General features: G+C 43.8%; 9 protein-coding genes across 11 annotated transcripts; 6 read left to right on the top strand and 3 right to left on the bottom strand.

Annotated features, from left to right (window-relative positions):
- The first annotated feature begins 13,114 nt into the window (after positions 1 to 13,114).
- On the top strand, positions 13,115 to 35,312 carry CCDC80 (coiled-coil domain containing 80). Its single transcript, XM_054163584.1, has 8 exons — positions 13,115 to 13,775; positions 14,148 to 16,045; positions 22,234 to 22,390; positions 24,083 to 24,219; positions 24,776 to 24,924; positions 28,451 to 28,554; positions 30,120 to 30,200; positions 33,995 to 35,312. Exons 2-8 carry the CDS (start codon positions 14,156 to 14,158, stop codon positions 34,339 to 34,341), a joined length of 2,865 nt encoding a protein of 954 aa, XP_054019559.1. The 5' UTR covers positions 13,115 to 13,775; positions 14,148 to 14,155; the 3' UTR covers positions 34,342 to 35,312.
- Positions 35,313 to 37,826: 2,514 nt separating this feature from the next.
- On the bottom strand, positions 37,827 to 49,653 carry SLC35A5 (solute carrier family 35 member A5). Its single transcript, XM_054163623.1, has 7 exons — positions 49,624 to 49,653; positions 47,326 to 47,478; positions 45,661 to 45,759; positions 43,904 to 44,025; positions 42,313 to 42,380; positions 40,126 to 40,921; positions 37,827 to 39,083 (listed from the first exon to the last, which is right to left on the bottom strand). Exons 2-7 carry the CDS (start codon positions 47,453 to 47,455, stop codon positions 39,015 to 39,017), a joined length of 1,284 nt encoding a protein of 427 aa, XP_054019598.1. The 5' UTR covers positions 47,456 to 47,478; positions 49,624 to 49,653; the 3' UTR covers positions 37,827 to 39,014.
- Positions 49,654 to 50,017: 364 nt separating this feature from the next.
- On the top strand, positions 50,018 to 73,792 carry ATG3 (autophagy related 3). Its single transcript, XM_054163447.1, has 12 exons — positions 50,018 to 50,212; positions 53,869 to 53,910; positions 56,796 to 56,845; positions 58,254 to 58,324; positions 60,001 to 60,108; positions 62,225 to 62,274; positions 64,251 to 64,332; positions 65,338 to 65,372; positions 66,163 to 66,318; positions 67,263 to 67,390; positions 72,320 to 72,388; positions 73,671 to 73,792. Exons 1-12 carry the CDS (start codon positions 50,141 to 50,143, stop codon positions 73,750 to 73,752), a joined length of 945 nt encoding a protein of 314 aa, XP_054019422.1. The 5' UTR covers positions 50,018 to 50,140; the 3' UTR covers positions 73,753 to 73,792.
- Positions 73,793 to 83,192: 9,400 nt separating this feature from the next.
- On the top strand, positions 83,193 to 121,300 carry F5 (coagulation factor V). The gene is made up of 25 exons (XM_054163223.1): positions 83,193 to 83,491; positions 87,287 to 87,378; positions 88,790 to 88,912; positions 92,035 to 92,247; positions 92,799 to 92,942; positions 94,067 to 94,288; positions 95,131 to 95,296; positions 97,095 to 97,272; positions 99,102 to 99,204; positions 100,024 to 100,235; positions 101,122 to 101,272; positions 102,176 to 102,388; positions 104,037 to 105,978; positions 107,187 to 107,352; positions 108,341 to 108,577; positions 108,944 to 109,154; positions 110,747 to 110,926; positions 112,724 to 112,840; positions 113,717 to 113,788; positions 114,882 to 114,973; positions 116,641 to 116,796; positions 118,102 to 118,246; positions 118,405 to 118,553; positions 119,311 to 119,493; positions 120,966 to 121,300. The coding sequence occupies exons 1-25, from the start codon at positions 83,331 to 83,333 to the stop codon at positions 121,152 to 121,154; spliced, it is 5,817 nt and encodes a 1,938-aa protein (XP_054019198.1). The 5' UTR covers positions 83,193 to 83,330; the 3' UTR covers positions 121,155 to 121,300.
- An 8,636-nt stretch (positions 121,301 to 129,936) lies between these two features.
- On the top strand, positions 129,937 to 138,961 carry SLC19A2 (solute carrier family 19 member 2). The gene is made up of 6 exons (XM_054163224.1): positions 129,937 to 130,234; positions 130,342 to 130,947; positions 132,845 to 133,076; positions 136,778 to 136,970; positions 137,840 to 137,981; positions 138,201 to 138,961. Exons 1-6 carry the CDS (start codon positions 130,040 to 130,042, stop codon positions 138,324 to 138,326), a joined length of 1,494 nt encoding a protein of 497 aa, XP_054019199.1. The 5' UTR covers positions 129,937 to 130,039; the 3' UTR covers positions 138,327 to 138,961.
- A 2,793-nt stretch (positions 138,962 to 141,754) lies between these two features.
- On the top strand, positions 141,755 to 153,861 carry CCDC181 (coiled-coil domain containing 181). 3 transcript variants are annotated; one of them, XM_054163220.1, is made up of 6 exons: positions 141,755 to 141,927; positions 148,554 to 148,717; positions 149,304 to 150,284; positions 151,864 to 152,010; positions 152,603 to 152,757; positions 153,456 to 153,861. In XM_054163220.1, exons 2-6 carry the CDS (start codon positions 148,577 to 148,579, stop codon positions 153,616 to 153,618), a joined length of 1,587 nt encoding a protein of 528 aa, XP_054019195.1. In that variant the 5' UTR covers positions 141,755 to 141,927; positions 148,554 to 148,576; the 3' UTR covers positions 153,619 to 153,861. The 3 variants fall into 3 exon arrangements, with proteins under 3 accessions (XP_054019195.1, XP_054019194.1, XP_054019193.1); XM_054163219.1 differs by lacking the exon at positions 141,755 to 141,927 and adding an exon at positions 145,493 to 145,561; XM_054163218.1 differs by lacking the exon at positions 141,755 to 141,927 and adding an exon at positions 145,613 to 145,697.
- Positions 153,862 to 154,815: 954 nt separating this feature from the next.
- BLZF1 (basic leucine zipper nuclear factor 1) lies at positions 154,816 to 162,623 on the bottom strand. Its single transcript, XM_009907942.2, has 6 exons — positions 162,512 to 162,623; positions 160,946 to 161,385; positions 159,793 to 159,992; positions 158,071 to 158,199; positions 157,273 to 157,492; positions 154,816 to 156,328 (listed from the first exon to the last, which is right to left on the bottom strand). The coding sequence occupies exons 1-6, from the start codon at positions 162,528 to 162,530 to the stop codon at positions 156,143 to 156,145; spliced, it is 1,194 nt and encodes a 397-aa protein (XP_009906244.1). The 5' UTR covers positions 162,531 to 162,623; the 3' UTR covers positions 154,816 to 156,142.
- A 1,976-nt stretch (positions 162,624 to 164,599) lies between these two features.
- Positions 164,600 to 261,501, top strand: NME7 (NME/NM23 family member 7). The gene is made up of 12 exons (XM_054163225.1): positions 164,600 to 164,663; positions 179,822 to 179,929; positions 185,329 to 185,495; positions 191,806 to 191,916; positions 195,203 to 195,253; positions 198,975 to 199,182; positions 204,240 to 204,345; positions 215,819 to 215,883; positions 217,186 to 217,254; positions 221,276 to 221,377; positions 240,126 to 240,233; positions 260,657 to 261,501. Exons 1-12 carry the CDS (start codon positions 164,661 to 164,663, stop codon positions 260,687 to 260,689), a joined length of 1,131 nt encoding a protein of 376 aa, XP_054019200.1. The 5' UTR covers positions 164,600 to 164,660; the 3' UTR covers positions 260,690 to 261,501.
- ATP1B1 (ATPase Na+/K+ transporting subunit beta 1) lies at positions 260,735 to 275,916 on the bottom strand. The gene is made up of 6 exons (XM_054163222.1): positions 275,587 to 275,916; positions 272,767 to 272,895; positions 265,663 to 265,818; positions 264,719 to 264,903; positions 262,831 to 262,911; positions 260,735 to 262,207 (listed from the first exon to the last, which is right to left on the bottom strand). Exons 1-6 carry the CDS (start codon positions 275,684 to 275,686, stop codon positions 261,941 to 261,943), a joined length of 918 nt encoding a protein of 305 aa, XP_054019197.1. The 5' UTR covers positions 275,687 to 275,916; the 3' UTR covers positions 260,735 to 261,940.
- Between the last annotated feature and the right edge of the window lie 8,941 nt (positions 275,917 to 284,857).

Below are 284,857 nucleotides of genomic sequence, written 5' to 3'. Positions count from 1 at the left end.
GAAATAATTCAACAATTTACAAAATATTAAAGTTTGAAAAAGAATGGGGAAAAAATATTTGTGGCTTTCTGGACAGTTGATGATTGTAGAAGGAGGTTATTGGGTATTCTGTGTCTCTTTTTGCCTCTCATTCCTCAGATCTAGAAATCTTGGAAGCTTGCTGTGCAGCAGACTCATCAAGTAGGGGATCATCAGTAAATTCTCAGTAGGGCTTCCATTTTACTAGGCCTCTGATTAAGAGGAGGATATTTCAGTTCACTCTAAAAGAAGAGTACCAGTTTAATTTACACACTGTGTTTATTTGGGGGCTATTTTCCCATGAAACATAACTGGAAATGGGTTTTATTTACATTAAAATAAGAGAGGCATTTGTGTATCACAAGACCTCACACCAAGATGTGAAGCTAGGGCAGGACTGTGACTGAAAACCCAGCTTCAGTACTTCCTGGGAACAGGTTATTGCTCCAGTGGACAATTATAATTTCCATTTAGAAAACACAAACAGCTCATATCCTATGGTTCAAAAGTTCCTAGCATATCTCTTAGTCCAATGGTCACTGTAAAATGTAAACATTTCTCCTCCTTGCAAAACCATTGGCTGTTCAGTGCAGTGCAATAAAAGCTGATGGAGGGTTTCAGTGAGTTTGAGGCACCCATATGTGTCACTAGATGGCGTTCAAAACAGTTACGGTATGGTGTGGTGGCAAATAACAAGGCTGTGAAGATTGTGTAATAGAGTTACAGAATTGTTCCAGTTGGAAAAGACCTCTAATATCAAACCCAACCATCAACCTAAACCCACCATGCCTATTAAACCATGTCCCAAAGTGCCACATCCACACATTTCTTGAACATCCCCAAGGATGGTGACTCCATCACCTCCCTGGGCAGCCTGTTCCATTGCCTGACCACTCTTTTAGGAAAGGATTTTTTCCTAATTTCCAATCTAAACCTCCCCTGGCACAGTTTTGGGCCATTTCCGTTTGTTCCATCACCTGATACTAGGGAGAAGAGGCCATACCCACTCACTACAACCTCCTTTCCAGGAGCTGTACAGAGCAATGAGGTCTCACCTCAGACATCTCCAAACCAAGCAACCCCAGTTCCCTCAGCCACCCTTCATAAGATCTGTTGTCTAAATAGGCTGCTGTGTTACCATGCAGTGCCCCAGACAACCTGTCTGTGTCTGCATGGTCACTAAAACAGGCTTGCATACCAGTGTCCATCTCTTCTAAGCTTGTTTAACTCAGATGTGAATAGACTGAAAGAATTGATTCATAGAAATCATCAGTTTTCTTTCTCTGCAACAACTCCTACATGCTGCTCCTGCAAGGGTAGTGACACACTCTTTCACATGAAGTTAATCCACTAAAACCAGGGACAGCGGGAAAGTTAGGGCTGTTTCCATACTGAGTATGGCCATGACTTGGAAAATTTGTCAGGTACATTTCTAACATCAAGCAAACAACTCACTCACTGCCTTCCCTTAAAAATTGTGAAGTAGCTGATTTTTGAAAAGTGGTAAGAGGAAGTGCTCTGCCTATTAATATTCAAGATCAGTTCATCAAACATTAACACCTTAAAAAAACAAAAGCTAGGAGTTAGCTCGCCATGCTGTTGAGAGCTCCTGGGAATCGAGCGGATATCCCACCTCCCATTCCATGTGGACCAGGGCTGCCAGCTGAGTTAAGCTCCGAATTACAACTGCACTGCCACTTGCCTCCCAGTTGTGTTAGAACTGGCAGATAGGAAAAGGAAAAACTATTTGGCTGTGCCTTTACATCTTAACTAATGAGTTTGTTGATGATGTGTGAACATAGCAGAGCCCAGCTCACTCAATGACATCTGTGCCTGTTCTGTAGGATGAGTGGGCTCATGTTTATAATGGGTCAGGCCACACCTGAAGCTTGGATGGACACTTCCTGTTTTCCTTCTTTCTGCATAGAATGTGTATGTATTCAGTACTCACCAGGACTGGAATGCCAGAAAGAGATGGAGCAATGTAAAAGACCAATCCAGTCATCTAGGACTTATTCCCCACCAACAAGATATTCTCTAATGCTCTGCCCAGATCAGATTTAAGTGACTCAGGCACATGAGATCTTACTATCTCCCTTGGGAAGTGGCTTGCAAAATTATAATACATCTCCTCATCCTCAAAAGCCTCACTCCAGACTTGCCTTTGTCTGGTATTCCCATTCCCCTCACCTTCCCCCCAAAAGATCTTCTGTTCTTTGATTGTTCATATCACAGCCTGGTGGCTTGTCGCTTGCCCGAACTATCACTCTCACTATCTCCTCATAAATCAGTCTCTCAGTCTTTCAATCACTCCTGTTGTTCTTCTCAAAGAGAATTAGACCTCTCCCTCTATAAATAGTTTTGTTTGGTGTTCCAGTCTGCTGCTGATCTTTCCATTAGCAAAACTTCTTGACATTTTATAGCCCACCGTCTGCTGTGCATGATGGCATGCAGATGTTAGTCACACAGATGTCAGACTTTTTTGGCTACTGGTAGAGCAATAAGGAAATATTTCTCTAACACAAAAACTTGAGATCTCGCCTTAAATGAACTAAGCAATGAAAGATTAGTTCCATACTGGGCTCTTTGTTTCTTGCTCTTGATAAATAAAATCACATCTTGACACATTTGGGGGGAAAACATGCTCATTCTTCTCCTTTATATTGGTTCTTCACAATCCCCCAAATCTCCTGTTTGCTAAAATGCTTCCACTCCACTGTCACTGAGCTAATTGACATAACTTTGGCCACTGGTGGGCTCTGACAATGGCCTGGCACTCCTGCCTCCATTCTCTCATGGTCCCTTGAGCTCTTGCATCCATCAATCCACCTAGTGTCTTCAACAGAGATTATAATGTCCCAGAAAAAATATTTCCTTCGTGTCTGAGATTTTTTGACTGCAAGTACGCTAGCATGCTGACCACAGCCAGGCTGCTCAGAGCTACCATGGATGAAGTCATAAAATCATTAATTAACAGTTAACATCAAACAACTGTTAGCAATAGTTACTTGCAGACAGTTTTCAAGAGACGGGGCATTAGTGTACTGGTGTGAAACCAGTACATTTCAGCAGGTAGTTTTTGCTAAAGAGCAATGTTGTTAGTCCATAATAGATTGGGTTGCTTTTTCTGTCTTGGGGTGGTTTTTGCCCTCTGGGAGGGGTAGCAACTGTAATACTAGTAACACAAATTTAAAAGAGAGAACACTCTGTGGAAAAGGAATGAAATGGACTGGGTATCTGGTCATCTCCTTTGTATCTCCTCTGTGATAGATCCCAAATGGTTTTGGAGAGCATGGATATGTGGCCTCATGCTTCTGGGGATTAGAAAATTACTCCCTATGGAGTGAGTTGGTGACTCTATAAAAATATGCATCATATGAAAATTTAATGTTAGCCACCTCTGTAGAAAGGACAATGAAGAGAACTAGAGGGCCAAATACAGTGGCATTTCTAACTCCAATAGATATGCTGTGCTAGATGCCTTCACAGTTGAAGGTGGTATTAGTGTATATTAGACTTTCTTACTCCAACAATGTGACTTTCTGAGACATTTGCAGCAAATAAGGTAACTTAATCAGGTTTTACCCATGCTTACATCACTGTACATTACTTGGTACTTAAGATATCTCTTCTTCGTAAGCAGCAGTTCCTTTTCAGTTCCTTGCTTTCCATTTTGGACACATATATACACTCACAAAATTTTGTGTTTGACTGAACTATTTCTGCTATATCTTGATTTTCCAAGTGCTGACACATATGAGTAAAGCAGCTTTAACTGTTCTGATCATTTGTATGTTACATTTCCATTGCTACTGGATAAAACCCAGGTCACCTCCCCTAAGTGGAAAAAATAACAACATCCAGACACGAAAACTTGGACCAATTATTTCACCTGGGATCTCTTTCACAATATATTTCCTTTCTCGTTTCTTTCTCTCTCCTCTTTAATTTTTGGAAGGCTGCCATTTCCCCTAAGTTTTCAGCTTAATTGTATCCTCTAAATATGAGCAAAATCCAGGAGTCTTCACTGAAGACAGCAACTTTGCCATTCATCTCAAGGCAGCTGGGTTCATGTATCAGGAAGACATGTGGGTTTATGTACAAGACTGCCTTTAACATGAAGATGAGAAAACAAAACCAGCAATGGAAATACCACTCCTTACTGTGTGTTTCTTTGATGGAATCTGTCATATGGATTGCTATTATACAGATTTCTGTCACTTTTTTGTTCTTTTTGGAGATCATGAATGGTCAGGGAGATTCTCATTATCAGTATATCCCTCTAAGGTGATGTGACAGGGAAACAAACATACTTCTTTTGTTCTTCCAGGTTTGCTTAGCACAAGCCTCCTGCCAGAGTTTCTTCTGTGACTCAGCCCACTCATTGGACAGGAATGTTGACAACATGGGACTGCTTTGTCCCTTGTATTTATTTAGACAGATGCTGCCTGCACTGGGAAGTCATACAGTACATAGAGAGCTACCAAACTTGATGATGAGAGCTTACTGCACTATAGTAATACCAGCGCTTCCACTACATGGGCACTAAAGTGCTCCAGAAACAGCCCACAGCTGGAGAAAGGCAGTAACAGTTTGTCTCCAAATGCTTAAAAATAGGAATATGGACAGTCTCTGTATATTGTAAGAGAGTCACATCCAAAGAAGCCCAAACCCAAACCCAAAACCCAAAACCTTGAAATGCTATCTAATATATAGCCTATCAGATCTGTCATTTCAGATATGAGCCTCTACAGGGGCATAATCCAAGAGCAGCAGCAATATATTAATAAACCATGCTTCAACCACATTTATTTTTTTTTTCTGGCAGATAGTATTTTTGCACTGTAGTCCAAAAATATATAATGAAATCCAGATCTCACTAGTTGCTGGAATGTCCTTTGTCAATAACTGTGAAAAATGTCTCTCATCCTGCAGTGCAAAACTGAGCTGTGGAATTTCTGTGCGTAAGTTCTTCCACCCTTAACAAGTATTTTTTTTATCCTGAATGAAAATACTGCCACTGATTGTGCATGGCAGAAACCACTTGCTACCTCTGCTGTACATCCTAATCCCTTCTGCCCCCATTTTGTTTATGTGAATTTATTGACTGCAAAGTAGACTACCTCAGGAACCTCAACCCCTAGATTTGCTATTCTTGTTTGATTAAAAATTAGCACCATAGGACCATTGAAACGTTGAAGTTGGAAGAGACCTTTGAGATCATCAGAGACCTTTGAGATCATCAGGTCCAACCGCTTGCCTAGAGCTCACAATCCTGCCACTACTCTAAGCTACTACCACTAAACCCATATTACTGCACAGGAAAGAGATGCATATGTGTATCTTCTCAATGTGAGGCACTGTATCAGGGACCAGGATCCTTTTTTATTTGCCTTTTCTGCTAGGAAACTTGTTAGGATTCAACTGCATTGTCAGTTTTTGACCGGGTGGAAGCCCACCCACATAGCACCAGCTTGGATTTCATTCCAATCTGAGTTGAGATTGGACCATTTACCTTAAAAAAACCTAACAACCAAACACCTAGTTTGCAAATCCTTTGGACCAATGTCATGGCTTGTGACTTCTCACACCATTTTGCACCCCTTCCTTCATATGTTTTTAGCAGTCAGCATTGTTTTGACCACTCAACCATCATTTTATGAACTATGGTTTGAGAATGAGTTGCCTGCATTGTTCCATACCTATTTGTGCTTCCAGAAGCAGCACATGAAGGTCACAGGATTCATGTCCTTGTAGCCTACTAGAATGATGAGACCAACCAAATTAGCTGTTTGCCCCCTCTCTCAGGTGAGTAGGTTCTGCCTCTAGAAACCCACAGGAGAGAAATAAAATTGTGCAAGAAAACAGGAATTACTGTATTTGTCATCCAAACAGCATATTCAGGGGGCTGACACAGGTCTTCCCAAAACAAATGGAACCCCTTACAGGAAGCTGTGGAATTTTCATCCCACTCTAAATGATTTTTAAAGCCAGCTTTCAACTTGATTTTCATAGAATTGTAGAATCATGAAGGTTGGGAAAGACCTTTACTGTCATCAAGCCCAACCATAACCCAGCTACCGAGACCATTAAACTGTATTCACTTCTACACTATTCTTGAACACTTCCAGGGATGGTGATTCCACCACCTCCCTGGGAAGTCTGTTCCAGTGCCTGATCACTCTTTCAGTAAAGAAATTTTTCCTAATATCCAATCTAAATCTCTAAACCAATTTTCTAAATGCTTGAGTTTAACCAGGTACTTGATCTTTTCTTCCCTGTCTCCTAGTGTCCTTCTCCAGGGTTTGGGGTGTAGACACTAGTGCTGAAAACTAATTCAAGAAAAGAACTTAAGAGACCTGGAGTTCCAACTACTTGTATACCTTTTCTCCGTTTTTATGTCTCCACATTTTCTCCCTGGCCTGTGGAGCACCTGACAGTCAGAGAACCTACTGCAATGAGTGGCTCTCCTTCCTCTGCCACCCATCAACGAAAGATTCCTAAAGCAGAGAAGATCCAGTTCAGCCCAAGGGAGAGGAGGGAGAGCTGCAGGCTGCCACTGAGCAAGACACAGGAGAGCTCATACACATGAAGAAAAGAAGAGTGACTCCACTGAAGATTAAATACTGCAATGTGCCCAATAGCATATAAATAAAGGCAAGGGCAATGAATTCCTGCAAGTGAATATAAAGAGCCTGATGTGAAGTACCATGTGAAGTACATGGTACTATTTCCAGCTGTCACTTTCAGGCTTGAACTGTCTTCAGCCTAACCTGAGACAAAAGGACATAAAGATTCCATTCTTGTTCTACTTCACTCTCTTGCCTTGCCTTCCTTCCATAGAGCCATCAGAGCACCAAAGTGAGGTGAAAATTCAGTATATGCTTAAGTGCTTTTCTGACTTAGATCCATCAGAGGATTTGAATCTCTTCCATTGGCTAGTGATGAATGTTAGGACAAAAATGCATGCAGCCATGTAACCAGTAATTTTTTATATTCATCCCCAAAGCATTCTGACACATAATTACTGAGAGTAACCATTGAGCACAGCCCTATTTTGGAAGGCTCTTTTATTGCTGAACTGTAGCACAGCCTGTTTTTTAAATATGATCCTCCTCAACTCCTACCCTTCCAATTTTATAACCAAAACAAATCTTTAGGGAAAAACAAAACAAAACAAAAGAACCTTTCTTATTTAAATTACAGACTGCAAGAAAAAGATCTGTAAACCAGAATATTTTTTGATAGGTAATGAGGCCCACAAATATGTACAAAGTAATACCCTCTGAATCAACAGGCTCTGTTTGCTAGCTGAATCTTGTTGAAGTTCCTCTACCAGGGTAGAGGAGAGCTGAGTTTTCCTGGTAAGTGCATATGCTGATTTTATTGTAGGAGAGTTTCTACCCGGTCTTCTTCCAAGTGTGAAAAACCATAAGTGATTGCATTTGGACAAAACAGCTATCAGAGAGCAGACCTCGGACCTCTGCATTAAGAATTCAAGTCCTAGTATCTGTGCAAAGAGAGAAGTTGCATAAGCACCAACTTCTCTCCTGCAGGCATCTGCTGTGTTCCACAAAATTGGGCCAGGAGAGGCTTTCCCCTCTGTTTAGAAGGGCTCAACATCGGCTGGCAGTTCCTCAGATGAACAGAAGTTGAAAGGAATCATAGCATCATAGAATGCACTGGGTTGGAAGGAAACTCTAGAGGTCAGCCACTCCAACTTCCCTGCAGTAAGCAGGGAAATCCCCAGCTTGATCAGGTTGCTCAGAGTCCCATCAAGACTGGTCTTGAATATTTACAGGCATGAATCCTCCACCACCTCCCTAGGCAACCTGTTCCAGTGTTTCACCACCCTCATAGTAAAGAACCTCTTCCTAATGTCACAACTAAATCCATACTTCTCCAGTTTAAAACTGTTGCCTCTCGTCCTGGTGCTACAGGCCCTTGTAAACAGTCTCCAGCGTTCCTGTAGGACCCCTTCATCTCAAGAACTATTTCTGTGACTGTCTGTGACTACCCCAAGACTATTTCTGTTGTTTTCTAAATGCTGCACGATAGAGCTGTGTGATCAAGAAATACATTGCCATGGCTCTAACACTCCTTGTTTGCAAGGCCAGCAGATGGCAACCTTCGTATTCATTTGCTCTCAGGCAAAAAAGCTTTCATCTTAGTGCACATAACACCAGTTGCATCAGTCATTTTGGGGTAGAACTTGTGTCAGTCCTGGCCAGATGATGTTTGGTGCTCTCTGGCTGATGTTTCCATTCCAGATGTCAACCAGATGTACAACAAGAAATGGGTCCAGGTGTGAGCCTTCCTCTCACCAGGAAGGTCTGTAAACCAGGCAAGGAGAGGTGCTAAACTCAAGGTCAGCTTCAGCACACACCAATAATAACACCCAGACAACAGGATTTCACCATGTCTCAAACACAGCCTGACCCTTTGGGGCTGACCAACCCTTGTCAGTACCTAGGAGGCTTAGCCTAACATTTAAAACAACTAATTTTAAAGTCTGTAATATTTGTTTTTAAAGCCTGAAGTGTCACACTGCATCACCAGCTTCTAAGCAACATCCCTGGGGACTCCACAGAAAAAATGTATATCTAAAAAGTGAAGACCCAAATGAGGCCAACCTATTTACCAAAAGTGCCTTTCTATTTTAGGAGCCTGATCTGACTAACCAGGCACTGCTCTTTTTATTATGGGTCACTGCTTTTGCAAGCCTTCCAGCACTGACTCCTTTTCCTGCTTACATACAGAGGGCTGCAGCACAGTTCCCCCATTTACACTATTAGTTGTTATTTCCCCAGCTGCTGGCTGGGTTGTGACCCCAGTCAGATCACTAATAATAGCCTCCTTCCCTCTTAGGAAAGCCAGGAGCCAGTGAGGTTCAAGAAACCTGTCCCTTATTACAGCACTAACAATGTCTGGCTTCACAGGATTCAGGCTCTGGTGCTCTTCATTCCAACAACCCCCCAGCGGCATTGGCAGGGAAACCTACACCTGCTTATCTAGCTACCAGCTCCCCAGCACTGTACAGAGCAGCTTTCCCAAGCCTCTTGCTTCTTCTCACCTTCCTTGTAAGCAGCCTCTCCCACACTCTCTAAGGGATTGCCTGGATGTCTGTTGAAATAGAAAGCTCTTCCCATTCCCTCCCCTGGCTGTCTTAATCTTGTTGCTACCTTAACTCTCCAGGTTTTGTAGGAATGAGAAAGAATCCTAGTTCAGGAGGTAGCTGATTTTCATTTAATTCCTTAGCAGCCAAAACAGTGTAGCTGTGTGCACACCCCTTGTCACACTTGCTATACACGTTTTCAAGTCTGACACCTAAAGCAGAATACAGAAAGACTCACAGTACTTAAACAGATACACATTTTCCCTTTGTGGACATAACATTAACTTTCAGCTCTTTATTAAAACCACTCTGAGGGCTACAGGGTTTGAGCATTGCATTCCACCTTTCTCAAATTGCTCATGTCAGTTTGGTGGGCTGAAGAATTCATTTCCACAAGCCTCCAGAGAGCTGCATTCTTCAGGGGTGGGTGCCATTTTGATCTCAAGTTTCCTATATAAATGTGTCCATAGGGATCTCATTCCATCCTTTTACCATGGCTTCCAGTCCAACCAAGAGCCTTGATCTGAAGACTAAGCAGCAGAAAACAACCACATTGCTAGGGAAATTATCCCAGGGGTTGACAGAGATCATTATTAATAATTGCAATTACTTCAAATCTGCATTTGTCAAGATTTAATTCCTTATCATTGATTTTCCTTCTGCCTTCCCCTGCCAGATTAAAAAGCACTTTATTTTCAGAAGCCTCTTTCCTTTGCATGCCTGAGAAGATCATGACCAAGCTGTGGTTGTGACTTCCACACAGCTATTTCCCCTCCTCTGTTTCAATAGGATCATATCCAGGTATCAGGTCACTTTTTGAACCATTTGCAACCCTTTTGAAAAGTTTGATGTGTACCATTTTATTGACACTACATACAACTTCCCAGCTCCTCACTGGCATGCTTGCAGACCTTCTCCTTGCTGCAGTATCACAACAAAAGCTTATTTCCAGTGTCTTGTATACTGTGACCTTTAAGTCCCTTACAGGATAGTTACCTCCTAAGATATTGTTCTTTTCTGAACCATAGATTTGTTTAGGCTGGAAGATGACCTTGCATGGGCCCTTTAAAATATAGGTTCACTTTACCAAGAGGTCCATGTTGGCCTGTATAAGTTACTTACTTTCTAAGAAATCCTGATGCCAAATATTTCAAGGCTATTCCTCACCTCAGATGAAGATACTAACAGCCGTCAGCCTTGAGGATAATTCCCATGGCTCCATGTCTCCTTGTGTGCTAGTCTCATCCTACAGCTGCCTTGCAATCTATCATCTTCACTCATCTGCCACCCTTGAATCCATTTAAGAGAGATTCTGTCGCATGCAACTCTTTAAATCAGATTGGGAGAGCAAAGCTGTGTGTCCTCACAGAAACTATTTATGTTCTATAGAGATACATATTCTATCTATCCATATGTACATATGTGACCTGTAATTCTGTACATCTATAATACGATAGACAGCAGAGCTAATACAGAAATCTCTTTCTTTGTTGTCAGGTACTGAGTGTGTTTTCCTTGGTTTCATTACACCTATGCAGATAAGTGGTGCTTTGCCTCTATGTGCTTGCAAATTATCACCAAACCCAAGAGGACACAGTCTCAAGCTGCGCCGGGGGAGGTCAGACTGGATGTTAGGAAGAAATTCTTCATAGAGAGAGTGATTGGCCATTGTAATGTGCTGCCTGGGGAGGTGGTGGAGTCGTCATCCTTGGAGGTGTTTAGAAGGAGACTGGATAGGGTGCTTGGTTGCATGGTTTAGTTGATTAGGTGGTGTTAGATGATAGGTTGGACCTGATGGTCTTGAAGGTCTCTTCCAATCTGGTCTATTCTATTCTATTCTATTCTATTCTATTCTATTCTATTCTATTCTATTATTTCTATTCCATTCCATTCCATTCCATTCCATTCCATTCCATTCCATTCCATTACAATTTATTTCTGGGTTGGTTTGTTTGGTTTTTTTGCTGTTTTGTTTTGGTTTTTAACTCAATTAAATGCTTGGTTTCAGCTTCGTTTCAGCTTTTTTTTTTTTTTTTTTAAGTCTTTGTAATAAAACTGGAGGAGACATTGAAATGAAAACCTCATTTTGAAGTTTGGTTTCTTTAAAGTGTCACAACGAAATGGTGTAATCTTCAGAGTTATTTTTTTTTCCTGTCAAGATTAATAAACCAGCAGCCCTGCCACTAATTTCAGTGGAAAATACTATCCACACCTCTTCTGCAGAACACCAGTTTTGTGATCCTTCTGAGAGGTACCTCCCAGTGGATGTAGCATATGATATGATATGATATGATATGATATGATATGATATGATATGATATGATATGATATGATATGATATGATATGATATGATATATTGAATACAGCTCTGGAGTCCTCAGCACAGTAAGGATGTGGACCTGCTGGAGTGAGTCCAGAAAAGGGCCATGAAGATGATCAGAGGGCTGAAGCCCCTCTCCTATGAAGATAGGCTGGGAGAGCTGGGGTTGTTCAATCTGGAGAAGGCTCCAGAGAGACCTTATAATGGCATTTCAATATCTGAAGGGGACGTACAAGAAAGCTGGGGAGGGTCTGTTTACAAAGGGCTTGCAGTGCTAGGATGAGGGGCAATGGTTTTAAACTACAGCAGGGTAGATTTAGGTTGGACATTAGGAGGAAGTTCTTTATAATAAAGGTAGTGAAATACTGGAACAGGTTGCCCAGAGAGATGGGGGAGGCCCCATCCCCAGAGACGTTCAAGGTCAAACTTAATGGAGCCTTGAGCAACCTGATCTAGTTAAAGATGTCCCTCCTCACTGCAGAGGGGTTGGATGACCTTCAAGGGTCCCTTCCAACCCAGTGCATTCTATGATTCTGTGATATTCTTGAGAGAAGCCAAGCACTTTCTCATGTTAATGTGAGCACGGGCATTCAGCATCCTACCCTTCCTTCAGGGCAAACCACTGGCCACAAAACGCAAAAGCTGTGGCACATATTAGCAAAGCCACTACTCATTTCTCTCAGTGCATTGGGCAGCTTCAGGAATAATGAAGCAAATAAGGAAAGAGACTAAGAAAAGAAAGGGTTTTTAATCCTTGAAACATTAATTTCAAGGGAAGTAGAAGACAGACCTTCCCTTCCTCTAAAAAAAATGAGGTCAAATACAGTAGGTTACCATGGAAATGTAACAGCATCTCTGTAAATAACTGCAATATTGGAAAATATTACAAGTAGTATTAAGGTCCTGGAGGTTTCTATGTGTTGTCCACCAGCTACATTAGGTGGTGCTTCACACTGAAGGTGCACAACGCATTAAAGCCAGTGTGAATCAGCTAAAGACCAGGTGCTGACAGTGTAGCTGTGCCAGTTTACGTCAGCTGACTAGAATGGTGTCATTTACACCACGAAGGGAGAGCAGAGGACATGACCCTGTCTTTATCCATGTCTCTGCAGACATTTCTGCACCTTTTCTCCTTTTTCTTTTTTTTTTCCACTGCTGTGCACATTCATGGGAAATACATACAGCTCCAGTTTGAACACAACAATAAACATCCTGATCTCTTTAAAAACTGCAGCTTAACAAACAGCCATGTCCATCTGGTGTTTGCAGAAAAGACTATAGTGGCATACATGAGGACTTCAAAAAGACACTGAATCTCACTGGAAAAGGCCAGGAAAGCAAACAAACAATGAAAAGAAGAATAGGAAGAAGAAATAATGGGGTTTTGAAAAATTAACTTTTAAACACCAGAGCTGGTACTGTCACTGATGGGGAAACACACTTCTCACAGGGCTATTTTTCATTGCGACAGTGTCTATTTAATGGGAGGAAAGGGAAAGACGAGCTTGGGGACAGCCAGGAAGCTGGGACGCGTAAAGGAAAGAGTTAAGGCCGGAGTCACCATCTCTGAAGTGCTCTGTGATGCTGTGCAGTATTTCAGCCCCCAGAGCATTCCTCCTCCTCCTCCCTCCCTGTGCTGGAGTGGGGAGGAGGCGGGTTCTGCTGAGCTGTTAAATCCCGAGTGAAGTTTCCCCCATTTCCAGTGGCCACCGTTGTCTGAGACTGGTTCGGAGCAGGGCTGGGGTTACCCTGACATTTCTGGGACCGTGGCCAGCCAGGAAGGGAAAGGAAAGAAGAGTCTTTTACAATTTGCTTTTGTCCAAGTGTGGAGAAAGGAGAAAGGGAAGCGTCCTTTTCTTTTTTTTCTCCCCAACATCACATTCCTGTATTTTTCTTCAGCCTGGAAAATATATTAATGCTGGTGCTTTCCTCTCTGGAAACAAAGGAGCTGAACGGGACTAAGGAAGTAAGGAGTGGAAAGGAGGCTTGGGAATTTTAAAAGAGAAAGACTCGGAGCAGCTGGAAGTTCCCTCTTCTTAAATGAAATCCCTGCCTGTGTGGGTCACCAGTACAGCACAAAGCCAGACCTGCAGGTAAATGGAGAAGCAGAAACTGCAAAGGAAATTTCCGCTAACCTCATCCCACTTGTCAAGAAGCTGAAGAAGAAAGGAACTGAAAAGATAGACCGTGAGACAGGCTCTGGGACCTGTTGGGCTGCATAACGTTAAATCACTGGGCAGCAGTACATCTGTATGGCACTGGTCTCCTTTTAAAGGAAAAAGAAGTGAAGCCTCATCTCTGGAAAGGGAGCTTCCCTGAGAGTAAGTCTTGAGTCAAATTCTTGGCTTTCTGCTCTGTGTACTGGACCCTTTCTCTGCGCGTGTTTGCATGTGTGTATGTGAGAGCGTGAGAGAGACGGAGAGAGGGATGCAGACCATGGTGTCCTTTTGGATAGACAGAGTCATGTTACAGATGGATGAGCTCATTTTTTTTGCATGAAATGATCCACTTTGTGGTTTTTCAAAAATAAACTGTAAACTGTACAAAGCCAGCAGGGCAGGACTGAGGTGTGATCAGCACTTTGAAATCACAACAATAGCTAGTTTGAGCTTTGGGGTATTTAATCACTTGTGCAAGATACCAGCATATTGTTAACATCTCACTTTCTTCTTTCTCCTCCTTCCCTGGAGCAGATTGTACAATGAACTGGAGGCCAGCTCTCAGCTTAGCCCTGCTGTGGGCAGTGTGGCTAGTGTGTGGCTCTGAGAAAACAGGGAGGCTAGCAGAGAGAGTGAGCCATGGAGTTAGAAAAGTGCCGCTGGCTTACAGGGCTCCAAGCAGCCTCCTGGGAAGGTCTGGAGAATCCTTGAGGAATTCGAGCCCAAATCTCCAACACCCTGTTACCAAGAGGGATTCTTCAGCACCTCCAAGGACACCTGCCAATCTCCTGCACGGGGAAGCACGTTCCCAGGCTAGGGGCATAGGGACCAGAATGAGACGAGTACAGAGACTCACAGCTGCAGCCAAATACTCCAAGTCTGAAATGATTAAGGATGAAGGGATATCTTCTGCCTCACAGTCACGAGTGGTACGCTTCCCTTCAGGGTCAAGTTCCCCCAATGTCCTGGCCAGCTTTGCTGGGAAAAATCGGGTATGGGTCATTTCTGCCCCCCATGCCTCTGAGGGTTATTACCGGCTCATGATGAGCCTGCTGAAAAATGATGTTTACTGTGAACTTGCTGAGAGGCACATCCAACAGATTGTGTTGTTCCACGAAGAAGGGGAAGAAGGAGGAAAAGTCAGAAGGATAACCAATGAAGGAAAAATCCTGGAGCAGCCACTAGATCCTGCCCTCATCCCTAAGCTGATGAGCTTTCTGAAGCTGGAGAAGGGAAAATTTGGCATGGTGCTGCTGAAGAAAACTCTGCAGGTGGAGGAAAGGTACCCTTACCCAGTCAGGCTAGAGGCCATGTATGAAGTCATTGATCAAAACCCCATCAGAAAAATTGAGAAGATGAGGCAGAAGGGCTTCATCCAGACTTGCAAAGCAGCTGGGGTGGAGGGACAAGTGGTTGAAGAAGGCAATAACGGGGGCAGCACCCAGCCTACCCCTGGTGGTGGACATGTCCAGGTGTCAACAAGGAAGGAGGAGCCCAGGAAGAGCAATAATCAGCCAACGAGGACCAAACCAGTGAGGAAACCAATGACAACCACAGTGGCCACTCTACCTACAGTAAGGACCACTACCTTCCCTCCCACCTCCACAACTACCCATGCCACCACCCGCGCAGTGACAACAGCAATCCGGTCTACAACAACCACCACACCCCTCCCCACCACGCAAAGAACCTGGACCACAAAGTCACATTCTACCACAGAGTACCACAGGCTGCCAGTAGCCCCTGATGCCACCACACCACGAGTCACAGCTTCTGAGGATTTCTACTCTCCTGTGTGGAAGGCAAACCGCAAGGACCGGCAGCGTGGCCACCCAGAGAAACACCCAGGGGCCACACGGAAACCAAGCAAAGCTGTTGCCCACTATGATAGCTTCACAGAAGTCCCAACAGCTCCTTCAGTGCGCTATACAAAGGCAAATGTGGGTAGATTTAAAGATAACAGAACAGACAGAAAGGACTATAACCACAGAGACCTGAATGTCACACCAGGGCAACACAAACCAACTAAGACTAAACCACCAAAAAAGAAGGCTCAAGAAAAGATACTGAGCAATGAATATGAAGATAAATATGACCCCAGCAATCCTGCCAGTTCCCATTTAGAGGAAGAGTTTGCAGAAAGAAATATACCTCCAAAGAAAGGAAAAGTATCAAAAAAGCATGAGAGAATAGATAAACCTGAGAAGAAGAAGAAGGACAGACCTGACAAGCTGCAGAAGAGTGAGAAGCAGTCCAAGAAGGATAAAGCTGAGAAAAAGAGCAAGGACAAAGACCGTAGCAAGAAGAACAAGAAGGGGAGCAGGACTGAGAACGAGAATTTCCCCAAGCCCAACAAGAAGCCTTTCCTACAGCCTCCCAGGAAGTTGGTGACTGACCTCCTGGAATACTTTGAAGGGAAGAGGCGACTCATTGTAAGTAACTCATTCATCTGATTACCTCTCCCTCCAAGCAGAAATATGTGGAGCAGAAAGTTTATGGTGGTTTTGTGTTATTCCTTTCTAGACCCTAATGATCATTTCCAACAGGGAAGGTTTCACAGCCTCATTTGGAAATCTTACATGCAATATGAACATCAGTCACCCAGGAATTAAGCTAAAACCTTTTCCCAGACACTTCCATGAGCTAACCCTATAGCTGTCAGATTACTTTGTTTCCAGTGGCTGTGTAGGTGTCAGGATCTGTATAGTTATGATCAACAAAATGAGGCTCCAGTGTGGATTACATCCATTCATCACTTTGGGGTACTTGCCAATGTTACCACATTTCAATGCTCAGTGTGTCCTGCCAGCTGGCACACTTGTTTTATATTGGTGCTGGTGTCCTAAAACTGGAAGCAAGCCAGGTAGCTTGGCAGTGCTGGTGCACGTCTGACTGAGGAGATGCACGGATGCATATCATCAGATGCCCTGAGCTAGGGTTGTTACATTTGCCCTTCTTTCCGTTGGGAATTTGGCATTCAAATCTCCTAGACATCTTCAGAGATATCAGGCAAACTTTGTTTTGCTTGGGTTTTTTCTCCTGCTGTTTTTATTAAACTATAGCAGTATGGCAGTTTTTCCAGTCTGAGAAACTCAGCATCGTCTGGAGCCACTTGTCCCAGGCTTTAATAGTGGTGTATGTTTTTCCAAATACTTATCTGAAAAAACACTTCACCTGGGACAGGAAACAGCTTAGCTGTAGTACAAATGTTTTTCCTGGCAGATGGCACACACCATGCAAAGTACACTTTGAAAAACAGTTCTTTTAAAATATTATTGTGGGAACTGGTTTCTTGCAGTTATTCCACTGTGAGCTGGCCTGTTTCACAGTTATTGTCCAACAGTCAGTGTCACAAACACAGCTTAGACTCTCATGCCTCACATTCCAACACAAATAGATAAGATGCCAAACAAAGAATTAGAGAATCCTAGAAGCACTGAATGCTTTGGGTTGGAAGGGACCTTTAAAGGTCATCTAGTCCACAGACTCCACCACCACCACTACATTAAGCAAGGATATCTTTGTCTCAAACAGATTGCTCAGAGCTCCCCCATCCAACCTGACCTTGAATGTTTCAAGGGATAGGGCATCTACCACCTCTCTGGGCAACTGTTCCAGTGTTCCACCACCCTCATTGTGAAACATTTCTTCCTCATATCTTGCCTGAATCTCCCCTCTTTCCGTTTAGAGCCATCACACCTTTTTCTGTCACAATAGGCCCTGCCCCCATCTTTCTTACAGGCCTCCTTTAAGTATTGGAAGGCCACAACGTCTCCCCAGAGACTTCTCCAGGCTGAAAAAAAACCCCAGCTCTCTCGACCTGTCCTCCACCCTTCTGATCATTTTTATGGCTTTCCTCCGGACCCATTCCAACAGGTCATGTCTTTCTTGTGCTGAGAACTCCAGACCTGACTGCAGTACTCCGGGTGAGGTCTCATGAGAGTGGAGTAGAGCAACAGAAACACCTCCCATGACCTGCTGGCCACACTGCTTTTGATGCAGCTCAGGATGTGGCTGGCTTCCTGGTCTGCGAGAACACATTGCTAGGTCATGTCCAGCTTTTAACCCACCAGCACCCACAAGTCCTTCTGTGCAGGGCTGCTTGCAATCCACTCATTGCTCAGCCTGTATTTGTGCTTGGGATTGCCCTGACCCAGGTGCAGGACTTTGTGCTTGGCCTTGTTGAACTTCATGAGGTTTGCATGGGCTCACCTCTCAAGCTTATGAATGTCCCTTTGGATGACATCCCTTCCCTCCAGTGCACTGACTGCACCACTCAGCTTGATGTTGTCAGAAACTTGCTGAGAGTGCACCCAATCTCACTGTCTGTGTCGTTGATGAAGGTATAAAATAGCATCGGGCCCAGCACAGACCCCTGAGGATGTCACCAGTCTCCATCTGGACATTGAGCTGTTGACTGCTACCCTCTGGATGAGATCATCCTATAAATTCCTTATCCACTGAACTGTCCACCCATCAAATCCATATCTTTCCAATACAGAGAGAAGGGTGTTGTTGGGGACCAGGTCAAAGGCCTTACAGAAATGCAGACATATGACATCCATAGCCATCCCTTGTCCACTGATGCAGTCACTCCATCACAGAAGCCCACTAGGTTGGTCAAGCAGGACTTGCCCTTGATGAGGCCATACCCTCTGTCTTGGACCACCTCCCCATCCTCCATCTGCCATATCAGAGAGAAATTGTGGATGCCCCCTCCCTGAAAGTGTTCAAAGCCAGGTTGGATGGGGCCTTGACCAACTTGGTCTAGTGGGAGGTGTCCCTGCCCATGGCAGGAGGCTTTTAACTGGATGGTCTTTAAGGTCCCTTCCAACCCAAACCATTGTATAATTCTATGATTCTACAATCTGTTCCATGATCTTCCCAGGACCAAAGGTACAGCATCCTCCTTTCTAGCCCTTTTAAAAATGAGCACAATATTTCCTTTCTTCCAGTCACCAGGGACTTCACCTGACTGCCAAGACTTTTCAAGTGTCATAGAGTGGCTTGGCAACTACAGCAGCCAAAAGTCAGTTTCCCTGAACAGGAATTTAATTGGACCACTGGAATTTAATTAATCATTCTGCTGATGATTCACAGACCTGAACAGAAGTCCATTTTCTTTTCCCCTCCCCCATTCTTACAGCTGTAGGGGCTGTGCAGAGCTAGCAGACTTGTATTCTCCAACATGTTGGAAGTAAAGACAAGACATATATTTGAAAAACTTGAACTTTCCAAATAATGCCTGTCTAATACTTAGCCAACTCAAAAACTCAGAGAAACTGCACAGAAGTTATGGATCTTTGAAATTTGGTCACATATCTTAACTTTGTGGCTCCCAAGAATGAGTAGTATCAGGGCAAATAAAACCACATTTGTAAAAAGGCTAAAAAAAAGCAGAGCTCACAGATGTCAGGCTGCTAGTTCCCTACACCAACTTAAAGGATGATCTGACATTTGAACATTCTAATACTAAGTCACCTTGCAACTGGATCTCCAGGAAAAGTGTTGCATGATCTGAGGTTGTCAGGCCAAAATCCACTGAAGACAAATGATTACGCCACCGTGCACTTCATTTTACCAATATTTAACACCATCCTCAGCCTGCTTTCTCTGAAGTTTCTTGGAGGATAGGTTTGATTGGTCATCAGTAAAGCAGTGACTGGACTCTACTGTCTCTTTGCTGTGCAAGTCACTGTGGGAATCAAGGAACTTCTTGAGCTTTTTTGAAACCACACCACCTATCAAACTGTCCAGTTCTCTTAGGGTCAGTTTTTCCAGCTAGATGAACTTAATCATTCACGAGTCTCCAAACTCACTCCCTAGAGAATTTGCCCACACTGCTGCAGAAGAGGCTCTGCCTGAGTCATTCCCCATCACTATACATTCATCTTTTAGCTGCTTGAATAGACTGACTCCCAAGGACATTCTTTCAGTCCTCTCCAAAAAGTCTGTGGTATTTTAAGTCTTAAACATCACTGAGGATTTCAGATTGCAAATTTCACTGTGGAGTTGAAAGATCCAGAATTTTGAAGGCTATTCTAAGTTCAATTTGTCACTGAATCACAGAATGATAGAGGTTGGAAGAGATCTCTGGAGATTATATAGTCCACTGCCCCTGCCAGAGCAGGTTCACCTAGAACAGGTTGCACAGGATGGCATCCAAGCAGGTTTTGAATGACTGCAGAGACGGAGACTCCACAACCTCTCTGGGCAGCCTGTTGCAGTGCTCCACCACCCTCAGTGTAAAGAAGTTCCTCCTCATGTTTAGACGGAACTTCCTATGTTCATGTTTGTGCCCATTACTTTTTGTCCTGTCACTGGGCACCACTGAAAAAAGACTGGTCCCATCATCCTGACATTCACCCTTTAAGCATGTATAAGCATTTATAAGATCCCCCCTCAGACTTCTCCAGGCTAAAAAGCCTCAAGTCCTTCAGCCTTTCTTCACAAGATGTTCTAGTCCCCTAATCATCTTTGTAGCTCTTTGCTGTACCCTATCAGTTTCCTGTCCTTTTTGAACCAGGGAGTCCAGAACTGGACACAATACTCCAGATACAGCCTCACCAGAGCAGAGCAGAGGCAGAGGAGAATCTCCCTCAACTCACTGGATGCACTCTGCTTAGTGCACCCCAGGATACCACTTGCCTTCTTGGCTGCAAGGGCACAAATATAGGACCAAGATGCAGAAACTGAGAAAAATGTGTGGGTTGTGAGTCCTGCAGCTCCACCTCTCTATAGTGAGGCTTTTGTTTCAGTCTTGCTAGTGTTGAGAAATCTTGGATTAGTGAGTTCAGGGGTTTTGTTTATCTCTCTGGTGATGCAATTCTGACAGTTTGTATGCAATGTGCATATGCATACAAGCACATACAAAAAGGTGCTTGCAAATACAGATTTGGCATGAGCCCCACTCAGTACAATTTCTTGCCTTCACTCAGCATCAGCTTGGCCAACCCTTGCAATACCATTTTTGATGTAGTAAAGCAGACATTCAGACATGAGTGGATCTTCATTAAGATCTGGAGTCTTTTTAAGTGAGAAAACTCCAAGTGTTCATCCTTCTTCCTGAATGGCAGCTCACATTTCTGCCTGGCTTAAAATAATCCTGGCACAAAGCTTTGATTTGAACTTTGCTTTGCTTCTCAAATGTTCCCTGTTTTGTTCTACAAGGTTTGATGAAGTAGATCAAATTCAGACTTGACTGTGCATTCCTGCTTACAGACTCCAAAACTAGGAGAACAATATAAACCAATGGTCTGGTTTTGATCTCAGTCCTCAAATCCTTTTCATGATCCTTTTTTCATTTGAAACATCTCTGTGCAATTTAGAAGCAATGTGTTACATGTTATGGCCCCAAAAACAAATCCTCTTTGTGTCTGACTCTCATTCACCTTCATGTCCCAATGCTGTAGTTGTGCCAGGGGGGCTTTGCATAAATGACAGTCAGGTTTCCTAAGCCCAGAAATGTCTCTTACATTTCAGTACTCTGATGAACTGGATTTATAAGGAGTATATCATAAAAATTAGCCCCCAGGCCCTACAAACTTATGAAGGCAGCCAGAAGATGACTACCTGTTAAATAAGTTTGGAATTGAAGGATTCTGGTGCTTATCTATGACCTTAAGCCATAAAATTTTGATACAGATTCAAACTCCCTTTGTGTTTGGGGATCAGTGGCAGGTGCTTGATTGCAGTTCACTGAATACAGAATACAGAATTAACCAGGTTGGAAAAGACCTTTGAGATCATCAAGTCCAACCAATCACCCAACACCATCTAATCAACTAAACCATGGCACCAAGTGCCTCATCCAGTCTCTTTTTAAACACTTCCAGTGATGGTGACTCCACCTTCTGCTGGGAACTGCTGCACAGGACCACTGCATGTTGTTACACACACATAACCCCCCATTCCCTGGAATATCTGAACCTCAGTCACTGATGAAGGATCTAAGTTGTGCGCTTTAAACTTTTTTTAAAGTTACGTGTTTGAAATTGTCAGAAGGCTTTGAACTACAGTGTAGAGATTTTCATACTTTTGTTGTAATTGTTCCTTCTCCTGCCTTTCCCTCATAGCCATGTCTTCTCAACAAATCTAAGTCCCTTAAGACATCAGAATGGCTTAGTACAAACAAAAGCTAAATCAGCAATTTTCAGATGAGGTCACAGTGGCCTTAGCAAGTCTTCAAGGTCTTCATATGACCATTGGTTACATATATATTCGTGTAGCCCTAATTGTACTCACTCCCTGACAGTCAGAACAGCTACTGGGAGCCCTGCCTGGACCATGAAGTGAGGCCAGAGCAGCTGCCATAGCACTGCTGAAGGCTGTGAGGGAGACCTGGTGGGATTGGCAGGGCAAGGGACAATAGGAGAGTACATGGCTTTCTGTAGAATCCACTGCCACTTCTTCTACCAGCAATATGGAAAAGCAGCGCAGGAGCTGGTGCCACCAGCTGGCTGTGGTTCAGAGGTTTTTCTGCAGCTTTGCATCAGGCCAGGGGCCAAAGGCACACTCCTGCTTTGTTTGCAGACAGTGATTAGTTTTCCTTCAGCAGAATACTCATCTGCTTCATTCCTTATACTAAAGAAGCTTTGTTGTTGTTTCTGCTACCAACCAGCTGATCACAACCCCCAAGGCGGACAACAACATGTATGTGCAGCAGCGAGACGAGTATCTGGAGAGCTTCTGCAAGATGGCAACAAGGAAGATATCAGTCATCACAATTTTTGGCACCATGAACAACAGCAGCATGAAAATTGACCACTTCCAGCTAGGTGATCTTTTAATAATTTCTTTCCATGTCATGGGGACAATACAGACAACAAAGGGAGAAAGTTCACCAGCTTGGGTTGAGATCTAAGCAAGATCACTTGTTGTGGTCCAGCTGCACTTTCAAGCTCATTCCTTCTCTTTCTGTGCTAACTATCCTGCTTTTGCCTCTACTTCAGTATCTCTGGTGTTTCCTATACTTAGATTTCCAGTCCTGTAACTTCAACACCTTCACCTTCCTTTGAGGGAATTCTTAAAGCCAGTGAAAAGGCAGAAAAATGTGATGAGGTCATGGGACAGAAGAAGGAAATTAGGTTCATCTCCACTGATATCATGGAATACCAACCTCAGTGTCTAACTGAATGGCTGCCCTAACACAATGCCTCTCACTCTTGGCTTTTGCAAGACATTAGCCATGGGTGGCTAGGTACTGGCTAGCACGATTTAAACGCTGCTGAAAGAAACTGGCTGTTGTCATGAAGGATGGCAGATTGGGGATGGGAAATGCTGAAGGCAACTGTTTGAGACTGTAGTCAAAACTCAGCTCAGGTTAATTCTGTTCTAATTCTACCACGTAACATTTTCTCGTGCCTTCACACCCCTCCCAAGGGCATGGAAAAAGATTCATTTCCAGTGACATGCAAGGGCTAAAGCCAGGGCAGAGAGATTCTAGTTTCTTGTGGTCATGAAACCGTCCATGTAACTTTTTAATACTGGCAAGGTTAATTTAGTGTCTCAGCCAACTTCACTCTATTCTAGCTACATTTTATTCACTCAAATTCTCTATCCTATTTCATTTGGATAGGGTACTTCCCCCAGTTGAACAGTTTCTATTTTGTGTTTTCTCTTCCCTAAGTAGCTACATTTCAGGAGCTGGTGCAAGGATTAGCACATGCATATACATACGTAAGCGCGTTGAAAAGAACTAAAAGACCTTTCCAGGAAGGAAAAGCAGCCAGCATTTTCCAAAAGCAAGTAGAGGTGTTCATTATTGGAGTCTGTGTGTCCTAGGAGTTTTAAAAATATTGGGACTGAAAACTGGACAGTTAAAGGCCATAGAATCATAGAATCAGTAAGGTTGGAAAAGACCTCAGAGATCATCAAGTCCAACCTATTACTTAATACCTCATGATAACTAAACCATGGCTTCAAGTGCCACATCCAATCCTTTTTTGAACACATCCAGAGATGGTGACTCCACCACCTCCCTGGGCAGCACATTAAAGTGGCAAATTACTCCTTCTGTGAAGAACTTTCTCCTCACCTCCAGCCTAAACTTTCCCTGGCACAGCTTGAGACTGTGTCCTCTTGTTCTGGTGATGGTTGACTGGGAGAAGAGACCAACCCCTTCCTGGCTACAACCACCTTTCATGTAGTTGTAGAGAGCAATAAGGCCTCCCCTGAGCCTCCTCTTCTCCAGGCTAAACAATCCCAGCTCCCTCAGCCTCTCCTCACAGGGCTTGTGCTTGAGGCCTCTCCCCAGCCTTTTTGCCCTTCTCTGGACAGGTTCAAGTGTCTCAATGTCCTTCTTAAATTGAGTACCATAGTACCATACAGATGCTTTTGAATATCTTGTCTAAGCAGGGGGGCAGAGGGCTTTCAGGAAGTGAATTTCCTTCTTTCTTTTGAGATTAAATTAAAGGCAGAGTGCTGTGTGATTCCATTACTATTGTATTTCCTCTTTGTCTCACATTAAGATAATGAAAAGCCCATGAAAGTGATAGAGGATGAAGATCTCGTGGATCAACAACTCATCAGTGAGTTGAGGAAAGAGTATGGAATGACCTACAATGACTTCTTCATGGTGCTTACAGACACAGACATGAAGGTCAAGGTGAGGGTTTTGACTCCTTGAAAGAAAAAGCATTGGGAAATATGGAAAATTTGAAAAAGTTAGGAAATTACACTACAGGCCTGTATGCAAGACACATATGAAACTGATGCAGGTCTTGGTCATTTCTGAAGGACAAGATAAGGGACAGTAAGATAAATTTTCAGGGAGCAGGTAGCTTGCTTTATTTTCTGCTGTTAGGAGATTTCAGAAATGTTAGGCTTCTGCTGGAATGGTAAGCAGACACCATAGGAACAGGACACAGACACACCCTTGCAGGGGTTTTAATGTAGTACCTGGCATTCTAAACCACACAGCTTGGCTGCTCAGTGGGATGACAGCTGAAAATATGAATACTGAAAATATGCCACTTCCAAAGAGCAGTCTGACTGCAAACCCAGTAACATTTCCCTGGTTTTCTAACCTGTTTTAGGCCGTGTTACCCGTGTGTAAACAGGAATACTTGAATCCCTGTAGATCCTGCAGTGCTGTGATGCCTGCAGGAAGACTGCTAATATGTGCATCCTTTTACTCATCCATTCTTTTTTTTTCTGAACAGCAATACTATGAAGTACCCATAGCTATGAAGTCTGTGTTTGATTTGATTGACACCTTCCAGTCAAGAATTAAAGACATGGAAAGACAGAAAAAAGAGGGCATTGTCTGCAAAGAAGATAAGAAGCAATCCCTTGAGAGCTTCCTATCCAGGTAGTACCTTCTCTTCATATCTAGTGTTAGTTCTAATAATTATTGTCTTACTGGAAAAACACCCACCCAACTATTTCTGATTTTTTAATATAGGTTTCTCAGTATTTACAGTGTTAAGTACAGAGGTAGCCATAGCTGAATGCAGTCTTGTAGTGAGCACTGGAAGTCAAGTTGCAGATTATGTTTACTGACTGATTGCACATTCTTTGGACACTAACTTTCTGTACCTCAGGACCCCCACCATTCCAAGATAATAACACCAATTTGCACTGGAAGAGCAAATAAGGATTAATTCACAGATGTTAGCTCACTTTTGAAAATATGAAGCACAGTGTTGCAATCATCAACCATCTCAATCTCATTAATCCCAATCTAATCCCTTCCATGTAACCCAAATCAGCAATTAATTCTCTGTAACTTCCTTCTTACCCTGCTTGAGATAACAGTTGGTCTTTGCTAGTATTAGTCACACATACTATTAAAGGTCTTGCAGATGTCTCTTGCAAAATGTTTGCGAGACCTTCTGCAGAAAAGACAGTTTTAGCTCTGCAGTCTGTGTAAGATGTGTTACAGCTCTATCTGCAAGACCTAACCTCCAGGCAAGAAACATGCCTGGATTGTGAGAAATCAGATCCACAAAAGAGCTGTGCCCTCTCTACTACTGAACAATTCACATAAAATTAGGGCTACCTCATAACTCTAGGCTTTACCCGCTGCTATTGCAGCCTCCTCACCTGCTATCAGAATCCATGGGAATACACTGTTAATGCCAGAAGGCTATACACGTTACTGAGGCAACATGCCTGTATTATGTGGAGGAAAGGAGCACCAGGGAAATGCAAAAGTTTGTTGCCTCATAAACTTTTTAAAATTCAATGGCCACTTCAACAGAAAGAGAACCTTTAACAAGATCCACCCCACCCACTTCACCACCTCCTGTTTAGATCTCGGTGATTTCATCCTCAAGACCTCCAAGAAGAACCACAGTTTGGAAACAGCTGACCAACACAAGAGTGAGCTTGTATGCTGGCAAGTGGCAGGCCTCAAATCCTCCTTTGCTTGGAAACAGCCCTAGTAATAAACACACATTAGAAAAACAGGCAGGAAAAATGCAGAATGTTTCATCTACGAACAGAACTGCTGCTGCAGAGAATGCATTTGTTGTTGTCTGTGAAACAAGCATCAGGCTTTAAACATTGGGTGGACTTCAGCAGCTGCATTAACTGGTCAGATTCCCAGAAAGATTCATTCCAACTTTGTCCAAGATTATCTTCCCAGCTGAACAAGAGTCCTGGCATCATCTCTCCAGTGTTCCTCATCCGGGAGGTCAGTTATAAGAATGCAAATATTGTTCTTAGTTAGCCTGCCTGGCATGAAAAGAGAGATAGACCTGTCTTGAGTCATGCTTAAAAGCCACACGTATGGGGAGGAGATGCCTCAGTTTGTGGGGAGGAATCCCCCTGTAACATCAAGACACTGGCTGTGCTGCTCTCCGGGCTCACAAGCAAGACTAGGGTGCAAAATAGGTAGAAGAGAAAGAAAGGGTGCATACAGGGAAGGGTCTGGCAGGTTTGTCAGGACAGGAATATTGGCCTATGGCTTCTGACGTGAACTAATATCTGTGAAGGACCAACTGAGTTAATTTCTCAGTAAGATGTAGCCCTAGACAAGAACAACAAGTGTACAGACTGCCTGGGGCAGAGGGATTAAAAAATTCATAGAATAGTTTGGGTTGGAAGAGACCTTAAAGACCACCTGGTTACAACCCCACCCCTGCCATGGGCAGGGATGCCTCCCACTAGACCAGGTTGCTTAACACCTCATCCAGCCTGGCCTTGAACATCTCCAGGGAGGGGCATCCACCACCTCTCTGGGCAACCTGTTCCAGTGTCTCACCACCCCCACTGTAAAGAATCTCTTTCTAACATCCAGGTCTAAGTCTACCCTCCTCAAACTTCAATCCTTTTCCCTTGTCCTATCATTACAAGCCCTCATAAAAAGTCTCTTCCTGGCTTTCTTGTAAGCCCCTTTTGGGTACTGAGAGGACACTGTAAGATCCCCCTGGAGCTTGAGTGGCTTTCAACCCTTTTTGTCTCTGTGCATCTCTAAAGGCGATACTCAAAAAATCAGCAAGGAATTAAGATTATCTTAAAGCAGCTCACAGATAAATTTCCATCCTGATTTCTGCCCTAGACAAAACATGATCCAATGTTTACATTCTTGGTCACTGTTTACAGGTATCCAGGTGATTTTTCTGTACAAATTATCACAGATTATTATTTTTTTCTGCATTTTGTCCCTTTCCTTTACATCACATATGTGATTCTTGAGGCTTCCCATTCCTATTCACCTGCCCGTACACACACATCACATTTTTCTGCTGCTCCTCCTGGGCAAGACTGAAATTGCAGAGTTTTGCTTTTTAAGGATTTACTATTTTAAGTGTAAAAGTATATGCAGCATCAGTCAGCCAACAAGACAAAGACATTAGCATCCCCTGCTCTTTCAGCAACTTTTTCTGTGAGTTTGAGCAAGTTCCATCATATTTTTTCCTTCTTTCAAGTGGAACAGAATTGAGCTTTTGCACTAGCCATTATTTTGAGACCTTCGCATGGCAGGCTATTATTATAACAGAGAAACATCTGCATCCATTTAAAAGATCATTTCCTGCTATAAAAATAACCCTGCAAATTCCTGTAAATGTGATTTATTTAGGTTTAATGGAGAAGTACCTCTATTAAAAAAAAAAAAAAAAAAGATAAAATAGAGAGGGGAAAGTATTAAAACCTCTATAGTTAGAATTTTTAAAGGCTTCACATGTCCTTATGGCATTGCCTCTTCTTAAGAGGACCACAGAGGGTACTCCTTGTGCAAAGCTTTGGTTAGATGGGGCATGCCATACTAAAAAAAAAATCCAAGCTTTATCTAATTGCCCTATGCATGCCTTTTGTAGCCAAAGACTCACACAACCACCTACTTACAAACAAGCTCAGACTTAAAGCCACGTTCAAAGGTATTTTGAGCAAGCGTGGTATAGAAGAGGTCAGTGAATATTTGCACAGAAGTATGAGTTATGTCTGAAATGAAGATACACCCTGATTCCCAGACAGCTCTTGGACTGCAGAATAACTCTGCAGCTCCAGCAGTGGTGAATGACGTAAAAGCTAAATGCCTAGTGAGAAATTCTACAGCATTTTTTTCTTTCTCTTGAATATACACATCTCAGCACTGTTGTTCTAAGTACTGAAGGGAGCTTTGAGCAAAGATTGGAAGCGTTGCAGTGTTTGTTCAGCCAAGCAGCAAAACTGCAGATGTTTCTCTAAGTGTTTTAGAACAGTAACATTTGAAAGAGGCTTTATCATTTCCCAGCGATGGATAGAACTGGGAAGATCTCCCATCCCGCTGTTACTTAGAAGCTGTGAGAAGTATGCCTACAGAGAACATAAGCCTACCGAGAACATAAATGTTGAGAGGATTTGAGTCACATGTCACAACCATGCCCTGCCACACTCTTGTCTCTTTCCAGGTTCCGATGGAGAAGGCGGTTGGTGGTGATCTCTGCTCCCAGTGACGAGGACTGGGCTTATTCCCAGCAGCTTGCTGCTCTCAGCGGACAAGCCTGCAATTTTGGTGAGTCAAAAGAAATTATACTCTTGCTCCCTAAAACCACATCCTTCCTGGTGATGTGATGGATTCCTTTGCTCAAGTCTGAACCTAGACAGTCTGAGGAGTCTGACGACTATAAGGCTTGCCATAGCTACTCTAAAGCCAAATGGAAAAGACAACGCTACACAGGTAGCACACCCTGACAGCTAAGACCACTAAACAAAGTGCTCCCTGGAATCATTTGTCCGAGGCAGAAAAGTTTAGCAGTCCAAAGCTTCTCTCCAGGATTGTACTTCAGGAGATCAGTTATATTTTCTGTGTCTTGCTGCACAAATTAACAACATAAGTACAATGCTTTGGGAAGGGCAGATCCAGTAACACCTAGTTCAGAAATGGGCTAGCTGTCAGGGAGATACATGGACATCAGGCTATTGTTTTTTCTTTTACTTCCTGCTTCATTGCCAAAATCTGTAAAAGTGTGAATGGAAGCCAATTTAATCCAGTAATGATCTTCCCAGCATTCTGTATACTTAAGATCCAAATACACAGTGGAGAGAGATGGGCTCTTCCAGGAGGCAACTGAGAGCAAGACCCAGAAACTCTATTCTAGATTTCCATTATGAAGCCCAGAGAGACTTACTTCTCACCTCAGGTTCCTAGCAATGCAAATACAGTACAGGGCTTAGATTTGACTCCTATAACAGAATGAAACACATCCCATACAAAAGCTATATTTACATACATTTCAGTTGTGCTTGAAGGGAGATTTGCACAGTATTACTGTTGATTCATTATCACTTGCCTTTCATTCAGAGCCTCAGCATCATAATGTTTGGTAACTACCAAAGCAAATGGTGATATGGATCAGTGTAAAATGCTTTCTAAAGCATGGAATGTAACCAAAAGAGTTAATTCTTCCCATCATTTGATAGAGACAACTGGAAGGAGATCCAGTGAGTTCCTAAAGCATTTGTCCTCAATGGATATTTTTACTAAGGGATGAGTTTCCAAGCATCTTACCTCTAAGCTGTAAAAAACAATCCATCAAAGATTTTGTAGGTCATAAAGGAACAGCTACTACAGCCCCCATGGTCTTTCTTCAGAGCAGAGGCAAAACAAATGAAAGAAGTGAATGCCTATCATAAGTCATTCCCTGCAGTCATTTGAAGTTTAACTGTGTCTAATTACTTTGTTGCTGTGGGTATGATAAGAAGCAGTTTTACTAGTGAACAAAGCAGTGCAGAAACATTCTGAATTTGGGGAAAGGCCTCTGCAGTTCAGTGGTTCTTGGATGTGTGCATCCCTGTACTACAAAACCATCACAAATGCTCTTGTCCCTGGGAGACCAGAAGCAGCTTTTGTGCAACTGATATGGCAGTTGCTCAACACAACAGCTTATTCTCATGGTTGGGACAGCTGATGTGACTGGCAAAGACTCCATAAAAATCAGTTTACTCTTTCTCCTGGAGTGGTGGCTTATCATGGACCCTAATTTCACATGCACAGACCTGGCTGATTAAACTGAAGTCTGCCCAAGAATGAGCAGAAAGAGCTGGTCTGACTTGGAATCTCCTTCATTTCCTCCACAGGTCTGCGCCATATAACTATCCTCAAATTGCTAGGACTTGGAGAAGATATCGGAGGTGTCTTAGAGTTGTATCCAATTAATGGTAAGTGACGTTCCCATATCTTCAGTACTACCCACAAAAGGCATCACAGAGTGCTGTTTCTTTCCTGTAATTTCTTTAGAGGGATGGGAACGACTGTGGTTTTCTCTTTCTTTTGCTTCTCTTAAGAAATAAGATGAGACAAAAGCAAAAAGCTTCTTGGTGCTCCTGTGCTAAGCACTATACAGCTTCTTCAGGAGCCCAAATATCATCTGGAAGTCACCTCATATCTTTATTTTCCACCTAAACACACATCCTAAATACAATCTTCTGCCTGCCTAACTGTCAAAGACAAAGGGATGTCTGTGCATTTTACATGCTCAAGATTAATCATGGGTAATAGAAACACAGACTTGGAGAATTCTCCTATACAGGTCCTCATTCATCTTCATAGAATGGTTTGTGCTGTGAAAGACCTTTTAAAGATCATCTAGTCCAACTCCTCTGCAGTGGTCAGGGACACCTTCCACTTCATCAGGCTGCTCAAAGTCCTGCCCAATCTGATCTTGAACACCTTCACTGATGGGGCATCCACAACTTCCCTGTGCAACCTGTTCCTGTGTTGCACCATCGTCATCCTAAAAGAAATCTCTGCCTTTCATCTAATCTAAATCTACTCTCTTTCTGTGTGAAGCCACTACCTCTTACCCTGTCTCTATGGGCCCTTGGTGAAAAGTCTTTCTCCATCTTTATTAGAAGTGCCCTTGAAGTATTCCACTTGCATCCCAGCAGACTACTTCAGGTAGCTACAATCAAGAGATCTTACTGCCAGGATACATTTCAAATGCTAGAGGTTCCTCTACCACATAATCCAAACAACTGCCTCCATCAGTGGAAGTCCAAAGAGAGGGAGAAACTTATTTATCCCATCACCATTCCTACTGCTTTGTGCATGAAAGCATTTTAGTCTTTCTACTGCATACAATCATCAAGTCCACACCTAAGAAAGAATACAAAGAGAGGACAGATGTCATTCTTCTTTCATCGACACTCTTGCAGCCTCTGCTTTTTACTGAAGTACTTCATGACCTTGGTTATTGTTCCTATTTATTAAGATCAGCAAATCTCTTTTCAACTTATTTGTCCTGAACATGGTCCCTAGGGCTTTGTCTGATACACCTCATCTCTTGCATGGGAAAAAAAAAGAAGTAAACATTTAATCTCTATCCCTGTAGTATTGATTCACAATACTGTAGGCCTTCCCCTAAACCCACCTATTTTACAGACTTTTGTCTTTACTTTAGGTTCATTGTGATCAACTTTGTTGCCTTTCTGCCTTTTCTCCCCAGCTCTACCATATGTGGGTTTTTTTTGAGGTGAGAGAACCAGAATTCCATGCAGTGTTCAAGATGCACACAAACAACAGGTTTCCTTAGTGACATGATAATACCCTGCTTTGTTTGTTATTATTTTCCTCGTGTTTTATAGCAGGGTTTTTTTCACTTACCCGGGGAGGCGGGGAGGCCAGCCCCGAGGGAGGGGCTCTCGCTTCTGGCGCCAAGCGCCCGGCGCGGCACGGGGGGAGCTCGACTGGGGCGGGCGGAACACCTGCCAAAGCGTAACGCAGGTGTCCTAAGGCGAGCTCAGGGAGGACGGAAACCTCCCGTGGAGCAGAAAGGCAAAAGCTCGCTTGATCTTGATTTTCAGTACGAGTACAGACCGTGAAAGAGGGGCTTCACGATCCTTCAGGCTTTTGGGGTTTCAAGCAGGAGGTGTCAGAAAAGTTACCACAGGGATAACTGGCTTGTGGCGGCCAAGCGTTCATAGCGACGTCGCTTTTTGATCCTTCGATGTCGGCTCTTCCTATCATTGTGAAGCAGAATTGACCAAGCGTTGGGTTGTTCACCCACTAATAGGCAACGTGAGCTGGGTTTAGACCGTCGTGAGGCAGGTTAGTTTTACCCCACTGACGATGCGTTGTTGCGACAGTACGAGAGGAACCGCAGGGCCAGGCCCCCGGTGCGTGCGCGCGGCTGAGGCGCCACTGGCGCGAGGCTACCACCTGCGGGCTCGTGACTGAAGGCCTCAGAGTCAGAATCCCGCCTAGGCGCAGCGGCACCGCGGCGCCGACCGAGCCTCGGCGGGCTCGCGACAGCCGGCCGGCCCGCCCCGCGCGGGAGGGGCAGGGCCTGGTGGGGAGCGCCGCGCGGTGCCGGGAACCGGAGGGGCGGACAGATGGGACGCTGCTGCTCCCCCGTTTCGTACCGCACGATCGTGGGGCACCCGGAGCGACATCATTCGTAAACGGCGTGATTCTGGGTCAGGGTTTCGTACGTAGCAGAGCAGATCCCTCGTTGCGATCTATTGAGAATCAGCCCTCGACACAAGCTTTTAAGGCTGGATGTTAGGAAGAAGTTCTTCACAGAAAGAGAGATTGGCCATTGGAATGTGCTGCCCAGGGAGGTGGTGGAGTCACCATCACTGGAGATGTTTAAGAAGAGACTGGATGAGGCACTTGGTGCCATGGTTTAGTTGATTAAATGGTGTTGGGTGATAGGTTGGCACGGTGATCTCAAAGGTCTTTCCCAACCTGGTTAATTCTATTGTATCTGTTTTGGCTTTTGACCATTAGTGAGCACTGAACTAGCCTTTCATGAAACTGTTTATAGCCCCAAGATCTCACTGCCAAGTGGAAATCATCAGACTTCACCATTTCTTACACAAGAGTTAGCAAATTTGTCACTGTGCATTATTTATTTCAACATGAATAGAATTTCTTCCATCATTTAATTAACTAGTTACACACTTTTACAAGGGTCTTCTGCATTGCATCACAGTTATACTTTGCCCTTATTACTCTGAGCATCTCTACATTCTCACTATGCTTCCTGACCTCCATACTCACACCTAATGTGCATAATTTACAAATACATTGAACAACACCAGTCCCAGCACTGGGTGGCCTCCCTCTGCTGTAGGAACTGATCATTCACTCCCACCTGGTTTCTGCTTTTCAACCAAGCTGTCAAAGTTCCTTTTGAAGCCTTCTGGAAATCCACAAAGCCTGTATCAGACCACCCTTAGCCACCTACTTGCAGACTTCCTTTAGAGAGTATCAGCAAGTTTGTAAAGCAGGATGCCATTTGTAAGATTGCTCTTGCCAAGGCAAGTATGTATGTGTGTCTGTGTGTATGTATAGGTGCCCACTGGTCCTAGTTGTCTTGCAGTTTCTACTCATTTATCCAACACAGACTTCACATTTCCAAGCTTGGAGTTCACCCTATATCTCACTTGACAGTTCAGAAGGGAAGCTCTATATTGCCATTAATGACCCAGCAGATTCATCCTGCAATTCTTCACAGTCACACTCCAATTCTTGTGATTTCTTTGACTGTGACTGTTTCTCACATATACCCTTGGTGACCCAAGCTGCACAGAAGCCAAAGAAGTGTATGTGTGTTGGGTGACAACAATGTGTGCCACAGTCTAGTAGCTTCAGCCTAACTAAGCTAACAAAACTATTACAAATACCTCTTTAGTTGACAGTGGAGCGGTTTCATTTTGGGTCCAGGAAATCTTGAGCTTGTAAATGACAAGTATCTGACACGGACAACTATTGGGCTGTATCCTATTTCACATTGCTAACTCACTCACCTACAAGCTATCACTACTGCCTACTAACTCACTTACCTACAAACTATGACTATTGCCTACTAACTCACTTACCTACAAACTATTACTATTGCCTACTAACTCACTCACAAACTATGACTATTGCCTACTAACTCACTTACCTACAAACTATCACTATTGCCTAAACAAAATATCAATGCTGGTTTTATGTGATCACTTTCTAGGAAGCTCTACTGTAGACCGAGAAGATATCCCAGCTAATTTAGTGAAAGATATCAGAAACTATTTCCAAATCAGTCCAGAATATTTCTCCATGCTCCTGGTTGGGAAAGATGGAAATGTCAAATCCTGGTATCCTTCTCCGATGTGGTCAATGGCGATTGTGTATGATCTGATTGATTCCATGCAGCTTCGGCGACAGGAAATGACAATTCAGCAGTCTCTTGGCATGCAATGCCCAGATGATGAGTATGGTGGGTATGGGTACCATAGCTATCACCAAGGATACCAGGAAGGTTACCAAGATGACTACCGTCACCATGGAAGTTACCACCATGGATATCCATATTGAAATGAGCAACTTTTAGCCTCCAGCTGCCCTGTGTCTGTCTTCTAATAGCTATCCAAGCAATAGGTGGCCAGTTGCAGAAAGTCTTCCTAGGCCACCATCCATGCCTCATTCTCCCACTGTTCAATCAAGGAACTTTGGTCATTTGCCTTCTCAAAACCACAGAAGCCTTTACAGTGAAGCAATTCAAAACAGTAGTATTGAAGCTTTAAAAAAATGAAGACTCCTTTCTATTTTTAAACTTTTATAAACAAAGGGCATCAGCAGGTGCTGTTTGTATTAAAAACAACCAACCAACCAAAAAAAACCCCAAACCCACAGCCCCAGTCCATGGACACTACTGTAGGGCAGGACACAAACTGTCCAACAAATATTGCAATGCTCTTCTTAGTATTTTTTCTAAGGAGAAAAAAGAAAAAGTATATTTATTGGAAAGTGAGATTGCATTGTGCTCATGAGGAGATGCAAAGAATCACACTTCAAGACTTTCCCAGAAAAGGAAAATTTAAGAAAGAAGCATGGTGCAGGCTCTTTGATAATAACAGCAATAATAATAAAATCCTTTTGAAGTACTTTGTCTAAAAGGACAGCTTCCCTTCTCAGTGCATTAACATTGTAATTAGCAAACTCAGTCAATGGAAATAAGAATTTATGGCTATGGCAGGATTTGTTCCAATAAAATCCAGTGTAAAGTTCTTAACTCCAAGGCTTGCTGGACAGCCATTTATTCCTTTAGTTGGAGTCCCTCTTCTCTATAGGTCCTGCCCACCTGGCAGTTAAACCTGAGCTAATGAAAGCCAAGTGGAAACATCAACCATAGTTAACATTGTGTGATATACAGAAACCTGAGAAGCATTATTTTCACCAGAAAAAAATTCTCATTCACATATATTTTAAATCAGTTGTAACCATATAGAGAGCTCTATAATAATGTTTTTAATTAAACTATTGCTCTAAATTTCACATTTCCTTCAATCTCTTCTTCTAATAATCTAGACTGTTTATAAAACTGTTTGGGAATAATTTTATCTGCTACAAACCAGCTCTACTTCCACCACACTCTATGAAATGATTTTCTTCTCCCTTCTCATTGGTGTCTTTGGGCATCGTATTTACAGCATCAGGCTCCTCCTGCAGTGGCAGAACTGCATTCATTGACATGCTTTCAACACCACGTGGGTCAGATTTCCAAACATTAAAGATCAACAGAAAGACTTAGAAATACCTGAAGTGAAGGTAACATGCAAGCCTTCATAGTGGCACAGTGTCTCTTCAGTCCCTTCTGATGTTGAAGGCATGCATGACAGAGACGTGAGTCCACATGCCGGGTAGGTGCATGCAACAAGGCACTTACCAGGTTTCACCATCACAGCAGCAGCACAGAGAGAAGCTACAGCTTTAAGCTGGCCAGAGCATACCCCACAGTTTGAGTTTTAGCATTACATGGATTGATTGATTGATTGATTGTCCCAGATGAAAATAGAACTGGATAAAGCAATGATTTCACTCAAAATCAGGTGGTTTCTTTAGAAATGTAGTCACAAAAAGTCAGCTTTTCCTCACCCTTCTTCATGTCAGAAAAGTGGACAGAGGTGGACAAGTTACAGGACCTGGCCAGTTCTTCAGCTGTAGAAACTTGGTCACCCTCTGGGGCAGGCTTCCCTTTGTGCCACAAGGTCTAGTCTGCACAGGGTACAACTTCCAACTTACCTCTCTCAGGTGCCTGGAACTAAGCTGGGGGAGACAGACAAAACCATTTGAGATGATTGCAAGTGGCAGTGGGGTTGGAATTAGATGATTCCTAAGGTTCCTTCCAACCCAAACCATTCAATGATTGCTGCCTACACAGAGCTATAGTATGTCCACAACCAAAAGCAGTGACAGAGACATTAAAAAAAAAAAACAGAGAAGAACTGCAGAAAGAATCACATAATTGAAAGGTTTCTAGAAGAAACTGGGAGGTCTCAGAGCTCAGTTTTAGAAAGTAAGTGCTTATTGGATCGGGATCAGTGTATTAAGGTCAACTGCCTAATTTTCTTTGCCTACAGGAAAAGCAGAGGGAAGTACACCAGATGTCCCATTTTCTTTCAAGTGTTCATTTCAATTTTTCTGTAATCTTACTTTTTATGTAAAGTCTTCAAATGAAAGCACTTTTAACTCACATTACAAACCATGGAAACTAAATGTCCTGTGCTGAGCAAGAGGAGGAGACAGCAACACCTGATCCAAACTGATTTATTTTTTCCCCCCTCCTCCTTTCTTGGAAGTTATGTTGTGCAAGTACCAAACCCAGCCTAGGTATTCAGTGGGAGTTGAATTAAAAAGGCAACTCCAAATGAGCTGTTTACATACAGGGGAGGTTGGGAGTTGTTCACTTGTTCACATACAAAGGAGGTTGGGATGGGCTCTTAACCAAAACTACATGCTAAAGTATCCATAGAATGTGAGAACATTGGTATTATACTGCATTCTGGTGCTAATTCCTGGCTTTGTTACAAACTGGCTTATAATTACCAAAAAGTCTTTAGCAATGATAGGATGAAGTGTAATGACTTTAAGCTGGAAGAGGGTAGATTTAGACCGGATGTCAAAAAGAAATTCTTTAAAGTGGTGAGACATTGGAACAGGTTGGCCAGAGAGGTTATGGATGTCCCCTTCCTGGAGGTGTTCAAGGTCAGGTTGGATGAGGCCTTGAGCAACCAAGTCTAGTTGAGAGGCATCCCTGCCTATGGCAGGGAGGTCGCAGTAGACAGTCTCTAAGGTTCCTTCCAACCTAGGCCATTCTATGATTCTGCAAACAACTAGGATTCACTCTGTTGAAATGGTCTCCTATACAAGGACAGTGAGAGTAGCTGTAAAGAATTTTTCAACCACAACATTCATTTTGCTTTGTACAGTTATTCTTAATGTACCCTAGAAATAAACTTGATAGTCCTAGAAAAGAGTAAGGAGTGACAATAATTTTAGATTCCTAGCTTCTAACTTGATAGTGATGGCCACATACAGAAAAAAATGCCTCTCTTGATAGATCAATGACAGGAGGTATGTTAATTAATATAGCAATGAGCCATCAATACATGATACATAAGCTGTTATACACAGGATGGCTCAAGGGAACAAAGGCAGGACTGTCTGCAGTCTACAGAGAAATGCTCACTAACTGATTACTCCACACTGTGGTATGAGGCTTTGACACTGAACTCATTGCTTATCTTCTCAAGAATTCATTTGACAGTATCTTTCAACTATGAAAGACATTTTTGAAGGGAGGAAATTATAAACCAACATCTTTTCCAGTGTTCTGAGAGAAGAGGCTTTAGGAACATACCAAGAATCTCTTATCTGCATTCCTATTCCCTTCCCCCTTTCAAAATTCTCTGAATTATTTGGAACCAATTTTTCATCTCACTCAAAATACAATCCAGCAGATGCCTTAACAGTGATTCCGAGATCACTATGCCTGGCACTCTGCAGAATTTCTCCCTCTACAAAATGAATGCAAGACCTTATCAGTCTGACAGGGTGGAGCAATACCAAATGATAATACCACCTGCAACCTCCTGCTCAGTGCTCCAGGTGCTGAAGGGCATCTCTGTTAGTTGTGCAATAATGGTTTTCAGGTAATTGCCTCAGAGCAAACTAAGCTTCTACACAGAAAAAGCCTTGTAAAACACAGAAAAAAGACCCTGCAAGGCATTCACAACGTACAACACACTTTTGTTTTATTCAAGCTCTTTCAAAGTTAGGCCACGTAAGTTGCAAGTAAAATTCACTATCTGCTATGAAGGCATTCCACATTTCCATGTCCCCAGACGCTGGGAGACAGGCACACAAAGGTCTCACACTGAAAATGTGAGGACAACTAGTGGCTGAAATCAGTGACATCTGTTCTGCTCTCAGTCACATCAGAGAAAAATCACAAAGAAAGGACTCCACAGGAGTCAGTATAGAGTTACACTGAGGTAAAAACAGGAATGAAGACAGAATTAAGACCATTCAAACTCAAGTCACACACTAGACACCTGTCTGATGGATCAACATACCCTTAACCCCACATGATCTGATTTATTACACATTCTCAAGTCAAAGTCTGATGAGCCTGATTCAGAGGGACGCTTTTACTCGGCTAGGGATATGTCAATTTGAATTACCAAAATACAGTAAAACAGCCAATATGACTCATTATTTATGAAAAGAAAACTTATTGGAGCATTTGTACATTGGAAGACGCAGCAAAAACATTAATCAATGCTCACATCACTTCTGGAGGTGAAGAGTTTCATCTTTGCTTTGCTAACCAAGGAATTCATAGAGGAAGTTAGAGTGACTCGAGACAATCAACCACCGCAGTGAAGACATGATTAGAGTCCAGGACTGCTCTCCACAGTGCAGCACCTGTCACCAAGACCACTCAGCCCAGGGTCCAAGCCTCTTCTTGTTTGCATCAGCTGCAAATGTTATTTCTTTCAACAGGCTTCTGAATTTCTGATGGATAGGACGGAATGCAACTCACTGTACATATGGTATCAGTGTTTTCCTCATTCACCTATGACATCCAGTCCTAAAGCAGTCTCAACTGGTCTGCAAGGGAGGAAAACTGACCCTTTGCTATTTTAATAGAATATTAACATTCTCTCACTATGAGTAATATAGCACTCCTCTGAGCCAGCCTCATGCTAGAGGGAATCTTCATCTGTATCCATGTCACTGCTTGGTTTGTTCAGTCTCTCAAACTCTTCTCCATCCTACAGGAACAAGAAACAAAAGAGAACAAATGTGAGCAAAGTTATCTTGTTACTGATACAAAGAAAAAAGGGAAAAAAAAAAAAAAAGGAAAAAAAATGTAAAAAGAAAAAAAGATAAAAAAATTGGAAAAGAAAATAAAAAGGCAGTAAAGTTTCCTTTAAAAACATCACTTATATAAAACTTAAACCCTGCAACTTAAATCTCTTACCAGTGTGTTATAATCTTGCTCCGAGACACACACACTCCTAAAAACCACCCCCTTGAACATTCAGTGACTCACTCCATAAAACAGCACATAGCCCATTCCTTCATCAGGAAGCCTGCTCACATTTGTTTGGTTTTACCATAGCTGCTCATTTTCAAGTGTTAAAACATGTAACACCTGCTCCAGAGAAAAAAACCATATGATTTTGTATTATTTAGTGCTTGTTAAACAACAAGCTAAAAAAGGCACCACATCCAGTTTCTGGAAAGCATCCCTTCCCAGTTTAATGTTTCTTAGAATTAAGTGAAGACAGCACACTCTGCTGGTTGAGATGTGTTACAAAACAAAGGGGGGGGGGGGGGGGAAGTGATAAAACTCTGTATTTAAACGTTATCTTTTTGTCTTCAGGTTATCTTTGGCTGTTAAGGTAGTAACATAATCTTAACATCAAATATATTAACTTCTTCATGATGTGGGGTCAGCTATCAGTTCTACTTAAGTACAATTATTTCCCAGGTATCAATTCCCATTTCTTGAGGCCCAGGGCCAGGAAATTGTTTTGGTTATAAAGGTTTGAAGAGAGGATTTATGGAAAGCTGGATTTGCTCACAGGATTGTCCATGGTCACAGCATGAAAGCAATGCTTATCCAGGCTTCATGAATCGAAGAAGTGGAATATGCAAAGCAATACCAAATCTGTTTAAAAAGATTTTAAGAAGTACTGAGGAGTTTTGGTGTTTGAGAGGAGGGCTGAGTCCAGTGAAAATGAATCTTCCTGACATTTGATGGAGGTGAAACAAAAGAGAAACCAGGAGACAAGTACTGAAAAGCCTTACCCCGCTTGACCTCTCCCATGCATCTCCTTTGACCAGTTTGCCCCTTTCCCGCAGAGTGATGTACTCTAGGCCTCTTGGTTTACTGGAATTGTAAATGAATATGGAGAGGAGCACTACAGGAGCTTCCAAAAAGAACTCCAGAGAAGGCCTGAAGTCAAAAATGATGAAAGAGACGGTGGTGATGATGACAGTGGTGATCTGAGCAGTCATAACATGGAACATATTGTCTCGGAACTTCAAGATGAAGGCTACAGACAGCCCCAGGAATGCTGTGACAAATATGAGAGCCACTGAGAAGACATTGTGCCCATAAAAGAAACCACAGTTCTCTATTTGCCTCCGGTCCTTAGTCCGCAGCCCCAGCATAAGCCCATTGAACAGCACCCCAAAGGCATAGAGTTTGCTGTTCTGTGTGAAGATGCTTTCAGCAAGCTGATCTCCATCTTTCAAGATCTTTTCGTTATAGATGTTAGCCAGGGCAGAAATGAAACACTGCACTAGAATAAGCAGATGGCCCAGGCTGAGGCGGAGAGGCTTCAGTGCTCCTGCCATAGTACTGGTGACGTTCCACTGGAAGCTGGGAAGGAAACTTGGTGATACGCAGTTGCCCTTTTCCAGGCATGCTTCCTCAGGTCCGGCATAGAGAAGGCAGTGGTTGGATGGACTGAAAAACATACTGTGATGGAATCCATGTACAGCCAAGCTTTGCTGATGCCCTCCAGTTCCAAGAGTCAGCGCAACGATGGACAGGAATAAAATGACCAGAGATGCCCATTGTACCCAAGAGAGCTTTCGCCTAGGAGCAGACAAAAAGAGCCACTAACTTGAGAAACACAGTGGCACAAATTCAGGTACATGAGAAGAAGACACATAAGACAGACATCACAGACAGAGGAGATGGACACAGGTACTGAGAAACAAATGCTTGGCTTTTCAGAACTGACAGTAAAATGCCAAAATGCAGCATGCTTTTCTATGGCAAGGGGGGCCAGCCTAGCACTCACAGAAATATAAAATGGAGTATTCTGTATGTACAATCTAATGAAAAGTCATTCAAGATCATGTCAGCTCTAGATACTAACTGCTTGACAACTTAAAAGCAGCTATTGTCTCCATAGGAGCACAGGTCTGATTGATAAAAAGAAATCACAGACAATATAATAATTACTCTCTCTCTTTGGGAAGCTTTCACTGCATTTCACATTATCCCCCACAATTTTCTGCACAAACAGGCAAAGAGGAACACGCAGGACAGAGTCTTGCTTTTGTCACATAGGGACATAAAACCTTTTTAACATAAATTATGCAGCTGACTGGAAACACATCAAGGCTGGCACAGTATCACAGAAGATACCTCTTTTATGTACCTCATTCTCCTTTGGTAAATGACATTTATATTCAATAAATTAGAACAGACTGGACAGAAGTACTGCTAATCATGAAATACAAGATTTAATCACAGAATCACAGACTGGTAGGGGTTGGAAGGGACCTCCAGAGATCATCGAGTCCAACCCCCCTTGCCTTCACCTAAATAAAGTCACACAGGAACATGTCCAGTTGGGTTTTGGATGTTTCCAGAGATGGAGACTCCCCCAGAGGTGGAGACTCCACCATCTCTCTGAGCTGTCTATTCCACTGGTCCATCACCTTTACATTAAAGAAGTTCCTCCTTATGTTTAGATGGAATTTCTAATGCTCAACTTTGTGCTTGCTACCCATTGTCCTGTCACTGGAGGCCACTGTAAGAAGACTGGTCCCATCCTCCTGCCACCCACCCTTGAAGTATTGATAAGCATTTATGAGATCCCCCTTCAGTCTTCTCTTTTCCAGACTAAAAAGACCCAATTCTCAGTCTTTCCTTTTAAGACAAAGGTCCCCTAATCATCTTTGTAGCTCTAAGTACAAAGGAAATTACACAAACCTTAATTTTGACCAACAACTTTATAATCACAATTTCAGTTATTTTCTATTACAGCTGACCAAATGTATAGAGGTTAAGAAGAGACTCCTAATAAGCTGTTACTGCCTACACCTTCAGATGTAGAAAACAAAGCCATCTCTCCAAGTAGGGATAGCCATAAGAAAATGGAATTATTGTTCCCATCAGATAAAGAGAAAGAATTAACTTCTTCATCAAGGCTAGGAAGACAGAAAATTTTCTTTGTGTGTGTGAATATTACTTACTTTAGGACTATCCTGAAGAGAAGAGCTGTTGTTATAATGACAAAATTTGAGAAGAGCACAGCCATTGCCTAAAAAGGAAATGGGAAACAGTTACACTCCAAATGCAGAGAGGACATCACAAGCCCACCAACTTCAAGTGTTCACCTTTCATTGATGTACCAGAGTGAAAAGCATCTTCCTGGTACAGAAATTTCTACCTTACCCAACTGCTAGAACAACATGCCCCTAAATGATATTCAAGTGCCATTTCAAAACCTCAAGCAAACCACAGAGCCTAAGCTCTTCTGTAATGAGGAAAGCTGTGCTGAAACAAAGATGTGAGGAAACCAATCCAGAGAAAACGAACTTACAAAACTATTTAGTTTCCTGTCAGGTCAGTTTGATCAGTTAGCTGCAAAACTAGCTGTGCCAGCTAAAGGAGGAAGTTGTTTCAATATGAAAATAAGAACTGGAGAAGGGGAGGGTGCTTCTGGCTGCAATGCAAGCTTGCAGCATTCATGAAATCCCAAACTTGGACAAGGCACTTGCAGAAAATAAACTTCTTTTATGTCAAGTGCATCTGCTGCCTTCATTAGTCTGGAGAAGACTGAGAGAGGGTCTCATTAATGTTTACAAATAACTGAAGGGTGGGTGTCAAGAAGTAGCCAGTCTCTTCCCCTGGTTGCCTGTGATTGAATGAGGGGCAATGGACACCAATGAGAACATAGGAAGTTCCACCTCAATATAAGGAAAAATTTCTTTGCTGTGAGTGTGTTGGTTCACTGGAACAGGCTGTCCAGAGAGGTTGTGGAGTCTCCTTCTCCAAAGGTTTTCAAGACTGGATGCATTTATATACAACCTGCCCTATGTATTCATGCTTTGGCAGGGGTTTGAACTAGATGATCTCTGGAGGTCCCTTCCAACCCCTACCATTCTGTGATTCTATGATTTATCAAAGGTAAGGAGGCACTTGGCCTGAATTTTCAAGATTGCCACTGTACTAAAAAACATCACCTATTTCGAAGTAGAACTGCAGACAGCTCTAAAGCTCCTGTCTAATTTGGGACTAGCTGTATAATAGTGTAGCTAAAAGAAAGTACCAGTGAAATTTTCTTCTTAAATGTAACTGATAAACAAATGCAAAAATTTAAAAGTCAAACAATTCCTGTTACACTTAATCTCTTTGTGGCATTACATTTGGGTGAGAAAAGAAAACAAGTCATCATGGGAAGTCACACACACAAAGGAGTAGAAGCCTCACAGAAAAGTGCAGCTCAAATACTAGCAGGATTAGCAAATGAACTGAGAGAGAAATACAGATTTGAAGAAACCAAAGGACAAAAAGCAATGAAAATCTGCCCAGTACTTAAGCAACTCTGCCTATTTAAATCACTCTGGATGGAGAAAATTGTTAGAGACTCTCCTCTACTGAGAGCTGTACAACACTGACCAGTGGGCAAGAGGATGGGAAGGTCTGAGTGGCCAGGAAACAGACTATTCTTTTACCTGCAGACCTTGCCTTGCCAGTGTTAAAACTGTAGACAGCCTAAGGGCAATGCTACCTACCGACTATGCCACTGGGAGACACCTTGTTCACTGTATGTGTACTTACTGGCTGGAGGTAGGACAGTACATAGAAGACAATCAAGTTATCCAAAAAGTAAAGAAAGGCAGGAATTGACCATTTCATGGAATTAAAAAAATTCTTCCAGGAAAGACACTCAAAGGCATGATCTGAAAGGAAAAGAAATCAGTAAGAAAGACATCTTTCTTATTATCAAAAGACCATCCCCTTGTAAAAGAATACATATCACTGTTTTGTTTTCAGGAACACCACTGAACTGAAAGAAAGTAAGGTACCACAACCCTCTGGTGACACAGAGAACAGGTCCAGGGCAGAATACATAGGCAGAACATCCCATGCCTACAGACATTCACTTCCTTGCTTCAGCAGGGAATTGTCAAGGAACCTGCTAACCCCATCAGAGTACTTGTCCACTAGTAGCAAAAACTCAATTATAAGCTATTCTTTGAAGGCCAAAAAGTACCCCAAAGTCCCCATACAACAGCAACATTGATACTTGGTATGATTTTGCTGATAATTCTCAATCAAATCAAGAACTGAACCAATAACACAGTGAATCTGTTCACACAGCACACACAGGGCAGCCAGCAGTATCAGAAATATGAAATAAACCAGAACTCAGTATCTGTAGCACACAGCACATGATCTGGGTAAAAAGAGAACATATAGGAAGGAAAAAAGAACTAGGCACAAAGAATGACATTTACTCAGGTATTCAGGACACACACTATAGGAGGAAGACCGAGACAAACCTTAGACTACTCTGATAGGACTTTGTTAGCACAGATTTAAGACTACAAATGGTATCTAACCCTCTTCTGAACCTCTAAGAAATGGAGCTCAGCAATGTTCAAGACATATGAATTAAAAAAAAACAAACTAAAAAACCCCAACCAAACAAAAAAACCCAACAACTGGAAGATGTGTTAGCAGCAGTAGACAATTGTGGCAAACATTGACTGAATTTATTTACTGTCTTAAGTACTCAACTGTTGACACAAAAATCTCATCAGCTTGCCAGAGCTATGACTGTTGCATGGAGATGTGGACAAAACCAGACTTCAGTGCCTGACACCCCCTTCCCATTTAAATGTCTGTTCACTATGAAGTTAACTTCTCATCCTTCTTACACCAGGGCATAAAAGCCATGGAATAAAAAAAGGAAAAATAGCCTGCAATGCAAACCCAGCAGCCAGTGAAGCCTGACACTGCTATTTCTGAACAGCAGCCCCAAGATTTGACTCCACAATAAAGGTACCTTGAATTATACCATTGATGTGTTGCTCCTGATTCAAACACCACTACACATCCACAAAGTTTCTCCAGTGGAAGATGGTGGTGCTTCTAAATACAAGTGGTCAGAACAACAGAATGCACAGGCCAAATCTTTTGTTTGTGCAACTCAGAAGCTTCTGTTCAGTTATGACTTCAGTGAGGAGACTCTTAGTACTCTTGTGTAACACTGTGTTAAAATACTTAACATGTTAAGACTTGTGACTTCATTGCACTTTCTAACACAACTTACCTGTCTTTATTTTGACTACCATACAAACAAATCAAGAACACTTGAATTTACAGCACAAAGCAGAATTATGAAAGTAAAGTTTAGTTATAATTCTGCATGAAAGACACAATTCCAGTGAGCCTTAACAGAAGGACCTAGTCCACATGTGAATCCACCATTAAAAAAACCCAAACCAAAAACCCCAAACAACAGAAAAAAAAATCAAAAGTACAATAAACCTTAGAAAGTCAACACACGTTAGTTAAATATAGGTACTTACCTTTTTTCTTAGCCCACAGTGCCAAAATCACACACAGCACCAGTTTTACTACTTCAGAACATATGTTCACTGTCGTAGGAAGGTAATCATATTTGTTATCTGTGGGATTCAGCAAATCATCGAGAGTACACAATCAGATTCTGCCTCTTCTAATTCATAAATTAGAGCAAGAAACTATTTTAACCTCTCCAGTACAAACTGTAGCCACTTTTCACAAATGCCAAAAGGCTATGTCAGCACTTTCATGACAAATACTCTGCAGAGCTACAGGCTAGGGTCAGAGTGGCTGGAGAGCTCCCAAACAGAGAGGGACCTGGGGGTGCTGAATGACACCCACCTAAACATGAGCCAGCAGTGTGCCCAGGTGGCCAAGAAGGCCAATGGCATCCTGGCCTGTATTAGGAATAGTGTGGCCAGCAGGAGCAGGGAGGTCATTGTGCCCCTGTACTCTGCACTAGTTAGGCCGCACCTTGAGTCCTGTGTCCAGTTCTGGGCCCCTCAGTTTAAGAAGGACATTGAGACTCTTGAACGTGTCCAGAGAAGGGCAACAAGGCTGGGGAGAGGCCTTGAGCACAAGCCCTATGAGGAGAGGCTGAGGGAGCTGGGATTGTTTAGCCTGGAGAAGAGAAGGATCAGGGGTGACCTCATTGCCCTCTACAACTACCTGAAGGGTGGTTGTTGCCAGGAAGGGGTTGGTCTCTTCTCCCAGGCAACCAGCGCCAGAACAAGAGGACACAGTCTCAAGCTGCGCCAGGGGAGGTTTAGACTCAAAGTGAGGAGAAAGTTCTTCACTGAGTGAGCCATTCGCCATTGGAATGTGCTGCCCAGGGAGGTGGCGGAGTCACCGTCCCTGGAGGTGTTCAAGGGGAGACTGGACGTGGCACTTGGTGCCATGGTTTAGTCATGAGGTCTACCGAGACAGGTTGGACTTGATGATCCTTGGGGTCTCTTCCAACCTTAGTTATACTGTGATAATGTGACTGTTATGGCATACAACTTTCTGAATGGCCTCCTTTCTGGGATTAAAATCTTTCCTCATTTGGTCCCAGTTTACCACAGAACTTTTTGGAAGAAGTAAGGAATGTAACTGTTAAAAAAAATAAAAATTAAATGGGGATGTTTGCACTGAACAGCAACATTCTACTTTTTCCCCCCTTCATGAAAAATTACTTCCAAGATGACATAACCTTGTAGGACTGTATCTGTTCTTTGTTAGCATATTTTGGTAATACTTGGTGAAAAGAGGCACACTAATAATAGCCAGGTACAGCACACCCACTATGATACTTTCCTCCTAAGCAGGACAAATATTTCCATCATGACATGTGCCTTTGATAGTACTCACACAACAATCTAACCTTTGATAGTACTCACACAACAATCTAACCTTTGAAAATCAGCCATAAAATAGTTCACTGGCTCGTCACTGAAGGGTGACTCTCCACTTGGACCATAGACCTTGTAACCCAAGATCTCATGTTATGTTAGATCAGTGGCTATACAGAGGTTTTTCCAGTAAAAAAACATACATGCCACTACTTATACAATAGAATATTTATGCTGAGAACTCTGCAGGTGGACAACCAGGCTTTTGTGTATCCACTTTACCCCAAATGCCAACTCTGTCTTAATTGGAGGTATGCTATGTTGATGACCCAACAGCACCTTCATTGGCAGAATACTTCATCAGGAGGATTCGACTTGAGCCCAAGGCAATGAAGACTCCTCCAAGCAGAAAGGTGTAGATGGTTGTCTTGGAGCAAAGCACAAATCGACCGCAGCACTTGGTCTTCATTCTGCTGTCTTGGTGTCAACGACCTTTGGATGACAAAATGAAGATACACTGTAAACAGTACTTCCCAAAACTGGCTACACAAGGTGAAATGTATCTTACTGCTTTGTGTTACTTTATACAAAAAGATGCCTATGCCACAAGCCACGACCATGCCTGTGGCCAGCGGTGTTCCCCAAGGATCAGCATGGAGGATCAGCATGGGGCCAAGTTTTGTTCAGTATCTTCATCAACGACCTGGAGAAGGGGATTGAGAGTACTCTCAACAAGTTTTCTGATGATATGAAACTGGGAGGGGTGGCTGACACACTGGAAGGCTGTGCTGCCATCCAATCAAATCTGGACAAGCTGGAAGGCTGGGCGAAGGTGAACCTCATCAAGTTGCATAAGGACAAGTGCAGGCGCCACTACAGACCAGTGGTCATCCTGCTGGAAAGCAGCTCCATGGAGAGAGACTTGGAGTCCTACTGGACAGCAAGTTATTCAGGGGACAACAGTGTGCCCTCATGGAAAAGGGCAATATTACACTAAAGTACATTAAGAGTGTGTCCAGCAGGTCAAGGGAGGTTCTCTTCCACCTCTACTCTGCCCTGGTGAGACCACAACTGGAATACCGTGTTCAGTTTTGGGCTCCTCAATTCAAGAGAGGCAGGGATCTGCTGGAAAGCTATGAGAATGATTGTGGGGCTTGAACATCTCTCCTATGAAGAAAGACTGAGAGACTGGGGACTATTTAGTCTTGAGAACAGAATGCTGACAGGGGATCTTATCAACATCTATAAATATCTGAGGGGTGGGTGTGAAGATAAAGGTGAGAGTGTTGGGTTTTTTTGGTGGTGCCCAGTGATAAGACAAGGAATAACAGATAAGCTACAACGCAGGAGGCTCCACCTCAACACAAGGAGTCATTTCTTTCTGGTGAGGGTGACAGAGCACTGGAACAGGCTGCCCAAAGAGGGGGGGAGTCTCCTTCTCTGGAAACTTTCAAAACCTGCCTGCATGCGTTCCTGTGAAGCCTACCCTAGATGATCCTGCTTTGGCAGGGGGCTTGGGCTCAATGAGCTCAAGAGGTCCATTCCAACCCCTAACATTCTATGATTCTGTGATCTCATTTTACAGTTATCTTTTTCTTTAAAAGGGACATGCTACAGGGACCTAGCAAAGGCAGATAACCAATGCATACAGAGTCACTCAGAAGGTGACATGAAGATGTCAGTTTGTACGAAGAGTGCAGCTGTTAGAATGCTGATTAGCTAAAAGGATTACGTAAGTTAAATGCTTATTTTTCTTTAATTAGTTTTTAAAGTGCTCTTGTTCCTAATTCCAGCCAGGCAGTTTTACAGCTGTGGCGCAAGAGCGGCGCCTCAGCGCGGGCCCTTGCCCAGCTTACCCAGCTCCGGCCCTTGCACCGGAGGCGGGGGCAGGAATACGGATTGCTGGCAGCAGAGTCTCGGCTATACCCGTGTTCTTCATCTTTAGCGCTGCCGTTACTCGGACGAACCGTTAATTGTCCCGCAGGCCTGAAAAAACGGCTAGCAGACGGCCAGAACCTGGCCCTGTGCCGGGGGAGCCCCTCGGGACCGGCTGCGGGCGGGACTTTGTTAACGGCCGCGACATCCTTTAACAGCTGGCACCGTCTCACCCCAGCGCGGCCAGCCGAAACGCGGCACCACGACAGGGCACGGGAGGGGGCAACAACAGCGGCTTCAAGCCAGGCCCCGACTACCAGCTCGGCGGACCTCAGGAAGACAGTCTCGCCACCTACCCCACGGCAGTGGCGAGAGCACACCCCCGTACCGAAGGAACACTCGCCTGGATCTGCTGACCGCACTGTGCCACGTCGCTACCTCAGGTCGACGCCAAGCAGCCAGGCGCGGGGCCGCAGCCTCGCAGCATGAGCCGTGCTCCAAGGCGGCAGCAGCCGGCGATCAGACGCCGCCGCCTATCACACCTGCCACGCGGGCTCCGGAAAAGCCGCAGCACTGCACCGCACCTCACCCACGCTGAATGCTCACAGGGCCCATCACCAGCCTCCTCAACTCAGTTCCCCGCCCGACAGGCCGTACAGGACCACGGCTAGCCCCTCAGCGTCCTGCACTAAACTCCCCGCTCCCCTGCTTCAACGGAGGACGCTGCCCAGCTCCCGCCCCGCCCCATCGCACCGGCCTCACCTGGAAGGGCGGGGCAGGGCGGGGCCCTCCCACCCGGCAGCGCGCGCCCCCTGGCTGTCCTCGCGCCGCCGCCCGCCGCGGGCGCGCGCGCACCTCATGCCCTGTGACAACCGGCTCCGGCCACGTGACCACGGGGAAGCGCGCTCCTCCCTTTAGCCACGTGACCGCCGCGCACGGCGGGGCGCGCCTGCGCTCCAGGAGTCATCGGTGCCCCGCGCCGCCCTCTGCTCTTTCCCGCTTTGCGCACGTTACAGTGCAGGTGAGCGCTTGGCTCTCGCCAACCTCACCGGTCCCGCGCAGGCGCACTGAGCGCTGCGCCGGGCGCTGACGTAACGTTGAGCGCCGATGTGTGTGTATGGCGTAGGGGTGGCGGGAAGGGCGGGGCGAGGTCACGTGGCCGGCACGGGTGTTTTGGGGGTGGGGGGTAGGCTGGCCGTGCTGCTGGGGCGGCTGCCGCCGCGGAAATCCTTAACCAGAGGGGCAAGTGGTTGTCCTCCTGGTGGGGCCCGCCGGCAGCATGCAGAACGTCATCAACACAGTGAAAGGGAAGGCCCTGGAGGTGGCCGAGTACCTCACCCCCGTGCTCAAGGTGCGGGGCCGCGCGAGAGCTCTGGCGGGGTGACGCGAGGGGAGGTGCTGGAGCCTTTACGGGCGGCGGGGTAGCCCCAGGGCCGTGAGACAGTTGGGTGTCGGGTGGTGATGGAGCGGCCCCGGTCTCGTCTCCTGTCCCCGGCGTGTCGTCTGTAGTGTGGCTGCCGCCTGCCTGCTGGCGGCTCCTTACGGCCGCTCCCGCCTGCACGGGCATTTCCCTGCCGTCCCGGGAGTCTCTCTTGCCTTCCTGGAAGCCTCCCACTGGCCGCGACTTCGCTCGTCGTGCAGGCCTGAGGAACTCTGTCGTTGTGGCGGCTTTATTGAGCTGGCGAAGAGGCTCCGAGGGCGCAGTGCTCCCTCGTATGTCAGCAGGAGGTTGTGCTGGGGCAGCCTTGAGGCGGCACAGCCATGCTCCGCCTGCTCCTGGGCCTACGGGATGGAGGAACGCTTGAGTTAGAGCTCATACCGCATTCCAGGTGGGAGCACTCACCCAGGAGGTACAGGCCTTCGAAGACCAAGTGTTATTCACTCTGATATTCGAGGAATAACTTATCTATGGTTGCCTTTACCTGATTGTGTCACCAGAGAGGAAAACACACAGTTGCTCATGTACTGACAGGTTTAACCCTGGGTTTAGGAAAGCATTGAAATGGTTATTTTGGTTAGGAGTAAGACAACAAAAACCTAATTGCATCTCCATTCTGTGAGCAGGTATAACGTTATGTAGCATAGCTTATTTCGGTATCAGCATTACTATGTTAGTACAGGCCTCTGTGCTAAAGTAACAGCAAATAGTAGTAATGGGCTGTTTAGCTCTAGAGAGTGAATTGCAATGGTCTGCTTGTAGAAGTGGGCAGCACACCTGTTATATTTTCTGTTATTGCTTACTTGGCATAGAAACAAAGTGTTCTGAAGTTGTTAGACTATATCCCATCTTCTGCCTCTCAGTTAGGAATACTTTATGTAAACACTAACTTTGTATCTGAATGCTTAACTTGTCAGCAGTTGTTTCATTACTCACATTTTGCCGTGTTTTTGAATACTTCTGCTGTAATTGTTTATGACAGCAGTCTTTCTGCCTGTGGTTTTATGGTATGACCTATGTGTTTGTACTCTGCAGCTTTGTTCTTTGGGCAGAAAACAGTGATAATTATTGTTTTCCTCTGTGGTATATAGAATACTCTTGCCTGGATAGTGGACCTTTCTAGAGTTGCCCACCAATATGACATTGAAGTTGTGAGGAAAGGTGAGGTGACTTGTTTACCATAGTACAGCTGCTGTTGCACAGCTAGTGTAATTAATAGTGGAGAAATTCTTTTGCCCAGGTGTACTCCCAATAGGTAGGAGGCAGGAATTGAGCCTCCCAGAAGTGGGAGGTGATAATATTATGTGTGTGTGCACCTTTTAGGAGGGGTTGAAATAAATACTGTAACTTGGTAACTCTGGAAGTAAACTAGACTTGTGTGTCTCATTAGCTTTCATACCACAAAATGCACAGAGATGAAAAAGTGAACTATTTACCCTCAGGAAAGAGAGGATAGACATTTTACACCTTTTTCTTACGTAAATCCAGAAACACAGGTTTGTGCATGCTGCCTACTGCTTATAGTTCATTTTAAGGTTAAATAGGAGGTTGTCTCCATTGTGGTGTTGCATAAAGTGCTACTGAGAATTCTGTGTTTCACAACGACCCAAATTGCTAAATGAGAGTTGTTTGTGTTTCTCTGAATTCTGTTAGTTAGCATGGAGTGATGTTATGGCAGTGGTACAACTGCTATTTTATTTTGTTCTTCAGTGTCTATAGAAGTGAGGGAGAAAAAGTTATCAGTTCTGTATGGAACAGGTGTGCTCATTTCCTTTTACATAGCACAGGTCATAGCATGCGCTGAGGTGAAGCATCACAAATAACCAAGTCAGTCAATGAGTGTTTGTTGATTTCCTCATGACTCAGTATGGTGAAATTGTAGCAAAAAGTGAGATACTTCTAAGTTGCTTCTTTTAGTCTTCATAGAACAGGATTATGAGTTCTTTAGGGCAAGCAGTTATTCAAGAAATAGCTGATGATGTGAAAACTTAAGCTTCCTTTCCACTGATCAGTATAATGTGCTGCACCATCTCATTTGAACTTCACTATCATCTAGAAAGGTTGGACCACATGATCCTTGGGGTCCCTTCCTACCTGATGTTCTGTGACTGAGAGTGAGCTATGCTATGGTTGAAACTCTGTTCTTTTTCAAAAGCCATTCTTAGGTAGCTCTAGTGCTGGGGAACAGTGCATTTCCTTGGTGCTTTGAGACTTTCCTGAAGGAAAAAAAACCCACCAAACATAAACACAAGTCTTAAACAAAGTACACTTCAGATTTGAAGCTGCTAGTAAAAGTTGAAAGTTGATTCCTTAAACTTTATGAATGTCATCTTTAATGCAAAAGTACTTCATTTCTCCATGCAGAATTAAATCACATTGCTGCTTCCTTTTCTTCTTTCATCCATAAAAAAATCATGACAAGATGAGAAAATCATAGAATCAATAAGGTTGGAAAAGACCTCAAAGGTCATCAAGTCCAACCTGTCACCCAACACCTCATAACTACTAAACCATGCCTTCAAGTGCCATGTCCAATCCCTTTTTGAACACCTTCAGGGATGGTGACTCCCCCATCTCCCTGGGCAGCACATTCCAATGGCTAACAACTCTCTCTGTGAAGAACTTTCTCCTCACCTCCAGCCTAAACTTCCCTTGGTGCAGTTTGAGACTGTGTCCTCTTATTCTGGTGCTGGTTGCCTAGGAGAAGAGACCAACCCCCACCTGGCTACAACCTCCCTTCAGGTAGTTGTAGAGAGCAATAAAGTCTCTCCTGAGCCGCCTCTTCTCCAGGCTAAACAATCCCACCTCCCTCAGCCTCTCCTCATAGGGCTTGTGCTTAAGGCCTCTCCCCAGCCTCGTTCCCCTTCTCTGGACACATTCAAGAGTCTCAATGTCCTTCTTAAATTGAGGGGCCCAGAACTGGACACAGGACTCAAGGTGTGGCCTAACCAGTGCTGAGTACAGGGGCACAATGACTTCCCTGCTCCTGCTGGCCACACTATTTCTGATTCTGAAAATCAAAATTATTTTCATGAGATGTATAGTGAAGGCACAGAAATGAGTATTAAAAGAAGTTAACAGTTAAGGCTTTCTGCCTGACTTTTGTTACTACAGAGCAAAGTTGATTTAGTCATTTGTTTCATGACCTTTCTTAACTGCAAAACCTCAATGTTGATGTATTGCAGTGCTGTTTAGTGCCTAGAACAGTCACAGAGTCCTGACTGTGAGAATCACTGATTCCAGATGGGTTTCTGTCTCTTACTGGCCAATGTAATACCAACTATCAGGGATCTTTTCTTCGTTATTGATACAATCAGCTGGAGAAAAACCAAAATGGATTTGTATGGGTGATCTTATAACATCCCCTATTTTGCAACAATTAATTTTGTTGAGCCTTACATTTTAGGATATGGAAATAAGCTGCTTATCAGCACTGGCAGAGGTTGCCTCCATCTGGTTCACAGATCTCTGTGGACAGAGTTAATGCCAAGACAAAAGTAGAGCCAGTAAAGTGGGGTACTGTAGATTTGTCAGCAGTTCTCAAAATTTCTCAACTTTCTGTATTGCAGGAGTCCAAGTTCAAAGAAACTGGAGTAATTACACCTGAAGAAGTAAGTGTTCAGAAATTTTGACATATATTTTCAAAGTAACTATTTGTTGTACTGAAAAATAACCACGTTCATCTCAACAGTTCCTCTCTTTGTCAACTAATTATTGCTTCTTGAAACAGCTTCCACGCAGTGGAAGTTGTAAATGACTTCTTTTTTGTTCTCTATGGACAAAGTAAAATAACAGAATTTCTCTCAAGATGACACTTGACATCTCAATGTGGAATGCTTTTTTCCTGCGTTGTGTTGTGAGAGGCTTGCAAGGAAACTTAGGGCTGGGTCAATGGCTCCATTTGTCAGGAGAGTTCAGGCCCAAAACAGGTATATATTGAATTTAGAAGTTTTTCCTGTAAGCAACTTAAAGGGGAACTTGTATGTTGGGAACAGTCTCTGCTTGTCTCACTTTTGATTCTTTTCCAGGGTTCTGGATAAATACTTGCCTATGCTTGTCCACACCCGAGTATCCAATGATGATTATTTTTTCTCCCCTCTTCTCTATAGGCTATTTCAGATGGGTTGTGTTTTGGATTGCTGCCAAGCAGTTGTAGTTGTTTAGAGAGCCTACTGTAAAGAGAAACAAACGGGATTTTTTTTCCTAGAATAGTTAAAAAAACCCCCAAAATTAGGCAGTGCTCTTCTGACTTTCCTGTTCTGCTTTTTCTCATAGTAAAATGCTACTGATCTGAAAATACGTTGTCTTTACAGGGGTATAAGAGAACAGTATTAAGAGCGTTGGGTAGAATGAAAGAAAAGTGAATGCAAGACTATGGAGATTGGAAAAGATAGAGCAAATGATGACTGATGCAGACAGGAAAAAGACTTTTTCTACATTATCTAATTTGGTGCCTACCATTTTTCTGCTCAGTTGCATGGCAAGCAAGCATTTGTACTTTCTATGATCTAGAGGAGTACTGCTCAGAAAAACAGGCTTAGCAGCATGATGTTCTGCTCTTCTCATAACCTTATGTGTGTATGTTTATGCATTTATGATCTCTATTAGATATGAAACAAAGATAACAGAACACCTAGACAAATTCTTAATCCCATTTTGATCTATGGCTGAAGACTCTGTAGTAGTTCTGGAAGAAAAGGTACTTTCTGTAGAATGTAGCAAAACCCACACTGAGCTAAACAGTTTGCAGCATTTAAACACCAGTAATAGTATGTATTCTCTATGAAGTTAGATGATGATAGGCTAAATCAGTTGAATCCCTCAAGGGAAACAATTGTATAGCAAGATTAGCTGTGAAATTTAGATGAGGTTGGAGCATGTATCTGCTGATTGTTCCTGTCAGTCTTTCCTCTTTCGTGATGGTTTTGGTCTTTATATAGTAATGATTGCTAAAGAAAAACTGGGAGTCAGGAGTGATAATGATGCTAGGATGTCTTTGAATTTGGATTTCTTGGGTAATGAATCTCAGTTTGACTGTATTTTAGTCTGAGACACTGGCTGTCATACAGACATTGGGGAGTTCCTGTGGTTTGCCTCTGAAGATGAATCAATTAGCAATGGGGGTAATAGTGACTCATAAATCAATTAAAGATATATATGAAAAGAGGAAGTAGATACTGAGTTTGATTAAATTGCCACAAAATCTTTACTGTCAGGATTTCTTGCTAAGTAATATCTCAGAAAGATAACACCTGTTTTCATTTTATATGTAAGTACAGGCAGATACTAAAAATCATTCCTTCCAGAAGCAGAAATGAGATATTGTTTTAAAATTGACCTCTTGCCACTTTTGCAGTGGTGACTGACATATAAGATGACATCAGTGCTTGAGAAACAGAAAGTGAAACCAGCCAGATAATTTTGTTCCCTAAGGTGAAGGAAATGAAAGTAAAATGTCAAGTATTGGTTTAGGTTTTTGCATCTGTTATACCCACAAAGAATACTTGAATTTTTTTCACCTTTGGTAACAGATTTTAACAGTGATGCCACAAACAGTGTTGCAGTTTCTCAATCCAGGGAATTGTAACTAATTCTAGAGTTTCATGTTTACATGTTTATTATTCTGTAAAGGCCAAGGAGTTTTAACATTTCCATGAGTATTGGAAGAGATTGGCGTTTTATTTAACGTGGTGATTTTGCTTTTGCTAGAGACTTCTGTTGGAAAATGGGTGAAGGAAAGCACTTTCACAGATTAAATCTGTTAGTCCATATGCAGTGTGCAGTGTGGGGTTTTCCACTGTGCTGATAGGCAGGACATGGTGAGAAAATGGCTGACACGCTGCAACCCCAGGCAGCAGGCTACGGACTGGCATTTTAAGACAAGAAAGCAGCTGTAGCAAGAGGTGTGCACCTCACTTTCAAAACTCATTGGTGCAAAGACCAAGCCTTTTAAAAAGCTATTTCTTCAGTACAAAGTGATAGAAGTTTCCCAGTGTACTAAATATTATCTTATTTGTGTTTAGCTAATTATGAACTAGTACAGTGATGTACATTACTTAACATATACTGTTTATTCCTCTGATGCAGTTCTCTCACTGATTCAGTGAATTCAGTGTCACTTTGCTGGCTGCAAAATTGTTTCAAACACCAAAAGAGAATTCAATACTTTTTTTTTACATTAAGCTTTATAAACTGGTGGTAACAGGGGCACATAGAGCAGTTTGTCACAATTCTTGTTAAGACTCAAAGTTTTCTGAACTTGCTACTGTGCTTAATATGCCTTTCCTTCTAGTGAAGTTGATTTACTCCTGTGGTTTTCATGGTTAGCTGAGATACAGAGTTAAAGTATCAAATTGATTTAAGCATTTATTAGCTACATAGCTAATCTGACAGAGGAATGTGCAGCTGAAATACCACTATAGAGAAAAGTTGGAAATTGTTTCATTACATACTTCATTTTTGTGTGTTGTTTTTTTTTTTCCCCCTGCCTTAACAGTTTGTTGCAGCTGGAGATCACTTAGTTCACCACTGTCCTACTTGGCAATGGTAAGTAAAATCAGGAAAGCTAGTATCCCTGTGTATGCTTTGACATGCAGGACATGGACTCTTCCAGTAGAACTTACTCTGGTTTTATGATGATGCTGTCCTTAAGTCAGGCAAGGACTTATTTGTTGCTCTGTGTAGCTGTAGTTGAGAATTTGGGATTTGTTTGTTTGTTTTCCTAAGGTTTTAGAGGAAATAAGCTGGTACATACTCTGAATACTTTCAGTGCTTAGCTGCTGTAGCAGTATACCTCCCTGAGCTTGTTGTGGTGATTGAAAAAGCAAAGGCCATGTGCAACTGGAATTGCTAGGAAGTAGTTGTAGTTGATATATTTTAGACAAGCATTTGTTAATTGTGTTCAAACTGGCCAACATTGGATGACTTTGTGCCGTGTGCCTGATGTACCATAAGAATCATAGAATCAACAAGGTTGGAAAAGACCTCAAAGATCATCAAGTCCAACCTGTCACCCAACACCTTATGACCACTAAACCATGGCACCAAGTGCCACATCCAATCCCCTCTTGAACATCTCCAGGGACGGTGACTCCATCACCTCCCTGGGCATCACATTCCAACGGCTAACAGCTCTCTGTGTGAAGAACGTTCTCCTCACCTTGAGCCTAAACCTCCCCTGGTGCAGTTTGAGACTGTGTCCTCTTGTTCTGGTGCTGATTGCCTGGGAGAAGACACCAACCCCCTCCTGGATACAACGCAAATAAGGTCCTTCCTCATGTTGTATTTGTCTTGCTTTGTGGAACTGCTCGTTACTTTAGCAGGCATTGTCTGTGCAGTTGGTATCGTCAAGGTTCTTGGCTCCATAGTGGGCCATGAATTGCCAAAGAAGGAATTAATTAATTGAAATAATTGTTTCTTACCCTTTTACTGCCTCCTTCATATAAAAGATGATGAATCTGGCCTGTGTGCCAGCAGTTTGGAATTCAGAACGCTACCCTAAACCAAAACTCACTCGAGGTGAAAGCCAATGCTTGAGTAATGTGAGCTTGACGATGATTACTTGAGCTCTAGTGACTATGGGCAGGTTTTTTATTTCTGGGGGGTCTGTTTCTTGCTTTTTCCTGAAGTTGCTTTCCTCAGACATTTGGGACTATGTTGTTGCTGATCCTAGAAAATTCTATGATTGTTCTGTCAACCTGTCTTGGCTTGACTCTTTTAAAGGGCAAGTAGTTTTCCAAGCAGAAAATAGTTTTGATCCAAGACTCCATACCCATAGGGGTGGCCAACCTTTTGAAGTCTTTGTACAGGGAAGAATAAAGTCACAGCAAACAAATTCAGAGAACAGGCCCAGAGGGGAATGCAAAATGTTCCTGATACACTCTGAAAGGAGAAGGGTTCTTTTGTTTACAGGTCATCAAATTCTCAACCTTTTATGGTGCGCTTCATTTTACAGGGCTTCAGGAGAAGAACTAAAAGTCAAGGCTTATCTGCCAACAGACAAACAGTTTTTGGTAACTAAAAATGGTAAGGCCAAAGTTTAAATACAAGTGTTCATAGGATGGATAGCATGGCTGACTGTGCTATCAACTCCACTGATTGCCTGTATTGATGGGTAGCAAGTATCTTTGCACTTTGGTTGCTTTGGCTTTGTGCTATTAAAAGTCTTTCCTACATACCTCAAATCTCTTCCTTAGACCAGTTATTAAGAGGGCTTTACACTGGTAATATAGCTTGCCTTGATGAAGTAGAAATGAAGCTTAAACGTTAGAAACCTCCTTGTCTGTCTTTCCTTTGTCCTGTCCTTCAGCTCGTATTCAGTGTTTAAAAGTAAATTAGGTTCATTTTGCTCTTTTGGAAAACTGAGGCTATTGAAGTGTTGCTGAAATGCTTTGTCAGTGACACTGATAATTCTACTGCAGATCCCTGTGAATAACAATAATATGAAATACAATTTGAAATCACTTTTTTATCAACTTAAGGATTGCACATTGGTAATACTTGTGGCGACTACCTTTGTAATGAGTGGGGAGGTTAACATACTGGCACAGCCATGGGGAAAGCATTTTTTCAAAAGATCTTGTATCAAAGTTAGCCAAGTGAATGCTGTTAGATGTCCCTGTAGTACTAAGAACAGCCTGAGAAGATTTTACCTGCAATGGACTGTATGTGGTATTTATATTTGGACTTTATTTGCTGCCTTTTGGAGTCGTGCAGTGTGCTATCATGTGATAATGCTTTCAGTAGTGTTAGGCAGGCTTTCCTAAGTTGGTCCTCATGGCTGGATCACCAAGAGATTTATTGTTTCTTTTCTCACCCCTAACATCCAGGGTCCCTCATTGCTCTGATCTTTTTGGGTCACATTTCAAGAGAATGGGTTACCTGCTAAGGGTGACACGTTGGCCTGCCACCTGAGAAAAAGCTGTGGGTTAGGGGTGAGGACAGAGCCTGTCCTCTGGACCTCATTTTGGAAGTCTTGAGAACTTCACTGGGTTTCACACCCATATCTTCCTTTGCAGGAAGGTGTAAGAACACTTGCAAATTCTGTGCTTCATGCAGCAGGGTGCTTTTCCCTCCACATTAGTAGAAAAGCAACCTTTTTTCCCTAGTCCTTGTTAATGATGTTGCAAAGTATCTGTTTTGCATTAATCACATCTGAGTTCTTTGGGGTATTTTCTGTCATTGAATGGGTCTGTAATGCATGTGACTGAACTTAAACACATTAATTCTAACCTCCTGTAAATTTGCAGATGTTAATTTCCAAGTAAATATACCTAATATATTATGTGAACAGATTATGCAAACTTCTAGCAGAATTTGAAAGAGCAGTCCTTTGGTAAATTGATGTTAATCTAGGCAAAATTGTACTTAAGCTAAAAGTTATGTAATTGTGTGAGGAAAACTTGTCTTGATTTCTTAACAAATGAGAATCTAACTCTTTCCCAATTCTTCAGAGTTTTGGGTGAAAGTGCTCTAATGGGTAACAGAAGAGACCACTGCAAGTGTTGTACTGTTCATGAAATAGCTGATACAGCACATCAACATATTTAAGTTTCTGCTTTTGAAATATGGCTTTAGCATTCCTTAAATAAGGCTATGAGAGACTGCTACATTTCAGAGGGCCTTGTAGGATAAGTTATTGCTGCAGTCTGGTTTTGTATAGGAACAAGTGCATTTTATTCTGTCTTTTTTTTTTTTTGCAGTACCATGCTACAAAAGGTGTAAGCAGATGGAGTACTCAGATGAGCAGGAAGCAATTATAGAAGAAGATGATGGTGATGGGGGATGGGTAGACACTTTTCACAATGCAGGTATTCAGAGTCTTGCTTCAGAGTTTGTTGATTTGAAAGGTTTTCAGTTTCTGCTCTTAGAAAGTAAAATCTTCCTTTTGTATTGATGACTGCATGCTAGCATTTAACCCAAAATCTACATTGCCAGAATAATTGTGTTTAACTGTGTAGCTGTATGTGCCTAGAACAAGCTACTTGTCACAGAGATGCTGACAGTAATTTGTTTCAATATTCTTTCATGAAAGTTCTAGGAAGTTACTTAAAATTAGCTGGGTAGTGGCTCCTTCCTTAGTAAGGAGACCCTGTGAAGAAAATGGTGGTTTTAACAATTAAACATGCAACTTTCTTTTTTTTTTTTCAGTAAGATGCATGTGAAGCATTTTGAGGTCTTTATCTTGATGCCCTCAACTGACTTGATTATTTCAGTGTTCCCCATTGTGTTAAATTGTTGGATTGAGCTAAAAGGGAAATCATCAGGAAATAGCTGCTGTTGTAGTAGCTGAGATCTCTGGGGGAAGTAGAGGCAGGGGCACTAAAAGGAAAGAAAATCCTGCTAAATACAGAGATCAATGTGGGAGTTGATTCTTTCTTGCCACAAGTCCTTTTTTGGTTTTGTTGTGTTTTTCCTACAAATTTGCAATTTGTTTTGGTCTGTTTCTTGAAGGAGAAAAAGGGCAGGAGAAGATGCCTTTTTGTTTCTGTAGATATACATTTTTCATGATCTGTAGCTTCTAATGGATTAGTCTGTAATTGAACACTCCACACAAGAAACTGTTTGGTGTAGCTTTACCATGTCCTCAATTTAAGAATGCTTTTCTGATCCCTGCTGTGGGTAGAATCCTTGGATGTGGTTTTTCTTTTTAGGGTAGGCTGCTTTAGGCACTGTGCTGTGCTTGCACAGCTGTAACACTCTGACTAGGCCTCGCCCTCCAAACACTGTTGAAGGTGATAAACATACCAAATTCCACCCATCTGTCATGAAGGAAGGCTGAGAACCGAGTTTGTTCAGTCTTGAGAAGAGAAAGCTTAGGGGAGACCTCATAACCATGCACAAGTACATAAAGGGCAGCTATTGTGAGAAGGGAGACTCTCTTTTTAGAGTCACATGGTAAAGACAAGGGACAATGGGTGTAAGCTGCTACTGGGGAGATTAGGACTGGGTGCCAGAAAACTTTTTCACTGTTCTAACATTGGAATAAACTCTCAAGGGAGGTGATGGGTTCCTCTACATTAGAGAGTTTCAGGGCCCATCTTGACAGGGTACTGGGCCACCTCATTTAAACTCTATTCTTGCCCTGAAAAAGATTGGACTAGGTGATCCTTGAGGTCCCTTCCAACCTGGTGTTCTGTGACTCTGTATAGATATCCTTTATAAAGCCACTTTTTCTGGTGGAGAAAAAGCTTATGTAAATGATCACACAGGCACTAGAAATACAGTGTTTCCAAGCAGAATTCAACTGGCATTCCTTTTCTTCAAGCAGTTATTTCTGATGAGCAATTGACTTGATTCCAGGTTCATTCTCCATTGCAATGTAACTTACTTTCATCTGAAGACTTAATTAGGTAAATGTACCATGTCAATGCTGAATTTTTGTCCTGTATCCCAAAGAGTACTGGAGATAGCTACTGTAAATCTAGAAAGCTAATGGGGAGGAACTCAAGACTTGATACTGCTGTGATTTGGAATGTTTTTACCCTTACTTCCTCTAGGCTAAAAGCATTGAGTGTTCTGCTGCTTTATGCTTTGTCATGAATGCTTTGCTTTCAGCATACTCAGAAGCATTCATAAGTGCATGCTCATGAAATTGAGTTCCATTATTGTGACATCAATGCCTATCCTGAACTTGCTTTTATGCAAAAAACATCCTCAAAGTCCAAATCACTTTGCACTGTTCCATTAGCTTGTATAACGTGCAAGAGCTGTTCTGCTGTGCTCTGTGTTGCTAGTATGGTTTATGGACATTCAGCACCAAGCATGCTACCACTTTTTAATAAATAGCCTTTTAAATACCAAAATTGTTGTGAGCTGTAACTTGGAAAGATCTCATGCTGCTTTCTGAATCTTTGCAGCCTTTCTCTATGCTAACCTGTACCAAAGAAACAAGCTTTTAATGCAGATGTCTTCTTCAATTAACAGGTATAGTGGGTGCAACAGAAGCAGTCAAAGAGATCACACTAGACAGTAAGGTACTTGTTTCTAATTTTTATTCTTGCTTTATTACAGGACCTAAAAGTAAACAAATAGTCTTGTACCTCATGTGCCAGAGTGAAATGTGCTTTGTCACTAGGTGTTCTGCAGATACACACTGACCTTCAGAGCCCATCATACTCATCTAAGCATGTGCATCTCCTTATTACTATGTGTTTACTGAAGCATTATTCTTGTGGAATGTCTTTAACCACTCTGCTTCTGTCACAGGCTTCTCCAATCTGAAAATGAAATTCTGTTTACAGTGATAATGCACTCTTATGTCTCAAAAAAACAACTGTTTGGGTATCCAGTTTAAAGAAACTTACATGGAAAAATAGTTTAGGCATATACATTTCTGTAATCTTCCACTGCTGCCTGCAGGGTTTGAATGCATTTGGTCCTGTTTGACAGGATGGTGCCCTCAAGTTTAGAAGTACTAAAACTGTTCACAATGCGTGTCTTACAAAATCATCAGCTTCTGCACATTGCCAAAAGGTCACTCTGCAGCAGGGGCTAAATCTGAAAGTGAACTGAAGAAACTGAGAACAGTTGGCAATTTGTTAGCTAGCATGTTCTGAGCAATGTGGAGACAGTCACAGGGACATAAAATACTTTTAAACGATGTGTCAGATGCCAGAAGAAAACTTTTCATAGTTAGAACAGTTAGACATTGGAATAATCTCTTAAGAAAAATAGTGGATTCCCCTGCAATGGTTAGTTTTAAGACTCAGCTCTACAGGGTGCTGGGCCATCTCATTTCAGCTACACTCATCACCTAGAAAGGTTGGACCTGATGATCTTTGGGGTCCCTTCCAACCTGGTATTTGGTGGTGGTTGTAAAGTGGAGTTCAGTCTGTACTATCAGGGTTTGTTAAACTATTCAAACATAAAGTTTTGGATTCTAAAAATTGAGGGGACAGAGACTGCTGCATGCTTGTAAATAGCTCAAAATGCCTTTGATACAGTGAACTGCGAGGTGCACTTATTTAAGTGAGACTGAGCTGAACACAGTAAAAATGCTGGTATTTCACAAGTCAGTAATGTGAGGGTGGAAGAAACACTCTACTTTTTTTTCTGTTGGAAATCTTGCTGCTTGTACAATACTTCTTCATTTCTTGGACCACAGGTCCAATGCAGAAGAACAGCTTTTTCTGTTGATGTTCTGCATGCCAAAGCATTTCACAGCTTAGTTTCTTACTTATTTTGGTGGCTTGTTTGTGTTTTTTTTTTTAATAAGGGAAGCTGCCACCTGATGCACATAATTAGAGCAGCTTCTAACTGTAGTCTTCACAACCTGTGTAAATCCAGGCCTCTCTCTTTTGAATTTTGCCAGGGTTGTCTCTTGTGTTCAAATGCACAAAAGCAAAAGCTGGCTGAGGGCTTGTGCTGTATTCATTTGTATTGGACTCTGTTTCCTGAGACAATTATATCAAAATATATTTTGGAGAACTCTTCTGTGTTTTAAAAAGAAGTCATGGAACTGGATGACACTCCTCATTACAGGATTGAGTTTTAGGCATTCCTCTGAGGAGCAGGGAGCTAGGCTTGATCATCTCTCTGGGTTCCATCCAGCTTGAGATATTCTGTGATAAATGCTGCACAATTGGCTGTGGCCTGGGGCCTACAACAATGTTAACCTACATGTTTAGTTACAGCCTTTCATTTGAGATAGGTTGCTCTTTGGAAAAGAAATTATGAGCTGCTCAACACCATTTTTATTCTTCTTTACTTGGGAATTAAATAATTTGAGATTAGAGTCAAATGAGGGCTTCTGAAGTGGATTTTGAATGTCATACTGTGGCTGTGAAACTAAGGTTGGTTAATAAACAAATACAGTTCTTAATATTGCAGAAATTAGTTTTTCTGGTTCACCACATGGATTGACTGGAGTTACACCTTAAAGTTACTAGGGCTGTTAGGCTCTGTAGATGCAGTAGTCTTTAAAGCAGTGTTTTCAATTTAACTTCTAAAGGATAATATAAAAATACCACAATGTTCAGCGTCTTGTGAGGATGACGACGAGGAAGATGAAGGAGAAGCTGCAGATATGGAAGGTACTTCCTTAAATTGGGTGGGATGTCCTTTATGTCAGGCTTTTCATGAAAGCTGTACACTTTAAGAGAACACTACTTTCTTTTCATGGAATGCATGCTGAAAAATCCAGCTATGTATGCTTTTTATCATCTTTTAGGGGTTCATGTTTATGCTTATTTGTGGTGGTTTTAGGCTATGCCTTTAAAATTTAGTCACAGATTTCAAGCAGAAAAGCAGAAAAATATAAATAAATCACTGTTGGGTATAAAAAGGAAAACAAAAGATGATTCTAAACAAATTCATCAGCTAAATATCTAGAATAAGAAGAGTTGTACCATAACAATTGTCTCTTCTGATCTCTGCTGTTCTTGCTGTGCTCAGGAGAGATAATCTGCTTGTTGGCTAGCCTTGGCTAAGTCTAACCCACTGCTTCTCCCTCTGCTCCTTTCTCTCTTGGGACAGGGAGGTAGTGGGGGGCAGTGGAATGGCTTTCCTGGTCTCTCACCAGGGGAGTTTTCAAGTTGTTTGCTAATTGTACATATTTTTATAATATTGAAAATGCTGTATATTTTGTATATATTCATTGCATTCCGTTGTAGAGTATAGTTTTTGCTTGTAAATAGAGCTTCATATGCTTCTAACTGAGTTGGTCTGGCAAAGTTAATGCTGGGGGACAAAACTTCAACCCACCACAATGCCAAAATCTGCATAAATGTTAGTGACTGGAAAAAATTGGAATAGCAGAGCAGATCCAAGCAAGTATGAATTGGGGATTTATCACAGCTTCCTTCCTGCTTCTTATCTACATTTAAACTCCATCTGCCTACCTGCCTAAAACCACTCAAGAATTCTTGTTCCTCTTGTGCTTACTGTTCTGCTGGTCAAATTTTGTATTAAAATAATATTTTCTGGCTTGGGGACTGGGAAGTCTACCTAAATAAAAGCTATTAAAGTGCATGTAGATTGTTTTAAAGGACTTCTTTATGAATGAGCTGAACACTGAATTTTCTGGGTCGTCTTTTCAGAGTATGAAGAAAGTGGGCTCTTGGAGACAGATGATGTGAGTGAACAGTTCTCTATCTTGTCCATTACAATGTTTATCACCAATGTGAGCACAAGCTAAGTAAAAACAATGACAAGTGGGTGCCATAACATCACATCAATATACTTATGAGCAGTGGGATTATTGAGCCTGTTTTTTTCTGGGTTTGTCTCCTCACCGCCTACTGCAGTAACCTTAATTCTTAGGTCCTCAAAGATTTTGACCATGGTAACTTTTTTCTTTAGCCTTTTTTGCTCTGCCTGCACACAGGGCTGTATTCACTAGAGGTTAAAAATGTAGTGACTCTTCTTGAGGCTTGCATGTGATGAGTGGCTTTATAGGTTCAGTAGGTCACACTGCACCAGACCACAGGTGAAGCAGAGGTCATTGTTACTTGTGATACTCTAAGTTCTTTGTGTACCCGCATAAACTGAGACCTCTGCCTTACAAATTTCATTTGAATTGTCTGTTGAGTTCAGAAGTTACTGGTGAAAGAGGGTGAAGGATGTGACAATATAGTTGCATGCTTCTTTCAAGAAATAGAACCATTTAAAAAAAACCCACAAAACTTCCCCAGAAATAAAACCAGAAACTGAATTTCTTAATATAAAAACAAACCCCAAAAGCCTATGTTTGAATTTGAGGGGCTTTTTTGTTTGGTTGGCTGTTTGTTATTGTTTTGTTGGGGTTTTTTTTTAATGCTCACTTAAGAATGTTAATTTCTCTTTTCCAGCTTTACTGCTTAGGATGAGAATGGAGGGTACCCAGATAAGTCTATTCTAACCTTTTCATTTTTACCTTGAACCAGGCAACACTTGACACAAGACAGATTGTAGAAGCTAACAAAGCTAAAGTTGATGTTGGAGGGGAGGATGCTATTCTACAGACTAGAACTTACGACCTCTACATCACTTATGACAAGTATTACCAAACTCCAAGGCTTTGGTTATTTGGATATGATGAGGTATAGCTATATTGTTGGCTTTCCCCCTACTTCTGTGAAACTGAAATGCCAAATAGCAAGGCTACTTGTTGCTTATTCACAGTAGAAATTTAAAGGAAAACTTGGTGAGAAAACTCTTATACAGAGCTGCAAACAGGACTTAAAGAATCATAGAATGGTTGGGATTGGATGGGACCTCTAGAGATCATCTAGTCCAACCCCCTTACCAAAGCAGGATCACCTAGGGTAAGCCACACAGGAATGCATCCAGATGGGTTTTGAAAGTCTCCAGAGAAGAGACTCCACAACCTCTCTGGGCAGCCTGTTCCAGTGCTCTAGCACTCTCACCATAAACAACTTCCTGTGTTCCAGCTTATACCTGTTGTTCTTTGTCATATTATTAGGCACCACCAAAAAGAATGGCACCTTCGTCATGGCACCCACCCTTCAGATATTTATAGACTTATGATATTTGCAGGAAGTAGGAAGAGTTTTACTGGAAATTGTACTTGATAACTGAGCACAGTTTGAAGGAAGGAAATGATGCTCTCTCATTTGAGATTCTATTAGTTCTGTAGAGCTAGTAATAACCATAGTAAAGTTAAATCAGCTCAGTAGGTATATATTTTGATGCTCACCAGAGAGAGGATTAGATAAATCACTTCCTTTTAATGACTGAGGTTTTTTGAGTTAAAGGTGGTTAGGGCCTACAGCTCAAATAGATGGGAACTTAGGTGGTTCTCAAATATATTGGCTTCACAGTTCACCTGGAATATTAAAAACAAAAAAAGGTGTGGTATTGTTTGTACACCATATGGATTTTAGTACACTCTCTTCTTAAAGTGTACCTTCAGAACTATTGTATATTAGATGCTTAATTTTTGGTTTGTGGTATTAGAATCTTTTGCTCCTTTTCAGCAATTTGTTGGTAACACTTTTTATCCTTGTGTTCCTTTATCTCATAGCAACGGCAGCCTTTAACAGTAGAGCATATGTATGAAGATATTAGTCAAGATCATGTCAAGAAAACAGTGACCATTGAAAACCATCCTCATCTTCCACCACCTCCCATGTGCTCAGTTCATCCATGCAGGTAAGTCTTGTTTCTGGTCTGATTCAAGATCTAGACACAAGGCACTTGACTGATCTTGTTAAGAATTTGATTTAGTCTTGTTCTGGATGTACTTCCACAGCTGGCTGCTGTAGTGGCCCATTAGCTTCTGAAGGATTATGAAAGGTAGATACCAGCGAATCCCTGATGTCATTCCAGTCCTCACTGTCACAAATGTGTTACACCTGCAATCAAAGCCATCTTCTCTGCTCAGCTTGCTTTTTTTCCACTTCCCTGCAGACTCCAGAAGATGGCAGACTACTAGAATTCTATAGAGCAAAGTTCTCTTGTACCTTCATTTGCTTCTTTTTCTAGGGAGGATGAAACTATAGTGTATACTTAGGGAGCAGAAAAATCTATTAGAACATGAAATAGCTCCTTTTTTGTTTGTTTCGTAGTAATTACCTTCTGCTCCTCCAGAAGTCCTTGAATTTTTAACAGTGGTGAATAGAGGTCTTTTAGTGACCACACTGAAATATTTCTTGAGCACAGCTGCAAAACACTTCAGGGTTTAAGGTCTTTTCTGTTGTGTTTTCACATTTCTCAGCCAAGACATAGGGAGGTTGTATTTTGACTAGCTGCACAGATTTATTGTTGTTCACAGATCTTTGAAAGGTGCTTTTCACCTTAGATGTAGGCTCTGACATTCTTTTAGACATGACAGTCCTCACTGACTAGGTAGACCTATGAGTTATGTACTAGGATGTGGCTGCTGACTTTTGCAAATATAAGGACCAATTCAATGCTAGTCTGTGAATTGTAGCACGGAGTCTTTATGGAGGAAAGTTCTCTGTGCATGGTTTCACTTCTTCCTCTGAAGCCAGGGACGTGCCAGTGCCTTTGTTACGTAATCTGCATCTACACTCAAAGAAGTAGTTTGCATCATGGCACTTGTTCCAGCTAATCTTAGGCGTGATTAATAGGTGATTAATGGTAATGTGGAGAAAACTGTCTAGTCCTTCTCAAAAGCAATCTCTATTTGACTGGCAGCTGTCCCACATCAGAAAGGTTTGTAAAGCTCATCTTGAGACAGTGAAGAAAGACAATAACTACTAGCTTCTCTAAAATGGAGAGTTTTAATAGGTTCCCTTGCTTTCCAATGTGAGCTGTTCTAGAATGTTGAACTGGTAAGGCTGACAGCTAAGAAAGTCTGGGCTTCTGAGGTGAAAAATCGAAGCCAAAAATGTTGTTTTGTTCTTAATTAGCCAGGAAGTCCCACTGTTCAGCTTTCCTATTGCCTCCCTTCATGTTACAAGAATTGTGTAATGTAGGATATCTGGATGGTCCTAAGCTTATGTGGCTGTTTCTTGTGACGTGTGTATGCCTGTGTCATGCGTCAGAGAAAGGAAACAAATGGCAGTGCCACTGCCAGCTGTCTGAGATTGTTTCTATTTTCAGTAGCTAGTTGAAACTGTTCATCTTGCAGCTCTGCTCTAGGCTGTAGTTCTTGTCAGCATTTTTATGGCGTTGGGAGGAATGTAGTCAACTTCCTTATTAATAGCTGCAAACTAGTCACAATTCCCAACTTCTGTGTTAGGAAGGTTATGAAGGGACTATCAAACTAGTTAACTACTAGACACATCTACTATTAGATGTGAGTTACTTGCTCTAATTCTCTGTTCTGGAATACACATCAGTAGGCTCCTGAACCTTTTCCTTCTTATGTACACTAAATATCTGCAGAGAAGTGACAAGAGGTAACTGCATGGAGAAGTGAATTGTAGACCTTAAGGTTAAATATCATGAGTTCTGAATGTTTATCTAATGATGCCATTTATGTGTTTCTCCACACCTGTCCATTGCTTGTGAATAGTTAGAAGCTGAATGAAATTCATGGGTCTTTTATTTTTAATTACACTGACCTAAACAAAAAAAAAAAAGCACTACTTACATTTTACCCTCCTTTATGGCAGCTTAAAGTTGTTGTCCACTACACTGAGTCCTGTGGAGGCAGGGCGGGGGGCATGCAGTGGGAATGAGTCATTACTGGTGTTGGATTTTTGTTCCCCATATGTCAGGAAGTCCTTTTTTAACTTTTACTCTCTGATGGTATGTATTTCCCTTCCCTCTGATAGTCAGGCAATGTCAGCTGTCCTGAGTTCCCATGTGAAGTTAGAACCAAATATTTTGACAGATATCTCTGGTTGGTTACAAAGCAGGAGAAGGGTTCTTCAGCTGGAAAGCGAACGTTACTGATGAAAGGGTCATCTGATCCATCTAAGAAACCATTTTTCTTTTCAACTTATTTTTAACCCCTTAATATTGTATTGGCTTAACTCTGTATATGTCAATTTTTATTTTCAGTAGAAACAACAGTATTTCTCACTTAGAATATGAATAATAATTGATTTCTCCAACCACCTCGAGTTAGTTGATCTATCAGAAGGTAAATAAGGAGATTTAGTAGATGTTTTAAATGTCTGATAGCTCAAGTGATTCAAACAGGTCTTAGAACAAGCACTGGTGAGCATGTAGTGTATGTTTTCTTAGAATGGTCTGGATTAGAAGGGACTTCCAAATGTCATCTAGTCTAACTCTCTGCAGTAAGCAGGGGCGTCCTCAACTAGATGAGGTTGCCCAGAGCCCTGTCGAGCTTCACCTTGAATATCTTCAAGGATGGGGTCACAACTACCTCCATGATCAACCTGTTCTAGTCTTCCACTACCCTCATGGTAAAGAACTTGTTTCTAACATCCAGTCTAATTTACTCTTCTCTAGTCTGAAGCCATTGCCCCTTGTCCTATCACAACAGGCCTCTGCAAACAGTCCCTCTCCATCCTTCTTGTAGGCCCCCTTCAGGTACTGGAAGGCTGCTGTTAGGTCTTCTGGAGCCTTCTCTTCCCCTGGCTGAACAACCCCAGCTCCCTCAGCCTGTCCTAGCAGAGTTTCTCCAACCCCCTGATCACTTTCATGGCCCTCCTCTGTACCTGCTCCATCAGGTCCATGTCCTTTCTGTATTGAGGGCTCCAGACCTGGACACAGTGCTCCATGTGAGGACTGACCAGAGCAGAATAAAGTGGCGGAATCAATTTTCTGGATCTGCTGGCAGTGCATCTGTTGATGAAGCCCAGGATGCAATTTGCTTTCTGGGCTGCAAGTGCATGCTGCCTGTTCATGTCCAGCTTCTCCATCAACACCCCCAAGTCCTTTTCCACAGGGCTGCTTATCCCCCAGTCTGTATTGATAAGGAGGATTATTTTGGCCCAGGTGCAGAACCCTGTACTTGCTCTCGTTGAACCTAATCATGTTCACCTGGGCCTACCTCTCCAGCTTCTCCAGGTCCCTCTGGATGACATTTTGTTCCTCTGGTGTATTGACAGCACACACAGCTTGGTGTCATCTGCAAACTTGATCCCACTGTCTGTATCATTGATAAGAATATTAAACAGTACGGGTCCTAGTACAGACCCCTGAGGGACACCACTGGTCACTTCTCTCCATCTGAGCTTCATGCCATTGAGCACTGTCCTCTGGATTTGAGTTAGGAGATGTTTCTGGAAGACTTCTATTCAGATGTAAGGGGGGAAAAAGTAGGTTTCTAGACAGCAGGACATTTTAGCTTACATTTATTCAAAAAATACCTTATTTCTTTTCCTTTGGGGGGTATTATGCATTATTGATAGTAATTCCCCACAATTTTCTTGCAGAAGGAAATCGAAAACAGGAAACAAACTTTTGGAAGTTTATAAAGGACCCACAAAGCTTTTCATGAGTAACTCTGTGAATGTAATGCAAGAGTGTAAGAAAGACCATTACTGTGGCCATTATGGAATTCCAGTTATCCAACTAGTCCTTGGAAAATGGAAAAGAAAAGATGTCATTAAGATGTATGAAGCAGTAGGGTGGCCTGTATCAGTACAAAAACAAACCCACAATTATGGATGAGGTCAAAGCTTAAGTTTTGACAATGGCTGGGTTCCTGTGTAAGCAGCTGGCCTTGCTGTCTGCCATGGCATTGTGAGGATCCAGAACTGGAATCAGCTGTGAGGATTAGCTGATTCACAAAGATCAACAGGACAGCAAATGACAGATGCTGACCTTCAGTATTTCCCCAGACTTGCATGTTCCTGTTTACAATGTGTCCTGATGGCTTTGCAACAGCTTCCTTCCTTGTGTTTTCAGTTGCTGGCAGCATGATTAACTTTGGAGGTAACTCCTAAATGGCAGTTACTAGTCAGGGCTTTAGATTTGCATAATGGTGTCAAAGCATGGTCAGAAAATTATGCAAACTCTGCTTTCAGGAATTTTTAACCACTACTGTTAACTGGCTTGCAGTAATGTGTAGGTGGATGTAGTCCATGACATTGCTGATAAAGATTTCCTGCAGAATCATGAATTTGAAGGAAAGCTGAAGTATAGATAAAAGAAAGATGAGCTATACAAGCTGGGAGTTTGTGTTAAATATATACAGAATCACAGAAAACATCCACTTGGAAGAGACCTCAAAGATCACGATTTCCTCTTGCTGCTTGTGAAACTAGCAGTCTGAAACTATTTCAGTTCCACAAAACCTTATCTTGATGAGGTGAGACCAACATCTACCTCTCTACAACTACCTGAATGGAGGTTGTAGAAAGGTGGGTGTTGGTCTCTTCTCACAAGTCACTACTGATAGGACAAAAGGAAATGGCATCAAATTACATCAGGGGAGGTTCAGGTTAGACATTAGGATAAACCGAAGGGTTATCACAGTCTGGAACAGGCTGCCTAGGAAAGTCATTGACTCGCCATCCCTGGATGCATATAAAGCCATCTGGATATGGTGCTCAGGGGTATGATGTAGTCATGTCCCCAGCAGTTAGGTAGGGGTTGGTCTTGATGAGCATAGAGGTCTTTTTGGACCTCTGTGATGCTGTGTAGAGGGACTTACTTTTTCCTTAAAATTTTCACTCTTTCTAATCTGTTTTTCAGGCATGCAGAAGTCATGAAGAAAATAATTGAGACTGTTGCAGAAGGTGGAGGAGAACTTGGAGTTCACATGTATCCTTTTTCATTGCTACATGGTAATGATTGCTTTTATTCTCTCAGTTCTCTGCCTCAATTCCAGGTGAAAAGATACTTTAGTTTATGGTTTTCCAATATACTGCAGACGCAGGCCCCACAGGCATTTGAAGGTAATAAACACAAGGGAGCAAGGAAGGTCTTCTCTACTAAGGCAGACTTTTTAGTCTAGCAAAACTGATGTCTGTACTTTCCCTCATCAACAGAAAGGAGCTCTTTTAAAGGATGGTGCAGAACAGGATCCCCTTTTGTTTTCTGAGCCACTGGAACACTGAGGAGCCTGTTTTCTCTGCAACTACAGGAAGGTAGCTGGGGATTAGTCTTACTAGGTGCAATTAACCTTGGCATTTGTTAATAACAAATATTAAGTACATAAATGGGATGGTAAATGCTGTTTGTAAGATTTGTTTGAAAGAGCTCCTGCCTCCTTGCTTTCACCTAAGCCAGGAAGATCCGGGTGCTTGGGCAAGCATCAGGTGTCATCAGTAGAATTATGTATTCATTTCCCATTCTCTAACTGTATAATTGCTAATATTTTCCTAGTGCCAAAAAAAAAGGTTGAGCAGACCATTAAATGGGACTTCTGCTTTTCTGTTTTCTCCCTCTTTCTTGGGCTCTCTCTTTCCTCCCTTCTCCCGCCCTCTGTTGGTCTCTGTCTCTCTCTCTTTTCCCCCCCTTCTCCCGCCCTCTGTTGGTCTCTGTCTCTCTCTCTTTTCCCCCCCTTCTCCCGCCCTCTGCCGGGGTCTCTGTCTCTCTCTCTTTTCCCCCCTTTCTCCCGCCCTCTGCCGGGGTCTCTCTGTCTCTCTTTTTCCCCCCTTTCTCCCGCCCTCTGCCAGGGTCTCTCTGTCTCTCTCTCTCTTTTCCCCCCCTTCTCCCGCCCTCTGCCGGGGTCTCTCTGTCTCTCTCTCTTTCCCCCCTTCTCCCGCCCTCTGTCGGTTTCTCACTCTCTCTTCCCCCCCTTCTCCCGCCCTCTGTCGGGGTCTCTGTCTCTCTCTCTTTCCCCCCTTCTCCTGCCCTCTGTCGGTCTCTCACTCTCTCTCTCTTTCCCCCCCCTTCTCCCGCCCTCTGTCGGGATCTCTCTCTCTCTTTCCCCCCTTCTCCCGCCCTCTGTTGGTCTCTGTCTCTCTCTCTCTTTCCCCCCTTCTCCCGCCCTCTGTTGGTCTCTGTCTCTCTCTCTCTTTCCCCCCTTCTCCCGCCTTTTATTCCCCCCCATTTTTCAAGATTCCTAGCTCTTGCACATGTTCCTTAACAAGAACCTCAGGTACCTTCTTATTTTCTTGAAGTTTGTACAGGCGGTCATTCCAACGATAGAATACGACTACACGAGGCACTTTACAATGTAACTCAGAGAATGTCCTCCTCTAATTATCAGATCTTTTTTTTTAATAACCCATCCATGTGACTTATCCAAGAGTATACACAATTTCTTTAACTAACCTTTTATCGAGTTGATGCATTAAAATAAAATGTTCCATTACCAGCCTTTTTAATAAAAACCTTTGTGTGTAATAGAAATAAATTGCTTTCATTCCTGTACAGACAATGCAGTAAGAAGTGGGGTTTTTTTTCCTCTAAGTCCTTCAATTTCCTGTCAGCAGAAGGCTATCTTTGACTGTATTGGAAGCTGAAATTCGCTTTCCTAGTAGAAGCTTAATGCTTTTGGCTTCGTTGCTGATTCCTGAAAATGTACTTTTCTTTCCTTCCTTCTGTTCAAATTCACTTAAGAGCTACATGGGTTTTTGCTAATTATGAATGGTTATGTTTACTTCAGCTGGAGGAAGATTTTGAAGGCTGAAGGGAAATTGGTGATCATCTTGTTAGGAAGGTTTGACTACATCTTAAGCTAACCCATTTTTGAAGGATAATCTGTGTTTACACTTGAACAAGACAAGTGGTTTCAGGCTGAAGTTTTTTTTGAGACAAAGGAGGCATATTGGTGTGTAAGCTATTCATCCTGTAGTAAAAGCAAGAACAGTCTTACAAAACTAAAAGCCTGGTGGTTGCTGTGGTAGAGGAAGATTCAATTTTGATTATTTCTCTGCCTTGACTACACTGACTGTCAGTCTAACAGCATGGCTTCCTTTTAGAGGTAAGCATGCATCAGGGGGTCAGTCAAACACTGCAGACACATCCAGGCTCTATCAGCCACTCTGTCCTGTAAATTATCAGATTCTTATAAAAAATGAGGGGAATTACCATTTTATTACATATTTTGAATATACTTTTATATTATATGTTCTTATTTTGTTATTTTTTTTTATTGTGTGTGTATATATGATTCAAAACTATCCTGCTCCCCCTCTCACACTGTTTAGCTTGCAGGATAGCATCTTTGTTTCCTAAACATCCTACTTACATTCTGCATGGTGACCTGAAGTTGGGTGTCTGCAACTGACTGAATTTACTGTTGGGTAGGAAGGGTGGTCCCTGTCCTGTCAAACCTGGTCCCCACCTTGGGTGTCCTGTGCCATGGTGTGACTTACGTGAGAGCCTGTAATCAAGTTTTATGTACTATGCTTAATTTGGCTTTCCTTTTTTTGATATCCTTGTTTCCTCTTTCTTGGCCAATATCTTGAGCAATGTCTGTATGTGAAGAGCAATGCTGCCTGGAGCATGCTAAAACTTAACCACACCCAGTGAGTCATGCTGTAGGATTTTCCATATCAGACTAATTTCTAAGATGTTTTGAAGTTTTTTGGTAGCAAAAGAAGTAGCTGCCCTCCACCCAACAAATATGGAGGTTTAGAGGGTAGCAAAGAGGGATAATGACTTAACCATGAGTAGGGTCTATATATGTGTATATTTTTATTGTTTTCTTTGCTGTGTCAGAATCTTTTGAAACCTCTTTCTTCCTAGAAGTTGTCTCACCTTCCTAAAGGAGGAAAGTGATTAGTCTTTCACTGGTTTCCAGTATGCTGCTTTGTCAGGTTGTTGATAGAAGTAAGTAGCATGATTATTCTTTTTCTAAGTGTAAACTGATGAAGGCCTTCTCCTTCTGACTGTAGTAGAAAAACAGAGGAGCAGCAGAACTGAAGAGAAGTTGCCAATGGCTTCTGTCAGCACCATGGTATTTAATGACTTAGGGTATTGTAGCACAGGAACACTTACGATCACAAAACCTGATGCTTGCTGACTCCTATGGGGTACTCTGCTTGGCTGGCTATCAAAGTGGTTGTATCTGAGATTTGACCTGGGTACACTTGCAGCACTTGTATGTTAATCCTTCTCTTCTGTTTGGAACTAGTATTTAAGAATTCCTGTTGGAAGTGAAAATTGCTGCTGTAGGAACTGCTAGAAATGTACACAAGTGACCTTAGTTGGAGCTTCTGGCAAGTCCTACATGGTCATTAATTATCTGGATTTTGCCTTTATATCTGAACAGCTCCTGAGAAATTCTGCTCTGCTGAGTCCCTCTCCAACTGCACGTCTTAAAAGTTCTTGTGACACTCTGCTTGCTTTCTAGCTCACTGTATCTTGGTCTTGGGCCTTACTCTATTTCACAGGTGCTGCACACAGTGAAGAGGTAGGTGAAGTTTTGATTCTCCCAAATCTGAACCAAAGTTGGGATTTTACCACAGGAAATGGGTTATGATGCAAAGGGAATAACTTTACAGAGATGTAAAATGACTATCAAAAGCTCTGCTCTAAAAACTTAAGATGCCTAGTCCTCAATTTACATGGGAAAAATAAACCAACCTTGGTTTCAATAAAAATACAGAAAGAAAAATCATAGTACCTTTCAAGCACTGTATGGGAGGTGTGCTTGTGTATTTAGTCTTCTACAATCTAGGCAAAGTCTAAACTAAAATAATGAAGGGTGAAAATGGTATTAAAGAATGATGGCAGTTTCAGCTTTGTCCTTCTGTGGATGGCGCTTTTGGTGTGGAAATGTGGAGCTGGTTTAACCACCTTGCTCACAGACACCCTGATCCAATGGTAGAGAACCAGAACGCCTTGAATTTGGGTGTTGTAAGATCTGTAGGGACAGATGTAATTTAGTGTGTGTTATGGTAAAAGCTTAGTGATATGATGCTTACTTCCCTAGTGGAGAATAATCTTCTCTGCTAGTAACTTGTAAGAATAGTTGATAGAATGGTTTGGGTTGGAAGGGACCTTGAATATCAACCCCTCTGCCATGGGCAGGGACACCTTCCACTAGACCAGGTTGCTCAAGGCCTCATCTTACCTGGCCCTGAACACCTCCAGGGAGGGGGTATGCACAGAATCTCTGGGCATCCTCTTCCTGTGTCTCACCACCCTTACTGGAAAGAATGTCTTCCTAATATTCACTCTTAATCTCTACCCTCCTCAAGCTTCAATCCATTCCTTCTCAACCTGTTGCAACAAGCCCTTGTAAAAAGTTCCTTCCCAGACTTCCCGTAGGCCCCTTTAAGGCTGCTCTTAGATATCCCTGGAGCCCTCTCCAGGCCAAACAGCCCTACATTGTCTCAGCCTGTCCTTCTAGGGCAGGTGGTCCAGCCCTCTGATCATCATGGCAGTCCTCTGCACCTATTCCAGCAGTTTGTTCTCCTTTTCACGGGGGCACCAGAACTGGATGCAGTACTCTAGGTGGGGTCTCACAGGGGCAGAAGGGAAGAATTGCCTCCCTTGTCCTGCTGCTCTCAGTTCTTTTGATACAGCCCAGGAGATGGTTTCCTTCTAGGCTGCAAGCACACTTTGCCAGCTCATGTTGAGTTTTTTGTCAGCTGCCACCCTTGAAGTCTTATCTCCTCCAGACTGCTCTTGAGCCACTCCTCACCCAGCCTGAATTTGTTCAAAGTCTGCTTTTTAAAACAAAACCCCCAAACAACAACAAAAAAAATACAAAGCTACCCTGGATTGTAGAAAATGCAACTCTAGAAAGAAGAAAAACCTTATCCAAGGGATCATCCCTATTGTTGCAAGAAGGTATGCATGCAACTTGATTAAAAAGCTCTTTTTTTTTTATGATCCACTTTCAATTCTAATAAAGGTTTATGATAAAAAGATGCAACTCTTCCTGCAAATCCTGTGCCTGGTTGCCATCCTGGTGTAGATCCTGATGTTTTTTACTAGCTTACTTCTCAACAGGAAAATAAAAAAGCCAGGTTGGATATGCTGCTAGGCTAATTGAGCCTGAGGGCAGCTGGCCTGATTTAGCATATCAGCTGTAAGCCTGGGCAAATAAAGAAATCTCTTAGTAAAGAAGACAAACAGAAAGGCAGAGAACACAAACATGGTTTAGAGTGGGAGTAAAATTCTTTGTGGAGCCAAACTGAAAATTTTCTGGCAAAAATTAAACGGAAAATCAAGAAAAGGCTTATGTTGAGTCAGTCCAAAATTTAGAGTCAGACACTGTAAATGTAGTTTTTGAAGAGAGGAAGCTTGTGTGTCCTCTTTTTGTTCCTTAAAATGCATTATTATTATTTTTTTCAGGCCAGAAAGCCTGTGTTAGGCAATTTTTTTTGAAGTACTGAAGTTAGATTTTACAGTGTTTATGCAATTCACACACTACTTTTTCTCTGTAACTGGTTTTTGAATTAACCATTTCTGTGCAAATGGGTTTGAGTCCTGCTAAATAAATGGCTTTGACAAACAATGACTTGGATAAACACCCATTTATAATCAAGGACATTTGCTTTTCTGCTAAGGAAAAATACAAGTTTACAAAATGGATGTTTGTAGGTTTAAGTCAGCAGGGTTGTGTATCTTCTAAAGCCTTTAGTTCCAGAGCAGTTTGAAACACTGTCCTGCATTCTTACTGCCCTGTAGTCTGTATGACCCCAGGAGTAACACAGCCTGCTTCCCTTTAGCAGTTGTGCAGAATGTGTTCTTAGATGAGCTGCCATCAAATACAAAACACATCAGCTTCTTCAAGGGGAATACGTATTTATCTCAAGAAAGCCCAAGTTTGAGCCACCTTTTTGCCTGCTCAAGTGGTTTTTGACCTAGTGCATCTACTTTAAACTTCTAAAATGAGCCATGTCACAAATGAACCTCTCTTGGCTTTGGAGCCTTCTTGCAGAAGTGAAGACATTTATACGATGGCTTCAGTTCCAAGTTGTATCTGGCAGATTTGGTGAGTGCCCCCTCTGTCTTTTACCTGCTTCAGAATGATGGGTTCACTGTTGGATCAATAATTAACTCTTTGTTTGCCCATGAAAGTCCTTTCACCCGGCACTAAACAAAAATATGCTTGTTTGGACCATTGTGCATCGATTTGTGTATTTGAAGGAGAGAGAGATCTACATTAGTGCATTAGTAGCAATTAAAACTGTTTGACAACATTTTCTTCTCTGTACTTGTAGTGATAGGATGAGAGGGAATGGCTTTAGACTGCATAGTAGGAAGAAATTCTTTACAGTGCGGATGGTGAGACAAAGGAACATGTTGCCCGGGGGTGTCATGGATGCCCCCTCTGCAGAGATGTTCAAGGTCAGGTTGCATTGGGCCTCAAGCAGCCTGGTCTAGAGGTAGGTGTCCCTGCCAATGCCAGCCAGCGAGGTTTGGAACTAGCTGATCTTTAAGGTTCCTTCCAACCCCAGCTATTCCACAAATGTATACTAGCTCCCTTCCAGTCACTATGATACTAATATCTTAACTGATGGAAGCCATCAGGATATGAGTGCCTGCAATAGCATTTAGGAAAGCATTTATGAAGTAGCACCAAGTTTATGGTGGGTCCTAATCTATAGTTTGCAGGAAGCTGCAAATCACCACTTCACAGTTCTGAAGAGTTACCTTTTTTAGTTGCTCAGACTGAGTCTAGGAATTTCTGGGTGAAAAAGTAGCAATCCCAGTTAGTTTTAAAGGTCAGCCTTAGTTTAGAACTGAGAGGATACTCTTAGCATATTTTCACATGTGAGGTAGCAAGAGTTACTGAATGTCAGAACAGGCTCTAATCTCCAGTTAGAAGATGCAGAGTGGTTTTTAGTGTTAAACTCACTGCTTATACTCCTATTCCCATGCTTTCTTTTCCTTTGGAATTTCATTGTCAGTACATCCCAAAGATACTGCTTGGTTTTGGGAATAACACTTGTTATTGTGCTGCAGAGATTGCATGGACTAGACCTGTGCTTTCCATACATAGCTTTTGCCTACAGCTCTTCTGCTGTTGCTGGTGATCGAATGTAAATGACTTTTGAACATGTGCATAAGCAATGAGAATAAAATATTACATGTGCAGTATTGTGAAATAGAAAAACCTAAAAGTATAGCTCCACATAGAATCATTTGGGTGGGAAGAGACCTTAAAGGGACCATGGGCAGGGACACCTTCCCCTAGACCAGGTTGCTCAAGGCCCTGTCCACCCTGGCCTGGAACACTTTCAGGGAGAGGGCATCCACAGCTTCTATGAGCAACTTGTTTCAGTGTCTCACTGTATTCACTGTAAACAATTTCTTCCTAATATCCAGTCTAAATCTACCCTCTTCCAGCTTAAAGCTGTCCCTCCTGGTCTGATCACTACAAGCCTTTGTAAAAAGTCCCTCCCCAGCTTTCTTGTAGGCTGCTGTAGACTGGAAGGCTGCTATAAGGTCTCCCTGGAGCCTTTGCCAGGCTGAACAGGCAGCTCTCATGGCCTGTCCCCATAGGGGAGGTGCTCCAACCCTCTGATTATCTTCATGGCCCTCCTCTGGACTCACTCCAGCAGTTTGATGTCCTTCTTATGTTGTATGCACTGGAACTGGATGCAGTAATATATGAATAGACAATAGAGCTGCATTGTCTTGGAAGACTTCAGCCTGAAGAATGTATTCTGTAGTCACTTGTCATGTGAATTGGCAGGCAAACAATGCTAACTTAAAAAAAAAAAAATTTGGTATGTGTTAGCCTTTTTCCATGTCAGACAGAAGATGTAATTGGAGGTATTAAAAAGTAATGGTCAGGTGAAAAGAAACAAGAGTATGGATTACTAATAATGATTTTTGAAACACTGTGAAACTTCCCAGATCCTAGAGAAGACCATGTCTTGCAATATCTTAATAAAGAAGAGAAATCATGCTGACCTAGATGATTTCAGATGGTTCAAGTGGTGTGGGCAGAGAAGGTAAGGGAGAAGTTAATATTGGGCTTTTTGTTCTTAAAGATTAAAGAAGATTAATAGGTTCTAATCAGTGTACCTCAATAGAAAGCAGATTTCATCTGATTTAATAGTCTTCTCTAAAACTGCAAGTGTTATCAGCCATCCTTGTAAAACTCATTTCACTGATGTACTGCATTTTTAATTCCTCTTACCATTTGATCAGCTAAGAAATTTGAAAACTAACCCCCCAAAATTAATCAAAATGGATAGAAGTAGCTAATTCATCTCAGCTTTGATGATTCCCAGCTCACTACCACAAAGCATGAGGTCTTAGCCACATAGTCTGAGTATTGATTCTTAGCTTGCAGTATTTTAGCTTTTAATACAGGGAGTAATTAAGTATTAGAAACCTAGAATGGAAAATTCAAACACCTAACTCATTAATCAGAATTGCAGGGAGGCTTGGAGTCACCATCCCTGAAGGTGTTCAAGAAATGTGTGGATGTGGCACTTTGGGACACGGTTTCATGGCCATGGGTTGGAGGTTGGACTTGATGATCTCACGGATCACTTCCAACTGAAACAGTTCTATGATTCTGTGGCTCATTTAAAGTGTGTTTTAGTTCAGTGTTTTAAAGCCCAATGGGTGGAGACTATCAGATCAGAAACTGGTTCATGTTTGAGTACAAAGATGCCTGGTATTTTCTGTGTGCTTCTGCACAGATGTTGAAGAACTGGAAATGAGACAAGCCAACTTAAAAGCAAAGATAGTTTTGGTATAACAGAACATGCCAGGCACTTCATCAGTTGCTTCCTGTCAGTTCTGCGTCACAGGAAGGAATTGTCCATCTAGCCAGAGATTTTTTCACAAAATCTGAATTGTAGGCATTTTCACAGCAAGTGTCAAACTCTTAAACACCAGCACTGAAACGGATCCTGAGTCAGGGATTAGATTGGGACTACAGTAGAAAAGAGATATTGTAACTTTTTAGTTAACTGTTTTCATAGAATCATTAAGGTTGGAAAAGACCTCTCAGATCATCAGGTCCAACCTTCTACCCAGCACCTCCATGATTACTAGACCATATCCCAAAGTGCCACATCTAATCATTTCTTTCAGGGACAGTGACTCCCGCCACCTCCCTAGGCAGCGTGTTCCAATGGCTAACCACTCCTTCAGCAAATAAATTCTTCCTAATATCCAATCCAGACTCCTGAAGTAGTTTACTAAGGATTATGATGAGTTCTGTAATCAACAATTAATAACGAAATACTATTGGACTGTTTCATATTTTTCTTTTCAATTTCAGCACAACCATCCTTGGCCATCTTAATTATTGCTGGATTCTGGAATCTGAATCCTTTTCATGCATTATGCATGTGTCAAAGCAGCTCATGGGAACAAGTGATCAACTCCCTACAGAGGCAGTAGGAGGTAATTTAAGCTCAGTTTGCTGCCTGGAAACTGTTCCATGAAGTCTGTGGCCTTATGTTGTCCAAATGATCACTTTTGTTTCTGGGTTTAGGCACCAAACTATTCTGGAGTTCGGTAGGGAGCATTCTGTTACTGGTACTCATCCATTATTTCCGCCCCCCCCCTCCCCCAATCATGTTCTCTATTGCTTCTAAAGCCATGTGGTACATGTGGATGTGGCACTTCTTGATTTAATGGCCATGGTGGACTGAGGTTGATGGTTAGACTCAATGATCTTAGAGGTCTCTTAAACTGAACCAATTCTACGATTCTGCTTGGAATTAACCAAGCTTCCAGTTAGATCATTCTGCTGATGAACAATATATCAAACCTAAAACTGAAGATGTTTTGAAGTAGTCTGAGGAAGTGGAATTAATTTAAATTGGGAGATAAGTTATTTTTGTCATGAAAAAAAGCAAATACTGAAAAATTTGATGTGATCTATCCACGGGGGAAAAAAAAATACAGGTAGGGATTTTTCTTTTTCCAGTGAACTCTGGGGGGTAAACACACTCAACAATTTTATTGTTGTTTTGACAAGAGTTCTCAGCACTTGTCAAAACAGGGAAATGTTTTTGGTAGTATAGTTGACATTGGTAATTGGCTTATCAAGAGGTATTTTCATAATCAGTTCTCTTTAGATAAATGTCAACAGATGCTAATAAAGACTATAGATTAGAAGGATTCTGACTACAGGCAAGTCTTCAGGTTGACCTGCCCCTGAGAAACCAATTTGTTATCCATTACCTGAGAGTGTAGCAGAAACCAAACCTAAGCTGACAACATGTTTAGAAAGGTTACTGAATTACTATTATCAGCATGCAGTCTATGTACTGGATTTGAAGTTTAGATTTCTAATGCCAAATAGAAATCAAAATCTAAATAGATTTGGATCTTCTAGTCCCCATATCTAATCCTTCAGCATTTTGCTTTCTAACTAGGAATGATTTCTTTGGATGTTTAGCATCTTAACTGCAAAATTTTCATCAGTGCCAGCCATCTGCTGGGGTTCTCTTTTCTGGAAAGACAGAAAATATGCCCCCCTGGTCTCTTCCTAACTACAGAAGTAAAATATCCTGTAATTTTAAGTAATCTAAGTAATTGTTTTCTGCCTCTGATATCCTACTGCTTCTGTAGGCACTGACCCAACCACAGGCTGTAGTAGGGCTGAAGCTGCTTCTGCTTGGTGCTTGTCTCTCACTGAAGATGGTGTGGAGGAGGGGAGAGAAGGTAGTTTAAAGAGGGTTTTTTTAACTCTCTATTGGATCCCTGTCAGCAAGGGGAGGAGGAGGAGGTGAAGAGCAATGACCTGAACATAGCAAATCCTGTTACCCTCTTGCATCATAATTATTTCATTTCTGAGGGGAAGTTAAGAGCAGCAACAGCAATAAAAGCAGCTGTTTCAGCCTTGTCTTCCAGAACAGCATTAACAGGCATCTCTGTCATGACACTCCACTGCCTGCGTCTTTTCCTCTTGCTTCTGCTTGGTTCATGGTGGCCAGACTCAGCCAAGAGTGCGGTGGGAGCCGCGAAGGTGCGGGAGCACTACATAGCTGCTCAGATCACTAGCTGGACCTACACACCAGAATCTGAGGAGAAGTCCAGGTAACAAAGTACAGGATAAGAGGGATGAAACTAGTCCTTTCTTGTGACCAAGTATTTTATGTCTCCTATCTTCTGTGGAATTTTAAAGCCTTATCTGTTGGCTTCAGCAGAACTTGCCTGGCTTTAAAAAGCATGGTCTGAACTGGAGCCAGTGAAGTATAAAAGCTCCTTTTTAATTTGCTTCATTAGTGGATGGAATTATTTTCGTTTTCAGAGCACTTTTGCAGTTATGTCTCAGGACTTGCTTTTGTCATCCTCTGCGTGACTTGATGCTTCTTGCTTAGTTTTTGAAATGTAACTGCTTTAGGTCTGTGTATTTGGAGCAGTGCTAACTTGTGCCACAGTTTGGTAAGACTGCAAAAACTTACAGATGTTAGAATTTGCTGAAGGAACAAGTAAGTTCCAATTTGGATACTATCACTTTCACTTAAATCAGAGCCTGATGAACTTTGGAACTAGCTGTGCTGTTTCTGAGCTGCTCTGTAGCTTTTGTGAAATGTCCCTCCTGAGTCCTGCTGAACAAAGGTTGTAGAACCAAGCACTGCTATACTTCATTAAGGGAAAACAGTAATTGCTTTTTTTTTTCCAGATAGCATTGCAGCCTACACACACATGCAAATTAAGCATATAAAATATTTGCATTGCTACTGTTAGGATTATAAACACTGCCAATGCAGTGTTCATTTTGCTTATACAGAAACTGCACCACTTAGGCGTGGTCTAGAATAAGGCAGGCTTCATTTTTATGCTGTGTTCACTGTACTCTATACACAGCTTTTATTTGTTCATGAAGTAGCATGAAACAGTACTAATTATTTGTTTTCCTGCACTGAAGGGTGCATTTGAATATGACTGCAGGGGTTTTATGTATTTGCTTGCTTTGGTTTTGTTTGGTTTGTGATTTTATTTTTTCAAACGTGTTGCATTTCTGGATGTTATGTAAAGGACATTTCCAGTTCATAGAATGATGGAATGGTTTGGGTTGGAAGGGACCTTAAAGCTCACCTAGTTTCAATCCCTCTGCCACATGTGCTGGGAGACCTCCCATTACACCAGGCTGCTCAAGGCCCTGTCCAACCTGGCCTTGAACACTTCCGGAGAGGGAGCATCTAAAATTTCCCTGGGTAACCTGTTCCAGCCTCTCAGCACCCTTACTGTAAAGAATCTCTTCCTAATATTTAGTCTAAATCTACCTTCTTCCAGCTTAAAGCCATTCTCCCTGGTCCTATCAGTACAAACCCTTGTTAATACCCTGTGATTACCCAGGAGGTTTTAATATACAATGCCTATGGAGATACCTTCCATAAATATTTAGGGCAAGTCACTCATATATCAGCTGGATCTGATGAACTTTGTAGTGCTTACAGAAATATAACTTAAAAAAACAACACTGAAACCAACCAACTAAAACAATAAAAAAACCAAACTAACAACAAAACAAGAAAAACCCAACCAAAAACCAAACAACAACAAACAGTAATTAAAAACAAACAAAACCCCCCACCAAACACAAACAAAACCTCAAACCAATTATAAAAACAAACCCAGGCCACAAAGATGCTCACTAAACAAGAATTAGTGGCTTGGATCCCAAGGGCATTTTGGTATGTACCTTGCTCTGATTTTAGTAGATGTTGAACTTCTAAATACAGTGTACAAATCTGATACTCTTCTGCTTTGGGTTCTGAAAAAACTGAAGGGAGACTGAAAAAAATCCCCAGATTCTTCCTGAACCATTTCCTTAATTTCCTAGTTACACAGGCTGGAAAATATCCTGTAACTCTCCCAGTGTCAGTGGTCTTCTCTTCATGGAGATTTGTTACCATGTACAACTGCCATTGATAAGACACTTGAGAGCAGAGCGAGCCCCCATGATCTGTGCAAGCAGCACTGCTGCTGCCATTCCCCAGGGTTATGTAAGCAGCCATGCTTGTGTGTTCTGAGATTTCCGAGGCATTGGTGAGCTGCCTGTTTTGTTCCTATACAGTTGACGCTGATGAATTTCCTCCTCCACCTCAGTGTCTGACTTGTACGTTGTGTCCACATTACAGCAGCACTTGTCAATGAAGGCTGTGGATTAGGTCATTCTCCTTAAAGAGTGAAAACATTTCATCAGTGACTTCAAAGAGAAGGGGATGGGTTGAAACGTGAACGGCTTCTGATGGCCATTTGTGTTGTGACAGTGTCACCCAGGAGTTTACAAAAGATCTCTACAAAAAGAGATTCCCCCCCCCCCCTTATGGACTCTGAAACCAGCTCACTTTCTTATCTCTTCCCTTTCTTATCTCTGCCCTCTGTTTGAGCAGCCCATCGTCTTCCCACTATCAAATGCAGCTGAAAGGCCATTACAAAAAAAAGCCAGCAAGTGCAATTGCTTTTGGATCCAGTTGTCATAAATGCTATCAGCCAATAAAAATAACATACATACAAGCTTCCAGCCCTCTGCTTGTAATTATTTCCTTTTCAGATGTCTTGTGTGCTGGTTTCCTTCTGCTTGCCTAAATATTTTTGAAGGAAACATTGTGTGCTCTACTGGGTGCCTGATTTATTTACATAACAAGCCAAAGGACGCTTGCAGTGTGTTTCCCAGAAAGCAATTTTCTGACTTGCTGTGAGATCCTTAGTTGTTGTCAGGGAACAGTTTTGTGCTTCCCTCCAAGGTCTGTTGCTACAGGAGCCTGCTGTTAATGATGTGGTGGAATCTTTGTGGTGAGTTTTAAAGTTCAAGCTCAGAGCCCAGTAAAGAGAGATTCAAGTCTGTTTCACTGCATTTTGTCAGGTGCTTTCTAAGTGAAGCCCACTCAAGATGCAGAATCATAGAATCAGGGTTGGAAGGGACCTCAAGGATCATCCAGTTCCAACCCTCCTGCCATGAGCAAGGACACCTCACACTAGATCAGGTTGCTCAGAGTCGCATCCAGCCTGGCCTTAAACTCCAGGGATGGGGCTTCCACCGTCTCCCTGGGCAACCTGTTCCAGTGTCTCACCACCCTCATGGGGAAGAACTTCTTCCTAACATCCAATCTGAATATACCCATTTCTAATTTTTTTTTCCACTCCCCCTAGTCTTACCATTACCTGCCACCCCAAAAAGTCTCTCCCCAGCCTTCTTGTAGGTCCCCTTCAGATGCTGGAAGGCCACAATAAGGTCTCCTCAGAGCCTTCTCTTCTCCAGACTGATTGGCCTCAACTCCATCAGTCTGTCCTCATAGGAGAGGTGCTCCAGCCCTCTGATCATCCTTGTGGCCCTTTTCTGGAGATGCACCAGCACCTGCATATCCCTCTTGTAATAGGGGCTCCAGAACTGGACACAGTACTCCAGGTGGGGTCTCACCAGAGTGGAGCAGAGGGGGAGAATCACCACCCTCATCCTGCTGGCTATGCTTCTCTTGATGCAGCCCAGGATGTGATTGACTTTCTGGGCTGCAAAGGCACACTGGTGGCTCATGTTGAGCTTCTCATCTACCAGCACCCCCAAATCCTTTTCTTCCTCTGTGTCTTAAAAAAACTAGGACATCTTCATCACAGAATGAAAAGGATTTATATAAATCATCAGCAACATCAGGTGCTAGGTACTGTAACTGAAGGTCTAATGTGAAACACCCTAGCTCATGAGCATCCCCAAATCAACAAAGTAGAAGGGAGAGGGGAAGATGCTACAAAGAGTTGGACTCTGTTGCCTTGCCTTCACCAAAATGTGCAAGTTATTAAATGTAATTCTGGGATTTGCTTTCTGAAATATCTCTTAGAATCTTTGCCCTTTCATTTAAGTTTTTTAAACTCTTTTGGTTTCAGATTGGAACATTCAGATCCTGTGTATAAGAAAATCTCTTACAGAGAATATGAGGTGGATTTCAAAAAAGAAAAGCCAGCAAATAGATTGGCAGGTGAGTGGGAAGGAAATGCTCTAAGTGTTTTTATCTGTTGCTTGTTACAATGCTAATAACAAATGAAGCAAGGTTGTGTTGTATATTTATGTCCATCATTTTGCACTTAAACCAAATAGGCACCAGGAATGAGTTCTCTACAGTGCAATGGGCTTTCAAAAGCCATAGACAGGTTGGATTTTCAGAGGCTGGGGCTCAGTGCTAGCTGCACATTAATTCTTATTTCTGTTTTCAGCATCTGTTGAAACTTCCTATATACATTGAGTTTTCTGTGTCACCGTTGCAGTGGTGATACTGTAAATTCACATGGAAGTAGCTTAAGGCCTGAGGCTAAATATGTTTCTGATAGATCAGTGAAAAGGGTAAGAAAGTCTGTGAGGTTAGGCGTGAAAGCTGATTCTGTGCCTGTTACTGCTTGAAGACACTTAAAATAGATGGAGGCAAGCTGTTATGCCATACATAAATATGGTACTTATGTTCTGATAGTTATGCAGAGTATTATATAGTGTGTCTGTGATTCATATCAATAGATAACATAACTTCATATGTTAGATATTCAGATTGAGATTTCAAAGTGATGTGAAATTATTACAAGTTGCCCTGAAAAGTCTAGGCTATGATGTGATTCATTCCAATTTTGTTTGCTCCCATGTGTTTTCTGAGGCTGCTTCTCTCTTTTCAGAGAAAGAAATTGATAAAGTAGTTTACCAATAAAAAGACACTAATGAGCCAAAAGTTGTCTCAGCAAGTTTCTTCCCTAGCCTATTTTTGCAGCTTGGGGAGTAGGAAAACAAGCTCTTCTTAAACCTTCTTGCAGGATATACCTGAAGAAATTTGCAACATGGAACTGATTATTTCCTTAGATAACATTTTGGGATTGAAAGATCTTTTTGTTCTGGCATTGAGAGTGCTGTTTAAAGAAATGCTTTCCTTTGAACTTGTAAACTATAAAACATCTGCCTTCCTAAAACTGCTTAATTACAGAATCACAGAATGGTTTGGTTTGGAAGGAACCTCTGGAGGTCATCTAGTCCAACCCCCATGCCAAATCCTTTGCGTTGTGTGTGAAAGATTCATAGAAATTCTAATGAACCCCAGCATGAAGTTTTTGATACATTTTCTCTCTCTGGAAAAACTCTTTCCCCATGCATTTTTCTGTGATTTTTATATGCTAGTTGCCAGAGATACAATTGATAACATCCCTGACTGAGCTGCAGGGGTTAAATCCCCAAATATCTCTTTTTTAACAGGTAAATCTTCTCTGCAGTGCTATTACATTCCTTGCCTGTATTAATTTTACAGCTTGTACTTAGAGAGCTTATGTTCCTTAATGGAGGCAGAGAACTCTCTCTTTCACTGTAAAAGTATTTTTTTGCTCATATTTTCCTCTCTTTATCTTGAATCACTACAGGTCTTCTGGGACCAACTCTACATGCTGAAGTGGGAGATACTTTAGTAGTTCATCTTAAGAATATGGCTGACAAGCCAGTCAGTATTCATCCCCAAGGCATAGTTTACAACAAAAATGCAGAAGGTAAATACTGTACAAACTCCAAGTTTTGTTCAATTACTTGTAGACTACTGCATGAAATACTGAGAGGGTTCCAGACCAGTATTTGAGTATCATAGGATGGGGACAGTTCTATGGGAATCATAGTTGGAAAGGACCTTAATGATCATCTAGATCTAACCCCCAGCCAAGGACAGGGCTGCCTTCTGCTAGACCAGGTTGCTGAAAGCTTCACCCAGCCTGGTCTTAAACACTTCCAGGGATAAGGTGTCCACACCTTCTCTGCGCAACCTGTTCCAGTGTTTCACCATCCTCACACTAAAGAACTACTTCTTTGTCCAGTCTAAATCTACCATGCTCTGGTTTAAAACCATTGCCTCTTGTCCTATCACCACAGGCCCTTATAGTCCCTCTTCAGCTTTCCGGTAGGCCCCCTTCAGGTACTAGAAAGCTGCTGTAAGGTCTCCTCAGAGCCTCATTTTCTCCAGGCTGAACAGACAGACCTGCCTCCATCAGCCTGTCCTTGCAGGAAAGGTGTTCTCACGGGAGAGGTGTTTCAGCCCTCTAATTATCTTTGTGGCCCTCCTTTCAACCCTCTCCAACAGATCCATGTCCTTATTGTATGGGGTGCTGCAGAACTGGACACAGTACTCTAGGTGGGATCTCACTAGAGCAGAGTAGAGGGGCAGAATCACCTCCCTTTACCTGTTGGCCACTCATCTTTTGATGCAGCCCAGGACAGGTTGGCTTTTTGGGCTGCCAGCACACGTCACTGGCTCATGTCAAGCACCTCATCAACCAGCACCCCCAAATCTTTCTCTGCAGGACTGCTCCAAATCAAGGATACGTGAAATAGAAACATTTGTTGATTCTGGATTAGAGTTTTACACCCATTGTCAGTTCCTTGCTTTCATCAATGTGACGCCAGGAGTACGTGCCATCTGACATGTAGAGTCTCCTGACCAGCTGCCCATGTGCTAATATTGTTTCACAGAATCACAGTGCTTGAACTTGGAAGGCACCTCTGGAGGTCATCTGGTCCAACTCCCATGTAATTGCAAAATATGCTATTTCAGGACATGTAAACTCTTGAGCACAGCTCCTAAAAAAACTTTTCCTGATCCCTGGCCTTAATGTACATCAGGACATGTCTGGTAAAGGCAGCTGACAGTGTTAATCATGTTCTTCTGATGCTCAGCATTCTATGTTTTGCTTCTTTGAATTGCCATCCCTGGGTGTATTTAAAAGCTGTCTAGATATGGTGGTCCAGGATATGGCATAGTAGTGGCTCTGGTAGAGTTAGATAGTGGTTGGATTTGGTGATCTTAAGGGTCTTTTCCAACCATAGTGATTCTGTCAACTCTCCTATGACTAGCAAATAGAGATCATAAACTGTGTCAAATTGACAGTTGTCTGCACTAGCCCAGAATGCATTTGATTGCCCAAACTTCTTGAATTGCCCTGTGCTGGGTGCTGAGCCAGAGCTCTGACCTGCAGTTTACAGATTTATTCAAGGCTTTGCTTGTAGTCTTAGTACAGGTAGAGCTTTGGAACCCATCTCATGGAGATGAATAAGATGTCATTGGAAGTGACAGGCAGTTTGACAATTTTATTAATGTGCCTTTTGCACCTAGGATTTTCATTTCCTGGTTCCCCTTTGGCATATTTCAGATCTGTTGGATATAATAGAAATAGTGCTGAGTCATTGCTGCCATCTGGATGTGCAGTGCCTATCAAAAGGCCTCAGGCAGCAAGGCAATGCTAGCCTGTGCAATGGCTTATGAGACAATTAGAAAGTTAATGAAGTGGGCAGTATTCCTCCACAGAGTATCAGTGAGCAGAGTCTGAAGCCTCATCAGACTTAGGAAAAGTTCCAACTTTTGGCAGTGATGACCGCTCTAGGAAATCTTTAACATGTAAGAAACAGGATGGGAGAAGACCTACACTCTCCTATGTTACTGTCTACAATTTGGAATGATTGTTAAGCTGAAGTATCATATAGGCAAGAAACTACCAAGCTTTTGGAATTGTGTAGAATCACAGAATTCTTTCAGTTGGAAAAGACCTCTGAGATCAAGACCAACTTCCAACCTAAGACTACTGTGGCTATTAAAGCGTGTCCCCAAGCATCACGTCCACATGTTTCTGGAATACCTTCATGGATGGTGACTCCACTGCCTCCCTGGGCCAGCCTGTTCCAATGCCTGACCTCTCCTTCAGGAAAGAATTTTTTCTTGATATCCAACCTAAACCTACCTCCCCTGACACAATTTCAGGCCATTTCCTCTCACCTGGTACCTCACTCCAGCCTTCTTTCATTGTAGAGAGCAATGAGGTCTCCCCCAACCTGCTCCTCTCTAGACTAAACGATCCCAGTTACAGACCCACAGAATGAACCAGACTGGAAAAGGCCTCAGAGATCATCATGTCCAACCTATTACCCTAATACCTAACATCTCATGATAACTAAACCATGGCTGCAAGTGCCACATCCAATCCTTTCTGAACACCTCGAGGGACAGTGACTCCACCACCTCCCTGGACAGCACATTCCAAGGCCAATTACTCTTTCTGTGAAGAACTTTCTCCTCACATCCAGCCTAAACCTCCCCTGGCACAGCTTGAGACTGTTCTGGTCCTCTTGTTCTGGTGCTGGTTGCCTGGGAGAAGAGACCAATCCTCACCTGTCTACAACCTCCTTTCAGGTAGTTGTAGACAGCAATAAGGTCTTCCCTGAGCCTCCTCTTCTCCAGGCTAAGCAACCCCAGCTCTCTCAGTCTCTCTTCATAGGGCTTGTGCTTGAGGCCTCTCCCCAGCCTCGTTGCCCTTCTCTGGACATGTTCAAGTATCTCAATGTCCTTCTTAAATTGAGGGGCCCAGAACTGGACACAGGACTCAAGGTGTGTCCTTCCTAACCAGTGCTGAGTACAGGGGCAGAATGACTTCCCTGCTCCTGCTGGCCACACTATTTCTAATGCAGGCCAGGATGCCATTGGCCTTCTTGGCCACCTGGGCACACTGCTGGCTCATGTTCAGTCAGCCTCTCCTCGTAAGACTTGTTCTCTAGACTCTTTTGTAGGAAAGTATTTCAGATGCTTTAACTGCTCTTTGTCTTCATGCCACCCTACTGACTCTTTTCTTGACAGGCTCCCTGTATGATGACAGTACAATGTCTGCAGAGAAACGAGATGATGCTGTACTTCCAGGCCAGGTCTACACGTATGTGTGGGATATAACAGAAGAAGTTGGTCCAAGAGAAGCTGACCTGCCATGTCTTACTTATGCATATTATTCCCATGAGAACATGGTAATGGATTTTAACTCTGGTCTGATTGGAGCACTGCTTATTTGTAAGAAAGGTAATGAAGTGCTTTAAGACTGCTATAAGGTAATATAGGTTAATTTCTTAATAATGTTAAGCTTGTGTGATAATGAGGGAAGGTAAATTAGTTTCCTTTTCACACCCTTACAGGCAGAATGAAGTAGATACTTCTCCACACCTTTCTTTCAGAGTGCTCAAATTCTTTAATGCCAGAGTTCATGCATATATCCATCCTATAATTATACAATGGAGAGGAAAAGTCATTAATAGATGCATTTGCCTGTTCTGGTTGCATTTTCAGTTGGTTTACTGATAATTATCTGGCCTCAACTTTCCTGTCTTTGAATAAATATATATCAAAGCTTTGTTAAAAATGATTCAGCGGTTCCAGAGAATAAGGCAGGAAACTGTTGTTCTACCCATGCCTTTAAAAGCACTTTCAGAGATAAAATCACATTATGAGCATTCCTAAGGTCTTATTTTAGCCAGGTGAAGCGAGCTCGCTAAATACACATTAATGCCTTTACATTGATGTGAAAAATGCTTGCTTTATGCTTCAGATTAGGACCTGTTGTTTCTTCTTCATAGGAAGCCTAAATGAGGATGGGTCACAGAAACTTTTTGACAAGGAGTACGTACTGATGTTCGGTGTGTTTGATGAAAACAAGAGCTGGCAAAGATCAGCGTCGCTCAAGTACACGATTAATGGTTATGCTGATGGAACATTACCAGGTACTGTTCAGGCTTATGTGAGATGAAATTAACTGATGGAGGCTGAAGACTTGATTTTTATGCAAGAGCACAGGAATGTGGAGGAATGGGACACAGCCTTTCTTAGGACATGTCAGCGAACATCTGAATTCCAGAAGAGAAATTGTGCTGCTGGGAGGAAGCCAAATTGCTGATAAGAACAAGAAGGTTGCTTCTAAGAAGAGTTGTGCTCAAAGAATGAGATTACTAAATTTAAAAATAAAAAAGAAATCTCTCAATTTTATTTTTTTTTTAACTCAGCTGCTGAGGAAAGAGTGGTGTGGTTAAGTGAACATAAGAAGTGAAGAACTTCCTGGAACCAGGAAGTCAGTTGCTATTAAATTAGACTATTAAGTGGGAGGACTAGGAGGGTGATAGCAGGGCTATTCTGTTGCTAGTGTTTTCCCTTTGTTCTCCTAAGGAACTATTTTCTTAACCATTGAGCAAATATAAAAGTCTGTCTGAAGTGAGGTTTTTCAGACAAATCTTGAATAGTTACTGACACTAGACACAATCTCATTCTTTAGCTCTGATCCTTATTCTTTTCTGTTTCCTTTTCTTCCTTACTTTTCCCCCTTTCTTTTATTTTCCCCTTTTTTCTTTTCCTTTTTCCCTTTTCTTTATTTTTATCTTTTTTCCCTCTTTTCTTTTAAGTGTTTTTGCTTTTCTTTTCCCCCTTTCTTATTTTTATCTTTATTTAATTTTCCTTTTTTTCTTCTTATCTCTCTTCCCCTTCCCCCCCCCACTTCTCTATTTTTTTTTCTTTTTCTCTTTCCCCTGCCCCTGCTTTTTTCACCCATCTTCTTTCTTTTTTTTCCCCACACAAGGACACCATTCCAAAAGAAGCTACTGATTTTCCTCCTTCCACAGCTCACTATAAGTCACATTGTAAGATTCAAATGCCTGTTTTCCACTGGCATAGAGGATTTTGGTGTCTGTTCCATTTACAAGCTTCTGAAACTTCTGTTTGTTGCAAACACTGACCACCACAGGAGTCAGAAGACTTTTACAGATATTATGAGTAAAGATTTGTTTCAGACCTAGTGTGCACAGGAGACATGCAGGATTTGCCTGTATTCTGAACACTACTCTCATTTCTCTTTCAGGTTTAGAGGCTTGTGCATATGACAACATCAGCTGGCATTTGATAGGAATGAGTTCCAAGCCAGAAATTTTCTCCATTCATATCAATGGCCAGTCCATGGAGCAAAGGCATCGTCGAGTGTCTACTGTTAACCTAGTGGGAGGATCATCAGCCACAGTAAACATGACAGTGAGTGAGGAAGGAAGGTGGCTGATATCTTCCCTTGTTCAAAAGCACCTGCAAGGCAAGGAATCATCTATTTATTAGGCAACTGTAGAGCTGTCCCCCACTTTGTAGAATAAAATAGAATAGAATAAATAAATCAGGTTGGAAGAGACCAAGATCATTGCATCCAACCTGTCACCCAACCCACCTATCATCTAAACCATGCAACCAAGCACCCAAGCCTAAATGGCTTGTACTGTTGAGCAGTGGTACAGTTACTAAATATGAGATGGTTATTACTTCATTAAGAAGCCACTGGAGAACAGGGCTTTCTGCTGAAGTGAGCTAAAAGGCAGTTTTATCTGGAGCTTTACTGCAGATCACAGAGCAACAGTGAATCAGTACTCCAGTGTCCAAGTCTGCGAGCTGTTCGATAAGCAACATTATATAAAGAGTAAGGAACCATCTGTTTCCTGAGAAGCTAAAGCACTTCCACTTATGGGTCACACAATCTGATGAAAATATTTGCTTTTCATCATTTGAAAGTGGGTGTCTCTCAGCAGTGATCAGCATTCTGTGTAAAAGAGTGAGAGAAATGTCTCTCTTACGAGAGCTGGAAGACATGTTTTGGAAAACAAAAGAAAACAGGAAAAAGAATAGTCTTCTCTCTGTTCAGCTAGTGTTTTCAAAGAGGGCTAGCTGAGAGAACTTCTGTATTCCATTTGATTAATATGTGTTCCTTGGAAGAGTCCCAAGCTATGCATATTTTAGATGGGTGCAGCCTTTTCAAGCCTGAAAAGATGGCAAATTGGGCGAATAAAAGCTTGCTGGCAGCCTTGACTAAAGAGATGAGAAATGCAGTTGAAGTATTAAGTGTTCATAACATGGAAAGTCACTGTGGTACTGTTCCTTCTCAATTAGCTGGAATGCATGGTTACCTGACTGTAAGAGACTGTGGGGACAAAGAGGTGAAGAAGAGTCAGCTCTCCTACAAAGAACGTCGTATGGTCAAACATTGGGAATATTTCATTGCTGCAGAAGAAATTACCTGGGATTATGCCCCAAATATTCAGGATAGTCTTGACAGGTAAAATAATACTTTGTTGACATAGCATGGAATGTTAACATGAAATCACAGAATAATTCAGAGGAGAGGACCCCTGGGGATCTGATGTCAAAATTGGATCAAACTGAGCTTTCATTGCCTCCAGGAATGGACACTCCTCAATTTCTTTGGGTTCTTTTGCAACCTCACAGTGAAAAAGCTTTTCCTGTCATCTAATCAAACTTTCTCATGTTGTGGCTTGTGTCCACTGTATCTCGTCTCTTTATTTTGCTCCCTTAAGAGGAATCAGGTTCTGTGTTCTCTGTAATCACCCATCTGATAGTTGAAGATAAAATTAAGATGCTCCCTTAGTCATGTCTTTGCAGAACTGAATAAACAGAGATTTTTGCTTTTGTGTCATGTGCTGTAGCTCCCTAATCACCGTGGTGGCTCTCCACGGGGCTCTCACCAGTGTGTCAGTGACTTCCTTTGCTGAGGAGCCCAAAAGTGGACACTTTGTTTTCCCTTTAATGGGGAGCCCAAAATACAGAGATGATTTAGGAAATGCCCTAAGCTGCATACAAGCCTATTTGCTAAATTACTTTCCAACATGAATACTGCTGAAATAAACAATCCTTAAGAGAAAGGGAGAGAGAAAATATTTCTGGAGAATAAGACTTTAGAAGTTTGATACAATAAAGTGTTTACAGCATGGGAGAAAAAGAGGTCACTCTATAAGTGACTTTTGCATGAAAGTTTTGGGGCCATCACTATACAAGGAGGACACTGAGGTGGTCCTGGAGGGTGTCTGAAGAAGGGCAATGAAGCTGGTGAAGGGCCTGGAGCACAAGCATTATGAAGAACAGCTGAGGGGACTGGAATTGTTTATCCTGGAGTAAAAGCAGCTGAGGGGTGATCTGATCATTCTCTGCAACTACCTGAAAGGAGATTGTAGTGATGTGGGTGTTGCACCAGAGGAGGTTTAGGTTGGGTCTTAAAGTTCTCTTCCAACCAAAAGAACTTGACAACTTTGTGATTCCCCACTGCTAGAGTACAGGTGACTTTACAAGCTGAAGTTCAGAAAAGCCATTAAGGATTTAAGCGGAACAAGGCAAATTCCTGTATGTGCTTACAGGTTCCCATACTTCCTTAGGATATAATGTGCACATAACTCTTCAAGTATTCCTCCTTTGGTATGAGCTGCTTCCATTCTTACTTGGACTGCATGGAGCAAACTCTTCTTTCTTTCCCTACTAGTTGCATTGCATTACTTAACCACCTCAGTGCTCTGATCTTTCTGTCTTGGTTTAAAGTTGCAGAGTGTATCCCTGTTCAGTAACCCCTTTTGAAGCACATGTGACCAGAACAAACATCACACTCTGTTACTTCCCAGTATTTATCTTAGTTTTGCTCTCAACATTAACAATTACAATGTTTTTGAACTTGAGTGTAACACTACTTACTCCCTGGTGGTTTACTGGTGTTAAGATTATCTCTTCCTGTCTCTCTTAGTGTCTTTGCTGCTATAAGCTATTGTTTTTCTGTGCTCAACTGTGCCTTTGTAAAAGGAGAAGAGTGATTGCTGCTGTCTTGTCTTCAAAATGTAGCTGCTGCTGCACTTTGTTTCATTCTTGCATGTATACATTAAATCAAACTCTGAGGCTAAGTGGTCATGCATGATACTGTAATACAAATAAAATGCTAAACTCGTTACCTAATTTACATTACAATTTGGGGGGAAGAGCAGTAGGTTAGAGTGTGGTTTCTGCTGGTTGCTTGAGTACTAATCCTGCCCCTATTCAAGTTTTGGTGATTATTTGTCTTTTCCTTTGTTTTTAAGACACTACAAAGCCCAGCACTTGGACAACTTCTCCAATCTCATAGGTAAAAGGTATAAAAAGGCTGTTTTTAGGCGATACACTGATGCCAGCTTCACTAAGCGTCTGGAAAGTCCTCGTCCCAAGGAAACAGGAATCTTGGGCCCCGTTATCAGAGCTCAACTCAATGACAAAGTTAAAGTAAGTTACATAAATTCAGGGATTATTTATACTATAGAACAATCTTGTGTTGGACAACAATACAGCAGAACCAATCAGATCTGAGCTGCTCTTCTGTCAGAAAAATAATGATGTTGCACATACTGGCCCTGTTCAAAGATATCATCAGGAATTGCAGTGTTTAGCTTACAGTTGTCAGCATTCCCTATATAGTTTCCATGGTTGTGCTTTGTTTTACAGCAGAAATGCACTTCATTCACACTCATTGTGAAATATATGTTGACACTGGTGCAAAGTGGAAAAGAAAAGCTAAACCCAGGTGGACTTCTGGAGGGATTTGAATGTGAGGCCAAACTTCATGAGCCCCTCATCCCTTACATTACATTTTTGTCTGGCAGTTGTAGACAATGGTTCAATTTTCATAGCTAAACGTTATTTCATCAACTTGTGGAATGAAACTACAGAGCCAAGTGCAAGGTCCTGCACCTGGGACATAGTAGTCCCAGGCACAAATACAGGTTCAGCAGAGAATGGATAGAGAGCAGTTCTGAGGAGAAGGACCTATGGGTGGTGGGTGATGGGAAGCTCAACATGAGCCAGCAATGTCTGCTTGCAGGACACAAAGCCCTCAGAGTACTGGGCTTCATCAAAAGAAGCATGGCCAGCAGGTTCAGGGAGATAATTCTCCCCCTGTACTCTATTCTGCTCAAATAAAGCTCCACCTGGAGCACTGTGTCCAGGAAGGGAGCCCCCAACACAAGAAGGATATGGAACTGTTAGAGCAAGACCAGAAGAGGGCCACGAAGGTGATAAGAGTGCTGAAGCACCTCTGCTGTGAAGACAGGGTGAGAGAATTGGGGTTCAGCCAGGAGAAGAGAAGGCTCCAAGGAGACCTTATAGCAGCCTTGCAGTGTTTCAAGGGGGCCTGCAGGATAGCTGGAAAGGAACTTTTTACAAAGGCATATAATGACAGGATGAAGGGTAATGGCTTCAGACTGGAAGAAGATGGATTTAGATTAGACCGTAGGAAGAAATTCTTCACCATGAGGGTGGTAAGGCACTGGAACAGGTTCCCCAGAGAAATTGTGGAGGCTTCAACCCTGGAGATGTTCAAAGCCAGGTTAGATGAGGCGTTAAGCAATCTGGTCTAGTAGGAGGTGCCCCTGCTCACGGCAGTGGGTTGGATCTAGATGATCTTCAAGGTCCCTTCCAACCCAAAACATTTTATGATTTTGTGATTTGCATTACCAGCTTGTGCTGCTGTCACATCCACTAGTTTTTCTGTCATCAATTAAGGATGCATCATAAACTTTCATGACCTGTAATTGCCAGTGTGACTCTGTGATTCTGAAGTTGTTTACTGTGTTTCTTCTGCTACTTTTCGTTTTTAATTTTTTTTTCTCCTGGTTTAATCAAGAATAGGCAGGACATTTTGCCTTTTCTTCCCACGTTCCCTTTGGCTCATCATATCTGGGACAAATTATTATTATTTTTTTCAAATTTCTGTTTACATTTGTTTTCTTCTATATTGAAGGTTCTTAGGAACTTTAGTCAATAAACTTGATATCCCTTGAGGCTGGCTGTGCCTAGTAGCTGGAAGAACAAATGTTCTTTTAGATTTATCCAAAGACCACATCTAAGAAGCTGAACTTCAATGGATGTGCTCTACAGAAACCAGCAGCAGGACTCCAAGAACATTTAGACACAGCATCTAAGACATCCCTTTGCCTTTCCAGCACCCCTCAGACTAAAACCAGGCAAATTCTGCTGTTACTGAAACTTCATTATGTATTCAGATAAGGATTTACTGAACACTAATTTAATTTCTTTCAACTTGCTTATCAACATAGATTGTATTCAAAAATAAGGCCAGTCGACCCTACAGCATTTACTTCCATGGAGTGACACTTTCAAAGAATGCAGAAGGAGCTGATTATCCTCTGGATCCCAGAAGTAAGACATTTGTGAATTACATTTTGAAGGAGATGTTCTGGCTAGGAATGGGCATGACCAGAACACCTCAGTGCTCTGCTCTGCTGTGTTTAAAAAAAACCAAAGTGTTATCTGCAAAGCATAAACAAATACCATTGGTGTGTGTGTCTTAGTTTCCTGTTACTGTTTGTGATTTTAGGGAGAGACCAAAGTTCATACTGCACATCAGTTATCTCATCAAAGGTAGCTTGAAATGGCATAACTGCACCAATTTCATTAAAAGGTGCTGCCTGATGTTATGTAAACATCTGGAGTATTGTGCCCAGTTCTGAACTCTCCAATTCAAGAGGGGCAGGGAAATAGTAGAGATAGTCCAATGGAGGGCTATGAGGATGATTGAGGGACTGGAACATCTGTCTTACGAGGAAAGACTGAGAGACCTTGGGCTGTTCAGTCCAGAGAAAAGAAGGCTAAGAGGGGATCTTATCTTCAGATATTTACAAATATCTGAAGGGTGCATGGGGCTGGTCTGTTTTCAGGATGAGGGGCAGTGGTCACAAACTGAAACACAGGAAGTTCCACCTCAACATAAGGAAAAACTCCTTTGCTGTGAGAATGCTGGATAACTGGAATAGGCTACCCAGGGAGGTTGGGCCGTGTCCTTCTCTAGAGACTTTCAATACACACCTGGACATGCTCCTGTGTAGGAGATGAGCCTTCTATGGCAGGGAGTTTGGGCTCAGTGATCTTGAGAGACCCCTTCCAACCCCTGTCATTCTATTATTCCATGATCTGTCTTGAAATCTATCATTGCTGTTTTCCTCCTTTATTTTTCCTTAGGCAATGACACCAGGAGTAGAGGAATTGAACCAGGGGAGACATACACTTATGAATGGAAAATTGCTAAGACAGACCAACCCACTGCACAGGATGCACAATGTATTACAAGGTTCTATCACAGTGCTGTAGATGTTGAGAGAGATATAGCATCTGGACTGATTGGCCCACTTCTGATTTGTAAAAGTGAAGCACTGACGCAGAAGGGTGTACAGGTAACAGGTTTGGCAATCTCTTAGAGATACACTTTGTTCAAGTAATATTTTTTCACCTACAGGGATTTTGGCTTTGCTTCCCTTAGAGAACTGTCTTCTTAGAGTGCAATTAAACCAGTAGGATTCTGCAGAAATGACTTGAAGAAAGTCTTCTCTCCTCAGTGGTAGTGGAATTGTATTTGAATTTGCTTTGCAAGAGCAGCATTTTAACCAAAAATAAAGCCTGTTTCCTGCTACTCTTACACCATCACATTCTTTAAGACATTCAGATCTGAATTTGTCCATTTCTGTAACAGGTATAAATTAACAGGATCTGACCTGACACGTGGTTTAGTAGTAGTGCTTTAGTAATGGGATTGCAAGCTCAAGGCGAGTGGTTCGACTTAGTGATTTCAAAGGTCTCCCAACTTCAGCAGTTGTATGATTCTGTTTTCATCTTAGGCATCACTGAATTCAGAATAACTCAAAAAGCATGGGATTGTTCTGGGAGAGTGATTCTCTTTGCCATCTGTTAAAATCTTGCTTGGCAAAGACTTGAGCATCACATGGTGAGGAAAAAAGTGTCAAAAGCTTGTGCTTAGGGAAAAAATGTCAAAACCTTGTGCTTAGGTCAAACCAAGAGGCTGGTCCATTTACAGAGAGCCCAACTGTATACTATCTGCATATCAGCAGTGCTAGTGGCTTGCTCAGTGCTCCACCACAGGTTGGTTGCTGTCTTAGGATTGTCACCTTAAAGTCTTGAACCCTTACTGCGTTTGACTTAGCCCTTGGGTCACAACTCTGGTGAAGCTTACATTGCTTACTTAGTAAGAAAAGATACTGGAATTTAGTCCTTAGTACATGTCTCTGCTCATAAAATATAAGTGCTGTGTTGATTGTCTTTCAGAAAAAGGCAGATGGGGAGCAGCAGGCAATGTTTGCTGTGTTTGATGAAAACAAGAGCTGGTACATAGAGGATAACATCAAGGCCTACTGCAGCAACCCTGCCAGTGTTAAAAGGGATGATCCCAAGTTCTACAACTCAAACATAATGCACAGTGAGTGAGATCTCAAGCTGAATATTATGAAAGCTCATGTGAACTTAAGTATTCAGTGATTGCCTGTTCTCAGATGTAGTGCAGTCAGGGAATTGTCTAGAGTCAGTGAACTTCTAACCATGCCAGTAGGCACTGTGCAGAAATATGCAGTATTTTAGGGACTAGGCTGACTCTGCACCCTGAAGCAAAGGCAAGGGTTATTTAATGCTGATGCAGTGCCCTGCTGCCTAGGAGATACTATTTTCGGAGCTGAAATCTGAATCTGCAATCTGTGAATATTAGGGTGGGGAGGGAGGTAAGGAAGGAAAATGCAACCACAGTACTGATTCATGACTCACTATTGCTGTGTACTTTGCCTTGTTCTCGGCCTGAGCAGGTTTGGTCTCCTTCCACTTACTCCTACTGCTCCCTAAGCTTTCCCATGTATCCAATGACCCAGACATTTCTCCCCCACTGTCTTCCAATGTGACTGAGCTACTCCTGTAGTCAACGGGCAAGTAGTATATGAAGAGAATGTATTTTCAGTAACAAATTCTGCATCTCACTGAAAAATGAAAAGTAATGAAAATATTTTTAACATTTAGGGAGAAGAGTTTGATTTCATGACTGCTACTTTTTTAGCTTTCATATGCAATCATATACAAACCTGACCCAGCTGGTCATGTCCCTGCATACTGCAGGGGAGTTGAACTAGATGACCTTTAAAAGGTCCTTTCCAACCCAGTGCATTCTATAATTCTGTAATCTCCATCAAGGCAGTTGTGGTTTCAGCTGGATGCCAGGCTCTTTCCAGGTTACAAATGCCAGTCCAGCTGAGTGGACTGACATGACAGAACAAGAAGAAGACTGACATGAAAGAACTCTGAAAATACTGAGACAAAATTTACTTTGCTTTTCTTTCAGCAATAAATGGCTATGTGTCTGACAGCAGTGAAATCCTTGGATTCTGCCAAGATAATGTAGTTCAGTGGCACTTCTTCAGTGTGGGCACTCACGATGAGATTGTCTCCGTTCGCCTTTCTGGGCACTCTTTTCTGTATCAAGGGAAATACGAAGATGTGTTGAACCTTTTCCCTTTGAGTGGAGAATCAGTCACAGTGGAAATGGACAATGCTGGTAAGTGGTAAAACCATGTTTGACAGCTCTTCTGTCTTCTTGGTTTAATCTCCATTCTGTGAGAACATACCTAAATAGAAAATAGTTTTTCAGGTAAACACAGTGCTAGAAAATGATGAATCACTCCCTGGTGCAACTGATGTGTGTGGAGTTTTACTGGTTACACAAAATTAATCTGCACTATCCTGAGGCTCTCAGTTTGCGTTTTTCTTGGTGGATGAATTGTTTGGTGGGTTTTTTTTCACTTCACAATGAGTATTTGGGTCAGCAATGGGAATTTTAAGGCCATTCTAAGACTGTCCTTGGAAAAAATCCAGTATCAAATATTATTTTCATTAACTTCCAAGTTCTGTGCAAGTGTTGTTATTTACTCCTTTGGGATAAATCCCACATTCTGTCTAGTGCAAAACCACCACACTACAAAAGACATAGATTCTTCCTCATTGAAGGCTGTGAGTGTTTAGTTGTCATCCTAAAATCCCACAAAGTTTAGGTATCCTTACCCTATTTAAAATACCAGTTGGGTGTTTTTTTCCCTCTTATACCTATTTGAATAATTAATTCTTCATATTCTCAAAGCTTCCTTTTGGGTGATGGCATAGCATCAAGACCTTGTAAGTTAAAAGTGTTTTGTGTGTTTTTATTATTCAAGACTAAGGAAATCATTAAAACTCTGTCAGAGCTTATGGACACCTCCCCAGTAGTGATGAAGTTGTGCTTCTGTAGGATTTTGGTATGCAGTCTGTTCTTTCTTTTTCTGTTTGTTTTCTTCTGTAGATTGGTTAGAAAATGTTCTACAGATTAGTTGTTATAAATCAGGAAAACCATGCTGGTCACTTCAAGCTCTGTCAAATACAGGAAAATTTCATGTGACCTTTTAAATGATAATTTAAAAACAAAAAGAAAGACTGGTTTTCTCCAGATCTGTTAATTCTATCTATCCTGTAGTTTCTGCTACTTCCAAAAGCAAGCTGTCACAAGCAAAGAACTTTGTTTGATGCTGTTTAGGCAAACAGATTGTGTTTTGTTCTCTGCAGAGCCTAGTTTCAAATGGAGAAAGTATCTTCTGACTGGGATTTGGAGGAATTAAAACTTTTGAAGTAATCTAGGATCTCTCAGATGGGCAACTTAATGTTTTGTGTCCAGCTTGGAAATTCAGGTTATTCTTTTGAAGATTATCCTTTAGGCATTCAAAAGGTTTTAAAATAGTATGTCTGTTTGTCAGCGTTACCTCAGAATGTATTTGCTCTGCTCACAGTGCTCCGTGTGTGTGGCAATGCATGCAACACTAAGGACAGGATCTGAAAGATCCCAATCCAGGTCTAAATATCAGATCTTTTATATTGTTTGTGTCTTTCTTTTTGGTATCCCTGTTTTTCATAGGTTGTGTTTGAACTCAGGTCCTAGGTACAGGTTAATCTGCTGAGAAGACCTCCAGCTCTTCAATGTATTTATCTAAATGTATTTATTTATTTACTTCTATTAATTATTTTTCATTAGAGTGAGAGCTCAGGGAAATTCCAGATGAAGATTAGCATTCTGCTATAGCAGGTCCTGTAGAAACAAACCCAGCAACTTGTCTTGACCCCCCAGCGTCCACTCTTGTAACTACTGTATTATTACAAAGTCACTGTTATTTCAATTGCAGGTACTTGGCTTTTAGCCTCCTGGGGTACTCCAGAGATGAATTATGGCATGAGGCTGAGATTCAGAGATGCCAGATGTGAATATGAGGAAGATTATACATTTGATGTTATGGATTTCCCTTCCACCAAGACTGATAAAAAGGCTGTTTCCACCTCATCTGAAGAAATTGTGCGAGAAGAAACAGAAGAAGATAGGGAAGATTTGGATTATCAGGATTACTTGATTTCTTCTTTCAACATCCGAAGCTTGAGGAAGGCAACAGATATAGAAGAAAAACAAAACCTTACAGCACTGGCCTGGGAACAGTATGATGGCACAGATGCCGTGAATTCTGACGTGGTAGCTGGCTCAGATGTGACAGCTGGAAATAGTGAATCCACAAACACCTCTAAATTCTCAGAAACTCATGTCACTCCTCTCCCCCAAGTCGAAGCTGAAACATTCCAGTCAAATCACTCATCAGTCACAGCAGAAGAGGACTTACTTTTAGCTAGCACAAGTGATGGAAAGGATGGATTGGTGTTTGAGAATAGAAGCCAAAGCAATTATGAAATAAATCACAGTAACATGTCTGCAGGTGAACACTTGCTGAGCAGTGGGGAAGGCCAAATGAATCTTGCAGAAGAGCTTCCAGCAGATGGAAAGGACAATATTTTTCTTTCAGAAAAGCTTCAAAAGGAAAGCACAGGAAGAGGAACTGATAACATCAACAGGAAAAGGAAAAGGAGAAGCTCACTGGCTGTGAAGTTTTACTCTATCCAAAAGATGAATGCCCTTCTAAACCATGTACGGAATAAAAATGCCTCATTTTCTGGCATGAGAAGTACAACTCATGCTGTGGATCATGCAGAGAACACATCCAGTATAGACATGGTGGAAAGTGGTCAGCTTCCAAATGATTATGATGATGAACTGGAAGAGGAGGAAACCAAGATGGAAAATGCTGTGCATGCAGTTAACGTGACGCTTGGTTTGGACGTCCTTGTAGGGGATGGATCAAATGCATCCAGCCTTTCTGAACCCAAGCTATCCAAAGACAAACAAGCAGACACTTTTTCATTAGAGAATAGATTAGGAAATACAAGCCCTAATTCCAGCCCTGCACTAGTGAAGAATCTACTAGAAGCACCATTGCCCAGAACTGGAAAATATTCATCTAAAATGTCAACTGATGACTGGAATTTGGTGTCTGCAAAGGAGAGTCTGCCATTAGAGGCAAATTTAGATAAATCTGTTAGTGGTAAGTTAAGTCATCATGGTGGAAATGGTACAGCACTCATAAGTAAGAACCAAGTGAGGAAGTATCAAGAATTCCCATATCTAATGGGAGAAAAACAGAAAGCGAGCCAGATGCCCCCAGCTGTGAAAGCAAAGGAGGGGAACAAGAATGATACTTTGAATGCATCTAGAACCTTGATCAAGATCCGAAGGAAAAAAAAGGAATATCCAGAAATGTCTCACCTGCTGAGCCCCAGGAGTAAAAAGCCCCAAACCATCAACAATTCTATGGCAGCGTTTGGCCGCACGCTTCTTCCAAGTGAGACCAACCACACGACACTGCCATGTTGCACTAACACCACAGGGGCGCTCAGTGAGGCCAAGCATGCAGTGGATCTGAGCAGAGTCAAGCCAAGAGAGCCACTAAATTACACACTCACCCCACGACAGCTTAGGCCATCAATAACAATTGGCCTTCCCCAAGAAAATGGAGGCTACGAGTATGTCTACAAAGGATCTCACAGCGAGGAGACCTCAGGTGCTGAATACGAGTACCACTACGTCGCCTTCGACGATCCGTACTTGACAGACCCAAAGGTGAACATCAACGAACAACGCAACCCAGACAACATTGCTGAGCATTACCTGCGGAGCAAAGGGAACGAGAGGAGATACTTCATTGCAGCTAAAGAGGTCTGCTGGAGCTATGCAGGATATAAAAGAAGGTTTGGCTGAATGCTTTGCTTTCATTTTGCACATCATTATGATGCACGCTAGCAGTATGTTGATTCATGTGCCCATCACAGAACCATAGAATGCTAAGGGTTGGAAGGGACCTCCAGAGGTCATCAAGTCCAACCCCCCTGCAAAGCAGGACCACTTAGGGCAGGTCACACAGGAACATGTCCAGGCAGGTTTTGAAGATCTCTAGAGGAGACTCCATAACCTCTTTGGCCAGCCTGTTCCAGTGGTCTGGTACCAGTTCTTGATCCATCTCACTGTTATAGGAGACAATGTCAAAAGCCTTACTAAAGTCACTGCTCTCTGATAAATTGAAAAGCCTCTGTAATGAACCATGTGATTTCCAGCATTTCAGCTGCAGAACCCTAAGAATTCTCCATGGGGGGATGTGGACCCCTCTAGAATATCATAGAGATTACTGTTATCAAGAGCAACACAACTAAGAACTTTTTTTCTTTGACCTCCTTTTGTAGACTTGCTAGAAACACTCTTTAAAACATAATCACAGAAGGCCTTATGTTTGAAGGAACCTTAAAGATCATATAGTTCCAATGGCCATGGGCAGGGACACCTCCTACTAGACCAGGCTGCTCAAAGCTTCATCCAGCCTGATCTCAAACATTTCCAAGGATGAGGCATCCACAACTCCTCTGGGCAACCTGTTCCAGGGTCTCACTACCCTCATAGTGAAGAACTTAGTTTCAAAGTTTTAAGATCCACAGTAAGAGGTCAAGAGGGAAATGTTACTTTTGTTATATTTGAATGACTTGCTTTACAGCTTCCTTGTGTTCCTGGATCTGTGGCAGTTAACTATGAAATGTATTTCTGTTAGCTTTTCAGAGAATGTACATGTGTGAGATGGTGGCCTTGCTACACTGTGACCTAAGCTCTGGTTATTATTCAGATTATTAAGGATAATGGTAAAACAGGAAAGTAGAGCTCAAGTGGATTTTTTGAGTCTATGTGGAGATTTTTAGTGATACCTGGCCAAGCCTTTGAAGGACTCCATGTACAACTGCAGAACTAGAATTGCTTACATGTTGCAAGTTGTGATTTTCAGAGTCATCTGAGTTTTATTTGTGCATTTATTCTTTATACTCTAACATTTTCCTGCTGTGTGAGTTCTCAGATTTCATCAGAACTATTATTTCTGATTCACTGTGTGGATTTTTAACTGGACATCTCCTTTCAGTGCAATGATGACTGACAAAACCTGTAAAGATGGCTCCAAATATAAAGTGATTTTCCAAAGCTATACAGACAGTACCTTTACGACCCTTGAGGAAGAAGATGAATATAAAGAACACCTTGGCATCCTGGGACCAGTTATCAGGGCTGAAGTGGATGATGTTATCCTGGTATGTCAATGTATCTGTACAGGATAAGATTCTTATGGTGATCATAGAATCAACAAGGTTGGAAAAGACCTCAAGTCCAACCTATCACCCAACACCTCATGACTAACTAAACCATGGCTTCAAGTGCCATGTCCAATCCCCTCTTGAACACCTCCAGGGATGGTGACTCCACCACCTCCCTGAGCAGCACATTCCAATGGCCAATTACTCTTTCTATGAAGAACTTTCTCCTCACCTTGAGCCTAAACTTCCCCTGGCACAGCTTGAGACTGTGTCCTCTTGTTCTGGTGCTGGTTGCCTGGGAGAAGAGACCACCCCCCACCTGTCTACAACCTCCTTTCAGGTAGTTGTGGAGAGCAATAAGGTCTCCCCTGAGCCTCCTCTTCTCCAGGGTCTTACAGTTTGACACAGAATAAGTCTAAAAATACCACCAGTTTTCAAAAGATTATGGTGGTAAAACAATTTCCAAAGCTAGAAGTTGCAGTGTGGACATAAAAGCTTTCAAACACATTCCTCTTCTCTCCTATCCACAGTAAATTCACTTCCCCTTTTTTGTTTGCTTTTGTTGCTCAACATTAAATGATGGCTTACAAGTCTCATGTAAAATGAGATTGAAGATTAAAAGATACTAAATTCTTTCACCCCAGGTTGCACTGCAAGTATTGCCTTTTATAAGTAAGGGAGCTTCTTAATATCTTTAGAATAAATTAGTACATGTGTATTGAAGATAAGGATTTGTATTTTCCTCTGAAAACTTTCACTCTAAATGGTTTTGTTCTAATATAGAAAACAAGGATGGAGAAGAACTGTGTCCCCGGTGACACAGTGCTGTATTTTTATTAGGAAGCAAATGGCTGTGGAGTTTCCCTTCTCTCACTCCTCATTCCCATGGCCTGCTGTGAGTGTGGTGACTTTGGTTTAGGCCTGAGTTTTCTGAGCAAAATCTATTTACCTTTTTTGTTTGGTTTGGTTGGTTTGGGTTTTTTAGGTCCATTTTAAGAATCTGGCATCCAGACCTTATACCCTCCATGCCCATGGACTCTTCTATGAAAAGTCTTCTGAGGGAAGCATTTATGATGATGAATCTACTTCTTGGTTTAAGGAAGATGATGCAGTTCAGCCAAATAACAGCTACATATATGTGTGGTATGCAAACAGGCGATCGGGACCTGTGCAGCCAGGAGCAGCTTGTCGGTCCTGGGTCTACTACTCTGATCTAAACCTGGTAAGGTGTCAAATCAAAATAGGCTCAGAGTAAGCTGTCCACATGAACTCAGGTTTCGAGTATCTCCAAGTGATGTTACTCTAAGGCTATAGAAATGTAAGCTGCAGAACACATTTAATTGTCCTTTCTTTTAGGCCTGATATTCCCATCTGACATTTAATCTCATAGTTAAAAGAGGATATAAGATGTTGAAGAATTCCAATTTGGGAGCCCTTTGGTAGACAGCAGAAATTAAAGAGAGAAAGCAACAGCAATTCTGGCCTCTGCTTTAAAGTTTTAGGGCCTGATGCATTTTTAGAGTGCTGTGGGTTTTTGACATCTTTTGGGAAATTTGGTTTTACATCTAATACAAGCTTTACCTTCTAGGAGAAAGATATAAATTCTGGCTTGATTGGGCCAATACTGATCTGTCAAAAAGGAACCTTCAGTAAATCAAACAGCAGCAGAGCATCAACTCGAGACTTTTTCTTGCTGTTTATGGTCTTTGATGAAGAGAAAAGCTGGTACTTTGACAAACGTTCCAGAAGCCCCTGTACTGAGAAGAACCAAGAAACACAGCAGTGCCACAAGTTCTATGGTATCCATTTCATCTTGCCAAATACTCAGTTTATTGGGCTAGAGGGAAAGGTTTTGGAGGAGGTAGCTCAGCTCTCAGTGGCTTTGAACATGCATAAATCCTACATAGTAATGTTTTTGTTGTTGTTCTGCATTACTTGTAACAGTCATAGTCATATTTTAATAGTCATGTAGTAATAGTCATATAGTAATAATCATATTTTTTAAAATAGCAGTGAATTGGAAATGCTAGACTGAAATTGGCTACATAAAACTTGTCTCTTGCACTCACATCTACCCCCCTCCCCCACCCCACCCCTAAAATTTTAAAGAGAGAAGAAAATAAACTACAAACAAAACAAAAAGACCCCAACCACCCTGTTTTCAGTAAGAAGCCAATACCCTGAAAAGTTTTTGCAAGAAGCTTAAAAGTGTTGTTATAATTCAACAAAGCAATAAGTTCTGCTGAGGAGTTTGAAGTAGCTGTAGGACAGTCCTTCAGGTACCTCTCTGTGGATACGGATACAGAGATTTTAGTCATGTAAAGTGGACAACTATTCAAAGGGAACCCTTTTTTCTCCCTGGAATAGTGGTCAGTAATGAAACTGTTTCCATCTTTGAAAATCTGATGCTTGTGTGCTGTAATGTTGAGTTGCTGGAACCTGTCCAGGGAAGGGCAACAAAGCTGGGGAGGGGTTTGGAGCACAAGCCCTGTGAGGAGAGGCTGAGGGAGCTGGGGTTGCTTAGCCTGGAGAAGAGGAGGCTCAGGGGAGACCTTATTGCTGTCTACAACTACCTGAAGGGATGTTGAGGCCAGGTGGGGGTTGGTCTCTTCTCCCAGACAACCAGTGACAGAATGAGAGGACACAGTCTCAGGCTGCACCAGGGGAGGTTTAGGCTGGATGTTAGGAAGAAGTTCTTCATATAAAGAGGGATTGGCCATTGGAATGTGCCGCCCAGGGAGGTGGTGGAGTCACCATCGCTGGAGGTGTTTAAGAAGGGACTGGATGAGGCACTTGGTGCCATGGTTTAGTTGATTAGATAGTGTTGGGGGATAAGTTGGACTCGATGATCTCAAAGGTCTTTTCCAGCCTGGTCTGGTCTGGTCTATTCTATTCTATTCTATTCTATTCTATTCTATTCTATTCTATGCTATGCTATTCTATGCTATTCTATTCTATTGTGTTTGGGAAAGGCATGTTGAGAAGTGGGATCTGCCTTATGAAAATCTGATTTATAAAATCAATTCTTAATCAAAGATAGCAGCTGTGACTATGCAGCTGTGGAAATGTTCTGCAGCTTACACATGCTGGGTAGCCAGCCTTTCTTTTGGGCCTGAATCTTTTGTTCTGACATTTCATATGGTACCTTCCTTGTTCTTCTGACTGCCCTGTGTTGCATGCCAGCTGTGCTCAAATCCTTTGGTAAGGTCCCTGGATTTTCTGAACCAATGTACATAGATTATAAAATGTGTAGCACTTTGAACTGGAAAAGGTGATGTTTTCCCCAAATGCATTACTTGACAAAATACTAATTTAAAAACTACATTTAGCACTTAAAAAAATCTGGTTTGAGTGTTTTTCCTTACTAACAATTTATATTTTTTCCCCCCAGCCATTAATGGCATTACCTACAGTTTGCAAGGCTTGAGGATGTATGAAGGTGAACTGGTTCGATGGCATTTGTTGAATATGGGTGGGCCAAAAGACATTCATGTTGTTCATTTTCATGGACAGACCTTCACAGAACATGGGAAGCCAAACCATCAGCTTGGTACATACACACTTCTTCCAGGTAAGAATCAGAGCAGAGTAAATTCTAAGAGGTGACCATTTCAATCTGTCATCAGCACACCAGTGAACAGAGTTTGGCTTTAGGCACAGGAAGAATGCAAGAGTGCTAGCAGTTCATTTGCCCATGATGGTCGAAAGAAAATTATCACTTTTCATCTTACTTATGCTGCAGGGGGGAAGGTGGGAAAAAGATAAAATTGCTGCCCTTTAAAACTGGGAATATGGATAAAGTTATGGAGAAAAGTGAAGTGGACAACTCTCTTCCTCTCAGGTGACAAGGGATGTATATGGAAGATGAATAGCAGCATGGTCTGTAGGCATTGCTTTCTGTTCTGCACTTCCTTTGCCACTCACCGTATATGTGACCATGAGTGGGTTTCTCTCCTTTATTGCATCTCTCTTTTCCTTGTCTGCAAAGTAGGGTGCTGGGCTGGCTTTGGAACATGCTCAGCAGTAAAGTTTGGTGTTGGTAAAAGGCAGTTGGTTGGATAGCGCGAGTCACCGCTCGCTGTGAAATGACATGTGTACAGCAGTGCAGCCAGCTCTGCTCATGCATCCCCAGGCTTCAATACCACTGAAGTCTCACTGATGTTTGCTGGGAATTAGCATTGGTATCTGGTCAGTATGGAGAGGATTTATTTTTGGAATGTCAGGAAAAGTGTGATACAGATTAAGAACAAATGTGAGCCCTAGGAGAATTTTTGTGTCCAGGGAGAAAGGAAATAGGCTAAAGCATTCCTTAGGATATACTCCTATGCTCATCACTCCATGTGTGTGCAGTACCAGCACTTACTGTCAGCTGCAAGTGTTTAAAAATGACAGCAGCAACAAACCAACAACAGCAAAAAAAAAAAACCTGAAACAAAATCAACCACCACCAACCCCGCCCCCAAACAAAACCAAAACCCAACCAACCAAATGAACTCCCAAACCCAAACAAACAAACCCCAAACCAAATACCAAAATCAAACTAAACACACCGAAAACCCAAACCAACCAAACCAAAAAACCCCAAAGAAACAAGAATCTCCAAACCAAAAAACAACCCAGGCAACAAGGAAATCAAGACAGAGGGGTTGGCTTGGAATAATAGGTTTATTTCAGGTGGTTTATTTGCTATTTTAGCTTTTTCAAGATGATGATTTTTTCACTTTAACATCAACACGTGTCTTGGATTAATTGGGAACCAGAATTGCCATCTCAGCACTAACTGGGACTATATGAAAAGCAATGAAGCAGGTCCTGTGCTTTCTAAAAAGTGCAGCAAACAGCTTCAACCAGACCTGCTTCTTATTCAATCTTTGACACTCCTGGGGCATGCAGAAAATGAGGTGGGGGCCTATACACCTGATTCTGCCACATCTACTTTTGGTTTCTTTCCATTACGCGAACACCACACTGGGGCAGCAGGTCTAAGAACTGTATCAGCACCACAGAATCAACATCCCTATGTTATGTAACAACCTGATAGCACTGTTCATGATGTGGCTTAGCACTGCACTTAATATGCAGATATCTGTTACACACAGGCATCCAAGGTTTTGTACTTTGCACCGGCAGCAAAGGTTAGGTTTTGATCTGGTCACTTAATTCCAGTCTTGGTCTCCAGCTGGAACTTGCTAAGCAAAAAAATTGTTTGAGCCTGAGAGAGTTATTGTTCTCTCTGCAATGTGTAGCAGGTTATTTCATTTTTCTGGATTGAGTCATAGGATGATCTTTGGTTTAACCTCCAGCCATACTAACATTAACCTTATAATGCTAATGTTTCTGATACATTTCTCTTCCATTTTTTTTCAAGGCTCATTTAGAACCATTGAAATGAAACCACAGAGACCTGGCTGGTGGCTTTTAGACACTGAAGTGGGGGAGTATCAGCAAGCAGGAATGCAGGCATCCTATTTGGTTATACAGAAAGGTATTGAACTATGGTGTATTTTGGCTAGGGAAGTCCAGTTATAAAATAATCTCTACCCTTCCAGGATCATTGTAAAATAAATTTGGGAACCTGTTCTGCAAAACCCCAAAGCAGATTCTTTGTGCATTCAAGAAGGGAGGGTGGTAATTTGTTCTAGAAGTAAAAGTCTTTGGCCTTTAGCATACTAGCTTTGAATTATTTATCATACTACCTTTATTCGTAGAATGGTTTGGTTGGAAGGGACCTGAGATATCATCTTGTTCCAACCCCTCTGCCATGGGCAGGGACACCTCCCACTGGACCAAGATTGCCCAAGGCCTCATCCAATGTGGCCTTGAACACCTCCAGGGGGAGGGCATCCATGACCTCCCTGGGCAACCTGTTCCAGTATCTTGCCACCCTAACTGTAAAAAAATTCTTTCTAAGGTCCAGTCTAAATCTACTTTCTGTAGCTTAAATCCATTCCCTCTTGTTCTATCACAACAAGCCCTTGTAAAAAGTCCCTTCCCAGCTTTCCTGTGGGTCCCTTTCAGATACCAGAAGGCCACTATAAGGTGTCCCCAGAGCCTTCTCTTCTCCAGCCCATGCCCATGGGGGAGGTGCTCCAGCCCTCTGATCATCTTTGTGGCCATCCTCTGGACCCACTCCCGCAGTTCAATTCCTTTTTAGCATACTGTCTTTGAATGTGAGGCTTCCCCAGAGTGGATTAATCTGTTGTGAGAAATTGCAGAGATTAACTTGTCCTCCTTTGGGAAACAGTGGTGGTGTTAGAGTATTACTGAGAATTGTTCTGAGTGATGCTGTTTTAGAAGGTTCTACCAGGACATGTGTTGGAGTAGCCCTCCTTTAACAACAAACCTACTGTGCTCTCTTTAGAGTGCAGGAGTCCGATGGGCCTTGCAAGCGGAATTATACTTGATTCGCAAATCGACGCTTCACATCATGTAGGTGAGTTAATACTTGAGAAACTCTGGGCATGCTCCTGATATCCCCAGCAAAGTGTTGCAGTTCTGTGTTCTTTTGGCATCTCATGATGCATCTTACATGGTCAGTCCAGCAATGAATCAATTGTCAGGCTAGAAGGCTCTTCAGTGCTGCAAGTGGAGGCTCTGAGCTGTATAGGGTAAGCACTCATCATTTTATTTTAGTATTGTCAGAGGTCTACTAACAGTGTCACAAGCTTGAGAGTCAGGGGATCACCTGTGGACTGATGGATGTCCTGGGACAAATCCAGCTTTATCTTTTTGTCCTTTGGTTTCCCTGGCTGAAAACAGAGAACCCCAAGTGTTCAAAAAGCTTTTGAGATTTGCATGTGTATGAGATGCAAAAGATCAAAGTGTGTCTGTTTAAGATTTGGGAACCAGGCATCCAGAGCAATGACAGAATCTTTAATTCACTAAGCTTATTCCTGGTTTAAAAGTGGGATAGTTTGCTAGAGAATTTTACATGGACAGTGGCAAATAGAGGCATATGGGTTATATACAATGCAGGAATATAAACAGTTCATTTCAGGGAAAAGGATCTCTTTTGGAAAATTGATTTTTCTGTGGATTTCATTTTCTTCATTTCCTGATATGGTATTATGAAGGCTTGAAAGCTGTGTGTCCTACTCCAAGTCATTTGTTACCACAGAAACTTCTTTATGCAGAGCGGAACTCTCCTCCATGAATATAGTGTCTCATCTTGCTAGGAGCCAAAACTTGTCTACAAAACTCTAGACCCTGTTTCCAAATCAGCAGACAGTACAGCACATAAAAAGCTGTTATTTTAAAAGCCATTCTGCCAACTATAAAACTTTGCAGGAGAACAGCTGGCTTTCAGTTGCTGACCAGGTCCAAATTATCCTAGATTATGGTTTTATAGTCTTTTGATTGCTTTGTTTGTTACTGGTTGTGGGGTTTTTTTACCAAGACAGATCAGAAAAGCAATGAAGCACTCAACATCAGTTGCTAGCTGCAGCCTCCCTCTGAAAACTTTAGGTTTGGGGTTTTTTTTCAGCACCTTTCTTTACACTCTTGCTTTATTTGTATTTTCTGCCTAGACTATTGGGAACCTAAATTAGCCCGATTGAACAATTCTGGAACATACAATGCTTGGAGCACTACAATGAAAAAAGAACTCCCTTGGATCCAGGTATGATTGGTATAACACATGCTTGGCCACTTCTGAGTTGTGATTTTCCTGCAGTTTGCTTTGTAAGGCCAGACTGCTCCTGTTCTTGCTGAGAAGACTTGCTGGGAAAAACTGAAAAGATCTAGCAAGTTTGACTGGGGATGTCATAAGCTGTCTACCTCCCCTAAAGTAACCCAGTCTCTAACGTTATTGAGGCCCACTGACTAGACAGTTACCCTCATAATTTAGACTGTAACCATTTTGTAGTCAAATGCTCTTTCTACTACTTTGTGGGTTTTTTTTAACCTCTGTCTACCTAACAATATGTATTTATATGCATGTGTTTGATGAGTGATCATTTAAAGTGTAATACACTCAAAACATTGCTTTAGACAACTTTTCTTTGGTTGATTTGCATGTTTCTATGTCCAGCTTGACAAAGCATAGTGTGGCATCACAGGGAAATTATCTTATGGCTTCAAGCACTATATCATTGTTATGATTTGTGCCTGTGCTTTCCTGTTCCCACCTCCTCCCTCCCCTCTTACCAAGAGATAAGACAGGGAGTTAAAAAAAAAGGCAGGGAGAGTTTTCTAGTCAACTTATACAGAATAGTTTATTTCTCCACTACAAAAGTATGACATCAGAGTATATACGAAACAGAAAGAAAGGGAAAGGGAAAAGTACAGCCCAGAAATCCCCAAAACAAGCAAAAAACCACCTGCATGCCTGGGACCCCAAAACCAAGAGAGTGAGCCACAGTCCCCTGTCCAGGATGGTAATGCCCTACAGTCATAAAAATGTCATAAATTCATGATTTCTGATAGTGCAGAATATTGGTCTTGTTTTCAAACCACTACAATCACTCAGTCACCTCACATATTTCATTGTTTCCTTCCATTCTAATCACTTTTGCATCAGACAGCAAATTTGCAGAGAATAGTTGATTTCTTACAAATGTCATTAAAATTGGCAAAAAAAAGGAGAAAGGGAAAAAAGGAAGATTCAAACTAGTGTTGCAGTTTAAGTTCAGCGTGTTGGTGTCTGTTTTGTTTGGCCTGCTAACATTTGACATGCTAGTAAGTTAGTGGTGGTCAAGTAGGGGGAGAAAGTTGAGAGATCTGATGTGGAATGAGGAATTCTGCTGAGAGAAGAAAGAACTTGACAGGGAGCATGATAATGAGAAGCTGAGGCTAGGCCAGTGAAGCATGTAGAGATGTGGAGGGTGTTTCCCAAAGAATCTTGCTGATTTGGTTTGATGTACTGAGTGTTTGGACCTCACATAAGTAGTAACAGTGGCTTTTCAGCATTTTGGGGTGTCGTATGCCTTTTGTCAGCCCAAGTGTCCCAAACTAGAGGCAGCTTATGAAAATGGGAACCTTTAATTTCTCTATACACCTTTTGCCTATCCATAAATGAGGATAGCAGAGTTCTGCCTACCACAGAGATGCAGATAATTTTTATGTGTCTTTGTGGTACTGTGCTGAACACTGTAAAATGGCCTCTGAGATTAAATGCACACACAAATACATTAAATGAGACTCTAGCATCTGGTTGTTACTCCTCCTTAGAGTGTTAATGTTGTGGGTGTTAAAATGCAGGGCTCAAAGCTATTGTGTAGATTGCAAAGAATGAAACAGATTTTGCTGTGCATTATTGGTTTTATGAGCATGGTTTGCTGTTCCTAGGTGGACTTTCAAAGACAAGTTCTGTTAACTGGGATACAGACACAGGGAGCTAAGCAGTTTTTGAAGTCCTTGTACGTGCAGAAGTTCTGCTTTGTTTATAGCAAAGACAAACGGAAGTGGAGCACCTTCAAAGGAGACAGCTCTCCAGCATATAAGGTCTGTATGTGCCATAGGGATTGCCACAAACTAGGTAGCATCACACAGTGAGATGACAGTTTTAGATCACAGAATATATTTGGTTGGAAGAGACCTCCAAGACCATCCAGTCCAATCCTCAACCCAGCACTGCAGGGTCAACACTAAACCATGTCCCTAAGTGCCAGGTCCACATGCTCTTTAAACACCCCCAGGGACGGTGACTCCACCACTGCCCTGGGCAGACCATTCCAATGTTTGATAACCATCTCAGTGAAGCAGTATTTCCTGATATCCAGCCTAAACCTCTCCTAGTGCTGCTTGTATCCATTTCCTCTAGTCATGTCTCTTGCCACCACATTAAGAGATAGCAGTAAAAATTCTAACCTTCAGAGACAATAATACAGCTGAAGGCCCAAAAAGTCATTTACCAAGAGAATAAAATTCAGACCAGAAGACAAATTGTAAAGTGAGGAATCTCCTAAACTGCTATTTAGATTGACTTTGTAGCCTTGACTGTATGAACTGCCTTTCTCACAAGCATCTCTCCCTCCTTTTATTTCCTAAGTCCATGTCAACCTTTTTGAGGCAAGCAAGAAGCTGAAGTAAAAATCATTACTTGCTTCATTTGTGATTAGTTCCTCCTTTTTGTCCTTCCCTTTTGGCTGTCACAACAGTTGAATATTAAATTGTCTGAATTGCCTGCAGAAGGCCTGTATTAGTGTGGTCTTAACCTGAAAGAAGTTCATTTTATGCCCTGTCTCTCTGGCCCTACCAATTACAGGTAAACCTTCAGTCTACCCTGAGATTTCTGTGGTACAACTCCCAGACTGATAACTTAACTCTCCTTTTGCCTCTTTACTAGTGTTATACAAATTTACATAGTGTATAGAAATGGGTTGCTTATTTGAACTGAGACCTTCAGGCACTTTCAAATATGCCAGGATGGGGCCATGAGATATTTCAAGTTCCTCTGCAGCACAGGGCACTCCATCATCACAGAGAGAGTTGTTAGCCATTGGAATGTGCTGCCCAGGGAGGCGGTGGAGTCACCATCCCTGGAGGTGTTCAAAAAGGGATTGGACATGGCACTTGAAGCCATGGTTTAGTAGTCATGAGGTCTTGGGTGACAGGTTGGACATGATGCTCTTTGCGGTCTTTTCCAACCTTATTGATTCTATGATTCTGTGATCATGAATGAGGCTAACAGTGTTTAAAAAACCTTCTTTCTTACCAGAGCAGGTTTTTAGCATCCCAGTTTGTGTTTGCATTAAAGTATTGATTTATGTGCTTGGTTTTGTTTGTTTTTTGTTTGTTTTTTAATAGATTTTTGAAGGTAATTCTGATGCCTATGGAATAAAAGAGAACATCATTGACCCCCCTGTTATTGCGAGGTATGTCAGAGTCTACCCAACAGAGGCCTACAACAGGCCTACTCTTCGCATGGAGCTTCTGGGCTGTGAAGTTGATGGTAAGAAGGAGTCATGTGCTGGTGCTTCCTTTCTGGCAAAATTTTTAACCTAATATGTTAAATAAAGCTAAAATTTTGAGTGTTCTCAATTCCAGCATTGTTGCTTAGCTTATGGTTACTCAAATGATCTGGAGATAATGCAGGGCTTCTCGTAACAGGCTGCTCTTTGCCACTTGGAATGGAAAATGGAGAGATCAAGAATACCCAGATAACAGCCTCATCTGTTAAGACATCCTGGTTTAACACATGGGACCCTTCACTTGCTCGTCTCAATCAGAAGGGAAAGGTGAATGCCTGGCGAGCCAAGGTAACAAATGAAAAGTAGGGATGACAGCAAGACAACTACAGTTAATAAATATGTGGTGCCTGTGTGCTTATGTGCTTCCTGCACACTGTGTCCAGTGCCACGTGTGACAGGGTTACTTCACAGCTCTTTAGCCATTCTTTGGGGAAAAAGCCCATTCAACTTTTCCAGTGGCAAACTTGTTGAACTTCAAGCAACATCAATGAAATCACATTTCAAGAGACAGATGGTGTCCTCTGGACCAAAACCTGCAGCCCTTTTAATTTCAGGGGATAACTACATCTTCAAGGGGTTAAAGAACCTTTCCTGGGTTGCTTTATAGGCAGTGCAACTTAAGGGATCTGGGGGTGGATGGCCTTTGGCAAGGCATGTGAGCATCTGTCTTCAAAATGGTGCTGCATTTCTTTATGAAGTAGCTTGAGATTTGCTGGAAGCTACTGTTTTATACAAGTACTTGGTGTTAGTATGATGTACTGCATTATAAAACTGGAGGCAGATCTGTGTTATTTTTTATTATGTATTGGAAATTAATGTGGAAATCTGAAGATCTCAAATACACCACCTGCAGTGAAAAAGTGAATTGCATGGGCCACTGAATGTGCTTTTGACTTTTGCCTCAGCTTCACTCTTCTGCACTTCTTTGATACAGTTTTGATGCATTTTGATGCAGTTTTAACTGTCTTCAAACAGGATTTTTTCACTTAAGCAAATAAAGACATAGATGTGTTTACTAATAGACAACCTTTTATATCAATTTTAGTTGAACAACAACCAACAGTGGCTGCAAATTGATCTCCTCACAATTAAGAAGATAACTGCTATCGTTACCCAGGGGGTCAAGTCCCTAACTGGTGAAAACTTTGTGAAAACCTATGTTATCCTATACAGTGACCACGGCTCAGAGTGGAAATCCTATATGGGTGGTTCAAGCTCAACAGCAAAGGTATCATCCTTACCTCAGACACTTGCATTGCTGTTTGGTTTTAGATGCTGAGCAGCGTCAAGGCCCAAAGGAGATTTTCCAGCAAAGGAGATTTTCACAGGTCTTTAAAATGCTAGGGAGCTACAGATAATGTCATAATACTCATCTAATTTTAGTCATAGTAATTGACAGTAACCAAAGGGAAGAACACCAAATCTGTAGAGAATGCAGTCCACATGATGATTTCAGATATTGGAATGGGCTGCCCAGGGAAGTGGTGGAGTCACCACCCTTGGAGGTATTTAAAAGATATGTGGATGTGGGAGTGGCTTAGCAGTAGTGGTGAGATTGTGAACTCTAGGCAAGCAGTTGGACTTGATCTGAAATGTCTCTTCCAACCTCAACAGTTCTATTTTTAAAGGAGGACATTTGACTTTAACACACAAGGACATTTAATTTGAATGAACAATGAACTTCCCACAGCCTCTTTTCAGATTTTCTTTATTTCTGCCTTGATTTTATAAGTGGAATTAATGTTAGTAAGCAGTTTTGCTGTAACAGAGCTGGAGAGCTCCTGACACCCATGGACCAGACACAGTACTTTGTATCGTTGGCCATTTCACCTTACACAAGCTACCTGAAACAAGGGTTATTAGCAGATGTAAAATAATGGAGGTTTGAGGTTTTAGTCTGTCAAAAATAAAATGGCAATTTTTTTTGTTATGGATGGAAACAGAACCTTTAATTTATTCAGTCAGGTATTGCTGGCTTGAATTACCTTTGAACTAGCATCTTAGGAAGAGACTGAAATGTGTTCTTATGTAAAATCGGAGATGAGCCACTCACAGAATCACAGAACCAACCAGGTTGGAAGAGACCTCCAAGATCATCCAGTCCAACCAATCACCCAACCCTATCTAATCAACTGGACCATGGCACTGAGTGCCTCATTCAGTCTTTTCTTAAACACCTCCAGGGATGCCAACCCCACCACCTCCCTGGGCAGCCCATTCCAATGGGCAATCTCTCTTTCTATGAAGAACTTCTTTCTAAGATCAAGCCTAAACTTCCCCCTGTACAGTTTGATACTGTGTCCTCTTATTCTGTTGCTGGTTGCCTGGGAAGAAGAGACCAACCCCCACCTGGCTACAACCACCCTTCAGGTAGTTGTAGACAGCAATAAGGTCTCCCCTGGGCCTCCAAAATTCATTTCACATGGCTCAGTCTCTTTCTCTTCCTTTGACAGTTACGTAGTTAAGAATAGACCTATTCCTGAGTGCCTAAAAATACCTTTTGTTGTGGGAAGAGGAGGATAATCAAAAGAAAGGGCTGCTCAGATGCTGCAGCTCTCTCGACCAGCCACTGCACAGCAGGCTTGCTGATTGCATTGGAAAGCTGTTGCTCTCCATCTACCCTGGGTCCATTTTAAAAAGAAAAAGCAGGGGGGGGTTCAAAATTTTTTTATTTTTAATTGTGTGCTTGTGTATTTGCAGGTTTTCTTGGGCAATGAAAACAGCAGTGGACAAGTCAAGCACTTCTTTAACCCACCCATCCTGTCCAGGTTTATCCGCATTGTCCCCAGAACCTGGTATCAAGGTATTGCCCTGCGGGTAGAACTCTATGGCTGTGATTTTGGTGGGGGTCTGCCTGTGAAAAGGACTGACAAGTCTGGGAGCTCTTAACCTTTCAGCAATCGTCATGCAGGACATCAATTTTTACAAAACCCTTGAAACAATCATTCTTAGTAGTTTGGCTGTGTGCTTCCTGAAGGGACTGTAATGTTTTGTCAGCAAGTCTTGAGAAAGATTTCTCTGGCAGATGTTTCATTCCCATAAATGCACACTTCAGAGAACAGCTTCCTCTCTCTTGAAAGAAATAGCAGTCCCTTCGGATTTTATTATCACTTCTTCATTCTAACCAGTACTTTGTCTTACTTTTTAGTCAAGTTCCCGATCCCTAGTGATAGAGACTCTGGCCTTAATCCTGAGCCCTGATTATCTCTGGTTTGTAATGCTTCTGCAGCACAGAGGAGGAATAGAAAGCTACATCAGGTAGATGTTCTCCATATATAGGGCTGAGAGGTAAAACCAGTGCAGGTATGGAGCTGTGGTGCTGCACTGTCAGCAATGCCTTGGTAAGAAATTATTTTATGGGTGGCTTTGCGTCCACATGTCCTTAACCTACACTGAGACACGGGTAGAACACATCCCAGTGTTGAGCATGTGCAAGCCCTTCTTGGACAACGTGGGTTTGCAGTATTGATTTTGTTCTTGCATATCTAGAACACCTGAAATGCTGTAGAGTTCACAGAATTCATCTCTGGGGCCATGGCAAAGGGAGAGGGAGTCAGAAATGAGAAGGGAAGTTATTTAACCTCAATTATGGCAGGTCATGGAATGGTAAGTGAACCAAAGTGAGAATCCAGACCTCCTGACATTTGACCCCAGATGAACTTTTTAGACCATGGGGAGAGGGAGCTCCTTGGAATAGCAAGGCATTGAGAACTATAGCTGTTCAGTGTAAATAAAACCTGGTGGCAACAGAGGAGGGTTAGATGAAATTGGGTGATAGAAACATCTGCATCTTTACCATTTAGCTCTGGAACTACTCTTTTGCATAGAGCATACATGGATTTTTCCCAGGATGACTACATCACATAGTTGTTATCCCAGCAGAGTTTTAGCTAAGCTTTCAGTAGTGTTTTTTGGCTTCTGTGCTGTAAATTGTTTAATTGCAGAACTTCCACTTGCCACATTAGGTCCCATTCAACATGGTGGATTTTTCCAAGTATCTTGTCTTTGAACTTCCAAGTTACTTCAGTAGTTTTTCAATTCTTGTGCCTTACAGACTGTGTGTTTCAAAATTAAGGAATACAATGGGATGGAAAAAAAGTATAAAAAGTAAAGAAATATCTTCTGTTGGTTTTTTTTTTCTTTTTTACTATGTCACAAACTGTTGTCTTTTTTCACTGAAAAATAAAGATAATAATATAGCATGAAAAACATCAACAATTTATTTTGTATGTTTGCCTTGACAGTAGTACCTCTTATCAAGAAGTTAAGTTTTGCATCATGAAAGTAAAATTTTCAGCTTGATGGGAATTTTAAGTGCTAATTAGAATGAATTTCAAATGGTGAAAACATATGATAATTGCTTCATTGGAAGAACCCCATTTCTCAGTGCTTTGTAACAGTGCTTGAATTATTTTTGCTTGATACAGCCATGTAATCACAATACAAGCCATATTCAGTTAAAAAAAAAAAAGGAAAAAAGGGGGGGAAAAGTCAGCTTTGGAGTCAGGTTTTTCCCTAGAACACAGATGCTTGCTGACATCAGCAGAATCAGGCTTTTGTGCAATGTGCCAAACTATCGATGTTTAAGAAGGCCGTGATCTTAAAGGTAGTTAGGTTTTTAATGTATCTGTGTAGTTCTGCATTGTGGTGGTTTAGGCTGGGTGCTGGCCCAGATGCCACTGTGCAGGCCACACCTGGGAGGTCCCAAGGGGTGGGCCCAGCCCAGGGAGTGGTCACAGGGAACCAGGTATTTCATTCCCATAGTGCCCTGCTCCCCTATAAAAGGTCCATGCGGGGTCTTCACTTCCTCCTTCGTCCCCTGCTGCTGCCTAGGTACAATGGCATGAGCTGCCTCCCTTGGGCCTGCCCAGGCCCAAGGCTGGGTTGGGGGCGGGAGGAAAGAGCCCTGGGGGGGGGGGGTTGGGTGTACCCCCAGGTAGGGATGGGATGTTCTTGGGTATGTTCTGGGATCTCTCTCTTTATCATGGTGCTTGTGGTTCTCTGTAAAACTTTCATTGTTGTTTATTGTTGTTTTCCTATTTAAACTTTCCATCACTTTTGCAATCTGTTTGCCTGAGTCGTTATTTCTGCCTGTGGTGGGGAGGGGATCTGCCCCAACCCATTACATGCATAAAGGTAGACAAATGCAAAACTGATTGCAGGAGAATGACTCAATGCATCTGCATCAAATTTACAAGTTGGAGATTCTCTTTCTACTTGATAATGGATAGGTCTTTGATCAGCTAGGGTCAGCTGTCCAGGTTGTGTTCCCTCCTCAGCCTCTCACCCACCCACAGCCTACTCCCTGTCAGGGCAGAGAGGGGAAAAGAAAAGGCCCTGGCACTGTGCAAACACTGTTCAGTACACTGCTGAAACACTCATGGGTTGTCAACACCATCTTAGTCATAAGTCAAAAATCCAATGCCCTATGGGCTGCTATAATGAGACCCTGGTGCTATAGCATGTCCAATAGCAGCAGTGCCTGGGGCCTATGCCAGCCCAGGAACATGGCCCATTGCTGTTAACAGAATGTTCCTGGCACATCACAGTATGATGGTGCTGCAATAAACAACAAAAGTTCAAAATAACCCCTAACAAGCACCAGACTCTAATACACAGTAATGCAAGCAAGCACAGAACCCTGCCAACTAAGAGTTTAACAGCTGCAGATTCCACCAAGCATGCACTCGTGGTGATAGAACAAGAGCAAATGAACTCAAATTGTGCCAGGGGAGGTTTAGAGTGGGTATTAGAAACAAAAATAATTATTTACTGGAATAGTGGTCAGGCATTGGAGCAGGCAGCCCAGGGAGGTGGTGGAGTCACCATCCTTGAAGGTGTTCAAGAAACGTGTGGACATGGCCCTTTGGGACGTGGTTTAATAGCCATGATGGTCTTAGGTTGATGGTTGGACTTCATCTTAGAGGTCTTTTCCAACCAAAACAATTCTATGATCTTACGAAAAATGACTGTGATGCATTGACCCCAGCTGGCAGCTAAGCATCTTCTTTACCATTTAGCTCTGGCAGTGTTTTCACTAATGGAACTACTCTTTTGCATAGAGTCCTCCCTTCTTCCCCCCAGCAGGCTGGGGGAGAAAATTGTAAGGGTATAAGCAAGAAAAACTTGTGGATTGATATAAAGGCAGTGTAACAAGTGAAGTAAAGCTGCACATACAGGCAAAACAAGATAAAGAATTCATTTACCACTTCCCATCAGCAGGCAGGTGGTGTTCAGCCACTTCCTAGCAAGCAGGGCTTCAGCACACCTAACACTTACCTGGCGAGACAAACACCATAACTTTGAACATCTCCTCCTTCCTCTTCCTCCATTCTCCCAGGTCTTCTCCTCAAGCATGATGTCATGTGGTCTGTGATATCCCTTGGGTCAGGGCATCCCAGCTGTGTCCTCTCCCAGCCTCTTGTGCAGCCCCAGCCTACTTACTAGTGGGGCAGGGTGGGAAAAAGAAAAGGCCTTGGTACTGTGCAAACACTGTTCAACAACAACTAAACAGTGTCTTATCAGTGTATTTAGCTGGAGATCCAAAGCACAGCATTGCACAGGCTACTAGGAAGAAAATTAACTCTATCCCAGAGTACACAAGATCAGGTACACAAAGTATTTCCAAATGCAAACAGAGGGGCAAATTCCTGATCCAGGTTTACAGCAAGGTAGATGTGAAACATATCTGTCCCAGGTCTGCAAAACTGAAGGTAAGTGGTGTTTAGTGAGCCTGCAGGTGACTGGAAAGCAAAGAACTTCTATCAGTTTTATGAAGCAACCAGCTTATGTTGAATCTGCCAGGGCTTGTGGACCTTTGTCTTTTAAGAGTCAGTTTTGCACAGCCTTTTACATGCTGTGGAATGAAATCATATGTAGGGTGAATTTATTTGCAAAATGCACAAGGGGAGTAAGGATTCCAGCAGTTTTCTGAAAGCAACAAATAAACATGTATATCACAGCATGAAGGTTAGCAGACAGGAGCTCTTTTTGTGCTGAGGGAGAAATGTAGTGCCAGAGTTCAGAGTATTCCCATCTGACCAATAATTTCTTCACTTGCAGATCTGGGCAGATGCCTCCACACTGGCCTGTTGATCCAAAGGTCCCAAGTTAACTGCTTTTAGCCTCACAGTGAAGTGGAGCTGCTGCCCTCTAATGCTTGCTCCAGCTTCCAGGTGGCCTCAGGGTGCTGAAAGCTGGCCATGTGCAGATGACACTGCACAGTCCTACACATGGGCATGCACCAGTACAGGTTAGGGGTTGACCTGCTGGAACATAGTTCCTCAGAGAAGGACCTTGGAGTCCTGGCGGAAAGTAAGTTTATCATGAGAGAGCAAAGTGCCTTGTGGCCAAGAGGGCCAATGGTATCTTGGGGTGCAATAAGAAGAGTGGGTCCAGAAGGTCAAGGGAGGTTCTCCTCTCCTTCTACTCTGCCCTAGTGAGACCACATCTGGAATATTGCATCCAGTTCTGGGTTCCCCAGTTCAAGAGGGACAGGGATCTACTGCAGAGAGTCCTACAGAGGGCTATTGAGGCTGATTAAAGCACTAAGACACATGTCTTATAAGAAAAGGCTGAGAAGCCTGGGGCAGTTTAATCTGGAGTTCTGTAGTCACCTTCTCTCGAGATTTTCAATACCTGCCTGGAAGCCTTCCGGTGTGGCCTGCCATAGATGATGCTTTGGCTCATCATCATAGATGATGCTTTGGCAGGCAGGTTGGACTTGATGATCTGCAGATGTCCCTTCCAACTCCTACAGTTCTGTGGTTCTGTGATGTGGTTGGTTGCAAGTCTCATGCTTTACTCACCATGTGCCACTGTTTCTGTGTGCTTTTGTCAAAACCACACTTTCCATAGGTGGTGCCTGTACTCCTTCATGCAGTAGCTGTGAAACTGCTCGTGTCCACACTTGGATTGGAAGGGAGGTGGAGGTATGTGTCAAGATGCTTGAGCAGCTCTAAAGTAGTTACTGACAGGATTACCACAGTAGTTTCTTTAGCCCTTGAAGCATTAGACCAGTATTCAGACTGGTTTGTACAGACTGCACTGTAAATTCTAAAGCTGATTCAGACACCCTTACATGAATCAGTAATCTCACCTCTTGTTTATAGAGTGGATATAATGTCTCCTTTTGCTATTTCTTCTGCTGGTAGTTCTGACCCAGCACCTGTATTGTGAGGGTAGCTGGACTGAAGTTGAGCTACCTCACCTTCACCAAGGTGTCTGTAAGTCTGCAAAGTGGATATACCACTGGTATAACATAACAAAGACACAAAGCTGCATAGTACCCATGTATTAAATTCAGCACAGTTCATGTTTCTGTGCTCATTCTCTCAGAAACCTCCTGAGCTGTGCATCAACATAGATGTAAAGGTGAACCTGGGCTTTGGGGCAACTTCACTTACTAGAGATACCAGTGAGCACTCAGGGCAAGTACTATGAGAAATCTACAGAAAAGGCATCAAGTAGGAATCTGGTCAGGACTGCAGAGAAATATCTATCCTTTTTTGAGCACCCTTTATAACCCCTTGAAATGGCCATGAACCCTGGTGGAATGATCAGAATTTTGGGACTCTTTAAGATGATCTTAAAGGTCTTCTCTAGCCTTTATGATCCTATGACTTGAGACTTCAAGGGCTTGCAACTTCACAAGTACTGATGCTTTATGAGGCATCTTTCATGACAGCAAAAGATTTTTTTGACTGTTTATTTAAGCATTACTATTTAGCACTGTCAAAATGAGATGCAACACTGTCCAGGGGTGACCAATTGCTGGTTTGTATGAGTCACTTGTACCACTTAAGCAGTGTTAAATATTCTTCTTCTTGCTCTAGCTCATGTAATTTGCTATGTTTATTTGTGCTAGCTGTACATCATAACCAGTTTATCCACCTACACTTCCTATCAGTTCTGTGCCCCATTCTCCATAGCCTGTTACACCCAGCACTTGCATCATGCTTTAATTATAATAATCTCCTCTAGGCAGGGACTTCATTTTCTTGAATGTTTATATAGCACTCCCCCAAACAGGCCATGGGATCATTCTCAAGGTTCCTGGGCACATCTGTAACACCATTCCTAATGAGACCAATACTACATTAAGCCCACTGTGACCTAGATAGTTCTAAAAGCGCCACATAATTCAGACCAGCCTATCCTGGGCTACATCAAAAGATGCATGGCCAGCAGGTCAAGGCAGGTGATCCTGCCCCTTTATTCTGCTCTCGTGAGACCCCACCTGGAGTACAGCATCCAGCTTTGGAGTTCCCGACACAAAAAGGACATCAAACTGCTAGAGTGGATCCAGAGGAGGGTCACAAAGGTGATCAGAGGGCTAAAGCACTTCTCCTATGAGGACAGGCTGAGGGAGTTGGATCTACTCAGCCTGGAGAAGAGAAGGCTCTGGGGAGACCTTGTAGCAGCCATCTAGTACCTGAAGGGGACTTTGAGGAATGCTGGGGAGGGATTGTTTACAAGGGCATGTAGCGATAGGATGAGGGGCAATGGTTTGAAACTCGAGCAGGGTAGACTTAGGTGAGACATTATGAAGAAGTACACATTTAGATTAGACATTAGGAAGAAGTTCTTTACTATGATGGTGGTGAGACACTGAAACTGATTGCTGAGAGAAGCTGTGGGCACCTCATTCCTGGAAGTGTTTAAGACCATGGTGAATGAATCTTTGAGCAAACTGGCCTAGTGGGAGGTGTCCTGGCCCATAGAAGTGGGGTTGGAACTAGATGATCTTTAAGGTCCCTTCCAACTCAAGCTGTTCTGTGATTCTATAATTTTTCTCTGTACCATGGACAGAGTCTATTTTCTGCTTCTATTTTACTATACACAATGTGGAAGTCCAAGATATCTTGGTACTCCAGTTCAACACAAACGAATCTTTTTCATTTTTCTTAAACTTCACACTTTTTACCATTTAGCTCATGCCTTCATATCCACACATTCCATCACGTGTCTCCTCCAGGGCTGCCTTCATTGCCTCTAGTTACATATATGCTGTATCTCATATTCACCACAGGGGAGGTGCTCCAGCTGTCTCATCATTTTTGTGGCACTGCTCTGGACATCTCCAACAGACCTTCTTGTGCTGGGGTCTCCAGAACTGAATGCAGTCCTCCAGGTGGGGTCTCACAGGAGCAGAATAGAGAGCTGGAATCACCTCACTTGTCTTGCTGGTCACACTTCTTTTGATGCAGCCAGGGACACAGGTGCCTTCTGGGCCACATTTTTTGGCTCATGTTGAGTTTTTCAACACCTCCAAGTCCTTCTCTTCAAGGCTGCTCTTGAGCCATTTAAGGCCAGCATTGTGTCTGTAAAGGGCAGCCATCACACAGTGCATCCATGCTGCAGCTATGACTCCATGGGTTCAGATCCCATATGTACAGGTATTACCTCTCTGACAGACTTGCACTGACATGGTCTTAAAAGATTTTACAATGACATGCTACACCTGATGCTAGCAGGCCATTGTAGGATAGACTAAGTAGCAACCCAGCAAATAGTTCGAAAAGGACTAGCAAAGAAGAATAGTAGTTCTGAGTGAAGTTTCAGATGATCACTTTCAATGTGATAGTGGTATTTTCCCTTCTTGTTCAGTATTTATTCTGCCTGGAAAACAAAGTGCAGCATTTATTAAAACACAGAATTGGTTCCAGCTATTATCATGCTTATCTGTTACCTCTTCTATGAAGACAGGCTGGGAGAGGTGGGAGTGTTCAGCTTGGACAAGAGCAGGCTCCAGAGAGTGCATTTAGCAGCATTTCAGCATCTGAGGGGGACCTACAGGAAGGCTGGGGAGTGACTGTTTAGAAGAGCTTGTAGTTATAGGGGCCAAAGATTTTAAACCAAAGCAGACTAGATTGAGGTTGGACGTAAGGATGAAGTTATTTGCAATGAGGTTGGCCAGAGAGGTGGTGGAAGCCCCATCCCTGGAGACATTCAAGGTCAAGCTTGATGAGGCCATGAGCAACCTGATCTAGTTGGAGATGTCCCTGCTCACTGCAAGGGCGTTTGACAAAATGACCTTTGAGGGTCCCTCCCAACCTGATACATTCTGTGATTCTGATGGGAAGTGTCAGAGGTCAGCATCTGCAAGCATTTGGGTCAGGAAAGGAAGAGCAAGGTCAGCACATCAGGAAGAAGGTCTCTTCGTCTTGATGCCTTCAGAAAAGACTTGTACCTGCCCTCCAGGGGAGAGGAGGGATTTTGGGAAGAAAACTACCTACGGCGGGGGCCTCAGCAATGATTGGAGCTCTGCCACGCGACTGTCACTCCAGAGGGGTGCTACCCTCGCTCCCCTCGGTCAGTTTGGATGGTGCATTGCAAATCACGCTGCTCCTCCCTTCGAGAAACCGGGTAAGGCAGGCATCGCTGAAAGCCAAGGCCGCAGCCCATTCCCGGTGCCCCCACCCCCCCACGGGTGGCAGCACCCGGGCAGGTGTAATGCCCTGCACACTGCGGCCCCCCCGCCTCCTCCTCCGCGCACGTGCTCCCATCCAGACACGGCCGACCCGCCCTCTCGTGCTTCCCATTGGTTAGTCTTGCCGAGAAGACGTGGTGAAGCCCAATCAGAGGGCAGCACGCCGTCCCGCCTCCCGCTCGCCGGCGAATAGCGTTTAAGCGCAGCTCCGCGGGGCAGAGGTCCTTTGTGGGAGGCGGCGGCGCCGGGAGGTGACCCAGGAGGTGACCGGGGACGGGCCCGCGGCTGCCGAGAGCGCCGGCCTCAGGAGCGCGTTCAGGCCTGGCCCCCGCCCCTGCCCGGCATGGTGGGGCCGCGGGGGGCCCGGCCGGCGCGGCGCTCCGCTCGGGCTGGTAGCGGCGGAGGTAGCGGAGGGTGCTGCTGGGCGCTGCCCACGGGGCTCCTGTGCGCCTATGGCTTCTTCTGCAGTGTGCGGCCCTCGGAGCCCTTCCTCACCCGGTACCTGCTGGGGCCGCACAAAAACCTCTCCGAGACGCAGGTATCGCGGCACCGGGCACCTCGCAGCCCTGCCTGGGTGTCTGCGTTTGCATTTTCTTTGCAGTATGAGGGTGATGAGGGTTACCAGTGTCGTTTTTTCCCTTTCAGGTGTTCAATGAAATTTATCCGGTGTGGACTTATTCCTACCTGGCACTGCTGTTCCCGGTATTCCTGGCCACGGACTACCTGCGATACAAGCCCGTGGTCCTGCTGCAGGGCCTGAGCCTCATCGTCACCTGGTTCATGCTGCTCTATGCCCAAGGACTGCGGGCTGTCCAGTTCCTTGAGTTCTTCTATGGGATGGGGACTGCCACGGACATTGCCTACTACTCCTACATCTACAGTGTTGTCGATGTTAACCTGTACCAGAAGGTCACCAGCTACTGCCGGAGCGCCACCCTGGTTGGCTATACAGTGGGCTCGGTGTCCGGGCAGGTCCTTGTGTCGGTGGCAGGATGGTCCCTTTTCAACTTGAACGTTATCTCCCTAACTAGCATATCAGTTGCCTTTGGCACAGCGTGGTTCCTGCCAATGCCACAAAAAAGCCTTTTCTTTCACCACATCCCAAGCCAGCAGCTCGGTTGTGAAATGAAGGTCATGGACTGTAAAAATGGATCAGCTGTCCAAGATCATCCTGATGTGCAGAGGGCACCTGGCTGGGAGGATGAATCACAAGTTCCCTTAAACGGGGAGAGTCACGCAGCAGAGAAACAGGTGAGTTGTCTGCTGAGTTCACGTAAGTAGAAGATGCAATACTGATGGGGCCATCATGCATGCATATGTGCAAATAGGTACTCAGCAGTAGAGAAGTAATACCCCTGAAGGAAAAGTATCCTATTGCTTATCCTGCTTCCCTATTTATGGCACAGAAAATTTATTCCTGCCTTTCTTATGCTGGTCGAGCACGGTAGGCTGCTCCTTGATTTTTCTGAAGTTGTTCTGCGTGTCTCACAAGACTGTGGTTAAAATTCTCTGGGCATCAAGTTGCCACGCAGTGGCACTGAAACTGGTGCATGTGTCCATATTCTGTGTGTGCTTTTGTCTTGTAGGAAAGAGTTGATTGTTCCTGCACTCGGGTTTTGGAAGTACTTGTTACTTCAGCTGTTGTGCAAATAGTGCAGTAAGAAGATGTGTAGTAACTGGGTGTTCTCTTAGGATCCAGGAAGGAAACTACAGGAGTCCTTGACAGCACTTCTAGGCTCATATCAGTTAGTTATGGGTGGACAAAATATGGCTAAATTGCAGGAAACACCTCTGCATCATAACAGCTTAATGAGAGTACTGAGGTGGGACCCTAACTTGTGTCTTTTGTGGACTGCATATCTGGTAACTAAGTTACTTGTATGGAAACAAGCACGCAGGTGCTCTTTGGTGGTAGGATGTGTCCTATGAGGTGATGAGTGCACACCCTCCAGTTTTGAGATCCTCTGTGTCTAGTTGACTGCTGAGCAGGTCACTGCCACACTGCTCCAGGTGATGTACAGAGAGCCTGTTGTGGCGGGGGGATTTGAGACCACAGGGAGAGGTCAGCCTTGCTCCTTAGTTAGGAGGAGGTCGTGTTTGATCTGAGAAGGTTCTGAGAAGAGGCCAGAAGGAAAGCATGGCTGTTGGTTTAGTCAGCTAATGGGTATTTCACTTAGCAAGTAAGCCCTGGTTAGCAGAGTTGTGGGAGGCAGCATCTGGGGCTGTTTCCAGCTTCTTCCATCTGCAGCTGGGAATTAAGGGTATTAACATTCCAGGGTCCTAATCCAGCCCCATCCAGCATGATCTTGTTGGAGCAGAAGTGTTTTTAACCATGTTACACTTGCATGCTTGAAACGTATTTGTTAAATGACAAATTCTGTGCCAATAATGACTAAGGTATTAATGTGACTTACCCATCCCTTTTGTGAGAGGTTCCATACTAATGGTGAACACTAAAAAAGGGCTAAGTACACTTGCTCAACTCTCCAGACTGCAGTTATACCCCATGCTAGAAGCTGAGAAGCATTGGCATGTGGTGAATGTCCTCCTCCTTACTAACAGTGTTTCATGAACACGGACAGATGGCTGTATGAATAACTGTACTGAAGAAGTCACGTCGGGTTTTGTGGCGTGTGTAACGGTTCCCTTTCTTTGTAATCTCTGAATGCAAGTACTGAAGAAAATCAACTTCTTTGTGGGAAAATACACTCACCTGATTGACAACTTTCATGTGTTCTGTGCTACCAAATTTGGTTGAATTTGAATCAGGACTTAAAAGTGATGCTTTTGACTTTATGATCTGAATGACTGGCTTCTGATCTTGTCTTGTCAGAGTGGTTATTGTGTCCTGCTCTTCTGTGTCTCTTCTCTAGTATCCTCCAGCTGCTCATGTAGTACTTCTAACATCTAGAAGTTAATGCTTTCTTCTTGAGAGAGAAAGATTGAGCCACACTTGGGAGTGAAGCCTCCCTTCTGCAAGTTAGGGGACAGTCCTGGTTAGGGCTGAGACTGTGGGAGGGGGTAACTTTGTGTTCATTACTCCTTGGAGGTTTGTGTCCAAGAGTGGCACTTGAAAGGGGCAATTTTCTGGAGCAGTGTCAAGTATTTATAAGCAAATACTAACATTTCTCTTCTCTTCCTTCTCCAGTCTATGCAGGAGCAGAAAGTAGACATCGTAAAGGTGCTCAAAGATCTCTGGCAGGACTTCCTGCAGTGCTACTCCTCCCAGACCTTGCTCTGCTGGTCTGTGTGGTGGGCACTGTCCACCTGCGGCTACTTCCAGGTCATCAACTATGCTCAGGGCCTGTGGGAGATGGTGCTGCCTTCTCATAGCACAGACATCTACAATGGTGCTGTGGAGGCAGCCTCAACACTGCTAGGTAAGCTTCTACTATAGCTCCTGCACTGCTGGGAGAAATATCTTGTGTCCCTCGGGGTCACCGGAGCATGGTTTGGAAGTGATTTGCATGGCCCCACACATGCAGGAGAGGCAACCCTGGAATTTGGGATGAGACTCTGCTGACATGCACAGGTTTGGTGTTCATTGCTGAGTTAGTTGCTTCACACAGCCCTAATTCTTGTAACTCAGCATGTAGGTGTTGGAAGGAGCCTTGCAAGTCAATCAGTTATTCTGACATGTTTGGCAGAAGGTTCCAGGCATGTGGCTGTGTTCTCAACTGTCACTATGGCAGTGAAATTATACTTGTTTTAACCACTCAAAGTTAGACTAAGGGTCCTGTGAGTTTGCTGGTTTCTTCCCTCCAGCAGTATAGGGAACATAGGAATGTTTCCTGTACACGCAGCGTGCAGTGAGCCACATGTAGTCATTTCAGCACTGTTAAGTGGAAAAGCTGTAAGATGAAAGAAGTTGCTTGACTTGAAAGGAACAGGTACGTCAGTCAATGCAAACATTTGTTTATGAAGTTGTTTAATACTTTTACATTACCAGAAGTAGGACAATACCTTTTAAATGTTGTTACCATACCCTTCCAGAGACTTTCTAGGTGTTGCTACAGTATGTTCCTTTTCCTAATGGAGTCATTGTTCCACTTTTTGTCGTGGACATTGCATACTTGGGGGCAAAAGAAACCAAAGGTACACAAACAAGCAAGGCGTAGTACATTCTTGGGCATGCATAGCCCCCTCTTAGAGTTCAGTAGGAAGCTGTGGCTCTTTCAGAGTTCTGAAAGCTGGTCTAAAAGCCTCGTTAGTTGGGTTTGAAACCGTTGGCATTTTGATTCTGAGAGCTTTGTTAAATCATCTTTGGTGTGCTAAACCTGCACTTCCAACAGCACGTAGTCATACGATGGTCCTCCACACTGACATGATGCTGTGGCTCTTATTTCTCATTCTTTTTGGCTTCCTTTGCCACCCTGTCTTGGTTCCATGAAGAAGAATTGCTGTATCATGGGAAAGAAAAGAAGACTGCTAAAAAAGAAATATTCTTCAAACCTTAGTATTAGTACTTTTGATATCAGTGTATCATAGAATCAGTCAGGGTTGGAAGGGACCACAAGGATCATCTAGTTCCAACCCCCCGCCATGGGCAGGGACACCCCACACTAGATCAGGCTGGCCAGAGCCTCGTCCAGCCTGGTCTTAAACACCTCCAGGGATGGGGCCTCAACCACCTCCCTGGACAACCCATTCCAGGGCTTCACCACTCTCATGGGGAAGAACTTCCTCCCCACCTCCAGCTTCATTCCATTCCCTTTAAAGGCCTGTGAGCAATGGACCAATGGAAGAGAAGGTGCTTTGCACTAAACTCATGTAAAATTGAAGTTTTTAGTTCCTAATTTTGATTTATTCCCCCTCCCCAGTATAACTTTTATAAATGGTTTAATCACTTTGGGTGATGTTTTGTGAAAGCAAATTAGCCTTTGTCCCTGAACTGCTCAGGAAAAAAAAGAACCAAGAAATCCTTTTGTCGACACAGATTCATTGGAACAAGTGAAGTTTAATGAAGAAATCAGCTAAAAGCTTGAAGATTGTAACAGGTCTGGAAGGGACCTATTAAGAGCAAGCATCTAGTGACCTGGCTTCTCAGGAACTAGTGCAAATCTTGTAATTTCTTCTGGTTTCATTTTTGAGCTTATATTAAGCAGTTTGGTTTTGATGTCATGCCTGGGTTATATTTTAGCACAGAATCTTTGCTCTTGGCCAAGGTTTTCTAGTTGTGCTTTGGTGAAGTTATGTTTTTTTTAGATCACTCCACTGTCTTACTAGACCCTGTGCACCAAACCTGGTTTGAGGTGCGTTCTTTTTGGAGGTGGATGGCCAGAACTGCACTCAGCTTTTTTCAGTGATGCCTCAGGCTTGTAGAAAAACACACTGTTCACTCTTCTCCCTTTTATTAGTGTGGTGGGTCACAATTAGAAATACCTTTTCCTGGTGCATCCCAAATCTGATTTGCCACCTCATGGCTCTTAGTCATTCTGTTGCTGGGTTATGAGCAGTGTTTGTCAACCTTTGTATAATGCCATTGCTGTCCTTGCCTGTACCTGTGCTGCCCTGCAGAAGGGTTTAAGTTGAGTGTGGTGACTCATGTAGCTGTTCTCTTCATATCCGGGACAAGTTAAATAGTTTTTCTTCTGGTGAGATCAACTTGACTATTAAGCTGCATCCCTCTACTTTCTTGGGATGTGGCAATCCTTTATCAAGTTGGGTTGTAAAACCACTGGATCAGCTGTAGCTGTCTAATCACAGGACAGTTTGTAGATCTTGTCATAATTAGGTGTCAGGCTGATAAAATCTTGAGTCATACAGGGAGTACAGCTTCATGATTTGCCATGAGATTCCCAGTGTGATGTCTTCCCAGATTTTGGAATTGCTGAGACAGCAGAAAGTTGGCTTTTGGACTTGGATCTTTTGAATCTTGGGGTTTTGCTGCTGGGGAAACCTGACTTTCAGAAAGCAAAATGTCAGTTGAGCTGTTTCAAAGCAGACACTGGAAAGATGAGTTTAGTTGGGGGAAGTAAATCCCCTTCCCTTGGCATAGCTACCACCTTCACTAGTATTCAAGATTGATAGAAGATCTGATGGGATTGCAGGCTTGTACACACCAGTGGTACCTAAGGAGTCTGTGTGCTTGAAGGATTTCTAAGATAGCAGGCCAGTCAAGGGCAACAAAGAGCTTAGATGATGCACTGTAGTACTTCTGTACAGTGGTGAAATGCTGAATACAATCCTGTTTTTCAGAGATCTCCAGTAAGCCTCCTTTTGTCACTAAGCTGTTTACGTAGTTTGCTGTGTAAAGCAGTGTCATCATGCTCTTGGTTGCTATTTGCCTTGTTTGCAGAGCAAGGCCTACTTCAAAGGGGAATTTTCTTGTAATATGTTTGGGCTTCTCAGTAGTTAGATCTATGATAGTGCATGAAATACCTCATCTGCTCATTCAGTTGCATGAAGTATCACATGCCTTCCATCTTGTGAGCTGTCTTCTCTACCCATCTCCCTCCTTTGTTCTGTTTGTAAAGGATTGTTCTTCCATCATCAGTGGTGTGTGATTGTAGCCTGCAATTAGGCTGCTTCCTGGGACACATGGCTTTGAATGGCCTGCTCTTACTCTTACAGCTCAGCATGAAGATGACAGTAAAGATAGGGGTTCTTTTTCCACCTCGTGGGAGATGACACAGCTGTGTAACCAAGTAAGCGGTGTCTTCCTTCCTGCTACCCCTAAAGCACTACAAAATAACTAGCTGAGTGCTTTTGAGATCTAGGGTTTGCATTTCTCTCTACCTGGTTGACAACACTGCTACAGTCAGGTGCAGAGGATTGAGCAGCAGCAGTCTTAGTCCTGGGGTGGTTGTGATTCTGAAGCTAGAGGCATTCAGCATTGACTTTTTTTTGTGTGTGTGTGTCTTATTTTTCCTCCTGTTCCTGTAAGAGTGAATGACTGGGAATTTACAGCAGCATTTCAGATGAGGGAGAGGTCAAGAAGGAGAGCTACTAAGGTGTGCACATCAGTGTCCTCCACTTCAGTCATGTTCAGCTATTAGGGCCTGTGCAGTTCTTTATCCAGTCTCCAAGCCGCTCTAATTACAGTTACTAACAGTAACACTTTCCTTCCATTTCCTCACAGGAGCTGTTGCAGTGTTTGTTGTGGGTCACATAAAAACATCCTGGGCAATGTGGGGTGAAGTGGCACTTGCCCTGTTCTCCTTTCTTATTGCTGCTGCTGTGTATATCATGGACACCGTTCGGAACATCTGGGTGTGCTACGCATCCTACGTTGTCTTCAGAATTATCTACATGCTGCTCATCACAATAGCAACGTGAGTATCTTCTTCAGGTGAATTGCTCTCAAGGTGTGAAAGCTAGTATAATTTGTCTAACTAGAGTCTTGCCTGCCAGGAATTTGTTGAAAGGGTTTGTGTTGTGATTCAGGTTGGAATCTGAGGCACAGAGATGCATTTGACTGGCAGGTTGCCCAGGCTTAAATGTCTTAAAACAGTGGAGTGACTACTTCTACATATTAAATTGTGCTGCTTGCCAGGGGAATGTTTTTCACAAACATGACTGGAGTGAAGGGTTAACAGATGAGGAGGAATGCTTTGCTTGTGTGGAAATGTCAATCTCCCCTAACTTGTAAGGAGGGAAATTTCTTTAATGCTATTTGTCACTTTGGGGAGGAAAACACAGCTGTTGTTGAACCACAAGTGCTTAATTGCTGCAAGATGGCTCAGGCCCGATATGAAGGGTGATGCTGAAACTCGTAAGCAAAAGGAGTTCTGGTTAGAAGGATGCAGGGGTTTGTGGGTCACACTGTAGCTAGCTGACACTTTGAGACTCCCAATGGCTGGCTGTGATCTGAGCATGTATCTTCTTTGTGACACAAGGCTGTTTAGCACCAGTGGACAGGACTACTTCAGTAAGGCTGAAACTCACAGAACTCCCAGTGTTTTGTTTTGGGGCTTCTAAGCTCTTTATGTCTGTGTATTTCTTCTAACTTCTATGCTAGTCTGTCGTGATCCTATTTAGAAGAATACACTCAGTGCAAGGTAATTTATCTGTAGAAAATGCTGGACTAGTCTACTTAAGTCTTCAGGTTGCATAGTCTAATTGTGCAGAAATGCTTTTCATGTTCTTTCATTTCCTCTTTCCCCCCTTGTCCTTGTGTTTCTGGTCATCCCTTTCTCTCCAGGTTCCAGATTGCCTCAAATCTCAGTGTAGAACGGTACGCCCTGGTGTTTGGAGTCAATACTTTCATTGCCTTAGCACTTCAGACTCTGCTCACTTTGATTGTCGTGGATGCCAGTGGACTTGGGTTGGACATCTTTACCCAGGTACAATAGACACTTAGCTTTGCTGATGGGAGGGAGACAGGCAAACCAAGTTGTGAAGCCTGACAGCCACCTGTTTTCTGGGTCAAGAGTTTCACAGAGGAAATAATCACTAATTCCTGGTATTTTAGAAGAGGAAGGGAACTCCTGTGTTCATTTTCTTACAGCTTTAACTGTTTGGTTTAACCACTACTTCTTTATTTTCTTTCCCCTTCTTTGCAGTTCATGATTTATGCCTCTTACTTTGCGGCCATCTCGCTGGTGTTCTTGGGCAGTGGCATATATGGTATTCTGAGAGCTTACAGAAGACAAGAGCAGATGCAAAGCAGATCTCCTGAAAGCCAGTAGTGCACCAGGTTGAGACTCTTGGAGCCTACATATGAAGATATAGGTCTGTTTTTCAATCTCTGCCTTTTCTTCCCAAGGCAGTCACCTTCATGGTGTTTGACTGATATTTATACTACATTAGTAGCACATTTTAGAAGGTAAATGTACTGGCTCTTACGTAAGTAAGAGCAAATATCTTCTTTCTAAAATGCCTTTTGTTCTTCTGCTGCATATATGGGATGTGCAGCAAAGAACTGTTAAGTTCTCTCAAAGAATGAAAACCTTGGGAGGTTTCAGTCTAAGGCTGTGCATCTGGAGGCTGCCTCTGAAAAGGCAGCTTCATGATTGTCTAGCAACTGCTACTCCGTCACTGAGGTGCTGCTTCGAGGCAGACAATAGACCTCTGTGGGGAGCCCCAGGGCTGGGGCAGGAAGTAGCCTTAGGCCCATTCTCTGCAGTATGGCTCTCACTGTGCTGTGGTTGCCCTGTGAGGCTGAATGCTTGGTTTTGAGGACTACTACACTTATGTTTATGCATACACACGTTTCCTTGAGTTGCTTGTACTGTTTATGCTGTTGCTGTCTGTCATCCCAGCTGCCAAAGTTTTATGATAGCTGATCATGCTAAACCAACATTTTTGATTCCCAAAAACCTGTGTCATAGGGCAGCTTGTGACACTGAATTGACTATCAGCAGCACCGTTTGTGCCATGAAGGTCTGTGCCCATGGGACTGTAAGACTGGAGGGGAAGCTTAGAGTGAGTTTAAGTAGACAGAATGCCAATTCAGGGGATCCTTGAACATCTTTGCCTTTGTCCTTTAGGACTGCAGATTCCTGGAGTTACTGCCTTCAACCCTAGGGGCTGGGCTGGTGGATGTTAGTGTAGCACTGAGAAGGAATGTGATTTACAGGCTTTTAAGCTGCTATTTGGCACCTTAGAGAGTCATGAGTCTGGTTACTAAATAGACACCTTTGGTTATGGTAACTAGCACAATGACTGCCTGAGGCTTTGGAAAAATGCTGACTTCTGGTCTCTCACTTTTCCCCCTTATTTTAAAATGCCTTTATGCTTCTGGGGGGTCTCTTTCCAGTAGTTCTACCTCTTCTTCCCACTGAAGCAGAACAATGAATGTTTGGAGTGGGTAAGTCTTTTATTTCATTGAGTCTAAGCAATTTGGCACTTACCTTATACCTGAGTTTTTTAAATGTAGTTTTTCCAAATTGCTTCAGCAATGAGGAGGAGTTGCACAGAGTTGTTCTGGGCTTGGGCACCTGAATAGTCAGGCACCGTGACCAGCAGAGCAATCTAGTATGCTGTGGAAATGGTCTATGGACTGTCCCTGTTGCTGTGCATGTTGTGGTGAGTTTAAGTGTACAAAATTGGTAATGGAGAAGATGCAATGCAGCATGCATTCTCTGCCTTCTCTGTATGTGCTGCCTAGAGCTTCTTCCAGTCAGAGCCTGAAGCAGCAGCTTGGGTTCATTTCATGCTTCTAGTGCCATGGAGACTTCACACTACTGGGGTTTGGAAGGTATTTCTTTCCTTGCTGGGACAGGTGTGGCCTTTCTCATCACCTAGGCAAGTCTCAGCCTCTGCCACACAAGGCAAATAATTAATGTGTTTGAGATGTGCTGCCTAGGGTCTAGGGAGCACTTTCAGGCTGGCTGCTCAGGAGAGCCCACTCCCCAAACTTTCTCTGTGTTTGCAGCCTGTCTTCTAAACACAACCCCCTAAAAACAGCCTCAGCTGCACTGGCATGCACACAAACTTAACTGCCTTATCCTAAAATGGAAACTTGAAGCTACCCATGTATACAGTCCTTTCTTTACCATTTTTGGGTGTTTTTGTTTGTTTGGGCTTTTTTGGTTAGGTTTTGTGTTTTTTTTTAACAATAAAATCTGAAGCCATGAAGTGCTAGCTGTTGATATGCCCTGGGAAAGGGATTGTGCATATCCTGTCCTTGGAGTCCCTTCATCTGATGGCAGTTGCAGCAAGGCACAGGGAGCACTCATGTCATGTGACTGGAAGGCACAGCCCAATCTTAATCACGTTTTGCATACAGGACAAATCTTTGATGGGAAACAAACCAGTTAATTAAAGGCAAGTGGAAAAATAACTAATGAATCACAGTAATAACAATTTTTCTACCAAAGTAATGAAACTGTGGCAGCTGCAATGGAGAGGCATGTGAGTCTTCAGACCTAATAATGTATGGAAACCACACCTGGCATGGTGGTCAGGCTCCTATGCTGTTGCTGCGGTGATGAGGTGACTGTAGCGCCTCACTGGAGCTGTATGCAGAGTTACTGATTCCTGTGAAATTGTGTAAACATGTTGACATTGTTGGTTTCTAACTGAATAGCTATTTTTGTTAAATAAAAATGCTCTTGAGATATTCTGTGTGGCCAGCGTGGGTTTGTATTGTGATACCTTGCTAATCCACAGTGCTGCTGCTGCAGGTTATTTTGAGCATCTTTGTTAGAAAGAGTGGGACAGAAATGAGCCAAAAAAAGACAAAACATGCAGGGAGAAGCAACTCTTTCAAGGGCTGATAGTTGTTGGCTGGTTTGTGTAGGTTTGCAGAGCTCTGTGCAGGTGTGTTCCATTGAGGATCCTTAATTGCTGAGTAGTTCAGAAATACCACTGTAGTTCCTGTGCAGACTGGTCCAGTGTGGGAGATCACTCACTGATGCAGTGAATAACGGTGGTCAGGATGTGTCAGTCTCACTGAGGGTGCCTAAGGAAAAGCAGGTGCAGGTTTGCCATGAAGGAGGACCTTTCTATTTACATTGACCTAATTAGAAAATTGAGGCCCTAAGGAGAAATGCTGTGAACTCCCCATTCTGACACACCCACACTTCACTGCCTTGGAAGGCTCATCTTCTCTTGTGCTTCTAGAAGAAATGGCCTCTACTTGGTAGTATACATCAGGCTGAAGGGGAAAGTGGGTTTCAACTATCTGATACCAGTTTAGTGGTGTTTGGAGTGAGTAGCAGTCTAACAAGCATACTGCACAACACCAAAAACAAAAGGAAAGAAGTGGTCTGGGAAGAAGAGGGGGGGCTTTCTTAAACATTTCCTTGAGAGCCTTATTGCTGATGCAGGAGGAATAGAACTGTCAGCATGTCAGGCTTGCCCTGAATTTCATTGCTCTGCTTTCCCTGGGTGAATGCAGGAGTCAGCTGTGTGAGGATGAGCTTCTTGACAGTGCAGGGGATTAAAATATCTGTTTGCATATGACAGGAAGGTAACTGGTAGCTCATACAGGTATAACATTACCCTTTAAGGTGGATTGAGGTGTTTGATGTCTCTGGTGCTGGTGCAAAGTGCTGTGACAAGAACCATGAGGCTGCTCTTGGCTGCAATTGAAGCAGGTCCACGTGAACTGTGGTAATCCTCCTTGCTCCTCCCATCACATCCTGCCACACCATGTACAGCTGAAAGATCTGAATAGGGACAGACCCCCAGTTGCTGTCAAGGAGCTGAATTCCTACATTAATAATACAGCACAGAGTGCAGTCTGAGGGAGATGAGATAAATACCAGACATGGATGGTGGGTGTGTTGTCCTGGGATGCTGAAGCTGTTTCTTTGTTCCAGTTGATGCTGAGGGCTGCTGGAGGTGAGTGTTATCACTGAATCTGTCTCTACACCGGGCTTGCTGTGGTGCTGATAAGGTGTAGTATAGTTTCTGGGGTTTAGGATCAGTTAAGGGAAGAGGTTGGGTGCTGAGCTTGTTCTGCCCAAAAAGCAAGGAATAGTAAAAGCTGCTAGAGGCTGTAGCACCCACTGCTGTCCCCGTGGGCTAGCACTGGCTGTGCAGCCCACCAAGGCATGGCAGGGTTACGCTGAACTGGCTGTGTGCATGTGAAACAGCTGACTGCTCTGTAGTGCTTTCAGGTAAAGGGAGAGGGTCTGCATGGAAATGACTACATTTTCTTCTCTGTCACTATGGTTGTAGCTAAGTACTGGAAAGGAAAGGGGGCACTTTGATTATGGAAAGGGCAGGAGACTGGGAGCAGTGGACCCTGCTTCCAGTGCCTGGTGACAGTGCGTTTCCTACACAACATACAAGCGTTGTTAAGGTGCTTGTTTGCTATTGCTCTCCAGGTGCTATGTGGTCTTTGTCAGACACACTAGCTCTGCATGAATCAGTGTTCCCTAAACACAATGCATTAGTGACATGGAAAAGAGCAACCAGCATGTCAGGGCTTGTCATTAGAACTCTGCATTGCTTTGTTTGTCCTCAGAGATTTGCATTGCTTAGCTGTTGTTTCCATTGCATTTCTTCATAATGATGCTCTGTAGCTCCCTCATGAATGGGGAACATCTGAAAACCTAAATTAATGCAGCTAGGTTAATGAATGTATGCTTGATTCTTAAGCTGGGCCTTAAGAAATTATTAACAAGCGTCACAGCTTGATCCTCCTGCAATGGGGTCTGATCCTTGTCTTGCAATTATGCTGATTTGTAATTAGTCAAGTACAACATCTCTTGTGAATGCAAGGGGTAGCACTGGCTTGTAAGATGCATAGTCTTATGATAAAAGCAGAACAGCTTTGATATTGTGCCCAGTCTCTCTGTTTGAACTTGTCGAAGCTACCTGTCTGTAACGTGGACAATCAGGAGTTTGGCATATTGTCTTCAAGGGCAGGATAACTGTGTGACTCTGGGTGAGGTCAGTGGTTGAAGTTTCTGAAAGTACAGCAGGAACTACTGCTAACACTCAGGTACCTGAGTGTTATCTCAAGTAAATATCAGGGAGTCATCTACCCACTGAAACCAATGCCAAACCCCATTTCTGTCTCTGGCCGTACGGTGTTAGACTGGCAGAAACCCTGAGATCATGGAGTCCAACCTCCTCGTGGGGCATGTGGCCTATAATGGCAGATATCTTCAGAGACCTGAGTCCCACCTTGAAGTGGTTTAGCTTTTCTATCTGACATTCCTTTGAGTGAAAGGGTAACTCTACCCACATCACTCTGAATTATCAATGCCCTTGCTAACTTATTCATGGCTGTTTTCAGCCATATTTTCTTTCATTGGTATTAATCCTTTAGTCCAGGAACCGTGTGGCCTTCTGGTGCATTTGTAGACCTTCATCCTTCTCTTTGCTGGTCTAGTGTATTCAACCTGGGGCCATGGCTGTGTGGGGGATGGTGTGATGGGTGCTACATCCATGCTGTCAGCAAGCAAAACTCCTTCCTTCCTCCCATACCTCCACCCTGGGGTGCCATGCATTATGGCTCAGGCCTACACGCTGGCAGGAGGGCTAAGGAGGTTCAACACCTAAAACATGGTGCTGGGAAGCACCACGTGGCATTGGACAAGCCTTGGTCATCTCAGAGTGCTGCCAGTAGTGTGGGCTGCTTTCCCTTGCTAGGAGCTGCCCTTACTGGGCCAAGGGAACCAGAGAGGCATGTTGTGCACTGGGAAGCTTACACCTTGGTGTGGTGATGGTGCTGTTGGTGGGAATTGAGTCTGTGACATGAGCTGGCATGTGGAAATCATTTGGGTTTTTCTAACCAGAGAGCGTATCTGCTTCCTGTTGAACTATATCTGTCAGGGTCAAGCTAGTGGCTTTCTGTGGTAACTGGTGGCAACACCAACAACCACGTTTATTGGGAGCCTTTCAGAAGGTATCAGTGTGCTTAGCTCTTCAAATGCCACTGTTGTTTCCCTGAGGCTGGGCAGCACAGCCCTGCCCTCTGCAAGACCTTGACAGGCTGCAGCAGTGACAGCCTCTGCCTGGTGCCACCACAGCAGGCATTTGCAGGAGAGCCTCTGCCCTATAGCAAACCCTCTCTGCGCTCCATGGCAGGTCTAGAGATCCATGGCTGGCTGTGGGGCCTGCTCTTCACAGGGGCACAGCATCCACAGTCTGTGGGGCTGTTAGGTTCCCAGTACAGAAGGCTATGAAGTGCTCTCTCCTCCCAACAGTTCGGCTAAGGAGCCTGATCCTTCTACCAGCTCTCCCCAGCCCAGGAGATAACTCCGGGTAATTTCTGGTGGCTTTTTCTTTTCAGAAGGGAATTAATGTAGGGCGTTTCTGTGGCTGTGCTTGGTTAGTTAGTTGTGGTTTTTGTTCTTCCCCCCTGCCCCCCTCCTTTTTTTTGGTAGCATTTCAAAGATCTAGGAGTGATGTGTGATTAATGCAGCGAGGTGCCTCGTTTGGAGATGGAGCTCTAGCTTTATTAATGAAAGCTCAGATTTTGACACTGCTTGCTGCTGGTCTGATCAAATTGCTCAGCAGCAGCCAGAGCATGAATAATACAATGCACACAAAAATGCCTTCACTCAGGTGCTTCCCAATCAAGTGCATAATTTAACAGCACTGAAAGGCTTCAGGCTGGGCAGAGAAAGCTGCCTACAACACTGCTGCCGCTCTCCCAGGAGCTCATGGCCGCAAGTCTTCATGCGCACCCCCTCCCCCATCCTACTTCCCCTTAATTTCCAAGCATTAAATGCAATTTTGTAATGCAAATTATAGGACTTGAGGAAACAACCTCAGGATGCACCATGGGAGGTTTAGATTGGATATTAGGGGAAAATTCTTCACTGAAAGGCTGCCCAGGGAAGTGGTGGAGTCACCTTCCTTGGAGGTGTTAACAAAAAAGAATGTGGATATGGCACTTTGGGACATAGAAATATTTTCCAACTGAAACAATTCTATGATTGTAAGATCATCGAGCCCAACCATCAATGTAACGCCCCCATGGCCATTAAACCATGTCCCCGAGTGCCATGCCCACATGTTTCTTGAACACCTCCAGGGATGGTGACTCCTGGGACACCTCCCTGGGCAGCCTGTTCCAAAGCCTCACCACTCTTTCAGTAAAGAAAATGTTCCTAATATCCAAACTAAACTCCCCGTGGTACAATTTCAGGTCATTTCCTCTTGTTCTATCACCTGATAGTAGGGAGAAGAGACAGACCACCACCTGACTACAACCTCATTTCAGGTAGCTGTAGAGAGAACTGGTTTTAGAGTCGGTGGTGTTGGGTTAAAGGTTGGACTCGGTTATGTTGAAGGTCTTTTCCAACCGAAACATTTCCTTCTAACGGGCGTTCACACCTCAAAATTGAGGACAAAGAGCAGGGCGGGCGGCGCGCGTCTCCATGGCAACGGGGAGGTGCCGCCTCGCCAGCGCGCCTGTGCCAGTTGTTGCCCCGTCGCCGGCGGCAGGGTAAAGGTACGTGCAGGGCTGGGCGGAGTTTGGTCCTCAGGGGCCACCGTCGGCACTGACCTCAGGAAGGTGAGCGGGCGGGGCGGGGGGGGCACCTGGGTGGCCCCGGCTGCTGCCATGGCAACGGCGCGGGCCGCACCGGGTCTGGCTGTGGGAGGACCTCGTTCCCTGTCCGAGGACAGTGGCGGGACCCGGCGGGGCTGCGGTGAGAGGGCAGGGCGGGGTGAAGGAGGCAGGCGGGGCCGGCTCCTGCGGGGAGCAGGTGAGGCGAATTGCGTCTGCACCTGCCTGCTGGGCACGCCGGTGTGCACACGGCTGGCCTTCACGCTTTCTGACCCAGCTGTCTCGCCCGCTCCCCGGTGTCGGTAATGGGCGCGGTGAGGCGCTGCCGAAGGTGGGGGAGTGTTGTTTGCCGGCGCTGCCCGCGTTGAAACGCGGAGCTCGGTGCTGCTGGCCCCGTCTGCAGGGCAGGGCTGAGGGAAACCCCCCCGGCAGCGTTGTTGGGTTTGAGTTTATGTATCTGCATGTTTCTGTGCTTTGATACAGAGGAACAGCAGTCCATCGCCGCACCCCTCTTGGTGTGGTAGCTGTGCCTGAATACAACCACGGAGAGTAGTAAGCTTTGCAGAACGATTCAGTCCCAGCATGTACCACCATCCCAATTTAAAACAGAAACAGGTGGAAATGAGGACTTGAAGTTTTCTGAATGCTTTTGGTCCCTGTTGAAACAGAAACGTTTTAATCTGTACTTCATAAGACCTCAACTGGAATACTGATCCAGGATTTTCTGAAACAAAGTCATTAAACTGCAATGATCTCTTCAGCCATGACTACTTTGTATTGTAACAGAAGAGGCTGATTTTTATGCTGCTGCTCTTTATTATATGTGTCCTAAATATATTGAACAGTTTTCAGTATTTGTGTTGGATGTCACAGACAGACCTGAACGTGTTTTGTTAAGGGCACAATTCAGCTTTGTAGCTTTTATGTCCACTTAGCATAATGATGAAGTTAAGGAGAAATCATTCCTTTCTGCTGAGTATGTACTAGAGCAAAGTAACCTCCATTAAGAACTCAGGTGTATGTCACCACTCAAACTGAGGATATTTGTGATCAAAGGGGCATTTCCTAGCAAAACTGATTACCTATCCTATGAGAAGAGATGCTGAAAAAACATGATGGAAATAGACATGGTGTGGAAAGCCAAGGCAACAGTCTGGAGAAACTTTGAAAATATAAACTTGAAGAAACCTAGTGTGAATGAGTGATTCTCCTGGCAAGTGATGGCTTAAAAGAAGCAAGTTTGGAGTAAACAGTTCCCAGATCAGATAAAGAGAGCTTTATTTATAAAGTTTCTATACAAAGAAGTTTGCTGCAGAAGTGCTTGGCTTTATTACCATTTTTTCCTTCTGTGATTTAACCCCAAGGAGCAGCTAAGACTCACACAGTTGCTTGCTCCTTACTCCACCCTCCTGGTGGGATGGGGTTGAGAATCAGACAAGTCAAAGTGAGAAAACTCATGGGTTGAGATAAAGACAGCTTAATAGGTAAAGGAAAAGCAATGTATGCAAGCAAAGCAAAACAAGGAATTAATTCACCACTTTCCATTAGTAGGCAGGTGTCCAGCCATCTCCAGGAAAGCAGGGCTCCAGCAATGACTTACAAAGATGGATGCCATAACTCTGTCCCCTTTCCCTTCTTCCCACAGCTTTATATGCTGAACATGACATCATATGGTATGGGACAGTCCTTTGGTCAGTTGAGGTCAGCTGTGCCCAGCTGTGTCCCCTCCCAATTTCTTGTGTACCCTCAGACCACTTACATTTGGTGTGTGAGGAGCAGAAAAGGCCATGACTCTATGTGGGCACTGCTCAGCTGTAGCTTAAAACCTCCCTGAATTATTGTGAAGTCTCCTCTGGAGAGATTGAAACCCCACTCTGGATAAACCTGCTTTAGCAGAGTGCTTGGAATAGATGATCTCAGAAGGTCACTTTCAACCCCTACCATGGTGGGAGTTATCAAGACTGTTTCCAGGATAACTCCAAAACACAACCTAATACTAGCTACTGCAAAGAAAATTAACTATATCCCAGCCAAAACCAGCACACCTCTTAAATGTTGAGGTCTAAAAGAGCAGTACTCTTATCCAGCATGAAATGTAGTGTTTTAAGAAATTGAGCTGGTGTCCTTGAGAATAAATAACTGAGAACTCAAATATGCTCATCAGAACATAAAAAACAGCTTGCAGGAATTTAAGCAGCATTTTCCAGAGGGCTTTTGCAGACTGGAAAGTCCAGGTGCAACCCTTCTTGTCTGGAAGGGCAGGATGGTCTTGCTGAGGGCCATCCAGGGTCAGAGCTAATTCATACATCTCACGTTGTGCTGCCGTATGCTAATGCTCAGATCATGATCTTGTAGGGTGCTGTAAATGGCAGACTTGTGCTGCTAGAGAGAGACACTCAGAAGTGGCACCTTCTAGTCTACAGCAGAGGGCACAAAGAGAATAGGAACTTTTGAATAATCAGCATTTCAACATTTCCTTCTTTTATGTTGTTTTTGTAAACAGCTCAAGAATGATCAGTGGCTGAAGCCATACATAGAGCAGAATTACCTCTCTAGGCTGATGTGTTTCTCCACACATCCTTAACCCTTTTGTGTCTTCAGATGGAAGCAGGTCTTTCTATTGAGTGAAGGGGGGCAGCAGTCAGCCTGGAACTTGAGCACTGCCATTTAAGCCACCCTTTAGGAGCTGTTGGCACCTGTGTACTATGCAGTCCAAAGGGTGTTTAAAAGATTCAATCCTTACAGTGGCTCATCTTCAGTTTGATCATGATCATGACTGTATCCAGCCTGTCACCTTGGTTTGCTTTGACTCGCATTTCCCCCTAATAGAGCTGGAAGGGCACAAACCATTTGTGTTTATAAACCATTGGTGTTCCTTAATCCTGAGGTGCTGAGCTGCTATCTGCCATGTTCATGTTGATACTGCTTACAAGTTTGATGTTCTATATTTGCATCTCCCTAGAACCTTAAACCAGCTTTTCCCCTCTCCTTTTTGTAGCATTACTCTGAAACATCACCAAAATGAGTGATGAAAAGGAAGACCAAGGAGATCCAGCAGACATGGGTGATTCAGTAGAAAGTGGAGAATATGAGGATGATTTTGAAGAAGACCATGAATGTCTAACCTCTGAAGAAGAAAAAGAAACTGTTGGTGAAAGAGAGGTATTTGTTAAATTAAATGCTAGTTGTCTCATGAAGAAAACAAACCTCAGCAATATTTGAAATCATAAGCACAAAACTCAGGATGATTTGAAATGTGCAGGTACAGTCACTGAATTTTGACAAGGAAGGTTATTTGGAATTGTGATGAAAAACAATTTAGTGAATGGCTTAGTTTGGCAATAATTGCCTTAAAGCAGAAAAATCCAGTGTTCATTGAAAATAATAAGCCTGTTTCAAAAGTACTTCTGCGTCCCTTTCATTACAATTGGTCAGGCATTGGAATAGGTTGCCCAGGGCTGTGGTGGAGTCACTGTCCCTGAAGGTATTTAAGAAATACCTGTGGCACTTTGGAACATGGTTTAATGGCCATGGTGGTCTTCAGCTGAAGATTGGAACTGATGACCTTAAAGATATCTTCTAAGCAAAATGATTCTATGACTTTATGATTCTGTGATTCACATTGTTCTGGTTTTATGCTGCCATGTTACACAAGTATTGCTCTTCCTTCTTGCTGTTTCTTTTCTCTTTTTCTGGTGACTGTTCTTTCTTGGGAAAGTAGACTAGCTTATTTTGATTTATTTTTTAGAATCATGAAAAAAATGGAGAGGATAATGAAGCACAAATTGTTACAATTGTGGACAACTTGGAGGAAAGCAACGAGGAAATGGAAGAAAATCCAGATCAGCCTTCAGAGGCAGATGTAGATGCACAAGTGAGACCCTCCAATGAAGAAAGCTTGGAATGCAGGCCTGATATTAAACAGGGGGACCATGTATCTGATACTGATAGTGAAAGCTCTATCCAGGAATCCAAGATGGAAAACCAGCAGGAACTGGACGAGGAAGAGGATGAAGAAATAAAGCGTTACATCCTGGAAAAGATCGAAGAAGCCAACAAAATGCTGGAGAACCAGGCTCCGGTGGATCAGAAAAGAGAACGGAAATTGAAGTTTAAGGATAAGTTGGTGGATCTTGAAGTCCCTCCTCTGGAAGAGGCTGAAGCTTGTAAAACTGACCTTGCAAGAGGAGATGATGTTTCAAACAGGCTGTCTCGGTTGCACATTTCTCATGAAAAGGGAGGGGAAAGCACGTCGCTTTCACCACGCGCTGGCAAGGATGAGGAAAAGAGAGATGGTAAAGTCCTCGTGGAAAAAGATGGGAAGTTTGAACTCTTGAGTTTACGTGATATTGAAAGCCAGGGATTTCTGCCCCCAATAAGTGTTTCTTTTACTGATATTGAAACTCAGCATGCATCTCCAAAATCGTCTCAGTGTGGTCCTTTTGACCCTGCCTCTCGAATGAGGGAAGTTCCTCCAGCAAGGCCAGGAGCACATTGCTCTCAAGGTGCAGGCGGAGAAGAGTGTTTGTATTTCCCTAAGCCTCCGGCTAACCCCAAGCGTCGCCCAAATTCTGCTGCTGGTGCTGCAAGAGGTGTGGCAAAACGGAAGACTCCACCAAGGGCACAGTCTGCAAATGTGGCTGTGAGAAGCACCACTTACTGCCTTTCTCCCAGACAGAAAGAGTTGCGCAAGCAGTTGGAACAAAGGAAGGAAAAACTGAGGAAGGAGGTAAAGATAGATGCAGAGGCAACAAGTAGATCACAGTGACTGTTCAGGGCATTTACTCCAGTTTTCACAGCATCACCAAGGTTGGAAGAGACCTCAAAGATCATCGAGTCCAACCTGTCACCACAGACCTCATGACTAAACCATGGCACCAAGTGCCACATCCAATCCCCTCTTGAACACCTCCAGGGATGGTGACTCCACCACCTCCCTGGGCAGCACATTCCAATGGCTAACAACTCTCTCTGTGAAGAACTTTCTCCTCACCTCCAGCCTAAACTTCCCCTGGTGCAGCTTGAGACTGTGTCCTCTTGTTCTGGTGCTGGTTGCTAGAGAGAAGAGACCAAGCCCCACCTGTCTACAGCCACCCTTCAGGTAGTTGTGGAGAGCAATGAGGTCTCCCCTGAGCCGCCTCCTCTCCAGGCTAAACAATCCCAGCATTCCACGACAAAAGAAGCACTAGTAACAATTCTCTGGAGTTTGTACAGAATCTCCCAAACTCTTTTCCTTAAAAGAAAAAAAACCCAAACACAGAAGGTTAAACCAAGATGCTATAGGATCATGTGCCTTGCTCACAGGAGAAATTTAGTATTTTCTTTTTTTTAATATAACTGTGTTCAATTTTGGACCCCTCCCTGCAAGAAGGATGTTGAGTTGCTGGAGCTTGTCCAGAGAAGGGCAACAAAGCTGGTGAAGGGTCTAAAGAACAAGTCCTGTGAGAAACGGTTGAGGGAACTGAGGATTGTTTATTCTGGAGAAGAGGAGGCTGAGGGGACACCTCATTACTCTCTACAACTACCTGAAAGGAGGTTGCAGTAACATGGGGGTCAGTCTCTTCTCTCTAATATGAGGTAATAGGATGAGAGGAAATGGCCTCAAGTTGCACCAGGGGAGGTGTAGGTGGGATATTGGGAAAAGAGTTGGATATTACTGAAAGAATGGTTATGCATTGGAATAGGTTGCCCAGGGAGGTGGTGGAGTCACTATCCCTGGAGGTGTTCAAGAAATGTGTGGTCATGGCACTTAATGGTGTGGTTTAATAGCTGTGAGTTGTGTTAGGTTGATGGTTGGACTTGATGTTCTTGAAGATCTTTTCCAACCAGAACAATTCCATGAGTCACAGCCAGAAAACCAAAAAATCCTTGTTTATAAGGTAGTGACTGCAGTCCATAGGTAGTTAAATGTCCTTTAGAGTTTTAGTGGTCCAGCAAGCCTGAGAAATGCATTCATTTTTAAAATGCATGTTTTAGCTGATTTTAAGCCAGAGATCCTGGGCAGGTCTGATTCTTGAAGTCCTCACTTAGACATTTCAATGGCATTGAGTTGAGATGTATCATGAAATGGGAGCAGTCACAAAGAGTTAGACTGAACGCATCTAAATGTAACATGAACTGCAGAAGTGCTCAAACTCATTTCTTCCTTATAAGTACCAACTGTGATGCAGTTGTTGAGTATTCCTGCTTCCTCAGTATTTTTGTTGGTCTCCCATGGAATTCAAATGGCTTGCTGTCTATGAAAGCCCTTTCAAATTAAGATGCTTCTCTTAAAAACTAAGTTTATTCACTTATTTATTCTGTTTAAGGAAGAAGAAAGGAAACGGGAACAAGAAGAGCAGAAGAGAAAAGAGAATGAGATGGTTTTTAAAGCTTGGTTACAGAAGAAAAAAGAGCAAGTGCAAGAAGAAAAGCGAAGTCGTCGTGCAAAGGAGCTAGAAGACTTGAACAGCAAAGTAAGATCTGTCCTAATGCAGGACTGGAATCTGTAGTACTCTTGTTAAATAGGAAAGCCAGATTTTAAGCCTGGGTTCAGAGCATATGAGAATAAACAGGGATAGGAAATGTTTTTGTCACACTCTTTGCAGTGACTGCCTAGCATCTCTGGGATTGTTCTGCTTGGCAGAGTGGCTTGTGCTGTAGAAGCTGCATGTGTGAAGTTAACAGCCATAAAGTCAGAGATAGGGGGATGCTCCTTTTCGTCAGCACTACTTGATTGAACCTTGCAGCGAACAGGCAGAAAACCCTTTGAAGAACTTGTCAAGCAATTAATGCATGTCCTGGCCAAACCTAAAAGAATCATATGCTCTGAAGTTCCTCTGCCCTGCAGTGAGGCAGCTAAAACTAAATTCAGTGGGTTTTATAACATACTGCTCTGAATGCTTGATCATGTATATATGCTCTAGTTTGCCTATAAAGTAGGTTTTGTGCATAGGAGATCACAGCAGAGTTCAAAGAATTATTATGATGTGAATAATAAAAAGTACATTTAATTATAATCCTTGCATGCACATGTCCCTTTTTTCTTTCTTTCTTTTTTTAACATAGGATAAGAGCAGGAATCCAGAAGAAGCCTTCAAGTTATGGCTTAAGAAAAAGCACCAAGAACACATGAAAGAAAAACAGCTAGAAATGTTGAGACGCCAAGCTGAGGGAATCGCACTTTTCCCAAGAACTGAGGAATGCAACAGAGCCTTCAAAGAGTGAGTAGGGTCATTCCTAGGGGAGTACTTGGAAATTTTGTAGTCTTCTCAGCTTAAGACTGTGGTTATGGTGGAGGAGTGGTGTAGTGAGTAGATGGGGGCGCATCAAGACATGGTCGAGTGATCGTGGAGGTGTTGGGTAGAAAGTTGGACTTGATCTTAGAGGTCTTTTCCAACTTCAATGATTCTGTGATTCCATGTATATAGTTTATGCTGCATCTTTACTGCTTAAGTCCTCAATGGTTTATTTTTCACCCCCTGCATGAATATACCAACACTAGCAAAACCACATTGATTCCTTGATGTGTTTGTTCACTGTTATGGAAATATTTGACAGAACTTTAGCTGAAATAGTGAATTGCTTCTGAAAAAAAGGAGATCCTTCTGCCCCTGCCCCTTTTTGCCTGTTCCTGAGCAGGCTTGGGTTTATCCAGTCCATTTTAGCAGAAAGTTAATCTGGTAAAATGATGGTGGTTCACTTGAGTCCATGAGTTGAATCAATTTAACAAAGAGGTGGGAAGGTAAAAGTGGGTGCAGAATCAGGAGAACTGGGATGGAAAAACAGTGCTTTCCTATGTTTAGGAGTGTCAGGCTTTTAAACTGGCTCAGCCACACCTAACTTGATCCTACAGGGCAGGTGACTCTAAATGGGGGCATGAATGAATGAATGACTGTCAGTCCTCTTTCTCTTTCCACAGGTGGCTAAAAAGAAAGAGAGAAGAAAAACGAGCAGAAGAACTAGCTGCTAAAGAGAGGGTAAGGCAGCTTAGGTTAGAAGCCAGAAGAGCAAAGCAGTTGCAGAACATCCACTGTATTAATTCAGAGCCCAAATCCTTTCGCTTCACAGACCATTACAGTTGAAAGTTTGACGTAAGCATAATGCTCTTTGTGACAACCCCCTTCATTGTCATGGCTTGAGCTTTCACTCCTTTTGCAGCAACTGACTTTTTGTGGTGTTTTTAAAGCTTTTAATCAAGTTCAACGATTACTTTCACTGACAATGGTTTTACTATCTATTTATTTGCAGTTCTGTTGACAAGCCTGCTTTTATGTATAACTCAGGGATCTTCTTAGTTTGACCAAATCAAAACGCGTGCGAGATCTGTAGATGAGGGTGGCAAACACACGGTCCTGTCTTTAGAAGGCACTTTATACTCACCTCCACCCTGAATTCCTGGATGCAGGCTAGTATGTAAAATGTTGAATTACTATTGCTGTTTGCTGCTGCTTGTGATGAAGGTGTTACATTGTTGGAAAATGCTATTGCTTGTACCACTTTGAATTGTGTCAACCAGCTGTTGATGCTGGCTAGACCAGAAGATTATTTGATTTTAGTTCAGGAAAAGTGGTTATTGAAGGCTAATGTGTATGTGAATGTGCTACAGGTTTTGCAACTTATTTCTGTGAGTAATCAGTAATTTTCCATGTAATTAAAAGGTTGAGTGATGCAAGACCCTTACAAATATCAAGGAAGCTGAATTCCTTGTATACACATTCTTGTTTGCTAAGTTTATTGTAATAAATTACATCACCCCACCCACCTAAATATTTTGTGACTTCCTGTCTGAGAATATGCTGAGGTCACTCATGAAATCATGAAGGTAATGGAAGATGAGGGCAATTCTGTCCAACAGAGTTTATGATCTGGCCTTGTGCTTTTGTTTTTCCACTCTCAAAGTGTTTTCTGTAAGTACTGTAACAGAAGTGTGGCAGCTGCAAAGCCAACTTGCCATTAGTACTTTTAACATTTTGGAGTTAATTGTAGGCACAGAGAGAGAGTACTGGTGTGTGATAGGAAGGTGGCATTGCAGCTTTTGACAGCACAGGTAAAGGGAATGGATGTGAAATGGAAAATTCCCCTGCTAATGAGAAGCATGTGTAACAGGTGCCTTCCTCCTTCCTGTAGCCATCCCCTCACAAGGGCAAGAAATGCTTCTTATGTCAAGCAAATGGAGGGAAAACGTTTGCAAAGGTGCAGACTCTCTCTCTTTAAGGTATCTCTCTTTATAGCTTACTCCCCTGTAGTAAGCCTTGATTCATTACTTCAGTAAAGGCTTTCACATTTCAATGTCAGTTCCTTCTATGCTGCAGAGGAAATGAGGTCAGAAATACAGATGTATTAACTCTAAAGCTGCAACTTGAAAGCAAGCAAAGAAAGTTTATTGTAGGTTCCTTCACGCAAACCAAAGCCACCAACAGCAAGAACTTCTAACTTAACCTATTCTGTTCATGGTATGAGATTCGAAGGAAAACTGGGAAAAAGCAACCACTGCACAAACCCTTTCTCTAAACTACACAGCTGCATATGGTATCTTTGGGAGTGAAACTAAGAAATTAGAATACATCTTTGCTTCCTCCTACCTTTCCTCTTCATCTTTGCAACTTAAATAGGCTTCTTTGGATGTAGCAGATTATCTGCTAGAAGTTCTTTTCAAACCCACATCAGGGTTACAAAACCATACAAGTAAAAAAATATATATTTTTTACTAGTACCTGTGCAAACTTAGTGCTTCAGCTTCCCACAACACCCAGGAAGACCTTGGGCAAGGACTGAGTTCTAATGTTAGGTCAGGTTTCAATACTAGGTACTAAAGGAGGTATATCAGGCTCTTTTTGCTGAAGATCAGCTATGCAACAGCTTTGCTCTAGAAGCTGAAATAGATGGAAGAGGACATTTTAGCTTTATGTCAACACAAGAATAACTTCACCCTGCACATTTTTCAGAGTCCATGCAAACCAGTTACTATTTTACATCTAGAGTTCATTCAAGCTCTTTCCCCTTCTTGCCAGGATGGCTGCAACCCTGCTTATACTCTTACTTTTGGAACTTAGAGCTATGAAAAGTCATTATTCATATTCATTTCAATTACTAAATTTAAAAGGCTGAACAGACTTGGGAGCAGTTCATAATTGTTGCTAAGATTAAAAAAGGGAAAAAAACCAAAACCCAAAAGCATGGAGCTGGCCATTTCCCATTGCCCTTTCCTTTTTAAAGCACCCTATCAACACTTCATTGACATTGATATAGTTGCACTTTTGTCTCCCTCTAAGAAGAAGTTAATTGAGATTTGCTAATTAAAACTGTAAGGTTTACATAGTCAAGGGCACCTCTATGCCCTACAAAGTGGACCAGCGTAACAGTTTTGATCTTGCCTCTGCAGAAGAAAATAAGTAGCTTCCCATAGTGGAAAGTAGTAGGAGTATCCCAAAGGCTAATAAAGTCCTGTCAGTCCCTAACTTCAAGGAGTAGAGAAGCAGAAACTACATAATTTCCAATGTTAAACACATCCATTGTGGAAAGAAATAGGAAAACAGGAAGTCTGATGAACATCAAAGAGTGTAGTTCTCCAGAAAGAGTGCATGTGCAGTTGCACTGGCTGTGTTTCTAAAGGGCTATCAGCTCTCCTTGACAATGATTGCAACAGTTAAAAGTTACATCTTCATATCTTGTATATGGGTGAAACCTTCCAATACTCTTCTTTGTGGAAAGGAAGGAGGAAGAGGAAGTCTCAGAAAAGGAAACTTCAGTTGAGGTTTCTGTATGTGCAGCTGGGTCCAGTACATGTAGCACCTAAAGATGGGAAAAAAAATGAGACTGAAAATGTATCTGTTAAGTTTAGTGGGTTTTATCCTTCTCTAACAGCTAGGAAGGTTTTCTGCTCAAAAGCCAGTTTTCAGAGCTGAAAACTAAATATCCAACTATGCAGACCTTCACTATAGAGACACTAAGTACTGTTTATAAATTGCTATGTCCAACAGAAATCCAAGGTATGATTTTATTAAGATTCTTAGAAATGTTTTTAGCACAGTTGAGCAAAACCAGGCATGAACAACACAGATCACTATGCACTCTGAGAGTCTTGCTGCTGAACTGAGAGTCTTGCTGCTGAACTGTTACTCAATTGCTTCCAGACTAAACAGCCTGAGACTAGCTTGGTATTTAAACATCAAGCTTCCTGCAATGGAACCTTATCTTGAAAGATAATCATACATCTTCTCTCTGTGTTTCCACCCACTTTCAAGACTGATTTTTAGAGCAACAGAAACTACTGCTGAAGTGTTATGATTTATTTCTACCTGATTTTTTTTTCTCCCACTTAAAATTTGAAACTCAGAACTGAGTATTTTCAATTGGCTTCCTCCTGATGCACTAATTCTAAACAAATTTTGACCCAATCAGTTGTGGTGCTATGGACAAAAGGAAACAGTGTGCATCATTGTACTATTTGTTATATATATTATTTCATGTTGTTCTGCTTATCCTTCCATGTTAATTTAAGTGTGGTTTGGGTTTTTTTTGGTCTGTGTCTCTTGGTTTTGTTGTTAGTAGCTGGCTGGTTGGGTTTTTTTGTTAGTTTTATTTGCTTTTTAAAATTATTGTTTTAAATGAGGGGAAACAGCTCTATTCATCATGTTTTCCCTGCATATAGTTTTAACAAAGGGCAAGCTGTTAGGTAGCTTTCTTTCTGCAAAGAAGACTATGCTGACAGACTGAGATGTATGAACAGTTCTTACCATTTCAGCCATTTTCTCAGCAGGGGTATTGCAAAACTCCACAGCTGTTGAAGTCTTTTTTGGACTGTTGGTGCCAACATTTCCAAGAAGATGTGAACTTACAGCTTTGGCTAGCTTACAATTCACAGCTGCTAGCTCTGTTGTAGTGTAAGGTTGGGCACTAGGATAGTATGTCTGTTGTCTGCCCCACTGAAGAGAAACCATCAGCTCCTCCAGAAGCCTATGCAGAAAGGAAAAAAAACCACAGTTAGTGGGTTTTGTCCTCTTTACTATCAGCACACAGTGCACTCCAGAGGAATTGCCCCTTCTCAAGACTTACTGAACAAGCTAAATGTTAGAAAAGAAAAAAAAAGGGGAAAGGTAGTGTTCAAAACCAAGGATGCAAACAGGTTGTTCTTCAAGGCAAGGCCTCACCGCCACAGCATTTTAATACTAGTAAAAATTATTTGACATCTGCCAGCATAAGCACTAAAAAGGTCAATGCAGGTAGAAGACTCCATGCTGGGGGAGGAGAGAGAGGAGACTTGAAGTCAAGACAGTAAGTGATTAAATAAAGACAGCCTAAGGATATAAGGGATGTCAGTTCCACAGCATATTAACTCCCAAGATGTCACACCTCCAGGCAATGAAGAATTAAAGCTACTTTGACTCTTTCAACTCTGAGACCCAAGTGTGGCTGTAATTCATTTTTGTTCAGTATCACTCAAACAGGGGAAAGGTATTTGACTCTTCTCTAGCCTAGAAGAAACCAACAGAAATGAAGCTTGTAAAAGGTAGTCTGGATCAGGAAGATCATACTTGTGCGTATCAATCATCTCTTGACGGAACTGATCGCGTTCACTCAGCAAGTCCTGGATAGCACTTTGTGCATCCCTGGTCTGACGCTGAAGAATGGCTCTGGTATTGGTTAGTTCATCAGCCATGACCCTGCAAAAGAAACTTTCAATCATTAGTGGAAGTGAGCAGTTTGAAAAAGTCATCTTTATTCTACTACAGAGGGTAATTTGTCAGCTCAAACTAAGAATTAAGCTGCCGTTCTTACTCCCCCCTCCCCACACAGAGCCTTTATCAACCTAATTACAAAGGATGCATGTTAAGGATCATTTCTGTTCAACTACAGCGAGCACAAGTGCAAGATTATGTTTTGACCTGCTGAGTTTAAAATGATCTAATGTCACTTAAAAGAAGCCTAGTAACAGACATTTTGAAAGACTTTGGGTATGTGAACGTGGTTGGCAAGGATCCAGAGAGATAAAATAGCTAAATATATTTTGGTTTACTCACGTGATTCTCACAAGTGTGCTGTAATCACATCTTCTCATACTCATCTCTAAAGGTGACAGCTATGGCTATACACTGCATTCACTCACCTCTCTGCCTTTCTCAGGGACTACATGCATCAGATTTGAGCATTTAAGAGCTGCAAATGAGACAACTGTTGTCACATTTTTTTTTCATGCCGTGAGGCTTGGCACTGATCCCTCAAGCAAGTTTTCCAAATGCCTGCAATACTGCAAATGCAGGGACTAGAATGACATTTAAACCATTTAGAGCTCTCAATGAAACAGAGTATTACAATATCCAAAGGTGTTACTCGAAGTGCATCATCAGGGACACTCATCCCTGATTTCAACACTTCTATTAACGCTAAAGAAACAAGTTAGGATAGTAACTCTTACCTAGCTAGGACCATCACAAGTACTTATCCTTCTCCCAACATGCTGAAACTTCTTAAGACCAGCAAATTAAAGGGAGGAGACTGTATTCTATGACCCTTTCCTTCAAGCAGTAAGGCCTTTTGTAACGTGCATTAAGCATCGTAATTAAAATGCAGTCAGTTATATCTGAGCACAATAGAAGATTAAAAATCCTGGAACACCATTTGCAGATCTGCTAAGGCAACTACACTGAGCAAGTTAAAAGTCTAACCCATTGTTCAAATGAGATTTTGACACTCAGACCAGCTTTTATGGTTACAGAAATACCAGCTGGGTTCTTACCAGTAACACAACCAATGTTTAATGAAGAGGTCCCACTATTCGTTCTTCCACACTGAGCTGCTCTTCCTAGATTGCTGAACAACAATAATAATTCTTAACCAAATCAACTTCTTTACTAATGGATGATTTTACCACACTAAAGACTGCTCTAATTAAGACAAGCTAACTGCCTTTAAGACAAGTCAAGACAGCTGTCCTGGAAGACATTTTAAAACTCTTAAACTGCACAAAATCTATCAGAATTAAGAACTTCTCTTGTTATGCTGACAAGAACTGCAGTTAGTATTTTAGGAGGTTTAGGACTCACTGTACTACCTCTGAAAAGCAGAGCTAGTTAGATTTACAAGGAGCTTACTTTCTTCGTAACCTTTTCTGTATGCTCAGCTTTCATACTAGGTGTCAGTATGGTTGTTGCAGCTGTCCTCTGTACATGTAGACACACTGCCAGGCAGTGCAGTTGGTGCACTGGGTAAAAGACTGACAGAGAAAGCTGTTGTTTCAGCTCTGTAGGAGGGAATACCTGCTTGCCAGGAATTTGCTTCTCCACACATCACACTGTATGGACATGCGCTCCAACTGCTCTGACAGCTGGGACAAATTGCGGCCCAGAACCTCATTTTCTAGGATGAGCTGGTTTTTCTCACGAGCCATCCGCTCAAAGTGGTACTGCAGGTCATCCCCAACAGATGCAACAAGTAACTTCTTCAGCTCCCGATTCACCTAGAAACAGACCAGACTGTCTTGTAGTGATGAGCAGAGAATGAAGCACCTCCTGCCTCCAGGATGCAGTGCAAATGCTCGCAGTAAATTACCTTTCTCCTTCAGGAATGAGATGCACTCAATGCAGAGTATATTAATACCTGCCCTAGGTGATCCTGCTTTGACAGGGGCTTTGAGCTCAATCTCCAGAGGTTACTTCCAACCCCTACCATTCTGTGATTCTATGATTAAGCCTCATAATCCACTCTGGTGAGCATAAACATTTGAGATCAGCACACGCTCAAAACATTCTTTAAATTCTAACAGAGGCCCAAGAGGGAGAGTGAAGGCCTGCTACAAGAGACAAAGTTAGTTTCAGTAGCATTCAAGTCCTGAATCAGCAGATAAAGGATTACAGAATCATAGAATGGTAGAGGTTGGAAGGGACCTCTGGAAATTGAGTCTAACCCCTGCTGCCAGAGCAGGATCACCTAAAGCAGATCCATATAGGAACACATCCAGAGTCTCCACAGATGAAGAATACACCAGCTCCATGGGCAGCCTTTTCCAGTGCTCTGTCACCCTCAAAATAAAGAAGCTCCTTCTCATGTTTAGATTAGACAAGACATCATCAGGTTATATTAAGTAAAAAGTTAGTCAATCCTATGGCATAACATTTTGCACTCAATGGTTGAGGAGCAAAATCTTTCTTCATTAATGACCTATATCCCTGCAGCCCTTTAATGTGTTTCTCCTAGCTTCAAGCCCTTGAATTCTTTCATCTGTTGTCAGAGAAGCAGCACTGGACTGCTCAGAGGTACTTGCACTCTGTATCCCAGCTGATAAGTTCAAAAGGGATACTAGTTATTTTAAGGCTAGAGTGTCAGGGCAGTTTTCTTCAGTCACATTCACAAACTGCTCACATCAACCAAAGCAGCTCAGCTGTGTGAGAGAAAAGACCTTTCCTTTCTTACCTCTGTCTGTACACGCAGCTGATTAGAGAGACCTTCTTTATCCTGCAACAGACGCTTTTCTGAATTCTTCAGCTTTTCAACTGCACTTTTCAGCTCTGTCTGTTCCTTCTTGGGATCTGTGGCTCCATCTGACTGATGGAACACATCTCCTTTATGTCCCACTGATTTAGCTACCTTAGCATTTTTAGATGGAACAACATGGGTGATAGCCGCTTTGGGGACTAATATACGAATAGCTTCAATCTCCACTGATTTATCAGCATGGATTTTCCCCAGCTGCAGAACTCCAGGACTCAGGGAGGAGACTGTCTTCTTAAGTGGGCTGTGGTGGATGTGATGGCTTGTAGCACTGGCTCCAGTGATCACTTCTGCCGCTTCAGCTGCCTGTTCTGTTTCCATGCCATCTCCAGGCCCGCGGATGGGTGATGAGGCATCCTCAACTAAAGTTTAGAAAGAGCAGAGGGAAAGTTTACAACCTTTTACTTTATTACAGTCTCATTGCAACTCTTCATTTCTCTGCTTCAAAGTCACACATTTTAAGTGCCCACTGCATGTGTAAAGCAGCCCCCTGCAGCAGCAATTACCAAGCACACATCAGAAAAGTCCTTGCTCGAGTATGTATTACTCATTAGTATTATTAGTACAAGACACTAACATTGATCTGAAATGCATTCATCTTGATTTCCTGCTGCCATACAAGCTGAAGTACAGGCATGAAAAAGAACTACCACAAAGAAGGTGAGTGGCAATATTACTCATAGGCTGAAAGTAAAATCAGGTTTTGAGAGTTGAGAGAATTAAGCAGTCTAATTTTAAAGGCAAGAATTAAAGGGAATGCAGCTACCAGCTACATAGCTTCTAACACCTTAAGAAGTTTAGCAGACTTAAGTACAATCTACCACACATTTTAGTTGTCCAAATGAAAGTTTAAAAAAAACAAGCCAGTTTTGCTTCATTCCAATCAATACCCCTCTGTATTCCCAGTAATACTGCCTTCTGAAATTCATTTTATGTATGTTCACTGAAGTTAATTTTATTCCAGTTCACTGAGTTTTCAGCTGAATCAAGTATTATTGCAGTAAGGTTTCCTCACAATGAGTGAAAGCAAGAAACACAGCTACACATGCTGGTTTTTTCCCTCATACTGCAGTCAGTAAGGCAAGTCTGCACCCCAAACCCTAAATGCTGTAAGAACACCATTGTATTGCCCAACTTTCAAGATGTACCAATCAGCACCAACAGGTTCTAAATACTCTTAGAATAGAACAGAATTAACCAGGTTGGAAGAGACCTTTGAGATCATCTAGAGGAGGACAGACAGAGAAGTGCAGTACCAGTACTGTATTGATGACAGTACCAGTGCCAAATGTGGGGTTTTCAATACAAAGCTGCATTAGAAAACTTCATTCAGTTTTCCATCCAGGCCACTCTGGTTTTCACCCCAATAATGAAGCCACATAACTACTTCCTAATAGCTACATAAAAAGGAATAAATTTAAATGAATAGAGCCTTCAAGTTAAAGTACTTGTAATCCAGCCTGCTTTGACACAATGTGAATCATTTACCTTTTTCTACAGATGTCATTTTCTCTTTAGTAGTCAGCTTTGCCCCGCTACAGAAGTCTGAGGAGGAAATGAGGAAGGGGAAAAAACATCTTCAGCAAGGTAGCAGTGACAGGAAATCTTGGATTGCCCTATTTTCTAGTATAACCTCTAAACTCCAGTGGACAAAAAAAACCCCACAAAACCCATACCAAAATAAAGGAAAAAAATGCCCAAAATTCTAAAACCCGCACCAGGATCCAAAATGTTACAAAGCAAAGGCCTATGAGACTGATAGCAGTTTCTTTTTTTCACTAAGATCTGAATTTCCAACTCCTCATTTAGTTCCAGTTGCCATTCCTCAGATTTATCTTTCCAGGTCCCTTCCTTTTTTCAGTGAGCTCTCATTTTACTCATAGAGTGTTACTCTCTTAACATGCATGACCATGTAGAAGTAGTCACAGAACCACAAGAAAGGGAAATCTCACACTGTGCTTAAAGCAGAGCAAGAGGTGATGAGGGAATGATAGCAGTTGCACAGTAGCTTCAATGTCGATTGCTAACACAACTTCTTTGACAGAGCTAATTGCTAGACAAAGAAGAAGTCAGTGTCCCAAGTGGCTGCACATGCTCAGTTTAACCTAACAGTAAAACTTCACTCCCACTTTGGCCCAAACCACCATCCTGGCCATTTTCTCTCTTACCCACCAATGCTACTGATTATGCCTCCTTTATGTGCAGTTCCATCCACTCTCAGTTCTCCAGGTGACTCAACCCCCTTTTCTAGGGTCTGTCACTAACTACATTCACTTTAGGTCAGTATAGCCCTGCTTTGTGGTGGTGTGTGTGTCTGTGCTTCCTTTCATTATATATCTCAATTCCATTGCTACAGATCTCTACCCTGAAGAGATAATGGTAGCAGTGAGCACACTACTGCCAGCTTTCTAGATTCATCATTATTTGTTTAATGCAAGGTAGGTTTATCTTTAGTGAATGCCACAACACAAAAGAAACCTACTTGAGCTTTCTCAAAGTATAAATATGGGAACATCTTACTATCTGTTGCTTCTACATTTGGAGTTTATAAGTTCACAGAGGTTTCTTTTTCTTCACTTAATATCAAGATGTGTTAATACCAGTACTACTGCTTAATTTATGATTGAGGGTCTCTACTCATTTGAGAGCAAGGAGGATGAAAGTGTAGCTGGTCAGAAAGAGGCAAGAATACTCGATAAAAAGAATTATTACGCACATTTGTCTTGCCTGTTTCATCTGAGACCACTCACTGATGATCCTGTTCCTTCAGTACTCATGTCATAATGCTGTTCTTACTGTCCTGTTACTTTCAAAGCCTCAGTGTAAGCCTCTTGCACAGCCCCTCCTCCCCCTCTTTTGTTACAGCTTTACAGCCAAAACTCCCTTCACTGGTTGAATCGTTCATCCTGTATTAGCGCGGCTGAATCACGACCCAACGACGGCCTCGGGAAAACACCACCCACACAATCCCTGCCACCCAGCCCCGTCGCGCTTGCGCTACCAGGGGCGAGATGTCCCCTCTCACCTCTGCCCTGCAGCCTGCCAGTAAGCGAGAGCTGGACGCTACCCACCGCTCCGGGAAAGACGTTTCTCACCGCGCAGCAGCATCTGCCAAGACGGGCCTAGCCCTCCCCCGCCCGCCTCAGCGCCCCAGGGACCCGGGCCCGGCCACTTTCTTGCTCTGGCCCTACCGCCGCACTGTCACCCCAACTCCCTTGCCCCGATCCCGGTGGAGAGCCGCCCGGCGGAGGTTACCGGAGCGCGCAGCAGCACTGTCACAGCAGACTGCCCCCGCGACAGCCGCGTCGTCCCCAACTTCCGCTTCCTGCGGGGGGCAGAGCGCTCGCGGGTAACGTCCCCTCCTTTCGCCCAATCAATCCCTGGTCCGTAGGCGGGGACGAGGCTTCGGTTGCTAGGGTGCGGGTTCGCGCGGCGGCACGACACGTCACGTCGCATCGCGTGACGTCTGGAGCGCTCGCGGGTGACGTCCCCTTCTCTGGCCCAATCAGTCGCTAGGCCGTGCGCGGGGATGCGGCCTCCGTTGCCAGGGTGCGAGTTCGCGCGGCGGCACGTCACGTCACGTCGCGTCGCGCTCGCGGCGGGAGGGTACGGCGCTCAGGTTGCTGTCGCCATCGCCATGGTGAGCGCCGGCGGGGCGTGGGGGACCGGGGCTGTGGCGGGCGGGGAGATCGTACAGCTCGCCTTCTGCAGGGGCGGCTGCCGATGCGTAGATCAGCCCCGAGGCGGGTGATGTGGAAGTGTCGGACTAACGGCGGAGGGGCCCTGCGTGGCTCCCCTGAGGCGTTGCGCTCCCCAGTGCGTGAGCGGGGCGGGGAGTTGCTGCTGGTGTCCGCTGCTTGCCAGGTCGGGCCGGCGGGCCCCCGAGAGGTTTGCCCTGTCTTGAGATGTGCCCTGGCCCTTCATTTCGCTAATTCCTGAGGGATCTTGTGGGGCGCAGTGGGCCGTGGATCATAAACTGTCATCAGGCCCTATTGATAACCAACTGGAAATGCGATTTTTGCGCCTGAGCCGCCCTGAATTAGGAACAAGCTAGTTCGGAAACTCCTGAGAGACTCATTGGGAAGACAGCTGGTGAATATACAAAAAGGAATACGTGTCAGGTACCACAGTCTTTATGCTTGGATGTTCTGTTTGGTAATGCAAGGAGGTGACAAAATGCTGTTGCATGGGCACTAGAGAATAACAGTTTGCACTCATAACACAGCTGAGTGGGACCCGTTTGCCAAGATGGCATGCAAAAGCCAGTGCTGCAAAGCTGATTAAAAGCTGGTAACACTGAGTCGTGTTTTGTACTCAAACCATATGCAGAATACATGTAAGAATTTGGCCAATGCACCTGCTAGCATTTGCAGCTTTAAATACCTGCCTCGGGCAGCTCAGATGTGCCTCCACCAGCTCGTGCAGCTACTTTGGTTGCTCCTTGCTTTCAGAATACAAACTCCAAATCATCATTTGCCTTCCTTCCCCCTTCTTACCCCTGCACAGCTGGCAACTTCAGACTATGTTATGAAGACTCTTTAGCAGCAAGGTAGACAAATATTATTCCTGTCTTGCCAACAAAGAAATTGCAGCACATAAAAGCCAGGTGACTTGTCTAAAATGATGCCATCTGGCTTTGATTTTGTGTATGTAGAAGTACATGGTTAGAGGAACATGAGTGTCCAGCTACCTTAGTTCTTTTTTCAAAGCTGGGGGGAAAAAACCCATGTGCCTCTGTACTCAGCACTGCTGAGGCTGCACCTCAAATACTGTGTTCAGTTTTGGGCCTCTCTACAAGAAGGACATTGAGATCATAGAATCACAGAACACTGGGGGCTGGAAGGGACCTTGAAAGATCATCTATTCCAACCTCCCTGCTAGAGCAGGATCATCTAGAGCAGGTCACACAGTAATGTATCCAGGTGGATTTTGAATGTGTCCAGAGAAGGAGACTCCATAACCTCCCTGGGTAGCCTGTTCCAGGGCTCTGGCACTCTCACAGTGAAAGTTTTTCGTTATGTTTATGTGGAACCTCCTGTGCTCCAGCTTGCACCTGCTGCCCCTTGTCTTATCATTGAACATCACTGAGATGAGCCTGGCTCTGTCCTCCTGACACTTGCCCTTCACATACTTGTAAAAATAAATGAGGTAATCCCTCAGCCTCCTCCAGGCTAAGGAGACCCAGCTTCCTCAGCATTTCCTCTGTAAGGGAAATGTTCCACCTCTGAATCTTAGTGGCTCTCCGTTGGACTCCTTCAAGCAGCTGCCTGTCCTTTTTGAACTGAGGGGTCCAGAACTGGACACAATATGCCACATGCAGCCTCACCTGGGCAGATTAGAGGGAGAGGAGAACCTCTCTTGACCTACTAACCACATTCCTTTTAAATACACCCCAGAATAACACCGGCCTTCTTGACCACAAAAGTACTCTGCTGGCTCCTGGTCATCCTGTTGTCCACTAGGACTCTCAGGTCCCTTTCCCCAGGGCTGGTCTCCATGGGGTGGCTCTTTCCCAGGTGCAACACTCTACACTTTGATTAAATTTCTCCCAGCCCAGCTCTGCAGCCTGTCCAGGTGTTGCTGAATGGCAGAATAGCTTTCAGGTGTGTCAACCACTCCACACAGTTTTGTGTCATCAGCAGACTTGCTGATGAATATACTGAATAGTAGTGGTCCCAGTACTGACCCCTGAGGGACTCCACTATATACAGGCCTCCAACTAGATTCTGTCTCATGGACCACAACTGTCTGACTTCTTTCCTTCAACCATTTCACAATCCACCTCACTATCCAATCATCCAGACCACACTTCCTTAGTTTATCTGTGAGGATGCTGTGGGACATGGTGTCACATGCCTTCCTGTGATTAGGATAAACCACATCCACTGCACTACCATCATCTGTCCAACTGATTATGGCCTCATTAAAGGCCATGAAGTTGGTTGAACATGACTTCCCCATGTTACCATTCTGACTGCTCCAAATGGCTTTCTTATCCTTGATATGCTAGAGCATATATATCCTTGGTATCACAGAGCTTCTCTCTAGAACAGTTCTTAGGAGTGGCTGGGGGAACTGGGATTGTTTAGTCTGGAGGACTCAAGAAGGCAGAGCTGAGAAACCTCATTGCTCTCTAGAACTCCCTGAAAGGAGACTGTAGTGAAGGGGGTGTTGATCTCTTTTCTCTGGCATCAGGTGATAGAACAAGAGGAAATGGCCTGAATTGTGCTGGGGAGGTTTAGATTTAGGAAAAAATTCTTTCCTGAAGAAGTGGTCAGGCATTGGAACAGGCTGCTCAAGGGGAATCACCATCCCTGAAGGTGTTCAAGAAGCATGTGGACATGGTGCTTTGGGACATGGTTTAATGGCCATGGTGGTGTTTGACAGTTGGACTCAATGATGTTAGAGGTCTTTTCCAGCCAAAACAATTCTATGATTCTATATAAAGACAGAGTTTGCAGTCTTGTAATTTTGACCACATACTTGAGTATATCTGGAGAGGAGCAATTCAGCTCACTTGAACAGAAAATGTTACCACTTGTATGTTCTATGTGTAATGTTGTTATTATCATCATCAGTTCGCTGGCAAAACCCCCCGTTTAGAGAGTGGTGACATGGAAATCCTCAGTTTAGACAGTGAGGAAAAATGAGTAATTGTTAAAACCACTTTGATTGACCGGTGGAAAAGAATGACTTCATGTTTTGGGAAATGCATCTTGGAAGAGAGGAACCAAGTCAGACATTTCTAGAGCTTGAAAGCAGTGAGTCCTGGGTTCCTCATGTTCCAGCATATCGTGGTGTGATTGGGTTTTCAAGTTTATAGAGGCAATGAAGCTTATGGGTTAACTGTGGAATACCCTTTGGTGTCCTGGTTCCCGAGTGAACTCCTGTAATCTCAACCATACTGGATTAGCTGGTAAAACAGGACAGCTTTGGTGAAGAGCTGGTGAAGGCAAGCCCTGAATGTCTCCACAGATGAATATTGCACACCACCTGTGGACAGCCTGTGCCAGTGTGTGACCACCCTTGTAATTAGTTTTTTTTAGGTTTACCCTAGTAATTAGGTTTTTTTCCTAATATGCAACTGGAATGTCCCATGTTTCACCTTGTGTCTCTTGATTTTTTTGCTATCACTGTGTACCTTGGAGTCCAGCTTCATTTTTCTGGTGTCTTTTGCTTAGGTAGTTGTAGACAGCAGTAGGGTCACCCTCAGTCTTCTCTGAGCTGTGCAGGCTCAGCTCTCTCAGGCTCATCTTGCCTGTTGTGTTCTCCAGCCCCTGACTGTTTTGGTGCTCAGTGGCTAAACACTAAAATCTGAAGCTTTTGTCTTTCTTCTGTTTGATCTGTGTCATTTGAATTAAGGGAGTAGTGTGCCTCTGAAAAGTGGTTTTGGCTGTGTGGTTGAACATTTTAGTGTCAGGTTCTGAAATACAGTGATGTAGTATATCCGGGTGGGATACTCTGTTAATCATTAACTACCTGGTGAGAAATGGTGGTAGTAGGGAACACATATTGCTGTGAGTCTGAAGGTTTTTCTCCATGAACACTGACCTTTAACTATAATTGTGGCTGCCAGGAATAATCACCAAAAATGCTATTTCCTGGAAGTAAACACTGTGCTAGTCCTAACATGTCAAGGTCACTTAGCAGTGTTTTGTGTGTGGAACCCAGTAGTTCTCTGCCAGCCAACAAAATCAAAAGAAAAGAAACAGCTGATGGGTTGATAAAGGGAGTCAATTTTGTATAGCTGGGCTTTGGAACATGCTGCTGCAGGTTGGTGTTAAGAGCCAGACCTTAGCAAGTATTTGAATGTATAAGGAGAATATTCCTTGGTCAGATGAGCAGATGCAAAAAGCAGAAATTATTATTTTTTCTTACACTAATGCCTAGAGGAGTATGTTCCAAGTAAGAGATAAATTCTTTGAGGTGGCTCTTGGAAGTTGCCCTGGAGTGGACAGTGCTGCTGGTCATTTAAAACAAGTGGAGGCACTGGCCTTCTTTGAGGCTCATTATTGACAAAGGCTGCATGCCCACATGTCAGCAGTTTTCCTGTATGAAAGGATTTTATCACCCGGGTTGTGGTGATCTGTGCTTTCTAATTTAGTCATTTCTACCTCTTCTTACAAGGTTACTGATTTTGAAGCATAGTGCACTCGGATGAGATAGAAGAGATGGCTTCTTTCTCTTCATTTCAGTTAATTCCTGACGTGTCAAGGTGCTCAACCTGTTCCTGAGCACTAGAGGGCGCTCCTGTATGTGTAAAGAAGTGACTCGCCAGCGCTCACAGCATCACAGTCTCTTAGGGGTTGGAAGGGACCTCTAGAGATCATCGAGTCCGACGCCCCTGCCAAAGCAGGATCACTCAGCGCAGCGTTCCAGAGAACCTGTTGCATGTTATTTGTTTGTGTAGGATTCTTCAATACTTTTAGCCACCTTAAGTAGTCAGGAATAGTGTGGCCAGCAGGAGTAGGGAAGTGATCATGCCCCTGTTCTCAGCGCGGGTGAGGCCACACCTCAAATACTGGCTTCCCTTTTGTGCCCCTCACTGCAAGAAAGACATTGAGGTGCTGGAGCCTGTCCAAAGAAGGAAACAATAATGGTGAAGGGTCTGGAGAACAAGTCTTATGAGGAGTGTCTGAGGGAACTGGGGTTGTTTAGTCTGGAGAAGAGGAGGTTGGAGGGAGACCTCATTGTTCTCTACAGCTCCCTGAAAGGAGGTTGGAGTGAGGTGAGGGTTGGTCTCTTCTCCCTGGTATCAGGTGATAGGACAAAAGGAAATGGCCTCAAGCTGCACCGGTGGAGGTTTAGGTTGGGTATTAGGAAAAATTTCTTTCCTGAAAGAGTGGTCAGGTATTGGAACAGGCTGGCCAGGGAGGCGGTGGAGTCATCGTCCCTGGAGGTGTTCAGGAAACGTGTGGACATGGAAGACTTGAATCTGAATCTGTGTAGGGGAAAAATGAAAATATTTAAGACTCCTAATTAAAAATAAATATTTTCAAATTTGGTTCTGAAAAAATTGCAAATTGAGAGCTGAAAGTTTGCCAGAGGAATGGTCTTCATAAAAGGATACCTTTCAGTATTGCCATCAACTTTAATGTTGGACCCATTTTTTAGCCTTTCAAAAATGTGTTTCCTGTAAATACAGTATGGGGTGGATCCTGTAGTGGGATGTGTATGGGTAGCTCCATGCACATATAGCTCTGTTTTCCTTTCTGGGGTCACAGGCAGACACTAAGCTCACAGTTCACAGCATTCAGAATGACCATGGCAGCATTAGCCTTACCACTGCTGACTAAGTGAAAGTGCCTAAACTTCATGCTTGGATGTAATTCTGTGAGATGGCTTGTGCTACAAATGCTGTTGTGAGTCAGGGAACAGGTTTGCTTTCATTAAGTTCACTGTCAGACTTCTCTTGAGTTAGGGCAGGCAGATAGTCACATGCTGAGTACTACTGACTACACTCAGAGGAATTACCTGTGATCATGTAAACCTGAGTGTAAGAATATAGCTTATGATCTGCAGCTTTATAAACATACATGAAATGGGGCCATATTCCTCCAAAGACAAAATTGGATACTTTGGGACGTGGTTTAATAGCCATGGTGTTCTAAGGTTGGCTGTTGAACTTGATGATCTTAGAGGTCTTTTCCTACCCAAACAATTCTATGATTCTCAGGCTAAACCTGTCAGTGAACAGCAGTGTGGCATCCTCCATGTGTCCCATAATTAGACAAAGAACATGAATCCTGTTAGGAAGTACTTAACCATAATTGCAGAGGGCTGGAGTTAAATGGTTGATGTTACATTGAGAGACTGGGGGGAGCAGGGAGAGGGGGAAGGTTATGTTAATCATGCCTACACACTTGATAGGAAGCTTGCAGAATTTACATAACCTAGTAGTAAAAGAAGATTTCTTGCTTGGTAAGTTGACAGAAGGGCAAGATAATTTTGCTGATGGAACTTGGGATTGCAGGTTCCTAAACCTGAGAAGAAAGTTTGTGGCCTTCAGCCTTCTAGATCTGTGTTCATCAGAACCCCTGAGAATATAAGGATGATTTACTGAACTGAGATCCCAGTGGAAGAGACACTAGGTTAGTGCTACAGAGACAGAAGTATTGCCACGTTACTTGGCAACAGATGCTCCAGGCAGCAATAGCCACAGGACCGCATACAGTCCAAAGAGCATCAGACAATCATAGAATGCTTTGGGTTGGAAGGGTCCCTAAATATGATCTAGTTCCAATCTATCTGCCAGGGGTGCTTAGGTACCAGTAATACTGGGATTCAGATCACTGTGGATCTGGAGGATATATCACCTTGTTTTCAGTGTGGTAAATGCAAATGTGGTTGGGTGTTTAACTCATTTAATAGATTTCCAAAGCTAATTAAGGATTCTAATAACTTAACCAATACTGAATTAGTTTGAAATAGGTAGGACTTTCTTTCTCCAGGAGAAGGATAAAAAGAGACATGCTTACAAATTTCAGCAGTGAATTTCTGAGTATGAGGTTTAGATTGCAACTCATCTGTAGTCAAGACATTGTCATGGAAATTGCAGTTGCCAGATGTTTCTCCATTTGAGAAGCGATCTTTTGATTGCATTTTTTTGGCTAAAGAAAAGGCTGTTGAGAAAGGGGTGGGAGGTCCAGCAGCAGCAAGAGGGCTGCAAAATTTGAGTTCTCAAAATTGTACTAGCTCATGTCAGGCGCATGAATAGGTAAGGAGGAAGAAAAGGAGTTTTAAGAGAGCAAATTGAGTGCTGTATCTGCAGCATGTTGCGGGTTTAAAGCTTTTTCCTGGAAAATACCCTGTGTTACAGGAACTGTGAAGCTAGAACACGAGTTGAGTAACACATCCTAATAAGCATGCACTGCTGAGGATTCGTTTCAGGCTCTAAGGTGAATTAAATGCTGAAAATGAGAGTGCTTTCTGCCACTCAGAATGTTATTTCTTAAACACCACCGGTGTGGAGGAAGTCTCTCCTTTCTCTCTTGCAAAATTGTTGCTGATGTTTAATGGCTTAGCTACTTTGCACTTGTTTTGCTTTCACAAATGGAGATATTTTTTTTTCTTGTAAAGAATTATTGATGATGGAAAACTACTTGTGGTGTGCAAACAGCATTTGTCATACGTCTGCTTGCGGTCTGTTTGCCTCAGAAAAGCAAAGTTTGTTTGAACACAGTTTATGAATGTGTGACCGGTAAGCTTTCCCCTGGTAGGTTTCAGCTGGATTTAGCAGAGGCGTAATGATGTCTGCCCAGGTCTCATAAGAATGGGGATGGGGAAGAAAATGCTTTAAAGCATCTTTAAAGAAAGACTTCAGTGTGAGCTCAACCCTGGTTAGATGTCAGAGAATCCAAGTGGCTATTAGCATTTATTAAATGCCTGAGCTGCGGCGAGTCTGTGGTCAAAACAGTCAGGGATGAGGGCGTGAGTACAGAGAACCAGGCTTTGCTACTTCTCGTGCTTGCAGAAGCACTTGTCATTCAGTAGTGCCAAGTAGTTCTAAAGAAAGGTTAGAGAGTAGTGGTTTGGAAGTGTAGTTGCTGAAGATTGTTGCCAGTTGTAGTTAAACATCTTTCTAATTCAGTCAGTGCAGTGCCTGGAAACTACAAAGGTAGACATGTTTGATGAAAAAGCGAGTGCTTTTTACTCTGATACAAAGTTACAGCACCTGTTTTGCTCACTATTCCTTTGTGCTCTGAGATGGCTTCTCAGTGTAGCAGTCCAGGCATGGATTGTATAAGAGGAAATGCAGCAGTCTGGTTTGTGTAAGCTGGAATTGGAAGTTACAGCTTTTATGACACAAGTATCTCTTTTATATACTAGTGCCCAGCATGGCAAGCCCTCCCATGTTACAGCTGGAGAAAAACACACAGAAAGTTCAGAGACTGCACAGAAGTTCATGAAGAGCTTGACTTGTCCTGTTTGATATGTTGACTTTTTATGTAACATTTTTGTAGAGATTCCAATTGTTTTAAGTGCTCTTTATTTTCCTTTTTCAGCTTTATAGATTTAAGATGTCCTTAGAGGAAAGAAAAGCACTCCTAACCTTTGGTTTATCTTTAATTTTAGCTTTAAAGATAATGCAAGTTACATTTCTTTGTGTTCTCAATTCAGAAGCACTCAGGGCTGCTTTAGCTGGGCTTAGTTCTGGGCCTGCAATTCCCTAGACAGAGGCACCTAAAAGCAAAATAAAGCAGAGCTATATGGATGTTAGAATGGGAGACCAGGAAAACTAATAAGTGAACCATTTCAAGCAAGCAAAGTATTTCTGGGGCTCTTAAAGCAAGTGGTGCTGTGACAGCGCTTGTGTCTGTGGCCTGCTGGGGGAGTGCAAGACTTTGAGTAGCTGCCTTTGAGGAAGGTGGAGATGAATCTGGCTGAAATTCCTGACTACTCCTCAGACTAGGAGTTTATCAGTGACTTTCTTTTAATTTGTGCTCAAGTCATCTCTGTACTGGGGAGTAGAGTTAAATCTGAGTGGTGATTGGTCTGGAAGATGAGTGATTGGTGATTTATGAACTTTGAGGAACTGTTTCAATTAATTACAAGACTTGGATCCCTGCTGTTAAAGGTTGATCATGTATCTCCAACAATAACTTCTGGACCCAGTTCTGAGAATAATGTTCTTGATGAAGGCAGCTGGTCAGGCTCCTCACTTCAGCCCACTGTCTGAAAAGCATGAGGCCAACGTCAGCCTAAGGACCCCACCAACACATACAGCAAAGAGGAAACACACATCCCACAAAGAGGAAAGACAGGGAGAAAGCTGTATGTTGACTGTCTGTTTCACCACGTTTGATTTCTTCACCAAAGTGAATGGTCAGCAAACTTCCATAGTTTTGTGATGTTTTTTATCTGTTTTCCCTAGAAGTACAAGGTAAATATATGTTAATGCATAAACAGGCTACTTGAAGTTGGAGTCAGTCAGCTTCATGATATCTTCACCTGAAAAGCCCATTGATACCATCTAATTTTCCTTAAAAGTATTCTTACTCTTCCAAAAGTGGTTTTGAGAGTGCCCCCAGCCTGGCTGGGGGAGGGCAGATTATGCCACAGATGTTTCTTTTAAAATGATTGCCAGAATTGTAAGAACTTTCAAGGAAATCTTTCTGGAAGGCTTTTTTTTTTTTTGGTGTGTATTTGGAGAAATACCCATTCAGTGTGAGCATAGTTCCTATCTGCTGGATCATCCTCTTCCCAGTAATTTTTGTGTAAACAGTTTGATTTTTAAGATTAGTTCTTAACTGCAGGTTTTCCCTGTGACAGCACAGTTACACAAAAGATACCAAGATGGATCCTTTTTGGCACTATTTTAGCTGTTAATGAGGTTAGTGCTGTCTTTTTGGTGCTTCACTAGGAGCTGATTCAGGTTCTTCAATTTTTTCTCTTCAATTTTTTTGCTCTCAGGTCTGATTTCACAGTCACTGAGTCACTGGGAAAACTGAAGGAGCAGCAGACACAAAGCTGCCCACTTACAATTTAACAATACTCTGCATGACTCCTAAACTTTTAAATATGTAGGCAATGTGCTATGGGCCTGTGTCAAGTATGTCATGCATGTTGATGTTCCTAATAGTATGTATAAGCCTTAGAGAAACCAGACTGCTAACAACATGTGGAGCTGCATTTTATAGATACCTCAGGGGTTTTCTGAATGTAAGAGGTATTTTGGTATTGTTTTATGGGACATTGTCTTCAGTAGTAAGCTTGAACGTATCCAGAGAAGGGCAGCGAGGCTGGGGAGAGGCCTTGAGCACAAGTCCTGCGAGGAGAGGCTGAGGGAGCTGGGGTTGTTTAGCCTGGAGGAGGCTCAGGGGAGACCTCATTACTGTCTACAACTACCTGAAAGGGGGTTGTAGCCAGGAGGGGGTTGGTCTCTTCTCCCAGACAACCAGCACCAGAACAAGAGGACACAGTCTCAAGCTGCGCTGGGGGAAGTTTAGGCTGGATGTGAGGAGAAAGTTCTTCACTGAGACAGTCATTAGCCATTGGAATGTGCTGCCCAGGGAGGTGGTGGAGTCACCATCCCTGGAGGTGTTCAAGAGGGGATTGGATGTGGCACTTGGTGCCATGGTCTAGTCATGAGGTCTGTGGTGACAGGTTGGACTTGATGATCTTTGAGGTCTCTTCCAACCTTGCTGATACTGTGATACTCTGATAAAGGGGTTATGGTACGTTGCAGGCTGATGACTAGGTTAAGCATGAGTAGTTGTTCCCAGACAATTACATATCACAGAGATTGCAGCTTAAAAGCATGGAATGACAAACTGACAGAAGAATGCTAACTTCAAGTCTACAGATGGGTCAGAATTATCTGTATAATGAGAAAAAGAAAGTTGTGTGAAACGTGGAATTGTAGTTAAAACATGTTGGGGGGCATAATGTCAGGTGCCCTTCCCTTGGACTGAAAAGTTTCAGAGTGCCTATGACCAGCAGAAAAAGACTTCCTTAGTTCCTGTTTCCCTGTGTTCTCCATTGTAAGAGAAAGTCTAGGATGAAGTTTCTAGTCAGAACTAGAGGAAGAGGACAGAAGTATTCACCCCAGAAGAATAAAATAGCATGGCAGTCAGGAGGCGTTTTGAAGCTGGGAAAAACAAATCCAGATGTATGTTCTGTATGGTTCAGATCAGAGGGATAAAACTGGCTCTCTACCTTCCCATGCAAGTTCATTAGTTCCTAAGCTGCTGCTCTACCATTGTTCATAGACTGATAGATTTGGATTGGAAGGGACCTTAAAAGATAATTTAGTTCCAACCCACCCTGCACGGGCAGACACACCTTCACTAGACCAGGTTTCTCAAGGCCTCATGCAGCATGGCCTTGAACACCTCCAGGGAGAGGGTGTCCACAGCCTCCCTGGGCAACCTGTTCCAGTGTCTCACCCACCTTACTGCAAAGAATTTATTCCTAATGTCCAGTCTAAATCTGCCCTCCCCAAGCTTAGATACATTCCCTCTTGTTCTATCACTACAAGCCTTTTTACAAAGTCCCTCCTCAGCTTTCTCATAGGCACCCTTCAGGTACTGGAAGGCTGCTATAAGGTCTTCCCAGAGCCTTCTTTTCTCCAGGCTGAACAGCCCCAATTCTTGCAGCCTTTCCCCTTATGGGAGGTGCTCCAGTGCTCTGATCATCTGGCCTGCTCTGGACCCACTCCAACAGTTTGATGTCCTTCTTGTACTAGAGGCACCAGAAATGGACACAGTACTCAGGTAGGGTCTCACAAGAGCCGAGCAGATGGGAAGAATCACCTCCCTCATCCTGCTTCACATGAAACCATTCTTCTTGTTGCTTCTTATGAAACCATTTGGAAGACCTGCTTCTGTTTTACTGCAGAACAGAAGCTCTTTGGAGGTTTACAGGACAAGTAATCATTTCCTGCCCAGCTTGCTAAGCGTTCTGCTTATGAGTTTCCTTGCCAGCTATGTTCCGGACAAACCATTTCCCCCTGCAGCTGAGTTTTTTGTGAGCACATAGATGCTTGAATTCAGCTTTCAAAATTTAGTCCTGTGATACCTAAGAATGATTGCTTCCCCCATCACTTTCAGAACTAAGTGCAAAATCTTATTTTGTTAACTCAGCTGTGCTTCAGTAGATGTTGCTTGTGCACGGAGCCATCCTACTGCATATTCACACATAGTAATATAAACAAAAGAGTGTAAGCTAGCAAAACCTACACAGGCATCAAAATGTTTTCCCACCCAGCTTACAAAAGGAGGAAGAAAGGGAAAGATTGTTCTTTCTATATTTGCAGAACTTTTGTCAGTGCTGATTCCAGTGGCACAAAATTTTGCCATGGCAAGAGGCTGTAAAAGTTGAGCTAAAGACAGCTGCTGTAGAGCTATCAGTCTATAAATATGAAGTGCACAGTCACTGCTGGGGTTTTTAATGCTGGTAATTTTCCCACTGATGTGAAAAGTTATGAAAAATTATTTCTTCCCCCTTAGGTGTTGCTTGGTTAATTGCATAGTCATGGCACCTGAGGCTGTGTGTGATTTTAATGAGGGTACAGGAGGCTGGAAACTCATGCTTTAAAGCAAGAATTTTCTGAGTTTTAATGTATTTATAGATTCACTTGGTTTGTTATTACTTGAGCTGTTCACAGCGAGTTGATTTCACATGTGACTGCCTGTCTCAGCCATTTCCTGGGGGAATGAAGTGCTGGGGCTCTCTGGCAGAGGGCTGTGAAATCCTCCCCTTTGCTAGTGGTCTGGAACAGTGTGGTACATTGAACATGATACCCCATGGCAGATTGTTGCTAGTCTATAATCACTCTGCTCTGGTCAACTATTTTTTCTCCTGTATTATGAGGATGAACAGAAGCCAGGGATAAAACTTAGCATGTCTCCCATAGTACTTTCTCATCTTTGAAACAACTGAAATGCTGCTGTTTTCTAAAACCTGTAGGGCCAACATGGCTTCAGCTTGAACTCCCAGTGGTAGCTAAGTGTTTGACCTGTTGAAGAAGGATACAGAAGGTACAGATACATCTAAACAGTGGAAGCCTGTGACAGGATTGAGTTTACCCTCAGGAGCAGCAATCAGATTTAGGGGAAGTGTGGAAAACAAAAAGTTAAAGCTACATCTAGTGGCTATCAAATAATTGATGCTGCAGGGTCAATAGCTAACAAACTCACACCACTAAGGAGTGTTGTAAGTGTATGTCTACATGCATGGCACCAACTTTGTCCTTCTTTCCTGTAGGGGATTATCCTGTGAAGGGTGAGAAGCTATGTATGTAGCTACAGTTTTAAAATTGTTGCAGTCTAGCTTTCTTGTCACTCTCTTTAGGGACAGGAAATGAGTTGTAAATGAGATTGGGCTGTTTATGCTTTATGTAAATTTCAGGAAGTGAAGTTGAGAATCAAACTGATGTTGTCCTCAACTTGAATATGTTCATCTCCTCTTTAAAAGGAGTTCAGATATGACTGCTTAGAAAGGCAGAGATGTTTTCTTGTAGAATGTGTAGAAAATGTTAAGTATTAGTAATAATAGTAGCAGTAGTAGTAGTAATAGTCATAATTATTATTATTTAAGGACTTTGAACTGTTGGAGCAGGTCCAGAGGAGGCCACAAAGATGATCAAAGGCTGGAGCACCTCCCCTCTGGAGACAGGCTGTGAGAGTTGTGGCTGTCCAGCCCGCAGAAGAGAAGGCTCCAGGGAGACCTTATAGTGGCCTTTCCAGTACCTGAAGGGGGCCTATGGGAAGGTTGAGGAGGGACTTTTTTTAAGGGTTTGTAGTGATAGGATAAGGGGGAATGGCTTTAAGCTGGAAAAGAGGAGATTTCGATTAGATATTAGAAAGAAATTCTTTACAGTGAGGGTGATGAGACACTGGAACAGGTTGCCCAGGCAGCTTGTGGATGCCCTCTCCCTGGAGGTGCTCAAAGCCAGGCTGCACTAGGCCTTGAGCAACCTGATCTAGTGGGAGGTGTCCCTGTGCATGGCAGGGGGGTTAGAACTAGATAATCTTTAAGGTCCCTTCCAACCAAACAGTTCTATGAGTCTATGAATTTAATTGTGAGCAGACACATTCTTTTTAACAAACAAAAGTAAATCAAATGCTTTCCCAAAGTGAAGAAGTCTAACCACAGTTTCTGTGACAATCCATGTTTCATGACTGATTGAATTGGAATAATGTTTGAGATTGCCTGGGAAACTGCTGTGCTGTTTCCATCATGTTTAAAGGGTGATAGGTAACAAGTGAAAAGATGTCACCAGCTGTGGTAAGCAGAAGATGATATGCAGGAAGTGCACAAAGCTGTGTGGTGCAGCAGACAAGCTGGAGGGAAGGGATGCCATCCAGAGAGACCTGGACAGGCTGGAGAGGTGGGCACAAGCCAACCTCATGAGGTTCAACAAGACCAAGTGCAGGGTCCTGCATCTGGGTCGAGGCAATCCCAGGCACAAATCCAGGCTGGGCAGTGACTGGCTGGAAAGCAGCCCTGAGGAGAGAGACTTGGGGGTGCTGGTGGATGAGAAGCTCAACCTGAGCTCTCAGTGTGCACTTGCAGCCCAGAAAGCCAATCAGACCCTGGGCTGCATCAAGAGAAGTGTGGCCAGCAGGGCAAGGGAGGTGATTCTCCCCCTCTGCTCAGCTCTGCTGAGACCCCACCTGGAGTACTGCATCCAGTTCTGGAGCCCCTATTACAAGAGGGATCTGGAGGTGCTGGAAGGTGTCCAGAGAAGGGCCATGAGGATGATCAGAGGGCTGGAGCACCTCTCCTATGAGGACAGACTGAAAGAGTTGGGCTGTTCAGTCTGGAGAAGAGACAGCTCAGAGGTGACCTAACTGTGGCCTTCCAGTATCTGAAGGGGGCCTACAAGAAGGCTGGGGAGGGATTTCTCAGGATCTCAGATAGTGATAGGACTAGGGGGAATGGAATGAAGCTGGAGGTGGTGAGATTCAGGCTGGAGGTGAGGAGGAAGTTCTTCACCATGAGAGTGGTGAAGCCCTGGCATAGGTTGTCCAGGGAGGTGGTTGAGGCCCCCAGTCCCTGGAGGTGTTTAAGCCCAGGCTGGATGAGGCCCTGGCCAGCCTGATCTAGTGTGGGGTGTCCCTGCCCATGGCAGGGGGGTTGGAACTAGATGATCCTTGTGGTCCCTTCCAACCCTGACTGGTACTATGATACTATACTATGATACTTACTAGTGATTTTTTATTTTTATTTTTTACTTTCCTGATAACAGATGCCAGGATTTTTTTTTTTTTTTCATTTTATTGGTGTGTTTTTAACCTATAAAACATGGATGCCTTCTCTAACAGCCTTTCCATCCCCCTTTTCTTGTTCCAGAGTCAGGATGACAGATTCGCTTTCACTGCTGAGTGGTACGACCCAAATGCTTCACTCTTTCGGCGTTATGAACTTCTGTATTATCCAAAAGATGGATCCGTTGAAATGGTAAGAATGAAGAGATAAAATCTGCAGTCAGAAGTGTGATATTCAATTAAATGGTTTCTAAAATGGCAAGCCACTGCAGGTGGCTTCCTTTCCAGGTAAGGAAAATGTAACTTAAGACTCACCGTGCTCTGCTTCTACAACCGAGAGAAAAGTGGAAGTACAGATGCAAAGTAAAGCATGTGGAGAAGCTTCCACATTTATCATTTTTATTTTATTAAAGCTTTCTTTGATGTGGAGAGATTAATTTTGACAAGTTTGTTTTCATTCAGTCTCTGCTCAGGTTTCTATATTGAAACTCAGCAACACTGACCTGCTGGTTGAGAAGCAGAAAATGAAGCTGGTGCCAAACAGGAGAATAATCTTTAGCTGAATTCCAGAAGTCTCTGGAAAGTATAAAAGAGTCTTATCAAAGCAGAAGAAGTGGTAAACTGCTCTTAATTTGGTTTTAATGAAAGGAAAGATGTTTCAGACAGTGAGAACTGAACTTTTCCATCACTGATGTTTGCACAGGCCTTTCTGATCTGTGGCTCATACAGATAGTCCTTCTTGGGTTTTGATAGCAGGTTAAACCAAACATTTTGCAGTAGCAGGCATATCTATATATATGTGTGTATATGTATTAAAGAATCCAAATAAACCAGTCCATGGGTTTGGGCTTCCTTTTAGGAATGAGTGAACAGTTTTAACTAATCTTTTCTCTTTTTTTTTGAAGACCTAAGTGTCTGAGAATAGCCTAGATTTGGATATTCACTCTTAGTAATTTCATTATTGAATTTTAGTTTATCTGCTATAAATATCAAATGCAGAAATAACAAAGCTAATGGAATCTGCCTTTGCTTACCTCCTTTTCTAACCCAATCTAGTGCCTGCTGAAACCATAGTACCCATCTGTGAACTTACCCAGTCTAGTGCCTGCTGAAACCATAGTACCCATCTGTGAACTTACCCAGTCTAGTGCCTGCTGAAACCATAGTACCCATCTGTGAACTTACCCAGTCTAGTGCCTGCTGAAACCATAGTACCCATCTGTGAACTTACCCAGTCTAGTGCCTGCTGAAACCATAGTACCCATCTGTGAACTTACCCAGTCTAGTGCCTGCTGAAACCATAGTACCCATCTGTGAACTTACCCAGTCTAGTGCCTGCTGAAACCATAGTACCCATCTGTGAACTTACCCAGTCTAGTGCCTGCTGAAACCATAGTACCCATCTGTGAACTTACCCAGTCTAGTGCCTGCTGAAACCATAGTACCCATCTGTGAACTTACCCAGTCTAGTGCCTGCTGAAACCATAGTACCCATCTGTGAACTTACCCAGTCTAGTGCCTGCTGAAACCATAGTACCCATCTGTGAACTTACCCAGTCTAGTGCCTGCTGAAACCATAGTACCCATCTGTGAACTTACCCAGTCTAGTGCCTGCTGAAACCATAGTACCCATCTGTGAACTTACCCAATCTAGTGCCTGCTGAAACCATAGTACCCATCTGTGAACTTACCCAATCTAGTGCCTGCTGACACCATAGTACCCATCTGTGAACTTACCCAATCTAGTGCCTACTGACACCATAGTACCCATCTGTGAACTTACCCAATCTAGTGCCTACTGACACCATAGTACCCATCTGTGAACTTTACAGTTTTTCCTTGTAGTCTCTTTAAACAAACCCTGTGATGATGTTGTCCCTTTTAAGTTAGTTCTTTGTATGAAGTCTGTGTGTGTGCACAGTTGTCAAAATGTGAGGACTGTTATTTTTTCTTTCCCAGAGACAGTTTAGCTAATCAGTCAGGAGCCGTAATAATCTTCCTACACAGCCATGTGTAGGCTGGCAAAATTGTTGTTCATTTCACCTAGATGTCTCAAAACCAAAAGCTTTCAAGGTGTTGTTGAGCTTATTAATGCATTCATCATCAAACACCCATGGCTTGGTAGACTTTTGTGTTTTTCTGCTGTGCTCTTAGGTTAAGATAGTATGGTGTGTGCATAGTCATGAGTATCTATGGACTATGTGTGATCAGAAGAGGAGTTTGAAAAAAGCAGAACTGCGTGTCTCTTCTAGAGAAAGAGTGTTTCAAAATCCTTTCTGAGGCTGAGTTTGTGGACAGAGATCAAATGTAGAATTCTTTTTTGGATTTAAAAAAAAAATATGTGACCTTTCTGCAGGATGTATATAGTTCAGTATCTTCCTGAGGAGATACCAGCCTGCTCATACCTCTGACATATTTTAGGAGAAAGGAGATAACAGATATGAGCCAGCTTCAACTTGCTCATGAGAAAGATGTTTCATCCCCTTTCCCACCTCCCTGACAATAGCTCTTTACCACACACCTCAGCTGAGGGTGGAGAAGAGCTATTGATGTCTTGTGTTGTGTGAAGTCCTCAGCTTTCCTTTTCTTCTTCAGTTCTTCATGTCTTGGTTCTTGTGAAGAAAAATGACAGTGTGAATAATAAATTTCCATCTTGCTTTGCAGCTGGAAAAAACCAGCTTAGATTTTTGTCCAAGGCAGGCACGCAGCCCATATGATCAGAGTGACAAAGAGGTGCCCTGTTCTCTGAATTTTCCATAGGTAATGACTCTCACAAGGAATTTGTAAAGCCTGACCAACTTTATTTCTGCAAGAGGTTTCTTAAAAAGAGAGAAGAAATCTTTGAGAGGGACAGATTCATATCAGAGAACTATTTTGGTTTAGATACTTCTAATTATACATGGGCAAGAGAGGAACAGTCCAAACCATCTTACATTCTTCTGGTATGGCTTATCATTTGCTTTAGAATAAGGCCTTTTAAACAGATGCAGAATTCCACACTGAAGAAGAATTCTTTAGCAGGTAGATGCCTCCCCCCTACCTTTATTTGCCTCTTGAGAAACAAGAAATAGCTTGTGGAATAACCGAGGACATCTTCAGATTTTTAGTCAAGATACTGAAGAATGTGAATATCACCCAGGCATTTTATAGGCTTCCTGGCAAAGTTCAGGGAAAAGAACAAACTAATTGAATTCAAGTTTGTGTTTTGGGTTTGTTTGTTTTGTCTTAGCGTGCTGTCATTTCTTTCCCTACCATGCTTGATGTGGCAGTTTGGGCTGGGTGCCCTCTCCTGTGGTGGGGAGGGGGTCAGCCTCAACCCATCACACTTGAATAGAGAAAACATTTAGTAGGCGCATCTATGAGGCACTGAAGACATTTCAGCAGGGGAGGATTATGCCTTGCTTCAGCAGAAGGAACTATTGATGTATGTATTTTTTTGATCTGCAGTTTTGGTTATTGTGGAAAAACTTAGAATTCTTCTGAACCTCTGACAGGACAAATATTCATGCAGTTCAAAACTTTTGCTCTTATGTTTTTCCCTTCACAAAGTTTGGGAATTATGGTAGGTTGTTTCTTTTTGTTTGTTTTTCTTTTAACTCTAGTCTATATACCATTGCAATAGAGGACAGGACATGTAGTTCAAGACAGAGAAGGGGAAATCTGGCCAAACGAGAGCAAAACTCTTCTTTTCATAGGATTCTATTTCCTCAGGAAACTGAAGGCATCTTTAGTATCTATACGCAGTGAAGAAACTGTTCAGCAGGTTGCCTTTTGTCTTTGCCAGCCCACCCAGAAAACTACACATTAATGTCTTGCTTCCTGCTTGGAATGATGATATAGAGCTGAACTGTCTTGACAGGCCTTTGAGCTTGCAGCTTTAGGCAGTGAGTACATTTCAACCTAGTACTGCAGTCATCCATCCATCCCTAATTCTGAGTCTTATGCGGTCAAATAAAGCATAGTCTCACTGGAGCAATGCCCTGAGAAGGAGACCTGCCAGAGTGTGTATCATTCCTGGTGCAAGCCATTAGTCTGTGAAACAACACAGATCTGCTAGGGAAAGCTTTCAGTAAGACTGAGCAGAGGTATCCACTAGGCACCTGAACCATTTATCACAGATTGAACTGGCACAAGCAAATGATAAAAGCATGTGGACAGCTGTCAGCCTGCTATTACTTAAATGGAATACATTTTTAACTGTTTAGTCCTCTAAGTTTTCCTAAGATCAGAGGATTAGAAATTAAATCAATTTAGTGATCATAGAATGTGGAGGCCTAGATTGGGGGGGACCTTAGAGATTGTCTGTTCCAACCTCCCTGCTATGGGCAGGGACACCTCTCAGCTAGACCTCGTTGATCAAGGCCTCATCTATGCTATCTCTGCTACAAAGACAAGCTGAGGGAGCTGGGGTTGTTCATCCTGGAGAAGAGAGGGCTCCAGGGTGACCTAATAGCAGTCTTCCAGTACCTGAAGGGGGCCTGCAAGAAGGATGAAAAGAGACTGTTTACAAAGGCCTGTAGTGATAGGACAAGGGGAAATGGCTTCAAACTAGAGAAGAGTAGATTTAGATTCGATGTTAGGAACAGGTTCTTTACCATGAGGGTAGTGGAACACTGGAACAGGTTGCTCAGGGAGGTGGTTGGGGCCCCATCCCTGGAGATAATCAAGCTGAGGCTCAACAGGGCTCTGGGCAGCCTGATCTAGTTGAGGATGCCCCTGCTTACTGCAGAGGGGGTTTGACTAGATGACCTTTGGAGGTCCCTTCTAACCCAGACCATTTTTTTGATTCTCTGATTCTATGAACAACCTGAGGGTCATCCACCTCTCTGGGCAACCTATTCCAGAGCCTTGCCACCCTCATATTGAAGAACTTCTTCCACAGATCCAGTCTAAACCTACTCTCCCTCAACTTCCCCTTGCCCTGTTGATAGACATCCTTGTGAAAAGTCCCTCTCCAGCCATTCTGTAGGTCCCTTTCAGGTATTGGAGTGCAGCTATGCCTGGAGAAGAGGAGGCTCAGGGCGACCTTATTGCTCTCTACAACTACCTGAAGGGAGGTTGTAGACAGGTAGGGGCTGGTCTCTTCTCCCAGGCAGCCAGCATCAGAACAAGAGGACACAGTCTCAAGCTGTGCCAGGGGAGGTTTAGGCTGGATGTTAGGAAGAAATTCTTCATAGAGAGAGTGATTGTCCATTGGAATGGGCTCCCCAGGGAGGTGGCGGAGTTGCCGTCACTGGAGGTGTTTAAGAAGAGACTGGATGGGGTGCTTGGTGCCATGGTTTAGTTGATTAGGTGGTGTTGGATGATAGGTTGGACTCAATGATCTTGAAGATCTCTTCCAACCTGGTCTGAGCCATTCCATTCCATTCCATTCCATTCCATTCCATTCCATTCCATTCCATTCCATTCCATTCCATTCCATTCCATTCCATTCCATAAGGTCTCCTCAGAGTCTTCTTTTCTCCAGGATGAAAGCCCTGCTCAGACTCAGTCCCACAGTACTGTGAGAGTTTCTCAGAGCCGAGTGAAACTGGCGTTTGCCCAGAGCTTGAATTTCCTGCTCTGTAAATGTGCATCTTCCTTTCTCTGCAGTATGACGTGAAGAACCATCGCACCTTCCTGAAGCGCACCAAGTACGAGAGCTTACACCTGGAGGATTTGTTTGTGGGCAACAAAATCACTGTGTTCTCGCGTCACCTTTCCATCTTGGACTACGGGGACCAATACACAGCCCGCAAGCTGGGCAGCCGCAGAGAGAGGTAACAAAGCCTGGCTTTTGAAATCTTCCTCTGCAGTTGGGGGTTTCCAAACAGCTGGAAATAAGATAGGCTTTCTCTACTGTTTGGGCCAGTCCCAGGCACAAATACAGGCTGGGTTGAGAGTAGCCCTGAAGAGAAAGACTTGGGGGTGCTGGTGGAGGAGAAGCTCAACATGAGCTCTCAATGTGCACTTGCAGCTGGGAAAGCCAATCATATCCTGGGCTGCATCAAGAGAAGTGTGGCCAGCAGGTCAAGGGAGGTGATTTGCCCCCTCTCCTCAGCTCTGGTGAGACCCCACCTGGAATACTGCCTCCAGTTCTGGAGCCCCTAGTACAAGAGGGATCTGGAGGTGCTAGAAGGTGTCCAGAGAAGGGCCACGAGGATGATCAGAGGGCTGGAGCACCTCTACTAGGAGGATAGGGTGAGGGAGTTGGGCTTGTTCAGCCTAAAGAGAAGATGACTTTGTGGGAGGACCTTATAGCTGCCTTCCAGTACCTGAAGGGAACCTACAGAAAGGCTGGAGAAGGACTAATGTAAGATTATCTCCCTATAGGAAAAGGAGGGCTTTCAAGGTGAGGGAGAGTAGATTTAGTTTGAAGAAGTTCTTCAGTTAAGAGGATGGTGAGACTCTGGAATAGATTGCTCAGAGACTTTGTGGATGCCCCATCCCTGGAGGTGTTCAAGGTCAGGTTGGATGAAGCCTTGAGCAACCAGCTGTGGTAGAGAGGCATCATTGCCCATGGCAGGGTGGTTGGAGTAGATGATTGCTAAGGTCTATTCCAACTTAGGCCATTCTGTGATTCTGTGGGGTGAGGTGGAGAAAGCTGCAAGTTTGTGTGCAGTTTGAAGTGATCTGGCATACTGATAGCTGGAGAGAAGCACAGTGGCCCCTGCTTTAGGGCAAACCCATGACTTCCACTGTTGCCCAATGGTAAATGCTTCTCCATGGCTGTCAACTGCTCCTTCCTCTAGGTCTTTTGAGAGAGAACAAGGGGTGCAGGAGAGCAGGGGTCCTGTTCAGCTTTGATACTTCCCCAGGGCAAGCAGCAGTAGGATTCTTGTGATTTGTAGATTGTATTGTGGCATAATTGATAGGGTGATTCTGATGTGTTACATGCTTGAAAGGCCTGGATCTAACTAACCTCTGACTCTGGGATCTATGCAGAAGCCCAGTGCCTTAAGAATCCAATCTACTCTTAGTAGTACCTGAAACTAGTAGGAACAGGAAAGAAAGGTCCATTCCCACTCTTACTGTTTTTCCCACTATGGAGGATTTTGTTTCTGAGATTTTTTTTTTCAGTATAGAGTGAGAATATCACTAAAGCCTATAGACTTGTTGAGGCAAATTTTGTTTATAATGAATGAAGAGAAGACTCAATCTCCTTTTGATTGAAAGACTTGCTCAGGAAAAGACTTTGAGAGCCCATCCAGGAACAAAAATATCAGGAGATACTTAATAAGATTAATTTGCAAAGAATTGAAATTTGACCACAGTGCAATTAATGTCTGAATTTGCAGATTAATACATTTTGATAATTTTCCTCCAGCTTTTCTTGGAAAGAGCACAGACTACTTTCCTAGAGGTGGTTTGTGATGAGTCTTATTCACCTACTTTCTTACTCCCTCCCACTCACTGGCCTTATTTTGAACTCCTTTTGGACAGTTGTGCATAACTAGACAAGAGGAGTTTCAAGTTTTAACACACATCTTTGTCTTAACCTCATACAATATTGCCATGTTGATGACTGACCTGGTATCTTTCCAGAAGTAGTTTTTCTCCAAGTTAGAGTTGGACATAATGAAGGAGGTAAAGAAAACCAGAGGACCAGAGTGAAGCTTCCATATATGTGGCTGCTCTACCTTTCCCAAGTAGCTAGTGATAGAACAAGAGGGAATAGCCTCAAGCTGCAGCAGGGGAGGTTTAGGCAGGACAGTAGGAAATTTGCATTGGAACAGGCTTCCCAGGGAGGTGGTGGTGTCACCATCCCTGGAGGTGTTTAAAAGCCATGTAGATGTGGTGCTTGGGGATATGGCTTAGCAGTGGACTTTTTGGAGTTGTTAATGGTTGGATTTGATGATCTTGGAGGTCTTTTCTAACCCAAATGAGTCTAAGATTCTAACTATTCCTCAGCGGAGCCTTGGGTAGATTACATTTATCTTTTTTGTGGATTTTACATCACTGTAACTTTTTATAGATGGATACTTTCTGCTCTGCCTAGACTAGCAGAAGCCCTGGTGCTGATGCAGTTTGTGATAAACCCCCATTTTCTTCTGGCAAGGAAATTTGCTGTCCATACAGCAGCACTATGCTTGTGTCAATGAAGTGGTCCTGGGAAGGGGTGAATTTTTCCTACTGCTCTACAAAGGAAGGAAGGGAATTTATGACATCTCAGCTGTTTGGAAAGCATTTTAGGAATGTGGGCTGAAAGATAACATAGATATGCAAGTGGTGTTGCATATTCAGAATATCCCAAAGGAGCGCAGTGAAAGGTGTGTTAAGCAGGCAAGGGATCCTCAAAATCCAGCTTCTTTATAGAAGCTTTCACTGGGTAAACAGGGTCATATTAACAGAGTCCTTGGGCAAAACAGTTGCATATGAGGTATTTGTCTTTTTGGCCTCTTCCCAGCAGGTTTGACAACAGTTACTAAATTACAGTCAAGGTTCTGCAGTATGTGATAATTCCTAAAACAATCTGCACTTGGAATTGTATTAATAATTTAAGGATGCTGTATAAGGCAGGATGTTTCCCCATCTTTTTCTTACCCTTGTGCTGTACAGGGCTATCAGCAGTTTAGTTTGATTGGGGAAATACATTCTTGGGTCACTGAGGATTTGTGCAGGCAGGCTCAGCAAAGGCCTTTGAGGGAGACTGAGGAATATATATTAAAAACATCTTGACTGTTTGGAATTAGGGAGCCTTTGGTTTTTTCTCAGGAAGGCAAGTGAATGTGTCTTTAGGTACATGAGGTACAAAATAGGTATGTAGAAGGAGCCTAGATCTGCAGAAATCCTCTCTATAATTAGGCTAAAATTAAGACAGTTCTATGGAGCTTCAATTTCTACAGCTATTTTTCTTGTCTTGTGACAAGTTTTAAGTGCAGCTATATTTGAGTGGTGTTCATCCCTACTTCTTTCCTGCTGTATCATAAGGTTACAAACAGTGACTAAAAAGGGTAAGTAAGCATATGCTCACTTGAAGTATATCACATAAGGAATCATGGAATGATAGGGGTTGGGAATCATGGAAATCATCTAGTACAACCCCCTTGCCAAAGCAGGGTCACCTGGGGCAGGTCACACAGGAATACATTCAGACAGGTCTCAAAAGTCTCCAGAGAAGGAGGCTCCACCACCTCTCTGGGCAGCCTGTTCCAGAGCTCTGACACCCTCACAGTAAAGGAGTTTTTCCTCATGCTGAGGTGGAACTTCCTTGTCCTATCACAGGACACGGTTGAAAAGAGACTGGCCCCATCTTCTTGACACCCAGCCTGCAGGTATTTATAAACATTAGTAAGATTTCCTCTCAGGCTTCTCCAGAATAAAAAGCCCCAGGTCTCTCAGCCTTTCCTCTTAAGACATGTTCTAGGAACCACTGGCATAGGAGGATTTCCATTTCTCTGTTCTTTCACTTGTGATCCTGGGTGGTTGTTACCTGAGGTAAACATTTGCACGACTGGAGCGTCCTGTCTAAGTAGACTGCTTGCAATGTGGTTTTGAAAATGGTGTTAGAAAGCTTCTGTCTCAACCAGATATGTTTGAATTCTTTTCTTTTTGATTAAGTTATTCTTATGCTTCTAGTCATTGACATAATCAGTGTTTCTTCCGCTATAAGATGTAAGCTACTGTATGTGCAGCAGTCCTATTATTAGAAATAAGTAGATGTTGAAAGCATAGCCACAGTGTGCATTGTGTGCTGTTCCTTTGATCATTTCCCATCTTCTGTTGTTTCAGTACTCACTGTAGTACTGCCTTACAGTCCCTCTGAAAATGTAAGCAAATGAGCATAATATTCATTCTTTCTTCTTTGTTCCTAGACATAAAACTTTCAGAGTGTGCTTCACAGACTGCATCATATCAAACTGCAAGAAACATATTCCTAATTAAAACTAAAAATAGGGTGCATGAATCAAAATCCAATCTCAGAAACAGTCTTCAGCATTCTCAACTGCACTCTGAGAAGCTCACACTGAAATGCTGAAGTTAATCCATCAGAGTTAGAGAAAAAGTATTATGAGTTGCTTGGTGCAGTTTGTATTAATGTCTTCTACATAAATTGCTTCATAATGCAATATTTCATTACTTATTGGTAGGAATTACAGTTTCACTAGAAGGCTTGGAATTAGAAAAGCAAGGGCAATTTATTTCTAGCATTAGCAGTCTTGTCTCAAATAGCCTGTGCAATAATATAGATTCAGAAAGGTATTCCTCAAGGAAATGCAAACAGCGCTGGAGATCTCATTCCAGTGGTTTGATCCTTACTGCTTTGAGTAAATGACAGAGTTGAGAAACTCTTGTGCCACAATGGAGGTCATGCATCATGTGACTGTGTGGATCAAGCACAAAACTGCTCCCCTTGGTGTGCCTCAGAGCACATGGCACACTGTCAGGTGATAAATAATGTCACAAAATGAGGTGGAGCTGTGAAATCCTTGGGGAAGAGTGGAACAGGCTGTGGGTTGTAGGCACCATGGAGTATGCTGGCAGAATGCTGAATGTTGGCCAGAGGTTGGCCTTCCCTGGTCTGAAGATAGGCTTAAAGCAACTTTAGCTTGCCCTGCAATGTACTGAAGCATAGGCTTGGCTGACTGCTGTGCCGCAGTTTCTAGTTACGTGCTTAGTCCACCAGGCTTTTTGTGTCACGTTTCCCAATAGATCTGGGCCTAAACTGGTTGTGTATGTGAGCTTCCTGACGCTTGAGGAAGTTTCTGTTTGTTTCTGAGGTCTGAAATGTCACATACATTGAGATCTTTCCCTTCATGTTTCCTGGTCCCAGTACCAGATTTGCTGTGAGGTCTGCCTGTTCCTAAAGCATCTGTCAATTTAGGGTCACTTTCAAGTTCAAAGTGAATGCAATGGAAGTTTGTCCATCTCCTGTAACCTCAGTATATTTGCTCTGGCTTGAGTATATTTCTGCTAGCCTCAAGGCTGCTTTCCATGCTGTGCTGGTATATAAAATCAGAAAATTGCAATTCTTTGCCTTTCATTTAAGGAAGTACTGCAATAAAACACTCTATAAAAGTGTGTTAAAGATGGCAAGAGCTCTTTGGGCTTGTCAGAGGCATGGAGTGTTTGAGATGCGGGGTCGAATAAATCTGTTGATTTGTAAGCTGAGCACATTTGAAGCTGACTCACCCCAAGATGAACACAAATAGAAAATGCCATTTTACAGGACCTTCTTTTTGTGCTTGTTATTTTTGATTAATGATATGTTTGGTGTTGATGGTGCACTGGGTGCTATGCAAAGCACGCTAATAAAACAGTCCTAGCCTTGGGGATGTGCAGTGTAAAAAGATAATTATCAAGAAGACAGGATGTACTTGGAAACAAAGATGTGGGGGATAGTGTAGAGATTTTATGGGTTGGTATCCCTTAGAATATAGCTGTCAGTCAGTACAAGAGCTGCAGTACCTCCACTGCCAACCTTTTATTGTGTCTATTAACAGTGACAGCTATTTGGCGTGCCAGTTTTATACCATGAAGTGTCTGCATTGTTCCAAGCACAACAGGGCCTTCTTCCCACTGAGGCCTCCAAATGTTTTAAGAGTTATAATAAAACAATCATTCACTTGAAGTTTTATGCAGGAGACACACTTAAGTAATATTTTTAAATAGGTAATTTTAGCAGCTTCATTTTTATCTGTATAATGATTAACTTCAGGGGAAAAAGGGGCCTGAACAAGTGTAGGGAGACATAAGCAAATTGGTTGTGGTCTAACTCAGAGCCAAGAGTGAGGAGCTATGGAGATGCATACTAGTTAGGGAGAAGTGATCAAATTCTTTGCTCTGAGAGTGAAGGGAAAAGCCAGTAAATAACTGCTGGTGGAGCACTGTGGGCTGACTTTGGTTAAAAGCATAGGAAATTGTAATGTGCAAAGCTTGTTCTTGTCAGACTAATGTCTTGTGCAGGCATTCAAGAGCAGTGTGGAAATTGAAGAGACACTGGGGACTAGGATGCCTGACTGTGACAGAACTTCTCTTTGATGTGATTTTTTCCCCCCTTCCTTTCCCACCCCTGCATATAAACTACACATGCATACCAAAACCTCTAAAGAAAGTAGTGTTGACTGTATCTACTATTTTTTTTTCCAGAACCCTGGCTTTGATCAAACCTGATGCAATGCCTAAGCTTGGAGAATTAATTGATATCATTATTAATGCAGGGTTTACAATAACTAAGGCCAAAATGATGATGCTTTCAAGGTAAGGAATTTTTAAGGTTAGCTCTATTGTAGCTTACTGTTATTCATGCTGTTTAATATTCTCTGAAACTATTCTGTGTTCCACACATCAAATTCATTCGAGTGAGTAAGAGAGGGTAGACTCATAAGTTTCATAATCATGTAGGCTCCTGAAAGCTTGTAGAGAGTTAAGCAAAATATTAAAGTATGAGTGATTTAAGTATGCAATGTCTCTGTTATCAATCTAGGATGACTACCATAGCTTCAGCAATTCAGCAGTGTTTGCTATTGGCATGTCTGTATGTCCTCACCTCCTGGCTTCCTGCTACAAATCATATTGCTGATTACAACAGCTTTGTCTATGGAGTTGTTAGTTTGTTTTAATTTGTGCTCTCAGAACTCAAACTTGTTTGCTTTTAATGACTGAAAGTCTTAGGTGATCCTCTAATTTTGTTGCAGTTGGCCAAGTTTTACCCGTGCATCTTCCTAATTCCCCTGCAACCTGCACTGTTCTCCACTTACCTCATTGAACCACAGGGTTGAAAAAAAAGAAAGCAGCATGCTGCAGAGGAAAGAAAAGTAGTTTTCCCAAAGTTACTGCACTATTACTCTGTTGCTGCTTTGTCAAACCTCTTCATATACAATGTGTCTTTGAGTAGAAAAGCTGTGTCTGTCTTACATAGTACCATTTTGGCGTGTTCTGGTGGCATCTGCGTGAGGTCAGGAGCAATTTCCCCTGCCTCAAAACGTTTTTTGCTTTCTCAATACTGATAAAACAACAATGTGACTTCCCCTTGTCTCCACATTCACCTGCTGCAATATTTGATGGTAGTGGTCCCAGATCCTTCCTCAAACAGCTCCAGTTTCTTAAGCTGATTGATTCATGGTGTCTTTCAAGCCGGCTTTGTATTGTTTTGCTCTCCTGCGGTTTGAGAGATTTGATCCTGGAGTGGTGTGTTGTATGGTTTTTCATTTCCATGTCTGTCTGAGAACCTAAGAACTGTTGAGCCAAGTCACGTGCTTTAGAGTTGACTCATGCTGAAGTGAAGAAACTTTGAGACTTGAACTTTCCTTGCCTATTGCTGGATAAACATTTTTGCTTGTCTTGCATAGTTGAAAATAATTATTAATAGAAGCAAGATCAGGCTGTGATACTCAAGACACTATTTCAAATACACCCAGTATTTGTGGTTTCTTTGCATACTATATGCTATGTTTCTTGGGACTGTGCAGTTTTTCAATGATAGAACTATGGCTTTGCTGAGGTAGTCTATCATTAGATTTCTTCAGGCATGCTTGTTCAAACTGGTATCATCCTTGGGGGTTTTCGGGAGGAGACTTGATGGGGTGCTTGGTGCCATGGGTTAGTTGATTAGGTGGGTTGGATTGGTTGATGGGTTGGACACGATGATCTTGAAGGTCTCTTCCAACCTGGTCTATTCTATTCTATTCTATTCTGTTCTAATAGTGTCATAGTATCGGTCAGGGCTGGAAGGGACCACAAGGATTATCAAGTTCCAACCCCCCTGCCATGGGCAGGGACACCTCACACTAGATCAGGCTGGCCAGAGCCTCATCCAGCCTGCTCTTAAACACCTCCAGGGACTGGGGGCCTCAACCACCTCCTTGGACAACCTATGCCAGGGTTTCACCACTCTCATGGTGAAGAACTTCCTCCTCATGTCCAGCCTGAATGTCCCCACCTCCAGCTTCATTCCATTCCCCCTAGTCCTATCACTACATGAGATCCTGAGAAGTCCCTCCCCAGCCTTCTTGTAGGCCCCCTTCAGATACTGGAAGGCCACAATTAGGTCACCTTGGAGCCTTCTTTTCTCCAGACTGCTTTCTTTAGAAGGATCATTACTGACATATGTCTGGCAATCACTGTTAAGTAGATTGATATCTTCTGTAAAAATTGTAGCCAAGATATAAAAGTGAAGGCAGGCACCTGCTTTGACAGAGCAGCTCTCTAGCCTCTCCTTTGAATACATAGAATACATAGAATAAACCAGATTGGAAGAGACCTTCAATATCATCGCGTCCAACCCATCAACCAATCCAACACCACCTAAACAACTAACCCATGGCACCAAGCACCCCATCATACTTCAGCCTAATGTTCCCAGATGAACACTGTTTTCCATTCTTTAAAAACAGAGAACTCATGAGGGAGATGAAATGTAAAAGGAACCAAGTTGTAAAAGGCACCAAGTCACACAGCCCAGCTGCAGTTTTATATTTACTGAAATTGGAATTCATAACTGAGTGGCAGGGCTCAAGTTGTTTCAAAACCAGACACCTCAAATATTTCTTTGTGTTCAGGGATTATAATACTTAATCCATTTGCAAATGTTTTTCATAGTTGCTTACCAAAATTATTTGGTGAATTAGCCTCAGAAGAGGATTTTCATGTGAAATAGTGAAATGGAAGCAAAAACTTGAGGCTATTTGCAGAGTGTAGGTTTGAAGTTTGAGATGTCAAGAACTCCTGTGACTAGCATAATTGTTAAATCTGTTTCTGCCCTAGTTATGAAGTGGAAGGGAAGAGCATAGGAGCTGTATGGTCAATGAAAGTACTTTGAATGCTCATGCTTTTAGTGAACTGAAAGCAGCAAACGAGGAATTGTTAAGTTCCAGTAAGCAGGTGGCCATTTTGATAAAAAAGCTGCTCCAATATTTATCCAGGCTAGGGAAATTAAATTCTTCTGAGGTTCTTCTTGAGGTTATTTCTTTCCTCTGGCAATATTTGGCTTAAATCTGAACTGCAAATGGGAGAGATGTGGAAAGTTCCATGGCAGGTAGCAGAGCTGTGCCTTTGTTCATACTTGGAATCTGCTCTTTGAAAAACATGCAGGTAATTTCTTTCAGGGAAGAGTGCTGCTCAAAGTGAGCAAAATCACAGAAACCAGAAAAAATAGCAGATTGTTTCTGCAGGTAGAAACACATTTCCAAGAGGGATGTCCCACTCCCTTAATTATCCTTTTAGCCTTCTGTTGGCCTCTCTCCAGTAGTTCCCTGTCCCTCTTGAACTGGGGAGCCCAGAATTGGACACAATAAATACTCTGTATGTGGCCTCAGCAGGGCAGAGCAGAGGAGAACCTCCCTTGACCTGCTGGCCACACTATTCTTAGTGCACCCCAGGATACAATTGGCCTTCTTGGCCACAAGGGCACGTTGCTGTCCCACAGGTGACAATCTCCTCATCCAGATCATTGATAAAGATATTAAATGAGACTGACACCAAAACTGAGCCCTGTGAAACACTGCTTGTGTATGTGTCTATACATCTCTTTTTATGTCTTTTTCAGAAAAGAAGCAGCTGATTTCTATGTAGACCATCAATCTAAACCTTTTTATAAGTAAGTATATCAATTTCAGTTTGACATGTATTAAGTTCATTTATTTAATGCATAAGATTAATTTACCGTATTTGGTGCCGCAAGGCCATGGGAAAATCAGAAGCTTCTTTAGCTGAGTGAAGCTCTTTGCAAAGTGTGCACCCTGCTTGTCTACCTCCAGGGCCAGATCCTTATTTCAGCTATTCAAGTGTTTAACTCACACTCTTTACAGCCTGCTGAAATCAGGGGAATGCCTTTGGTCTCTTAGAAGTGAAAATGCTCCTGGCAAGGTGGAACTTCAAAGCTAAGGGAAGGAACTTCTTCAGGACCAGGGTGGAGCTTGCAGCTAATAAAGAATTAGGAGTGGAACACTTAGCTGTGAAAATTGATTTGGTAGTAAATAACCCAAATCATAAGTAACTGAAAGGATAGTGCATGGGGCAGTTGTTTGCTGTACTGCTGCCTTTGGACAAAACTTCCATGATACTGGACTGCTCCACCTGACATGAAAAACTTTGGTCTTTCCATCACTGCCCAAATTGGTGGTTATGACCCAGAGATTGTATCATTTCTAATTCACCTGAAAGTGCCAACATCTTTTTTTCCTTCCCTCTGAACTTGTCAGATTGCCTCTTTTAGAAAGAGAGTGCAGCTCTGCCTTGTGTTTTTCAGACATGTTGAAACCTGGATTGGCCCTGATTTGGTCAAAAGGCCTGGTTTCAGTACTGTTATGAATGCTTGAGTATTAGGATCTGCCAGCTGCTCTCCTGCAACAGCAGCTGATATATTGTGGGTCCAAACTCAAGCTCTTCTTGGAGACGTGGCCCCAGGCTGTGTCTGACCGTGTTGGAGATCAGAAGACAATTGAGAATTGCCTTTTCTTTGCTGAGTAAGCCTGCTTGAATATGCTGATAAATGACCAAGAATTCTGCCTGTAGGGTTATTTCACAGATGTCTATCTACACTAATGGTAGCTATCTGAGGAACTGTAGCCTTTTTCTCCTGTGATGTGCCTGTTTCCTGTCCTACAGTCCCATTGGCTACATCTTCTGTGCAGAATTTCAGAAACAAATAGTTATAAGGCGTTGCACAGCAAAGAGAACAAGAATCTTGAAAGCAGTGATGTGAAATCTGTGACTCATTAGTATTTAGCACCATATCATCTTTAAATTCAGGTATTGGTGGCAAGTTCACTAGTCAGTAAAAGTCAGGTGAACAGTAGGGGAAAAGAGCAATTCTGCTTGTTTCCTGAAGGATCTTTTTCATATTAAAGGATTGATTTTTAAGAAATCATTTAAGATTCAGGATTAGTCTGCATGCTAAGCAGTGCTGTAGAAATGGCTTTATTTTTTTTGCTTTAAATTGGGTGTATCTATGTGTAAGACACTTAACTGAATCCTAAACAAGCAGTCTCAGACCAGCAGAACTGAGTTCTTCACAGCATTTCTGTGTGTAGCTTCTTTATGTTTGTGTAACTTGTCAGAGCTTTAATATCATGGAATGGTTTTGGTTGGAAAAGGCCTCTAAGATCATCAAACCCAACCATCAACCTAACATCACCATAGCCATATCATTCCTTCAGCAAAGAACTAGCAGGATTTCTCTGCTCTTGTTTCCCACTAATCACTAGGAAGAATATGGTTGGAGAAGCATAGTCAATGACAAGTATAATTGGAGAAAGCTCTTTTGGTTTATAGAAAGTAATATAAAAAGCACTGAGTCAACTTTCTTCTTTGTTGGTGCTGTCCAGACTCCACAGTGAAAAGGCAGGCTTGTTGATAGGCATGTTTTCTAAAGATACAAAAATATAGTAATGTTGTTCTGTTTAGTTTTTAAATAGAACATGTGGGTTTCCAATTTTGGGTGGGTTTCTCCTCTCTAAGTGAGGTGGTCAGGGCAGGAGGCAGGCTGCTCCTTGCAATCTCCCTCCCTTACTCAGGATTCATCCTATTAAAATCAGCCAGCATGTGATGATTTGCTTTGTGGTTAAGTCCATTCTCTCTTGCAGAATTTATCTCAGAATCATAGAGCTGTTGAGGTTGGAAGAGACCTTTGAGATCATCAAGTCCAACTACTCACTCACAGCTTGCAATCCCGCAGTTACTGCTAAGCCATTACCACTAAACCATGTCCTTAAGCACCACATCCATTTATTGATGATCTGGACGAGGGCATCGAGTCCATCATCAGTAAATTTGCTGACGACACCAAGCTGGGGGCAGGAGTTGATCTGCTGGAGGGTAGAGAGGCTCTGCAGAGGGACCTCGACAGGCTGGGCAGATGGGCAGAGTCCAATGGCATGAGATTTAACACATCCAAGTGCCGGGTTCTGCACATTGGCCACAGCAACCCCATGCAGTGCTACAGGCTGGGGTCAGAGTGGCTGGAGAGCAGTCAGGCTGAGAGAGACCTGGGGGTGCTGGTCGACGGTAGACTGAACATGAGCCTGCAGTGTGCCCAGGCAGCTAAGAGGGCCAATGGCATTCTGGCCTGCATCAGGAACAGTGTGGCCAGCAGGAGCAGGGAGGTCATTCTGCCCCTGTACACTGCACTGGTTAGGCCGCACCTCGAGTACTGTGTCCAGTTCTGGGCCCCTCAGTTTAGGAAGGATGTTGACTTGCTGGAACGAGTCCAGAGAAGGGCAACAAAGTTGGTGAGGGGTTTGGAACACAAGCCCTACGAGGAGAGGCTGAGGGAGCTGGGGTTGCTTAGCCTGGAGAAGAGGAGACTCAGGGGTGACCTTATTACTCTCTACAACTACCTGAAGGGAGGTTGTAGACAGATGGATGTTGGTCTCTTCTCCCAGGCAAGCAATACCAGAACAAGAGGACACAGTCTCAGGCTGCGCCAGAGGAGGTTCAGGCTGGATGTTAGAAAAAAGTTCTATACAGAAAGAGTGATTGCACATTGGAATGGGCTGCCTGGGGAGGTGGTGGAGTCACCATCACTGGAGGTTTTCAGGAGAAGACTTGATGGGGTGCTTGGTGCCGTGGGTTAGTTGTTTGGGCGGTGTTGGATTGGTTGATGGGTTGGACGCGATGATCTTGAAGGTCTCTTCCAACCTGGTTTATTCTATGTATTCTATTCTATTCTATGGTGACTGCACCACCTCCCATGGCAGCCTGTTCTGATGCATGATAACCCCTTCTGTGAAGACATTTTTCCTAATATCCAATCTGGACCTCCCCTGGCACACCTTGAGGACATAAGTCAAAAACCTGCCAGATCTTGCTTCTCCTTTCTTTCCCACTTTGGGTTTTGGGTAGGCAAAATACACAGCAGAGATCACAGGGCAGCATTTCAGTGCATGCTGCCAATGAAGCAATGCATCCTGACAGCAGTGCTGAAGTTATGTCAGTGGGGAACACACACAGGTTGTGTTTGAGACTCCTGAAATCCTGCTGTGCAGAAGAGAGACGCTTAGGAACTGCTCCTGTCAGGCAAGTGGTTAGCAGGGTCTCTTTCACTGGTGATCTTTTTACAAATTCTTTTGAAATCTAACATACTACACTGGAGCAGGAGTGAATTTGTATTATCTGGTTCTTTTTCTATAGCCATAATGAGAAGGGAATGTCTGCACATGACCTACACCAACTTCTTCCTTGAAGCAGAGCCAACTTCAAAGGCAGATCAGGTTGATCAAAGCTTTGCCAAGCTGAGTTCTGAGCACCTTCACTGGATCATACTTTGTTGTTGGTTTTAGTTGTACTGTGGATCACCATGTGCTGTTTCCATTTTACAGTGAGCTTCTTCAGTTTATAACAAGTGGTCCCATTGTTGCTATGGAAATCTTGGGAGATGATGCAGTTTGTAAGTGGAAAACGTTGCTGGGGCCAGCAAACTCTGCAGTGGCTCAGACTGATGGACCAGACAGCATCAGAGTCAACTTTGGACATAATGGCCTAAGAAATGCAGCTCATGGCCCAGATACTGTTGCTTCAGCTGCTCAAGTAAGTTTTTGAATGTTTGAGTTTTATTTTTTGCTTTATCTGGTAAGAGATGGGTCAGGAATGCCTCATTTCCCCCCACTTCAGCTCAGAACTAGTTTAGATTCTTCATGGATCCTTTTAAGCATGGAAAAATAAATTGTCTGAAACCAGAAATCTTGTTTGTCACAAAGGGGTACCTTGGGCACTTTGATCAGGAGAGCATGCCTGGTCATTTTTAATGTCTTCTTTGCAGCACAAACATTGAGTTAATAGCATAGTTTGCACAGCCTACTTTTAGCCTCCTAATGTTGGTCATAAAATGAAGGGGATTAAACAATTAAATCCTTTTGTGCCCTCCTGTGTTTCTCTTATCTGTACTTCTCCATGGTCCTCACTAGTCTTCTGCCTGCAGCCTACTTCTCTCTGCTGTTAGTGTTCAGAATGATTAATTATGAAAACAGGCCACTTTGTAGTGTGTTGTGTTTTGAGAGGTAATACAGTGGACTTGGCTTTGTGGAGTTTGGTTCCCTTTTGCTGTGTTTGCAGTGTATTTTTTCCTTAGTGCTAAGAAAAAGCCCTGGGACTGGGCTATATATACTACTAGCATCTCTGCAGAATTGAGATGACTGTTTGTGTTGCTGTGGGGTAGGTATGCTGATAATGATGGCAAGAATAAGGTTTACCTCATGACTGATAGGTATTGTGCTGGTGGATGAGGTACTAGACCTGAGCCAGCAATATGCACTGGCAGCCCAGAAAGTCAAGCTATCTGGGGCTGCATCAAGAGAGGTGTGGCCTGCAAGTCAAGAGAGGTAGTTCTGCCCCTCCACTCTGCTCTTTTGAGACCCCACCTGGAGTAGTGCATCCAGTTCATGAGCCCCCAGCACAAGAAAGATACAGATCTGTTGCAGAGGGTCCAGAGCAGGATCACAAAGATGATCAGAGGGCTGGAGCACTGCTCCTACAAGGACAGGCAGAGCGAGTTGAGTCTGTTTAGCCTGGAGAAAAGAAGGCTCCAGGGAGACCTTTTAGCAGCCTTCTAGTACGTAAAGAGGGCCTACAGGAAAGCTGGAGAGGGACTTTTTATAAGGGTCTGTGGTGATAGGACAAAGGGAAATGTTTTAAACCAGGGCAGGATACATTTAGATGAGACACTAAGAAGAATTTCTTTACTATGAGGGTGGTGAGACACTGGAATGCATTGCCCAGAGAAGTTCTGGGTGCCTCATCCCTGGAAGTATTTCAGATAGGGCTGGATTAGGCTTTGAAGAACCTGGCCTATGCAGAGAGGTGTCCCTGCCCATGGCAGAGAGGTTGGAACTAGATAATCCTTAAGATCCCTTCAAACTATAACCATTCTGTGATTCTATGACCTTAGCTTTAGACCAGCAAGGAAGAGATACCTGTTGTTGCTTCCTTGATCATAGCCTATTCTCTGTTGAAATTCATACAGCTGCAATAGCACATCTGGAGAGAGACCTGCCCTGGAAAACCTAGTAAGTTGCCAGGTACCATATACCAGAAGATATACATAGAAGTTATATCCTGATGGCAAGGGCAGAATTGGTCACCTGCTGCTTCTGACAGGCTGTTAGGCTGTGTGGCACAGCAAGGTAACTATCAAGTGTGCTGGTTTTCTGCTGGCCAAGCACTCATCTTGCTTGTCTGCACCATGCCTGGGCAGCTGGATCCTCTCTGTGTTCCACTGATTTTGACAAGAAGTCCTATGCTAGACCTGAAGTATTTTTGCTACTGGCAGTCATGATGAAGATGGTAGAGTCAGAAGAGTGTGGATGAAATTGATCTTCTCCAGTGAAACAGAATTACAGTCATAAAAATGTCTTTGTAGTTCTGGTTAAATAACTGTGTTCATGCATAAGAGTGAAAATTTCTCTTTGTTCTTGTGTACTACTATGACAACTGTGCCAGCTTTTGAACTGAGAGTGTCAGAAGGAGCATCTATTAGCATAAAAATTTTGATTAGAAGCTTAAATGTGACTTGGCTGATGTTTGTTCTTTGTTCGTTTTGCATTTCATTGAATGCTGTTTCAAGGCCTCATTGATCTGTGGCATTTTATGACTCTGGGATGATGTTGTTACCCTGATGTCTTCCTGATGTCCAGTCTAAATCTACCCTGTTCTAGTTTAAAACCACTGCCCCTTGTCCTATCACCACAGGCCCTTGTAAAAAAATCCCTCCCCACTGTTTCTGTAGCGTGTCCAGAGAAGGGCAACAAAGCTGGGGAGGGGTTTGGAGCACAAGGTCTATGAGGAGAGGCTGTGGGAGCTGGGGTTGCTTAGCCTGGAGAAGAGGAGGCTCAGGGAAAACCTTATTGCTCTCTACAACTACCTGAAAGGAGGTTGTGTCCAGGTGGGGGTTGGTCTCTTCTCCCAGGCAACCAGCACCAGAACAAGAGGACACAGTCTCAAGCTGCACCAGGGGAGGTTTAGGCTGGATGTTAGCAAGAAGTTCTTCACAGAAAGAGTGATTGGCCATTGGAATGTGCTGCCCAGGGAGGTGGTGGAGTCACCATCACTGGAGGTGTTTAGGAAGAGACTTGATGGGGTGCTTGGTTGCATGGTTTGGTTGATTAGGTGGTGTTGGATGATGGGTTGGACCTGATGATCTCAAAGGTCTCCTCCAACCTGGTCTGGTCTATTCTATTCTATTCTATTCTATTCTATTCTATTCTATTCTATTCTATCCTACCCTATCCTATCCTATTCCCATTCAGGTACTGGAAGTCTGCTATAAAGTCTCCCTAGGGCCTTCTCTTACTATTTAACACCAATTATTTATTGTTGTTAAGTAAGTATTATGTAACTTTTGTAGTTGTTGCTGATACCAATCTTCACTAAATCAATCCAAACTGTGAATTTAATAATCCCTATGCTTATTTTCATTTAGTAGGCCCAGTATTATGTGGCTGTGTAGCAGTTGCCATAGTAACTATTTAGATGCACCTTGTAGAAGCTTTGCTAAAAAGTAGTACAAGATACAGGGATCTAAGCAAAGTCTCCTGAAGGAACACTGAAGTTTCAACCACGTTTAATAACTGTATGGTAAACTGAACAGTTAGAGTGGAAGATTGTACTGCTCTCCTGCAGACAGCATGGCAAGAGGAAGCATGCCTTTGGTGTACTTGAAGTTAGTGTTTCTCTGCATGCCAATTTTGGGATTTTTTTGAGATCAGGAATAAAGGGGAAGGGAAATAATTTTCTTTTGAAGCTCCACTTGGCTGCAGCTTGGTATTTCATTAGCCCAGTCTTTCAGCATTAGTTGGTTACTTCTTTTTTTCTTACATTTAGTGGATAAAACAGTCTGTTAGTGATTGTAAATATTTTACTGACTGCTTCTTTTAGAGTAGCCATTAGTTAACAGGGTGGGACGAGGGCTTTGGAGCATGGGGGCAGGTGTGGATCTGTTAGAGGGTAGGAAGGCTCTGCAGAGGGACCTTGAGAGGCTGGACAGATGGGCAGAGTCCAACAGGATGGCATTTAACAAGTCTTAAGTGCTGGATTCTGCACTTTGACAGGCTGAACATGAGCCAGCAGTGTGCCCAGGTGGCCAAGAAGGCCAATGGAACGCTGGCCTGCATCAGAAATAGTGTGGCCAGCAGGAGCAGTGAAGTCATTCTGCCCCTGTACACAGCACTGGTTAGGCCACACCTTGAGTCATGTGTCCAGATCTGGGCTCCTCAATGTAAGAAGGACATTGAGATACTTGAATGTGTCCAGAGAAGGGCAGTGAGTCTGGGGAGAGGCCTGGAGCACAGCCTTATGAAGGAGAGGTTGAGGGAGATGGGGTTGCTTAGCCTCTCTACAACTACCTGAAAAGAGGTTGTAGCCAGGTGCAGATTGGTCTCTTCTCCCAGGCAGTGAGTTGTTAGGTAATAGGTTGAACATGATGATCTCTGAGGTCCTTTCCAACCTGGTTGATTCTGTGATTCTGTGTGATTGAATTGTGTCACTGCTGAAATACGGATTACAGGAATTGTCAGGGTGTCATGAATTAAAGCCTGGGAGATAACTAGGTCTATTCTATCTATACTGAGCCAGTAATACAATGAGACAGTTTCAGGAAATGGCCTTTAGCACTACTTCTGATACACAGGAAAAATTAGATAGGTTTGTTAGTATTTGCAGAATGTTATTAATTCCCTTAAATAGAAATTTCTCATTTATCAAGTCTCTTACTGAGCAGTAGGTCTGAAATGTAATCTGTGTTTTGAGCATTTGACTGATGTTGACTGGCAGATTGTGTAACATCCATGAATAAATGCTGTGGAAAAAGTGTGAAGTTGGCAGTGGACAGTGAAAGAGAAGCCTGGCTGTGAAACTCACCCTAGTGTGGTCTAAGACCCAAGGTATATGATACCTGAATAGTGATGGTGGAAAGGAAAGAAGTGATTGGAGACAAAGAGGATCTTTTGATTCATCTCAGAAATGAGAGCAATTGAGTTAGTCAGCTTCAATTCAGTAAGACAAAAGCAGGTAGAAACCGGGTCGGTAAGGTGTGAGGAGCGAGTCAACAATTTCAGACATAGTTTAGCTGTTTAAGACAAAGGGTAAAAAAAAAAGTTCAAAAAAATTGAGAGGAGACCAGTTTTGTATATGGAAAGAAGATATGCTGAGAGATGTATGGTATTTGTGCTTTTTCTCATAGAGTAAAAAAGATGATGCTAAAAGAAGGAAGGTAAAATACATGTTTATGGGAGTGGACTTGGGAAGGATACTGAGGAAAGAGAGAGAATTCCCCAAACTGGTAACACTTCTGCCACATGATTGTGGCAGCAGCGTTTCCAATGCTCTGAATAGAAATGGATTGCATTGCAGCAGTGAAAAGAAAGACATTGCAGAAATATTCACATCCTGGTTTTATGACTGTAGCAATGATGCCAGAGAGAGAAAGATAAATTTGAGAGAATATTACGAGGGAAAAGTATTTGTAGCACAAAAATCTATAATTAAAATTTATCTTCTGTAACTATGGATACTTCAGATGCTTTTAATGCTGATAAAAGCTGATGCATGCAGCTAGATGAATTTGAAACTTACTCAATTACAATTGTTTCCAGGAGCTGGAATTGTTCTTTCCCTCCAGTGGAGGTTGTGGACCAGTCAACAGTGCAAAATTCACAAACTGCACTTGCTGCATCATTAAGCCTCATGCAGTTAATGAAGGTAAGCAATGGAGATAGTGGAGGTAATAGCAATATGTGCTTCACTGTATCCGTGGCCATTCCTGTGCCTTTGGGTTTTTTGGAGAATGAGACTGCAAGAGCACACAGGCTAGCACAGGGTATTTCATAGCACATGCAAAAGTACTGTGTCCAGTTCTGGGCTCCTCAGTTTAGGAAGGAGGTTGACTTGCTGGAGCATTTCCAGAGAAGGGCAACAAAGTTGGTGAGGGGCTTGGAACACAAGCCCTATGAGGAGAGGCTGAGGGAGCTGGGATTGCTTAGCCTGGAGAAGAGGAGACTCAGGGGTGACCTTATTGCTGTCTACAACTACCTGAAGGGAGGTTGTGGACAGGCAGAGGTTGATCTCTTCTCCCAGGCAACCAGCACCAGAACAAGAGGACACAGTCTCAGGCTGTGCCAGGGGAGGTTTAGGCTGGATGTTAGGAGGAAGTTTTACACAGAGAGAGTGATTGCCCATTGGAATGGGCTGCCTGAGGAGGTGGTGGAGTCACCATCACTGGAGGTGTTCAGGAGGAGACTTGATAGGGTGCTTGGTTGCATGGTTGAGTTGGTTGGGTGGTGTTGGATGATTGGTTGGACTTGATGATCTTGAAGGTCTCTTCCAACCTGGTCTATTCTATTCTATTCTATTCTATTCTATTCTATTCTATTCTATTCTAAGCAGATGTTGCCTTTTGTGTACCTTTGCTATTTCTGCAGTTCAGTTCCCTGAAGGGTGGATTCTGTGCTTTCCATGTGGACACTTGTTAATTTCAAAATAAGAAGGGAGGGATTAAATAGAAAAAAAAATTTAAAAAGGTAAATATATACATGAGATCTGATGAGTCTTCCTGTGACACCTTACCACTGTCCACTACACTCATCTGCTGGAGGCTAGCATCCTCATGGCAGAGTGCATGCAGGGCACCTGGCCATATTGCAGACAATCGAACAGAACAGAATTAACCAAGTTGGAAAAGACCTTTGAGATCATCAGGTCCAACCTATCATACAACAACACCTAATCAACTAAACCATGGCACCAAGTACCCCATCAAGTCTCTTCTTAAACACCTCCAATGATGGTGACTCCACCACCTCCCTGGGCAGCACATTCCAATGGCCAATCTCTCTTTCTGTGAAGAACTTCTTCCTAACACCCAGCCTAAACCTCCCCTGGTGCAACTTGAGACTGTGTCCTCTTGTTCAGGTGCTGGTTGCCTGGGGGGAGAGACCAACCCCCACCTGGCTACAACCTCCTTTCAGGTGATTGTAGACAGCAATAAGGTCTCCCCTGAGCCTCCTCTTCTCCAAGCTAAGCAACCCCAGAGCCTTCCACTCACACAATACATTAAAACTACTCACAGAGAGAGATTTGTGCTGACAGGAACCTTGTTTTGCTAAATACAGTGAAAAGTAGACAAGGCTTTACTCTGTGAAAGTGAGCCAAAGACCTAAAGCATTTGTTGGATTCCATGAAGCTTTCTGTGCTGGAGAACGCCCTGTGAGCTCACCACACGAGTATTGGAAATATTTAATGCCCAACTGTTACCATGCAAAAAATACTGTCAGTTTTGCATACTGTACTCATACAGGAACACATGTAGGAGCAGTGAGTGCAATAAAATATTTTGACTCTGGCACTGCAACAGTATCTTTGGGTGCAGAATAAATATTGCCGTGTGAGAGCACTGAGATTGTTCTTGGAGACAGAGCACACTGACACATTTACATTCTTTTCCTGTGGATGGCTGAAATGGAAACAGCAGAAGTGGCCTCAGCAGTTCCCAGGCCTTTCACACCTCAAGTGGGATGTCTGGAGAGCTTGCTGAAAAAAATAAATGGCTTTGACAAGAAAGAGTCTCACATTCACTGCTGATAGTAGGCCTGTTATCTCTTTGAGGCATGGTATCACCTACTGATAAGTCTCCCATGCAGCAAAGACAGTGGTGTTCCTTTTACAGAAATATGGGCAGCAGCTGGGGCTGGGGTCTCACCTAGCTAAGGGATGAACTCATCAGTGTCAGGATTGTTAGTATACTTAATTTGATTGTGAAAATAGCATAGTGGATGACTCAGGCTGTGCTTTCCTATACCTCAAATATAATTTCTATTACATATGGAAGCTCAGATTCTTAGTGAGCTCAGGTTGCCCCTTCCTACTTACAATCTTAATTTCTGTAGATTTCATAGTGCCCTGTCTGTTACTTTCTTCTTTTCTTGAACTTCTCAGATTTTTTCTGAATTGCTAAAGGACAAATTCTGGCCCTGTTTGCCCTTTCCTCTGGGAATGTGTCTGGAGGAGGTATGACTGGTGAGAGAGAGAGAGAGAAAAAGGTCTGGTTACAGATAAACAGAAATCTAAGTGCACAACCAGCCTTGCAACGTGGGTGCTGGAAAGCAGGACTAAAGCTAAGCTTATAATCAATTTACTGTCCTTTTTCTCACACCATAGAGGGCTTTAAAGAGAGACCAGAGCAGCCAAGCAGCAATTAAAATATGAAAGACAAAGTGTACTTTGAACAATCTCTCTCCATATTGCTTTGATTACTATCCTCAACAGAACAAAGACATACAAATGGAATTTTCTAAGTCAGCAAAGCATTTTATCCATTTTAAATTAACATGGGGTTCAGGGACTGACTAGGATTTTACCTTAGTAAGATCTGTTGTTTCTGCCTTTTTTCTCCAGTGTTACTCTGAATGTTTCAAAAGCCACAGGTACTACATCTTTTAAAGAGATGATGAGACTGAGAAGGCCTTGTGAAAATTTCTGTAATTCTGGCTTCTGATGAGGAGCTGGGCTTAGAGAAAGGAGAATTCACTGTGGCAGAGTGGTGGTCTCCCTCTCTGCCTGAGAGCACTGGTGTGACTTCATATTGCAGCTGGATTGGTTGCAGTCTTTGGTTTGAGGCAAGATGAATCTTTCTTCACATGGGTTGGAGGAACTCCTCAGCATCAGAGACTGGATGGGGCACTTAGTGCCATGGTTTAGAGAGTGTTGGATGATAGGTTGGACTTGATGATCTCAAAGGTCTTTTCCAACCTTGTCTATTCTATTCTATTCTATTCTATTCTATTCTAGTCTAGTCTAGTCTATTCTACTCTATTCTATTCTATTCTATTTTATTAGCACAATATGCCAGGAGTGTGGCAGTGGGAAGGATTTGACTTTCTTGGCCTGTTCTCTTCTGTATTTCTTAGTCTTTCTTGTATTCTTCTTCAGCCTATTTTTGTGAGTAACAACAGCACTACCACTTGAAGGGCATCTCTTTCATTACACTTTGTCTTATAAAACCAATTGGAGGAACCATACACAGAAGAGTAGAGCTGTGTGCTGGCTTTGCAATAGTTTTTGGAGGTCTTAATTCTGAAATTACTCTCTTAGGATTAAACTGCCTGTTTTAAAGTTGAAGGAATGTAGCCTTTGCCTCCTGTAGATTTTAAAGCTTTAAAATTCTGAGCATGCTGTGTGGCAGTGGCAGGCTGTCTTCCTTCCCTGTGTGGACTGTTGTGGAGTCTGGGAACAGCATACCGAAAGGGTTTGGGAGGACCAAACAATCTGCTCAGGAGAATTCCCAGCTTCCTGTCTGAAACAGGCAGGCAAGAAGGGAGGAGCCTGGTTTCAGGAATTAAGAGAGCAGAGACGTAGCAATGGAGCAGGCTGGCCCTGTGGATTGTGCATCTGTAAGCAGGAAGTTTGAGAAGGGAAGGACTGACCTATTTGGGCTCAGCAATCTGAGACAGAGGAGGGAGGCCCCACCCATCTCATCTCCCTTTTAATGGCTGTTAGCAACTGTGTCCAGTGATACCCAAGACATTCTGGTTATACCAGCAACATCTCCAGTATCTCAGTTGAAGTAGGTGCTATAGCAACTAGTAAGCTGTGCTTCTGGCAAAATTGCATGAAGGAGACCGCATGGTCTTAGCAGCAAGCAACTTGCTTACCTCCAGCAACAGTGCTTCTAGCGATGCCTGTCCATCCTGCTGATCCTGAAGAGGAGAATGTAAGCAGAAACACAGCAGCTGAAGGGGGAAGGAAATCCTGTGTGGCCATCAATGTGAAAAGATGATTTGGCAGGAGCATGGAGAGATATTTATGTGGGTCAAAGCAGTGGAGCCTCATATGCATTGCAGATTTGATTTGTACTCCACAAATTTGCAGTATTGACTGTCTAAAAATAAACCTTTTGGCAATTTCCTATGCACTCCTGAGGGTTTTATCTTGATTATCTAATTACCATTGATATAATCTGATCATTACACATTTAAAATTGTGTGATAGACATTTCATTTACGTACTTGAGCTTGTGTGGAGCTTTAGTCTTTTTTTCTCCACAAACATTTGGCTGCAGTCATGATCTGAATTTTGCTTTCTAGTCTTCTTTTCCCCAGTGTTTCCTTTTTTTTTCAGTTTCATGTCTGATTCTTAGATGGAAAAATCTTCCCTTTTTCCGTGCTGGAAGATGGTTTGCTTTAACCACAGCCATAAGCCAGGTGGCTTTTCAGCAAGCTTACCTTGATGCCAAAAGGATGAATCTAGTCTCTAGTTTATGCGGGTGAATTCTTGGGCAGAGACATAGAATCACAGAATGCATTGAGTTGGAAGGGACCCTTGAAGGTCATCTTGTCCAACCCCCCCGCAGTCAGCAGGGACATCTCCAACTACATCAGGTTGCTCAGGACCCCACCAAGTTTGGCCTTAAATGTCTCCAGTGATGGGACCTCTACCATCTCTCTGGGCCACCTGTTCCAGTATTTCGCTATTCTCATAAGAAACTTTCTCCTAATGTCCAACCTAAATCTACCCTGCCCCAGTTTCGAACCATTGCTCCTCATCCTATCGCTACATGCCCTTGGAAACAATCCCTCCCCAGCATTCCTGTAGGTCCCATTCAGGTACTGGAAGGCTGCTATAATGTCTCCTCAGAGCCTTCTCTTGGCCAGGTGTAACAACCATAATTCTCAGCATGTCTTCCTAGGAGAGGTGCTCCAGCCCTCTGGTCATCTTTGTGGCCCTTCTCTGGACCCATTCCAGCAGGCCCTTTCTTAGTTACTGACTCTGATTACCGAAGAGGGTTTGCAGGATTCCTGTCCAGTGACAAAGCAGTGGAAAATCACTGTTGGTTTTATCTCTGGCCTTGCTGACCCTCTCCTCAGGGGCATACAGAAACATCTGTTGCTAAGCAGCTGCAGCAGCACAGCCTCGCCACCTGCAACAGGACCAGGCGCAGCACTCACACACATGATAAGTCCAGTAAGTGGGAGTACTGCAAGTGTCTGTCAGGCTACAGAGTAACCCTGGGGCCTGATAAAGGGTGGCAGGGGAGTTATGTGGAGTTTAACTTCAGCTGTCAAGGGTGCTGGTAATACTGGAGGGGTGGTGTCATTCGCTGTCTAGGAATGTGCGTCACAGGTACCACTTAAAGGGGTAAGGCAAGAGCTACTTTGTCAGCCTGGTGTCAGCATAACGTCTGTGTAGGATCAGAGATGGGGGAACAGCTGGTAAGGCCACTGGAGACAATGTAGCTCAGTGCTCCAGACTAGACAGCTTCAGCTTGTTCTCTAGCCACTCTTCCCAGCGGACATGGAGGAGCTCCCTGGCTGTCTGGAAATTGGCAGTGGCGAGGTGGTCATGTTTTAACTCTGAAGCGGATTTGCAGGAGCAGTCAAATTCCTCTTTATTGGGAGCTGGAAGCAAAAGCACCTTGATGCTACTCCATGCAGGCATGTTCTGATCAGGGGTGTGTTGTGGATACATGATACGGTTTGGCCCATGTAGAATCTGCCATGACTTTCAGTGTCTCTTAGCCGCTGCCTCCTCTCCTAAGACCAGTTTTCAGTCAAGAAGAGTGGTGACTAGTAAGCACAGTGTGTTGGTTAGGATTGTAGACCTTAATTGACTAATAATTGGAGAGTTGAATTGTGAATCTGTGTTCTGTAACCCTCTTGGAGCTTCTGAGAGTTCAGTTACGAGGTCACAGTTGCAATTGTTTAGCCATTCTCTTTCTGTGATTCCCCTCCTGTTACTAGAACTGGAGGTATTAGCTATGGTGCTTGGAAGCCAAATCTGTGAATGCATTGGAATGGATGAACTCCAGTTTAATGCCCTGAGGACAGTTATGACTCAACTATTTTGTCAGCAGAAATAGCACCTTGTAGATCACTGGTTGGGATTAACTTTAATATGTTTCTGTGTAACAGTTTTGTCATGTTGGCTGTCGGAACTAGATTAGGTCTTTCATGGCTGGGTTAAAGTTTCTTTCTTGTGGCTTTTACTTAATTACTTTGAAAAGGATCAGGGGGAAATAGTTTTTGTAGCTCTTTCCTGTACCCTTTCCAGCAAGTCCCTTCCAACCCCTAACATTCTCTGATTCTGTGATTCTGTGAACTGGGATTGTTTAGCCTGGAGAAGAGGAGGCTGAAGGGAGACCTCATTGCTCTCTACAACTACCTGAAAGGACATTGTAGCGAGGTGAGGATTGGTCTTTTCTCCTTAGCATCGTGTGACAGAATGAGAGGAAGTGGCCTGAAATTGTGCCAGGGAAGGTTTAGGTTGGATGTTAGGAAAAATTTCTTTTCTGAAAGAGTGGTCAGGCATTGGAATAGGCTGCCCAGGGAGATGGTGGAGTCACCATCATGAAAGTATTCAAGAAACGTGTGGGCATGGCATTTACAGGACATGGTTTAATGGCCATGGTGGTCTTGGGTTGATGGTTGGACTCATTTTAGTGTTTTTTTCCAACTGAAGCAATTCCTTAATTCTGTATCCAAAGTATGTCAGTAGCCTGATATCTGAGGATGCAATGAAACCTTCCTAACCAGAAGGTTTTGAGGACATTTTAGAGAAAATGAAAAAAAAAAAAAAAAGCAGGCATGTATAATTTAACTTCCCTGTACATTGAAGCAAAAGATAAATATCTTGAAGTCTCCTCTGTTACTGCCCTTTTCAAATTAGAATCTAAGGAGAAAGGTAAGGTACTGGGTATGAAAAGAGCCGAGACACATAATGCAGAAATACGTGATAGCCGTTTGCCAAGCTGAAAGTAAATATCAGAGCTTACAGTGTATTTGTTATTGATCTGGGACAGTGAGTTGGCAAACCTTCATGGGAAATGGGATATAAAATTTGTAAAGCCTGGAACATTGTAAGGGATCTCCTGAGGGTTTTAACTTCCAGAGTGCAGTTAATTGACAGTGCAATAGCAGATTAAAATGATTGCTTATAATTATGGGGTAACACACACTACAAAGCATAGTTTTAACCATTTCTCTAGCTGTTCATGAAAATTTCCATGCATAGTGTTCAGCAGAGATAACCAGACAAAAGAAATATTAATAACTACACAGATGGTTTGAATTATAATGCTGAATGCCACAATATAATCCAGCAGTACTAAAATGTTGAGTTTTGTTCACACTGCCAGGGAGGTGGTGGAGTCACCATCACTGGAGGTGTTTAAGAGGAGACTTGATGGGGTGCTTGGTGCCATGGGTTAGTTGATTAGATGGTGTTGGGTGATAGGTTGGGCTCGATGATCTCGAAGGGCTTTTCCAACCTGGTTAATTCTATTCTTAAGAATTAGAAGTAAGATCATTATAAAATTAAAAATCATTGTATGAATTATTAAAGTTGAACTCATTATAAACATAGAAACATTCTACTGGCCACAGTCAATGACATATTCTTTACCAGTGAATAAAAGTCAGAGTGGATGTTCTGAAGGAGCACAAGAGAATGAGCACCCCAAAAGAAAGAAGTGAGACCCCACATATTTCTCATTCAGCTTTCTCAGCACAAGAAGAATGACAGCAATCTGAGCCTTTCTGGTTTTTTGTAACTGTACAGCTATCAGTTTGAGTTATGTGGAACTGTTGCAGGGGCATTGATCTTTGCTTCTTAATCTTTTCCTTCCTCTAATTCCCTTCTCAAATGGCACGCACCGTGCAGCCAAATTAATGAATCCTTTCTATAGCCTGGGAGCAATGTTTGACTTGAATTTCTGTATTTGTATCTGGATTTTAAATGTGACTCTTCCCATCTGTTTCCTTGCAACAAGTCTCAGAACAAGTTTGTTTGGGGTTTTTTTTCCTACAGGTTTTCATCATTTTGTGTCTCAATGCCTTGTCTGGCATTCACCAGTGTGGTCTTGTTCATTAAAGCTGTTCAGAACGTCACAGCTGGGATTAAGCCTTTAAATGTTCCACCTCCTTTGAATCTTTCTATTGGTTCCCATTCTCAGTCACATCAAGTGCTCAGCTATTTTGATTTAAAGATCCCCAAAGATTTACTGTCTGAGTGCATAATTACTTGTTTTTGTGCTAGCAAAATGAAGTGCCGACTTCTATTGTAAAAATGACTGCTGATACCTTTTGCCTTTACCCTTTTAGTAGTGTTGTTTGTAAAGATTTTCACCAGTGATACAACACTGATTGAGTTCTCCATAAGTATCTGTAGAGCTGCCCTTCAAACTTCTTAAGGTTCTTTAGTGCAATGCCTAGAGCAATGAAATGAGCAATGAATGGAAAACCTTGGATTCTATTACTATGAACGATATTCTCTTATTTCCTCACATTTTCCTCTGTATCTTCTAACTGCATCCAGCTTATCTTTTTTCCCCTCTCATGGTTAGGTTGGGTGGCTTTTGAGCTCTCCTTCTAGCCACTGGACTAGTGTGTGTGTTTCAGGAGGCTCCCTGTCCCCCTGTGATTCACTTCCTTGTGCTCCAAAGTACAAATACAAAAATGACTGGATATCCTTATTCATAGCTGCTGCTGTACTGGCAGACCAAAAAGCTGACTGTACTCTGGGCTGCATCAAAAGATGTGTGGCCATCAGGTCAAGGGAGATAATTCTGCCCCTCTGCTCTTGTGACACCCCACCTGGAGTACTGTGCCCACCTCCAGAGCCCCAGTACAAGAAGGATATGGATCTGTCAGAGATGGCTCACAGGTGGACCACAAAGATGATCAGAGGGCTGGAGCACTGCTCCTGTGAGGACAGGCTGAGGGAGTTCAGTCTGTTCAGCCTGGAGAAGGGAAAGCTCTAGGGAGACCTTCCAGTACTTGAAGGAGGCTTACAGGAGTGCTGGGGAGGGCCTGTGGTGATAGGACAAGGGACAATGCTTTTAAACTAGAGCAGGGTTGAGACCTTAGGAAGAAGTTCTTTACTATGAGGGTGGTGAGACAGTGGAACAGGTTTGCCCAGAGCAGTTTTGGACACCTCATCCCTGGAAGTGTTTCAGACCAGGCTGGAAACAGCCCAGTAAAGTGGGAGGTGTCCCTGCCCATGACAGAGCCATTAGAACTAGATGATCTTTATGGTCCCTTCCAACTCAGTCCATTTCATGGTTCTATGATACAGTACACTGTGAGGCTGGGAGATCAATAGCTGCAGATCACCACTGGCCCAGTTTTTGGGAAGTCTGGAAAGGGTGTGTTTATGTTGCATAGTAAGAGTGCCTAGAATTATGTTATAGAAAAAACTCTTAAGAAAGAGATAGGTAAACTGTCCTCTTCAGGGGCCAGGTTGATTAATTGAAAGGAGGAACTACCCTTTTTGAGAAAGACATCTGTGAGATCCCTGCTGCCCAGTGTTTGCAGTGTTGTCTTAAACCAAGATTAGTGAGAACTCCATCTGAAATATATTGCAGGAGAGCTCAGCTCCAAGTTGCAGTTTTTCCTTGTTTGGAATTCAAAGACTACTTTGTTTGCAGTCATGAGTGGTCATGATTCTCTGGGGTTTTGGGACAGGACCTTAAGAGTTGCAAATAAGGAGTTGGATAATCCCATTTTTTTCATGTCGAAACCAGACATGAAATGAATTTGGTAGTGCTACTTTAAACATCTGGTGCTAGTTACTCCTATAAATTTGGATCATTGATCTAATCAGTCATGGGAATTCGTGCATTCTTCTTTATTCCTGTAAAAAAAAATGTTGTTCCAGAGGGGTTATTTTTAATTATTGGAAGGGTATTAAAAATTATGTGTGGGCTGAGATGAAGAAGCTAGTTCTTGACTTGTTTTGAAGGCAGTAGGCTGTCTTGCCTAATGAACTTTTAACAGTGCAATGGATAATTGGGAAACAGGCCAAGAACAAAGGAAGAGAATGTAACAGCCCTAGAAATAGGGCTGGTGATTTGTGGTGTGCTGGGACTGGCAGGTCCCTGTAAGATTTAGCTTTTACAGCTCATTAATTAAAGTGCTGTTAAGTTGAAAGTGACTTTAATGGACTGTTTTATTTCATTCCAATCCATAATTCTGCTAAAAGTTGTAACATTTTTCAATCTGATGTCTTCCCTGCTACTTTCTGCTCCTTCATAGAATGGCCTAGGTTGGAAGGACCATAGAGATCATATACTCCAACCTCTCGGCCATGGCCAGTGACACCTTTCAACTGTTCTTGGTTGCTCAAGGCCTCATCTACCCTGGCCTTGAACACCTCCAGGGAGGAGGCATCCACAACCTCTCTGAGCAACCTGTTCCAGTCTCACCACCCTCATACTGAAGAACCTCCTAAGATCCAGTCTAAACCTACTCTTGCTCAGCTTAAAACCATTACCATTTGTCAAGACGCACAAGACACCCTGTGCAAACTCCTTCTCCAGTCTTCCTGTAGGTTCCTTTCAGGTGTTGGAAGGCAGCTATAAAGTCCCACCTGATGTCTTCTCCTCTATAGGCTGAACAACCCAACTCCCTCACCCTATCTTCGTACTAGAGGTGCTCCGGCCCTTGGATCATCTTTGTGGCCTTCCAACAGTTCTGTGTGCTTTTTATGATGGGGACACCAGAACCAGCCACATTATTTGAGGTGGAGACTCACAAGAGCAGAGTAAAAGGGCAGAATCTCTCTTGACCTGCTGGCCACGCTCCTCCTGATGCAGCTCAGGATATGATTTGAGTTCTGGGTTGCATGGGATAATAAAGCAAGAAGTATAATCAGCAATAACATATTTGTGAGTTATAAGCTTAGAAGCAGTAGGTTATTTTGCACTACTCTCCTGGTTTATTTCGAATATTTATTATCCTGTTGTTTCTATCTTGAAGTAGGACCCCTACTCTGGTGAACACTGTATAAAACCCAGCAAAATAGCCAGCCTGAAATGCCCTGCAGTCCAGTGCAACATGAATTGATTATTGTTTAAGCATCAGTATTGCCTGTGGGACTTAATAAAATACATAAATCTCAGTCTTGAAGCAACTGAGCGTCTTGCAGTTGATCTGAGTGAAGCAAAGGCTTCACTAACTGCCCTCTTTTGGTAGAGATTCTTTTCAACAGCTGCATGGAATTCAGTTGTTTGAAATCATCAGGACATCCCTTTAGATAGAACATAGAGTATGTGAACTCAGTTCTGCTTTCTGTTTTTTCTCACAGCATTACTCAAGCACTGGAGTTTCTGGTTTGGAAATAAGTGTTGTGTTGGCCTAAATATCTTCCAGTTGTAAATTCTTCTGCCTTTTGTGTGTTTCTTCAGGGCTGGCTGGAAAGATTATAAAAGCCATCATCGATGAAGGATTTCAGATCTCAGCTTTGCAGATGGTAGGTTTCCTCTTGGGTATGCCTTTCTGATGAACAGAAGTTGGAGAAATGCTGTGTGAGCTTTACAGCCTTGCACAGGTGTTTCCAGCAGTACAAACCCCATGTGCAGACTGTGTAGCAATATTCTGGGATCAGCATTTTCATTGTGATGTTTGCAGTTTACTATTTGATTGATCAGCTGATATGTTTCTTGTTGCTGAGTGACCTTGAGACCCCTTTCCTCTCTCTATTTCCCGGTGGTTAGAAGGGGGATGATGATGATATCTGTTTCTTCTGAAGCAAGTTGAGGTATCTTCACCTCAATTGCAAAATGATTGTTAAACTTTCCTCAATTTTGTAAAATATCTACTTAGTATGCATTCAGAGGAAGGTTGTTAAAGATACTTAAAAGGATTTTGACACCCTGAATCATCCTCAGCAATGAAAGGAATTTGGTACAGGAATTATTCCCAACTGTAGTCCTGTAAATCCTGCCTTTTGATTTTTGTGAAGGTTTCAAGACCCGTGAGTTAAACCCCCACCAGAAATCTTGCATGTCTTAGTGGCATCAGCCATCACTACATTGTCTGCTTACCACTTAAGCTTCAGGAAGATTCTGTGTGCTACATGTGAGCCCAGAGAGTGGTGGGGAATGGAGTTCAATCCAGCTGGTGGCTGGTCACTAGTGGTGTTCCTCAGGGCTCAGGGCTGGGACCAGTTATTTTTAATATCTTTATCAATGATCTAATTGAGGAGATTGAGGGCACCTACTGTAAAGTCACAGAGGACACTAAGTTGGGAGGGAGTGTTGATCTGCTGGAGGGTAGGAAGGCTCTACAGAGGGACTTGGACAGGATGGATCAATGGACCAAGGACAATGGGATGAGGTTCAGCAAGGCCAAGTTGCCTCAAATTGTACAAGGGGAGGTTTAGGTTGGCTGTTAGAAGAAACTTCTTCGCTCAAAGGGTTTTCAAACACTGAAACAGGCTCCCATGGGAGGTAGTTGAATTCCCATCCCTGGAGGTGTTTAAAAGACACAGAGATGTGATGCTGAGGGACATGGTTTAGCACCAGCTTGGTAGTTAGATAACAGCTGGACTTGATCTTAAAAGTCTTTTCCAGCCTAAGTGATTGTATGATTCTGTGTTGCCTGTGGCATCGTTGGTTAAGTTGCTGAAAAACTACAGATTACAGCTGCAAGACAATTCCTTTTACCTAGTAGACATTGTTTAAAAGAGTATTCTGAATGTTTGCTGCTTAAGAAGGGCTGTGCTTCTATGCTGTTGTTTAAGGCAGGTTGACTAACAGTTTTGTTTCCTCAGTTCAACCTGGAGCGTACAAATGTGGAAGAGTTTTATGAGATTTACAAAGGCGTCGCCCCTGAATATGTGGTAAGCAGAAGTTTGAGGATAATCTGTTTAAGGATAAACCATGATTAAACAAGGAAGCAGTTACATCTCTTAATTTTTTTGGGAGGGGGGGATTGTGAGAGGATTTCTTTTGGGACTCTGGTATTCACCAGTTCTAGCTTCTTCTCAAATAAACTAACCTTATGTGACCTTATTGCTCTCTACAACTACCTGAAGGGAGGTTGTAGACAGGCAGAGGTTGGTCTCTTCTCCCAGGCAACCAGCACCAGAACAAGAGGACACAGTCTCAAGCTGTGCCAGGGGAGGTTTAGGCTGGAAGTTAGGAGGAAGTTCTACTCAGAGAGAGTGATTGCCCATTGGAATGGGCTGCCCAAGGAGGTGGTGGAGTCACCATCACTGGAGGTGTTGAGGAGGAGACTTGATAGGGTGCTTGGTTGCATGGTTTAGTTGATTAGATGGTGTTGGATGATAGGTTGGACTTGATGATGTTGAAGGTCTCTTCCAACCTGGTTTCACAGTATCAGAGTATCACAGTATAACCAAGGTTGGAAGAGACCCCAAGGATCATCAAGTCCAACCTGTCCCAACAGACCTCACAACTAGACCATGGCACCAAGTGCCATGTCCAATCTCCCCTTGAACACCTCCAGGGACGGCGACTCCACCACCTCCCTGGGCAGCACATTCCAATGACGAATGACTCGCTCAGTGAAGAACTTTTTCCTCACCTCGAGTCTAAACCTCCCCTGGTACAGCTTGAGACTGTGTCCCCTTGTTCTGGTGCTGGTCTATTCCATTCCATTCCATTCCATTCCATTCCATTCCATTCCATTCCATTCCATTCCATTCCATTCCATTCCATTCCATTCCATTCCATTCCATTCCAACTCGCCTTGCAAATTGTGCTCTCTGTGTTGTAAGAGAGCAGAGTCTTCTGTGAAAATTGTTTCAGCCAAGGAATTTGTAAAGTTCAGTAGAGTGGAAAAAAAACCCAACCTTCAGATAAGTTACTTTATTGCAGAAATGCTGTGAGAATGTGTCACATCTGTATCTTGGTTTGATTTGCTATTGCAGTGGTGTTTTGGACCAGAGTATATGGTTTTTATTACTTTTCATACAATGGGGCTGCTGTAGTTGAATGCTTTCCTAATGACATTCTGAACTATTCTTAAGTTTATTGATCTGACTTTAGTGGATCTTCAGAAAATTTTAAGAAGTTTTAAGATACACTGTAAATCCCAGTGAATGCCTAAGGCTCTGTTTATTATTATGCCTTGTTTTACTGCCACATAAAACTTCTCAACTGCAGACAGGAGAACAGGAATACAAGAAGAAGAGCTTGCATTTCTTTATCACCTTCTGTCAGAGGATTTGGGTTTATTTTACAGTTATGAGCTTAGCTTCTCTACCATGCTATGTACTATGCAAATCATCCCTGATATTTAAATGGTAATGTTATTTTAATTAACAAAGTGGATTCTGAGCTGACCCAAAATAATCTTCATTTTTTTCTCCATTTTATTTTTTTTTTTGAATTTCCCTTTTATGAGTGTTTAGTCTAACTTATTTCAACAGAGACTGTAGGTTTGTCTCTCAGAGTGGGGAATAAAGATTCCTCTGGTAACACCTCTGGACCAAAAGAAGATTGGACAGCCAGAGCTGTAGATATATGGCAGAATCCTAATATGGTAATATTAATCCAGCATTTCAGGGCCTGAGGAATCCTGTGGTACTGCAAAAGCCTCTGCTTTGAGCCAAATTGGAAGCTCTCTGCCATCTTCTGCAACTCTTCTGTACGGTGACCCCTTAATAAATTGCAAGTTTTAGTTATATAATTTAATCGGAGAGTTTCTCAGCAAGGCAAGTGACATTTAAACAGGGTAAGTCAATAGAGACGTGTTTCAGATGGGGTTTGAAGAAAAGTGATAATCTAGGGCTCTGTCCTGTAAGCCATATGTTCTGGATGTGCTTAGCTGAAATGAGATGAGTATCTCCATGCACTCAGGATATCTGTGAAACAGGAAAATGTGGGAAAGTCAGTCATGATGCTACAGAGATCCAGGGAAGGCACAGATGAGAACAGCAATAGATATTGTCAGTGCAGGCCAAATAGGAAGAAGTATATTGTGAAACAGGATATTGGAGAAGGAATATGACCTCTTCTATCTGTGACTCACAACTGCCTGTTTTCATCTGAATTTTATTTATGGTTCAAAAATAACTCAGCACAGAAGATACTTAGCATCCAGAAACCATTTTCAAAAGCTGTGCTCCCATTTCTTCTGGTTACCCCTTGTCAGTCAGGTAAAGGCTTGACTTAGAAAGCACTTTGGGGAAAAAAAGCACTGTGAAAAGAGAAAGATGAACAATTGCCCAAAGTTTTAGCTCTGATGGCATCTCCTGCATGGGATCTTGCTTACTATTGATTACTTTTTATGCTGTTTTGCTTTATGTTTCCTACTGTAGACAGAATAGAAAATGGGGGAAAAAGAGGGGAGATTATTTTGGATCAGCTCCGAATCTACTTTGTTAATCAAAATGCTTGGGTCTGGTCCAGGTCCAGGAATGGTTCTGTCTGACCACAAGTCATGTTAGTTGATGAATAAACTATTTGCTAAAGAAAATTTTGATTTAGCTGTAACTGGAAGTCTTTGCAGAGCAATGGTGTCTGCTGTTTAAATCCACTCTGTACTTGATGAGTCTGTATAAGACGGACCAAACTTGTCTCACATAATGCCTCATGCCACTCGCTGTGGTCGATGGCAGCTGGTCTTCAGTCCTCAGCTTTGTATTGTAATGAAGGAGTCAGGAGTAACTTTGCTCATGTTGTTTGCTGTTTGTGTATTTAGTTTCCATCTCAATTCATAAAAGGCAGAGAAGGACTTAATCCTTCTTTTCCTACTGCTGTTTTGCCCACTCTGTACACTCTTGTTCTTTGCTATGACTCACCCTTGACCTTCCCATGGGAGGTAGATATGATTTTAGTACCTTGTTTGACCTTCCCTGTCCTGCCCTATTTCTTGTGAATGTTTTCTCCTTTCCCCTTTCCTCACTGATTTTGATAATTTCAATTATCCTGATTTCTTTAAATATCATCTGCCCATATTGCTAGACAAGTATGCAACTACAAGGACATGCTTTAAAAGAGGAAGTCAGACTAGAACATCAAAATAGGTTCTTTCTGCTCATGAAACCCATACCTGTATTTAGCAAACTCCAAATTAATTGGCAGTAATGCCCATGTTAAATTAAGCTTATGAAAACTAAGACCCATGTGCATCACCCACTTGGAACTCACAATGTCTCTTTACTCTTCAGGAGGCTCCAGGTAAACAGATGGGTTTGTTGTAACTGAGATTCTGGTAAAAGCAGTCCAGGAGAATCTTTCCAGATCAAGGACCCTTCCTCTAATAGGTTGTGTGGCATGCCCTTTTCAGTTGTGTCCTATGTGTTTCAACTGTGGTAATATGTGAGGAAAAGACGGCGAGAGCCAAACCCCCAAGAGATATATTGATGACATAAACCCATCAAACAAGTGTATATTTGGAAACAAATCTAGGTTGTGTACTGTGCTCCTTGTAGGGAATGCTGCAGAGTACATTGCTGCCTGTGGAGCTGGCTGAACATAGCATGATCTTCCAGGCTTACATAAAGTCTGTTGCATTGATTCAGCCTAGTTTGGCAGGTTAGGGGATACCTCTGTGAAATCCAAGTCCAGATCAATAAGGATCTGTCTGCAGAAGACTGCAAAGTACCATGGATGCTGTTGCAAGGTGTTTGGTGTCCTGCTGAAGCTGAATATCCAGTTTACCACATTTCCACCTTCTAAACAATGTACCAAAATGGAAAACATTCCTTCAGTTGTGAATACTGATATCTTTATTTCATGTCTTTGCTTTCCTGCATGTACCAATATTTCTTAATTGTTCCTGTCCTATAAATTTGGGTCTAGTTTGGGGGAGGAACACAACCCTTGCTAATGATCAAAGAAGCTCAGATTTGTTTCTGCCATTTATTTTTGGTCTTTTTTTTCCTCTTCTAGGACATGGTTACAGAGTTGTGTTCAGGCCCTTGCATAGCAATGGAGATAATACAACCTGAACCTCCAAAAGTGTTCAGAGACTTCTGTGGTCCTTCTGACCCTGTAAGTACTTGCTTGACTGATAAGGAGTAATTAAAAAGTTGATGTACTGTCTACATGAATTAAAATATCTCAGTGTGGTGAGGATGCCACATACCTGCTGCATTCCTTGGAGACATGACATGAACCTCATGAAATTCAGTAAGGACAAGTGTAGAATCCTGCACTGGGGGATAAATTACACCAGGCACCAGTACAAACTAGGGGTTGTCCTGCTGGAAAGCAGCCCTGTGGAGAAAGATGGAGTCCTAGGAGTCAGTAAGTTATTCACGTGACATCAATGTGCCCTTGTGGCCAAGAGGGCCAATGGTATCCTGGGGTGCATCAAGAAAAGGGTGTTCAGCAGGTCTAGGGAAGTTCTTCTCCCCTTCTGCTGTGCCCTGGTGAGACCCCACCTGGAATCTGTATCCAGTTTTGGGCTCCCCAATTCAAGAGAAATGGGGATCTGCTGGAGAGAGACCAACAGAGAGATGTGAGGATGATTGTGGAACTTGAACATCTCTCCTGTGAAGAAAGCCTGAGAAACCTATGGTTGTTTAGTCTGGAGAAGAGAAGGCTGAGAGAGGATCTTATTAATGTCTATCAATATTTGATGGGTGGGTGTCAAGATGGAGGTGCCAGGCTCTTTTTGGTGGTGCACAGTAATACAACAAGGAAAAATGGGCATAAGCTAGAACACAGGAAGTTCCACCTCAACATGAGGAGAAACTTCTTTACTGTGAGAGTACCAGAGCCCTGGACCTCTCTTGGTGGCATTGCCCAGAGGGGTTGTGGAGTCACCTTCTGTGGAGACTTTCAAAATGTGCCTGGATGCATTCCTGTGTGACCTGCCCTAGGTAATCCTGCTTTGGCAGGGAGTCTGAACTACATGATCTCTAGAAATCTCCTCCCACCCTTAACATTCTCTGATTCTATGTAAGCATTATTATGGAAGTCAAATGCTAGTCTTAGTGGACCAAATTGCAAATCCTCCAGCAATTCTTCTGACCTTCTGATAGTTATTGCACATGCATACCAGTGTAAATCAAGTGTTAGTCCACTGCAGCCTGTGGCATTCTTGTAGGATGAAACTGTAAAAGAAGGATGTTTCCTGTGTTTTTCAGAAGGAATCAAACAGGAAAGGGTGTAATTCTCATACCTGTTGGCTATGCTAATGCTTCCAGCTTTTGCTTTTCATTTCTTGAGCTGACTAATGAGGTATGTCTGATAATGTGTGCATAAGTGCTGTCTCAAAGTTGGCAGTGTTCTGTTAAACAGTGAAGGCTACTGTACCACACAGGAGCCATGGGATGAAATAACAATACAGAGTCAGTGAGGTCAGGGTTTGTATAGATTTTTGGTTAAGATTTGATGTTTCAATTGCAGACTTGAGTGGGTTTACCAGTTTCCATGGAAAAAAATTGCACAGATTAGTATTTGAAGGGAAGAACAAGTTGTTCAGGATATATTTTAGCTCAGATCCAGAGTTTCCATGAAAGAAAACATGAGCTAAAGGTATTATGCAAACTGCTTTTTTCCCTTTCTGTTTGGTAACATTCAAATGTTTCTCTGATGGGTTGGCATCTTGTATGCAGAACATAACTTGATTATCTGACTTAATTTTACCTGCAGGATGATACATCAGTAATGATGCCCACAATACAGTGGCTTCAGTTTTGTGTCAAATCCATGTTTAAGGCTTCTGGCCTTTAAAATTCTAAAAGGTGCAGTTGTTTTATTTGGGCCTTTTATATCCTTTTCATATTTCTGGTTATTTAAGGCCTGCTACATTAAAATATGCTTGCAAACTTCACAGTGGCTTTAGGTTACTAAAGACAAATGTACATGGTACAAGGGAAATACAAGTTGTGGAAAATGGAGTTAAATCCACTTGGTGGCTGGTCACAAGCAGTGTCCCCCAGGGCTCAGTACTGGGGCCAGTTCTGTTTGATATCTTCATCAATGATTTGAATGAGGTGATCAGGGACACCATCAGTAAGTTTGCAGATGACAAAAAATTGATAATGTGTGTTGATCTGCTCAAGGGTAGGAAGGCTTTTCAGAGAGATCTGGACAGGTCAGATTGATGGGCTGAGGCCAGTGGGATGAGGTTAAACAAGACCAAGTGCCAGGTCCTGCACTTTGGTCACAAGAACCCCAAGTAATGCTACAGGTTTGGGGCAGAGTGACTGGAAAGCAGCCCAGTGGAAAAGGATCTGGGGCTGCTGGTGGATGGATGGCTGAACATGAGCCATCAGTGTGCCCAGGTATCTGAGAAGGCCAACAGTATCCTGACTTGGATCAGGAATAATGTGATCAGCAGGAGTAGGGAAGTGATCATGCCCCTGTACTCAGCCCTGGTGAGACCACAGCTTAAGTACTGTATTCAGTTCTGAGCACCACAGTATAAGAAAGACATTGAGAGAAGAACAGCAAGGCTGGTGAGGGTCTTGGAGGGCACATCATACAAGGAGTGGCTGAAGGAGCTGGGGTTGTTTAGTCTGCAGAAGAGAAGGCTAAGGGGAGACGTTATTGCTCCCTACAAGTATCTGAACGGAGGTCGTAGTGAGTCTGGTATTGATCTATTCTCCCAAGTAAGTAGGGACAGGATGAAAGGAAATGGGTCCAAGTTGTGCCAAGGATGGTTTAGATTAGCTATTGAGAAAAATTTCTTTCCTGAAAGAGTAGTGAGGCATTGAAACAGACTGTGCTGGGCAGTGCTGGAGTCACCATCCCCGGACATGTTCAATAGTGTAGATGCAGTGCTTCAGGATTTAGTTTAGTGGTCATGGTATTTGAGTTATGGTTGGACTTGATGATCTTAATCTTACTGATTCTATGAAATGCCTGTATTTTTTCTTACTCTATCAGATGAGTCATAGCCATACGACACGTATGTGACCAACAGAGGAACTGTATGTGAGCTGAGGAACTGAGGCATGTATAAACTGATGGCTTCTCTAGGTAGCACAAACAAACAGCAAAGGAGAGAACTAAATTCCTCTCTGGTGACCTACCTATGCTGTCCCTTTTATTAATTAACTCTATGACTTGTGAAGTGAAAATGTGTACCCCACCTGCTTCTAGCAGGAGCAAGCAGCACAAAGTTTTGAACACTGACTTCATAGGAGTTACACTAATGGTATGCATAGAAGACAGGCAACTGTCCACTCTTTTCTGTAAGAATTACAAGTGCATTGGTTCTTCAGGCACATAAAGCATGTATACAGTAACTACAGCTGCTCTCGAGAGTGATCTTTGCCTGAAATGTTTCTGTCTCTTCAGATAGGATTTGTAACTTGTCCTTGAGGTATAAAGGACTAAGGTATTGCAGTGTTCTTTTGCAATTTCTAACTGCAATCATCAAAGAAGCTCACAACTGAACTTTGTGGTTACAATTTCTGTTTCACATAGGAGCAGCAGAAAATATAACAGCAGTTTCATTATCTTACAAGGTTGTATGCAGGCAATGAAGAGACCATGGGCTTGATATTCTGGTCCTTAGAGTAAATCTAATAGTGTATCATTGTTGAGAGGTCTGGATCTCTCTGTAACTTGCTTGTTTGTTTGTGTATGTATGTACCAGATCCTGATGTGTCTACAGCCTGTTTATAGACACAGGTGAAGACCAAGTCTAGTACACAATGTACCTGCTTGCATCACTCTGGCTCCTCTTCAGTTGTACCCTATTTGGCAAGTAGTGCCGTTGAGATCACTGTGATGGCTCTCAAAGCAAGGTGCTATTAGAAGTGAGTAAAGGTGTTGGAATTTGATTTATATCATTAATCTCAGTCACATGTGCTGTTAATTGTATCTTGGATCCATAGCAAATGTAGTAATCACCTTGTGGTAAGTCAGGGATCTAACCTGGGTATGAATGTCCAGAGCCCTTTCAGTCTGTTCTTTGTTTTGCCGGAAGACAGTTTAAACAATAAACAATATAACTAAGGTTGGAAGAGACCTCGAGGATCATCGAGTCCAACCTGTAACCAAACCCCTCATTCAGTAAGTACCAGATGCCTTTAAGGGACGTTTCCTCAGTCAAATAGAGCAAATTAAACAGGCAATCAAAAGAAACAGACATTCTGACAGTTCCTGTGAGCACATCCCAACACGGAAAGAATTGTTAGTGGACTTGTCAAAGTATGGGCGTCTTATTTGCTATCCAGTCCATGGAACTTTGAGTGAGGAACAGCATGCTGGCACCTACAAAGCCACAGAGCATCACCTCGTGAATTGCAGGAGACATTTGCATGAGTTGGTAACAGACTTTTTGTATTGCACTGTGGAATTGGGTGGGGATACAATCATTTTGGACCACAGTGAAGCAAAAGGCTGCTCATGGGGCCGTGAGGTATTTTTGGGTCTCGGTCTGGAGGGACACCACTTGTTAACTTCCTGTATCGCTGGAAGTGTAGATCCATACAGCTCACCAGTGCTTAAACCCGATGGACAATGGAGACTCACCACTGACTACAGGAGGCAACACACCCCCTCTCACAGTTGCAGTCCCAAGCCTGACTGCAATCGTGACAGCGATCCGAGCTGCATCACATACCCAGCACATGGCTGAGGAGAGAGGAGGCAGCTCGAATGAGGTGTGCTGCAATAAAACACATCCAGAAAGAGGTGATACCTATTTTCCCAAATCATTTGGTAATAGGTCTGCTTTTGTCCAAGTCCCTGATGTTTAACACTGTAGAAAGAATTAGGTATTAGACCTGAAGCTGCAGCTTCAGTTTTCACACCTTTTTTGTGCAGCTCCTATGCTGGAATAGCTGCTGGTATTGTTTTGTCATGGAATTGTTGAGATGATTACTTAGTATTCCTAAGACACTTGTAAAATGTTGTAGAAATCAGAGAAGTTGGGTTATTTTCTTATTTTTACCTTTATTTTGAACTTTGTACACAAGAGAAAAGGTTGGTTGTAACATGTGGTTCCAGGAGCCTATGTCATCTGCATGTTCCTGGCTGACTGAATAACTTTTAGTAGTCTTAAGAACTTTTTGTTAGGATTGACAGCATGCTAAAAGTGACTCAAATACCTCCTGCTGTGAGATATTATTAAAGTGATGGAATGCACTGCAATATTTCTGCAGCCAGTGGGCTGAAAAGGGGTTTTCATATGCTTGCTTTAGATCCTAACCTGCATTATTTTTACACTGGGGATTTGCAATTATAAAGGTAGCACTGTGCTAGCAGTCTTTTGTGCTTTTGCATCAATACCAAAGAGCTGAAAGAGAAATTAGATGGTTTAAAACAAAGCAGCGAACTGAAAGAGCCGGAGTCTGCTTTAGCTCCATTCCTGACCTCACTGTGTGACCTTGGATAAAAAGTTCAATATGTTTCTGCCTCAATTATCACATCAGTTAAATAGGGATAACAGTATGAGCCAAAAAGCACAGTTGCTGTAAGATTTTTGTTTGTATAAACCTCCTGTGAATCTCCAGGGCTGGAAAATATCTGCGTATGAGGCCAAAATGTTCATATTCATTCCTTAGCATTACCTTAGCAGCAGGACATTTTCATATTACATCACATAAAAAAAATAGTTCATTGGAAGATATAAAGAAATGTACAGACTATTTTTGAGCTCCTGAGTATTCATTTTCTGGTAGTACATTCCTGGCTGTTTCAGTGCGGGTTCTCTATACAGTGAGCCTTGCTAAGGGTGTTGACAGTGAAGTACATAATGTGCTTCAAGAGAAATAAGATTTACCAATCTAATCCTTTGATGAAGAAGATTTTCATGGGATTATCTTCTCAGATAGCCTGAGTCATATAATAATAATAAAAAAATTCATTCAGTGCCAGACCATTATCAGCCAGAGTGCAAACAGATCGATTGGTACCAGTTACGATACCCTGCTGTCTAAGCCTGCAATGGGAAAGACATGATTGAATTGCTTAGATGTTATTTAGGGTCAGTCATCTGACTCTGCCCTTTCAGTTTTTAATTTCCACATTAGCCTCTGTAGGTCTAATGAAAATGTGTTCTAGGCAGAGCTAAGGCCTTTTAGTTGAGGGACATGGTAATTTTTGATGAGTATCTGTGGAGGGAGATTCTTCCTTCTAGTGCATCCCCCTTTTGCTGAGCTGTCAGTGCTGGTTCATTAAGCCCAAAATCTGGGTGGATTTGGGACTTCCCCTAGTTGTTCTGTTTCAACCCTCTGTGCATGGGCAGTGGGCTTGTTAAGGCTGGATCTAGAAGAAGTGTTAAGACAGCTGTGCTCTAGTGACCCACAGCTGTAATGGCTGTAGCCAGTTGCCACCAGTGGTTTAGAGTGTCAGTATATTGGAGTGTAGTTTGACATTTACCTCTGAAAGTGTTAACAACTTGTTAGAGGCAACTTATGTCTGCATGGATGCCAAACAGCAGACCTGTGGCAGTGAGTTGCTTTCTCTGGTTTAAAATGGACACAGTCAGGGTTGGCTGCACTGAACCCAAGACTGATCTCATATTTGTTCTTCCTTACAAAGCTGTGTGTATCTCTGAGGGCAGCAAAGAGTCAAGAACCCAAGAATTTTGCAGGCATGAATTCAGTGTTCATAGTGTTTCTTTGGCTTCTGAGTGGGTATTGCAGAGGTCTGCCAGTCCCTTTTGCTTTAATCATGTGTGTATGTACACATGCTTTATAGTGGCACATATGCATGATCTGGTTTTAGTTTTGAGGTGACCTTCTTAGAACTGTATGTTGCATACTGTCTTCTCCAATCCACCCTTTGCAGCTGATGCACCCTTTGCAGAGGAACATCACTGAAGTATGTCTTTGCGTAGAGATGTGGACTTGCTGGAGAGGGTACAGAAAAGGGATACAAAGATGATTAAGGAACTGGAACACCTCTCTTATGAGGAAAGACTGAGATAATTGGTTCTCTTTAGTCTGGGAAAAAGATGAGTGAAGGGGGAATCTCATAAATGCTTATAAATACTTAAAGGGTGGGTGTCAGGAGGATGGGACCAGTCTTTTTTGGTGGTGCCCAATGACACAACAAAGGGCAACAGGCACAAACTTGAACATAAGAAATTCCATCTAAAGATGAGGAGCAGCTTCTTGGTGGAGCACTGGAATGTCCTGCCCAGAGAGGATGTGCAGTCTGCATCCCTGAAGGCACTCAAAACCTGCCTGAATGTGTTTCTGTGTGACCTTCTCTAGGTGAACCTGCCCTTGGCAGGCGGGTTGGACTCAATGATCTCCAGAGGTGCCTTGCAACCCCTACCATTCTGTGAGATTAGAACACAAAGCAGAGCACTAGTAGTGGAGGAGGAGGCTTTTGTGTGCAAGTGATTTGCTTTAAACATGACTTGTTATTGCCGGAAGGTTGCCGCCATGTGCCGGCTGCTCAGTGTCATGTGGGGCTGGAGTCTGCAGGCTCACTTTGATTTTTGATGGGTAGGTGAATATGTGTTGAAAGTTGCTGTTACTAGTGGCGACTGGCAGTCTCCATCAGGAGACTACGGACAGAGCCCTCAAGACTGAACCCTGCTTTAAATCCAATGTGATTGAAGCATGTTGGCAAGGTTACAGCTTGGAAAAAACCCCAACATGTTTATCTGCGACTCATTGTCTGAGGGTCCAGACTTGAAAATGCCAGCAGTGCTTGAACAGATCCTGGATGTGAGATCATGGAACTTAGGTTCAGCAGTAAAGCAGATAATAAAAGGTACTGTGCTGACTGATACCGAGCCCACTACAACCGCAGAAGCTTGATGCTGGAGAAAGTGTGCTGCTTTCTTCCTCTGGAGAGAAGATGCAGGGGACTTCTGGAAGAGAACTGAAACTGGAGGACATTTGCATCTTGTTTCTGGTTACTGAAGTCCTGGGGTTTATCTTGTCTCAGTTGGCTATCAAAGCCCCTTTAGCCTATGCAGGGGTTTTTGGTGGTTTTCCCTGCTACCTGCCACTATAATATTCTAGTGTCTCCTCATGAAAAGGCACCTTCCTAACTGCAATGTCTGGACATTTCCAAGAAGTTCTCAACATGTTAGCAGAAGTCCTGTATGCCCTTCTGGAAAGTGCCATCCGCTTCAGAGCCTCAGGTTTCCTATCCGTGTTGCCATCTTTCCCTTCTATTGTGTTGTCCCTGGCTTTGGACTGTTTTTTCCTGGGCTCCTCATGCCTGGTTCCAGGCTAGAATAGTTTGCCTTATTTTAGCAAGAGAAGAGAAGCTGAACAAGAGCCCAGGGACTGAAGAAAAGCAGGGATGTGCCACAAGCCATTAACAGCACTTGTTAATGATCTCCCTTGACTTCCTTGTCGTGTGGCTGTAGAGGCCTTCTAGCTACTCCCCAGAACAGACAACGTGCCAGAGTGTCCTGGAGCAAGGGTTTTAGGTATTTCTCTGCAAAGTCCTAGGCCTAGCCATTTTTGTCAGAGTTTAAGCTACCCTTAGAATATTTACTTTTTAAGAAAACTCCATTTCCTGCTCAAGGACTTTGTACTGTTCAGCTCTTCAGACACATGAAGACATGTAGCCTAATTTAGTCATAGTGGACATGAGCCAGCAATGTGCACTTGCAGCCCAGAAGGACAGTCACATCCTGGGCTGCATCAGAAGAAACATGGCCAGCAGATCAAGAGAGGTGGTTCTGCCACTCTACTCTACCCTGGTGAGACCTCACCTGGAGTACTGTGTCCCGCTCTGGGGCCCCCAGCACAAAAAGGACATAGACTGGCTGGAGTAGGTCCAGAGGAGGGTCACAAGGATGATCTGAGGACTGGACAGGCTGGGAGCGTTGTGGTTGTTAGGCCTGGAGAAGAAAACATTCTAGGGAGACCTTATAGCAGCATTTCAGTATCTGAAGGGGACCTACAGGAAGGCTTGTAGAGAGAGAGCAAGAGGGAATAGTCTTAATCTTCAGCAGGGTAGATTTAGGTTGGATGTTAGGATGTTCTTTACAATTAGTGGTGAAATACTGGAACAGGTTGCCCAGAGATGTGATTGAGGCCCCATTCCTGGGTCAAACTTGATGGGGCCCTGAGCAGCCTGATCTAGTTGGAGATGTCCCTGCTCACTTGGAGGCAGGGTTTGGACAGGAAGGTGTTTGGGGGTCCCTTCCAACCTTATGCATTCTTTGATCTGTAATCTGAATTCATGAAGACTACTTGTGTCTATAGGTAGGTGTGGGAAAAAAAGCCTGGCCTAGAGCTGCCTTCACACTCAGACTGAGTGCACCCCGAAGCAGTAGGTGGGTGTAATTAAAAAGGTGAGATTTTAAGTATCAGTGCACAAGATTCTTATAAATTCTGTAAGTTACATAAACTTGTCTACTCCAGCCTTGAGGAAGTGGTGGGGTTTCTTCAGATTGCATGGGGCTTTGATGGTAACTGTCCACCTGCATGTCTTGTCTTGCAAAACGAATGCTTCTGTATCCTGTTTGTATTGCATCTTCCTGTGTGGGTTCTCTCCAAGCTTTGAAGATATGCCAACTTTTAGCAAGTGGTGCTGCAGATTTGTCATCTCCTTTAGCTGGGTTGTATTTCATTTAAAAGGTGAGCACACAAAGTTGTAGAAGAGCTGCTTGCTTAGTTTCTTGTAGCATGTGCTTGGTTTGTTTTTGAAATCATGCTATCTGATACCTTTATTGTCTCTCTGCTTAGATATCATAGGATCCTAGAATGTTAAGTGTTGGAAGGGACTTGTAGAGATCATTGAGTCCAACCCCCGCTGCCAAAGCAGGATCACTGAGGGCAGGTCACACACAGGAGTGCATCCAGACAGGTTTTGAAAGTCTTCAGAGAAGGAGACTCCACAACCTCTCTGGTCAGTCTGTTCCAGTGCTTCAGCACCCTTGCAGTAAAGAAGTTTTTCTTTGCGTTGACTTGTGTTCTAGTTTGTGTCCATTTGCCCTCATCCTATCACAGGACACAATTGAAAAGAGTCTGGCCCTTTCTTGACATCCACCCTTCAGATATTTGTAAACATTAATAAGATCCCCTCTCAGTCTTCTCGGGACTAAACAGCCCCAGTCTTTTAGCCTTTCCTCATCAGACACATTCCAGTCCCTTAATCATCCTTGAGCCTGGATTAGACTCTCTCTAATATATCCCTGTCCCTCCTGAACTGGGAAGCCCAGAACTGGCCACTATGCTTCAGATGTGGTCTCACCCAGAGCATCTTAGATGGACTGAGGAGAAAAGTTTTGTCTTTCACTAATGTGGAAAAAGAGGTAGGCTTCAAACGTATCAGGTGATCCTTTGATACCAGACTGTTACAAATACACAATGTAACTTTACCCTGCTAGGCTGATCAAAGGGAATCTGCAGCATTCTCTCCTAAGATTTGTTTCACACAGCTGCCCTGGATTAAAATATTATTTGCCTCACCTATGGGAGGATTTTAACACTTTTTAAGAATCAAAGCATTCTCCTCTCTTGTGAAAATGCAGACTTTGGCAGTGAGGTGCAGAGCTGGAAATCAGAACTCCTAGGTACTGCAGTCACAGGAGGTCCATTTTCCTTGGTGATTCTTCATCTTTTATTGTTGTTTTTTTCTTTGTTGTTCCTCCCTTGGATTGTTCTATTATGGTTCTGCTGTAGTTGCTGAGACTTTGAGAATAGATTCATTAATATATTCAGGCCATAAAGGCACAAATACAAGTCTCTTAAAAAAAAAAGATGTGGTTCTGTGTTAATCAGTCTGTGTGCTTGTTTGCTTAACTTGTTTTGTTTGGTTACAGCAGACAGCAAATCAGTCTCATATCACAGAATCATAGAATTGTTTTGGTTGGAGAAGACCTCTAAGATCATTGAGCCCAACCATTGACCAAAGACCACCATGGCTATTAAAGCATGTCCCAGAGTGCCATGTCCATACATTTCTTGAATACCTCCAGGGATGGGGACACCACCACCTCCCTAAGCAGCCTGTTCCAATACCTAACCATTCTTGCAGGAATGAAATTTTGTCTAATGTCCAACTTAAACCTTCCCTGGCACAATTTCAGGCAATGTTGGACAGTGATGTTTTTAAGTATATAAAAAATAATCTCTGAAAAGAAACATGGAAGGGAAAAAGATAAATCTATAACCTCAGTCCTTCTTTGGAAAAAGAGAGCAGTGCTTCCAGAAGATCTCGGAAGTGCTGAGGTCACTCTATCTGGAAAAGAAAATGATACTGTAACTGCACCAAAGGCTCTTTTTTTCCCTTCTCCAGTTTCTTATCATCCTGGTCACAGTGACCTTGTGCATTTGCAGAATCTTTGATTTGAATAGATTAAGAGCATTTGCCTACATGGCTGACTCAGGTTTTTGTTGACTATAGATAGCCTTGTCCTTCACTTGCATTCTTCCTGAGTTACCACTCAAAACCACAACATAGTGGTTTTGGAGTGTTGTTATACAGACTTCAAGGTATGAAGTAATACTAATGATAGTTCCAGTAAAAAAAAAAAATTAAGGAAATAATAAAGCCAGGCAGAACTTGGAACACCAGGCTACAAGAGCTTTTTCTAGTGTCAGAGAAGGCAAGTAGCAAGAGTCAGCACATGTGGACATGGCACTTCAGGATATGATTTAATGGCTGTGGTGGTCTTGGGTCAACAGTTGGACTCAATGATCTTAGAGGTCTTTTCCAGCCAAAATGATGATTCTGTAAAGGTGCTTGTTGAAAATGTGCCACAGAGGAAGTTATAAACATGTAGAAAAAGGGCAGTAGGACACTTAATTTTCCATGTAACCATGGTGATGTTACGAACCTGATTATTCTGAAACTGACTGTAGCTGTCTCTAAACGTTTCAGTCTTTCAGTCAGCAGCTTATGAGTAGTCAGTTCTTGGATGTGCATGGCTTTTCTTAGTCTTCTTTTTTTCTTTTTCTTATCCTAGAGGACTGCTTATTCAAGCTCTGCTTGGTTATTAAATGGGTGGCAGAGCTAATAATGACCAAGCAGAAAAGGAGGCAGATCATAGGATATCTCATGTACTCCTGATGATAAGATGGTGTACAAAAGAGGTTGATCTTAGGGGAACTGATGAATTAAGGGTGATGGAGCACTGAAACAGGCTGCCTGTAGATTTTCCATCTCTGGAGACATTCAAAACCCTCTGGATGCATTCCTGTGTGACCTTCTCTGGGTGAACCTGCCTTGGCAGGGGGGATGGACTCAATGATCTTCAGAGGTTCCTTCCAACTCCTACCATTCTGTGATCACTACTGGAAGATCTGTCAGTTTCTCAAGTTGTTTTCCCCTTGTGAGCTTTGTCTTTGGGTTTGTCTGCATTTTCTGTTGAAGTGGATGATCCAAAGCTGGTTCAGCTAGGGAAGTCTCAGTAGAATTTCAAAGCAGTTTTTTCTGTTTTGCAAAGTGTAAAGTGGAGATATTTGGACTGCTTTCCCAAATGTAAAATTCCCTCTCACTAAATTCAGAGGTAAGGATAATTTATTATTTGCCTTGTTCTTACTGGGGAAAACTCAGCCAAGATATCTGCAGACTAAAAATGCCTTGCAGCTTCTTAGTGACTTTTGCTGGAGACTCTCCAGATATTTTGCTGACATGAATTAATGAAATCCCAAGATATCCCTTGCAGTCTAGTATTTTTTTATCTTTGTTTTTCAGGTGAATTAATAAACAGATGAAATTCTGGATGCCTTGGAGGCACTGGGAAATCATCAGAAGTGAAGTGCCTAATAATCAAATTTACAGTTATACTGTGTGTTTTGATATCTTTTGGGATTAGTTCCTTTTAAAATCTGAAATGCTTCCTTTTTCCAACTTATGAAGCAATATAAATATCCCTTATTGCACCCAGATAACACAACAAGATAGCTAGATGTTTGATCTTTACTCCTATTTTGTGACCAACCTGTATTTGGTGTGTCAATTATCCTCCAGACTTCACCTTCCAATCTAGTTTACACTTCACAGAATCACAGAATTAACCAGGTTGGAAGAGACCTTTGAGATCCAACCTATCACCCAACACCATCTAATCAACTAAACCATGGCACTAAGTGCCTCCTCCACTCTTATATTAAACACTTCCAGGGATGGTGACTCCACCACCTCCCTGGGCAGCACATTCCAATGGTCAATCACTCTTTCTGTGAAGAATTTCTTCCTAACATCCAGCCTAAACCTTCCCTGGCACAGCTTGAGACTGTGTCCTCTTGTTCTGGTGCTGGTTGCCTGGGAGAAGAGACCAACCCCCATGTGGCTGCAACCACCCTTCAGGTAGTTGTAGAGAGCAATAAGGTCTCCCCTGAGCCTCCTCTTCTCCAGGCTAAACAATTGCAGCTCCCGCTTAGCTCAGAAGAGTGTCTGCTTGCTCTTATCTAAGTTTTGCCCATTGACAATGGCAGATAGGCACACCAACAAGTAAGAAGCTTCTGAGCAAGGCAATTATCATTAGAATAGCTTAAGCATCAACCAGGAGCACCAAGAGCAGTAAAATGCTATCTCAGGCTGGCAAATGTACCACATTTGCTGCCCACAGCAGAGAGTCTGCGGAGAGTTGGTGCAGCACCTTTGGGCTGCCAAAGAAGAGGAGTGGTAGGGAATGTGTGGGAGTGAAAGAGAGAGAATCAAAGTGCCTCAAGGGATGGAGAGTGAGAAGGAGACAGTGTAACAACTTCTACAGACTTGTGAGCTTTCAAAAAAACTGCCAGCACCGGAGTAGGGGAGATAATTTTAGGTCCATTAACAAAACTTGCAAGAGATACAGGGCTTCAGACTGGTAGTTCAGAGGTAGGTGGTATTAAAATAATCAAGCAGTTTGGTTCCCCTCCCCATTAGACCAGATTAGGGGTTTGTAACCAAATAAACTCTGGCTTGATTGCTGTTGTAAAATGGTTTGATTTGGAAAAGAGATGAGTCTCAGGTGCTCTTTTTGCAGCCTTCCAGCTGTAAATGTGGCTGCTGTTGCCTAGTTCAGGAAATTTAATGTCCTGATCAAGTTTATAACTGCATGTTATAACTATATGCATGCAGACTTGGCTCAGTGAAAAATAGGAGAAACTTGTCAGGACAGGTGGTAAGTGGTTGGGGGCATCATACTGTACCATTAATCAGGAGAAGACAATCTGAATGTCTAGGTCAATTGCAGAGTACTCAGGAGACAGAGGATTAGGTAAAATATGTATAAAGACTTTGATATGCAACCTTTCCAGATTCTTGAGAACCTGTGTATGAGTTTGTTTTGTCATAAAGATTAAAGGATGAGGAGTGTTTAGTGTGGAGGGTGTTAGTTTGGAGGGGATTGTTTTGATTTGAATTTCTGTTGTTGTTTTTTTTTGTGACACATGGAAAGTATAAAACACTTTCTAATAATACTAAGGTCTTTAGTACTTTATGTATACATATGGCATTGGAACACAAAGAAAGGAAAAAGGTGTCACTGTCAACAAGAGACTTCTGTTCTGGATTGCTTTGTGAAATGTTAGATGAAAGAAACCTGTTGCATTCTTGTTAATGTTGACCTTGTATTTAGAAAGCTTAGGAAAAAGAGGATTAAAAGAGGATGGAGAAGAACCACCCCACAACCATCCTTGAGAAGCTTCCTGTCATGGAGCAGCAGAGTGTATGTTAATACATGCTCTGGGGAATAAGTTCTGTAAGGAGCTCTCTTCATAGATTCGTAGAATGGTTTGGGCTGGAAGAGACCTTAAAGAGCATCTAGTTCCAACCCTCCTGCCATGGGCAGGGACACCTTCCACTAGACCAGGTTGCTCAAGGCCTTATTCTGGAACACCTCCAGGGAAGGGGGCATCCACAGCCTCCCTAGGCAACCTGTTCCAGAATCTCACCACCCTCACTGTAAAGAATTTCTTTCCAATATCCAGTCTAAATCTACCCTCCTCAAGCTTCAATCCTTTCATCCTATCACCACAAGCCCTTGTAAAAAGTCCCCTCCTGGCTTTGTTGTAAGCCCCCTTCAGGTTTCCCTGGAGCCTTCTGTTCTCCAGGCTGAACAGCCTCAACTCTTGCAACCTGTCCCCAAAGTAGAGGTGCTCCAGCCCTCTGATCATCTTTGTGGCCCTCCTCTGGACCTGCTCCAATGGTTCAATTTCCTTCTTGTGCTGGGACACCAGAGCTGGGCACAGTACTCCAGGTGGGGTCTCACAAGAGCAAAGGGTGAGAATTTCTTCCTCTTTGCCTGAAACATTTCCAAGATTTCCAGCCATGCATACACAAGGACAGCCATATACATGATCCACACAGCTTATTCCCTAAGCATTCCTCAATAGTGGAGAAAGAAGAAACTGCTTTATCTCTCCTATTTGTTATCTCATGGCAAGAAAGGCTCCTTCTACTCTCATTAATCAGGTGCTGACAATGTATAGTGCTGGAGGACCTACCTTTGTGTACTCCTGTTCTAATGCAATCTCAGGCAGAACAGAATGTGTCCCATTTTGTGCAAGGTGACTGATGAGTTTCAGAAAGGCAGGAAAATGCCTTGCAACCTCTGTTTGAAAAATGGAAGGAAGAACAAGAGGTTGCAGCAGTAGGAGCTTTTGCCAGTGTTAGGGAGAGCAAATGAATCTAAGAGAAGAAACATGAGGTCTTCTGTTATGAAGTTGTGAGACAAAAGTGAGAGCTTAGGACAAATGGTAAGTCAGGAGGCCATAGCTGCTTTTAAAGAAGGAAAAAGGTAAAAAAAGGAAAAGGAAAGAAAAATGAAGAAGACAGGTCAAGTGAAAACGTGGAAGGTTTCATAAGAAACAGTATCTTTGGACCTGCTGGGGGATGGAACAGTTTGAGCAAGAGAGTTTGATGGATAGGAAATAAACAGAATATGAAATAGCAGCTTTAGCTTTTTATCTCTGAGCTGTGTTTTGATAAAGTGCACCCAAAGCTTTCATAGCCACACCATTCCTTTTTCTTTTTTTTTTTTTCTAATATACCCAAAACAGTCCCTAAAACAAATGAAAGTCTAGTGCTGCTGCAGGCTTCCTGACAGCTAGTTGTTACTGGAATCAATAGCTGTTTCAAGGAAGGCTTGATTAAAGTGTCACGTAGCTATCATTAACTGGCATGGGACTTTAGTTTCTCCAGCACACTTTCTTATCACAAACCTTTAATCAGGACCACGTAGAGGAGAGGTGTTTTTTCAGGTTGGACTTGGTTCTTTTTTCCCCACTTCTTTCTCCTTGAGGCTTTTTTTTCCTTTAAGTGAAACTCTTGAATGTTTCCTCTGAAGTAAAATTTGTTTGCTGTTTGAGTGTGTCATGTTCAAATATCCTTGACATCCTTATCCTTATGCTGTATAATGTATGATGTATGCACAGTAACTGAAACTTCTCCTCATAACATGTTAAAGTGGTTTAATTGTCTTCTAGGTGGGCAAGAGGTCACTGTAGGTAACAAACCTAGATCAGTAGTTAACAGATCACCATAACTATTAATTGTAACTAGAAGAAAATACCAGGATTTGCTGTGCTGAGAGAAGAATTTGCCCTTAAAGTCCAATTGTCTTAATTTAGTAATCACAGAGGCACAATGAGGCACAAGTGGGTGAAGCTGGAAAGCAGCAAGAGGTTGCTGTCAGATAATTCTCTTGTGAGGTCTTTTGGAACTAGCTTAAAATATTCACTGCCATCATCGTATCAATAAGGTTGAAAAAGACCTCACGGGAGGTGTGTATCACACAAGTGGGTTCTCCCCTGTACTTGTGCAGTATTTTCCAGATGTTGCAGTTTGAGCTGGGTTCCCCCTGGTGTGTTCACTTCCTGTGTCCAGAAGTCCAGCCCAGAGGGATGGACACAGGAAATTGTGTGTATTTCCTACCATAATTCTTTGCACCACTATAAGATCCAGTGCGGAGTCTAGCACTGTCTCTTTTCTTCCTCCTCCGCCAGCCGGTAACTGGGGGAGATGTCTGCTGGCTTTGGGCCTGCTAGGCCCAAGGCCACAGGGGGATGGGCAGTCTCAGGCCTGGCCAGCTGAGACTAGCCCAGCAGAGGGAGGGGGAAGAAGGAGCCCTGAGGGTCTCGGGTGTACCCTCAGGTGGGAATGGGATGCCTCTGGGTTTGTTTTGGGATCTTTGTCACTGCACTTTGGGTTTTCTGTAACATTCACCACTTTCTACTTAAACTTTCATCACTTTTGCAATCCGTTTGTCTGAGTGTTTTATTCCCGCCTGTGGTGGGGGCAGAGGGGGCTGCCTCAACCCAGCACACCAGATCAGCCAAGAAGCAACACTGCTGAAGTCATTTGAACTCATTGACACTGAAAGTTAAATGCTTGGACAATGCAGTCTGGTGACTGGGCTGTGGGGGCAGTAACCTCCATCTGTGACACCAAGACAAACCCCTGGGAGTGGCATGGTGAAACTGCGTGGGCCACTTCCACAGTGATGACACCCTAATGTACCCAGTGCCTTTTCAGGAAGATGCCAATGTAGGCTCTGTTGGCAAGGAAGAATGTTTTCTTCTGTTCAGTAGCTGCAGTGTGAGCTCAGTGTGAGCAGCAGGAAGCACTCATGGAAGAATATCCAAGAAAACTGGGTTAATGCCATTGCCACCGTTTTAAAAGAAGGCATACTGTGCATGATGTAGGCTTGGAGAAGAGCTCCAGGGTGTCAGGAAGAGAGGTCAACAAGGTGTAGCACATTTGGCATAGAAAAGGGATTAAAGGACAATATTGCAGACAAGAACAGCAGGACTGGAAAGAAAGAAAGAGCATGTTGGAGGGGAGGGCAAATGACCACAGTGCCCTGGGGTACAGCAGTACCATAGTAAAGAGGTAGGGGAAGAATGTTATTTCAGGACCTGAATGGTATTTACTGTGTCAAGAGCAACACTTTTAAAAGACCAAGGAGACCTTTAGCATTGCAGATGAAGAAGACTATTGAAATGCCAACCCCAAAGGACAGAGAAGGGGGTTCAGGTTTTGGCATGAGTCAGAGTCAGTGCTGGGCCATCTCATTTAAACTACACTATCACCTAGAAGGTGATCCTTGGGGTCCATTCCAACACAGCGTTCTGTGATTCTGTGAAGCTAAAGATGCTGTTCAGTAGCTGGGCTTCACAAATGTCAGGTTCTGAGGCAAATAGTTCAGTATCAGGGGAGGCTGTCTGCAAGGCTGTGTGCTTGTGTCTGCTCACTAAAGACAGTACAGTCTGTGCTTGAAAGCTGCAAAGCTGTTAACGTAAGCTATCTCCACTAATTCAAGTGCCAGAAAGGTGTATCTGTAATATGAAGGGTTCTGCTTTTCACCTGAGGTGGCTTGATTGGCCTACTTTCAAGCAGTTAGTTTTCACAGTCTTAATCATAGAGTTGTTAGGGTTGGAAGGGACCTCAAGGATCAGCTAGTTCCAACCCCCCTGCCATGGGCAGGGACACCTCACACTAGAGCAGGTCGCTCAGAGCCACATCCAGCCTGGCCTTAAAAACCTCCAGGCCTGGGGCTTCTCCCAGCTCCCTGGGCAACCTGTTACAGTGTTTCACCACCCTCATGGGGAAGAATTTCTTTCTAACATCCAGTCTGAATCTACCCATTTCTATTTTGTTTCCATTCCCCCATGTCCTATCATTACCTGACACCCTTAAAAGTCCCTCCCCAGCTTTCTTGTAGGCCCCCTTAAGATACCGGAAGGCCTCAGTAAGGTCTCCTTGGAGCATGGTTTTTCAGCAGTTGTGTGTGCGTAGTGGAAGCTGGAATTTCCCTCTTTGTTTCCTTTTATACATACATATATTTCTTTTCTACATATATTTTCTTTCACACATATATTGACAGCACAATAATATTTCACTGTGTGAGATTCTGCTGTGTCTGTGATACAGAGGAGCAGTGTGGATCACAAAGGCCTTCTGGTTTTCTTGTGTTCGACAGGAAATAGCCCGTGTTCTCCGACCTGGAACTCTGCGTGCTGTCTTTGGGAAGAACAAGATTCAGAATGCTGTCCACTGCACTGACCTACCTGAAGATGGACTTTTGGAGGTAAGACCTGCCAAAAAAAACATCTGCCTTGATATCATAGAAAGAGCTTGATGGACTTTTGGAGGTAAGACCTGCTAAAAAAACCCATCTGCCTTGATATCATAGAAAGAGCTTGATGGACTTTTGGAGGTAAGACCTGCTAAAAAAAAACATCTGCCTTTGTATCATAGAAAGTGTGTTTGAGACTGTTTTAAGCTTTTGAAGTGTTTTATATGTGGAGTAGCTGTGTTGGAGACCAGCAATCAACTAGAAACAAAAGCAGAGAGTTTGTTGAGGGCATTTAGCTCAGTTAATTCTGATACTGTGCAAAGCTCATCCGTGCAGTTTTGTTAAGTGAATATAGCACAGTGAAGTATACAATGAGAAGAAAGTCAAGAATCTTCTCTTTGTGTGAATATGGCTGTGGGAATGGGTATCAGGACCTGTCTGTGCTTCTGCAGGGACACTTTCTTAGCTCTTTCTTGGATGACCACCATGACTCCTGATCTGTGTTGTCTCTAAGGGTGAGCTTGTGTGAGGCTTGGAACATTACAGGCAAATTAAAAATCTCCAGATAGGGTCCAGGTTTCTTTGTAGACAGTTATTGCATGTCAGTTGGTATTTCCTGTGTTTTATGTTAACTTACTAATTTTAATCTCATTTTGGCTTTGTAGGCTTTCATTAATGTTCAATAAAATGGGAAAAACTTAAATTAAGGGGATTTGTAAAGATGGAAGTAGTTGTTATGAAAACCAGAACAAGCTCGTTCACTTAATTCCATGCCTCAAAACTAAGGTCTGTACAGAGAGGCTGAAGTGGTGTGTAAGCACATCTTGGATGAATCTCTGCATCAAAGCAGATGTTTTTCCAGCTTATGGATGGCTTCTGTTCTACTGCCTATATGTAGTTGTGTGTTTTGCTGTCAGACTGTTGCAGAATGATGGAGCAGTTAAGAGTTTTCCCATCCTAGATAATTTTATACCGCCAATATGGTGTTTTCCTTGAGGGTAAAGGAAGAGCTAACTGTGTCACCATCTCTCTTCATGAAATAAAATCAGATCTGTGGGTTAAAGTGCTGTTTGCCAGGAAATTGCATCTAGTTGAAGGAACAGACTAGTGAAATTCAACAGTGAGAATGGCAGCCAGTATCAACAAAGTTGCAGCTTTTTAAACCATTTCCAAGCTGTCATTAAAAGTTGACAACTTCTAGCTTCTGCTCAAAGGGACTGGGTTTAAACAAGTAAATGGGTATATGTCACCACATGCCTAAAATCCCTCAGTAATGTTTTTTTCAAGGGCAGCAGGAAAAAAGGCATAGTCTGCAAGAGAAAAATGGAAGTCTCATCAACACTCATAGAGCATTTTAGGACTTCAGCAGAATTCTCTCTTGCATGTCCACAAGTCTGTCTCCTTTATGCTGATACAAAGTAGGTATAACCCCATTTTTCTGGTTGTTTAACTTGAGTTTACAGCTGCTGTATGTGTGGAACAAAGCAGTTTCACTTCTCTAAAACAAAAATCGAGGCTGGAGTTCTTTAGGTTTCCACTACATCCTCTTGTCCTTTGAATCTCATAGCTGAAGCATAAACTAAGTTCTTGATCTAGTATTAGTCTGACTACATATTTTGCAGCTCCCATTGCAGACCTGTCATTTTAACAGGCATTTATTGATTGTGTTTTTCTGGGAGAGGGATCTGAATATTTTTTCTCACTGTAGTCATAATTGTACACAGAATGTGGCTCTTCATCTGCCTGTAGTTCCTTCTATAACAGTCCAAGTTGAGCCAGCAGTTGTGAAGGGTATTGGTCAGTGTTCTTTATTGAGTAAATAAAACAGTGAATATTTCATTCTGATTGTCTGGCAAAGAAGCATCATAATGTAAATTATAGAAAACTTTTTACTGCTAGCACTTTGGTTTTTGCAGAATGTTTAGATCTGTGTTCTGTAAGAAATATAGTTCCCTGAAAACTCAGGTAAGAAAACTAAAAACCAAGCTCTGCATTTGCTTAGGTTTGAGGACTTGTCACAGCTGATGAAAAAGAAAGGGCACAGTACATGCAGAGATCATCCATGTGAAGGGCTTCTTCCACAGTGAGCTTTTCTAGGGGGGAAACTCAAATCCAGTCACAAAAGTCTCATCTTCTGGCAAGCAGAAATGAGACCTTTCCCCCTCTCAGCTCCAGTAGCTGTTAACAACATTGTATGTGCTGGGCCAGAGCAGAGTGCTTTCATTCTCTAATGCATAGCTGAGTATTTAATACCCTGAGTTTAAGAGAGGAATTATTGTCAGCCTTGGAGGAGGTAGGTTCAGAGATAGGTAAGGGCTAGGCATTAAGGAGAATGACGTTAGCTAAGTTGGTCCAGTGGAACTTGATTCTTCCACTGTGGAGTTAGTTTGTGTGCATTATATGTCCATCTTCTTGCCAAGAAGGCCAACAGAATCCTGATCTCTGGATGGTGTGACCAGCAGGAGGAGGGAAGTGATCATGCCCCTGTATTTAGCACTAGTGAGGCCACACTTTGAATCCTGTGTTCAATTTTAGGCCCCTCATTACAAGAAGGACATTGAGGTGCCAGAGTGTGTCCAGAGAAGGGTGTCAAAGCTGATGAAAGGTCTGGAGAATAAGTCTTATGAGGAGGCTGAGGGGACTGGGATTGTTCAGTCTGAAAAAGAAGAGGCTGAGGGGAGACCTCATTGCTCTCTTCAACTCCCTGAATGGAGATTGGAGTGAGGTGAGGGTTGGTCTCTTCTCCCTAGTATCGGGTGATGAGAGGAAATGGCCTGAAATTGTGCCAGGGGAAATTTAGATTGGATATTAGGAAACATTTCTTTATGGAGAGAGTGGTCAGGCATTGGAACAGGCTTCCCAGGGAGGTGGTAGAGTCTGGCCTACTAGATTTATACTACAGAGATGAAGGATCCTTTTTAGAACCTCAAAGAAAATTAATTCATACCTATCAGTCTCTTTCCCGTCTTCAGGTGGCATTGGGTTTTGTATGGTGTTAATATTCTGCTGCAGTTGCTACCCAGTATAGCTCCAAAACTCAGCCTGTATGCAAATTCTTGGACTCTTGTTTGCTGATGAAAGTTAAATTTGGCAATCTGAATTCAGAGACAAGAGGCAGGAACTCCAGAGATTCATTTTTAACCGTGGTGCTGATTTTATCTGAGCTTGGCTAAGCTGCTATTCAAATTCTGGTATGGAATTGTCTGGCTTTGAAACTCTGTATGAAGATGTTTTAATTTCTGTTTCTCTTCTCCAAGATAAAACACTAAATACAACAAATTTTAGGAGACAAACTGCAAAATCATTATTGAAAATAATGACACAAAATTCCTAACACTTTCCCTCCCTAAGTTCCCATTACATGTGCATTGGTGAGGTTTTGAGGCATGAGCTGGTTGGTTTTGGTGGCTTGTGATCTTTGTTTGTCTTTTTTGTGGGTTTTGTTTGTTTGGGTTGGTTTTGTTTGTTTGTTGGGTTGTTTGGGGGTGTTTTTTGGGGCGTGTTGGTTGGTTGGTTGGTTGGTTGGTTGTGTTTTGTTTGCTTGCTTGGTTTGACTTTGGTTTGGTTTTGGGTTGTTTTTTGGTGGTAATGGTTTGTTTGGGTTTTTATTTCCCAGAGCAGGAAATAGCTTCATTACTTCTCTGAAACCCAGTAGGTCTTCTTGGAGAGAAGATGCTCTGATGTAAACCTTCTGAAGCTCTTAGTGATTCAGTGAGGTTGGCCTCAGGGAACTGTTATGGCACAAAACCAGACAGAGCCAGTCTGATACATTGTGAATAAAGATATTTACTGTCTTTGATTCAGAACTTTTTACAACCTTGACCATGTTTAAGCATAGAATTATAGAATTGTTTGGGTTGGAAAAGACCTTTAGTCCATCAAGTCCAACTGTCAACATAAGACTACCACAATCATTGAACCATGTCTGAAAATGCCATGCCCACACGTTTCTTGATCACTTCCAGTGATGGTGACTCTACCACCTCCCTGAATTCAAACTGAATTTCCTTTTCCAGAGGTTTCCACTTCCCATGCAGCCTCTCCTTATACATATAAGGGCTGCAGAGTGGAAGCCTCAGCATCTGTGAGCTTGAATTAGGCCCAGTCAGCTTGTACAAACAAAGCCTTGGCTGTGTCTGTTGGCTGACATCTGGACTACTGATGCTGTTAATGCTAAAGCAGCTTATTAGAGGTCCCTGCCACACTCATGACTGTTGGTAAAGAGACTGCTATTGATCTGCTTTTTGGTTATTTTTGTGACTCTTGAACTTGAAGAACTAAATGGGGATGGAAAGGGGAGATAGGTGGTTGACCAACTATCCTATCATGGACCTTAAATGCACAGCTGCCTATGGGATCACATCAAAGGTGTGTTACTGTGTAGAAAGGAACATAATGTTCCTTTCCTGAAGACTCATTTAAGTATCCTTAGTGCCAGACACTGCTTATTTTAAGATTTTTCCACCCTTTTCTGAAGCTTTCATCACCCACAGGTTAAGATCTAACTGAAATTTGAAAACTGCTTGCAATGGCAGCTGCTGTCTAATTGTCCACAAATGGAGACTTCTTAGAAGAGATAAGAAATTGAGGGCTAGGTCAAATGCTTGCTGAAGTTACTAGCCATAGTCCAGGTGACTTTGGAGGTTCATTCTAAGTTTGGCAGTCACTAGGAAAGGCAAAGTGATGACCTTTCTCCCCAAAATCATGACCAAGGAGTACTCAGGGAAAGGGGAGAGAACAATGCTGTCTTGAGAAGAGCAAGGACTAATGAACTAAGGTTCAGCTTGTACACCTAGTTTCAGACCATTATATTTATTCAGTGTGGTACAGCAGTTTTTCAGTGGTTTGTGTTGGATTTCTTTTCCATGGCCCTGGAAAAAGGAAAGTTCACTTTCAATCTTAAACAAAACCAACCCAACAAACAGCTCAAACAAACAAACAACTGCAGAAAGCAAATACCAGCACTTGCTCCCATTACTTCACATTTTAGGCAGTGACTAAAACATATCAGAATTAATTAATAACTCACTTTGGGTCAAGAGAGCAGGAGAGATGCAGTTGAGCCTAAGATCTAACCAGTCAAGAAAAATCAGTGCATTGTCAGTTGTAGAGCTGGAACTGCTTCTTTTATTCCTAGTGTAGTGATACAGGAGGAAGATAAATATTGCCCTGAAGACTCTTGGATGAGCTATTTGACTTACTGGGTCAGACACTTATTTATTCACTTTGTGCACTTGTGTGTCTTCTATGAGTACAAAATGTGTTTTCACAAGTGACAATTGCTGGACACAAATAGCTTGTAACAGTCCATTTTCTCAGCCTTGTCATCAGTTTCCTAATTTAATGGTGAGAAGAAAGTAGAGAATGGAGTCTGACAGCCATGGAGTCTTTATGAGGTGGTGGGGTTGTGTGAGTGAAGGCTAAACCACCAGCTTCTTAATTTTTCTGATCAATTGATGTTGTGTAGGATGGTCATTCAGAGCAGGGGTTTGCTTATAGGCTGAAATATAGAAGGAAGATCTTTACAGTGAGGATGGTGAGAAACTTGAACACCTCCAGGGAGAGAATGCACAACCTCCCTGAGCAATGTGTTCCTGTGTCTCATCACCCTTACTGTAAAGAATTTCTTCCTAATATCCAGTCTAAATCTACCCTCCTCAAGCTTCAGTTCATTCCCTCTCATCCTATCACTACTGGCTCTTGTAAAAAGTCCCTTTGCAGCTTTCTTGTAGGGCCCCTTCAGATACTGGAAGGCCACTATAAGGTCTCCCTGGAACCTTCTCTTCTGCAGGCTGAACAGCCCCAACTCTCTCAGCCTGACTTCACAGGGGAGGTGCTCCAGCCCTCTGCTCATCTTCCTGGCCCTCCTCTGGACCCACTCCATCAGTTTTAACAGACCAGAGACAGCTTGGCATTTGTGTCTTTCCTGTACATGGTGAATAATGATTCTGTTTCTCAACTTACCATCCTTGACCTGAGGAGAATTTCTGATAAACACCTTGTTGAAAGAGAAGCTTGCCAACCCTTGGATATGGTGAGTCATTCTCCAGATCGAACAAGTTTCCTTGAGATTAGTCATTTCTGAAGTAAATTTTAATTTGAGTGCATGCTACAAGTCCCAGCCTTCCCTGTTTAAGTGCCTCTTTAGAAAAGTGAAGGCTAGTTGAAAGGCAGCCACTGAGGACTTTGTTCACCTCGCTGGAGGTACAGTGAGTAAAACTTTCCACAGGAGGTGGTGCTGTACATGCACCTCAGTGTGTTGGGTACCAGGTGGCTGAGTACCTTTCACATTATGCAGGAATCCACATAATCTGCAACCATTAAAAAAGCAGTGGCCTAATCTTGCAGCTAAACAGAAGCAGTATTCCTGAAGTTTGGCATGCTCTGCCTGTAAGTGGTTGCTTGCACTGTGCAGTTCAAGGGGTTTGTTTGTTGGTGGTATTTGGTGGTTTTTTTTGGTGGATGCTTTTGTGAATCTGGAAGAGTGTATAAACTAGAAGAGGGTAGATTTAGACTGGATATTAGGAAGGAGTTCTTTGCAGTGAGGGCGGTGAGACACTGGAACAGGCTGCTCAGGGAAGTTGTGGATGGCCCCTCAGCCTGGAGGTGTTCAGGTTGGACAGGGCCTTGAGCAACCTGGTCCAGTGGGAGGTGTCCCTGCCTGTGGCAGGGGGCTTGGAACTAGATGATCTTTAAGGTCTCTTTCAACCCAAACTGTTCTATGAATCCAGAAGGGCATTGGTACTGCAGCAAAACACTCTGAGGCTGATCAGCTGCACAGCTGGGCTAACCTGAAAGCTTTCTTCCTTGAGGTGCAGTCTGCTGTGTCTGAGCCATGCGTGTTTGTGTTCCCATGCCCCTGTGCTTGGGTGATCAGTCTGTTTCGTAGCATTTATTGGCATAATTAAAAAATACTTAATAGTCCTAGATTCATGGAATGGTTTGAGTTGGAAGGGACCTTAAAGATCATCTAATTCCAAGCCCCTACCAATGGACAGGGACCTCTTCCACTAGGCCTCACTCAAACTGGCCTTGAGTACTTCCAGGGAGGGGACATCCACAGCCTCCCTGGGCAAATCTATTCCAGTGTCTCACCACCCTTACTATAAAGAATTTCTTCCTAATACCCAGTCTAAATCTACCCTCCTTAAGTTTCAATCCATTCCCTCTCATCCTATCACAACAAGCCCTTGTAAAAAGTCCCACCCCAGCATTCTGGTAGGCCCCCTTCAGGTACTGGAAGGCTGCTTTAAGGTCTCTTTGGAGCCTTCTCTTCTCCAGGCTGAACAGCCCCAACTCTCTCAGCCTGCCCTCCTAGAGGGGGATCTCCAGCCCTCCAGTCATCTTTGTGGCCCTTCTCTTGACCCATTCCAAGGGTTCAATGTCCTTCTTCTGTTGGGGGCACCAGAACCAGATGCAGTACTCCAGGTGGGGTCTCCCAAGAGCAGAGTAGGGTGGCACTTCCTTCATCCTGCTGGTCACACTTCTTTTGATGCAGCCCAGGGTGTAGTTGGCTTTATCATAGTCATACCTGTGCCTGTGTTTGTGCACTTACACACAGAGGGAGAGGATGCAGCCCTCAGCAAGATGCACATGAAAAAGAATTTGTTACAGAATGGGGAAAATTTGAGTTCAGGGTGAAATAACCTTCTCCCTGCTGCTGAGGAACATGCTATTGTTAGGTAACTGTCTCTTCTGGTGGACAATAATGTGATAATTGCTGCAGGAGCATGCTTACCTGTGCCCTTGCCTGTCTGGTAGGCTGTGTGTGAAATTGCAGAAGGGGGTGGGCTGCCAGGCTGGTTCTGTGAGAGTGAAGGATGTGCCAACTGCCTTCTCAGTCTTGAGTCCCTGCGAGCGACCTTTCCACTGACTCCTCAGAGAGCTGCCTGTGCCTCTGCATGGCTGCTGGGTTCCGTCAGGCTCTGCCTTGGGCATTGTGGAGGGAGATGTGTCAGTTTTCAGTGTTGCAGGCAGCTTTCCAGCTAGGGAGTAGTGAGGACCTCCTCATGTATCATTTGCTCGCCTTCTCCCTTGCCTCATAGCTATTTGTGGGATCCACAGACATGAAGATGACCTATTGAAGGGATGATTCTGCTGTTACCAAAAAAGAGTGGGGTTTGTTGGTCTTCTGAGAGAGATGTCCTGATGGTTGGGTTTTTCCTTATCTCTTCTTTGAATTTCAGCTGAGCAGTGGTGTTTGAGAGTGAGGCTGGGGACTGGCAGACTGCAGCTTACTGCTGGAAACTCTTCTTTCCCTTGCTCAGCCTTGCCCCAGTGAGACTGCCCTGATGCTTCTAAGGCATTTAAGCAAACAAGAAATATCATCTAGCTGTACAAATTGGCTCCAGCAGTCTGGTGGGCAGAGGCTCACACAAGCTGTGGTGCTGGAAGTTCAGCTGGCTGGATCCAGCCTTAGGGACTTGGAAGGTGATGTCATATGACAAGCAATGACAGGTCAGGCCAGTTCAGCAGATGTTTTGTGCAGACAGGTGCTGTGGGCAATGAAAATCAGCATCATTTTCTTCAGACTTGGTATTAAGTAAATGCTCTGATGAGTGTTAAGAGCTGTGCAGCTTGGGGGCTTTTGGTGCTGTGTGTTTTCCACCTGCTAGATGACAGCTGTCCTTGGTTCGGCATTCCAAATAGCATCAGGAGAAGCATGCCTTATGTTTCCTTTCCCTTTGCCTTTGTTCATGGAGGCAGAAGAGAGGATGGTGTCTTAGGAACCAGAGGATAGGGGGCACTTGCTTTGTAACTGGGGAACATGACAAATGCTTCCCATAAGCATTTCAGTGAATCACAGAATGGTTTGGGTTGGAAGGGACCTTAAAGATCATCTAGTTCCAGCCCCTCTGCCATGGGCAGGGATACCTTCCGCTAGACCAGGCTGCTCCAGGCCCTGTCCAACCTGACCTTAAACACTTCTGGAGAGGGGCATCCACAACCTTCCTGGGCAACCTGTTCCAGTGTCTCACCAGCCTGACTGTAAAGAATTTCTTTCTGATATCCAGTCTAAATCTGCCCTCCTCATGCTTTAATCCATTCCCTCTCATCCTGTCACTACAAGCCCTTGTAAAAAGTCCCTTCCCAGCTCTCCTGTAGCTCCCTTCAGCTACAAGGTCTCCCTGAAGCCTTCTCTTCTCCAGGCTGAACAGCCCCAATTCTCATAGCCTGTCCCCACAGGGGAGGTTCTGCAGCCCTCTGATCATCTTCATGGCCTCCTCTGGTCTCGCTCCAGCAGTTTGATGTCTTTCTTATGCTGGGGGCACCAGAACTAGACACAGTACTCCATAAGGGTAGAGTTCTTCTCTAGCAGCGGGTTTGGACTAGATGATCTCCAGAGGTCCTTTCCAATCCCTTTCATTCTGTGATTCTGTGCTGCTGCAGAAGAGCTCTGCTTGTGTCTGCTGCTTCCTTGACTGCCATTGTCTCAACGACATGGGTGTGCTGCAAGGTGTTTTGCTATCATCCCCCCTGGAAATGCCTTTGTACCAGTAGTGAGCTGATCCACGGGTGGAGGTTACATTGCAGCAGTTAAGGATAGAAGGCACCAGAGGGATGCAGCTGTGTTAAACTAATCTTTCTGGTGCATCAAGGTATAGTCCAAGCAATTTAATAAGGCATGTCAATGAGTAACTCCCAGAAGCGTCAATGTGCTTAGTGTGGAATTTGTGTATGTCACACTCAGAACAAAGGTCTCCTGCATTGCTTGTTACCCATTAACTTGTCTGCTATTATGCAAGCTGCTTCTACCATCTGAGCACTAACTCTCCCCATTCACAGGGCAGTGCAGCTTGTAAAACATTACACAGCAGAAGTGCACAGCATGGCAATGAACCTTTCACTGAGGGCATTTCAGCTGTACAGCGTTTCCCTCAGGAGTCTTTAAAGTATTAATAAAGAAGCCATTGTTTCACGCAGTCATATGGCAATCTTGCCATGAAGTCTTTTGTTAGGGGCCCATACTGAGCTGCTTAATCCAGGGTAAGATGCTTTTAATCATCTCCAGTGAAAAGAAATAAAAATTGAGAGGCTTTGGTCGAGGTGGAGTTTTGGTGGGTTTCTTGCAGCTTTTCACCCAAACAGTAGCAACTTTGGTCTTGGCAGTTGCAAATTTCAGCCTCTTCTGAAGTCTCTTCTATAAAATAATCTGTCAAAGAATGGCTATTGTGATTCAAGTTCTTCTCCACCTTAATTTCCTGAGACTTTTAAATCCAACAGCTGTGGAAACAGGTTGGAAAGAATCTGGAGTGTAGGAAAACTTCATCTTCTGTGCTGGTGTGTTTTATGCATATCAGCAGATGTTAGCCAGCACCAGAGTTCTGCCTCACAGTTTGTCTCTGGTGCTGCATATACAGAGACTCAAGTAAGTCTTTTTTGGCCTGGCCCTGTCTGAAGACAAATTAAAATAAATTGTGGTATTGTTAGGTCACTTGCAGCCTGACTTTGAGCATAGGTTATATAATTATTATACTTGTGGGCCAGACAGGCAAACTAAACTGGGAGCTTGTTTAAACAGAGTTGTGAAACAGTTCAGCTCTTGTACTTCCACTTCTGGGTAAGATCGGAGGTCTAATTGCTCCTTGTTCTGCCAAGTCTGTGGTTTATGAGTGCCAGAGAGAAGTTAACGAGTGTGAACCAAGCAGCTCCCAAAGCTCTTTAAGTTTCACCTGATCCTGAAGGTAACCAACATGATAAACAAGGGTTGGCTTTTGGCACGTGTTCGCGTTGCGCTGAGCAAGGGAGTTTTGTGGAGGGGAGGTCAAGGCAGAAGGAAGGTGAGGCAGAAGGAAGGTGTGACACTTCTTGATAACTCATCTGAGGCCTGATTTGTGTCTTTGAGGTTGCTGCCTTCTTTCTTTTCCTCAGCATGTTCTCATTTTCAGCCCAAAAGCCCAGCTCCTCTTTCCATTACCCCTCTTCCTCCAGATGAAGCATAGCAATGATTTAGCAGCAACTTAGCAGAGAAGAGAGAAAAGCCCAGGGCAATAGTTTGATAGATCATAGGATGGTTTGGGTTGGAAGGGACCTTGAAGATCACCTAGTTCCAACCTTCCTGTCGTTGGCAGGCAGCCTCCACTAGGCCAGATTGTTCAAGGCTTTATCCAACCTGGCCTTGAACATCTGCAGGGAGGGGGCATCCACAACCACCTTAGGCAACCTGATTCAGTGTCTCACCGCCTGTACTGTAAACAATTTCTTTCTAATATGCAATCTAAATCTCCTCTGCTTGAGCTGAGCTCTCCTCTTATCTCTACAAGCCTCTGTAAAAAGTGCTTTCCCAGTGCTCTTGTAGGCCCCTTTCAAAGTTCATACAGCAAAAGCAGTGGGGTGATTGTGGTCAGACCTGGAAGCTCAGATTCTCCTTTCTTCTCTTGAGCAATGGGGCCTGTATCTTTTCTGGGGTAAGAGGAACACACTGCTGTGGGATGCTGTGCCTTGAAAGTTTTCTGCAGATGCAAATACATCTTTACATCAATTCCTATTATTGACCTTAGCCAGTTTCACCTTCCACCTCTCTCAGAGGTCAAATAGGCAAATGATTAGCTATATCAGTACTTTCTATGTAGGGTTTATCCCTTCCTGCATCAGTGCAGTCTCCTCAACTGACTACTGTCAACTAGCAGTAATTAAGAGGAGAATTTAAGTCACCTCTCTACAGCCATGTGTTGAAGTGGATGTGGAACATAGGAGGAAAAGCTAAACCTGTTAACATGGTTAGGGATGTTCAGCTTGGAGGAATGAAGGCTCCAGGGAGACCCCATGGTGGCCTTCCAGTACCTGAAGGGGGTCTACAAGAGCTTGTAGTGATAGGATGAGAGGGAATGGATTAAAGGTTGAGGAGGGTAGATTTAGACTGGATATTAGAAAGAAATTCTGTGAACAAGGTTTCCTGTGTCTTGTAGATGCTAGCATCATGGGAGATCTGAAGAGGTTATCAAGCCCTAGAAACCACTTCTTCCATGACACTACTGATTCAGAATGTGGAGTCATACCAGTATTCATTTTCTGTTGTGATAATCGTAGAATGCAAGGGGACCCTTGAAGGTCCAACCCCCCTGCATTGAGCCAGGACATCTTTAACTAGGTCAGGTTGCTCAGGGGTCCATCAAGTTTGGCCCTGAATATCTCCAGGGATAGGACCTCCACCACATCTCTAGTCAACCTCATTGTGAAGAACTTCCTCCTAATGTCCAACCTGAATCTGCCCTGCTGCAGGTTAGAACCATTGCCCCTCGTCCTATCACTACAAGCCCTTCTGAACACTCCTTCCTCAGCCTTCCTTCAGATATTGAAATGTAGCTATAAGATCTCCCCAGAGCCTCTCTTCTTCAGGCTGAACAACTTTGACTTTCCCAGCCTGTCTTTGCAGGAGTGGGCTTAGACACTGGCTGCGATGATCTCATGCTAGCAGCACAGCAAGCACAGAACAGGATGGCAGTGGTGACCTGAAGGAATGCTGGCTGTAGTCTGGGGCTCCTTGAAGTCACCAAACATCTTCTGGTTTCAGTAAGAGCCGAATTCCTCTTTAACCCAAAGCACATTGGCACATGGGCAGGGCTGATGCATCTACAAGTGCACCAGAGATGCCGAGACACGTCAGCAAGGCTCTGAGCAAGCGGCGCTTGCTATGAGTGGCCAGGATTGCTAAGTGGGCAAGCTCCCTTCCACGTCGGGGTCAGTGGTAGTGGCTGCTGTTCTGCTTGGGAGAAGCAGTGTTCTGAGCTTGTCCAGCCCCAAACCAGGAGCTGTAGGTTTTCCCTAGCAGCTGCCTTACTCAGTCGAACTATTGGGTAGGAACTTGGTCCCTCGGGTGTCACGAGGCTGCTCCTGTCCTGATGGCACATGACTCAGCACCCAGCAGAAGTGCTGAAAGTGCTGAGCTGCTGAGACTTTGAAATAAGTTCTTGGCCTCTTAATGCTAACCCATTCCACAGGCAGTGGAGCTTTCTAGATTCAGTGATGTTGTTCAGAGGGTATGTTGAGCTTCACTGGGGGAATTTATGCCATCATTGTGGTGGGATGTTTCCTAGCAGCACAGGGAGCCACATTCTACACTGGGGCTTGTGGTGGTGCATGCAAGGCCACTACTTGTGGACTGAGTGGTGCTTTTGGTTGGTTGGGTGGGGTTTTTTTCAGGGTATTTTATTAACTGTCTTATCTGTCAGAACTTTTACCTTGCTGCTGGGTGTAGCATATTGGATCCCTTGGCCAAATACTACCCTGCAGAATATATTGATTGCCCAGGAAGAGCTTGAAATGATGAATTCTGCTTCATTGATTTGCTTGTTGATTCTATCCTTGCATGAATCCATGATGTGGGTGAAAACACATTCTTGTTCTCTCCCTGCAACCACTTCCTCCTCGCTTGGTTGTAATCTGGTAGCTCATGAGGATTGTGACTTTCAGTGCTCTTTTGAGTAGGCTGGAGAGCCTTAGCAAGGAGCTCTTACAATGCCTGTTGTGCCTATTAACACATCCAGGCCAGGCTCTGCTTAGATATTTCAGGTACTAGCAACAGGGGCCCTTTTCAGTGGTTTTATCTGGGGTTCAGGATGTGTTTGCAGCCTGATCAACATTTGTGGTGGCAGTGGTGCCTAGTGTCTTGTCTGTACCTAAGCTGACCAGTTCAAGGGCATGAAACAAGATACTGAGTTGCTGGAGAATGTCCAGAGAGGGGCAACAAAGCTGATGAAGGGCCTGGAGAGAAAACTCTTATGAGGGACAGCTGAGGGAACTGGGGTGGTCTGGCCTGGAGAAGAGGAGTCTCATTGCTCTCTACAGATCCCTGAGAGGAGGTTGTAGTGAGGTGGGGGTTGGTCTCTTCTCCCTAGTGTCAGGTGATAGGGTGAAAGGAAATGGCTCGAGTTGCACCAGGGGAGATTTAGATTGGATATTAGGAAAAAACTCTTTCCTGCAAGAGTGGTCAGGCACTGGAACAGGCTGCTGAAGGAGGTGGTGGAGTCACCATCCCTGGAAGTATCCAAGAAATGTGTGGACATGGTTTAATGGCCATGGTGGTTGGGCTCAATGATCTTAGAGGTCCTTTCCAACAAAACAATTCTGTGATTCTAAGACCTCCCAGTTTTGAGGCAGGCAAATGTCCCTCAAGACAAGCATGAAGTGCAGCAGCAGTGCTCCTCCTCACTCAGTGAAGTGCTTAGAACCCTTGGGAAAGCAGTGCTGGCTGTTGTGTTGTACTTTCTAATGTGTGAAGGGAGCCAGGACCTTTCCCATTTAGTTCATCCCAGTGGCTCTGCCAGGCTAGTAATCTCTTCTGCTGGTGAGCAGAGATGTTGCTGAAGGAGGAACAGATCGCCTGATGGAAGCATCCTGGGCTGTTCAGCTGTTAGGATGTGGAGTGGGGAGATTCAGTGAACCTGCACCTTCTTAGTAAATCTGCAAGTATCTGCACTTGGGGAGCCAGCAGTCTGAGTCAGCACAGTGGCAGTGTCTGCTGTAGAAACACTACTGTGTTGCTTTAAAGAAGTTTTTTGGTTCACTTCTTTTTCTCATCGTGTTACAGAGTGAGTAGCATGGGACTCGCTGTGGTGGTAGCTTTGATGGTGGTGTGATGATTTATTGTCCTCTCATGTACATCTGTTTGGAATTTGTATTTCCCTGATCTTCTGTGGTGCAGCTTCCCTTACCCTTCTCTTCTGCTGTGTTTTCAGAGCCAGTTGTCACCGCATTCGAGGGAGCTGTGTTCAACAGCACAGAGTGTGAGAGCAGAAAGCTCTCTGTGTTATCCTGCAGTGTGTCTTTCATCAAACCTTCCATGGCAAAGAGGGGTTTGGTGCACTGGAGTTTTTTGTCCCAGCTGTACTTAAGAAGTTAACTTGGGCAGCTGAAGTACATGTGTACAAATTGTTCTGCCTTGGGCAGCCTGACTGGCTTGCAGTGTGTGATGCTTGAGAGAGAGGCAGGAATGAACAACTTTCCTGGGACCAAACCCTCCTCAGGTTCCTGTGGGAAAGCACTTCTTTCTTTTCAGAGCAAATAATGCACTGAATTATTCTTTTTCAATGATTATTCTTAGTCAAAGCCTCTCTTCTTCAACAACCATTTTTGTTTCTGACCTGCTTGTGGCTGGAAGGATGGCATGAATCCATGGAGCTTCAGTGTGTTAATGATTTAGGTAGTGTGAGTCAGCTGAGCGAGCTGTGGCTGAAATGCATTTGAGGTGTCCACAAGTGCACTTGCTGCCACAGCTGGCAGGCTCATGCTGAGCTACAAACCAAGATTGATGGGCAGAAAGAGACTTTGTTGGCTTCTACTGGTGACCTCCAACTGAGATAACCTGTGAAAAATTGCAAGTGTTCAAGGCTGGTGTACTAATGCTGAAGCTTTGTGTAGCGGAGATAGGTGGCCTGAAGCAGAGAGAGAGAGTTTTGTGGTGGTGTGGGGCAGAGAGGGCTGGTGAGTGTCTGTCCAGCTGCACGGAAGGCACTGGCAGACTCCAAATTAATATCAAGCTGAAAAAGCCTTCCATCTCCTGGCTGCCAGGTTTGTTTTGGCATTGATGAGGAAGGACTGAAATTGCCATCATCATTCTGTGCATTTCCTACTTGCTTTGTCTCCCAGTCGGCCACCTTGCTTCTGCCACAGGTGATGTTAACTGAGCCTGCCCAAGTAAACAAGGGGGAGAAACTGTGAAGGCTGAGGTACCCCCTTTGGTGCTAGGGTTATCTGTGAGGCAAACTGCAATTCTGCTTGGGTGAAGGCCAACAGCATCCTGGCCTGAATGGTGTGGCCATCAGGAGTAGGGAAGTGATGATGCCCCTTTACTCAGCACTGGTGAGGCTGCACTTTGAATACTGAGTACAGTTTCGGGCCCCTCACTACAAGAAGCACCTTGAGTTGGTGGGGCATGTCCAGAGAAGGGCAACAAGGCTGGTGAAGGGTCTGGAGAACAGGTCTTGTGGGGAGCAGCTGAGGGAACTGGGGTTGTTTAGTCTGGAGAAGTCTGAGGGGAGACCTCATTGCTCTCTACAACTCCCTGAAGGGAGGCTGTAGTGATGTGGGGGTCAGTCTCTTCTCCCTAGCATCAGTTGACAGGACAAGAGGAGATGGCCTGAAATTGTGCCAGGGAGGTTTAGGTTGGATATTAGGAAAAAATTGTTTCCTGCAGAAGTGGTCAGGCATTGGAACAGGCTGCCCAGGGAAGTGGTGGAGTCAGCATCCCTGGAGGCATTCAAGAAATGTGTGGGACATGGTTTAATGGCCATGGTGGTGGTATTGGTGGTTGGACTCCATCTTAGAGACCTTTTCCAGCTGAAACAATTCTATGATTATATAATCAGTTGGTACCATGCAGGATGTGCCTTGGTTTGGCCCTGCTGTAGGCAAAAGCCCTGACTCTAAAGCTGCTCAGCTGCCACCTCTCATCAGCACCTTTTGCTTGGTCTCCTGGGCAGAGGGAGATTTAAATTGCATGTATCTATAGTTCTTCAACTTGAAATCATCAGGACTCTTTGTGGCTGCACTGAGTCTTGCACCTACTAAGACCTTTTGCTGTCCCTTTGGAGCCTGGCTGCCTTACTCCATTTGCTTCCCTGTTTTATTTCATTTTTTAACTTTTGCCTGTCCTCTCCATGCTGCTGGGGCACACATTGCTCAGGTGATAGTAATTTGTACTCAACCAGGGCACTAGACTGGATTTTGTCATTGCCTGAAGCATTGTGGTAACACATGAAAGAGCCCAGAGGGAGCAGCCAGCTTCATGACTCTGAGGTGTGCTGGGAGGTGTGTGTAGCTGAAGCAAAACCTCATGGAGCTGCAACAGCTCTGGGCTCCTCCTCAGTGCGACACTTTACAGGGTCAGAGCCAGAAGGTCTCCCATGCAGCTAGTGACAGAACAAGAGGACCCAGTCTCAAGCTGCAGGCTGGAGGCAAGGAGAAAGTTTTTCACTGAGAGAGCCATTGGAATGTGCTGCCTGGGGAGGTGGTGGAGTCCCCATCCCTGGAGGTGTTCAAAAAAGGACTGGATATGGCACTTGGAGCCATGGTTTAGTTGTCATGAGGTGTTAGGTAACAGGTTGGACTTGATGATCTCTGAGGTCTTCTCCAAGTTGGCTGATTCTGTGACTCTGTTACTCACCCATTATTGCTTCCAGAGCCTTTTGGTTATTTGTCCCTGGACAGGAGCTGGAGCAGGCAGGGCTGCATGCTATGCAGCAGGTAGATGGTTCCAAGGATCTGAGGAGACTGCTGATGTTGGATTTGGTCCTGTCTCATCCCTGAATGTTTGTGCCATTTGACAGACATTTGAGTGGCACTGTGAAATGCAATTGATTGATCTGAAGATCAGTTTCTGGTGTGGGTTTGTCCTCCACCACCTTTGGGTCCTGTAAATAGACCAGAGGTGTGCTTGGCTCAGAGAAGCCTTAGGTCAAATGTGAGGCTTGCTAAGATATTTTGTAGAGGCAGAGCTCCCTTTTCTGTGGTTTATCCTATACCCAGAGCCTGGGAAAGAGAGTAACTGCAGTTCCTAAGATACAGTGTGACCATCTGGGCACTCAGTGCAAGTACCTCCAGGTCCTGGACCCTCTTGGACAAGGACTTGGTGCTTTTGGAATGGGGTTCTTCAAGCTCTCTCTAGCTGGGGCCTTGTAACATGAAGGCAGTGCTTAGATCCCTTGGTCCTGGTTCTTCTGCAGAACACTGTGTGGTGGTGTGTGAGTGGGATGACGGTCAGCTGTTTCTTGCCCAGCACTGCCATGCTCCCAAGGGTGGGGTTCTTGGAGACAAGGAACCTTTCTGTACACCACAGATATACCAGCTCTTAACTGGTTTTACTGAGAGCTGGGTGGCAGCTGACCCACATAAAGATAATTGCCTCTAAAGAGACCACACCAGCACCTAGGTTTGCACATTATACAGTGCCTAGTGTGCCTGTTCTGATGGCCAGGCCTCGCCCATACAGCCTGTGTGGCTCTTCAACAATCCAATAAAAGCTAATTGAGGAGGAAGAGGTTTTCCATAGATTCTAAGCACACTGAGGTTGTTCTGCCTGGTCTGGGAAAATTGATTCCACAAAACTGGGGACTGTTAAGGACTAAAATAGCTCAAAAGCTTTAGTTGCTCCTAGCAAGTGAGCAGGAGTTGGGTGAGAACAGCACTCACCCGTGTGTGCTGCATTGGTAGATCCTTGCCTGCTCTGCAGGAAGCAGTGAGTCAACCTAGCTGCACTGAACCTGTCCCATCCTGGGGAACTGGGGCCTGTGGTGACCACAGCTGTGTTGGTGTCCCTCTCTGAGGCTGGCCCTGCAGAGGAGCAGACTCTACTGCATGTGGTGCTTTCTTTGCTCTTGACATAGTGCTGGACACACCAAGGGTCATTCCTGAGCTGTGCTGGTCAGCCAGCCTTGGCCAAACTGGGAAGAGAAGCCCAAGAGCACCAGCACTCAGAGCTGTAAACCTGGCAGCCCGTGTGCTAGTGCAAGCATTTGTGCAGACACAGCCCTAAGGGTTCTCGTCCCTAAGTGTGCTGTGCATCTCTCTCTCTTTTTATTTTCCTGAGTATTTTAGTGTGTCTCTCTAACCTTGAAATGCAGGGCTCCTGAATCAACAAAAAGGGAGATAAAATTCACTTTAATGGCCACAATTACACTTAACGATGTTGAGCCAATCTAGCAGAAAGAACAACATGTGCAGACTGCAGTTTGTGAAGTAATGTCCTGCTAGGCACCAAGGAAAGTGAGTTTTACATAGGCAATGCAGCAGAGGTTTGAAAAAACCCCTTACAAATACATTGTATAGCTCTTGAAAGCACTGCAAATGTTACATCTGATTGACAAGATGAAATATTGACACGCTCCCCCTGCCACCCCTGCCCCTCAGGTGTGCTGCTCTGCCTTTTGACATAGCAAGACTGTGGCAGCAGCATGTTCTGAAAGGTTTAGCACCCAGTAAGTCTGCTGTGTGCTGTAAGCACTGGTGGTAGTGGGAGAGCCAGGGCTCTACCTCTGCTTGTCATTGCTGGGGGGAGGGTGGGATTTGGGGTTTTGAGGTTTGGCTGTACATTTTAGTTCATTGTATTGTATTTTAGACCATCTTGTGTCCTTTTAAGGTTGTATCTCTACTAGGTCTGACAAATGATAGCATTTCTAAAGGGAGGAGGGGACATGCCTGGCTGTGTGTGTGGGGTGGAGCTGGGGTCACGAAGCCTGTTGGGTCTTTGCAGTGGGTGGCTGCAGGATGTGCAGCTGGGGTCATGGCTGTCATATCACTTAGTGACCCAAGCCAGAATCCTGCTTTCACTGATTTTGTACTAGGGAGTTACTGGGGGGCAGGAGGTAAAGGTTTGTTCTTGATTTCATGTGCTGCTTCTAAAAGTAGTTCTTATGACCCCCCCACTTTCGAGGCTTGCTGAAGTTTTTGGCAGTGTTTGTCCCAACCCCTGGAATAAGCCATTATTAGTAGTTAATACTTTGTCCTCTTCTAGTAAAGTAAAAGGAGCTGAATTATCTACCCATGAGCTAGGCCTCCTATAAATAAAGCAGTTCAAGTTTGGGGTTTGGGGTTTTTTTGTTGGGGTCTGGTTTGGTTTGGGTTTGTTTGGGGGTTTTGGTTTTTTGAACTGCCACAGGCCATGCAGCTAAGCATTGAATTGTAAGGACAGATGATCCTACCAAACCTTGACCCATACTCCCCACACCTCCTAAATGGCAGCAGCAGCACACCCACTGATTGGTGTCAGCCAAAAGGGCTCAGCTTTCCTGCAGCTCCTATGCAAGTGCAGCTTCCTTCAGGGCATATTCCAGTACTTGACTCACAGCCCCTTGCCTAGCTATAAATGTTCAGCAGCAGATGACACAGCTGCAGGTGAGATCTCCACCAGTTCCTGCACCACAGCAACAGTACAGGACAGCCAACTGCAGATGGTAGATGGCCTAGCAAACCCTTACTGTGCTTCTCCTTCCAGCAGCTGGCAAAAGGTTTAGCAGCTTGGCTTTTCCAGTGTCATGCACTCCAACTGGGAAGGCTTCATCAAGCAGCTTGCTGCAGGAGTCATGTTTTGTCACTTTTCATGGAGACATTCTCCCTGGCACTCTGCATCATGCAGCATGAAGTGACTGTGACTCCTGCAGGAAGGCAGCTGCCACATTTTGTCAAGTCTTAGCAGCCCCATCAGGCAGAGCCTGCTCTCAGTGCTGATCTATTGGCCCAGCAGTGACACAGAACCAGTTGCTGCTCTGAAGCTCCCATTTCTTCCCCTTGTGACATCAGGGTGCAGCCTCCCCTGTGGCCCTGCAGCCCACACCGCTGCCGGATAAACCATTTTTACCGGTAGTTGCTAGCAGCAGCTACGTGTGTAACATGTAGTGTGTAACACCTTTGCTCACAGGTGGGAGCAGCAGCTTCAGGTGACATTCCCAGAGCCTTAAGGTGTTCTGGGAATGTAAGGCTGTGCTTTCTGTTTGAAACAGGTGCAGTACTTCTTCAAGATCCTGGACAACTAAGAGCCTCCATCCTCCCCCCCAGGCAAAAGACATGCACAGAGCAGGGTGTGTTCATTCATTTATTTGTCCAATGTTTCAACCTGACTGAAATACAAGATCAACAAGAGCACTGTACTCCTGGCTATTGTTACATGTTAGAACATAGAGTTTTGCACTTTAGACAACATTTAACACCATTCTATGGGGTACTGCATTGCTTTTATAAAGTTGAAAATAAAGATTTCTTTTGAAACATGTGGCTTTGGTTTATTTCATACATTACACTTTCTTGCAGAAAAAAAATAAAATTGTACAACTGCATAAATATAAAATTCTTCCACCATGAAAATGGTTAAAACATTCAATAAAAGACATTAGCACCACAGTGTGCGATGCCTCCAGCAGGAAAGGAAAGAAAGAGAAAGGAGGGGGGAAAAAAGGAGAAATAAAAGAGAGAGAAAAGAAAATATACAAAGCAAAGAGTTACGCCTATCACTGAAGGTAGTCTGACCCAGTCTCTCACACAACATACTGGAGGATGAGGGAAAAGGTGGAGAGAGAGACAGCATTCGCTACAAAGCACAGTACACAATCATCTATTCTCTTTAACTTCACTTAAGTTAGTTTCCCCTGCCACCCCTCCAAATAAAATACCCTAACACCACAGAAAAGTCAGAAGCCTTATGGAGTGCTGTTAAATAGTCTCACAGGTGGGCCTTTCTTTGAGAAGGAACAGAATAATGAGAAGTATCATGCCAGTTCTAGTCCCATTGAGTATTTACACCTTGGACAGCAGAAAGTCTTTGCTCACAAGAAGTAGAAAACAGATACAATACATGGCTTGAAAAATGACCAGAGTATGCACCTATAGTACTGTACACTAAATAAAATACACGAGGCAGCGATACTTAGGGGCCAGAAACACTGCTTACTACAAGTCAGTTATGGAATCATAATTTACAGTAAAAATGGGCATGTCCCAAGGCTCAATTTTGTCTTCTTTTGTCATTTACAGTAGAATAAATATTTGTCGCTATTGCTACACTTTGTTTACATTCTAGACTAGTAAATGCAGGAAGCTAGTGTAAAGCATACAGAGTAGGTGTGGGTCCCATACGTATGACAGTTTGTTCAAGACTAGGAGGTTTTGCTTTTTTGTTCTTTTTTTTGTTTTGTTTCTCTGTTTGTGTATTTATTTATCTTTTTTTTAACCTTTTTTAATGTCTAGGAGGAGGAGGAGGAGGGGTGGGGGGAAGAGAGTTGTGCTTACAATCAGCTGCTTTTTATGTCGAATTTAATATCAAAGCGTCCCTGGAAGCGGTCCTTGTCGCTGTACTGGATGTTCTGCCCGTAGGCCCTGCATTCCACACGCACCTCCGTGTCGTAGGTCAGGTTGGTGAACTGCACTGCCACCAGCGGCTGCAGGTACCGCGGCTGCAGGAGCTTGCCGTAGTAGGGGTAGTACTGCAGGGCAAAGCCGGGGTACCCGCCCATCCCATAGTACTCCACAGTGCCTATCTTGTCTACATCTTCCTCTCTCTGGAGGTGGGGAAAGGAAGAACAAGCAATGACAAGTCACTCAGAGGCTACCTTTTGCAGCCCTTCTCCCTGGCAGGTTTGACCGCGACCTCTCTCGAGTCGTCGCTGATCCTCACCCTGACAGCAGGAGGATGGCCCAGAGTGGTGAAGAGGACACTTGAATGCCGTCAAACCAGCTGCTCCCAGCACACCTCAGCCAGGAAAAGAGCTTTTCTTTCTTTAAACCTGAACCACTTCATGCATCCAGAAACCACCACAGCTTCCTCTCCTACCAATGCACAATCTTTGGCTAAAAGAGAAATTTGCTGTTTCTCAGCTGCTTTTACACCACCAGGTAAAATCCAGCTCCCCTGGAGCCCTTTCTTCAGCCATCCTCCTCAGAGCTCCAGCACAGTGCTTGGAAGCAAAACAGCTACTTTTGAGGAAATCTTTTTACTATCTGACCCTGCTTCTAAGCCCCTCCCTGTGAGGGCAACACTGTCTTCCATCATATCAGGGTGTTTGAGAACTCCTGTTCTGAAGGGGGAGGTACCCAAGTGAGCACCACCCCTGCTGTCTGCAGAAAGACAAAGAGGGACAAAACCCTGCGGCTTCCCCAGCCTGCACTGCTGGGTGTAACTTACCTTGGCAATGCAGTGGACGGGGATGAGATATGGGCTGTATTTTGCCATAATCTCTGGAGGGAGGCTCTCATTTACTGGAGCCTAGAAGAAACCCAGAACAAAGGAATGTTACCCATGGAACACTTCTCTGCAGCAGTAAAGGTAGCAAAAACATGCTGTAAAATGGAATCCCTTCCAGAGCCATGCCAGAGGCAAGAGCTCTTGGTGATGGTCTTGGGACAGACAAGCAGCATAACACAACTCAAAGCAGAATAGCTTAACACAGAGCTGTGTCTGTTCTTACAGCCTTTAGCAGACCCCAAGGCAAGCAGATCAGGACACTTTTAGCTTTGTGGTGTCACTGAGGAAAGCCTTTCATAGCAAAGTGCCAGCCAGCAGGGCTTGTTTGTGCAAAGCCCAGACAGAAGCTAGAAGAGACACCTGCCTGCCAGGTGGGTGCTGTTAGGGCTCAAAAGGCACAAGGAAGAACAAAAAGCAGCACACCCTAACGTTGCTGACCTTTGTCACCACCTACAGGGAAGGATAAAGGCTCTGAGTGTGCCAGGGAAGGTGGAAGTGAGTGCCAATGCTGATGTTGGCCTTAGGTCTCTTAACAAGTGCAGTACTGCTGCACAGCCTTGCAAGGCTGAGATCTACTTTATACACCTCACCCAACACAACAGCTATAGGGTCTCTATGGACCAAGGAAACCAAAGTATCGCCTTAGATACTCTAAATGAAATCATCATCATTCCTCAACTAGACTCTGCTGTGGTCTGCAGCTCTTCAGAGCTCTTAGCTCTTGGTGGCAAACCCTTCTCTTCCCCAGTCAAACACACACATCTGTGTCATCTCACAGCCACCACATGCCAAGCACAGCACATTCCTGCTAAAATGCACACATTGCTTCCGCCCTGGATCAGAGGAGCAAAACCTCAACTTGTTTCTTTAGCACAGGGCAGGCTCCATCATAGACAAATGCTCCTCACAACTCATTACCAGCACTGTTCCTCATCCCCAACTGCAGTGACGGACAGTGGTGATAGCAGTTTGCAGACCCTTTGCTCTGTTTTCCATCCAGATAACAGAGAGGTAGGTTCTACACACCACCTTGTTCAGTAGCAGTGTTCTGCCACCAATTGCTTGGAGCATTTGTTTGCATTTGAATGTTTTGGGGGAAAAAAAGACAGAAACAAACCAACCAACCAAAACCCCACAACAGAAGTCAAACCGTTCCTGTCCAGATTAACATCCTTCAGCATTGCTGCAAGCATGCCTTCAGGTGAAGCACAGAGCAAGCAGTGACAGACACATCCTACAGCATCTGGGAAACCACTAAATGATCTAAAGACCTCCTCACAGCTCTTGCACTAAGAGCTATGCCTGACTCTCAGATGTAGTTTGTGGTTTTGCCTATGTTTCAGTCTGATAAATTAATACCAATAATAACTAATCAAGTGGATTTAGTCAGACAGGCAACTCTACACTGCCTGAGGAAGGCATGGAGTAAATCAGGACACAACACAACGCACTTGGTCTTTTTACAGATAGAGTTGGTCTGGGACAGTCCTATGGATGCACGCAAGAACTTAAAATGGGTTTTACCATTTGAAGAAGTAATCCAGCAGAGCAGTTCGCTTGGCAGGCTCAGGAGTTACCAGATAAATAACCAGGAGTTTACTCGGTGAGGCTCACTGCTAATCGTTACCAACTCACAGTGTGCCGTTCTCCCTGCTTTTTGATGGAGTCTCTTTAAAGCCAGTCACTCACTCGCATTGTCTCACCATTTCTTGTCTGCAGAGGTGCTTTAAAACTGATCTCTCTCCAGAGAGAGAGAAGCAGGCACAGCAAACCTGCAGCCAACTCCTCCTCCTCAGCAGCTTCTGCTAGAAAGGGAAGAGGTACTTACCTTGGGTTTGAAGCCGATAATTCGGTTGAGCTTGACGAGGATGCATGGTTTGCCATCCTTGTACCCAAAGTAGGGATCATTTATTCCAGAACAGTTGTCCAGCCAGTCACGTTTGAATTTGCAGACCTTCTTCTGGCCCTGGGCATCACTATATGGTCCTCTCTCTTTGTAATCAGTAGGTGTTTCTGTCAGGGTTGGGAAATGAAAAGACAGCTATATGCAAGGCGATCTTTTGCTTGTCAGGAACACTGATCTGCACACAACACACATCAGCAACACTGATGTTTAGCTGAGTAGTTTGGATTGACCCCTCATCCAATGGGTGACACCATCTTCTGGAGGCTGGCACCACAGCCCCACCGTGCATAGCCACCCAGCATGTGTGGGCTGGTCCCAGACCAGCAAGGCTCTTCCAGACAACAAGAGAATGATCACATTTGTAATCCAGCGCCACAGAATTTTTCTTTGGCAGCTTTTGACAAGGGGGCTCCCCTCAGAATCTACGTGCCTGTGTCACGAGGCAATAGGCTTCTCTGCATTATTATGTATAACCTGCTAAAGGTGAAGTCCTCCCAGATGTTTTGCTGCGTTGCATCAAGAGGCTTTAGCAAAGCCATCAGTAATGACTGTCAGAGAGGACAAGGTCAGTGCCATGTGCTCCCAAGAGTCAGCTGCAACTTTCTCCAAGTGAAATCTGGGAGCTTCCAGCCATATAACCTCTACCAATAAGCTGCTAGGTGCATCCCTGGCCAAGTCTGGTCTGTCCAAGCTAATTAAACTAGCAGCCATATGACTGAAACCAGAGCCTGCCAATATGCCAACGTGCCCTGTGTTACAGCAAAAGGAATGGCCAGAGACAGCCACTGCTCACCCTCATCTGCTGACAGACCTGACACACAGGCACTGGACAGAGCCCTCAGCTGGAGGGAACAGGCGAGGCTTACCCCCACAGTCCTGGAATATAATGTTTTCAGTTTGTTGATCAGCACTGTAGTCCTTTAAGAACTTCTCGAGGTTCTTCACATAAGGCTCATAAGTTTTTGGATCAGAGGCAGTAAAGGAAATTTCCGTCTTTTGCACCTGGGGGACTTGAGTCAGTCCTAAGAAAAGCAAAATCAGGAAGAAAACGTTTAAGTACAGCACAGAGCAGCACAGCCTCAGGCAGCTCAACACACACCAAGAAGATAACTCATTCTAATAATCTCTACTTTTCAGACTTCACGACTTGTACAAAACAGCTTAAGATCACTAGAGGGGAGCCTCTGATGGGCTCTTATCTCCTCTTCCCCAGAACAGTCTGGAATATTTGTCACGATGTTTGCATCACTAAACAGATAAAAATCACAGAATCCAGAAGGGAGGCTACAAGTCAAGGTTTTCCTCGAGAAAAACAGTCACCCACAGGTCCCCTGCCCACTTCTGCCTCCTCCCCAAGAACAGAAGAGAAGCTGTCTGTGTGTGAGACTAACTGTATGAAATCAAGTCCCACAGAAACCACATCTTACATATGCATCCCTCACAGACTGCCTTGAAAGCCTGCACAGTGTGCTTTGTGTAGGAGACAGAGGTGTCCAAGCATGAACCCTTGCAAAGAAACAGATGAGAGGTTCCCCAAGTTAGCCGTGGCCACTCTTTGCTGGCTGTAATCCTCATGGCCTTTGTGTGGTCCCCCCTGGAGGATACAGAGCAGGAGACGTTTTCTCACCCAGCAACTTCATCGCCCTGATTACTTTCTCTGTTTTTTGGACTCCATAGGCAGGTATCTCTGCTTGCAGAAATCATCTGCTGAGCCCTCTAATCAGCAGCTCATCACTGAGAACGTGAGTAGGAAATTCCATGACACAGGAGAGATGTTTCAAAGGCCGTCCTAGATTTGGGGCTGTGTAACTGGCTCCACTTTTGATTTTAGGAGGAGGAAGGGAAAGAAAATAATAATGCATGGAGAAGGGTCTAGATGCAAGTGATGTCTGCAGAGGATAAAAAGTACCAACCCCTTCACTTTTCATTATGTGATTTGGAAATAGCTGCTCCTGCGTGAGGCTTGAGGTCACGTTTTAATTGAATGCATTGAAGCATGGCTAACAGTTTAAACTCCAGTAATGGAACTGCAGATCCTGCTGCTTTTGTGGTGGCCACTGTAATTATTGAGGTCCTGACTTCTATTCAGTTTGTCTTCTCCATTTTAGCAAGATCAAGAAAAAGGAGCAGGGGAGCAGCAGTGGCTTTGACAGCTTTCAGAACAAGCCTGTTTCCAACAAGTTCCCCTGGTGCAAAACTCGGGCAGCTTAGCTGGCTGGCTCCAACCCACAAGAGCTTGTGACTCCAGCACTTTTCCAAAGCCACTTGAGTGCTCCTGCTCAGCCCCTCCTCAAGCCAGCTCACCACTCCCCCTTCACTACCCACCGAGTTGGAATTTGTAACCTAGGACAAAGATTAGCTTTGTTCCCCTAAGCACAGTTCCTAGCTACCGAAGATAGCAAGCCACCCAGCAAGTAGCTGAAAGGTTGGAGTTTTATTCCAGGAAGCAGATTTAATCCCTCAGAACTGCCTCTGGTAAATACTGACCAGGTTAAGTGTTACAAGTTTAGAAGCAACTCACTACTCCACTAGCTCCACAGTCACTTTTTGATCAATTTCTTGCTTTCTTGCTGCATACAGTTATGTATAATAAACAAGCTGGGTTCAATTTTAGTAAGGGATTTCAGTCACATCTTGCCAGAACCTCCTCATGTTACTATGCAGCTGGGAAGCAAGGGACTCAGAGTCACTTGAGGTGGCTACCTGGAATTGCAGCAAAGGCAAGGCAGGCCAGGCCATGCTTCTTGTCCTGGGTCTGCCTTTCCTGGAGTTCAAGTTACAGCTGTATCATTCAAGTGTATAAATATAAACGTCAAGAAAGCCTGGCCAGGCTTCTTAAGCGTCATTCAGGCAGCTAAGCTATTGCTCAAGAGGTCTAAAATGAACTCCCCACCTCTTTTTTGTCTTTTGGTCCCATCCAAGGTAATGCATAAAGGCACCCATGCAGGCATAGCAAAGGGGAAGGCAAGGTCAGCCACGTAGAGCCTGTGCTGTGCAAAAGTCACCCAGGAGAATAATCCTGTCCTCAGGTTAGGAGATCCTGGCACCTGCTATGCACAGTCCCAAGCCAACCCTCTGCCCATGAGAGAAGTGCCTTGGCTGGGAGAAGAGACTCCCTGTTTTGCCCAAGCAGCAGGTCCATGCAGTCACTCCAGTGACTGGTGCAAGAGAATGGTTATTGCTGCCAGGCAGACGCAGCCCGTGGCCGTAGCTGGAGTGCTGTCAGCAGTAACTGCAGGCATTGACACGCACTTGATGAACCAGACTGGGCCAGGCTTCGGTACAGCAGGTACTCTCTTTATTTAGGACAAGAGCAGAGATCTTCCCACTTACGAAGCAAGGAAGTAATGGTAGCGAAGATGAAGGGCACGTTACAAAAAATAGCTTTATCCCGATTAAAAATGTTTTACTGGCTTCTACCACAACCTCTATTCTCACATGCCTGCAGCTGATGGCACACAAAGCCCTAAGCACAGGTCTATCATTTCCTTCTTTCTTTTCCAACTGTACTTCCATATCCAAAGTAAAAGCTTCACTGCTGTTACAGAGCAGCACTATCACCCAATCCTTAAGCAATCCAGTTTAAAATGTGTGCTGATTTGGTGTGATGAGAGGTAACCACTGCAGAATGCTTCTGCAACCCTCTCTCATCCCCATTAGGGAACTGAAGTAGGTAGGTACACAAATCACAAAGCTGAGCCATTCCTGTGCTACCTACCATGCGTTGCTAGTCACCTATGTGTCTACCTACACACCTATGTCTGTGGCTCAAATAAGTTAGAGGCATGAATAAGCCTCTTAAAGGCTTCATGCACACAAGGATGCCATCATATGCAGGTCCTATGGGGGGAAAAGAAACAAAGCCTCAAGTACTTTCATAGCCTGGAGTCTAAACAATCTGCTCCTCATCTGCATACTATGATCTGCTTGCCACAGTTCTGCATCTCATGCTGTTACCACAGAGACACATCACTGTATCATGGGTGTTGACACTGGTCTTTGTAGACAGAAGAATCAAGTAGCTTGTTGCTACAATACTGAGGAAATCACATCAGAAAATGTCTGCAATTGGCTCCTCAGGAGTGCCTTGCTAGGAAGTACAATTGCTGTCTCCTCCTGACACTGTCCACATGGATGAGTGACATCTTAATGTAACAGACATCACCTTCTGGTGGCTTTCTAACCCTACCAATGTAGAATACACCAAAAGCAGCACATCAAATCAGTGACTGTTTTCCAGCCACAGATCCACTTCCAAAACACATTTATTCAAGTTCATTTAAAAAACAGATTTTATCATTCTAAACTGCAAAAGCAAGACTTGAAGAAAAAAAATCCTGGGAGTGAAAAGGAAGAGACTAGAAGTGGGAAGCTGGGTGTATAAGGAATGGCTGTGTAAGTCCATAGTAACCACTCTTGCTTCATCTTGTCATGTCCATTTCAAAGTACCGTGTAATCGTGGTTCAGAATGAGTCTCAACACCTCTGGGATGACAGAGGTGACAAATCAGGTGATCACTACACCATTCCTATTTACCAGCTGCCCCCACCCCTGCAGCTCAGTAAATGAGAAGAGACTTTCAAAGTCTCCATACCAAGCACTGTCCTTCCAAGCTTCTAGTGACCCTCAACCTCCTCCCCCAAGTGCAAAGAGCAGGTGCAAGTTTTCTGTAAATGCAGCAAAATCTGCTTAGCAGATAAGATTCCTGGATCTTATCCAAATGTCTTTATAAGGAAAGAAATTCTTTACAGTGCAGATGCTGAGACACTGAAACAGGTTGCCCAGGGAACCCTCCCTGGAGGTGAAGGCCAGGCTGGATGAGGCCTTGAGCAACCTGATCTAGTAGAAGGTGTCCCTGCCTGTGATAGCTGCTGCAACAACAGAAAGGACTGGAGAAGGACCACTTCAGATGAAGCAGCACACTTACGGCCTCCTGCCACCTCTCTGCTGCTACCCTAGCTAAATAAGCCAAGTAGGGCATACACACCATAGCCCAGCACTTGATGCAAGGACTCCTGAAATCCCCTGGCAGGGGGCATTCAGCAGGGATTCTTCCAGCTGCCACTTAAGAGCCTTCAGGAGCAGCGAGTTCTCCCATCCCTGCACCAGCGGTGGTGATGGGATGCCATGTTTCACAGGAGGCACACCACAAGATGGCAGGATACACAGTCCAATTTATATTGAGGAGGAGAACAGTGTGCTGGGCTTTTTTTTTTTTGACACTCAGTGCATGTTGTAAGAGACAATATCCTCATCCTCCCCTATTAGCAGGGCAAGTCCTCTGTGCTTAAAGCAGAGTCCAAGCCTGCAGCACACGTGGAATTGTGGCTGTTGCGACGGCAAAGCTGGACAAGGTGAACTGCATTGATCCTTCACCCATCCCAAGACAAAAGAGGAGGGGGGAAGGCAAAAAAGTATCACAGAACAGTACAAAACTCAGCTCGCCCTGAAGCCCTGCATAACATTCCTGTTGTGTTCAAGGCAGAAACCAATTAGCATATTAATGACACTTGGCTACAAAAATAGCCCTTTATGGCTTTCAATGTTATGCCCATGTCAATAACTCAATAAAACCTCCTGTAGGTTTTGTCACTCTTATGAAGTCTGTTGTATTTCAGAACAGGAATGATATTATAGCAGCCCCTGCAGCAGTTTCTCCTGCAAATTTGGAAGGGAATTAGTGTTTCCCCTTTCCCTGGCATTCTGGGCTGACACAGCAGTGAGTTGCCCAAGGACAAAGCACTTCAAAAAGAATAAACACAGGTTTTCTAACTTCCTAGAAAATCTGGAGCTCTATCGAGCTGCCAACATACTTGGCCTGCAAATCTGCCCAGAAGAACCAGGAATTAGAAATGCACAAAACCCTCTTTTATGTAGTACATAGCCCACAGGGGTCCCAGGTCACAAAAGTAAGTTTGATGCTCACCATGTGCAGGAGTGAACATGCCCACACACGTTTGCTGTCAGAAAAGCAGTTGTGCTTACAGCCCAGGGCAGAGACCCAGGCGGTGGGGAGCACTGGGACTGCTGACCTTCCAAACAGCAGCACAGCAGCTCACACCCAGGTCAGACTGAAAGCCTACACTAAAAGACTATTTTTGACTCATTGTGGTCTAGTGGTTGCTGTGCCACAGGATGAGGAACAGGCTTCAGTTTAAGAGCCAACCTCCACAAGACCTTGCCCACATCTGGAGGACATTGTCACACGATGCCCTGCAAAGGGCCCTGTGCTATTCGGTGGCAATGACGCTTTGACGTTTTAAGTGTGCGCCACTGCAGCTGGGTTCAAAACCCTTGTTTGCAGGGCTGCCCACTGCAGGGCTGTCATATATTCAGTGTGCTGAATTTTGTTCCACTTCATTTCAGCACCTGTCCTGAAAGATCCCTGATGACCTTTCAATTTTTCCTCCATTTTGGTTTCTGTACAAAAGCATCTCGAAATCCAGTTCCTTTCTTCAGCAAATAACAGATAAGCCCCAGAAAAAGAACTGGTGCAGTACACAATTAAGAGATGAAAAGAAGTCTTCTGCAGGCTGAAATCTTAAGTGAGGATTGCAAACTGACACAGAATGCAAACATTTTATCTAGAATGAGTAATTCTGTGACATCAGGCTAAACAGCAGGTCTGTCTGGACATGGCCCAAGATCCACGGGCTTCTTCGCTAATTATTTCATGTCTGGTGAGACCACTGGGCTTCGGCCGGGGAAAACCACATCATTAAAAGAATTACTCCACCATTTGCCATGTTGGCTTTTCAGACGCAGCTAATGGCCCTGGGCAGTATTAGGGACAGTTTAGTTCTCCCTGCACATGTCACAGCCCATTGCAGAGATGCAAACAGCCACTTTTCAGTGCTATGGCTGGGGTAAGTGTTAAGAAGTGCACAGGCTAACAGAGTGATTCCACTCTGTCTTTAAAGAGTGCTGGTGGAAAAGCAATTATCTGAAAAAGAGGATTCTTTGCTGAAATGTAACACCATTTGGTGATGGCAACATCCCATGTTGTTAGGGCAGGGGATAATCACTGCAAACAGCGGGGCTGTTAAGGCACCACAGGACAGCAAAGCGGGCTTCTGTAGCTACAAGCCATCAGCCTCGCAATTGTCACTTAAATACCACTGTTATTATAAGCTTCTGAACTGTTTTAGAGCAACTGGAGACAGATCGTTACCATCCCCAATGCCAAGCAGCCTCAAGGTCATTTGTAACGTGGGAAAGCAGCAGTTGCACAGCTCCCCCTGACCCGGCTCCAGGCGCTACTGTCTGCAGTAGGAATCACTGCGGTAAAGACTGGGCAGGCAGAGCAGGAACCTGCAGCCAGGGACAGCTTACCCTTGCCCCCAGACACTGCTCTAGTGATCATTTTAACTTTGGGCAGAGACTTATTTTGTGTAGTAAAAGGTGAGTCACATATTGGCAACTACAAGAGCCCCACAACATGTTAAATTGAAATGCCCATTAGTAAATGCCACCATCTCTTCTTGATCACACTGTGCAGGTCAGTGAGTTTGGTAAGCACCTCCAGAACTGGTACTGTCCCCTTTCTCCTTGTGCATCCCCTGTTTTGCAGATAAAGCTAGTATCTTACTTTTGTCCCTTCACTTACCAACAGGAACACAGTAGCTATGAAGAAAGAAAAATGGAACCCATCTTCTTCATACAACTCACCCCTAAGTGAAGCCTCAGCCTCACTCCATGGCTTCAGTTTAAGGGACAATAAGAGCAGCAATCCAGGTTCAAGCTCCCCTCAGAGAGGAGGCATATTTCATGTGAGGCAACCTTTAATTGTAGCAGGATTGCCTTCAAGCCTCAGTACCGTTAACACAGAAGGCTGAGAACATACCCACCCCCTACAAATATGTGTTGCAGCAACGAGACACTTATTTTATCCTCCTTCTTGAAGTGAGTAACCAACCCGCCTCCCCAGAGCAGCTTGCACCAAGTCAAACATGGGCCTCCTATTTAGTTACCTGGAGGTGCCACTCGATCCTGGTATTTGGGCTCAAATTCACTGACAGTGAGCAACATCACTTGGATGGTCCCAATGAATATACCTGCCAGGCAACCATAGAAGATGACATAGAAGAGGAGGATCTTAACTGCAAGAGAAAACAAACAGAAAAAGGAATCAAATTAAGCCCTCGAAGGCAGTCACATTTCAGGACAAAATTCCCAACCTTTGCCACCTTCAAGGAAGAGCCTGGCACACTGAATCCAGATGGCAAGCCCTGCTGCAGAGGCAATTAGTTAACTGGGTTGAACATGCCCTGCTGCAGACAGAAAACATAAGTCACTTCAGGTTGTATTACAGGACTGGACACAAGTGCCTGAAAACCTAGAGATCCATGGATCAGGATTTGGGATTGTAGAACATGATGTTTCAGATTCCAAAGGATCCCTTGGCTGACCCAGCGCAGGCACTGCATGCTATTACAGGTGACAGTTTCAGTGAGGAAAGTGCCTAAAAGCAAGAAGCTATACCATAGGTGTGCTCTGAAGGACGCCCATTGCACAAGGCTCAGGGCAGTCCACAAAAAAATGTTTCACTCAGGTTTACAAGCAATTATAAATTCTGATCTCCCCTAGTAATTCAGGTTATCACCTCCACTAAAGGCAGTGGGAGCAGAATCTGGGCCCAGATCGGCTCAGATAATCTCAAACGTTGGGAAAGTCCTCAAGACACGTCATGGTACCACACATTTGCCAGCCTTGTACATCTACAAAGGCACTCCAGCGCTGCTCATTCCAATTAAGGAGTGGATTACAAGATAAGGAAAGACTGAATTTAGTTTTAGTCAAAAGGCAGATGCCCAGAATAATCAGGACAGGAGCCGGGGGAGCAGAGCGGAGTGAAGCAGAGGAGAGCCTGGAGACACGGCATGGCTCAGGCTGTGGGTATCAGTTACCAGTTTACAAGGATTATCTCCGCTGATTAACTGCACAGTAACATGCCGTACTAGGCATCACCAGGCCGCCTACAGAAAGGCTAAGCCAGCCCATGCCAAGCAACTATATGCTAATCAGGCTGCAGGAATAAGCAGGCCAGCGCAGAGGCCAAGGAGCCTCTGCTTGATCTTAGACTGTCCTCATCTAATTGCAAACCAAACCAAACAAAAAACAACAGCAAAGAGGTGTTTGGTTTATTTGAAGAACTTGAAGAGACGAGCTACAAAAGGAAGAGGAGGAAACAGCAGGTGGAAGTGTTCCTCCTCGCTCCCCAGCTCCATGGTATAAAACCTCCATGGCTGGAGAAGCCTCCTGATGAAAGCAGGCAGTTCTGGGTGCTTCAAGTCTATGAAAGATGGGCGGGCAGGAGGGTCAGTCAGTGACACAGAGGCTGAGGGACACTGTCAGAAAGGCAGTCCTTCCTCTTGTCTTCCTCATGGACGCCAAAGGCAGGGGAGGTAGGCAGGGCTGGAGGACAGAGCTGGGTTCTGTAACATGGTGCTCCAGGAGTTAAAAGCACTCTTTGGTATCCAGGCAGCGTAAAGCAAATGGCTGTGACGTCAGGGACGTGTGGAAATTTTTTCCAGAGCACGGTCATAGGAGGTGCTGTTGTAACAAACCAAACACTAATGCTGTAGACTGCAGCGTAACGCCTCTGAGTTTTGTAACATCAAAAAGCAAACGCTGGGAGGTAGCTCATTTAATCAGGTCCCCAGCCAGGATGCTCTTAACGCCAAAGACACCTCAAAGGTCAAAACCACTCCGAGGTCTCAGAAAACACACAGCAGGTCTGGCAACCAAGTGCAAGAGGATTGAATGAGAAAGCTTCCTGCAACAGGTAGGCTTAAAACAGAGGGATGGGATCATCAGCCTGCAGATCAACTCATAAATGGCCATCAGTCCTAGGCGGGTAGGTGCAGGTGCTCTGGGAGAAGGACTTGGTTCAGCCTCTGTGTTTGAAGCACTGCGCAGTTGCCTGGTGCCTCAGGAGCAGAAAATACCTATCCATGCGCACCGAGAACCCAATTCTGCTCACGTAAAGATACAGCAGAAGTCTGCACTAGTCCGCCTGCCTGCCAGAGCTAAAGCTGGCAGCTCCGGATGTGGCACCTCCAGCTGATCCATTACAACAGGAGCTGAGTTCAACATCGCCAGGGTGGCACACCAGCTGTGGTTGGCAGCAACTGGAAGACTATTTGCGTAAGGAAAACGTTAAAAGCCTCTTAGCGCTATTTGCAGAGCACCTAATGAATACACCATGAGCATTTAATCACAAAGGCACATATAGCCATTTCCTTCTTGCAGGAGCACTAAAAGCCAATTGTTCTCTCTCGACGAGGTAAAATCAGCTCAGTTTCTTTTATCCAGAGAAAGAGGGGAGGAAAAAACAACCACCCTGAAGTCTAAGGCAGACGACCGCTAGGAGGGCAGCCTGCCCCGACGGCGATGCTCACGGGCCAGCCCCACCACCGAGGAAGGAGACCCAAGGACAAGGCGCCCTCGCCAAGGTCGGTACGCCACGGGCTCCATCCCGGGCCCAGAGAGCCGACACTGCTTCGCCCCCAGCCTCACCTGGAGTCACGTCTAGGCGGACAATGCCCCCCAGACCCTTGAAGGGCTCCACAGGACACGGGAGCGGGGAAAAGAAGGAACCCCCGTCCGCATCCAGCGGGGACGCGTAGCTACAGCCCCAGCCGCCCCCTCCCCCGCCCCAGGCCACCCTCGCCGGGGGCCGCAGACCCGCCGCAGCCAGGGGAGGCGGGGCGCCGCGGGCCGTGCTGCAGTGCCCGCCGCATCGCCGCCGCCCCCCGACCCAGCCTCACCACCCACTGCCCGGCACTCACACCAGCTGCCCCCGGTACGGCCCAGCAATTCCTTCTTCTCCGAGTTCCAAATGAATTTCTTCCAGTTGCCGTCGCCGTCCTTGGCCTTCCCGCGGGCCATGGCGAAAGGGCGAGCGGGCGAGCGGCTGAGAGAAGTCTAGCCCTCAGCGGGCGGCGCGGGCAGGCCCCGGCCGGGCTCTGCGCCCTGCGGCACCGGGAAGGTCTGGGTGCGCCCGCCCGCGCTGCGGGGCAGCCAGCGGCGCTGCTCCTGCGGGGTAGGGAGAGACGACCGCGAGCTGCAGCAAACGGGGAGAGCAGAACAGCCCACGGGGGACAGAGCAACCGCGCTCCCCGCCTGCCGCGCCCCTTCATATACACCGCCGGCTCCGCCCCACCGCCGCCGCCGCCAATGGAAGACGGTAGAGGGCAGAAGTGGGGCGGAACCTTTCGTGCGGTGGGGCCGAGGCTCGGCGGCGGGGCGGGGCCCGGTGGGGGTGCGGCAGCCGCCGGACCGGGAGGCCGGACGATGCTGCGGCACCGGCGGCAGCGCCGTTAGGGGCCGGGCCGGGCGCCCCTCGGGGTCTGCCTGGGGGAGGGGCGCGGCCGGGGCTGCGGCGGGCACGTGCGTGTCCGAGGGTGCACGTGCACGGGTGTGCGAGCGTGGGCGCGTGCCCCTGCCCGCCCGGCTGTGCACGCACGTGTGCGCGTGCAGGTGCGTACGCACGTTCGCGCGCCTGCCGGCACACCTGGGCGCGCGGGAACGCGCACGCGCGCGTGCCGCTCTCGGTCCGCAGGGCCCCGCCTGGAGAGCTCAGACGCCGACCCCCACGCCCGCGCGCCCGGCGGGTCCTGGCCCCTGCAGAGGCCGCGCCGCCCAGACGGCAGCGCCGCCCGATCGGCGGGGCGCTGGGCATCGTCCTTCTCCCCTCCTCCTGCTGCTGCCGCCGCCCCGCACCGAGTCGGCTGCTCCGCTCCTCCTGGCCCCGCCACGCTCCGGCTGGCTCACGTGTAACCCGGCTGCGGAATATTTAACGTAAACAGCGCGCCCTTCCCGGCCCCCGCTCCGCTGAAAGCACCTACCGGGCGGGGAGTGCAAGCAGGCGGGAACAGGCACCCCAGGGGTGCTCGCCCGCCTACCCCGGAGCGCTGCAGCTGCGATAGTGAAGGGAGAACAGGCCGCAGCCGCCTTTGCGGGGTGACCTTCAGGGCGGTGCCTGAAGAACCTGTGCCGCTCAAAGCCCCGGGATCGGCCGGTACCCAGCTGCCGGCAGCGCGGCGCCCGCAGCAGAGAGCAAACGGTGGGGCCCGGCCCGGCACGATGGGGTTGGGGCTTTCTTTGGAGGGGTCAGCTCTGTGAGAGCGGCTGGAGCCCCGCTGCAGGGCAGGCGGCGTCCCCGCAGTGCTCCCACACTCCCCACACCAGTGGGGACAAGTAACATTCAAAACTAGGTCCTGAAACAGACAGCTGAGAGACCTGTATTTTGGGGCTATAGCCTGCTGGAGCTACAATGGGTCCGCACAGACCAGACACCCTCAAGGTCATGCCACCATTCATGGCAGCATGGCCTCCTTAGCGTAGGCACATGACCAGATTTCCAAAGCCATCCAGGCTTGTGGGTTAGAACGGGAGCCTGTGTGTGTTTAATTAGGAGTGCCCAACTTGCCAAAGGCTCCACAGTGTGTTCGGCATGACCAAAGAGCCAGGTGTGCCACACAGATTTTCATCCTAGGTTAGGAGGATCAGCTTTCAGTGGCATTTATTTGATGGGAAAGAGCTGGTCAGCTATAGGAAAGAGAATAAACAGCATCTCTCTTTTCTCCTTGATGTCTGGTCAGAGCTGGTCTTTTAAAGGGACCTGCTGATGGTGGGTGATAAGAAAAGCAAACACAGACAGCAGTGTCTAATACCCAGGTGAACATCTACACTGCAGGGAGGACAGTATCGGTTACAAGTTAAGGCAGCTGTGATTACAATCAAGCCAATAAATGGACAAGCACTGCTGAAGGGAAAACCACCCATTTTTAACTCCCAGACTTCAGTGTAGTTGCTGCTGTAGTCAAGTAGGCAGTTTCAGCTGCCGGGTCAGCAGGTCTGCACTGGCTGCTGAGGAACTGAACCAACTCTCTAATGCCCTGGCTACAATCTGTGGCCCATGTATGCCACCCTACAAAGGATAGCCATTTGGGAATTATATGTGAGTGTCTGGTGGTGTCACCCAAGCATGAAGTGTACTCATCAGACAGCCCACCCTTGGATGTTGTGTCTGACATTATCCATGGGCATGGGATATTCAGGCAGCTTCATAGTGGTACTCAAATCAGGGAAGATTTGAATGGGAGCACACTCCCCCACGGCATTATTTCCTAAGACCATGGAAAATTAGTTTGGAGAAAGCAGCTAGAGAGTATCTGAATAAAATGGCTGCCCAGAAACGTGGTCTTCCTCTGAGTCCATTCTTGCAGTTGCTACAAGGTCTAGTGATGCTGGTAGAAGCTGAGCTGCAGGAGCTCCTGACTTCATCAGTGTTTGTTTAAGGATCACTGTGAGATTCTCTCCTCTTCCTGCAAGTGCCTGCATTTCTGTATAAATACAGAGAAGTCCTGTTGGGTTGGCAGTGGCCAGCAATACCAAATCTCTGTGGCTACACAGGCTGAGGCATGCAGGATTTGGAACAGGCAAAAGGCCCTTCATGAGGCTTGCACACCATTTCTGCAAACTCTTCTACACACCCAAAGCTTCAGCCTTGTGCCTGCTCAGGACTTTACTTGAGGTTGGTGAGTTAACTTCTCAGAACCAGCAGAATAGGTGCCAAATTTTATTCAAATTCACTGTTTGTTTGGCTTCTCAGATATCAATCAGGCCGTCCCTAGGGCCACCACTATATACAATCTGATTTTTTAAGGTGATAAGGGCCTGAGGCAATGTTTGAAACTCCCAAGAACAAAATGTGCAAAGCAATCCATGTCCAGGAGATTAGCTGCAGGAGGAAAGATGGGGCTGGGGGAAGCTATGCACCAGCTCCTAGGAGCAACCAGCAATGTGGAATTTGTTACATGTTTATTCCACTGCCTTGAGGAGTTAGCATGTGAAGAGCAAGCACTCTGATTTTCTCCAGTGGGTCTGAGCATAGATACCATTGACATCTCTGCTTCCTTTGGGGCTCCTGCCTTGCAGGACTGGGAGAAAGCACCTAGGACAAGGACAGGGTAAGGAACATGGACAATTACTTTTGATGTAGCACTGAAACAGAATGGCCCAATGCAGAGTGAAGTAAAGTGAGGATTTGTCCAGCTTGCTGGCTTTTCTGCCCATTGGTGCCATTTGTGGGGGGAAATGTGCAGCAGGAGCTTTGGGTGGCATGATCTAGAAATATCTCTAGGTGGCTGTGGGTGATGCTGCACAGGAAGAAGAGAGACACACTGGGAAGGAGGGACTCCTGCAGTGTGCAGGATCAAGTGCTAATTATAAGGTGACAGAATATGCAAAATGGCCTTGAGTAGTTACTATTCGTGGGCTGCCACTGCAAACAAATGGGGCTGGGCCTCCTCAGGCTGGCATGCCCAGGAACTGAGAAAGGGCAGCTGCTCAAGAGCTTGGCACCAAGCCTGCATCACATACAACAGGTGAGAGAGAGAGCAACAAAACAAGCTGCCATAGCCCTGCAGACTGAGCAAGAGGCCCAGTGGCATATGAGTGTTTTACACCGCTCTGGGAGCTGCGAGGGGCCTTGAAGGGCAGAATAATGACCCTCAAGAACTGGCCTTAGTGTCCTAGTGAGGTGAGTGCTAGCACATGGTTCCCACTCCAGCTTCCTGGTCCTGTGGAACACTGCCTTAGGATTTTCTGTCTGGGAGGATCAAGAAAAATAAAGCCTGCTCAGGGGCTGCTGCATATTACTCTGGCTCAGGGAAGGCCTGCAGTCTCCCAGAACAGAATAGGACAAAAAGAGATGTCAAGCCTTCCTCCTTCTCTTACTTATTCCCCCAACAGATGTGGGATCACTGGGCATCAGTGATATATGACATATGTGGTTGATCCTCTGAGCACAACGAATGCATTTGAACAGGTATGCAAGCTGAGGTAACCATGTTCAAAAAATCATGATCTGGTAAGCACTCAGAAAGTAAATATATATAGAAATAACCTCTGCTCAAATCCAGCCATGGGGCCAGTATTTGTTTCTCTAATATCAGTTTGATAGCGGTGTAATGTAACTTGTGGGGGTGCCCACACAGCTTACCCTTGGCAAAATGATGTGGAAAACAACAGCTGTTAAGATAGACAAGTGAGAGTAAACAGCATGTGTGGATGCAAACCCAGAAGTATCTGAGAGGGCATTTGCCCCAGACTGATCTTGCTGAAGAGGGAAAAAACCATTAGTCCTTGACTGGTGATACCAAAGAGGATGACAGCCATCAGCTGGATTAAATGGTAGCCAGGGAATGACAAAGATAATTTGGAAAGAAAGAATGAGTTGGTCTGAAAAGCTCTATGAAAGAAGCATACAAATTTGTATCAGAGCAGGGACTGGGAACAGAGCAGCAGTCAAAACCCAGTCTGGCACATCACAACCTCTGCCCAGACCAGATGCAGCAGCTTCCCCAGCCATGAGACACCATCAGCAGCCAGCACCTAGCATGTGGCCTGACCCCGTGGGGTGCAGCACACACGGACTCACACCTTGGGGGTGTAACCTGCTAGGTACCTTCCCACCAGTGGATACATTAACTGTTTGTAGGAAGTAGCATAAGCACCAGTAGAGCTGGAGCAGCCACAACCCTAGTGGGAGCAGGATGTGGGTGATGGGGAACAGTGCTCCCAGAAATTACCCCCTACTGCCAGTGAGAGAGGGGTGAGTGCCTGCATGTGTGGGATGAGAACTATAGGGGAGAAACTTGCAGGAGTTTATTAGTGTTAAGTGTCTTACACTTTGGCTGAGCTGTTGTATTGCTGACATAGGTCTTGAATGTATAGTTCACAGATTGTCAGTTAATTACATGTCCTTAATAAATCAATAAACCATTTCATTCCTGATTTGGTTTAACCTATGTAAGCTGAGCCAGTTTTCCTGCAACAATGACCAATTGATACAAGTTTTGGACTAATCTTGGCAGGAGAAGGCCTGTATGCTCAGTGACTGAGAAAAGGTTCACTTCATGTTGAACTGGAAACTAGGTGTAGGACAAGAGATGGTTTCTAGGGTAGGCTGGCTGACAGAGGGAGAGGGGAAAGGAAGATGCAACAGAGACAATGTCCTGTGTGCCCAATGTTTGATAACTGGGATAAATAATTCTGGTGGACAGCGTGGAATCTCTCTGGCTAAGCACAGCCACCAGTGGTGAAACCTGCCCACTACTGACACTGTTCTGATGGAGGCAAAGGCAGCTTGTGAAGGCAGAAGAATTCAAACCCTATTGCCAAAATTTCTGGGTTTGGCTGATGCAAGAAAAATTGCTCTCATCTCCTCACTGAAAATCATATGAAAAATGTACAAAATCTGCCCTGTTTTCCTTTGCACATCTGGAAGTGACCACCACAGAGGGGAGAAGTATTACCCAGGAACTAGCTATGAAGGTGGCAAGAGCATCACACATTTTGTGACAGCAGGCACCTGGAGCTTTTGCTGGAGCAGCAGCCATCTTCCTAGTATACAGCCACTGAGCTCAGGCAGCTATGTGAGCTACTAATGCAGCCAGCAGCTGCAAGTCTGGGGGACTGATTTGGCTTTACCCCTGCTGGTCCAAACAACATGGTCCTCGTTTAGCTTCTACTGGATATAGCAGCCCTGTGTGCCATTAAACCAGGCTGTCATTGGTCTTGGCAGCAATGTCACAAGGCTTTACTCTCCACTTGTCCTAACCATGGCTCCTAAGGAGTTTCTTATGGCAGATTTGGGCATCAGCCTGCTCACTTGCCCCAGTTAGAGCTCTGCCATCCCCTGGGATATCCAGCATGAAACCAAGTTGAAGTATGACAACTAAATAAACTCCCCAACTATTTTGAGACCTGCTCTAATAGGGTTAAAAGAAAAACAAAATCAGAGTGGAGAAACATTTCTATCTTTAGCCATCAGGAGCAAGACTTAGCAGCACCACAGAGGAGCTGGAAATGGGAATGGTAAATTAGGGTTCAGCTTGTTCCTAAATATTTTCTAATTGTTTTTCAGGGCCACAGTGGGATACTACATGATTTACAGTGCTTATCAGAGGCCTTTATTCTGCTGCTCTTGGGAGGTCCTTTCCCTAAACCAACTCACAGATGTCTGTGGTAATTTTAAAGGTTATTCCAACACTCTCCACATTAAAAGTTCTTACTTACTGAAGGTAGATGACTCTGCAAACCGGGAAGCCTGCTGTCCATTGTGACTTCTTGGTGGTCTTTGCTTTGCTTTGTGTTATCAGCTTCCCCTGTAACATCCTGAAAAGGCTATCACTGCACCTTCACCTGCAACAGAGGAACAGAAGACATGTGAAAACCAAACACATTTTGACTGGATAATCTCTCACCCGTCTTCAACATCCAGTTATGGTGACAAAAGACACCATGCAGCCATGGTGGGAACCATCTGTCTTCTTTCCCCTGACAAATTAAGTGCTGTGGTAAACCATGCTGGAGTCTGAGATTCCCTTTTCTCTTTCAATCTGTCCTGTGCAGACCACAGCACATCTCACAGACTGAGAGGCATTTGCATACAGCCCAAAGGAGGCAGACTCACATCTAATAGGAATTAAAAAAACCCCACTGAAGACTGTCTTATTATCATCATCAGGAGTTAAGGACCTAACCTGTGTGGGTGATTTGAAAACCTGGATAGGCCTCAATTTGTATTTTTAGATGCTTGAATACCTTGAAAAATCTGCTTTGACTTTCCACAGTTCAGCCTTTCTGCTCAGGTAGCCTGGATACATTTGACATGGACATCTATACCAGACCCATGTCAAGGCAGATCCGTTCTGCATAAGCCATGATGGGCACTTGTGTCACTGGTGTCCACATTAAGCATGTTTCAGAAACTCAGTTCTGGCTGAATAAGACACCACAAGTTACAGGCAAAGGGAAGTGAACACCATAGGCAAACCACTCCATCATGTCTGGCCTAACAATGGGGCAGGTAGAGGAAGCATGTGGTGATGCTGCTGTTATTTACATAAGGTGATACCTTTGTTTTCCTGTTATTTAAGCCCTATTTATCAGCTGAATAGCACAAACCCTTGGAGGATACAATCATGGCAAGACCTTCAAGGTAGCAAGGGGTTTGAGTCGCCTTTTTTTCCCCCATGGGAAACATTCCCAAAATACCAACATGCAAATCCATTCTTCTGCATGTTCAAAGTATCCCCCAGGCAACCAGGACTGGGAACTGAACAGAAATTCCCTTTTCTCTCCACCCATATTTACTTCTGAAAAAGCAGTCACAACTGGTAATCAAACACTAGCTTCTCTTGCCTGATGTACAAAGCACTTCACAAACAACCCTCTACACCAAAATGGCCATAGTTTATTACAAGCTTCTTTTGTTGACTGTGAGAACATAAGGCTGACTACACCTGGAATGCTCCAAAGGTCCATTCAATCCATCATGTCTTCTCCCACTGTGTGCAGCAGCAAACATTGAAAAAAGAGCCTAAGAGCAGCAAGTACAGAGTGACCAAAGTGATCTCCTGGGTTTCAGCAGCCTGTGGGATTTCCCAAAGCAGGGAGTACACTGACAACTAAGTAAACTGGGTGTAGTCCCAAACCTAATCTGTGCCTCGCTTTGGAGAAGCAGTTTGTATCCGGCACATTGCACCTCACCCTGCAGCTCCTCGGCGTGACTGCAGCCTCTGCAATCTCACCTGTGCAAGCTTTAGGGGCCAGGGACTGGGCAGGGGTGAGGGTGGGTCTCATAACCATGCACTGGGCTTTGCACTGGTATGTTTAATTGTGGGTCAGAAAGAGGGTTTAAAACTGTGCCTGGTCTTGCTGAGTAAGCCACTACCAAGGAGCCACAAATCATCCATCCTATGGGGCATACAGTAACAAGGTGACCATAGGGTTCAGTGGACACATGGTAGTTTATCTGGGGAGTGAGGTACCAAGCTATGTGTTTGACTTCAACTCTGAGCTGCTGCTTTGGATGCAGCCTCCGAGCACATGGCAAGTGCCTCTCGTTTTTCAGTTGATATGACTGACTGAGGTAGCCTGCATGTCACCTGTGGTGACCCACAGTCCTTCCTTGCTGCACTGTGAGAAGAGGCTTGCCACATGGAAAGACACACTCTGCTAGACACATACTTAATTTATACATGCTAATTAACTGAATAATGGGCAGCAAAGCCCCTGGTCTATACTGTATTCTGAATGCCATCTGGAAAAAGGCTGTGTGGTTAGTAAGATGGGTGCATTCTTAAACCTGATACCTTTGTAAACTAATCTGCCCCAGCATTAGCAATGAGACAGAATTTAACAATGAAGATGTGTGTTTTATTCCAGGAGAACATTTTTGAGATGGCAAACATTTGGTCATTGGGATGGTGATCATTGTGCTTTATCCCTGTGACAAGCAGTGGGATGATTATCCTGTTATAAATGGAAAGCAAATAGTTTACTCAAAGAGCTTTAAATGTCATCAGTCTCTTAGAAAATGCATGTCAGTAGGTCTCATGTGACTCTGAAAGCAGGGTGGCTGTTTAATGTAACTTTGGCCTCCATCTAGGCCCACTGGGTACATACAACTGAAAGCAGCTATCTTTATACTGACAGCTTTGTTCCAGGTCAGGGAGGCTCTGACCTGCCTCTGAACTTAAAGTCTGAGGCACTGGACAGATACTGCTGTTTCAGTTCTTCCATGTTTATCTCAGGGATCAGGTTTCCAAGAATCTGCTGCAGTTGAGGTCCCATAATAAAGTGGCACGGGAAAGTCATCCACATCACATGCTCACAAAAGGCCTGGAAATCCCTCTTGGCTTGAAAGCACACAAGAGCAAAAGCATACACATTGGTATGGCCCCAGTTCTAGTACATGGGAAGCTGGTGGCAGAACCAGACTTGGCTTAATGCAGGTGACATCGCTGTCCTTGCTAGCTGGCAGGCATCTAGGAGTGAGGTGCAGCTGGGAGCTTCAGAGAGCCGCATGCAGCTTACCCAAAGCCAGTGGCTGCTGCACTCATGAGAAAGAACCACACAGGTCTTGCTTCATGCCTCCCACAGAGCAAAGGGCTTTCCAGGTGTTAATAAACTGAGTTCATGGGCAGCATCAAATTCTAAAGTAGGAAAGTCCCCATTTCATCATTGGGAGAAACTGTGGGTTTG

Source organism: Dryobates pubescens, chromosome 8, assembly GCF_014839835.1.
Source record: "Dryobates pubescens isolate bDryPub1 chromosome 8, bDryPub1.pri, whole genome shotgun sequence".
NCBI lineage: Eukaryota > Metazoa > Chordata > Aves > Piciformes > Picidae > Dryobates > Dryobates pubescens.
The sequence above is the reverse complement of the archived record's forward strand: the minus strand, read 5'-3'. Positions and strand labels throughout refer to the sequence as shown.

What these genes read in the sequence shown, in the direction of transcription:
- CCDC80 (XM_054163584.1), top strand. Translation starts at nt 14,156, where the DNA reads ATGAACTGGAGGCCAGCTCTCAGCTTAGCCCTGCTGTGGGCAGTGTGG. An exon ending in CTTGAGAGCTTCCTATCCAG is followed by an intron (nt 24,925 to 28,450) that starts GTAGTACCTTCT and finishes GTCTCTTTCCAG; the next exon opens with GTTCCGATGGAGAAGGCGGT. An exon ending in AGAGTTGTATCCAATTAATG is followed by an intron (nt 30,201 to 33,994) that starts GTAAGTGACGTT and finishes ATCACTTTCTAG; the next exon opens with GAAGCTCTACTGTAGACCGA.
- SLC35A5 (XM_054163623.1), bottom strand. Translation starts at nt 47,455, where the DNA reads ATGAAGACCAAGTGCTGCGGTCGATTTGTGCTTTGCTCCAAGACAACC. An exon ending in CTCTTCAGGATAGTCCTAAA is followed by an intron (nt 40,922 to 42,312) that starts GTAAGTAATATT and finishes GTCTGCTCCTAG; the next exon opens with GCGAAAGCTCTCTTGGGTAC. An exon ending in CATGGGAGAGGTCAAGCGGG is followed by an intron (nt 39,084 to 40,125) that starts GTAAGGCTTTTC and finishes TTGTTCCTGTAG; the next exon opens with GATGGAGAAGAGTTTGAGAG.
- ATG3 (XM_054163447.1), top strand. Translation starts at nt 50,141, where the DNA reads ATGCAGAACGTCATCAACACAGTGAAAGGGAAGGCCCTGGAGGTGGCC. An exon ending in GGCTCTTGGAGACAGATGAT is followed by an intron (nt 65,373 to 66,162) that starts GTGAGTGAACAG and finishes ACCTTGAACCAG; the next exon opens with GCAACACTTGACACAAGACA. An exon ending in TGCTCAGTTCATCCATGCAG is followed by an intron (nt 67,391 to 72,319) that starts GTAAGTCTTGTT and finishes TCTGTTTTTCAG; the next exon opens with GCATGCAGAAGTCATGAAGA.
- F5 (XM_054163223.1), top strand. Translation starts at nt 83,331, where the DNA reads ATGACACTCCACTGCCTGCGTCTTTTCCTCTTGCTTCTGCTTGGTTCA. An exon ending in TTACAACAAAAATGCAGAAG is followed by an intron (nt 88,913 to 92,034) that starts GTAAATACTGTA and finishes TTTTCTTGACAG; the next exon opens with GCTCCCTGTATGATGACAGT. An exon ending in CTATTTGGTTATACAGAAAG is followed by an intron (nt 112,841 to 113,716) that starts GTATTGAACTAT and finishes TGCTCTCTTTAG; the next exon opens with AGTGCAGGAGTCCGATGGGC.
- SLC19A2 (XM_054163224.1), top strand. Translation starts at nt 130,040, where the DNA reads ATGGTGGGGCCGCGGGGGGCCCGGCCGGCGCGGCGCTCCGCTCGGGCT. An exon ending in CTGCTCATCACAATAGCAAC is followed by an intron (nt 136,971 to 137,839) that starts GTGAGTATCTTC and finishes CTTTCTCTCCAG; the next exon opens with GTTCCAGATTGCCTCAAATC. An exon ending in GGTTGGACATCTTTACCCAG is followed by an intron (nt 137,982 to 138,200) that starts GTACAATAGACA and finishes CCTTCTTTGCAG; the next exon opens with TTCATGATTTATGCCTCTTA.
- CCDC181 (XM_054163220.1), top strand. Translation starts at nt 148,577, where the DNA reads ATGAGTGATGAAAAGGAAGACCAAGGAGATCCAGCAGACATGGGTGAT. An exon ending in AGGAAAAACTGAGGAAGGAG is followed by an intron (nt 150,285 to 151,863) that starts GTAAAGATAGAT and finishes ATTCTGTTTAAG; the next exon opens with GAAGAAGAAAGGAAACGGGA. An exon ending in TAGAAGACTTGAACAGCAAA is followed by an intron (nt 152,011 to 152,602) that starts GTAAGATCTGTC and finishes TTTTTAACATAG; the next exon opens with GATAAGAGCAGGAATCCAGA.
- BLZF1 (XM_009907942.2), bottom strand. An exon ending in AGCTGCGTGTACAGACAGAG is followed by an intron (nt 159,993 to 160,945) that starts GTAAGAAAGGAA and finishes GTCTGTTTCTAG; the next exon opens with GTGAATCGGGAGCTGAAGAA. An exon ending in AGCAAATTCCTGGCAAGCAG is followed by an intron (nt 158,200 to 159,792) that starts GTATTCCCTCCT and finishes TTTCTTTTGCAG; the next exon opens with GGTCATGGCTGATGAACTAA.
- NME7 (XM_054163225.1), top strand. An exon ending in CAATCTAAACCTTTTTATAA is followed by an intron (nt 195,254 to 198,974) that starts GTAAGTATATCA and finishes TCCATTTTACAG; the next exon opens with TGAGCTTCTTCAGTTTATAA. An exon ending in CTGTTGCTTCAGCTGCTCAA is followed by an intron (nt 199,183 to 204,239) that starts GTAAGTTTTTGA and finishes AATTGTTTCCAG; the next exon opens with GAGCTGGAATTGTTCTTTCC.
- ATP1B1 (XM_054163222.1), bottom strand. Translation starts at nt 275,686, where the DNA reads ATGGCCCGCGGGAAGGCCAAGGACGGCGACGGCAACTGGAAGAAATTC. An exon ending in GGATCGAGTGGCACCTCCAG is followed by an intron (nt 265,819 to 272,766) that starts GTAACTAAATAG and finishes TGCTTTTCTTAG; the next exon opens with GACTGACTCAAGTCCCCCAG. An exon ending in TATATTCCAGGACTGTGGGG is followed by an intron (nt 264,904 to 265,662) that starts GTAAGCCTCGCC and finishes CAACCCTGACAG; the next exon opens with AAACACCTACTGATTACAAA.